The sequence below is a fragment of the Amphiura filiformis genome, chromosome 12 (assembly GCF_039555335.1).
Source record: "Amphiura filiformis chromosome 12, Afil_fr2py, whole genome shotgun sequence".
NCBI lineage: Eukaryota > Metazoa > Echinodermata > Ophiuroidea > Amphilepidida > Amphiuridae > Amphiura > Amphiura filiformis.
Window position 1 is genome coordinate 63,769,657 of NC_092639.1, and position 288,358 is coordinate 64,058,014.

At 37.1% G+C, this 288,358-nt stretch overlaps 8 protein-coding genes and 1 long non-coding RNA gene across 11 annotated transcripts; 4 read left to right on the plus strand and 5 right to left on the minus strand.

The window, feature by feature from the left end:
• Nucleotides 1–4,025: 4,025 nt before the first annotated feature.
• On the minus strand, nt 4,026–32,890 carry LOC140167012 (uncharacterized). The gene is made up of 16 exons (XM_072190491.1): nt 32,338–32,890; nt 31,808–31,989; nt 30,865–31,621; nt 27,751–27,929; nt 26,293–27,103; nt 25,673–25,851; nt 25,296–25,515; nt 23,503–23,555; nt 23,063–23,155; nt 21,330–22,661; nt 19,032–19,127; nt 15,851–16,178; nt 13,879–14,129; nt 10,882–11,034; nt 7,238–7,412; nt 4,026–6,980 (listed from the first exon to the last, which is right to left on the minus strand). The coding sequence occupies exons 1-16, from the start codon at nt 32,873–32,875 to the stop codon at nt 6,274–6,276; spliced, it is 6,054 nt and encodes a 2,017-aa protein (XP_072046592.1). The 5' UTR covers nt 32,876–32,890; the 3' UTR covers nt 4,026–6,273.
• A 16,061-nt stretch (nt 32,891–48,951) lies between these two features.
• LOC140165458 (uncharacterized) lies at nt 48,952–50,548 on the plus strand. Its single transcript, XR_011860730.1, has 3 exons — nt 48,952–49,167; nt 49,199–49,411; nt 50,390–50,548. It is a non-coding gene; the product is annotated as an uncharacterized lncRNA (long non-coding RNA).
• Nucleotides 50,549–54,468: 3,920 nt separating this feature from the next.
• On the minus strand, nt 54,469–55,127 carry LOC140167014 (uncharacterized). Its single transcript, XM_072190492.1, is given in 4 exon segments — nt 54,469–54,579; nt 54,582–54,661; nt 54,664–54,866; nt 54,868–55,127. Coding segments are annotated over 4 exon segments (654 nt in total).
• A 9,386-nt stretch (nt 55,128–64,513) lies between these two features.
• Nucleotides 64,514–66,516, plus strand: LOC140166565 (uncharacterized). The gene has a single exon (XM_072190059.1). The coding sequence runs from the start codon at nt 64,865–64,867 to the stop codon at nt 66,311–66,313; it is 1,449 nt and encodes a 482-aa protein (XP_072046160.1). The 5' UTR covers nt 64,514–64,864; the 3' UTR covers nt 66,314–66,516.
• Nucleotides 66,517–98,203: 31,687 nt separating this feature from the next.
• On the plus strand, nt 98,204–111,323 carry LOC140166567 (uricase-like). Its single transcript, XM_072190060.1, has 6 exons — nt 98,204–98,434; nt 99,854–100,049; nt 102,663–102,846; nt 103,719–103,842; nt 107,693–107,776; nt 108,498–111,323. The coding sequence occupies exons 1-6, from the start codon at nt 98,210–98,212 to the stop codon at nt 108,570–108,572; spliced, it is 888 nt and encodes a 295-aa protein (XP_072046161.1). The 5' UTR covers nt 98,204–98,209; the 3' UTR covers nt 108,573–111,323.
• Nucleotides 111,324–120,580: 9,257 nt separating this feature from the next.
• On the plus strand, nt 120,581–219,807 carry LOC140167015 (uncharacterized). Its single transcript, XM_072190493.1, has 48 exons — nt 120,581–120,928; nt 123,520–123,737; nt 132,295–132,386; nt 133,986–134,129; nt 135,186–135,281; nt 143,907–144,101; nt 145,531–145,611; nt 147,838–147,885; nt 149,106–149,297; nt 152,454–152,534; nt 155,874–155,909; nt 159,699–159,890; nt 160,275–160,355; nt 160,819–160,857; nt 161,465–161,656; nt 162,170–162,250; nt 162,768–162,803; nt 170,137–170,328; nt 171,107–171,187; nt 171,786–171,824; nt 172,818–173,009; nt 173,518–173,598; nt 174,616–174,651; nt 174,966–175,157; nt 176,712–176,792; nt 178,633–178,671; nt 180,698–180,898; nt 181,141–181,224; nt 183,964–183,999; nt 185,664–185,864; nt 187,795–187,878; nt 189,388–189,441; nt 190,098–190,292; nt 191,362–191,442; nt 195,097–195,141; nt 195,436–195,483; nt 199,907–200,101; nt 200,529–200,609; nt 201,330–201,374; nt 203,706–203,906; nt 204,728–204,808; nt 208,170–208,241; nt 211,667–211,857; nt 215,503–215,695; nt 216,575–216,764; nt 217,982–218,105; nt 218,238–218,321; nt 219,240–219,807. Exons 2-48 carry the CDS (start codon nt 123,646–123,648, stop codon nt 219,303–219,305), a joined length of 5,163 nt encoding a protein of 1,720 aa, XP_072046594.1. The 5' UTR covers nt 120,581–120,928; nt 123,520–123,645; the 3' UTR covers nt 219,306–219,807.
• A 4,378-nt stretch (nt 219,808–224,185) lies between these two features.
• LOC140166568 (SNARE-associated protein Snapin-like) lies at nt 224,186–241,696 on the minus strand. 3 transcript variants are annotated; one of them, XM_072190062.1, is made up of 5 exons: nt 241,499–241,696; nt 237,156–237,202; nt 233,559–233,677; nt 229,819–229,950; nt 224,799–224,936 (listed from the first exon to the last, which is right to left on the minus strand). In XM_072190062.1, the coding sequence occupies exons 1-4, from the start codon at nt 241,639–241,641 to the stop codon at nt 229,858–229,860; spliced, it is 402 nt and encodes a 133-aa protein (XP_072046163.1). In that variant the 5' UTR covers nt 241,642–241,696; the 3' UTR covers nt 224,799–224,936; nt 229,819–229,857. The 3 variants fall into 3 exon arrangements, with proteins under 3 accessions (XP_072046162.1, XP_072046163.1, XP_072046164.1); XM_072190063.1 differs by having other exon boundaries at nt 224,822–224,936; nt 229,823–229,950; XM_072190061.1 differs by lacking the exon at nt 229,819–229,950 and having other exon boundaries at nt 224,186–224,936.
• A 10,562-nt stretch (nt 241,697–252,258) lies between these two features.
• Nucleotides 252,259–257,835, minus strand: LOC140167016 (uncharacterized). The gene is made up of 2 exons (XM_072190495.1): nt 256,846–257,835; nt 252,259–252,264 (listed from the first exon to the last, which is right to left on the minus strand). Exons 1-2 carry the CDS (start codon nt 257,833–257,835, stop codon nt 252,259–252,261), a joined length of 996 nt encoding a protein of 331 aa, XP_072046596.1.
• A 40-nt stretch (nt 257,836–257,875) lies between these two features.
• On the minus strand, nt 257,876–258,475 carry LOC140167017 (uncharacterized). Its single transcript, XM_072190496.1, has one exon. The coding sequence runs from the start codon at nt 258,473–258,475 to the stop codon at nt 257,876–257,878; it is 600 nt and encodes a 199-aa protein (XP_072046597.1).
• Nucleotides 258,476–288,358: the final 29,883 nt, after the last annotated feature.

Consider the following 288,358-nt stretch of genomic DNA (forward strand, 5'->3'; position numbering starts at 1 on the left):
AAGGTGGAATACCAAGAGTTACATCTGTTGGTATCTGCCAATCAGAAATTTTTTTAATCAAACTTTACCACTGAAATGACAACTTGAAGGTCATGTAGGCCAACCTATAGGCCATAGGACCTTGTTGGTGTGAAAAAATATTGAAAGCTTCATAACATTAAATGAAGTGTCAAAATGCGTCAAGAAGCGCATAAATATATTCTGTTTCGAATGCATGTCCCATATTTAGCATGCTATAAACCGTTGTGAAATAATGTGATTCATTAAGAGGGTAGTTACTTTTTTAATGTTTTAAAGCAATATTATAACATTTCTGTAAAAATAGATTAGTATTTATTTTCCATAAAATGTTAGCTTTTACTGTCAGATATGTCCCCCTTTTAATATTGAGCCGAACAAGTGAGGTAAAGCATAGAAAATTGGAATTTACTACTAGCGCCCATGCATATTAAAATGTTACTCCCGCGGTTGTAATACGGTACGATCCGGGGTGGGGTGTGTGTGGGGGGGGGTGTCTGTGTATCCCGCACGCCGTGTACGTACTGTGCATACGTGTTCGACTAATATTTCCATCGTAATATTAAAACGCCGGTTCCATCGTTTTATTCAAAATCTCGGATTTTGACAAAACTACATCACCTAAAGTCTTGATTTTTGCAGAGTATCTTTATTGACTAAAGTACATTACAATCGTGTAAAAAACAGAATTTAAAAAAATTGAGGGCGTTCTCTTCAGCAAATGTTATAATATGGCTTTAAGATAGACCAATAACTAGAAACTACATAAATTACCTCAAGTATTTCTGGATCTGCTCCAGCCTCTATCAACAATCTGAACACTGTTTCATATTGGTTACGTTTGCCTGTATCGACGAACCGTTCCCGACCCTATTAATGACAAAAATGTTAATGCATTTGTAATGTGTTCATTTTAGATTTTACTTTTATAAACAAGTGGGAAAAAAAGAAATCTTCGTATCTTTCATAACCTTATGGACCTTTTTAGTCAGCAGGGCGGCACACTTATCCTGGAAGATAGGGTTAAGTACAGATGTCAGAACCGTGGATGGTCCCCCTTCTCTTTCGACAGCTTGTCAACTTTGAAGTACGAAGTAAAGTACGCAGTTTCTGCGCGCCGTTATGTCCAAAGAATTAACACACTGCTAGGCGCACACACATACACGAGCGCCTTAATACGCGACGCACGATACGGTTAGCGGTTACGCATAATGTGCGTACCTTACTTCGTTATTTAAAGTGGACTGGAATAGCTCTGGCACTAAACGTACACAAGGGGTGACTCGTCTTATACACATGACTAACAGCTTTACGTAACTAAGTAAAGGCTAGTCTATCCTCCACATTGAATGGTGGACTGCACGTATGCCCAAATATGGACAGATATGGGAGCTGTTTTTGCTGTTGTCTGTCATTTACATATCAGTGAGGTACGAGCATTTGCAAATGCCCCACATACTCATGAAAAGGTCTGAATGGGGAACTATTGCATGATATACCCCTTTGTGTGTGCTTTTTATGGGAAAAGGCGATGTTAGGTTTTTATGACTTTTGAATAACAAGCCGACGGTGTTTAACAACTATATGTATGCCTAACGCAATGTTGATGGTAATCGGATATATCCTATTCATTTACATGTGCACAAAGTGATTTTCGACCCATTGACGTAAAACTACTGCCATTTTGATAATTTAGCTTATTTTCTTACATTTTGTCACCTCATATTTTTAGAAAATATATATTTACAATACTAGTGTGTAAATAATTATTGGGAATAGCTGTTCTAAACTCCGAGAAATTGAACTTTAAAATTGGGTAAAATTCATTTTTGGACCATTCTGTATAACTAACAACAAAATCTTCTTTACCTGAATTGCGAGATGAAGTGGTGTATGTCGACGTCGCATCGTTTGGGCATTGACATTGGCTCCAGCATCAAGCAATATCTTGCAGACGTGATCGTGACCATATTGTGCTGCTTCATGTAATGCTGTTTCCCTAACTCTCTCTACACCTGCTTCTGCCTTGACATTAGCATCTGCTGAAAGTAAAATCTGACAAATCGCATCATGACTTCTCTGTGCAGCTATCATCAGTGGAGTTATTTCCTGGTTTTGGCGCGTTCTTGCATTGGCCTCAGCTCCAGCGCGAAGTAAGATTTTACATACATTAACGTGACCTTGATGTGCAGCTTGATGTAACGCCGTCCTTTCATCTTCTTCTATGGGAGCCTTTTCATTAACAATAGCTCCTGCTTCAAGTAGAATCCGACACGCGGCATCATGGCCATTTTGAGCAGCTATCAAAAGATTCTTCTTATATCTTTGCTCCAGCATCAAGTAATATGCTGCAGACTTCGTCGCGGCCATCCTGTACAGCTATATCTAATGGTGTTATTGAATACATCTCTACACCTGCTCGTGCATTAACAGTAGCACCTGCCTTAATTAAACTTTGGCATTCGATACCGTGACCTTCCTCGGCCGCTAACCAAAGTGGAGTTACCTAGCTCCTGGCCCGATCGTGTCGTTGCGTTGACATTAGCTCCAGCATCAAGCAATATCTTGCAGACGTTATTGTGGCCATTTTGTGCCGCTTCATGCAAGGCCATTTTCTCATCCTTTTCTATGCTCACCTTTTTATTAACAATAGCCCCTGCTTCAAGCAGAATCCGACACGCGGAATCATGGCCATTTTGAGCAGCTATCCATAAAGGGGTTATTACATGTCTAAGTCGAGTCTTCGCATTGTTCTTTGCTCCAGCATCCAGTAATATTCTGCAGACATCATCGTGGCCATCTTGTGCAGCTAGATGTAATGGTGTTTTGAAATCCATCTCTACACCTGCTTGTGCGTTAACAATAGCACCTGCTGGAAGTAAACTCTGGCACACGGTAACGTGACCATGATAGGAAGCTGTCATAAGTGGAGTTACCTCTTGGCCCAATACTGTTTTGGCGTTTACATTAGCCCCAGCATCAATTAGCAGCTTGCAGAAGTTATTGTGACCATACTTTGCGGCTTGATGCAATGGTGTTCTCCTAACCATCTCTACGCTTGCTCTCGCGTTAACAAGAGCCCCTGCTTCAAGTAAGATATGACCCACGACATCGTGACCTTCCTTTGCAGCTATCCAGAGTGGGGTTAGCTCGTGACCTTTTCTTGTTCTTGCGTTGACTTGCGCTCCAGCATCAAGCAACATCTTGCAGATGGTATCACTGCCTGTCTGTGCAGCTTCATGTAATGGTGTTGTCTCAGTGTGGAGCATGTTAAAAATTTTATTGTAAGTGTATAAAGAAGGTGCGCGGAGCACGCCAAAATTTTGAATCATATATCTAAAGATTGTACATACATTTTGATCATAAGTTTAAAGATTACCCGCGCAGCGCGCGAAAATTTGGGTCACCAACCTTTAATAATTCTATAACCCCCCTAATTTTGGTGTAAAAAAATTATAACCCCGTTATTTTTGGTCAAAAAATTCTATGATCATCATCCCCCAGTGCAGTATATTCATGACCCACCTCCTTCCAAAGAAAATGATAGCACCCTAAATAACCCGATCATGTACAAATGATTACATGTACCTGGTGATTACAATTTCTTTTCATTTTAATAAAAACAAACTCAAATGATCTATTTTTTCAATCTGTGCAACGGTCTGTAACGATATTAAAATCTACTGTTAAAGAAGGCTAAGTAATGTTCTTGTTTTGACATGGTCTTGACAGGTACCGGTATTAAATGTATACATGAATGAAATACAATAAAATATTAGATCAAGTCGCCTCGCATCATCACGCTTAAATTATATGCGACCGGAATTTAAAACATTTCATAGTTTGACTTTCTATTTTACTGTGAGTGCACCGTAAAACTTGGCTGTACATTCTCTACGGCATATTAAATAAGCGTGGACTGGAGTGAAAATAATTAAGAAACAAGCCTACCATTCATTTTGAAGTAATTAAAAAACAACAACAACAACAACAACAACAACAAAACACTGGGGCCTTTGGGCGACACACATGCACTTTATTTGTTTTCATATTCGGCCAGGTTTGTTTGGGCTGTTCAACATGAAATTTGTAACACACGATGATGAACCACAAATAAAACTAAAAGTATCCGTCTTGCGAAATAATTAAATATGATGATGAACGTAGGCCTAAGTTTGAAGAAAACAAAGCAAAATATGCCCAATTAAAACCGGACATGACGGCCGAGTGAAAATTTAAAGACTAAGTCAGAGTATTAAACAGAATCAGAATGGTGAAAGGAAAATATAACAATAAAGCAATAGGCTTATTCAAAACTAAACAGTATTTATACTATTATATAATACTGATAGGCCTAGGGAATATAAATCGCAGGAAAGAAAGCAATTATCATACAAAAGAACAAGTTTAAAATTCATTAAAATTCCTTAAAAAACAGTTGTTTTATTCATGGCGACTCGGAAGATAATTTACCCGGGAAATTTCCTTAAATGGCAATGCACCATGCGACGCGAAGCGCGCGAAGTCGCACGCGTTTTATTAATGAGCTCAAAAGTCCTCCACGCTGAGAACACGTTTGGTGTTCAGTCCTCGTATACAGCACAGTGTAGCGACCATAGACATACCTGTTTGTCTGGGGTAGCGACCGTGCGTATATATTCGAGACTGGAGGATTTAGACTACAATCCGCGAAATTAATAGTTGGCACACTTGCACTGAACAATTGAAATGCGTGCCCTATCAAAATTGGAGAAGCGAGTGAAACATACATGCAGTATGTGAAGTACAGACTACCCCCTATATCTCACCCTTCCCCACTCCCCCTCTTTCAATGTTGGAGAGTCTCACGGGCCTGTTGACAACATGGCTTGGTCCAACATTGAATTGGGGGAGCGGGGGCAGAGATATACCAAAATACAGGCAAAGTGTGCCAACCTTTTTTTCCTGGGTTGTAGGTTTTGGCGACAGTCGAGTCGGCGGTCGCCAGCACCCCCTTTTCCCAAGATGGCGGCGCCCATGCTGGTACCAAATTTGTGGTTCGCGGTAACTTCTGTAGAGCATACCGTAGCGTGCAAATTTGGCCAAATTTGGAGAATCGGCGAATCACTGTCAACCCCTTGCCCACACCTGCATACTCACCCCACATACCTAATACACACCACAACCATACCACACATATCCCTGAGCTCAAGCATACTCCAAAACACCAGGTACACCTTCATGCTCCCACTCGCACATAAAAATAAAGAGATCATATATAAATTATATAAATAATAATGACATCTGCATACATGTATACGTCAAAAATGTTTAAAAACACTAAAAATAAACAGTTCCAAATTGTTTTCCAATTCGTATATAGGTAGTGAACACAATAGTGCTGCACTATAATAACCTAACCTTGTACTATAAATTTCATCTTGTCAAAAGCAAATATTTTACTAACCTGACATGTTAGACCATCTTAGAGTGATGATGAACCTAATGAACCTCTTCAAGAATAACCTAACCTTGGGTGCAATTAGATATGAACTGTTCACATAAGACCATTTTATTGATTTTCAGATACAATTACCGAATAGGGTGCAAGTGCAGTTCTCGTTTACGGAGTTTAGGGTTAGGGTTTAGGGTTGGGGTAGGACAGTCTTGTAATAAGACTAGAAGAGTTGCACCCTATTCGCTAATCACTTCGATTTTCAGACTATTTTTTTCAAGTCAACCTCAAATGACCTTTGACCTCAGTATGTGACCTTGAACAATGAACAGGCAAAGTTCCCATGCTTTGTATGCAATGAAACTCTCGCATATTCATGAGGGCCAATCTCCAACTCCCCCTCATTTAGTGGCGTAGCGTGTGTCATCATCACCAACATGATTGAAGGCACGTGCCATTTTCGGAAATTTTCCTATGGTATCGAAAACAATAATATTCCAATTTTGTCCATTGTTTTTCACATAAAAGTGTATGCTAAAATAATGTTTGACACGTAACACCGACTGACACACAGGTATCATGATGTGATAGGATCCCTCTGTGGATGACCTTATAAAGAGATTGAATTTTTGTTTGTGTATTTGGTACCAATAGGCTGCAATATCATATCTGGGCTTGTTTAAAGAGGGATGTCAATGGTAGCCAATAGAAGTATATAATATGGAGAATCATTACAGATAATATACAGAGTAAAGCGTCATAGGGGGTCTTTTCAAGAAATCCATTCATCAAAAAGTAATTTGCAGACATTGAGGGCGCATCTATCGCATATCCCAATTCACAATTTTGTCATAAAGATTCTCATCAAGCGGCTGAATAGCATCTGCTAGAATCGTCTTTCCATTTCTTACTTCAGTTTCACTGAAATTTGCTCTTAAACGGTCAAGCATGATAAAGGCTGGCCAGTAAGGTCCTGCAATGTTATCACCGCCTTCAAATTCGTCACAATCATCATCAGTGAATCCTAGTTTTGCAGCAAGCCCTCGCCATTGTGATTGAATTCTTCTAGCGACCATTTCAAGGAAAGCATTAGTAAGATCACCTTTTTCTCTTATTTTGAAGGGCTGCAAAGATTGAAGAAGGTGTTCTTCAGTAAGATCTAAATGTGACTGGTTATTCGGCTCGCATTCTAGATCACCTTGACTTCTTTGTTGGGGTTCCATTGAACGCAATTCATCAGCTCTATATGCAGAATTGGGGAAACCTGATGCTGTTGCCCCCTTTTTTGAGTTATCACTGGAAAGATATATTGCACCACGATCTTGTGATGCTGTTGTGGGTGCCATATAATTTCCAGGTGTTGATTGCTGAGACTGACGGTTTGGGGACCTTTGCTGACTTGCGGATGGTTGGAGTGTTGCAGATGTTGCACAGGAGTCTGTCACTTGTGAATCAGGACTTCGTGGTTGATTATTTCCTGATAGCTGTAGTCTAGACATGGGTCGGTGAATGTTGTCGGCCTGGTTGTCTGGATAGAATAGAAAATAAATAAAAATACCTTCAATACCTCTTCTTCATAAATACTAACACACTAATCAGTGAATTGTTAAGCTTTGTTCCGGATAAAATACATATATGTATTAGATGGGGAGATATTGATAGATGTTCTGTGATACACGAAGCAAACACCGCAAAAACAAAGCTTATTGAAACTATGACAAAAATTAATAAACGTAGGCCTACTTTATTCCGCGACTAGTTTAAATATTTCAAAACGAAACGTGCCTGGTCTCCGGAAGATACACATTGTATTTGCAAATGTTGAATCTTCAAAAAGCTTTCGATCAGCTTGATCGGCACTTATCAATCCGTGTATCTCTTTTACATCGTCATCTGTCTTCTTGACGGTAAAGGTGCACTTGGCGTATCTGCCTTCCTGCAGCTGCTCATACAATATGTCCTTTAAGAATGTAAAATACAGACACAAGTTATAACAAGCACAAGAATGATGGAAAAAGACTCCAGCAAGAAGCCACTGATTTGTGTTTTTGGGCGGGTGCGGCGTGCCGCACCCGCCCTGTATTCTCTGACTATTGACCTACTTTTTCACATGCCGCAGTGTTGAGAAAATATTCGTGCCGGTTATATCCCAAACACCCACAGAGGTGATAGTTTACCGTGAGTTTTGTAATTATTACTTGATTTTGATATGTAAGTAATACGATAAAGTCGTCATAGGCAGTAATGTGTTTGTATTAAAAGAAATAACAAAAATAAATATTTAAGTAATAGAAATACTATTTGGAAATTGCAGCAAGATTTGCAGATGTTTTTATTTGAACAGTACCAGTTCACCAGTTTTGCTAGTTTTCCTAATCTTTGGGCTAAATTAATAGCATTGTGAAGGTCATATATATATATCATTTTATACTGACAGCTTCAGCATGTACTTAAATACAGCTTGTATGTGCATTGTGTTCAGTGTGTACATAGGCTATTTACTTTTCAAATCTTGTGACAAATAGTGCTTCCTGATGCTTGTATAAGGTATTATAGACAAATTATTAGAATGCATGTGCACCAGTAGAAATGGCCCAGGTTGAATAAAATAAATAAACATATGAATGAATATTTTATTCCCTGGATTATTTTTGTTGGGACAAAATAATGATATAGTTTGACGCTTTGAAATACAGTTATGTTAATCATAATAAAGTTACAAAGTTAAAAAATAATATCGAAATATTGTAAAATCAAACTTTTCCCCTCATAAGTTGTATCAAAACAACATATTGAGGAAATTGATATGACATATTGTTAAACTTTGATATGGAAAGATACCCCAGCCCTGTTGTCTCACCAGAGAAGATGAGCAGAAGTCTTAAATTTCTATCTGATGTTAAAAAAAAAAACTCTAGGTATATTTGTATGATTACGAAAATGTTTTAAATAACTATTATCTGCAAAAGTTTTATAACAATGTTTTATATAAAATGTTAACATAAAACGTCTTCTGTTATGATGTGAAGGGTTAATATAAAAACAGGGAAAATCTGTTCCAACTGATCAGCAGAGAACAAAGGATAAGCAATAGATAAGATTAAAATCAGGGAAAATATGACACAACCTCCAATGGGGGAATAACAAACGTATAAACGTATAAAGTTAAAAACTCTTTTAACTTTGTTTATACATTTTGTGTTATTCTCCCATTGGAAATCGATGTTGTGTCATATTTTCCCTGTTTTTAATTGTGAACTTGACTTAGGGAGCGATCGTTATTTATGACAGAGGGGGGAATGGGAAAATTTAGGGGGGAACACGAAATTTTTTTTGGGTCTTTAGGGGGGAACCTGAAATTTTTAGTTGAACCAGGAGGGGGGATTGTTAAATTTTAAATGGAGAAAATTGGGAAAACAAGGGGGAACGCGAAAATTTTGAGCGGACGCGAGGGGGGAACGCGAAATTTGTTGTCGATATTTTTTCCAAAACACCCATTCCCCCCCTGCCGTAAATAACGATCGGTCCCTTACTCATTCTTTCATTTCTCTTGACAATTTTTCATTTGCCCGCCCTATTCCTTTTAAAGGAATTTTTATTTAATTTAATTATTAGACCGTCACTGGTATTAAAATACATATGTGCATCATTTAAAGAATTAAAATAACATTATTGCACAAAATATTTATAGCAAAGTTAACATTATAAAAAATATAACACATAAAGATATATGAACCACTGAATAGATTCATCGGCTTTGTAGATAAACAGATTAAATAAATTTCTTTTGCGCAAAACCATTATTTTACTCACGATTGACGGTGGTCCTTGGGATTGTCACATAAAGCTAACAGGATTTTACGCAAACACGGCTTAGCCCCAATGAAACCTAATCCCAGCAAACACAAAAACGTTTTAAATAAGTTATATTTTTGCTTTTGGTTTAGGTGAAAACGTTTTAATAATATTAAAATGTCGGGTTATATAAAGGTCATGATAACGTTTTAAAACGTTTTGTATGAAAACAAACTACAACAATATTTTTAAATGTTTTCAAAAAATGTTATTGTAAACTGTTTGTGCAAACTTTTTTGCCAAATATTGTGTCAATACTTAAATAACATTATGTTCAAATGTTTGAACCCAGCAAAGACAGAAATGTTCTTAAAATGTTTTTTTTTTCAAAACCGTTTAATAACATTTAAATGTCGGGTTATATAAAGGTCATGAAAACGTTTTTAAAACGTTATTGAAAATATTTTAGGCAAACATTTTTCACAAAATATGTTTTCAATCCCAAAATAATATTCTGTTTAGAATGTTTTGTATCAAGTTTTCAAGAATGTTTTTGGTATGTTATTAAAACGTTTTTATACCCTTTATATAATCCGACATTTAAACGTTTTCTGTAAAACATCTTTGTTTGCTGAGCAGTAGATTATCAAAAATGTTTTTAAGGTTATGAAAACGTTTTATACTCTTAATATACCCTTTATATAACCCGACATTTAAACGTTTTCTGACAACCTTTTATAACCTTTTGCGAATGATGTCGAAAACGTTTTGTGTTTGCTGGGATAACACTCTTCGAAGGACAAAATCAACCCCCGTAATGCTACTGACTTTGTCTATGAAATTCCGTGCACCAACTGCCACTATTCCTATGTGGGTGAAACTGATCTCAAATTCGAGATTTGTCCTAATGAACACCAGAAAACAGCTAGGGTGTCTAAGACTAAGCAAAACTACACTCATCAAACTCGCAAACAATCGTCAAGTGAACAGTCTAAATCGGCCATAGCAGGTCATACTGTTCAACATAATCACGTCATTAACTGGGATAATGCCAAAATCCCTTGCAAGGGGTGTGATTCAAACTCTAGACACATCAGAGAATTCATCTGAATCAGGAGAAGGGGAACCAACGTCATGAATAGGGACGAGGGGGCCCACTACTTAAAAGTCACGTATACGATCCTCTCCTGACTGATACACCATCTAAAGTTGGGATACGGCAAACCGGAAGTGGTGATAATCTACCATCGTCATTCTGAAGATGTCTACCTATAATGATAGACGAAACCGTCAATCGTGAGTAAAATTCTGGTTTTGTGCTAAAGACATTTATTCAATAGATATATGAACCAGTAATAAAGCTTGGACGAATTAAATTTTATTGTTTTATTGACTCTAAGACCATACTTTGAGTTTAAAACGATCAGCCTACAATTTGTTCCTGTGCAAAAGTAGAGACGATTGTTGATGTATATGGCTATGCAACTAATGTTTGTAGATTTCATTCACTTGGATCGTATTTAATATTTGTAAATTTCAGTCACCATCACCGAAACGGTTATCTACCTCCACCGAGACAATTGTTGGAGACAAACGAACTCAAATGTATAAAATGTGAAACAAAAAGTTAATACCTTCTGTTCTTCGACCAGTTCCCACTTGTTTTCTGGGTAGATTTTTTCATTCTGTATCCTACAAGAGACATTTTCGCCATTTAAGTGAAGTACAAAAGGTGTCATCTCCCCACACTGGACTCCGTTTACCTCTGCCTCTTCGGTTTTAAGACTCTTAAAAGAGCAATCAAAGACAGAAAGAAAAAACTGGGATGAGATTGAATGGAAGAAATTGTCAAAAATAATAAATCCAAAACTTTAGCTGTCGCTATAATTATCGCACATAAGCGATTACAAAAACAAGTCACCTTTAACCAAATAAATAAGCATTATACATAAACATGATCATGATCATACAACATCATTGTACAAAGCAAAAGTATGTGACTTAAATATCAGTTACGAAGATATTTCCCTGAAAGACTGCCAAAAATACAAGCTAGAATAAAATACACATTGCAACACCGTAACACGGTCAATCTTGGTGGTAAAATAGCCTTGTCGGGTACCGGCAGGGTCAGCGTCCGGTGCCACCGTGCATGCAAACGGCGTTGTCGAAGTTGCCGGCACGCTCGAGATCATTTGCTTTTAGACGTACGTTCACAAACATTCACGGTGGACTTGAGGCTAATGCTTTGTGCCCTGTTAGGTTGGGGGAACCAATTCTTAAATTTATCCGACTTGTAGGCATCGATACCACACACCGACATCGCCTGGCTAATAATTACTTGGTAGAGCAGAGATAATAAAATCAATACCCGGGATCGATACACGTGAATGTGCTATGCACGATTTGAAATTCAGACGATAAATCTTTGGATACCGGGGTAGAAAATGATGAATATCTCCCGTAATTGTTTTTATTCTAAAGAAGCCATATTTATTTCCTTGCACTTGAATATATGTGTTGAACGGATATGAACAACCATTTTTTTTCACTTACCATGTACGGCAAAAACCGACAAACCTTACTGGCACGTAAGTTATCCGGACTACATGCTTGATAATGGAGATGTTTTTTTTAAAATTAATTTGGTTACTCACAAATCGTGTGTCATGATGTTTGTACCACTCCCTCTGCCCATGTCGCTTCCCTAAATTGTTCTTATGAACTAATTATTGTACCCCATATGTAATATGTTTATTACGGCAATGTGAAGTAAAATCTTTGCGACTGGGAAGGTTAAGGGTGGTCTTAACCCTGGAATTATGGAAACTGTTGAGCCTCATAACTGCTAATTTTTTTTCTAAAGAATATAAAAGTAAACATTTCTAGAATGGCAAAGACTGGATGAATTTATATTTGTGGTCAAGATTGGGCCAAAATGCTCATTTTTGGAGAAAAAAAAGTTTTATTGGCCCAAAAATTTAAAAAAATAAACAAACAGTTCCTAAATATAATGTATTTTCATCTAGTTTTTAAAAATCAATCAAAAAACGTTTTTTGGGTGGGGGATTTTCTCAACAAATGAGCAATTGGGCCCAAATTTGACCTCACAGATGAATTGATCATGTCTTTGCCATACTTTTATAGACAAATAATTTAGCAGGTATGAGGCCCGAATGTTTCCAAAATGCCATGGTTAACACCTCCCTTAATTATCTTGATAAGTTAAAGCCATAATTTGTGATTTGCTTCACAACGACGCCCTCAATTTTACTCGGATTTCTACTTTTTGCATAACTATAATGCCCAGTGTATACTAAAATATCACGTAAAAGACTTAGCCTGAAGTGCTTTAATAACAGTAAAATTTAACCTTTTATATTAAAACCGGGGCAGAGTTCACCGATCGAGTACTTGCTAAACTTACATCCAGTGGGTGTCAGCTTTATGTGTACACACGTCGAGGGCGATGCTCCGTGTAGTATTGACCTTTTTCCCTCTATCCCACAATGTACTATTCCAGGGGGGTATGACGTAGTTTATCAACCTCATAGATCGTGTGCATCCGATGGTCTTTGCCAGGCCTTTGCAATTATTTTGTCTTAATATGGGCATACTGATTCCATATATGCGGATTATCGTAAAGGCCATCGATGTTACTAATTATGTAATTATTGAATACACGAGTGATGCAGTTACGGAGCGATGCAGAACATCTGTGTAAGAGATTTTTGTTTACGTCTTATTTTCATCTCCGAAAAAAAAGTGAAACGGACGCCGACAAAATATCACTGCGTGTCCCGTCATTAGTTTTTCACCATTAGGTCTATAAAATGTATACAAAGTTAGGTTTCAATAACAGGAAACTTTTTTTGGCTGACGACACTATGTCCATAAGGCATAGAAATGTTGTTTTTGCCCCCGAAAGGTATTAGTGATCGCGCGCCATTATCGTGATTATCGGGGATTCCTTTTTTGTGATGAAGGCACCAGCCGAAATGTCCGTATTCCAGAATGTAATGAACATAACTCTGAACTCCCCCGGGGAGATGATGTATTTTGCGACACTCATACCTCCCTGGAATAGTGCATGATGGGAAATAGGGAAAAAGGTCTATTACATGTAATACGATCGGCGAGCTTGTAGGCGCTGGAATGAACTCGCAATTTTCTTCATTAAACCTCATTTGTTTGGTTCGAAATTAAAAGGGGATAATGTGATCAGTGAAAACAAACATTTAAATAGGAATCTATTCTTTATGCAAATCACACATTATTGCTTGAAAAGGTTAACGTTTCTTACATCACAGCAAACTCCTTCAGTGGGCCAGGTCAGTCAATTCTAAAAGCATTTCTTGTACTCTGTACTGTGACCAGTTTTGACCTGTCAATCCATTGAACTGGTTTACGTACGATCTCCAGGGCTCAGAGATTAGATAATCAGAGGGGATCCACTTTATTAATCGTTATATCGGTGGTTTTCCTATAGGGTTACGGTTTGTTTAAATCACCTCAACTGTGAGAAAAGCAGCGGACCAGATCATGTAAGGGAGAAACGGATGATTTCATATGTTCAGTATAATTTTTGATTTCATATGCTTTTAATGGTGATTAATTTTAGTCATGATTACCTCTTTCTGGTCCTCTCTTAGAGCATAAACCAGTACGCGAATCATTCTTTCTTCGCGGTAGTGATGATGCATAAATGGCCTCATCTCCATCTGCATGGTTTGTTGTGATCCGGTGAAGTATGAGAGGATCGATGTAAACCAGCTGAAGTGAGTAACTCTTATCTTTAATTGGCCTTCTGTGACACGAACTGTGGCTGATTCACTAGCATCTGATTCATCTGCTCCATCAAATATAATGTGCCACTTCGAAGCTGATATATTAAATTTAAAAAATTTGATTGTTATTTCCTTCTGTCCTCATGAACTTGTATATTCGATAAAGAAATATCTGGAGCAGTATTATGCTCCACACTCAAACTCATAATGCAAGACATAAAAAGGGTGAAACGTACCAGAGTTTGTTTGTGTGCTTTTGGCTCTTGGATGTTTACATTAGATTTCGGACAAACCGTCCTTCAGACCTACACGAAATACGCTTACCGACATGTTGCAGGTTTTAGGGTCACAAATTGAAGAAAAAACACACATGGCGTTTCAAAAGAACAGGGTAAGTATTAGCTAAAGGAAGACGATTGGGGCAACAACTTCTTTCCACTTTTCTACCATCAAATTAGAGATTTTGTTATCCGTGAAAAGCCCATTATGTGTCTCATTGCGGTTAGTTTGGATTATATAAGCCAAAACATGTCAAACGTGGGCAACCCATATTCATACAGTATTCTATAGGCCGTCAACTTCCACATTTTCTGCTCCATATCAAAATTGATTGAAATATCGGAATAAAACTACATAGGTGGGAGTGGGAGTCAATGTCATAAGGTTAAATACCACTAATTATGTATTACACGGGTTTCAATGGGAAAATGCCTAATTTCGGGTGGAATTTTCTCATATTCAGAACTCTCACAGTTCAATGCCACCAATATCAGGTGAAACTAAAGTCTGCACAAAAAGTAACTCAGCTGTTATAAATACGCCTATAGATTCAGAACTAATAATTGTTTTCACAATATTTCAACATAGCGAGAAGGATGATTTATTTACAGGCATTTTGATACCCAATTCGTCAAATGTCGTTCAATATTAACAACACAGTAGTGCTTTTACAGAAAAATACCCGAATTTACAAGTTGCAGTTTACAGCGATCAATGGTTATAATGCCAGCACTGTAAACACGGAAAGCCCGCCATTATCTTCGCGCTTACTTCAAATCAATACAAATAACTGCAACTTTAAAATTGGGGGTATTTTTCTTTCAAAACACTGCTGTATTGTCAATATTGAACAAAATTGGACAAATGGGGTATCAAAATGCGCGTAAATAAATCATCCTTCTTTTTATGTTGAAATATTGGGAAAACAGTTATTAGTTCTGAATCTATAGGCGTATTTATAACGGCTGAGTTACTTTTTGTGCAGACTTTATATGATTTAGATGCCAAATGATCAAAAATTCAACATAGGTTGACCTGAGACTTTTCTTGTTTTAACGCACTGAACCGTAAACACCTTAAAATGACAGTGCGCCCTCGAAGCTGAAAGTTACAATATGATAGGGCGACTATTTACTAAAAACCGAGGCCGTGCGTATGAATTTTGGTACTATTACATCAAAAATGTCATATAATGAGAGAAAATGTACCATTTTGAAGCATCAAACTCTAAAAAGTACTTTTTGGCTATATAACTTGATCAATTTCAGCGATTTTAATGCAGTCTTTTCGAATGCCATGAAAACAAAATATAGTTACTCATCGTATTTCAATGTATCGCCCAAGCCTATTAGTGGTATTTAACCATAAAGGAGAATCACGTGTGATCAACTCGGACCATCCTCCTTTAAGATATCGTTACGATTTGCATATTCTGTGGACTCACTTACATGAGCTTAATTGCCTCTAAAAAGGCGTCAAAGGGCAACAACCAAGATAGTACATAGTATATACACCCTATGATAGCAAAATGTTTTACCTTCATGTATCTTCGACCAAACTGTTACATTTCTGGCTGTGATGTTTTGAGCTGAATGCGGAAGAACTAAGACTACTGGCTTGAGAAACGTTGTATTATGTGGTTCAATGCACACTGTTGGTCCTATGACGAAATGGTTATTTTCTAATGGAGGATGGTGCTTCCCATTCATATGTACTGATATAGTGACTTCTACAGTTTCTGCAACAGGAATTGCACCTTCTGGAACTTCTAGTCTGACCCTGACATCGGGAACTTCTACTATTGTACTCTTGTGGTCCAGAGTTGCTGAATATTCTTTGCAATACTTGGACTTGATATGAGAAACCTGTAAACAATATGGTGAAGTCAGGATTTTTGGTGACCAGTGGAAATTTAAAAGGAAAATTCCCTGCTTTTAAGCTAATGATGTAAGTAAACCTTAAGCATAATAAATGTGCTCCAACGGACACTATCAATGTTTTCATTTTGGTTTACCTTGTCCAATAACATAACAAAGTTGTCCCAAATTCGCGTGGAAAAAGGCTTTACTGAAGAAGTGTCAATATGCCGAATTCGGAATACCGTGGTATTTAGAACGACCAATTCTGAAAAAAGGTGGACTATAAAATTGCCTCCAATGTTATATGTGCTTGTATTACAACATGTCAGGATGTCTTACAAAGTAATGTTTTTCGAAATAATGAACAGTCAATTTAAATTTTTTTTGTGAAACGTGGAAGATCAGCCGAAAATGTACTTTTAATTTATATTTCGGAGTTTCAAATATCAAAATTGAATGGTAAGAATGTATTTCTGGAATTTTTGACATAATGCGTACAATTTGGTAGACTAAATTGGTGAGAGGTAAAACCATGAAAGCATTGGTCCAAAAAAAAAAAAGCGAGTGCCAAAATCGATGACCCAAATCATACACACAATGATAGAGGCCATAAAAAAAAGCAATGGGAAAATATAATCGGTACACTATAAATTTCATGTTTCCAATAATTATTTCTAGGCCAAATTGGATACTTGATATATGGCAAACCCATCAAATTGTAGGGCACATCTTGACAAAAGAGTCAGTCTTCCTAAAACATACGTAGAGCACATTCATGATCATGATCCACTTTAATGTACAAGCATCGGGGAAGTTAGGAAATGTAGGAATAAACATAAACTTGGTCTTATCACCAAAACAAATTTTAACAATTAACTTTCTTTAAGGGGGTACTACACCCCTGTGGTAAATTTGTGACTATTTTTGCATTTTTCTCACAAATAATAACACACTGGTAACAAAAGTTATGTATATTATTGGGGCAAGGAATCCAATTACTACACTGAAATTTCAGTAACTCAAGACAAGTGGTTCAGCATATATGATAGGAAATGAGGTACATCCTAGCGGTACCTTATTTCTTATCATAAATAACGAACCGCTTGTCTTGGGTCACTGAAATTCCAGTGTAGTAATTGATTCCTTGCCCCTATAATACACATAACTTTTGTTACCAGTGTGTTATTAGTTTTGAAAAATGCAAAAATAGACACAAATTTATCGAGGGTGTAGTACCCCTTAAGTGATCCACTGTGCAATTTAATCATTCGAACAGAAAAGGAGACAAATCGGTTTTTTTATTTCTGTAAAATTAGAATTTTGTTACAGTTGCTGAAACAGATTAACATGTCATGTGATGTCATTACAAGCAGTTGTTCGGCAGTTATTTATTGTTCTTTGCCCGGGCAGCATTAGTCCGGTGGCAGAGCAAGGTAGGTTGGTTTTGCCAATTTGTTTTTCTTTATTGATTATTGTTCTATCGGCGGTACAAAATGATGCTCCGAGTGGTGAAAAATTGTCACCCTGGGCAATTCGAGATATCCAAGGTCAAATCTTATATTTTAAAACTGGCCAAATTGTGTCCAAACCTATGTTACTAATTAATGATTATTCCTCTTGCCATAAGGATTCAGAAAATAAATTTATATAGTTTTATACACCTACGACTTATCGAAATGATCGAAGGTTAAAAAGGAAACTCCACGGTGTTAAAATAAAAAAGTGCTCCAATTTCGATTTTAAAAAATGGTCTCAATTTGTTCAGTCTGTGATAGCAACTCTAACAAAGAATAGTGTGGAGAAACTAGAATTACTCATTACCTAGGTAACACAGCAAAATAGGTCATTGCCATTTGAGTCCTATTGATGATGACATACTGGAATTTCCCTGAACGATTACCTAGGTAAAAAGTCGATACAAATGGTTATAACTATCTTTGTTAGAATTGAGATAGCATTACCATCAATTTGAGACCATTTACCTCCAAATTGGAGCATTTTATCTATAGTAGCAAATGTGGACTGTCAAAGTTAACCTTTGTCCTTTTGGCTTATAACTCCGGAATGATAAATCGGAGGTAGGTCAAACTTACATTGTCTGAATCCATATGATCAAAGAAACAGTTTTGAATTTCGACCCCTGAATTGCCCACGAGTGGGAGTGAAATTTGAACAGTACATATCATATGCCGTTCACTTAAGCATATAAACACAGCAAAAACTACCCAATTAATGAATTACAAATGAGTTAACGTATGCTAAATTTGTAATAGAACTGGAAGCAGAATTTATTTCTGCACATTTGACATCTCATTTGCTGCAATGGTCGCAATCTTGATGTCGCAGCGTACATTTAAATGAAAGTAACCCAAGATTTGAAAGTATTCAGCATCCATGGACGCTATCTTGCGCGGCTCTTATTGGATTCTTATTTTCATTTCGTAAATTTCGAGGAGGTAAAGACATAAAGATTGTCATAATTCACATCAGTGGGTATTGCTTTACTTAATCCCATATTGCAACATGACAAGCTCAATATTTTCTGTGATTAAGGTCACAAGAAGTGCAAGACCACGGGTTACATCTGTTTGTATCTGCAAATCCGGAAATTTTGAATCTAACTTTACCACTGAAAAGGCAGCTTATATTGTATGTCATTTATGACCTTGTTGGTCATCTTTCTATTTCAATTTTACATTGAGTGAGGTGTCATAATGCGCAGAAATAAATTCTGTTTCGAAGGCATATCAAAAAATTTGCATGCAATAAACCTTTTTGGAATAATGGTCGTTCATAAAGGGGTAGTTACTTGATTTCATGTGTTAAGATACTTTATAACTTTGCAACTACTAAAATTACCGGAAGTATGCCTGGATCTGCTCCTGCGTCTACCAACAATCTGAACACTGTTCCATATCGTTTACAGCTGTCTTCATCGAGTTCCCGTATCTGATTCTATCGATGACAAAAATGTTAACAGGTTAATGTGTTCATTTTATTTGCTACTTTTATAAACCAGTTGCCCCCCCAAAAAACAACAACTATATATTTTTTATTTCTCCTCAGTTTCCGCCCCCCTAGTCTGTGTTACAGACTGGGAAACTGATAACTACCCACGAGCTACCGGCGAGTACCCGCTAGTCCGAAGGACCGCTAGTCCGAAGGTTCGCTAGTACGAAGGTTCGCTAGTCCGAACACGTATTTCAATGGAGGACGTGACGGTCGCTAATCCGAATTTGCAAAAAGGTTCGCTAGTCCGAAAAGGTTTGCTAGTCCGAAGGTTCGCTAGTCCGAAGGTTCGCTAGTCCGAAGGTTCTCTAGTCCGAAGGTTCGCTAGTCCGAATTTATTAAAAGGTTCGCTAGTCCGAATTGTTAATCAGGTTCGCTAATCCGAATCAAAAAAGGTGCTCTAGTCCGAATTTTAAATAAGGTCCGCTAGTCCGAATTTTATATAAGGTTCGCTAGTCCGAATGATAAATAAGGCCCGCTAGTCCGAATTCTAAATAAGGTCCGCTAGTCCGAATTTTCTTTAAAGAACCTGATCAGCGCCACCATACACCGGTCTCAAATTGTATTGGAGGTGTTTGATCAAATATAGCGTGTTACCTGATAGGTGCACACAGGTTCACAACATTGTTCATGTTTTGCATTGTTTCTTTAAAAGTAATGATGGCAAGTACATGAAAGTATACATTTTCAGAAAGGAAACAATGCAAGTAACCCAATAAGTTTCCAAATCGATGAAAACTGTATATTTATGTTCTAAAGACACAAAAAGTATACATGGTATAGATGCTGCCATTTTTCTAAAGTATTTGAATATTTATTCCTTTTAAAATTACTGATGTAGGTTTTGCAGAATGAATGAAATTGCAATCAAATATACACCATCGCCTCAATGGTAATGGAAATAATTCAAAACAACAACGAGAGCTAGGCCTATTATGAATGTCTAAAATACAAACTTTTCTATTCATTTTATTTCTTCATTGATTACTTTCTCTATAAATCCTTCTTCCTTTAATTCTTTCTTTCTTTCTTTCTTTCTTTCTTTCTTTCTTTCTTTCTTTCTTTCTTTCTTTCTTTCTTTCTTTCTTTCTTTCTTTCTTTCTTTCTTTCTTTCTTTCTTCCTTTCTTTCTTTCTTTCTTTCTTTCTTCCTTTCTTTCTTTCTTTCTTTCTTTCTTTCTTTCTTTCTTTCTTTCTTTCTTTCTTTCTTTCTTTCTTTCTTTCTTTCTTTCTTTTTTCTTTCTTTCTTTCTTTCTTAAATTCGGACAAGCGGACCTTATTTAAAATTCGGACTAGCGAACCTTATATAATTCGGACTAGCGAACCCTAAATCAAATTCGAATTAGCGGACATGATTTTAAATTCGGACTGGCGAACCTTAAATATAATTCGGACTAGCGAGCCTTATTTAAAATTCGGACTAGCGAACCTTGTTAAAAATTCGGACTAGCGGACCTTATTTAGAATTCGGAATAGAGAACCTTCGGACTAGCGGACCTTCGGACTAGCGAACCTTCGGACTAGCGAACCTTCGGACTAGCGAACCTTCGGACTAGCGAACCTTCGGACTGGCGGGCCTTCGGACTAGCGGGCTGTAACCGAGCTACCAACAAGTATAGGAGTACAGCATGGTAAAAATTGAGACTCACCGGTCGCGCTCGCCGCTCGCGGCGACCTGATAATCGCAGCTTCGCGGCGAGCTGTCGCGGCTTCGCCGCTCCACCCCCTCGGCAAGGATCGTGAGTCGTCTTTGACAAAGACTACCCCCTTTTTTGAGGCCAAAAAACCCAAAATTACGTAAATTTCAAGCTTTTTCCCACCAATGCCCCGAAAAAAATCCTGGTACCGCCACTGCCAGGAAGATGTCTCTTGCTGTACACGGGATCATTACGTGACTTCCTATCCACGAGACGTCGAACATGCACTGCCAATACCTGCAAGTGCTCAGCAGTGTAGGGGGGGGTTATAGAAGAAATTCTACAATATTTATCAGGGTGTTTGATATTGAGGATACGTTTAGTTGTAACATTACCATACGCCTTTTGGCCAAACCTACTACTCTAAACCCTATTCGAGTGGAATGGTCGAATGATGTCATTGATCGTTCGCTTAAAAATCAATTGAAATATAAACAAAAAAATCTTCTTTACCTTAAGCTCAGAGTTTATAACTGCTAAATGAAGTGGTGTATGTTGACGTATCATCGTTGTGGCATTGGCGTTGGCTCCAGCATCTAGCAATATCTTGCAGACGTTATCGTGGCCATTCTGTGCTGCTTCATGCAATGCCGTTTTCCTAAATCGCTCTACACCTGCTCGAGCGTTTACAATAGCACCTGCTTTAAGTAAACTCTGGCACACGATACCGTGACCATGCTGGGAAGCTGTCATAAGTGGGGTTATCTCCTGGCCCGATCGTGTTTTAGCGTTTACATTAGCTCCAGCATCAAGTAGTAGCTTGCAGAAGTTATCGTGGCCATACTTTGCGGCTTGATGCAATGCTATGCCCTCACCCATCTGCACACCCGCTCTTGCGTTAACATTAGCCCCTCCTCCAAGTAAGATATGACCCACGACATCGTGACCATCCTGAGCAGCTAACCAGAATGGAGTTACCTCTTGACCCTTTCGTGTTTTTGCGTTGACTTTAGCTCCAGCATCAAGTAATTTCTTGCAGATGTTATCACTGCCTGACTGTGCAGCTTTATGTAATGGTGTCGTCTCATCCATCTGTACACCAGCTCTATTGTCAGCGATAGCACCTGCTTGAAGTAACACCTGACACACAGTACCATGACCATTCTGAGCAGCAAGCCATAGTGGCGTTACTTCATGTCCCACTTTGGTTCTTACATTGACCTCAGCTCCAACGTCAAGTAGCACCTTGCAGACGTTATCATGACCATTCACCGTAGCCTCATGTAATGGAGTTGTCTCGTAGGCTTCCAGACCTGCTCTTACGTTAACTATGGCACCTGCTTGAAGTAGCATCTGACACACAGTACCATGACCATTCTGAGCAGCAAGGCATAGTGGCGTTAATTCATGTCCTTCTTTAGATCTTACATTGACCTCAGCTCCAGCATCAAGTAGCACCTTGCAGACAGTATCATGACCATTCATCGCAGCTTCATGTAATGGGGTTGTCTCATACGCTTCTTCCAATCCTATTCTGCAGTTAATTTTGGCACCTGCTTGAAGTAGCACCTGGCAAACAGTACCATGACCATTCTTAGCAGCAAGCCACAGTGGAGTCACTTCGTGCCCTTGTTTGGTTATTGCATTGACCACAGCTCCATTGTCAAGTAGCACTTTGCAGACCTTATCATGACCACTCATCGCAGCTTGGTGTAATGGCGTTCTTTCATCAAGCTCAGGACCTGCTCTATTGTTAACAATAGCACCTGCTCGAAGTAATATCTGACAAACAGCTGAATGGCCATTCGAAGAGGCTTCATGTAGAGGAGTAAAATCGAATACGAACTAGACAAAGCAGAAAAGCGAATGAAAAAAATATGTATGGGTTACCTTTTGTTACTTTATAATGATTGAATTTGGTTTTCGTGTTTTCTGTTATAAATGATTAGTTGTTGAAATATTGTAGTTAATCTACTATCAGGTAGCTGAAATCTAAATAAATTTGGCACTACATTTTGTCATCATAATTATTGCAATACACAGCATGATATAAACTATATTAAATCAGGAATAAATTATATTTATCTACTCTCTCAAAAGCTAATCGAAAGTCAGTGTGGACGTCTCTAAAAGGTAATCTCATGTTTCACTTTGTAAATGCATGGTTATGAACAAATCTTGCAATAGACACAACGTGGACGAGGTCTATATTGACGATTTAAATACGTATAAATTGTTTCATTTACCATGTGAGAGCAATTGACATCAATTCCTTTTTGTAATAAGGACTTGCAAGTGTCGTAATCACCAGCTGCAGCCGCAAGGCATAGATCGCGTATCTGTCGATAGAAAGATGCAAAATATTAACAATTGAAATTACTTTTTGTATTTCACAGACTTAATCATTAGGTTATAAAAAAAACATTTCACAGCCATTTGCAGCCAAGTGTATTACGACTGTCTACATTTGATAGCCAAGCCGAATGCATTCGGTGAAGGTCACTTCCTGGACACTTCATTACTGACATTAGACACCCAGCTTCAAGAACGTTAGGAGGACGAGACGATTGATAACATGATGATATTTTAGACAACCAAGAAAGATACTCGGTAATGGCATCATTTTTCAGGCAGACGTAAGATAACGAAACATCATTGAATAGTCTACAGAGAGTGTTTAGAATACCTGTTCATCACGTGATCGCAATTTGTCATCTTCTTTGTCGTCACTTTGCAAATCTGTTTTCATAATGAGAAGAAAAACGAAGTTTTGCTAATAATATAAAATATAATAACAAATTGGAATAGCTTGTGCCTTGGTTCTTAAAACAAATAAACACAACAACTTTATAGAAAATGCTGTTATCCGCTTGTTGAAAACCCCTTCAGAAATTATTACATAGTAATTTTAATTTAAACTTAATTTACGTTTGTAAAGATTATCGTTCATCCAGGTAGTAAACAATAATATTTGTACTATAATCTAGTTAACTGGACTTATTATTGAGTGGGAAAAATTCTCGTCCAATCCTGAACGCATCACCAGCCCTACTGATCTTCTGGCGGTAAAATAAGATAACTCTCAGGTTGAACTCAAATGTAATACCTGTAATACAACAACCGCTTCACATGTCAATGAACTTTTACCGCTAGAAGATCAGTAAGGCTGATAATGCGTTTAGGATTGGACGTGGACATTTCCCCTACTCCAAAATAGTATGTCCAGTTGACTAGATTATAGTACAATATTGTTAAACTTAATTTAATCTTAATACAAATATATAATACTAGTACCTACAATACAAATCAATCTGCATCCAAACCCTTTATGCCAAAATTGCATGACTAATGATCAGACGCACACCACTCCACGCCATACATAAATTCTGCCAGTCACATTTCCCCAATATGAAATTTTTTAAAAGTAAAATTTCAATTTTAATTTTACTTCATTAAAGTTTGACGGAGGCGGGGTTCGAACTCACGGCGGCGGACTGCTTTGGACACACTATAAACCCATCAGCGCCTTAGACCACTCGGCTACTTGTCTTGTTGGAATTCATTTGGAACTTATTCGAAGATATAATCGCAACTTCAACATAGGCCTACCACGTGACAAGCAAAGGCAGAAAACGTACCATATTTTGGAATTATATTTCAAATAAAAACATTTATGTGTATTATTAGCGCTCAATTGTGGTTAACTGCGTGTTTTATACAAAAAAAATCAACGATAAGCATGATAACTGGGCGTCTATATGGACAATACATTATATCGATTTTGACACGTGCTTGTGTCTCAGTACATTTCCATGGTCAGTAAAATACTATAGAGAAAAACCTACCATTTTTCTTGTATACACGTTCGATGTTTTTATCAATTACATAAAAAATCCATTTTAGACCCCAAATGTTTCTTCGGGAAATAAAAGATTAGAATACCATAAAAACGAAACAGTAATCTTTTGCCGGGTCTAATGTTATTTATACATAGATTTTTAACGTTTTTTCTATCCTTATTCAAAAAAAAAAAAAAAAATATTTTGGCGTATATAAAATTTAAATAAAATTCTCTGCTTCATAAACGACCTCAAATATGCCACAATTGGGTATCATGAATAGTTATATATGATGTGCAGTTAATATTCATATTTTCTTTTATACAGAGGATGCTTCAGTTTTGACAGGAAAAATATTTTCTTGAAAACCCTCTCACTCGGTTATTTCAAAACAGTAACCACGCTTCCCTAGAATGTGCAATAATTTAGCATTAAAATTTTTCTTATTCTAACAGCAAGCGTTTCTAGAATGAATTATGGCGAAATGTGGTGTAGATCAGACGGATGGGATTATTGATTCAATGGTCTTAAAATTACAACTTTGCAAATTTTATATACATTACAAATTTAAAAAATGGACATACTGACTAATTCTTGCACGGTTTTTATATTTTTTTATTGATTTACAATTTGTTCTTACCACGAACAGGTGTACCAGCTTTTATAGCTCCTTGAACCTCAGCTTTCACACGTCTTCTTACGCCCGTTTGCGATGTTGTTTTTGGTTGTATCAAGGAAGACGCAGTGTTAATATTGTCAGATGATGCCACTGGTGTAGAGGAAGATTCAAGGGAAATTCTGTCTGTCTCATCAAATGAGGAAGATATAGTTGTAGTCTGTTCCGATATGGCATAATTTTCCTAAAGAAAAAACGAAAAGGATATAATCGATGAAGTACCTTTTTTTGCCAAATAACGGAGGAGAGAGTGAAATATCAAAAAGAGTGAGATTACACTGAGCATTAGTTGTTTTTCATTCAAAATTGGTGTCAAAGTAATAAAATGCAAACGATCTTACCTCTGTTGCATGCGTATCTGTCCTAGGGCTACGGTCCTGATGTATACCTGTTCCTGGTCTATGGTCCTGATTCCATGTTACAGTCTGTAGAGGATGACTATCTATTTCAAACTCCTCTGAAAGATTTTTATCATATAGCTCCGATTGCTCGTCCGTATCCACCAAAGGAACACTTCCATCTAAAAAATAGATCATTACCAAAAATATATAAGCATTACAATATAAACTGTTACTTGAAAAAATGTTTTCTATATTACAAGCACACTTTGTATTTCCACCATTGAAAAAGATCAAATCAGTGATATCTTCACGAATTTGTGCTTTTAACTGAAATTTAAATGTTCCGAAAAAGCACAAACCCAGTGTTGAGTGCAGTTATCTTGTCATGTCATTATCCATCACGCGTACCCCCATCAAACACAAAATGTTCTTAAACATATCATATTTCGACATTTCAACTTTTCTGGCTACCTTTTCTAACCTTTATGTCGAAAACGGTTTGTATTTGCTGGGATACTAACAATACCTCAGTTGTAATAAAACAATATATTATTAACTGATGCACTATTTATTTAAGTATCAAAATCATGCCTTTCATTATTAAAATGCCAGAGTCACACGTACCTGCTTGATATTTATTCTGGAAAGGGTAATCTCTTTCATTTTATCTTTACTTATTTCTACATATTTTTCCATGCGTTCAATTATCTTCTGTCGAACAGCAACATCCATTTGAGCAGCCACTGCTTTTTTTGCTGGAAGCACCGTTCTAATCAACCATAAACATCTTGGATTTTCACAGTCTTCAAACTCATAGACTACTTCCATATATGCCTTTAAGATCTCAACACGATATGTATGTAATGCTAATGCAGGGAACGCAATGGATCTCAGATCTTGTCGATCTGCAGACCTCAGTGTCGTATGTAAAGCAGTTCTAAACTTTGCCATGGTTCCGGGGCCTTCATCCAGCCGAACTTCTACGTGGAATAGTCTTTTGTTTTGCCCTATGTTCCCTGCAGACGTACAGACGACACCTCGATTCACATACAGCCCGCCTTTTGCTTTTTCTTGGGCATATTCTTGTCGAACAAGGTCCCCAGCCGCGGCCAATAATCCATCAACATCATCTGCGCCAGGGTAGATAAATCTCACCAACGCCTCAGTGTCTTCATTAATAATATCACCTTGCTGTATCTGTATTCGTACATGACGTCCAAATGCATCCATTATTATTCTTTCCTCCTCTTTCGCTGTTGTGTTTGGTTGTATCAAGGGAATATTATTAGTTGCGTCAGTTGATGCAGAGGCAGCATTGATATCGTCAGAGAATGACATAGGTGTAAAGGAAGACTCATGGCTAATTCTGCCTGTTTCGTCAAATGTAGAGGAAGATATGGCTGTGGTCTGCTCAGACACGCAATTACTTTCCTGAAGAAGAAAGAAAAAAAAACGTGTTATCGAATAAAGTATTTATTTGTGAAGAAATTCATCAGGTTTGTTGATAATTATAATTTGGAGTTTTCATATTACAAAACCAACATTTTGATACTCACCTGACAGTTTCGTATGTCTTGAACGACATACTTCTTGAGAGTGAATAACAAAGTAAGTCATCCATAGCAGATCATGATATTCAACAGAACCATAGAATTCAACTGGGACGTATTACAGAAGGACTGTGATGCTAGTACTCGCTTCATCAGAGAATCAATATGGATTCGCAAGAGAGGTGCTGCCGTGATGAACAGGGACGAGAGGCCTATCATTTAAGTCACGTGTATGACCCTCTCCTCAAGACCACGCCCCTTTGGGATGGAGCTGTGTTACTACCAGCAAAGAGAATGATGGGATACCAATCACTCTGAAGAAGTATGTCGTTCAAGACATACGAAACTGTCGATCAGGTCAGTGTCAAAATTTTTGGTTTTGTAATAATTATTAAAACTCCAAATTAAAGTACTTATTGTTGCCGAATAATGGCGAAGAGAGCGAAATATTAAAAGTGATGAGATTTTACTGAGCATGTGTTTCGTTCAAAACTGTGGTCAATGTAACATAATTACAACCAATCTTACCTCCTTTGCAAGAGTATCTGTTCCAGTGCTACGGTCCTGCTTTAGTGTCAGAGTCTGTAAAGGATAACTTTCTATTTCAGCCGCCACCGCATGGTGTTTATTTGTAAAAGAGGTAAATGTCCCCGGTATATCACGTAACTTCGATAACTCATCGGTATCCTCTAAAGAGGCACGTTCATCTATAATTATAATAAATAATTAGCAAAAATATAATTATGCATTACGTTTATGATTTGTATTTAAAGTCTGTATTTATGGAACTCGATTGTTAGTTTCCTATTGACCGCCCGCATCACTTTTTCAATTTGACCAAAACTTTCATTATTTTCATAAACAAGTCAATTATCTGAACATTGAAATGGAAATAATCAAAATTGAAACTCTCAAAATGTCTGACATCCCCTGCTGATCATAATCAGCACTTTTTCTTAGTTGTAGGGGTAGAGGATGTAGTAAATAATGCAAATTAAAGGATTACCTCATCATGTTTCTAGTGATTACAAAAATTGCTAATTTCTTTTCATTTTTATGAAAACAAATTACAATCTTTTCTCAATCTGTTGCAAAATGTCTGTAAAGATGATCTAAGCATTAATACCTGTTTTGAGATGGTCTTTCATCAACAATATATACTTTGGTACTGGTGGGGTACCTAAATTTGGAGAAAGCTGTTCATAAAATCATTGATTTTGTTGACATAATGGATAATGAAAAGAGACCGAATAATGAATAATGAAATAGTGACCTCGTCCTTTTTTTTAAACATCCAATCGGAAACTAATAATCGAGTTCCATTGGCCTAAAACAACATGTGTTTACATCATTAAGGCAGTTTGGAGGGGAGCATGACCTAGCGGTGTTTGCACTCAAATATTGAGACAAGTAAAGCTGACACACAAGGGGAATGATATCGGTTCTATAAAGGAGATGCCGAGCTGTAATAGGGGGTGTAATATCCACCCCATGTGCAGAAATGTTCTCGGGAGGGAAAACGCTCAGAACATTCGGGCGTAAAAATGTAAAGTTTTGGGGGATAAAAATGTGTACGAAAGGTCAAAAAGTGTTTCCCAGCTACATACTCTTTAAGTAAATGTCATTAGATTTATAAAGTTTACTTCGAGGACTGTTAAATATCAATTTTTAATAATTTGCCATAAAATTTGTATTATATCGTGAATATCAAAAGATCAAAATTATTTGATATCAGAAGGACATCCCTGGTATTCAGAATGCAATTCGATATGTCTGCTGTGCACTCATATCCAGAAAATAAATACTGTGTAAACGTTGCTATCATGCCTTTCAATATTATGTTGCCAAGGGTAGACCTACCTTGTTGATCTGTATTTTCTTTTTACTTATGTCTACATATTTCATTATCTGAATCATCTCCACTTCTTATGGCAGGTTTCGTCAGAGCGGGGCACATATGCCATAAAATGTGTATTTCGCGGATTTCAAAAAACCAAAATTCTCGTATTCAGAATGCAGTTCAATTTGTCTAATGTGCTCTCATGTCCCACAAACAATAATGTGCAAACGTCCATATCCCAGCCCTTAAGATAAAAAATATTCAGCTGATTTGTGTTTTTCAGTGGAATCCATATAATATTCGGTCATTGCACAACCGAGTGTCGAATGCAAAGTTCTTAAAGAATGCAATTGCACGAACTATCCATCATACACTAATGCGCCAGTTTTAATACGAGGGGCAGTCAGTATGTTTTAAGAGTTGACTCGTGACGTCATTTGTGGATCGTTTTCATGGCATTTCTCAATGATTACATAAACACTGTACCTTTGTCTTTCAAACAACACATGCAAAAATTATATCACACACATGATTACGTTACAGCATTAGCATAAAATCAATGGTCTAGAGTCACTTGGTTGAGTAATTTAAAATTAAAAAATTGAGTAGTTTTTGTTAAGGGAAATAAGAGGCCGAAATGAGGTATTGTTGTATTTTCTATATTTTCTCCGGAATTAAAGAATGGAGAATGCTGCCGTTTGGAACAGTAATAGAACACAAACTACTCGTTCAGTAAACCATGTTTGTTGCGCTGGAAAGGTTTTAGTTTATTAAAAATGCGTGGTCAAATATGTCTTATTTTTGACAAAAACAAGGCTTTTCTTTCTTTAAAAATCTTGATATTGCCAAAAATAGCAAACGTGGAATTTTTTTTTTTTTGCCAGTTCGGTTGACTAATCTCTAAACATTTAAACGGGAGTCTCCCTAGAAAATATTTGAATCCGTGATTAAAATATAACTCTTATTCTACCATTGTTACATTTATACAAAAAGTAGTGGTACAAAGAGAGAGACCATCGTTTGAATGAGAAATTAATTTTTAAAACTTTTCTGTTCATTTCAGGTTGAGATCATCCACACAAATTCATATGAATATTTAAATTACAATTTTCATAGCATTTTGTAATATTTTAGGCCCTATTTACATGGAATTTTGCAATTTTCGTGCATTTCCACCATGTTGTATCGGTCATCCCACCTACGCATGCGCAGATTGTTGTTTGATTTGCACCAGTTATCATCGCACTGAGTACCAGTTCTCACACGTGACCAGTCATTATATTTTAGTATGTTTAATTTTTGAGATAATTGATGTCATTTGTAATAACTGCTTTTTAATTTTCGCCATTTTTGCAGAATAATTTCGCTTCCATTCAAGCCTTAAAGTTGTTGAAGTTTCCAGACGTCCCATTACCACCAAAGTTTAATGGCAAGTCTCATATTTTACCAAATGCAAACTGAGGATCTAGTGTTTATTCCTTCCCAAAACTAGCCATATGCACCTTGTACTTTTGCTGTTCTCGGACATTGTAAACACGTGTTTTTTCTGTAATTTAAAAGGCCCGCCATTTTGCGTGATTTGGCATTGTCCCTAGACTATTGATTTTATGCTAATGCTGTTACGTAAGTGTTTATGTAATCATTGAGAAATGCCATGAAAACAATCCACAAATGACGTCACGAGTAAACTCTTAAAACATACTGACTGCCCCTCGTAAAACGATATGTTATTAAATACTGCATTAATTATTAAAACTTTTAAATAACGCACTTTAATATTATGTTGTCAAGGGCACGCCTACCTTGTTGATCTCTATTATTATGGAAATACGAATTCTCCATTTTCTGTTTACTTATGTCTATATATTTTGTCATCTGAATCATCTCCACTGCTCTTTCTGCCGGAATCGCCGTTCTGATTAACCGTAAACATCTTGGGTTTTCGTATTCTTCAAACTCGTAGACTACTTCCATAAAAGATGATAAAAACTCATCAGGGCATAATGCTAATCCAGGGAACGCAATGGATCTTAGATCTTGTCGATCTGCAGACCTCAGTGTCGTATGCAAAGCTGTTCTAAACTTTGCGGGGGCTTCATCCAGCCCAACCTCTACGTGGAATAGTCTTTTGACCTGCCCTATGTTCCCTGCAGACGTGCAGACGACACCTCGATTCACATACAGTCCACCTTTTGCTTTTTCTTGGACATATTCTTGTCGAACAAGGTCCCCAGCTGCGTCCAATAATCCATCAAGGTCATCTGCACCAGGGAAGATAAATCTCACCAAGGACTCGGTGTCTTCATTAGTGATATCACCTTCTTGTATCTGTATGCGAACATGACGTCCAAATGCGTTCATTGTTCTCATTTTGCCATTTTGCGCTGTTGTGTTTAATGGTTGTGTCAAAGAAAAGTTATTGGTTGCGTCAGTTGATGAAAACGCGTCATTAATATTGTCAGATAATACCACTGGTTTAGAGGATGATTCAAGAGAAATTATGCCTGTCTCGTCAAATGTAGAAGAAAATGTGGTCTGCTCAGATATGGAATTACTCTCCTAAAGAAAGAGAAAAACATAATCAATGAAGTACTTACTATTAGCGAATAACGCCAGAGAGGGTGAATATCAAGTGAGATTATACTGAGCATTTTGTTGTTGTTGTTGTTGTTGTTGTTTTGTTTGTTTTTGTTTTATGGGGGTTCAAGACTTTGGTCCATGTTATAAAATTCAAACGAATCTGACCTCCGTTGCAATCGTATGTGTTCCTGGGCTAATGTCCTGCTTTCGTATATCTGTTCCTGAGCTCCGTTCCTGCTTCTGTGCCTGTAAAGGATGACATTCTATTCCAGACCCCACCACGTGGTGTGTATCATTTAGCTCCGATAACTCATCCGTATTCTCCAACTCCAAAGGGGCACGTTCATCTACATAATAGATCATTTCCCAAAAATATGTATGCATTACGATATCAACTTTCACTTTAATTTTTCTTCAATATTATTTTGCAAGAACATGTTGTGTTTTTACCCACCTTAAATAAAATATAATTAGTGACATTAGAATTATTCGACGAATTAAAAGTTATTAAATTAAAACTGTTTCATAAGTGCACAAACCCAGTTTCAAGCTCAATTAATCTTAAATATTGTACTTGCACTTCCGATTACCCATCATACACTAGGAGTTTTAATAAAATGATATGTTATTAACTGCAATAATTACTTTAGTTTGAAACGCATTCCTTTCTATATTATGTTGCAGGGTACGCCTACCTTGTTGATCTCCATTATAGAAATACGAATTCTTCATTTTCTGTTTACTTATGTCTATATATTTCGTCATCTGAATCATCTCCACCGCTCTTTCTGCTGGAATCACCGTTTTGATTAACCGTAAACATCTTGGATCCTCACAGTCTTCAAAGTCATAGACTACTCCCATAAATGCTGATAAAAACTTATCAGGGCATAATGCTAATCCAGGGATCGCAATGGATCTTAGATCTTGTTCATCTGCAGACATTAGTGTCGTATGCAAAGCAGTTATAAACTTTACGGGGCTTTTATCCAGCCGAACTTCTACGTGGAACAGTCGTTTGTGTTGTCCTATATTCCCTGCAGAAGTACATATGACACCGCCTCTTGCTTTTGCTTGTACATATTCTTGTCGGACAATGTCCCCAGCCGCGTCTAATAATCCATCAAGGTCATCTGCGCCAGGGTAGATAAATCTCACCAACGCCTCGGTGTCTTCATTAGTGATATCACCTTCTTGTATCTGTATGCGAACATGACGTCCAAATGATTCCATTATTGAATTCGTGTTTCTGTTAAAATAAGAGTAACTAATTACTTAATTAAAAGTAAGTAAAGTACCCAGCAAACACAAAACGTTTTCGACATCATTCGCAAAAGGTTATAAAAGGTTGTCAGAAAACCTTTAAATGTCGGGTTATATAAAGGGTATATTAAGGGTATAAAACGTTTTTATAACATTAAGTAAGTAAGGTAGTTAAAATGTAGAAGATAACATTATAACCCGACCCCAACTCAACACAGAAGTTGGCAACCATGAGAGTTACCAAATCTTTCAAAGACCCCCTTTGCAATGATTTTTCATCAAATTTACCCCCCCCCCCTTTTTTTCATGCAAAATCGAGGACAAAATTTGGACAAAAACAAACCCTTTTTTGTGTTTTTTAATGACTAGAATTTCAAACACCCCTTTTCAAGGACCCCTTTTATCCAAATTTTGCGGATAGTGCAAATTAAATACCCCCTATTTTGCTAATTTCACGGTCAAATTTCGCGGACAAACCAAATCAAATACCCCCTATGTTGCCAATTTCGCGGTCCTTGCTACTGGTAAAAAAATTACCCCTTTTCCGCGCTATTTGGTAACTCTCATGGTTGCCAATTTTGGGTGGAGTTGGGGGCCGGGCGTTATAATGACGTTTTGAAGATCAATGTTTCATCTGTAGTTGATGGCACACACATTAACCTTCTGGACCATTCAATTTTACCATAGACGTCGCTAGTCCGAATCTGGAAAACACTGCTTTAGTGTGATAGTCCGACACTGCGCTAGTCCAAAACGAACCACAACACTAATCCGAATCTAAAAAAACACTTCATCAGTCCTACACTGCGTTAGTCTGAATCTGAGAAGCAATGCGTTAATCCAAATTTGGGAACCGCTGCGCTAGTCCGAATCTGGAGAACACTGCACTAGTCCGTTTATTTTGGCGGACTAGCGCAGTGTTTGTTACATTCGGACTAGCGCAGAGTTTTTCAGACCAGCGGAATGGTTGTCAGTTTTGGACTAACGCAGGGTTTTTCAGATTATTTTGGACTAGAGCAGTGCAGTGTTATTTAGATTCGGACTAGCGGCGCACTGCGTCATCATCCCTATATCTTCGTGTCAAAAATTCCCGTGATAGTACGGCGAATCCCCTCGTTTTTCAAAAGCTACGCATAGCGATTTTGTTCGAGATAGGCCGAGCGACTCAGGCTAAGCATACCATTTACATGATATGAGATACCATAGCCCTGCCATAGAGCCTGCCGCTTAGTTTCTATTCTACGATTTGCGCATGATCAGTACCACATATGGTGTTACTATTATAGAAAATTCGATTTGTTTTCAGGTAAAACGCAGGTTTTGTTTCCAGTACACTAACTCGAAAAGCAATACACTACTTAGCGGGGCCTTGCTGTTTGCTGTGGATATCTTTAACTGAATTTTATAAGTAAAGATTTTGAAATCGAAAGTAAAAATTGTGATATATTTAACTATTTGAGAAATGAATTATACAAAGGAACCCGTGTAAAATCCAGCTGCTGTATCTATAATACAATGTACATTATCCACTTTCTTTATCTGCGTGAATACAAGAACATCGATTTCAATCGAATTGAATACATGTCTCTATTTTGAGTTTGTACTACACCTCTGAGCGACAAAGCGATCGATTTCTAGCCAATCAGATACGGTAGGCCTCCTTTTCTTGCGTTCAGTGAAATACCAATCGCCCGTCGCTCACCAACGGAGTAGTTTATATTTATAACACTGGCTGTTGACACTGTGCGGCGTGGTTATAAGAACACAATTTGGACTAGCGGCGTGTTTTTCTGAATAACATTAGCGGAGTGTTGGACTGTTGAAGTTGTTTTTTATTTTCGAACTAGCATGTGATTTTTTTCGGACATGTGCACCGTGTAAATCGCTAGCACCCAACCAAAGTAAAGTTTATCGAGAAACTTAACTTTACTACATGTCTGCCAATTCTCAGTGTCATGAGTCTAGCCTGTTACATATACGATGAGACAGACGCGTAGCCACGTATTCTTGATTGACAGGATGTAAGGAATATACCTCCTAAGAATTGGGCAGTCTATATCATATCAATTTGTAAGCGCTCTTTAGCAAAGTCATAGTTCATTGAATTTACAACCGTATGACAAACAGGCGACAATAGTAACCTTTTGCACAAGATTTGCCATTTTAAGCGAATTGGTCATTGCTCATTAAAATGAGGCTAGTATATGGACAAGTTAGTGTGCTCTTTCATTTAATGACATAAAATTTGACAAATATTATAAGGAACACTTGAGGTTTTGACCTTTAAAACCTACATTTTGGTCAAAAATTTGTGCTGGGATAGGTCGTTTTCAACAGATTTACCACATTCCCCTTGCTATAAACATTGAATTCCGTTATCTGTTGAACTAATGAGGCGTCCCACAATATAGGCATGAGTTTGTGAGAAGCTTCTAATTTCACTCTTACTAGATTTACTCAGCAATTGTTTTGCTAAAATTATGCCCTTGCTCAGAAATAAAACCACAATATGCTTGGATTTTATTTTATTATTGTTTTCTGTTATGCACGGGATAAAATGGTGTGCGTATATTCTTTGTTTAAAACACAAAATTAATGGATTTGTAAAACACCAAATAATCCGTGACCTTTGTACCTTTGTAAGGCTTTTAAACTGGTTTAAAAACCAGTTTACCGCCTCTTAGAACCCGATAGACGGTGACCAACACCATGGACCACAATAGCCTAATCTCAATGGCATAGTCCAATAACCTCAATGAAACAATCATAGTGCAAAATTTGACCTAAGTTGCAGAGTATGAGTTTTTGTACCCAAAGTTTCAAAGTCATTCAATGAATGTACAAATGTATTGGGGTTAAACCGATGGCCTTTGTTTGTTAATTACCATAAAATCCATATAGTGGTTATTGTCAAACTACAGTTGCCAAACTTACAATATAGTGACCCAATAATATGATTTTTATTTGTGGATGAATTTTGCTGTAATCAACGGAATCTGGCGAATGATTCAATTTCAGTCCAGATTGATACCAAACACATTAAAAGTTGGTACATTTTGATGAAAATGTGATATTTTCTTTTGAAATAATGCTGGGCTTTTCTTCTTACCAACAAGAAATCATGCATCACCACTACGTATGCATTACTTTTGTGATGACCTTCAAGATAAATTGGCTATCAGAAACAGAGATAAGGTTGTTTATTCTACCAGAAGAATTTAGGCAGATATGAAATATGTTCGAAGTTTTATAATACTAGTCAACAGTCGTTATCAGGTGTTAATTCTAATGATATACATTTTGCAGACATGCTGGATCAGGGAATAGATCCATTGTCCATAGGGGAAGTCTTATAGATAATATTATATCCTGAATTTAAATGCTATGAATGATATAATTAAGATCTTAGACATCAATATTGTCTTTTCAACAGAAACAAGAACTACCTTTAAACAAGAATTTGTCTTTAAAAAAGACAAGTTCACGGATCAGGTGTATAGTACATGTGCTTTGAGCTACTTTGGTCTAACATTTAATATTCATATCTAACCTACTCTGCACTTATTCGACAATAAATAAGTGATATGAGGCTTAATAATGATACCTGCGTCTTGACTCTGCAAAACAATATTTTTTAAAAACCTCATTTTGCATATTTAGTTTTTTAAGCCCCATCGGGAGCCACCTACAGGATCTCATTTTGCATTTAAGTTTTTATTGTGTTGCCAAGTAGCAAAACTTTCTTTATATATGGTGCAATGTGTGCCTGGAAAAGGCTATCCCCTCTTACAACCTATCAACAGGTCTGATTTCTATAATGAGGTGTCACCGGGTTTGCAAGAGATAATAATACCAAATCTAAACACCATGAAATTCACCACATCACGACCAAGCTCACATTGGGCGCCCCATTCCTTTTTTAAAGGAATTTTTATTAGGGGAAGTGTTAGCTTTCGTTCGATATAAACAAATTCTGATTGGATGAAGAGAACACTTGAGGTTTTGACAAAAACCAATCACAGATTTCTGTTTTCCACTAGATCTCAAACAGCTCTTATGATGCTATGCACTCAAGCGTGTAGTAAAACACAGTCTGCGTAGAGTCTAGACTCACTGTGCTTGGAAATTTCTGCATGCTCAGGTGTATCGAGGTGGAAACTGTGCGTAGATGCATTTATAAGAGAATCGTTGTTGTAGTCAAACCTTTTCATATGAAATAAAAGAAAGGTGTGAAAAAATGTTGTCTCACTCATAGGCCACTTTATTTGTCATGCATTGAGATATTTGATAATATTTTAGGATTTAGGTATTTTTTAAATAAATTAGTGCCAACAGGTTGCCTTATTTGAGAATAGTTTTTAAAAATAGGTCCAATTGAAGCCATTTTGTGTACTTTTCAACACTATTAGTGTGTACAATTTGGTTGGTAAAAGTTTCGCTAATATTTCTTTTAAATAAATGCCCACTATTAAATTCAACATGCCCATTGCCCAAAAATGCCCACCTGTAGATTATTTGCCCTAAAAAATGGGCATCATATAATGCCATGTATGAATAAATATCAAAGAGTAGGAAGCTGAAATGATTTTGAGCAGTTTCCACACAAAACCTGAAGAATTCACGAGCCCATAAATTTTAGTTAAAATCTTTATTTGAAATAAATGCGTTTTACTGAAATCAAGAGTCGTGGGAAAATACCCTTCTCTAAACATTGATAGCGGCCCTAACAAAAGTTTCTCACCAGGGTTGTTCATCACAATATGAAGCAAAAGTATTATTGATAAGGCTGATTTTAGACATAGAGTCGCTGGAATGGAGAGTGGTTGGACTCTGCTTTTAGAGTCACACTGACTCCAGTATGGCTTTTAGTGTCTGTGATAGTAATTACAATGTAATACAACATATTTTTGGCAAATATGAATTGTTTGTAACAAAGAATTCAATTTTTTTTTTCTCCAGAAGACCTCAATTTAAATTTTTATGTCTTTTTGGAAACAAATGTTTATCTTTAATACGAAAATTCAAATTTTTTTAAATAATCGTCGGCTTTTCCTCCTAGCTACATATACTTTATGTAAATATCATTGTTAATGTCAAAAATATCCATTTTTAATAATTTGCCATAAAATTTGTATTATATCGCGAATTTGAAAACAAAAATCACAATTATTTGATATCAGCAGGACATATTTCGTATTCAGAATGCAATTCGATAAGTTTGATGTGCTTTCAGGCCCCACAAAACATACTGTGCAAAAGGTGGGTGACCGATCCCTTAATAAATTTAACTTCACTATAAACTAACAGTCCTAAGCATGGAGTATATCAGCCCTAAATAAATCCACCGGGTGTTTTGGTATTGAAATGAGCGACAATATTATATAAAAAAATTTATTGAATTAGTCAAGCTTAGTCACACACGTTAGGGCGTATAAAATTAATATTTTGGTTCTCGTCCAGAGGATTTTCATGAATTGATGAGGGAGGGAGTTGTTTTTTTTTTTCAGTGTAAAATCAGCATTGTCTGTAGTTTTCGGTCTTTTCCAACAGTGCTCGAGGAAACGATGAGGCACTTTTTTTTTTTTTTTTGTGAGATTTTGAGGGTTTAAAACCCCGTAGAGTAGGCGCTACCACAAAAAGACTTGGACGTGGTCCTTGTTCTCTAATAAACTTATTTATATGTATGAAAAATTCATAAATCATTCCAAAGTCTAAAATAATTGAAAAATCTATAAAAAAAAAAAATCTGACAAATCCCAGAAATTGAGGAGGGAGGGGACGACAACCAAAACATTAATTTTATACGGCCTTAATATCAAACAAACAAACAAAAATCACACAGTTAAAGCTGGCAGTGAAGGCGTGCATAATATAACAACTCGTATTAAAGCAATAATATTTACGTGTTCATGCTTCTTCATTGGTGTTCAAAAGCAGAATTATTATACAAATAAGGAAGTATTTCTTTTGGAAAACCCAGATTGTGAAATATAATTTTCCCTTAGGCTTAGCATTATAATATGTACAAATCAATGATGTTGTCGAGTTCTTGACAGAGAAATATAACGTTATTACGATTATAAAGTTATTATTGTTCAAAGCATACAATGAAGGGCATAGATGTGGTCCTGTGGTGTCCTAAATGAATCTCAACTCTGACCGTCCACTGCTCCCTTAAGGTACTTGCCCATCAATTTTATTCAGGGGCGTGTTTGAAAAACGGCACAGCGCATTAGTAAAAAGAAAAAAAAAATACTAAAATTTACACCCTCTGCCAAGGCACTATGAATGCTAAAGATGCCTACTGTGCCACGGTGACTGTGGTTAACATTCGGCGATTTTCAAAGATATACATATCAACACGTTTCTAGTGTATTAAAAATCGGATTTTTATAGAGTATGACTCTATCTTGCGTGATCTACTCGACCATCATGCCCCTGAAGTTGAACGTAGTGTTATTCTAATATTCTTCGTCCGCATGCACCATGGTACAGTGACGCTCTTCGAGCAGCAAAGCAGGAGAGACGCAAACGTGAGAGGCAGTTCAAGAAATCTGCACTATCTGTTCATAAAGAACTCTATCATGTCTATGCTGATCAGTGTTCATCGTATAAACAACTCCTCGATGATGCTAAAACATCTTATCATCGCAAAGAACTTGCTGATGCTGATCAACGTGATTTGTTTCGGGTTGTTGGCAAGCTCGTGAAGCCGATACCGTGTTGCCAACTCATGATTCCTCGAATGAACTTGCTGATCAGTTCGCTGATTACTTCCACACTAAGATCAGCACTCTTCGCCATCGTCTGAATTGCTCGCATACGACTTCGTCTGCTCCTACACCAGATGCTACTTGTTGCACTTCATTTGAGACTTTCCAACCTGTTTCTGAAGATGAAGTGTTAGATGTGATCAAGCAGTCTCACATTACATCATGTCTACTTGATCCATTACCTTCTTGTATTTTCAAGGAAAGCATCCCTGAACTTCTACCGATGGTGACTAAAGTTGTCAATCATTCGCTGGCATCTGGTTATTTTCCAGCTACCCTTAAGCACGCTGTTGTGTCTCCTCTTCTTAAGAAGGCTAAATTGGATCGTGATGATCTTAGCAATTATCGTCCGATCTCTTGAAGTTCCTCGGTAAACTGATCGAACGCATCGTCATCAGCCAATTACAGGTTTATCTCCGTGAACACAACCTCATTGCCACCATGCAATCGGCCTATCGTCAAAATCATGGCACGGAAACTGCATTGGTGCGTGTACAAAATGACATCCTGTGTGCACTTGATAAGGGTAAGGATGCATTCTTGGTGTTGCTAGATTTCTCTTGCGCATTTGATACTATTGATAATCAGCTTCTACTTCAGCGTTTTGCAACAAGATATGGCATCTGGGGTAATTGCAACTAAGTATAATGAAAGTTATGATCTAAGCTACGTACCAGATGCATCATTAATTTCCTGACTAAGATATTTAGTTGTGGGAAAAGATTACTTTAATGTTTTGGCGGGATTATTTCCCGCACAAAAATTTCAACCAAAAAGAGCATGTAGCCTTAAGGTTTGCAAATTGGGATCCCAAAAATTTGGCATGTGCAAGGGGGGGGCAAAGATTTTTTGGCGGGCCGAGAGGGGGCAAGCGATTTTTTTTTTTTCTTTTGGAAATTTTACCCCCCCCCCGGGGCTCATAATTATTGCACAGCCCCTAATTGACTGACTGCATGGAAGTGTGATTGTATCAATCATACAGCAGTAAAGCACTGCACACTCAACTGAAATAAAATGTTCGCTTTCTGTGTCATTCAATATGGGACCGTTCACAAACACTTGTTAGGGGGCCTGATGCAAAAGGGGGGCTGAACATTTTATACCCTCCTAAGGACCACAAATTGACCACAAATTTTCCTGGGAAAATTGAGTTTATAAGCTTGACCTATAATTTTCATGTCAAAAAGGGGGGTCTTAAATTTTTGAGGGGGCCCAAAACATTTTCGTGATGGAATTATTTTGCATCAGCCCCCCTACCAAGTGTTTGTGAACGGTCCCTAACAAGATTCTTATTACATATGTAATTACTAATCACTTACCTTTTCTGTGTACTAGCAAACAAGCAATAATTGCCCAAATACTTTGATCGAGAACATGACAGCTAACATCAGTGGGACAACAGTTGAGGAGATTCATGTAAAACGTGTAGGCCTACAGGAAGGCTTCAATGTCGTAGTATATCAGTTAGGCCTACTCTCAATACCAGAAAAACCAAATAATGCAGTCAAAGTTCCAGATCAAGTTCGGTGCTTTATTTAGATTATGATTCATGAAGCAAAATACCACTGAATATGATTCTTTTGTCCAAGGCCGCATTGTGTTATTTCCGCATGGTGGGCGCCGTGCATTCTCTAACTTCAGTAAATTTCCATCGTCAACCATGGGAATATTTTGAAATTTTAAAACGCTTGAAATATCACAAACAAATAGGCCTACCGTAAAACCTCGTCTACAAGCATATTTAGTGTTTTTGATGAAAGCTAAATTAATACGATACATGCGTAAATATGCCAATACAATAGATACTTGTTTGTATATGCTTGGATCTGTAATTTATTTGCAAAAACTCCATAATGGCGCCTGGATTAATTTAGCTTTTATCAGAAGCACTATGCTTGTAGACGGGGTTTTAAGCGCGCTTCAGACTCCGTATTGTACGTGCAATATTGTATGTACAATACTTTTCGTGACGTCAAAAAGTATTACACGTGCAATAAATAGTATGTACCGGGAAAATATATATTTTGCTACAATCATCGGGAGAGCGTGGCGCAATGGTTAGGGTACTTGCCTTTGGTGCATGAGGTCCCGGGTTCGATTCCCGGCGGTGGCGATTTGTTGGGATATTGACTTGGAAAAAAAAAAAAAAAAAAGTCTGAAATTAATTGGCAACATCTGTAGATTAAGTTTAGACTTCCGCTCTCCCCATGGTTCATTTAGAATCGGGTAAATGAATCATGAAAGTACTCCGTCCTTCGGAGGGGACGTTAAGCCGTCGGTCCCGTGTGCAGAGAGCCATACCTGTACATGTATCTCGCAGTCAGTTTCGAAAAGAGTAGGGTGTAAACCCCTGACTGTTCCCAACCCGTCCCGGTGTTCAAAAGGACCCCAATGGAAATAAGCTTCAATAGAGGCTTTCTTGGGTTATCCAGGGTTGTCACAACCCGAACAAATCAATTCAATTCAATTCAATGCTTAATTGATACGGAGTTGCCAAATTTCTAAGAGTTCTAAATTTAGTGAGTGCACGGAATGATGAACATCTTTTAAGGGTACAGACTATAGGAATAAAGACCAATCGAACATATTCTTGTTTATGCCATAATATTGTAGTCTTTCAACTCTTTCATAACTTCAGCTGTGTAACTTACGAAAATTCCCGCTAAAAAGTGGTTCTTTTAATTTTTGAAAATCTGGATTTTTCGTACTGATCATACTATAATGATCACCAGACAATAATGTTCTAATCACACTATAGACTGTGTTGACATGAGACGTCAATTGCCAGGCAATTTCGGTCATATGCCCACCGATATGTTATGTTCAGTACGGTGTACCATGAGGAACATGCTAACTTAATAATAATTTTTGCAAACTTTGATAATTTTTTACAAACTCAAATGATTTTTTACAAACTCAAATAATTATTACAAACTATTTTTTTTGGCAAACTTTAATATAATGTATTGTGCATGTAGAGGCCCATTTATTGTCGGATTTCTGTATTTAGATCACGCAGGGGACGCACCATTAGATTCTCAGGGGTGCATGGGAGTTTGGGTCAGGCAGAATTTTTTTTTTGGCGGCGAATTTTGTATTTTTTTATCGCCTCCAAAGGGAGGATTTATTTTCCATCTCACTAGTGGGCGAAGTTGTTTTTTCGTCTCACTAGTGGGCGAAGTTTAAAAAAAAAACTCCCATGCCCCTGGAAATCAAATGGTGCGCCTCTTAACAACAATTGAGCGCTATTAATACACATTAATGTTTTTAAGCAAATAAAATTCCAAAATATGGTACGTTTTCTGTCTTTGCTTGCCACGTGGTAAGCCTATGTTGAGGTTGCGATTATATGTACAAAAAAATTCAAGATGGATACCAACAAGTCGTGTGGCTGAGCGGTCTAAGACCCTTTAAAAAAAAAAATCATATTATCGCATCGCTATAGACTCAATCTCGATAGCCTGAGTCTCGCTGGGAGTATTGCTCTCTCGTGAAAGTCGAAAGTTTGCAAAAAATATTTCAAGTTTGTAACAAATTATTTGAGTTTGTAGAAAGTTATTTGAGATTGTAAAAAATTATTACAGTTTGTAAAAAACCATTTGAGTTGTAGAAAATCATTTCAGTTTGTAAAAAATATTTGAGTTTGTGAAAATTATTTTAAGTTTGCATGTCCCTCATGGTACACCGTAGTTCAGGGACCGTGCTTTTAAAAACCCGCCAGATCGCAATCAGGCCATTGACCTGTGTAGTGGTCATACGTTGCTCGCTCAACCATAACAGCATGACTGTCCCTAATAGCTACTCATTAATAATGCGTTGCATCAGGTCATGGACTCTATTCAATAATTTTAATCCTTTCTTTGAGGTCAGAAAGATGAAAGGGAGACCTTGAAAAACAGATGCGTGGTTCTAGATAATATTTTATCATCCATGGTGGTTATCTAGGATATTTCTAGGAGGCGACACTTATTAATTCATAACGCTCACATCTTTCTTCATCCAATGGACTTTGGAGAACTGCTGAGATAATAAGTGGATGTTACAATCTAATCGGCTACAATCGGCATAGTTGATGATATCTGATTCTGATAATTCACTAGTAGCAGCAAAATTACAGCGCTTTGTATCCTCTGGTGCGCTATATAAATCTTATATGGATTAATGTTATTTATTTATTTTATAAATATTTCTTTTAAACACAATCTAATGTGATGCTCACTACATGTAGAAGGCCTGGTCTGCAAACGTTCATTTCATAAATCTAGTAAAGATAAAGCTTCATGTTTAGTGAAAATGAAATACCAAAGCTGGATATTATACAATCGTGATGCATTCCTTCTTGTTATGGACGACAAGTATTAACTTTGATATTATTATGGCAATATCCATTCCCTTCTCAATTGATTATGCTTTCTTTTCGAAAAATAAACCATGAGGCCTAGAGGCCATGATATAAACCTATATTCGGTATGCGGAAACCTTCCACGGTAAGGGCGGCGCTTGCACTCGCATATTCACTAAACTGCCGCCTCCTTCATTTGCCAACCTTTATCGAGGGGTGAGTTTGAGGTTTTATAGTCATACATGTAGGCCTACCATTTTTCACCCTTATGGCAGTCAACGTCAGCGCGTTGAAGCAGCTGTTTCGCTCGCGCATCTATGTGGCGTCGTAAGCGTGTGCATGTGTACACCAGCGCGCTGCAGCGCTTTGACCGAACGCTAGTAATTATTTGGCTGTGCCCAATTAAATGCTCACTGTACTGACATCACTACCACATCAGGATGAAAAATCGCATATCGCAAACCAGCCAAATTTGTCATAGGTTTGAATGCTAGTAGGAAAACCGTGAATATAGGGTCTCAAACTCTGAAACATCTGAGCAGAAACGTGTCCTTTTACTGGTTTAAAGTGAGTCTGTAGCTGTCGCCATCTTTGGAATATAATACAACATTCTCTGGCCAAACATCGGGTTAAATGTAAGTAAATAGTTAAAATCGTCTAAATTCAATAATATCAAACAGCCACGGACATTAAGTCAAGGCTACATGAGAAGTTTGGTGTAGGTCACGCATTTCCTTGGTATAAAAAACAGCCAAAAGGATGTCCAAACTTCCCTCTTTTTATCACAACGCGATTTATTACGAAACAGCATTTTCATAGGGCCTACGCTGGTTCTGTCAATTCTAGTTTAAAATCTGTTCGTCACATGCAGTCTGATTTGGTATCTATGTTATCATCAAAGTCTTGGGAACTAATGTGGACAGTTGTTTTGTTTAAAAACGGATACTGTTTAAAATATCAGTATTTACGCGAGCGACATTTTGAGTGTGTAAAATGCATTGAAAATTGTCGGCTAAAGAGTGCATAAATTAAAATCGCGAACAGTAATAGCAACAATAACTATCTACATTCCAAGCGGAAACGCTTTTCATAAGCATACCCCACTTTTTTTCAGCAATCGCTGAAACCTAAATATGCAATTCCAGGCGATTTGTAAAAAATAGCGTCAGCATATTTTACTATGAATTTGGGACACCGAAACAAATGCTTGCATTGGTGCCAGACCTATTATAATGATACGATAATTAGGCCCCCAATAATGGCTTTCATTTTAACCGTTATTTATTAAACTGAGATTTTTACTTTTTGAGAAATTAATGAATTTATCGAAAAACTTTTCGGAGAACGCTACTTTAATGAACCCATGCCTTAATGTCTTCTTGTATTCAACCATGGTAGGTATCATGATTCAACTGTTCTTGAATTATTATATAATCAATGAGCACCTTTTTAAAGTTAATAATACGTCGTATTAATACTAATATTAATAATATTAAAATTGTAATAATAATATAAATGGCACATTCAGATCTTATTTATTTATTTATAGATTTATCTATTTAGGCCTATTTATTTATTTATTTATTTATTTATTTATTTATTTATTTATTTATTTATTTATTGATTGATAACTGATTGATTAATTGATTTAGAGATTCATTTATACTGATATTTAGTCATATATTGATTTAGAAAGTTTAAAAGTATTATTTGTAGGCCTTTGTATTTATTCTGGTTCTGATTTTATTGATACTGATATTTTTGTTAGTTTTTAAAGTTTTGGCATAGCATTTGTTACATTATAACACGCTGTGTTATGAATTTGCAACACCTTTTTACATATTGATATCGTTGAGGCATGTTATGATAGGCCTACTTATGATCATCACAATACATCCATAAACGTGTTAATGCAGTAACCGTAGCGTTAGGGGCACGGAAGCCCCCCATTGATCTGAAATATTAGAAAATCCCATAGGAAAACTGCCGAAAACGGCTTGTGCCCCTCCCCTCATCAGAACCGGATGCAACGCCTTCTATACTTTTTCATTCATTAATTATAGGCGTATTAATAGTAATGCGTTGAGTTTTTAAAAAGTAATATCCGCCTTTTTTTCTTTCTTTTTGAAATGACATACGGTACTTGTTACAAAAACAAATCAGCATGGAAAAAAATTTTTTTCGTCAGAGGCAGATATTTGGCTTTTTCAGTGTCATAAAGCTACAAAATTGACGATCTTTTAAAATCATTTTTTAAATGGCTATTTATTTTTCAACCTTATTGTTTGTATTTGTAATGTTCACACAATCTGAACATGTGCTCGTAGGACAACGATTTTGAATTAAACATGTTAATTGTGATATTTTAATTCCCCTAGAACACCACAGTTAAGCGTCCAAAATTGTAAGTGGGTTTTCTTTTATTTAACCTCATTATTTCGCTAAAATTACTCGAAAACCCTCCTAAGAGTTGTTGTTACTAATAAACATTTCATAATTTTGGGCAAAGGATAGCCAAATAGTTGACCGAAATCGTATATTTGCACCAATATTTGACTGAAATCGTATACTAACATTACCGCCCCTTCGTGGCTTTATTGCAAGCCAAAGTGTGAAACGAGATTACTTGAAATATATATTTCAGAGTTGAAAGAGTTTCAACCCTACGAATATATTTCTGAAATATGTCTCTCTGATTGGTTGATGGTCAAGAGGATTACGGCATCCTCAAAGCCTCTTGCTGTAATTCTCTAATCGATATCTATTATAGGACCGATCTTCTGAAATCCATACAACCGTGTCAAATGAAATAGTCTCGAATCATAATTTGTACACGATACAACGTTGATACGTCAGATTTCGGAATTTTATTAAAAATAGGCATAAATCACATTGAACAGGTTGAATGCTGGCAAAAGTAGATAAAATAACTATGGGTCGAATTTACATTAATCAGTGTCCTGGGGCCCAGGATAACATTTAGGATTCCTTCGAATTCTAAAACAATACTTCGCCAAATGTCCTTGCTTTCATTTTCTCATTTAATTTGTTTTAATTTTAATTAATTTCTTTATCCACTGGCTCTCTGGTAAATCCGGTATTGCCAAATATTTCTTGTCCATTACCCGTGTTAATTTATTTATTTTTTTAATGAACCATCTATTAAATTCCTATAATACAATGTATAGGCCTAGTGTATTTGATAACAAATTTGTTTTTATTTTTGATTGGAATTTGGGTTCCATTACACGATTTCATAATAAGATATGTTTGGGCATGGCGGAATTAGTATATGATTAAAAATAGACATACTCTTAGGCCCCCTTTTTAATGTTTGTAGGCCTACATTATTGATATCAATATTTATGTACAAAATGCAAAAGAATGTATATACAGCCTGTCTCAAAAAAAATTGTGCAAGTGAAAAGCGGCGTCTGTGGCAATTAGAAATTACCGTTGTGACATAATGCTCACATCGACGTCAAGGGCATAGTCTTAGCTCTCAAATGCCGTTTAGTCTGTTCAATTTGCTTGTTTTAATCTCGCGATATGCTTACTTAACAACGAAAGGGTAAAATCACAATTGTGCCACTTTTACTAGGAAGAGGGCTATACATCGTACATGTAAATCGATGATAGCATCAAGTTTATCAAGAGTTCCTTCGTGAAAACAAAATAATGCATCAATTACACAACAATACAAAATTGTTTTTAATGTTTTATCATGATAAAGGTATAATGATTCTCTTTTTCTTCTTACGACAAATTAAACGATAAATAAATATTTCACATTCTGCTGTAAAATTAAATACATGTGCATGTCAATGATTCTACCATGGTAAATAGTGTTCTTTTTGTCATTCAAGACATGTTAAAAGATGACAACTTTGACAAGTTCATGAAATTTGACAAATTAATGAAATTAGACAAAATAGTGCACGCGCACTGGTGTTGATGCGTCTAATGCACGAGCCCCGAAGGAGGAGTGCATTAGACGCATCAACATCAGCTATCATTGATTTACATGTACAGCACTATTCCCTAGTAAAAGTGGCACAATTGTGATTTTACCCTTTCGTTCTTAACTAAACATATCTCGAGATTAAAAAGAGCACATTGAACAGAACAAACGGTATTTGAGAGCTAAGACTGTGCCCTTGACGTTGGTGTAAGCATCATGTCACAACGGTATTTTCTAATCGCCAAAGAGGGCGCTTTTCACTTGCACAATTTTTTTTGAGACAGGCTGTATATTTGATTGTTTTGTAAACATTAAATTTGATGTTTACTCATAATTATGTCTGGAAAGTCAGGGAAAAACTAAGGAGTATCGGTATTTAGTTTCCTGGGAAAGTGGATCAGATGAGCAGTGAGTAAAAACATTTGCCCTAAATCTTTATTTGATTTTTATTGTTTTATGAATTTATTAGGGCTACTGGTAAAGTGCAGAAAAAAACAATGAACCGTCAGGGTTATAGCGCGTTATTTAATCTGATTCAACTCGTCGTGGCACGTATATTTATTGCACGTGTAATACTTTTTGACATCACGAAAAGTATTGTACATACAATATTGTACGTACAATACGGAGTCTGAAGCTAGCCTTACGGTATGTTAATATAATATTAATACAAGCTAAAACCGTTGAGGTTGGATAATGAACTCCACAAAACTAACCGAGTATATGGAAAATGTCATACGGCCGAGCGGTTTTTCCGGCTCTCTCCGACCATCATGCCACTCGCCGCCTGGCATTCCTCAACTCGTCGACATTCCGCTTCTATGTGAGATGTGTCCTAAGTAATTTAATTTGATCATTTAACTTTGTTTACAATTTAAAGCTATGAGAGATGGGAACCTCCTTTTAAGTAATCATGCAAGAGTTGGTGTGTAGTGACAATGTTGGAAAAGCGCCTTCTTGACTTAAACTGTGTAGACTCTCATTCATCTGGGTATGTTGAAATTAAGATTTAATTTAAATCTGGTCAACCAGACATACCTATTTTGACGGACGAACCGACGTTGCGACTGAAACCTTCAGTCTTCAGCTGGGTTGTGATGCAAATGACCTTGAGTACCGGACACTTCCGGTATTGATGACAATCGACGAGGAATGTCCTTTATGATCCTGTCCCAGCCATGTGATAGTTTGGCCCGGACACCGCCACCGCGGTTGAGGGATGGTTGCTCAGCCCTCACCCAGATTGCCTCTTTCACTCCACGCTCAAACCAACGATGCTCGCGATCTAGGATTCGGACATCCTTGGTGTCAAAATGGTGTCCGGTGGCTTTCAAATGTAAGTACACTGATGAGTCGTTTCCACTTGAGCTGGCTCTGCGATGTTGTAACATGCGATTGTGAAGAGGTTGGGCGGTTTCTCCTATGTAAGAGTCTTGACAGGCTTGCTCTTCAGAACAGCGGACCCCGTAGACCACTCCACTGATCCTCCCCTTGGGCTGCTTGTCCTTGGGATGCACTAAGGACTGGCGGATCGTGTTCGTTTGTTTAAAGTGGGTGGTAATTCCGTGGTCGCGATAGATTCTTTTGAGTTTTTCCGATAAGTCTCCGTGATATGGGATGGTAATACTTGTTGTTCTCCCCATCTGATTCGTGCTACTGGCGGCGGGTTTATTGCTGTCCTTGTTTAAGGCCTTGTTTATGGCCCAGTCCTGGTAACCACAGTTACCCAGCGCTTTGCGAAGATGTTGATGTTCAGCAATCTTATCTGAGTCTTTGGTGATGATCGACTCAGCTCTGTGGAACAAGGTGTTGACCACGCCGAGTTTCTGAATGAGCGGGTGATTGGAACCGAATTGAAGGTATTGGTCCGTGTGTGTCTGTTTTCGATAAACAGACACAGTAAGGGAGCGATCTTCTTCCACGGACACTAAACAGTCAAGAAACGCGAGTTTGTTATTTGACAATCCTTCCTGCGTGAACTTGATATGGGGATCGATTTCATTGATGTGGTTGAAAAACCTATCAAGATCGTTGGATTTAATTAAAATCCAAGTATCATCCACGTATCGATACCATCTAGATGGCGCTATACCGGGAAAAGTTGACAAAGCAATGCGCTCAAATCTTTAAATATACAAGTTAGCGATAATCGGTGAGACGGGCGAACCCATGGAACATCCATGACATTGTTGGTAAAATTTTCCAATGTACGAAAAGTAGGTGTTATCTAAGCAGAGACTAAGTAGATCACATAATTGATCAGGAGACAAGTTTGTCCGTTCATGAAGTGTGGTATCCTGGTTCAGAACTTCGCGAACTGCTGAGACTGCGTCCTTCGGAGGGATGCTAGTAAAGAGGGCGGTGACATCAAACGATGTCCGGGCCAAACTATCACATGGCTGGGACAGGATCATAAAGGACATTCCTCGTCGATTGTCATCAATACCGGAAGTGTCCGGTACTCAAGGTCATTTGCATCACAACCCAGCTGAAGACTGAAGGTTTCAGTCGCAACGTCGGTTCGTCCGTCAAAATAGGTATGTCTGGTTGACCAGATTTAAATTAAATCTTAAGCCTTCTTGACTTGATCAATAACAGAATGATTAATAGTTTGGAAATTCCCATACGACTTAATGTCGATCATTGCATCAGATGGAAAATCCATGTGGCTATAATCAGTTGAATGTGACAGAATGGGTTATTAATAAGCTTAGGCTTTCCAGTTCATTGGTATAACAGGAGATTTTGTGGCAGATTTTAATAAATATGAAGCAAGCTGCAGGTGACTGATCTACAGTCACGATAGTAGTGCATGGAGTTATAGCGAAGGTGCAATATTCGCGGAATATTCGCCAAACCACTGAACGAAGGAGATAAAAGGTTTTTTTTTGGTCTTCGTCGCCATGTTGACTTTATGATAAGTGATTCACAGGTTTGGTAAGGGCTGTGCAATAATTATGAGCCCTGAGGGAGGTAAAATTCGGGGGGGCAAACAATTTTTGGCAAGCCAAGAGAGGGGCAAGTGATTTTTGGCACACATTCTTGGGGCGCCTTTTAAATAAAACGCTCTAAAAAGGCTTAGGAAACCCGTACGGAAATGCTTAAATATGCAAGTTTTCCTTCTCGCTGCGCTCCCAACATGTATATAGACCATTTAAGGTTTGGAAATTTGGATCCCAAAATTTTGGCATGTGCAAGGGGGGTGGCAAAGATTTTTGGCGGGCCGAGGAGGGGAAAGCGATTTTGGCGGGCCGAGGGGGGGGGCAAGCGATTTTTGGCGAGCCGTTTGGAAATTTTACCTCCACCCCGAGGGGCTCATAATTTTGCACAGCCCTTATTACGAAAAAAAAACACGTGTTTTAATTTGTCAAAACCAATTGAAGAAACTTACTATTTTCTTGCTAACAGTTTCGTTTGTGGGTTAGTGACTTTTTAATGCCGTATGGAAAGGTTTCTATACAAAAACGATTCTCCACCATCTTGCGCATAGTTTCCACCTCGATACACCTACCTGAGCACACATTTTCGTCCAAGATCTTCCAAGCAGAGAACAACAAGTAGTGAATGTCTCCACCACAGTCTTTGATTACACTGCACGGTTGAGTGCATAGCGATGTGAGAGCTGTGGCGCTTCTAGCTGAAAATTGGCCTCTCAATTGGTTTTTATCGAAACCTCAAGTGTTCCCTTCATCCAGTCAGATTTTATATCAAGCGAAAGCTAACACTCCCCCCTAAAAACACTTTTCGTCACTAGGTCAACAGATAACGCAATTCAATGTTATAGCAAGGCGAATGCCGGGGGGCGAATGTGGTAAATCTGTTGAAAACTACCTATCCAATCACATTTTTTGACAAATATTTGTCAAATTTTATGTCATAAAATGAAAAAGCACACTTATATTGTCCATACACTAGCGTCACTAGAATGAGCAATGGCCAATTCTCTTTAAATTGCAAATCTTGTGCAAAAAGTTACTATTTACGCCTGTTTTGTCATACGGTTGTAAATTCAATGAACTATGACTTTGCTAAAAGCACGCTTACAAATTGATATGTTGTTGGTATTGTGATGATGGGCTGATAACTGGCGGGAAGTTATGTCACTTCCGGTAAAACTAGTCTTACTTGCAGTCGCCAAAAACATGAAAAACATGACGATGATGTATGTAATATGTCACAACCGTATTTTCTAATTGCCAGAGAGGGCGCTTTTCACTTGCACAATTTTTTTAGACAGGCTGTACATGTATATGGTCAATTCCAGCGAAACCGGGACAAAATTCTCTATATGTTAACTTTCCACTTTAAAATGTCATTAATAAAGGAAATCGCGTTATTGATGGAGCATATCATGTCACGTCCAATGTGCTCTCTTTGTGCATATAGGCCTTTACTAGCAAGTCATACCAGGGGACAAGTTATGATGGCTTAAATGAATTCGCGTTACCCACGAATCCAAAGATAAAGCACCATATATGTCATTGAATGTCCTTCAATCAAAATGAAATTATTACCGTTAGAAAGACGTTTGCATGATCTCTCATCATGTGTAAAACGATTGAATTCCACCAAAGTTTGTGGACTCTAGAGGCCATTAAGTCAATTTGGCTAATAATTTTGTTACCCGCGTATCAAAAATAAAATGATCGTTCTGAAAAATGTGAAGTGAATATGCAATAAATGACTATATCATGAAATGAAGTTTCGTTCTATAATTCTGAGGTCCAAGTGATTATTTTATGCAAATACGTTTTACCCATAGAATTCCATAAAATCAAATTTGACGTTACCCACGTATCAACTGTTACCCACGAGTCCAGCAAATATAATTGCCATAACTTAAATTAACATTTAATGACTTTGGACACTGAATTTAGTTTGACAAGCGCTTAAAATTGTAAATCGTAAAAATACGTTCACCGCTTTAAAAAAGAATCTACGACGGTTTAAACGTTTGTTACCCACGAATCCCGAATAGATGCTAACCTTGAAAAACAAGGAGATTGTTTATTTTAAGTTTAAATCAGCACATATTCAAGCCATGGGTATGCTATAATTTTTACAGTACTTACAGTTTATGCACCTAAGAAACACAAACCCCAAACGGTACTATAGTACTTATAGCTTTACCCACGAATTCGGCGTTACCCACGAATCCAAGGATTTACTCGTAAATTATATGTTTCTTATGCATCTTAACATTTCGAAAACATGCGAAATAGGTTCCAAAACAGTCCTGTTTAATAGCGTCCTCTTGAAGGTATACTGAAGCTGTATCATGAAGTTTTGATTGATTATCCTAAATTACCATTTTTTGGGTAAATGCAATTGGTTAGAGAAACGGGAATCGTTGAAACACAATGGAGGAATAACCGCATAATGGTTTCCAACCTTCTGTAATATTTTCTATTTTGCCGAATACCAATACATACCTTCAAATATGTGTTACCCACGAACATTTTGGTTACCCACGAATCCCTACTTAAATTATAGTTAACAATGTATTGATAGTGTTTTAGTACATAGGAACTGTCAAACACGATTTAATAGAATATTGCTGCATGAAAATATGGAATGATTTTACTAAAATAATAATATAAAACTGTTTGCTCTGTCTATTTGAATTTGGCAACTTCATTATTCTCAAAATTTTTATACCCAAAATGCCATAATGATCCATTCCATGTAGTTTGTATTTTGATTAAAATTCATTTTAGCGCCATTGCAGCCTGAATTATTGACATACGGAAAGGTATTTTTTATTTTTATTTTAAAAAATTAATAGGAATTGCTATTTTCCAGACGTTGTTACCCACGAATCCATCCGAGATCCTCATCCTGCGACGAGATACAAAATCTAACTTTATATTTACATGAAGCATTTATTCTAATCTTTCGAAATAATACAGTAATGTTAAATGACAGCCACTTTGGAAAGAGTTCGAAGAATTGACACAATCTTAACTGTACACCTGGTTCTTTCTTTAAATTTGTTATAACCAAAATATTTCTTTGTAGATATATGTAATAAAATTCTATTTTACGTTCAAAGTCTTCACCGATTTCTAGTGTATATGAGTCACACATAAAATATTGAAAGATATTAAAGAAAGTGAAATTTTATGGCGTACAACAGGTGAAAAAGGCTTGAATTCGTGGGTAACATGCATATGCGCATTTAACACTTTATTTGGTCTAGCAAGAAAACTCATTTTTCAATCCGATGGCACTTCCACCTGATGATTCACTAGATATGATCGTCTCATTTGATAAGTCTAGAATTGAAAAGGAAAACATTTTCAAAATGGCCCCCAGAGAGAATGTTGTCCCGCTTTGGCTGGAATTGACCATATATGTATGCCTGTAGAGTTGGGCACTGCAAAAGGAAGGCTTTTTAGCCTCATAACGCCCATCCATACTCACACATAAACTTAATGCAATAGTACTGAATGCAATGGAAGGAGATAATGTGATGTGAGAGCAGGATTTATCTGGATGTCCAAGTAATTCGGTCCTGTGCTGAAAACCCGGAGAAGCTATACATGTCAATATGTTTGGTGAGAAACTCGTCAATACCATTCTTGAAGATGTTGGTGGATAATGGGCATGAACAACAGCTGCTGGGAGTTTGTTCCACACATTACACACTCTCTGTGAGAAGCAGTTTTGCCGTAACCTTCAACATTCCTTGTCATGTCAAACATCTTCGATACTTCAATATCATGACTTTGTAGTTCATGTAGAATCTTGTATACCTGGATGAGGTCACCCCGAAGTCTTCTATAAGCCAGTGTTGGTAGATCTAACAGCTTTAATCTTGTGTCATATGGCAGATCTCGTAGTGATGGAACAATTTTTGTTGCTCTACGTTGTACTTTTTCAAGTGTCAATATCTCTCTTCAAGTAGGGGCTCCATGCACTATTTGCATACTCCAAATGCGGACGAACCATAGACTTGTAAAGTGTCTTAAATACATGGTCATCCATGTGATCAAAAATTCTCTTAATCACACCACCAACTCTGTTTGCCTTATTTGCTATTGTTCCTATGTGCTTGCCGAAGGTCAGTGTCTTGTCAAACTGGACTCCAAGGTCCTTTTCCTCATCAATTATCTTCAAGTCTCTCCTATCGCTGCCATCTTTCATAGTGTAGGTGTAATTTTCGGCATCTTTCCCCCGGGTCTTTCCCATGGTGCAGTATGCCACAGTTACTAACATTAAACTGTAACTGCCATCTAGCAGACCAATCACAGAGATGATCCAAATCTTCTTGCAGTCTATGACGATCAGCTTCATTATTGACCGATGTGAACACCTTAATTGGTATCGTCTGCAAACATCATTACTAAACTAGTCACCACATTCGGCAGATCATTGATGTAAAGTATGAAAAGTATTGGCCCAAGGACACTGCCTTGTGGAATACCGCTTTTCACTGAGGCACGTGCTGACTTCTCTCCATTTACTGAGACTCGTTGTCTGCGTCCAACCAGGAAACTTTCAATCCAGTGGATCAACTTGCCGTTTATCCCATGTGCTTTGGCTTTCTTCAAAAGGCGGTGATGGGGAACCGAATCAAAAGCCTTACGGAAATCTAAATACACTACATCAATGTTAGCACCTTCTTCAAGTAGTTTTGTCAAAATCTCCATAATCTCTAGAAGTTGTGCTACACAAGAACGGCCTTGCCTAAACCCATGTTGCTCATCTTTGATGACATTATGCTCCTTCATGAATGCCATGAGCTGGATTCTTATCATTGATTCCATTATCTTGCACACGATTGAGGTTAGACTGACTGGTCTATAATTCCCTGCATCAGCTGCACTACCTTTCTTAATAATAGCTGTGACCTCTGCTTCTTTCCAAGCTTTAGGAACTTCTCCTGCATCCATTGATTTCCTGAAGATTACACTCAAGGGATAGGCAATCTCATTGCATACTTCCTTCAACACTCTAGGGTGTAGGCCATCAGGCCCCGGTGATTTTGCAGGGTTAATTCTGTAACTGCTTCAAAACTTCTTCAGCTTTAAAATCTACATCTAGGAGTCTCTCTTCACTAAACATGGTATCAGGTTCTGGCATGTCATTTAAATCTTCATCAGTAAAAACACTTGCAAAAAATGAGTTCAATATCTCTGCCTTTTCAGTGTCTGCTTGATGAGCGTACGAGTCATCTTCCTTTTTCAACTCTTTTACAGCAGACTTCACTTTACATTTTGACCTCACATATTTCCCAAATGCTTTGGGTTATCCTTGGTTTCTTTTGCAAGCTTGCTTTCGTACAATCTCTTGTCTTTCCTTACAACTTTGGTTGCCTCATTTCTTGCATGAGTATATTCCAAATAATGCTGGTAATCCTTTGTTCTGGTATATCGTTTCCAGGCGTTGTATTTTTTCTTAACCTTCTGCATAGTATCTTTGCACATCCATAGTGGCTTGAACTTTTTCTGCTCTTTCTCACATCTGTTAGGTTTGGTCTTAGGAATGTGATTATCCATTGCATTCTTAAGTTTATTCTCAAAGAATATCCACGATTCGTTAACATCAAGGTTGCATAATAATTCTTCGTCCCAGACAATATTGTTTAGGTCCATTCTCAGAGGATCATGTGCACCTTTGTTATATAAAAATCTTTCTTTATCTGTTTGGTCAGCTTCAATAGTGCAGTACATCGTGAAAAATAGGGTGACATTGTCACTCTTTCCAAGTGGGCTGCCGCTGGTTAAATTACTTATCAGCGTGTCATCATTGGTAATAACTAGATCCAATATGCTGCTCCTTTGTCCTATGCGGTATCTAGTGTCAAAATTGGTTATCTGGTGGAGGTAGTTGTCCTGCAGGCAATCTAGAAACAGTGAGCTTTTAGGTTGTCTCCTGCACTTGAAGTCTAAGACTCCCAATCAATTTCTGGGTGGTTGAAATCACCAGTAGGTGGGAAAATGTCCTTCCACATACATCATTGATGAGATCCCATATTTTCTTATTATTTATGTCAGTAGAGTTCTATTATTAGAACATTTGGGAAAATCCCAGATGGTTTGCTATAAAACATCTGGCTGGTAGTATTTCTAGGCAGACCTATATCGATGTGATTGTAATGTGAATGGATGGATCTATAGCTCTCAATAAAAATTCCTTTAAAAAGGAATAGGGCGAGCCACTGAGGAAGTGCCAAGATAAAGGTGTAGTTATTTTATTCGAACTGTTTTTATAAATGGGATTGTTCATAATAAGCACGTTTGTACGTTTGTCAAATGACAAGTAGGGCATGTAGTAAAACACACTGCATAATTCTTGATAGGCAATTGTTGTCAAAAGGGTGATTCAAAAGAAACACAAATAATTACTACAGACACATGCAATGTAGTTTTGTAATTTTAATAATACTGGAAAAAGAATCTTATAAAGATCGAGATAACATAAAAGCACCATCATAACACAGTAGTTATTACGTTGACATTATTATGTAAATAAGTTTATGTGCATCAGTCATATCCATAACAAAATATGAATGTCATTAGATTAGTGGTGGTTGGCATATGAATTGTTTACATGTGTTTGTTAAGTCAATTATAATGAAGATGAAAGACTTAAAAGTGAAAGTTTGGCATTATTTTGAGTTTTGTTCGTGCAAAAATATATAGTAATTTTAATTATGTACATATTTACATTTGTAACTGGCAGGCTTAAGTGCGTGATCAAATCGTGTAATTTACCTGATATCATGATGACCATGATAATGACTTGCGTGTGTTGTGAGAAGTGCATCTTCTAACAATTCAATGCTATTTTATCTCCGTGTTCTAACAATAAATTTCATCAGAATAACATTTTCACATGTCATTTTTGTCTTTAGCTTTAAATGTGTCATAATATAAATGACGTTCTTTATAAGTTAACTTCCACGTTTACCCAGATATTATTAGCAGTATCAGGTCTCTCAATCTAGTATATACACAGATTTACAGCTCATCTTACCCCCCCCTTCAGAAAACTTCACACTGTGGAGAGGACATTTACAACCATGCATGACTCATAGATGGATCGATATGAATATTTAGCAGGTACCGCGATTACCCAATCAGCGCACAATGCCAGTAATTGATCACGCAGCAAGTACCACTGACAATGCACTACTGATTACGTCATGCGTGATTTTCAGTGATAGAGCACGGTGGTTTCCGGTAAATGATAGACACCTAAATATGGTAATTTTGCAAACATCTATTGATTTTTATTAGTTGAAATTGCACACGTGTTGATTTGTTTACATGGCCTTTGAAATGAGACCGGTTCACAAAATATTTGAGCACGGGAAAGGAATATAGCGGGTTCATTAAAAATATTGGTTCCCAGCACAGTGGCTAGGTGACCGTGTTATGGCTATGTAATTACCAGTTACTCGGGCGTAATATCAGTTGGAAGATGAGTTAGTAAAATTGTAATATTGCACAGTACTTTCTTATAAAATTTTAAAATACACCTAGTTTTGAGAAGCTGAAGGGTAGAGGTAAAATCTGAATGTGGTCCTGAAGATATACGATAGAGCTAAGTGTGTTAAATCGGGTGAAGTTTTTGGGGTCCCTATACGTGCTCTGTGTGTTGCTGTGTGAGTGGGCCGAACATGGCTGAGGCAATTAGTGGAAGATGTCCGCCTAGTTTTCGTAATGTGAATAATTTACTTCCGAATGGTACCTTGCGCCTTTTAGCTCCACTTATTCATTTACACCGATTAAAGGATTCTCGTTAAACCAGCAAGCCTGAGTGAGGGCGTTACTGATGTTACATCAGCAGAGCCAAGTGAAGGCCAAGTAACATTAACATATTCTATACGCTATAGTATGTACAATCTGGCAATACCGCTCAGTCTGAGAGAAATGAAAAATATCTGTTGCAATTTTCTGATTTGCATAAAAGTAATGCTAGTTCATGGAAGTTGTAAAACAATTATTTCTTTTAATACAAACATATTCCTTGGTAAGACAACTTTATAGCACTGTTTGAATATCAACATGAAGAAGTAATGACAAATTTAAATGGACACTATCGCCTCTGTAGTTTCCTGATTACATAGACAGCACGAATATTTCATTTTTATTCTGAAACGCCGTGAAGAAGTAAGTAGTACAAAACCCAGCGCAATATGGGTCGAAAATCGCTTCGCGATTTTCGCCCAAAAAGAGAGTAAATAATGTTAACCAGTTAAAATCAGGATACTCAAAGAGTATTACTGAGTGTTGCCATGGAGATCATGAGTTTCCTACAGTGCTATTTAAAACAGCCTCTGAGCGATGAAGATATATGTAGATGGATCTCGTCAAGTACGGATACCGTTGTGTGCCAACAGGGCAATTATTTGGTCTTCACCGACATGCTGGATGTGTGGTTACTGCGGATTGTGTCGAACTTTATGGAAAATGTTATAATTATTATCATCTGGATATAGATCTGACAGGCTGCAATAGATAGCCTTTATTAGGACAGAATGTCATGGGAGATGGTAAATTCCACATGACATGTGTGTGATGGTCTTAGTGCTTCAAAAAAGAATACAGCAACGAAGGAGATTGCGAGCACACAAAAGTGCTCTTACTCATCAAAGGATTAAAGTTCTTCTGTCGAATTGCTGGAGTTTGCTGGTGTTGTGAAGGCCACGCATCTGTCAAAAACAGCGGAGCTGTGTTAAAGAAACCTGTTCCCTGGAAAAAGAGTGATTGGTGAAAGAAACACCATTTTTGGAGAAAGTAGCACAAGGAGATATATTTTGGAGAAAGCAGCGCAAGAAAATAAGTAATAGGAGAAAGCAGCATCATTTTCGTGTGAGGATTTCATATTTATAAACGCAAGTGTACACTGGACTTCGCTGATTTTCGCAGGACAAGTGAATAAGGATAATTATATTACATCAGTCGTCCAGAACATTGCAAGAACTCTAGGATCACCAACAAGAAGCCAGCTGGTTAAGTACCGATAGATAAAACTGATTGTGTGATTTTATTGTATATACATTATTGTTGTTATATGTACCAAGCATACTTTGTTTTCAATTAGAGACTTAGATTTTGTTAGCTTAATCAAACAGTGTATTTGTGTTGTGCATTCGTGTGAGTTCGGGTAAAAGGTGATTTTGGCCTTGAGTCAGTACGACTCGTAACACTTTTTACAAAGTCATAGGGGCCCCGCCGTAGCGGGCGCCCAAAAATAATTCCCGGCACTCCGGCCATATTCAAGGTTAAAGGTCAGCACAGTGGTCAAATTTCGAAGTTCCTCAAATCTGGTTAACACTGAGCACGCCAAATAATTTCGCTCATTGCAAGGACTCGGAAAATGTATAATTTGACCTACCTGCGACCCGGGGGGGGGCACTTCCATGACAGATATGCATCATGTGCCTCGGGATAGACCAGAAATAATGAGATTTTTCACATTTCCAAGGTGGCCAAGTTGTTTTTACGCAGTTTGGCACTTATTTATGTGTACTTAATGATACTCTTTTGGCAATCCTGTACTCAATGACTCCCATTTTACTTTTTGTTACCCCAATGACCATCCTTTTTTCAAAGTTTCATACCGAATCACCCCATTTTATTCAGGTTGTGTACTGAATGACCCCATATTTTTGTAATTGCACATTTGACCTGAATGCCCCTACTTTTAACATGGCCGAGGCACATCCCTGCCATTTCAGATAGGAGTGCCCCCCCCCCCCGGGCATGCGACATATATCGTTCTTGAGTTATAAGCAAAAGGGTCTAATCTTGGGGGTTGGTCAGTTTTTTAAAAATTAAAAATTTCATCGAAATTGGATTCAAATTGCTTGTCATAGTTATAAAAACAAGTCAAATAAGGAATATTTGTAACCATGTAAGGTTTTTTGTTACCTAGGAAAGTAAGGAAACACAACATAGGTTATGGTCAATAGGCTGTAATGGGGATTGACCTTTATTGGTCAATTTTATCAATAACAAAGCATTTTAGACAGTGCAAACGATTCACTCTTTGACTTGTTTTTACATGACGATCAATTTGAGACCATTTTCGTAGAAATCGGAGCATTTTTTATTTTTGGCCCTTTAGCTGTGTGGCCACAAAACTACCCACACCCCCCCCCAAAAAAATTGGACCTTTTTGCTTATCAAGAACGGTATGTCAAACTATACTTTTTCTGAATCCTTCCAATGAGAGGAATAATTTGGTGTGCTTGTTAACCAGATTTGACCAGCTTTGAGATTTGACCACTGCGCTGACCTTGAATATGGCTGGAGTGCCAGGAATTATATTTTGTTGGGTATTGGTTTAATATAGGACCATAAAAGGAAGCTAAATAAAAATTCCTTTAAAAGGAATAGGGTGGGCAAATGAAAAATTGTCAAGAGAAATGAAAGAATGAGTAAGTCAAGTTCACAATTAAAAACAGGAAAATATGACACAACATCGATTTCCAATAGGGAATAACACAAAACGTATAAACAAAGTTAAAAGAGTTTTTAACTATATACGTTTATACGTTTGTTATTCCCCCATTGGAGGTTGTATCATATTTTCCCTGATCATTAATCTGATCTATTGCTTATCCTTTGTTCTCTGCTGGTCAGTTGGAACAGATTTTCCCTGTTTTTATATTAACCCTTCACATCATAACACAAGACGTTTTATGTTAACATTTTATATAAAACATGGTTATAAAACTTTTGTAGATAATAGTTATTTAAAACATTTTCGTAATCATACCTAGAGGTTTTTTTTCTTTATCATCAGATAGAAAGACTTCTGCTCATCTTCTCTGGTGAGACAACAGGGCTGGGGTATCTTTCCATATCAAAGTTTAAAAATCTGTCATATCAATTTCCTCAATATGTTGTATTGCAACTTATGAGGGGAAATGTATGATTTTACAATATTTCGATCTTATTTTTTAACTTTGTAACTTTATTATGATTAACATAACTGTATTTCAAAGCGTCAAACTATATCATTATTTTGTCCCAACAAAAATAATCCAGGGAATAAAATATTCATTCATATGTTTATTTATTTTATTCAACCTGGGCCATTTCTACTGGTGCACATGCATTCTAATAATTTGTCTATAATACCTTATACAAGCATCAAAGATTTGAAAAGTAAATAGCCTATGTACACACTGAACACAATGCACATACAAGCTGTATTTAAGTACATGCCGAAGCTGTCAGTATAAAATGATGATATATATAACCTTCACGATGCTATTAATTTAGCCCAAAGATTAGGAAAACTAGCAAAACTGGTAAACTGGTACTGTTCAAATAAAAACATCTGCAAATCTTGCTGCAATTTCCAAATAGTATTTCTATTACTTAAATAATTATTTTTGTTATTTCTTTTAATACAAACACATTACTGCCTATGACGACTTTATCGTATTACTTACATATCAAAATCAAGTAATAATTACAAAACTCGCCGTAAACTATCACCTCTGTGGGTGTTTGGGATATAACCGGCACGAATATTTTCTCAACACTGCGGCATGTGAAAAAGTAGGTCAATAGTCAGAGAATACAGGGTGGGTGCGGCACGCCGCACCCACCCAAAAAGTTGGTTTGGTAGAATCCTGTGGGGGTCATCATTATAATGTTATACTTCCCGTCGATATATAATTATACCGTTATGCCCATTTTCAGTAAATGAGAAAAAATATGAGCCTTCACTTGATACCAAAATCTGCATTTTGGTGGGGGTAATTTGGTAGCCCTGCTATAATAGGGCCTCAAAGACACTATATCCGAGAACCGCTAACCGCTCCACCCGTAAAAACAGTCACAGGGTTCAGCAGTTCTCTGGATATAGCCAGGTTTTATGATATAGCGTGGTTTTGGATTACCACAGTCAAAAGGCCCTATACTAGGGCCGGGACTAGGGCTATAACTTGGGGAGAGGCTGTCAATCAGGTTTAATTTATCTACCCACCTTTAATAAATTGTCATTTTTCAAAATATTTCGGCCTCTGTATGGTGATTTTTGTGCAGTTTTAACCAAAAAGAGAGAGTAATTTTACTGTTTATTTCAAGTTCATCGGATTTTCATCCAACATGCATGCCAGAAAATTCCACAGACTGTTCTGAAGATTTTGATATAGGCCCTAGGAACTGTTCACAAACACTTGTAACGGGGGCGGTGGGGGAGGGGCTGATGCAAAAAGGGGCCCTGAACTTTAAAAAAGAATTATACCTTAATTTTCTCGTAGAACTAGAGTTTACACTATTTTCTATGGGTTGATATAGGCCTACATTTTTCACGGCCAAAAGGGGGGGGGGGCTGAAAATAATGTTAGGTCCGAAGGGGGGGGGCTGAAAAAAGTGAATTTTCATTTTGGATCAACCCCCCTCCCTTTACAAGTATTTGTGAACGGTCCCTATCATCTAACGAGCCGGGGGCTGGTCCCTGGATGAAAAGAGCATAGGCCCTATATGTTGGCTCATAAAACGTCCCACAAGACGGTAAGCCTACATGTTTTAAAATAAGCCTAATAAACAAACAAACAAACAAACAAACAAACAAACAAACAAACAAACAAATAAATAAATAAATAAATAAATAAATAAATAAATAAATAAACAAACAAACAAACAAACAAACAAACAAACAAACAAACAAATAAATAAATAAATAAATAAATAAATAAATAAATAAATAAATAAATAAATAAATAGGCATAAATAAATAAATAAAGAAATTAATTAATTAATTAAATAACTAAATAAATAAATAAATAAATAAATAGATAAATAAATAAATAAATAAATAAATAAATAAATAAATAAATAAATAAATAAATAAATAAATAAATAAATAAATAAATAAATAAATAAATAAATAGGCCTACAGGAATGAATGAATGAATGAATGAATGAACGACTAAAATGTATTAATAAATAATAAATTGAATAATGAGTTTTAAAATAATTATAAAATTATCATTTTCTTTTCTTTTTCTTTTCTTTGGCCAAATTTTACGGTTACTCCATGCGTAATGCATGTCTGTACTGGCCTGGGAAGTATGGTAAGTTCATAACCTTTGACCTTGAACGCCTTTAAAGGTCACCTATCCAATCCACAGCTGAAGTTGAAGACTGAAGAGGAGCTACAAATTTATCCAAAGTTTTAAGTATAACATCCGATTTATGATATTTATAACAGAGGATACAGATTGCGGAGATATTAAAGATCATCAATATTCCATTTGAAGTATCATAAGTGGGCTGCAATGCAAGAATCATACCTTTTAGTGAAGCTGTTTGGCACAGCCGTCGTCGCGTTTGTTGTTGCATGGCTTGTGTGTGTTGCTGAATTTCATTTCAGCAATTCATGAATTCAATGAATGACAGTCTGAGCTGAGTACTATTGAGATATTTTATCGTGACTTATTTGTTATTAATGATCAAAGGACACTCATTAGTTTAATAAGATTGCAGAACTTATAAACTCAGGAGAGAAATGCCAGACTCTGGCGCGGCGATAGTTAATATCATATGATTGTGGACATCGTCGTCTGACATGTCACTGTCACTGATCGTGCTGATGCAGAGATCGCAAGATTGGATCAATTTTAGCCAAGTCAGTACGAAGTTGTAATATACATGTATTTACATGTAGTCTGACGAACTCCTGCAATGGGCATAACTTGATGATTGTGTTGTAAATTCAAACCGTACAAATGTAGTACCAATTTACTCGGGCTTTTGTACTAACACTGACTAACTTTACTACAGAGTCATATTTTGAACAGGCCTAAATACGGTAGAAACTGAACACGTACAGACATTCAGGAAACTATTGACAGTTCCCAAATTTGTTATTTATTTGTGACAATTGCAGCTGCTTCAGACACCTTTAAGATGGCGAGTGTAATTTCTTCAATATTCACTGTCGTGGACACAGTGATGTGGTCCTTCACACAGATTGTTTATGGAGTGGTGTACATCTTTAATGTAAATGTTCAACTAGTTTCAGTAGTACTAATAGGCTTTGAATTAGCCTTTCAACAATTACTATCAGCAATTAGCCTTATTGGTTATGCTTTAGCAACAGTTTTGCAATCCCTGGTGTTTGGTGCGACAAACTTAGCTGAAGGGTTTGCCTTTATGGTGTATTACGCAGAGGACGCTTTTATACAATTTGCAACATGGTTGATTTACTTAGTACCAAACACACTGAGGGGAATTTTTATTGTGGCAGTATGGATCCAACAAACAATTACTTTCATAGCATATAATATTCTTCCGCTCCTTGAACAAGCTGGAACAATTTTAGTAGCAGGTCTGAAATCTCTGGTATCATACTCTGCCAATTTTACCATCGTAGTGGCAATGAGCATAATGACATTGTTTACTCTACTTATTCATGGTTTATACAAATTGTTTGCCCTGACAGTTTTTACAGTGTATAGTGCCTTAAATGAAACCTACCAATTTGTAATAGGAAACACAAGAACACATGAAGCAGATGAGGTGTGGAGAAAGCAGGATGAAAAATATGAATCCAGTAGTCCGTTTTATGACTCTGAGGACGAAGCTCACTTTTGGTCAAAACACCCTTATATTATGAAAGAACCAGTGACAATGTACGAGTCATTACATGAATCCGTGTCGCAATTTGTGTTCTCTGTTTTCGATGTAATGAGCTATTTAGCTATTTGTATTGCTGTAGTTTGTGCTACAATTGCCATCATAACATTATTGTACTGCCTGTACAGCAATGCCATGAGTTCGGTGAATGCTTTGGTAACATTGTTTCATCGTAGCTTATTCCGCAGCGACCGTAGTATCATTATGGATGCAGACAATATTCCAGGCACCCATCAGGCGATACCGGTTCCACAACCAGGACCTCTACGTCGTCGCAACCTCATCGTAGATGACTTATCAGATGCTGAGAGTGAAGATTCTCTTCATTTTCCAACAGCTGGACCACCAAATGCTGTTCGCGTAGCTGCAGCTGATGACAACGATGTCCCAGGACCGTCAGGAATTCAAGCAGCAGTACCACGAAGTCGGATACCGAGATCAAAAAGTCGTGCGTCAGATTTGCTGGCATCAAACAGATCACCAACACCTGGTAGTCCAGGGGGGCTAGCGCGAGATCTCCGCAGACAGCTTGATGAAGAACGCGATCGGAAACTGTGCGTTGTTTGTCAGGATAATGAGAAGCATATTCTCCTATTTCCATGTAAACATCTTTGTGTTTGTATTGAATGCACCGAGGAAATTGTTAGTAGTAGTATAGATAGAAGAAAATGTCCTCTTTGTAGAGGAAGAATTTCAAGCTACTTGGAGGTGTACGCATAGGTTATTGTTCAAATGTACGTACAATGTGTTAGTTCACACGTGCTGTCTTATAAGTTTAAACTGACTTTAGCACAGCCAATTCAACCAACCTTGAGTTTTGATATATATGTGTGAGTGTGACACACATCTTCATCAGAAGAAATCCTACATGTATGATATTGTATTTTGACTTGGCATTTTGTTGACCAATGGTGACTTTTAGTTTTAAATGCCCTCATTCGACTAAAAGTTGCCAATTAATGGTGAACAACAAACGGGTAATTCCAGTACAACATCATTGGACTTCTCCTGATCATTGAAGATGTGTCTTCAAGGGCTTAGGCAGCCAGCCGTTTAGGGAGTGTTTACACACCCAAATTATACACACCCAGTCTTTGCCCACATTGGCTATACATGTACTTTGTACACAAATCTTAAATTGACACACCCAGTTTTTTGAATTTACACGTGTAAACCTTCAAATCTTGCCTAAGACCCTGTGTGTCTTACACATCAAAAATTCAAGATTAGTTGAATTTATTGCGCTGAAAGTTGGTTTAAACTTTTAGAAATCGATTATTGTTGTGAAAATATTTGCTGTTTATTTTCAAATCTGATTGATATAATGTGTATAGCTTTAGAAATGGATTTGATGGTACAATGTAAATTTAGCAAACCATTAAAATGGAATTATTTTTGTAATCATATATTTTGTAAAAACAGGAATGGTAGCAAAAGGGCATCTCATAGATTTTTTTCTAATTTTCTAAATCATTACATTATTGATACTGAAATTATATACGTACATATAGCATAAAAATATCTAGCCAAAGGTGAACATTATAACTTGTATTCAGTTTTCTTTTCTTTATACATGTAGTCCCTGCTGAATGTAAAATTGCCCATTGTCAAGACAGGAAAGCCAAGTTGTATTGAACCTGCTTGTATTGCAAGAATGTGATCATTCTATTGCATTGTATACTATTACAAATGTTTTAGAAACAAACAATGAAGATAGTGAAATGTTCAATGTAGCCTACACATACATGCCCTGTAGGCAGGTGCGTATCCAGCATTGTCAGTGGGGGGGGAGCAAGCGTCAGTATCGTCTCTATTTTTTCACTCCTTTCACTTCTTTCTCTCTTTATTCCCTTCTTGTCCCTATTTTTCCGCTTCTCCATCCCCATTAGGTGTCCGGGAGGGCAGTCTGCCCCTGCCCTCGCTGGCTATGCTACTGCCTGTAGGCCAAAAAGAAAAAGGTCTGTCTCTAAAACCTGCACAGGGCTTTTATGTGAAAGCCATTCTAGTTCATATTTTAGTTATAAAAAAAAGTGATAGGGGAAAAGTGGCACCCAGGATCAGAAATTCGGCAAGATTCCATTCTCGCAGAGATTCTCCTGAAACAAAAAATTTGCAAGAATCTAAATGGATTCTCGTAAACATTTCAGTTTATCATACAAAGGAATATGGCGAGGATCCATGGATTCTTGCAAAATTCCACTGTGAGAATCCAAAAGGATTCTCACACTTGGTTGCAAATTTCTGACCCTGGGCACCATAGCAGCAAAAAACAAAAGTGTGCTAAAACATATACCATGGAAATAAGAGAAATATTCTCTTATTTCCATGCATATACATGACAAAATGAAAATCTTTTTTGCAAAATGTTTGAGAGAGAACTTTTCTTTTTTGGCAATACATGTATTGGCATTTGTAAAATATACTCCACTCCCTAATCTATTTTTCACCGATTCCATTACTGTGAAACGTGTCAACTTTTAAATCTTGTCTACATTTTGTACACTAAATGTTCTTGTACCCTTAACAATCATCTTTTGTGATATTAACTTCCCTTTTCAAAAATGAATATGAACAGCTATTGTGAGGACAAGGTTGACTCAGTAAGTTGACCTCAAGTTGTGCAGTATCAACGCAAAAGGGTATCCGGCACAAAATTGTCAGGGTCTCAGAGTTGAGTTGTGTGGATTTTGTGTTGTCAGGTCTTTATAATGTATAAAAGGACTTGAAAAGCATTTTGTGATAGGCTAAAAAAATAGTTATGTCTCAAAGCTCATGCATGTGTTCGTTTTTCATAGTGCGTCCATGTCAGCTGAAATGGCAAATTCATTTTTATTTCCTTTTTTTATTTAGTTTTTGCTGTAAAATCATGAAATTCTGAGACAAATTTGGGAGAAAAGTTACTTGATTCGATACTCGCATTGTTTAGGTATAAAACAATTGATATTTGTACTTCAATTGTGTAAATCAACCACAATTTTATCCTGTGTACTTTTTAACTCTCGAAAATGACATCTTAATTCAAAATTGTTAAGGGGGTACTACACCCCTGCCCAATTTTGTGCCTATTTTTGCATATTTCTTAAAAATTACAGCGCATTGGTGACAAGTAAGATATGTATTATAGGGGCAAGGACTACAACTACTACACTGGTCATTTTATTTCGGCACATACAACCGTTGTGGAGTTACAGTCACAAATGGGGAAAACCAATATTTGATCAATAAATTAATAACTACTTGTCTTGAGTTGCTGAATATTCAGTGCAGTAGTTGTAGTCCTTGCCCCTATAATATATACATATCTTACTTGTCACCAATGCGCTATAATTTTGAGAAAAATGCAAAAATAGGCACAAAATTGACCAGGGGTGTAGTACCCCCTTAAAAAAAACCTCATTCTGCATTCGTTTTTGAATCTGCAATGGGCTTTAATTTGAGACATAACAATTTTTTTAGCCTTAATTCTGTGTGAAAGAGTTTCCACTGTAAAATAAAATGTAGAAGTATATCAGGGTTAATGATCTGTGACCAGAATCACCAGACAGATTGAGCAATTGAGCCCAGTGGTGTGTGCAAAATTCAGTGCCAAAAGTAAATAAGCCTAGGTAAGCCATAACAGGCTACATGCATACATTGTATGTACCATACACCAACTGTAAAGGTTAACCAGAATCACCCGATCATGTATAAAAAAAAACCCAACAAGTTTGCAATTTGTGGTTATTCTGAAATTGATTTATTTTAGAAAAATGTTAGATGTCATGAGAAACCATTTATCAATTTTAATAGTTTGAGAAAATCAAATAATGAAGTTTTGGCACACAAACTCAGTACCAAATGTGCCAAGCCAAACCATTATAAAACAACCAATAAGAAGCCATGTTGTAAAAATAAAAGTTGCAGTTTACAGCCTTTTTTCAATGAGCTGTTCCATTTGAAATTCACACTCCGTCTGTGGGATATTTAGCTACATTGTAATAGTCTTCCACAGCTGGGAGTATGGGTTTCAAATAGAATAGACAATTGGGTAACTTCAATTTAAAATATTCAGTTGTGGAAGATAGGATTACACAGGGGATGATGGAGTATGGGTTTCAAAAATATCAAAGTAATTGAAAAAATCACTCGCTCTGTAAATCTTCCACAGAAGTCATGTGTCATATTTTAAATTAAATGGAATAGTAGTATTACAATAAATGCACATACAGACAGTACAATGTACCGGTATATGTACAAATGTACTTTCATTGGGATCATGGCTCAATGAGCACTACCCATGCACAATAATTATGATTCCCTGATACTAATTAAAAACAATAAGAAATATATACAATTTGCAAGTTGTATAATTTTCTTTGATGACCATGATTTTACAGTAATCTCTATTAATTTTGCAGTTGAGCAATGTCACATCGTGATCAAGGGGAATGAGTCGGATGTCATTTATTGTTTTTGAGATATTGCCAAAAACAATGTTCAAATTCTTTTGTTTTATATTGTTTTCAGCCATTGCTATATTGCTCATAACTCAGTAACCAGATGTCCAATTTTGATGGGGTTTGAATCAGATTGTAGCATTCGTAAACTGCCAGAAACGATGTAAAAAATTGGTGATTGAAAATTGCCGACATGTGACTCATTCCCTTTGATCATGAATGTCACATGTATAGGAACTGCCTGGTACTAGTGCCAGACAGTTCCTATTTATGTACTGAGTACCTTATTCATTTATTTTGAACACTGTTTGTTTACAAATTGAATAGATCAAGGTCAGATTGATAAAAATAGAATTGAACATGTGGTCTTGCGGTTGCACGTACTACTGTGTACATTGTGCATGTCAGTGTGATGAAATCAGCGGGGCCAGTCTTGCATTTAATATAATCACATTCATACATATATACCCTAATGTGCTGCCTGTTGTTATTTTTGGTATTAATTGTTATATTCAAACTGCTGCACATACTTTTTACATGTATTAATTTTGTGAATGGAAGTCAGAGTAGAACCCATTCAGAGTAGTATGGTCTACACTCTACATGTACATGTAGTACCACATTCACTCTATTCATGATCATTTAATTTGGTGTCAATATTTAACCCCCTGAGCACTACCTGCTGATCTAACATTGCCTCTGATTGGTCAATTACATGATATCTTCATTTTAATCACCAGAGCTTTGCAAATAATTCACCCCATTTTTTTTGTGGGGTGAAATTATTGTAACAATGTTGCTGATTGGTCCAGTTGATAATGAAAACCTCTTTTTGACCACTAGGCAGGTAGTTCTCATGGGGTTAAAAAATAATGATACACAGGGCAGCCTTTGAATGTCATGTTTTGCATTTCAACTCTTCAAGTAATTGTGCAGACTTTGTACATGTTTTAAATGTGCATAATTCTTTAATATTTTCAACTACGGATCAAACCTGTTTATTTCTGATCATAGACATTATTTGACCAGATCAAGCAATGAGGATAATGTTGCCAAACTTAACTGAAGTACATATGTAGCTGTATAACATTCAAATTAAATGTTATGTATTCATTGATGGTTTAAACAATATGTAATTATTATAAATTATTAAAAAATTAATTTTAAAAATATACATGTAGTACTCTAACCACTCAGATATATATGCCCAGCTTCGGCTATAAGCCCACCCCCTATTTGTCAACCTCTGCATTGAAGTTTAAACTTCAAGATAGATAGGGTTGGGTTGCAACTTTTGAACTTGTATCTTCCATTTTGCTTTAATTTCATAATAACTTGGTTTTTTTCTGCATAATTTGCTGTCAATCATATCTCAAATTTTAAAAGAATACATCCTTGCGGAAATACCTGACATTCAAAATCAACCCACACTGCAATGTCATGCGTCATGAGCTGCCTCTTTATTGCACTGACTGTATAATGTATATAATGTTTTTATCATGATACCGGTCTCTACTATAGACGAATCCAAATACACGCATTCCTACACCTGACTAGCAGCCTTTAGTTGGGTCCCCGTCGGCTACAATGCATCCAAAATGTGAAATGATTCGGCCTTGGCGGAAATTTTAAACTACATTCCATCACCCATTTTACACCTTCCGCAAAAACACAGGTAGACAAAAGAATGAGTTTACAACACAATACAGTTCCAACAGTTGTGCAAATAAAAGCTGTGTTACACCTAGAGAAGGTCAAGGAGGGTTAATAGAATAATACAATAGAGATAATTCCGCAGGTAATCCGTCGCATCTATTCATAGATGTACAAATCGATGAACAAAAGGACTATGTATGAATAGATGCGACAGGATTACCTCTATTGTATATATTATTCTATTAGGGTACTACACCCCTGTGGTAAATTTGTGACTATTTTTGCATTTTTCTCAAAAATAATAACACACTGGAAACAAAAGTTATGTATATTATTGGGGCAAGGAATCCAATTACTAAACTGAAATTTCAGTGACTCAAGACAAGCGGTTCAGTATATATGATAGGAAATGTGGTACATCCTAGCGGTACCTTATTTCTTATCATAAATAACAAACCGCTTGTCTTGGGTCACTGAAATTCCAGTGTAGTAATTGGATTTGCCCTATAATATACATAACTTTGTTACCACTGTGCTATTAGTTTGTGAGAAAAATGCAAAAATAGACACAAATTTATCAAGGGGTGTAGTACCCCCTTAACCCTCCTCGTCTTTGCATCTTCTCAAGGTGTTAGGCGGCTTTTATTTGCACAATCGGGCGCTCAAAACACCAGGTTGGTGCTAGCGGGAAACCAAAGATGGCCGACCAAATCCTGACCATGACTTGGCTCGTTGGGTTCGTCTATTACATGTACTATAATACATGTGTCGTTGTAATTTTAGATGTTGCTTATAAATGATACTATTAAAAGCACTGTAGTCCCCAATGTTTTCATGGTTTTGTAAAGGGTTGTGAAGTGAACTACAACTATTGTAGTGTCATTTTATACATTTTGTCTGGTGATATATTGTGTGCAAATCATAACATTTATTTTCCATTAATTAAATGTCAAAATTAAACAAGTTCATGTGATTAGGGACCGTTCACAAACACTTGTAAGGGGGGGGGGCCTGATGCAAAAAAAATTTCATCGCGAAAATTTTTCCGGGCCCCCTCCTTTACAGACCTCCAAAATTTCAGGGCCCCCCTTTTGACATGAAAATTATGGGTCAACCCCATAGAAAAGCATAAACTTAATTTTCCAGGAAAATTTGTGGTTATTTTTTCAGGGCCCCCCCCCTTAGGAGGGTCAAAATTTTCAGGCCCCCTTTTTGCATCAGGCCCCCCTCCTTACAAGTGTTTGTGAACGGTCCCTTATGACATTGGTTTCAATACTTTCATTGGTCCCACCAAAACTGATACATGTATGTGTACTGTGTAGTATTACCCTGTTTACATTGGGCAAAAATCTGTTTCACTAAAGCCATAATCGATTATTTAATTATAATTAAAAAACAAAAAGTTCATTAAAGTAGCCTTTTTTCCATTTTTGCTATTTTTGATACCCAGCAGGGGATACTTGTGTATCGTGCCCTGCTGTGAAAAAACCCACCATGTTACTTGTATTTTGTATGCTGGTGACCGTGATATGCAACTTGAAGTACAAGTGCACCCCATGTGTCAAAATCTGTAATGTTACTTAATTCTTACATTTGATGTAAAAAATCTACTTTTGAACAAACAGACAAAAAACTACATGTAAATAGTTGGTTGAAACTGGTTTGGTTTTAAATGAAGGACTACAAATATCCAGCAACAGGTTGTTTTTACATAGGATTTTTACATGTTCTGGGTACAGCCATGTCTTACAATAAATGTAGATAATTTAAGGGGGTACTACACCCCCGGCTAATTTTGTACCTATTTCTGCATTTTTCTCAAAAATTATAGCGCATTGGTGACAAGTAAAATATGTATATTATAGGGGCAAGGACTACAACTACTGCACTGGAAATTTTATTTCAGCACAGACAGCAGTTGTGGAGTTACAGTCAAAAATGAGGGAAACCCAATGTTTGATCAATAAATCAATAACTACATGTACTTGCCTTGAGCTGCTGAATTTTCAGTGCAATAGTTGTAGTCCTTGCCCCTATATACATATCTAACTTGTTGTCACCAATGCGCTATAATTTTTGAGAAAAATGCAAAAATAGGCACAAAATTGACCAGGGGTGTAGGACCCCCTTAAGTTCAAAGGTTTTCATTCATTGATGATGTAATATAATAAATATGTGGCTTATATTTTGGTTCTGCCCAATTGTAAAATCAAGAATGCAAGATGAATAATTATTGAAGACACTCCATAAATTATACATTATACTGTACATGTACATGTATTTTGCCTTATGTATCTGAAGTTTTCAGTTTTACGGAAAGCGGAAAAAATTCACGGAATTGCAGTTGAAAACAGAAAACACAGAAAATACAATTTTGCAAAATTAAGCAAGCTTATTTCCGCCTCTAGTAACCAGAAAACTTGACACTCTAAACTACATAACTATTATGATGAAAGAAACATAATACATCTTTCTCTTGGGATGGTAATGGTAAAAACTGCATTATCATAATGTTATTGATAATTTGTTGTATAAAAGAAATGCTGAAATAAAGTGGTGATGATTTGAAAGAATGGCTTACATTCAATGTATGATTTCTGTATGTTTCTTTGAACTTGTTTGTGTGAGTCCTATTATAGAATAATATGGACACAGTTAAAATACATTATAAAGACTACTATCAGTGAATAGATTCATCAGGTTTGTTCATCAAATCAATTTGTAATTTTGCTTACCAAAACCAGTAAGATTTTACTTTCTAATACTTCGTCCAGTTTCCTGGGAATGTGGATCAGATGCGCACCTCTGATGAAGTCCTCAGACGAGTTGGACGAAATATTAGTAAGTAAAAACTTACTGGTTTTGGCAAGCAAAGTTACTGATTGATTGAAAGACTTCTATTATTTTGATGCATGTCAAGATGCAATTGAGTTTTTGACGCATTTTACGCAATTCACAACAATTGATTTTCAACACAATTGACACATTTCACAATGCAATTGACACACTTTTGATGCAATTGACACATTTGATGTGTATGGAGGATATGAGTGGGTATTGATGTGTGGGGTGGCTGCGCTATATGTGGGGTGAGCTGGAGGAAAGAGAGGGCACTTGCCCTGTGCCATCTTTAAGGGGAGTGCCAAGTGAACATTTTCAGTGATATACTGTCCTATTTTGCACTACTGGCTAGACAGCATTGTATTACCCTTTTGCTAAACAATTCGCAACACCAGCTGTACCATTCCATGAACATAATGAAACAACACATCCCCAGTCACTAGGATCCAAAACATTCTCTTTAACCCCAGTACATTTGTACATTCACTGAATGACCTTTGAAAATGTTGGTACAAAAACTCATCCTCTGCAACCTGAGGTCAATTTTTGCACTTTGATTGTTTAATTGAGGTTATTGGACTATACCATTGGAATGAGGCCATTGTGGTCCATACATGTAGTGAGTGGCGCTCTCAGCCGCTCTGCTCAGAGTAAAAGGCGTTGCTGTTTTCTGATGGGAGCTGTTCCCATTCTGAACTTGCAATAATTGTGAGATGAGTTGATATTATGAATTTCCAAAAGGGGCTAGAGTCCCGGGCCCCGCACTCCATGCATCCGCGGGTATCCATGCTCGTCGAAAATTTCACGGAATAAGGGGTGTTTTCAGATGAAGAAACACGATTCACGAAACACAAGAAAAAGGGGTGTTTTTTCAAACCACATGTTCGCAAAATTGAAAAAAGGGTATTTTCATCGAAATATCACTTCTCTTACTTTTACCAGAGAAGAGCCGGGTAATATTTTATTAAAATCTGGCGCACCCCGTGTTCACCCGGCCAAGTGATTGAAGTTCATACATTTAGCCTCTGCATTTTAATAGCCATGGGCATGTGAGCAAACCCTACACGTTTCTACCAAAAAATGGTATATGTGACACGATCAAGGGAAATGAGTCCGATGTCGCTAATATTGATTTTGAGATATTGGCAAAGAAAGTGTTAAAATTCTTTTGTTTTATATTGTTTTCAGCGATTGATAAATTGATGTAACTTTGCAAAGAAAAGTCGTATCAACATGGAATTTTCAGTTTCAGAAAGCTCTAAATGTCCTCTTTAGAAACATATGTAAAACTCATTTTCGACTGGGTCGACATGCGACTCATTCCCCTTGATCATGTCACATATTTGAAAGATCATTCGTGTTTTAGCGAAAATAGGGGTATTGTCGAAGGGCAAATAATTCGCGAAATCGCTGAAAAAGGGGTGTTTTCCCCTGAAAATTTCGCGAAATGAGATGCAAAAGGGGGTGTTTTTAAAGTTCACCGGCAAGCATGAATACTGGATGCACGGAGTGCGGGCCCGAGGCTACAGTACCCTTTGGCAGAAAACTTGTATTTCTTGGGTATCATGCAAAACTGTATGAAAAGGGTCGGTTTTACACAGACAACTGGAGGGGGGGCACTCAAATATGAAAGTGACATACATGTACCTGCGCTTACCAGAGTACAACTCTTGGGGTCTATCGGTGGAGATTTTTGTTGAAAAAAGGAGGTCATCCAGTGGCGACTCCTAGAAAATGGGAGTTCTAACGGGGTCGCAATGTGTGAAATGGGGAAAATGCTAAAAATAGGGTGTCATTGATCATGAACTCCCTGGGCAAATGTGCAAAATTTTGTGAAAATTTGCCATTTTGAAGCTAAAATTGCAACAAAAATGTTTAAATTGTTCAAAATGTACACGAAGCACACAAAAATGTGCAGATTTGGTGTAATTTTCTAAAAAGGGCAATTTGGTGTTTACAAGCTGATGAAAAAAGGGGTCATTGGTTGCTAGATTTGCTGAAGAAAGGGGGTCTATTGACAAGCACATGATGCATGCCAAATTATGCCAAAGACTGTGCATACATTATTTTTAGTCACCAGCCTTTAATAATTTTACAACCCCCCTTATTTGTGATCGGAAAAAAAAATATAACCCCATATTTTATGCCCTACCCCCAAAACGCCCTAGGCCTACTGCCAGTCAGAACCAAACCGGGGAACTAAAGGTTTCCCGATTTTACTTCCCCCCTCACCTCACCAGAAAAAAATCTGATGCCACACTGCACACAGCAGACCTAACTTTCCCCCCCTCCGTACCCCCCCCCACCACCCTCTCCTCCCCAACTAAAAACCGTACCCAGCTGACTGATCAGCAGCCGCCGGAAGTCAAGGTCAAAATATAAACAACCCAAGAGTGCTGCGGATCTTCGAGCTCCGTGCATTTCCCAATACAACGGCAGTGGATCTTCGTGCTAATGTTTTGATATTTGGCAACTTGTCACGTATACCAACCCTGTCGGTAATCGCTGATTTCCAACCGCCGGAGCGACTTATGAATAATTAATTAAATGACGTATATACAAGCGTTCTAGGTATTCTGTGCAGTATTAAAATACCGAGATACACGTACACCAGTACATACAGTGTGCATGAACTACCACATGGCACGGGCAATTGTTTATTTGATTGTTTAATGGTCTGTTATTACTTATTAATTATTTTAATTATTTGTTTATATTTGGTTTGTTTATTTGTTTGATTCTTGTTTACTTGTTTGTTTATTTTTTATAACTTTGTTGACTTGTTTGTTTCAACGTTTCTTTATTTATTTGTTTAAAATTTGTATATTTATTGGTTTGTTTGTTAGCCTAATTAGTTTGTTTATAAGTTTGTTAATTTGTTTATTTATTTGTTTATTTTTTGTTAATCATATTGTTTATTTATTTGTTTATAAGTTTGTTAATTTATTGGTTTGTTTGTTTAAAAGTTTATTTGTTTATAAGTTTATTTGTTTGTTAATAAGTTTGTTGTTAATTTGTTTGTTGTTAATTATATTGTTTATTTGTTTGTTGTTAATTATATTGTTTATTTGTTTGTTTATAAGTTTGTTTATTTGTTTGTTATTTTATATTATTTTGTTTATTTGTTTATTTTTGTGTATGTTGACTTGTTTGTTTATTTTTAAAGTTTGTTGACTTGTTTATTGAAACGTTTCTTTACTTATTTGTTTATAAGTTTGTTTATTTATTTGTTTGTTAATTAGTTTGTTTATAAGTTTGTTAATTTGTTTATTTTTTGTTAATCATATTGTTTATTTGTTTACCTTTTTGTTAATTATATTGTTTATTTATTTGTTTGTTAATTATTTTACTCACTCAATCACTCACTCACTTTTTATAATTTTGTTTATTGGTTTATTATTTTATGTTAATTATTATGTTTATCTTTTATAAGTTTGTTAAATGTTTATTTATTTGTTTATTTTTTGTTAATCATGTTGTTTGTTTGTTTGAAAGTTTGTTAATTTATTTGTTTGTTTGCTTGTTTGTTTATCTTTAGTTAATGGCTTTGTTTATTTGTCTGTATTTTGTTTATAATTTGTTATTTTTTGTCTACTTGTGTTTTTTTTTGATAAGTTTGTTTACTTGTTTGTTTAAACACGATTTTATTAATTTGTTTATAAGTTTGTTTATTTGTTTGTTAATTAGTTTGTTTATGAGTTTGTTAATTTGTTTATTTATTTGTTTATTTTTTGTTAATAATGTTTACTTTTTTTATAAGTGTGTTTGTTTGTTTGCTTGTATGTTTGTTTTGTTAATGACTTTGTTTATTTGTTTGTATTTTGTTTTTTATAAGTTTGTTTAGATGTTGTTTGCAAGTTTATTGCTCATTTGTTTATTTATTTATTTATTTATTTTTGTTAATTATATTGTTGATTTGTTTGTTTATTTGTTTGTTATATTATGTTAATTATTTTGTTTATTTGTTTTTTTTTATAACTTTGTTAATTTGTTTATTTATTTGTTTATTTTTTGTTAATCATATTGTTTGTTTGTTTGTTTATAAGCTTGTTGTTAATTTGTTTGTTTATTTGTTTATCTTTTTGTTAATTAAATTATTTATTTGTTTCTTTATAAGTTTGTTTATTTGTTTGTTATTTTATGTTAATTACTTTGTTTATCTGTTTATTTTTTATAAGTAAAGTTTGTTTATTTGTTAATTTGTTTATTTATTTATTCCTTTATAGTTACTTTGGAGTGGTGTAAATCGTTTTTATTTAATAAATTAATTGATAACTGTTGCTTGCTTGCTTATTTATGTAGGGGCTGTGCAGTAATTATGGGCCCCCCCGCCCGGAGGTAAAATTTCCAAACGGCTCGCCATAAATTGCCCCCCCTCGGCCTGCCAAAAAATCGCTTGTCCCCCCGGCCCCCCTCCTCTCGGCCCGCCAAAAATATTTGCCCCCCCCTTGTACATGCCAAATTTTTGGGATCCCAATTTGCTAACCTAAAATGGTCTATATACATGTTGCGAGCACAGCGAGAACATTTGCATAATTTAAGCGTTTCCGTACGGTTTTCCTAAGCCTTTTTAGAGCGTTTTATATCCGAAAGGCACCCCAAGAATGTGTGCCAAAAATCGCACCCCCCCCTCTTGGCTTGTCAAAATTGCTTGCCCCCCCCTTTTGGCTCGCATAAAATATCTTACCCTCCCCAGGGCTCATAATTATTGCACAGCCCCTTATTTATTTATTTATTTATTTATTTATTTATTTATTTATTTATTTATTTATTTATTTATTTATTTATTTATTTATTTATTTATTTATTTATTTATTTATTTATTTTATAAATATTTATTTATTTATTTATTTATTTATTTATTTATTTATTTATTTATTTATTTATTTATTTATTTATGAGAAGGGGTGAGCGGCGAGTGAGTGAATGAGTGAGGGGTGAGTGAGTGGTGAGTGAGTGTGTGAGCGAGCGAGAGTGGTGAGTGAGTGAGTGATTGATTGATGATTGATTGAGTGAGTGAGTGAGTGTGGGGGGGGGGGTGTGTGTGTGAGTGAGTGAGTGAGGACTATCTTTTATGTGCAATGATAGTGATTGTTTGATTGATTGATTGAGTGAGTGATTGAGTGAGTGAGTGAGTGGGGGGGGGGGTGAGTGAGTGAGTGTGAGTGATTGAGTGAGTGAGCGAGCGAGTGAGTGAGTGTGGGGTGTGAGAAGGTGAGTGAGTGGTGAGTGAGTGAGGACTATCTTTTATGTGTAATAATAGTTATTGAGTGAGTGATTGAGTGATTGAATGAGTGAGTGAGCGAGTGAGCGGGTGAGTGTGTGACTGTGAGTGATTGGTGAGTGAGTGAGTGAGTGAGTGAATGAGTGAGTGAGTGCCAGTGAGTGATCGAGTGAGTGGGTGAGTACTATATTATATGTGTAATAATAGTGATTGATTGATTGATTGATTGATTGATTGATTGATTGAGTGAGTGAGTGAGTGAATGAGTGAGTGAGCGAGGGGTGCGGGAGTGAGTGTGTGAGTGGTGAATGAGTGAGTGGTAAGTGAATGAGTGAGTGATGGTAGAGTGATTGATTGAGTGATTAATTGAGTGATCGACTGATTGAGTGAGTGAATGATAGTGGAGTGATTAATTGAGTGATTGATTGAATGAATTAGTGAGTGAGTGAGCGAGTGAGTGTGTGAGTGAATTAGTGAGTGAGTGATGGATGAGTGAGTCTTGCAATATGTTTGCTTGTTTCACAGATGTGATTTTATAATTGATTGATCTTTCTTGATTGCTCGCTTACATGCTTGCTTGATTCATATAGTTCGAGATGTGATAGGTGATTAAACAAAAATAAATAAATAAATAAATACACGCACAAACAAATAAATACAAAATGTAGATACATAAGTACCATAAGTATAGGCCTAGGCCCTATAACTTAAATAAATTAATAAATTAATTAATTAATAACTTAATAAATAAATTAATAAATTAATAAATAAATAAATAAATTAATTAATAAATTAATTAAATTAATCAATAAATTAATAAATTAATGAATAGATTAATAAATTAATAAATAGATTAATAAATTAATTAATAAATTAATAAATTGATAAATAAATAAATTAAATGATAAATAAATAAATTAATTAATTAATGTACATCTAGGCCCTAGAATTAATGAAATAAATAGTTAAGAGTTTAATACTCCAGCAGACTATCATGATTGCATGATTCCTGGGGCATGATTGCAACAACACCACCGAGCACCACATCCCCAATAAAGAGTATTTCCCCACTATGCGTTTGATAATACTCGAAAACCTGTTATGTACGTCATCAGATTAATTATTCATAAAGTCGGTCCGGCGGTTGGAAATCAGCGATTACCAACACTGTCATTGACTGTTGACTGCACAAAATATCTCTGACTGCACCGTCCTTGTCCACACTGCACAGCGGCACGGTCCATAGCACACATCCCACAACATTAACAGCAGTCTGCAGCTGATCAACGAACGAGTTATTTCACAGAAACAACCTCGGTTCCGAAGTCTAAAAACTAAGCTTAAGTTTAATTAAGGTAGGCAAAAACGAGATGAAATAAATAACGTCTAACAATTTTGGTTGTGTGGATGTGGAGCCATGCACTGATGCAGTTCTACAATCATGACAATCAGCTCAAGCTCATGAACTCAACAAATTTTAATATTCGTGCACCATGCATGCACAGCCATTATATTGTACATCATGTTACATAGTGCAAACACCTTTCACCATGTGGTTTTTAGAAGGAATATGCAATAGCCCATTGCACTGGCACAACATAAAATAATTCATGGTATGGTGTACCGTAAGCTTATATCATATAGTTTTTATCATCAACATGATTGTTGATTATTGCTACGTAGATTGCAAGTGTTCTGAACCACTTATTTGCCTCCGAACCCCAGCTTAAGAATAAGACATGGTGTCTAGAGTGGTGTAGCAATTACAGGGAAAGCCACAGCCTTATCGGGAGCCGTGTTTTGCAGAAAACAGCCGATGAAGATAGCAGACCTGTGAGCCTGTGTGGCACTGGCAGCGAATGACTGCAGAATTTGGCACACGAGTGTCGGTAACATGGTATACATGTACATGTACAATAACAATAATCAACATTTATTCACACAGGGCGCTGCCATCTTGGAACGGGTTGCCAGCCCGAACGACGTGAGTCAGTTGCCAAACGTAATAGCCTAAATCAGATATCACCACAATGATCAAGGCCCACAAGGGTGAAATTAAGTGGGAGACGGGAGCCAAGTTGACCAGGGGACACTTTTCTTACAAAACTTGCCCCATGCCCATGGATGTGAACCAAAAATATCAAATTTTAAAGCAAATACTGCTTATTTCATCCAGCATTATCAGCATAATCTTTATTTTTATTGGCCCCTTGGTAATTGGAAGTGGCCCCTTGTTTCTTCAAATCTTAGTGAACCAGGGGCCACTTTCTTTGCAGAAGTGGCCCCCTGGGGGGCCACTATAGTGTCAAGAGGGGGTATCAGGCGCGTCCGCGGACTCTCAAAAAGCACCCTAAACAAGTATTTCCGAGACTGAAATGTCCCCCCCCCCCTAAACAAGTAGGGCCTATAAGTTGCACGATTTGCTACCCTAAACAAGTAGTTGTCTTTTCCCCAACCCTGTAATTGATACAATTATCACCCCTAAACAAGTAAGCACACAGAACCCAGGCGGCGAGTGGCATGATAGGGCTAGCAATTTGTGGCAAGCCGTCTGAATTTAGAGTCATACAAGTTTATGTGGTGCTAAAGTTTACCTCAAAGTTCATGCAGTATGTCCAATATTTTCAAGATTTTTGGGCCAATAATTTCCCCCTTTTGGATCACAGGTCCAACCCTTTTTATTGAAATATTGTAGAATTTATTCTTTGGGATTGGGATGTACCCATTTCTCCACATATCCATTATCCAAGAGAATTTTGAACTGCAAGTCCAACATAAATTACGACCATGGCGAATTGGCGATTGCAAACCATACACACATTAAAGTTGAAAGAAGACGGCAAACACGGCCAGTTTAGCTTGGTTTATTTCCTAATTTGGTTTCGATTTAAAACAGCCTAGAGAGCGCATTAATGATCATACTGCCAAAATCCTGAAATTCATTGATTTATATTTTAAGAAAGCCAAAATAGTTCCAAATTTTTCAATCGTTGTGTTTGTAAATACCCCGATAAAATTTCACACATGTCAAAAGTTCATTGACCAGGGTTGTGGATTTTTTTGATTTTTTTAAAAAAATCAAAAAAATCAGATTTTTTTGATTTAAATCAGATTTTTTTGATTTAAATCAATTTTTTTGATTTTTTTTATTCTAAGAACTGCTATACCCATAATGAATTCAAAAGAGACCAGTGGAATGCTAGACATATGCCCAATACTATCAGGTATTTACATAAATTCAAAATGTGTTTTTACATGTGAAAATTTCAAAGATAAAATTTGGCAAAAATCATGGGGAAAAACCTGTTGAATTCGGCACCTTGAAGAAGAATTTTTAGCAATAGATAAAGTGACATCATAGAGGTATTTTAATTGTATCCAAAGGTTGTAGAAACATCAGGAATGAAGTAAAACAGTCAATTTAAGAAAGAAATTAAGTTACATTGATCAAAAATGGTAAAAAATGAAAAAAGTTGATTTAAATCAGTGATTTTTATAAAAAAATCAAGTGATTTAAATCGCGATTTAAATCACTGATTTAAATCGACGTGATTTAAATCAAACAACCCTGTCATTGACACAGCTTGTTTTAATACAAACCTAGAAGTTCGTGGTTGCTTTGTTGCTCCTTTAGACCATGTTCCGATCAACCAAATTTTCTGGGCTGGAAGCCACCATACCAAGACTATGATTGAATATTAATGAGTTTAAAGAGGTTCGGCCAATCGGAAATCCTCTTATATTTTTCCTCATAATTCATTGACTCCACAGTTAAGAAAAAGCATGCTGATTGGTTGTATATTCTGAACAAGTTGTGACCTCGTCCGGACCTCGTGTTTAGTATATGCTAGCTGGGCCAGTATAGGGATCTGTCATCTCTGACAGCTAAAAGATGGTTTTTAACTGCTTTTGGGGTGTAGGAAGAAGACACTTTACTTTCACTTTTCATGAATGAAGGAGAAAGCACAAAATCCCAAACTTGGCAAAACTACCCTAAGTACGTAAAAGCTCCAAACACTATACCCTTTTACACCAATTTTACATGAATTTGATACCCTATTCACGTTACGCACGTAACGTACCCTAGTCTGAAAAAATACCCTTTTTACGTGAATTTACGGAAACGCCTGATACCCCCCTTCACCATTACAGTGCCCCCCCGGGAAGTGGCCCCTGGCAGCCCTGGTTCAAGCTCTCTTATTTTCACCGTTGTTTAGTATGCAACACAAACTTTAAAAAATGGGCAAACAGACACATCATTTATCAGTATGACATTTTCCATGTTGGTGATGCCCTAAGTTTGCACTGAAGTGCCGTGCCATCTCAGTTTTGGTGCACAGACTTCGATCATAATTATGTGCTTATGAATTTGTATTTATTCTAGATATAAGTACCGGGGTACTACTACTAATGAAGTATTTATTACAATTTCAAGCATAGGAGTTTAGGTTTAAAAGAAGCTGTGTAATTAATATTATGACAAACATGCAGCTATTTTATTTTTAAGCTACAGGAATCTTGTATTTTTTAGTACAAACTCTTAATTGGTCAACCGGACAGGATACTGTGCGCGTGTGGTTTACTTTCTTGCTGTTGTTGATTTGAAGTATTCTTTCACTGCCTCATGCAATTGCGTTGCACTAGCTTTATTCCAAGCAAAAGTGGACATGACTCACAAAATTGCCTCTTTGTATTTCTTTTAACTTTCATATTATTCCAAACAGATGTAATGTTCAAGTTCTAAACTTTTTTTGCATTTTTCTAATATTTTTTCAAAAAAAAAAAATTCTTCAGAGAGTGTATTTTTAGTGGAAAAATCCTTTTCAACTTAGATATTTTCTAAGTGGGCCTATTTTATTAAACAGGGGCACTTTTCTTTTTAATTTGATACATTTTATACTATGGTCTTCAAGAAATATCCATCACATTTTAAATAACCCCCGCTAATTTTTTCCTTTCATTGTGTTTTCATAACACTAAATATGGTGTAGCACGAGTTACCGAGAGATGCATTTTTTAATATATTTACAAAATGTTGGCAATTTAGTTGATGCCACTTATTATTTTCCTTCTACTAGTAGTACCTTGAATAAAAATAAGAAATTGAATTACAAAACACTATCCACCACATAATAATGACCTCTTAAGAACTGTAGCACGAGTTACCAGTAGCACGAGTTACCGATGTAGCACGAGTTACCATAGCCCACTTCCCCCCTGTACCAGCAAAGGTAATGCAAAATACCACTTGGCAGCAATGGAGGTATATTGCATGAATATGCATTTATGTAACCATGGTAACAACTTTCTAGCAGTAGTGTAGCCAGTGGGGGAGGTGGGGCAGACTTCCCTGGCAAACTAGAATTACGCAGTTCGTAATTAAGGTGGCACTCACTCAAAAGTGTGTAAATAACAATGTTTTGTAAATACAAATGATATGCAATATGCAAACAAGCTCATTAATATTCATAAATATGCAAATAACATGCCAAACATCAGGGCACAATATCCAATCACCAAACCAAGTTTGAAGTTGATTGGTTATTAATGCATTTAAGCTGCAGAGTGGATTAATGAAAATGTATGCAAAATATGCAAATAAGCTCATTAATATTCATAAATATGTAAATAACATAACACCAAACTATACAGCACATCAAGCCACCATATCCTATCACCATACCTATCTATCTGGCATAGTATACCAAGTATGTAGTTGATCGATTATTGCGTTGAAGCTGCACAGTGGATTAATCAATTTGCTTCCGCCCGAGCAGCCGAACAAAGAAACAAACAAAGAAACAACCAGGCAAACACACATGTGTGGGGGCCCAAAATTAAAGATAAAAGTGCCCTTCTGACAGTAAAATGAAAGTAAAAAATATGGAAGGCAAAGATAGAGAAAAGGTTCAAGAAGCCAGTTCCACCTGATCCTGTGCCAAAATAGTGTAAATATACCAAATTTTTACCAAAATAAAGTCCCTTTTTTGAAGCTCGAAGGCTTTTTAAGAGACTGTACAAGTTTAAAAACTTGTACAGTATCTCTAAAAATAAGGTCTAGTATATATCCCATTACTAATACCTGGTCAAAATGATACAACCAAAATTTTAGTTCCCCCCCCCCCAAATCTAGCCCAAGATATATAGATACTGGAAATCCTGAGACTAGCTAACAGCCACAAATGACATTTCAAGTTGATACTGAGATTTGTATGATTGATACAAAATTTGTTCATGTTGTTGAGTATGATGGGTCTCATTTTCCAGGTGAAATTGTGCAAACTGTATTCAGTAATGCACCAAGCAGGAAATCACAGGAAATGATCTCAACCAAAAGATAACCAAACATTCTATACCGGTACCTCAGAAAGCAATTTTTAAATTTAAAGAAACTGACAGAGCCGATTATTGTAAAGAACCACAAACATTACAAGTTTTGTGAACTAATTTAGGGTGAAATAACCTATCAATCTATCAATTGTTGACTGTTCAATTTAACTGTTGAAATTTAAGCCCTACAATGTATGAAATATCCAAACAGGATGGAGCAAGGGATTTTAAAGTACATACAATATACTGGGAAGTAAATAAAATAAATAAATGTAGACATTTATATAGCGCTTTATGCCGTAAACAGCCTCTCTTTACATTTATTCCGCCGTCATTAGAATATGTCGGAACCACGTTTGCAGCCTACAAGTGGCGCAGGGTCCATCAGTACAACGACTGTGACTACCCCTAACAGCTTCCCATTGCACCTGGGTGGGGTGAGGCAAGCGAGGCAAAGCGCCTTGCCCAAGGGCAACACGGTGGTGGGACGGGAATCGAACCCACGCACGTCGAGCAAGCTCTCAGATTATGAGTCCAAGGCCGTAACCACTGAGCCACCGTGCCCTGTGTGTGGTACATTGTATATGCTGATGCATGTACTGTATTGGTGTTTTTTGTACATAAATTGGGTTATTTTGGGGCGGGTTCTCATGGTTATATCATTGAAGTATACTTTGGTTATATGTACATAGATTGGGTTATTTGATCATATACCAGTCATTGAGGAATTTTTATCAAGAAACTTTGACATTTAAAAGAACATTTACCATTTTGTATATGGCCGGACAAACTGTAGCACGAGTTACCATAGCACGAGTTACCATGTTTTTTGCCAGTCAATGTAAAACTATGAAGGACAAAACTTTTTAAGTTATACCAAGATAAACCTTAGCATAGCAGTTACTTATCATATAATCAATTAGGACACGATCAAAATAAAAATGAGTGATTTTTTAGTATGTCTTATGCTCGTAAAACGAGTTACCGTTTTTCGCAGCTGTCCCATACGTACAAAAATTGATATATTCATTTAGCAATACTTGATCTAGCCTTGAATGTTGGGTATTACAATACAAAAAATACAGATGCCAATCAAATGATTTTAAAAAGCTGGAGCACAAAGTATGTAAAAGGACGCCATAAAGTGTAGCACGAGTTACCGTGGAATTGCCGTATACTATACATGTATTATTATACACGTTGTCCCATACCGTTATGCAGAGCTAAGTACGGTATGGTACCCTGTACTAGTAAGCTTTATAGCATACCCATCTTGTGTTACTACTAGAAAATAGCTGGTCAATGCCAGTAGATAATCCAAACTGTCCCTCACCTCCAGCAGTTCTGTATAGTCCGAATTATCAGTCCCAGAACAAAATATTCATTTACTGACATGATTGTGTTTTTGTTCTGGGCCTGAACTACATGTAGAACTGTTTCCTTGAAATCTTGACATGAATGGCAAACTGGACAAAAGACCCCCCCAACTCAACAGAAATGTTGACCATACCATGTGGGTTTAATACCAAATAGTGCTGTAAAAAGGGTAATTTTTTAACCAGAAGTGAGGACTGTGAAATATTGGCAAAATAGGGGTATTTGACTTGCACTGTCCACAAAATTTGGATAAAAGGGTAAATCCGTAATTTATGTCAATATTTAGCGTCATTGAAAAGACCTTCACGCACTCTGCCAATAAACCAACGTGCCATGAGTCTATCATAGCTGGAAAGAGACTAAATCATTCAGCTACACAAATCGATATTCGTCCTTCTATTTCTTCAGGGTGCTTGAAATTCTAGTCATTTGGGTGTTTGAATTTCTAGTAATTGAAAACTCCAAAAAGGGTTGGGTTTTTATTGGCCAAATTTTGTCCTCAATTTTGCATGAAAAAGGGGGGGTAGATTTGATTATTGCAAAGGGGGTCTTTGAAAGATTTGGTAACCCACATGGCCGTTACCAACTTTTGTGTTGAGTTGGGGACTGGGCAAAAGATGCACATCGTAGCTTTTTAATCCCCTATTCATGCTGTGTGAAATGCTCTATCATGCTATTGTGGACCATCCTAAGGCAAAATAAATAAAATGTTGTGTTGCGCCCTTAAGTGGGAAAAGTGGAAAGTTGGCCGGGTTGGTCGGTCGATTATCTTTTTTTTTAACCTTCAGGTTTTGAAAAATCCCCACAAATATTAAATAATGCTTATTCTATTTAGGGCCATTTTGTCAATTCTGACTAGATACTTGTTACAATGTAGATAATCCAAAGACTAGTCTTTCAATAAAATAATTTTAAGTGAACAACATCATTTTTGATCATATCTGTAATATAAAAACACAACCATTTTTTTTTTTCTTTTTGCTTAATTCTGGTACTTGAGTATTTGGATAAACTGGAACAGTTGTGACAGGTCTTTTGTCTACCTGTCGGTTTGGGTACAATTCTTGTTTACCCTATAGCTGGGGTTACGGTTCAGCTATCTCTAAGGTTCGCTATCTCTATGATCTCAACCAAAAGATAACCAAACATTCTATACCGGTACCTCAGAAAGCAATTTTTAAATTTAAAGAAACTGACAGAGCCGATTATTGTAAAGAACCACAAACATTACAAGTTTTGTGAACTAATTTAGGGTGAAATAACCTATCAATCTATCAATTGTTGACTGTTCAATTTAACTGTTGAAATTTAAGCCCTACAATGTATGAAATATCCAAACAGGATGGAGCAAGGGATTTTAAAGTACATACAATATACTGGGAAGTAAATAAAATAAATAAATGTAGACATTTATATAGCGCTTTATGCCGTAAACAGCCTCTAAGCGCTTTACATTTATTCCGCCGTCATTAGAATATGTCGGAACCACGTTTGCAGCCTACAAGTGGCGCAGGGTCCATCAGTACAACGACTGTGACTACCCCTAACAGCTTCCCATTGCACCTGGGTGGGGTGAGGCAAGCGAGGCAAAGCGCCTTGCCCAAGGGCGCAACACGGTGGTGGGACGGGAATCGAACCCACGCACGCCGAGCAAGCTCTCAGATTATGAGTCCAAGGTCGTAACCACTGAGCCACCGTGCCCTGTGTGTGGTACATTGTACATGTATATGCTGATGCATGTACTGTATTGGTGTTTTTTGTACATAAATTGGGTTATTTTTGGGGTTCTCATGGTTATATCATTGAAGTATACTTTGGTTATATGTACATAGATTGGGTTATTTGATCATATACCAGTCATTGAGGAATTTTTATCAAGAAACTTTGACATTTAAAAGAACATTTACCATTTTGTATATGGCCGGACAAACTGTAGCACGAGTTACCATAGCACGAGTTACCATGTTTTTTGCCAGTCAATGTAAAACTATGAAGGACAAAACTTTTTAAGTTATACCAAGATAAACCTTAGCATAGCAGTTACTTATCATATAATCAATTAGGACACGATCAAAATAAAAATGAGTGATTTTTTAGCATGTCCTCTGCTCTCGTAGTACGAGTTACCGTTTTCGCAGCTGTCCCATACGCACAAAAATTGATATATTCATTTAGCAATACTTGATCTAGCCTTGAATGTTGGGTATTACAATACAAAAAATACAGATGCCAATCAAATGATTTTAAAAAGCTGGAGCACAAAGTATGTAAAAGGACGCCATAAAGTGTAGCACGAGTTACCGTGGAATTGCCCTATACTATACATGTATTATTATACACGTTGTCCCATACCGTTATGCAGAGCTAAGTACGGTATGGTACCCTGTACTAGTAAGCTTTATAGCATACCCATCTTGTGTTACTACTAGAAAATAGCTGGTCAATGCCAGTAGATAATCCAAACTGTCCCTCACCTCCAGCAGTTCTGTATAGTCCGAATTATCAGTCCCAGAACAAAATATTCATTTACTGACATGATTGTGTTTTTGTTCTGGGCCTGAACTACATGTAGAACTGTTTCCCTTCGAAATCTTGACATGAATGGCAAACTGGACAAAAGACCCCCCCCCCAACTCAACAGAAATGTTGACCATACCATGTGGGTTTAATACCAAATAGTGCTGTAAAAAGGGGTAATTTTTTTAACCAGAAGTGAGGACTGTGAAATATTGGCAAAATAGGGGGTATTTGACTTGCACTGTCCACAAAATTTGGATAAAAGGGGTAAATCCGGTAATTTATGTCAATATTTAGCGTCATTGAAAAGACCTTCACGCACTCTGCCAATAAACCAACGTGCCATGAGTCTATCATAGCTGGAAAGAGACTAAATCATTCAGCTACACAAATCGATATTCGTCCTTCTATTTCTTCAGGGGTGCTTGAAATTCTAGTCATTTGGGTGTTTGAATTTCTAGTAATTGAAAAAACAAAAAAAGGGTTGGGTTTTTTTATTGGCCAAATTTTGTCCTCAATTTTGCATGAAAAAGGGGGGTAGATTTGATTATTGCAAAGGGGTCTTTGAAAGATTTGGTAACCCACATGGTCGTTACCAACTTTTGTGTTGAGTTGGGGACTGGGCAAAAGATGCACATCGTAGCTTTTAATCCCCTATTCATGCTGTGTGAAATGCTCTATCATGCTATTGTGGACCATCCTAAGGCAAAATAAATAAAATGTTGTGTTGCGCCCTTAAGTGGGAAAAGTGGAAAGTTGGCGGGTTGGTCGGTCGATTATCTTTTTTTAACCTTCAGGTTTTGAAAAATCCCCACAAATATTAAATAATGCTTATTCTATTTAGGGCCATTTTGTCAATTCTGACTAGATACTTGTTACAATGTAGATAATCCAAAGACTAGTCTTTCAATAAAATAATTTTAAGTGAACAACATCATTTTTTGATCATATCTGTAATATAAAAACACAACCATTTTTTTTTTTCTTTTTGCTTAATTCTGGTACTTGAGTATTTGGATAAACTGGAACAGTTGTGACAGGTCTTTTGTCTACCTGTCGGTTTGGGTACAATTCTTGTTTACCCTATAGCTGTGGGTTACGGTTCGCTATCTCTAAGGTTCGCTATCTCTATGATCTCAACCAAAAGATAACCAAACATTCTATACCGGTACCTCAGAAAGCAATTTTTAAATTTAAAGAAACTGACAGAGCCGATTATTGTAAAGAACCACAAACATTACAAGTTTTGTGAACTAATTTAGGGTGAAATAACCTATCAATCTATCAATTGTTGACTGTTCAATTTAACTGTTGAAATTTAAGCCCTACAATGTATGAAATATCCAAACAGGATGGAGCAAGGGATTTTAAAGTACATACAATATACTGGGAAGTAAATAAAATAAATAAATGTAGACATTTATATAGCGCTTTATGCCGTAAACAGCCTCTAAGCGCTTTACATTTATTCCGCCGTCATTAGAATATGTCGGAACCACGTTTGCAGCCTACAAGTGGCGCAGGGTCCATCAGTACAACGACTGTGACTACCCCTAACAGCTTCCCATTGCACCTGGGTGGGGTGAGGCAAGCGAGGCAAAGCGCCTTGCCCAAGGGCGCAACACGGTGGTGGGACGGGGAATCGAACCCACGCACGTCGAGCAAGCTCTCAGATTATGAGTCCAAGGCCGTAACCACTGAGCCACCGTGCCCTGTGTGTGGTACATTGTACATGTATATGCTGATGCATGTACTGTATTGGTGTTTTTTGTACATAAATTGGGTTATTTTGGGGGTTCTCATGGTTATATCATTGAAGTATACTTTGGTTATATGTACATAGATTGGGTTATTTGATCATATACCAGTCATTGAGGAATTTTTATCAAGAAACTTTGACATTTAAAAGAACATTTACCATTTTGTATATGGCCGGACAAACTGTAGCACGAGTTACCATAGCACGAGTTACCATGTTTTTTTGCCAGTCAATGTAAAACTATGAAGGACAAAACTTTTTAAGTTATACCAAGATAAACCTTAGCATAGCAGTTACTTATCATATAATCAATTAGGACACGATCAAAATAAAAATGAGTGATTTTTTAGCATGTCCTCTGCTCGTAGCACGAGTTACCGTTTTTCGCAGCTGAAGTGAGGACTGTGAAATATTGGCAAAATAGGGGGTATTTGACTTGCACTGTCCACAAAATTTGGATAAAAGGGTAAATCCGTAATTTATGTCAATATTTAGCGTCATTGAAAAGACCTTCACGCACTCTGCCAATAAACCAACGTGCCATGAGTCTATCATAGCTGGAAAGAGACTAAATCATTCAGCTACACAAATCGATATTCGTCCTTCTATTTCTTCAGGGGTGCTTGAAATTCTAGTCATTTGGGTGTTTGAATTTCTAGTAATTGAAAACTCCAAAAAAGGGTTGGGTTTTTTATTGGCCAAATTTTGTCCTCAATTTTGCATGAAAAAGGGGGGGGGGTAGATTTGATTATTGCAAAGGGGGTCTTTGAAAGATTTGGTAACCCACATGGCCGTTACCAACTTTTGTGTTGAGTTGGGGACTGGGCAAAAGATGCACATCGTAGCTTTTAATCCCCTATTCATGCTGTGTGAAATGCTCTATCATGCTATTGTGGACCATCCTAAGGCAAAATAAATAAAATGTTGTGTTGCGCCCTTAAGTGGGAAAAGTGGAAAGTTGGCGGGTTGGTCGGTCGATTATCTTTTTTTAACCTTCAGGTTTTGAAAAATCCCCACAAATATTAAATAATGCTTATTCTATTTAGGGCCATTTTGTCAATTCTGACTAGATACTTGTTACAATGTAGATAATCCAAAGACTAGTCTTTCAATAAAATAATTTTAAGTGAACAACATCATTTTTTGATCATATCTGTAATATAAAAACACAACCATTTTTTTTTTTCTTTTTGCTTAATTCTGGTACTTGAGTATTTGGATAAACTGGAACAGTTGTGACAGGTCTTTGTCTACCTGTCGGTTTGGGTACAATTCTTGTTTACCCTATAGCTGTGGGTTACGGTTCGCTATCTCTAAGGTTCGCTATCTCTATGATCTCAACCAAAAGATAACCAAACATTCTATACCGGTACCTCAGAAAGCACTTTTTAAATTTAAAGAAACTGACAGAGCCGATTATTGTAAAGAACCACAAACATTACAAGTTTTGTGAACTAATTTAGGGTGAAATAACCTATCAATCTATCAATTGTTGACTGTTCAATTTAACTGTTGAAATTTAAGCCCTACAATGTATGAAATATCCAAACAGGATGGAGCAAGGGATTTTAAAGTACATACAATATACTGGGAAGTAAATAAAATAAATAAATGTAGACATTTATATAGCGCTTTATGCCGTAAACAGCCTCTAAGCGCTTTACATTTATTCCGCCGTCATTAGAATATGTCGGAACCACGTTTGCAGCCTACAAGTGGCGAGGGTCCATCAGTACAACGACTGTGACTACCCCTAACAGCTTCCCATTGCACCTGGGTGGGGTGAGGCAAGCGAGGCAAAGCGCCTTGCCCAAAGGCGCAACACGGTGGTGGGGACGGGAATCGAACCCACGCACGTCGAGCAAGCTCTCAGATTATGAGTCCAAGGCCGTAACCACTGAGCCACCGTGCCCTGTGTGTGGTACATTGTACATGTATATGCTGATGCATGTACTGTATTGGTGTTTTTGTACATAAATTGGGTTATTTGGGGGTTCTCATGGTTATATCATTGAAGTATACTTTGGTTATATGTACATAGATTGGGTTATTTGATCATATACCAGTCATTGAGGAATTTTTTATCAAGAAACTTTGACATTTAAAAGAACATTTACCATTTTGTATATGGCCGGACAAACTGTAGCACGAGTTACCATAGCACGAGTTACCATGTTTTTTGCCAGTCAATGTAAAACTATGAAGGACAAAACTTTTTAAGTTATACCAAGATAAACCTTAGCATAGCAGTTACTTATCATATAATCAATTAGGACACGATCAAAATAAAAATGAGTGATTTTTTAGCATGTCCTCTGCTCGTAGCACGAGTTACCGTTTTTCGCAGCTGTCCCATACGTACAAAAATTGATATATTCATTTAGCAATACTTGATCTAGCCTTGAATGTTGGGTATTACAATACAAAAAATACAGATGCCAATCAAATGATTTTAAAAAGCTGGAGCACAAAGTATGTAAAAGGGCGCCATAAAGTGTAGCACGAGTTACCGTGGAATTGCCGTATACTATACATGTATTATTATACACGTTGTCCCATACCGTTATGCAGAGCTAAATACGGTATGGTACCCTGTACTAGTAAGCTTTATAGCATACCCATCTTGTGTTACTACTAGAAAATAGCTGGTCAATGCCAGTAGATAATCCAAACTGTCCCTCACCTCCAGCAGTTCTGTATAGTCCGAATTATCAGTCCCAGAACAAAATATTCATTTACTGACATGATTGTGTTTTTGTTCTGGGCCTGAACTACATGTAGAACTGTTTCCCTTCGAAATCTTGACATGAATGGCAAACTGGACAAAAGCCCCCCCCCCCCCAACTCAACAGAAATGTTGACCATACCATGTGGGTTTAATACCAAATAGTGCTGTAAAAGGGGTAATTTTTTTAACCAGAAGTGAGGACTGTGAAATATTGGCAAAATAGGGGGTATTTGACTTGCACTGTCCACAAAATTTGGATAAAAGGGGTAAATCCGGTAATTTATGTCAATATTTAGCGTCATTGAAAAGACCTTCACGCACTCTGCCAATAAACCAACGTGCCATGAGTCTATCATAGCTGGAAAGAGACTAAATCATTCAGCTACACAAATCGATATTCGTCCTTCTATTTCTTCAGGGGTGCTTGAAATTCTAGTCATTTGGGTGTTTGAATTTCTAGTAATTGAAAACTCCAAAAAAGGGTTGGGTTTTTTATTGGCCAAATTTTGTCCTCAATTTTGCATGAAAAAGGGGGGGGGGTAGATTTGATTATTGCAAAGGGGGTCTTTGAAAGATTTGGTAACCCACATGGCCGTTACCAACTTTTGTGTTGAGTTGGGGACTGGGCAAAAGATGCACATCGTAGCTTTTTAATCCCCTATTCATGCTGTGTGAAATGCTCTATCATGCTATTGTGGACCATCCTAAGGCAAAATAAATAAAATGTTGTGTTGCGCGCTTAAGTGGGAAAAGTGGAAAGTTGGCCGGGTTGGTCGGTCGATTATCTTTTTTTAACCTTCAGGTTTTGAAAAATCCCCACAAATATTAAATAATGCTTATTCTATTTAGGGCCATTTTGTCAATTCTGACTAGATACTTGTTACAATGTAGATAATCCAAAGACTAGTCTTTCAATAAAATAATTTTAAGTGAACAACACCATTTTTTGATCATATCTGTAATATAAAAACACAACCATTTTTTTTTTCTTTTTGCTTAATTCTGGTACTTGAGTATTTGGATAAACTGGAACAGTTGTGACAGGTCTTTGTCTACCTGTCGGTTTGGGTACAATTCTTGTTTACCCTATAGCTGTGGGTTACGGTTCGCTATCTCTAAGGTTCGCTATCTCTACGGTTCGTTATCACTAATTACGAAAAAGGTCCGCTATACCTAAGGTTCAATATCACTAATTTTGAAAAAGGTTCGGTATTTCTAAGGTTCAATATCACTAATTTTAAATAAGGTTCGCTATCTCTAATTTTAAATAAGGTTCGCTATCTCTAATTTCAAATGAGGTTCACTATAGCGGTCCTTATTTAAAATTAGAGATAGCGGACCTTATTTAAAATTAGAGATAGCGGACCTTATTTAAAATTAGAGATAGCGGACCTTATTTAAAATTAGAGACAGTGGACCTTATTTAAGATTAGTGATAACGAACCTTAGGTATAGCGAACCTTAATCAAAATTAGTGATAACGAACCTTAGAGATAGCGAACCATAATTAATTAGGGATATAGCGAACCTTAAACAAAATTAGTGATAGCGAACCTTAGGTATAGCGGACCTTTATTGGAATTAGTGATAACGAACTTTAGAGATAGCGAACCTTCAATAAATTAGTGACAGCGGACCTTATTCAAAATTAGTGATAGCGAACCTTATTTTAAATTAGTGATCACAAACCTTATGTAAAATTAGTGATATCGAACCTTGGAAGTAGCGGACCTTTTTTTAGGTATAGCGAACCTTTTTCTCTATTAGAGATAGCGGGATTCTGATCTCCATAGACTTTACACGTTAGTGATAGCGAACCTTAGAGATAGCGAACCTTAGAGATAGCGGACCTTATTTAAAATTAGAGACAGTGGACCTTATTTAAGATTAGTGATAACAAACCTTAGGTATAGCGAACCTTAATCGAAATTAGTGATAACGAACCTTAGAGATAGCGAACCATAATTAATTAGGGATATAGCGAACCTTAAACAAAATTAGTGATAGCGAACCTTAGGTATAGCGGACCTTTATTGGAATTAGTGATAACGAACTTTAGAGATAGCGAACCTTCAATAAATTAGTGACAGCGGACCTTATTCAAAATTAGTGATAGCGAACCTTATTTTAAATTAGTGATAGCGAACCTTATGTAAAATGAGTGATATCGAACCTTGGAAGTAGCGGACCTTTTTTTAGGTATAGCGAACCTTTTTCTCTATTAGAGATAGCGGGATTCTGATCTCCATAGACTTTACACGTTAGTTATAGCGAACCTTAGAGATAGCGGACCTTAGAGATAGCGGGATGTCGCGCACCCTGTATGCTGATTCGTGATGGCTTCTTTTTCAGATCCGTAGCTTGTGCAAATTGGCTGGTTTGCCTTTCACAGTTAGCGCCCTGCTATGACCAGTTGTTGCTGGCTGCTTTTAGTCTCTCATTTTGCTAACACGGGGGCACTCAAGTTTCAAAGTGTACACATACACATCCGAGGTTTTCAAAACATGCCCTAAACAGGATTTGCCCTTTTGAGCAAAGAATTTAGAGTGGTGTCTTAACAAATTTTACCCCTAAACAGGAGTGTACTTTTAAGATACCTCGACAGACAAAAATGTCACATGACAGTGCATTCTAATACTCATTTCAATATAAATTTAGTTTGTGCAAGATAAGTATTGTTCACCTTCCAAACCATCTTAAAATATCTTTAAAAAATGAAATACAATTTTTTAAACTAAACGTCATAAACTAAATTTCATATTCTTTCTCCTATTTTTAAATAAGAACGTAGTTATTATTATTATTCTTCATATAGATTTCCCCTAACAAGCTATCAGTATTGACATTGTATTGTATTTGTTCAACAGGTCTTCATCATTTATATGGCATTGTATGTAAATTACAATAATATTACTGATAAATGTTCAGTTTCGGCTATTATTCACCCTGTAATACAGCTGGAAATGATATTAATTATAATGATGCTAGAAGCTTGCCATTGAATTATGACACCTCATGCATATTTTTTGACGCATCACATTAAAACATGGCTGTTGTCGGAATTGAGAAGCCCGCATTTAAAGAGAGTATGTATGAAAACATGGCCATGTAATATTTACTATAATATGTATCACCTAAATATTTGATAAATAGATAAATGTTGTTATTTAAGATGCACTTTGCCGTACAATACCAGCATAATTACACCAATTTATTCTGCTATCACTGAGATTAAACATCAGAATCATCAAAGGGTTCAACTTTAGCCTAGCTCTTCTCAGCAATATACCATACAACTCCCCATTAAATCTGGGTGGAGTGACGTATCATTTGAAACTGAAAGCAGAGAAGCAATTTCTTAACTTGATTAAGAAACTTCGCTGCAATGGGCTATTCCATTTAAAATCCACACTACCCCTGTGGAAGATTTTGGAAATACCTTCCACAGGGGGAGTATGAATTTCAAATGGAATTAGGCAGCTCCATTTGATTTCCACACACCCTCTGAGATAGATAGATTCAACCTGAATCTTCCACTGAGGGAGGGTGAGTTTCAAACACAGCTGCTAATATGTCCATTCCATTTGAAATTCATACTCCCCCTGTGGAAGATATTTCCAAAATCTTCTACAGGGGTAGTGTGGATTTTAAATGGAATAACCCAATCTCAGACAACTTAGAGTGTTTTGACATATGATAGGTCACACATGTAACATAAATTTATTTTTACTTCTTCAATTTACAGAAAATGGCTGACTCTCGATTTGTGGATGATGGCACCTACTATGGCAAGAGCTGTGTGAAAGTACTGAGGCTACACCAGGAAGGTTTGCAACATTACATTAGGGAATTTGAGGTGACTGTACATCTGGGTCTTTTATCACGCAAGGATTTTATACACGGTGATAATGGAGATATCATCGCTACAGATTCTCAGAAGAACACAGTGTATGCTTTGGCTAAAACCAAGGGGGTGAGTAATGGAGAAAGTTAACTGGTTGCTGAAGTTTGTTCGGTTTATATAAGGAGGAAATTATTCTGCTTTTGTTACTGTGCGCATCCATAAAGTCCCAACTCACGCTCGTGTAGATTCACATAAGTGTGCGCTAGTCATGCATAATACGCAACACACACCTACAATGTAGCGTAAGCATTTCGCCCAACAGCGTGCATGCCATTCTATATCAATACACAGTGTTATGAGTCTTTATTTTTCTGCCTTATATAAACCGAACAAACTTTAGGGAACAACCCAAAAGATTGTGGCGTTCTGTAAACAAAAGTTTTGTTAGGGATGAAGGGGGTTAATAATGTTGATTATGTTACCTAGATGCTCTTAAAAACATTTATTTAGATTCACTATTGTTACTAGACAGGGAGGAGGGGTCAGCTATGAAGTGGAACTATAATCTGTCCAGTATAACAGAGCAAAAGTTAGACGACATCCTATAAACAATTTGGTCCTTTCGTTAGGAGGAAGGGGTCAATCATTCTGATTATGTTTGTAATGAACTAGCTAAAATGTCAGTTAATGTTGGAGTTGGGAATTTTCACACTTACATTACAGGGATGAGGGGATCAGCCTTGTAATGAAAGCATTTTTGAAATAGGACATCGTCAAACTGTTGGGCAGCGTTCGAAATAGGGCCGGTCAGCCGGCCATTGGCCTGTAACTTTTTGGTCTGGCCGGTAACTTTTCTGACTGGCATCTATTTGCCGGCCCGGCTGGCCGGTACCTTTTTAAGGTCAACCCCGGCTGGCCTGTAACTTTTTGAGGCATATTTCGAACACTGCTGTTGGGTTGTTCCCTAAGGTGGAGCATGACATACTGAAATGCAGGGATCATTTAGAGTATAAAGATGGGACATGACTTGAGACACGTTGTGTAAAATAACAAGTTAATGGATGTGATCATGTTGCATCTTATGGGACACACTATTTACTTTATGGGACATCATCAATCTTTTGGGTTGTCCCCTTATGTTATTTCCATCAAAAATTATGAGAGCATTTTGTTGTTATTTTGAGATGCGATGAAGGGTACATCATTTTGTGTGATGGATGTCTGAAGAGGGTTTTATTTTGGTTCTTATACTGGCACAAACAAATTATGGGACTACTAGTAGAGTACAGGTGAAATTTTCAAATGGAACAAAGTTACTCTTGAATGTTGTCTACCAAAATGTGTAATTTTAATAATGCAATTGACCAAGCGTAGGTTAATTTTGGTTAAAAGGTTAAAATGAAGATCTTGCACATCACAAATTTTAGTCAATTTTGACATGGTATTTCAAGCCAGGGAGGCAAACTCCCTCCCCCTTTCATGGGATGGTTTTAGTTTTTGGAAATTGTTGTCTTTTATTATACTGTTATCCGTATTTGTGAATTGCAGCTCCAATCAGCAGAGCAGTTTGGTCTAGAGCTGTGTCAGCATTTCTTGGATACCTACTACCAGGTGTCCAATGTCAGAGTACACATTGAAGAAGCTCCATGGGTGAGGATAAACCAATCTGGTAGGGAACACAATCATGCCTTCACATTGTCCCACCAGGCCACTAGATATGCTGATGCATTCCAACAAAGATACAGTAAGTTTTATAAATTTTCTTTATTCTTGAAGAGGTTCATTAGGTTTGTAGAAACTCAAATACAATATTTCATCTTGACAAAACCAATTTGTTTTTACTGACCTGACAGTTTCGACCATCTTGGACGATGGTCATCTTCAGAGTGATGTTTTTTCTGACTTCTGTACACCAACAGAGGCGCACCAGCGCCAGAAGTGGATCGTACACATGACTAAGGTAATGGGCCCCCTCGTCTATGTTCATGGTGTTCGGTGCTCTCTTCCTTATCCAGATTGCTTCACGGATACGGCGGGCTCCCGAATTACATTCTTTCTCGAGGACTTGGGCATCTTTCCAATTGATAACATGATTTTGTTGAACAGCATGATCCGCAATTGCTGATTTGGATTGTTCACTGACCGATTGTTTCCTTGTTTGTCGAGTTTCCTTGTTTGTCAAGTCCTCGAGAAAGAATGTAATTCGGGAGCCCGCCGTATCCGTGAAGCAATCTGGATAAGGAAGAGAGCACCGAACACATGAACAGAGACGAGGGGCCCATCACCTTAGTCATGTGTACGATCCACTTCTGGGCGCACCAGTGCCATCTGTTGGTGTACAGAAGTCAGAAAAAACATCACTCTGAAGATGACCATCGTCCAAGATGGTCGAAACTGTCAGGTCAGTAAAAACAAATTGGTTTTGTCAAGATGAAATATTGTATTTTAGATTTTCTTTGTTAGTAATTCCAAGTTTCTAGTGTCAAGAGTACACATTGAAGAAGCTACATGGGTGATGATGAATCAGTCTGCTAGGGAGCACAATCATGCCTTCACATTGTCAATGTCCCATCAGGCTTCCAGATATGTCGATGTATTCCAACAAAGATACAGTAAATGTTATACATGTGGATTAAAATAACAGGACAAGAAATTTTTAAAAAATATCAGAATGATTTGGTGAAAGAGGGGGAGCAAGACTACTCATTGGGGGAGGGGCAGCTGTCACCTTTGCCCCTGGCTATGCCACTGCTGAGGCTGTGCAATTAAATACCACCCAAAGGGTAGATGTCTCTTTTAAGACAGATAGTCTGTCTTAAATGAGGCATCTACCACCCAAAGGGATTTGATAATTACAAACTTTCCACCATAGTTTTATCCAATATAGTAGAGTCCGAAGTTACCGTTTTTTTGTAGAATATGCAAATCCATGTTTTATGAATTAAGCTTAAAATGTATAAACAATGATTATGAATGATATTAATGCCACAATAAAGCTCAGACAGATAAGGCCAAGAAAGAACAATTGGTGTTGTTGTCAACTTTGGTGCAGGTCGCGTAGGACAACCTGTCAAACATATTTTTTCCTAACTTATAAGAATAGTCAGTCCAGATTCATGCTGTTGTTCATTTTCCTTCACTGGATATACACATCACATTTTAGCTGCAACAAATTTTAAAAAAAATGTAATAAAACTTCTTGCATAGCAAATCATTGTTTGGGGAAAAGCACCTGGGTATGATGAGAACCATATATACTCACTATTAATTGCTGTATTGTTGGTGATTGTGGCAGCTGCAATGGACAAATGATCAAGTTTTAACATGCTTAGACTAACAACACATTTGTGGCAATTTTAAATATATTTAAAAACAATTCCAAATTGTGCCTGATTATTCGGGCTTGGCTATACAAGGTTTGTTCAGTTAAGCCTGTTATTTCAATATTACTGCAATTTTGTGGATTTTAAACAATAAATCTACATTTGTTGCGATTATAGATGAAGCATAATTTGAAGTAAGCATATTTAAAAAAAAATTGTAATGGTCATTTGTGATCATCCACCACAAATGCCTGTAATGTCCGTGTTTGCATATTGCTTTTTAGCTTTACAATAATAATGATATATAACATGCTCAGGCACAGCTAATTATTTTCAAGATGGTAAAAATTCAGAAAAAGAGTTTATGAGAAATCCTTTGTTTTCTATTGTCTTATTGAGAAGTGTAATAATGGACCATATCTCAAAACAAGATCTGCTGACATTACAGCCCATTGTAGTGGATGGTTACATTTAATAATTTTCAAAATTTTTTGAAATTGGTAAATATCATCTCTATAATATTAGGTCATCTCAATTCATAGTTCGTCTCAACGCCCCTGTGCACAATAGTAAAATCGCCAGCTTTTCCAAATCCACCACACAAAATATCATTTTTTGACATCGTCAGATGTCAAAATAGCCTAAATCCTTAATAATCTCAATAAAATTCTTCATCTTGACCACAGTGAAATTTCCTTTAGAGATGAGGAGGTGGTCAAATCTTGTCAAAAAGCTTGTCCCACAGATAAAAAAAAATTAAAGTGAAATTTTTCCGCATTATAGGTTTCAACTTAAGAGGAGCTTTGAGACAAACTATTAAATTAAGATAGCCTTATTTGAGTACCCCATCCCAAGGTATATGTAATTAGAACATCATGCTGAGGGGATTGACATTAGAAATGACCTTGTCCTCCTTGGTGCCATCGTTAGTTACATGCGGTGTTGCATGGGAACAAGTAAAAGTACTAATTATAGGTGGCATCAATATTGTAATTTCATATCATCTTAATCACTGAACTTATTTTGTATTGCAGAATCACCTGTTGTGGGTGGCGGATTGAAAAACATGAAGATTTTGAAGTCCACCCAGTCTGGTTTTGTCGGCTTTGTCCGTGATAAGTTTACATCTCTTCCAGAAACCAAAGATCGCATTTTCAGTACTATTGTGGATTGTAAGTGGGTCTATAATGACACTCGTGTGGATTTTGATAAAGCATGGTATGTATGATGCAAGTTTTGTTTTGGCAAAATTATGTTACAAAAGTAGAACTGCATGGTTATGTCTTTCTAAATGAGATAGAGAGCTATGAAAAGCACTCAAGATGGAGCGGATTAAAAGAGCTTTTTGGAGAAAACCAAAACAAAATAAAGACCAAGCTATTCAGGGAGAGGGAGTTAAAAATTATTCTCACATAATATAAATATCTGCATGAGAGTAATTACTGTTTATAGCAACATATTAAATTCAGTGCTCTGCACTCTGTTTAGAATCTGGCAAGTGAACCATGATAGTGCATCATCCTTTGGATGGAATGTTATGATGTTAGTCCTGTGTACAAATAGCATGCATTGTTTACATATAGATATGCATTTCGCCAAATACAGTCAGTGTTAAAAAGGAGTAGGATGTTGTGACTGTTTTAATCCATCCAGGGCTGTAATTTTGTCATCATATATTGCTGTAAAGTTTGCACTATTATTATGGAAGGGATGATGTATTTCTTACTTTATTAAATGTGTATTTACTCGGCCTATGTTTGTTTAAAATGTATAGCTAAATGATGTGATTAAATCATTAATAATCAATCTTTTATTGATGTTTTCTTTCCCTTGTATTATATGTTATTTCACCAATAACTCAAACCTGTACTCACAGGGCTTTTCCAGTTGAAATTCATACACCCCTTTGGAAGACATAGGGGGTGTAGATTTCAAATGCCATCCTTTCAGGTAACCCCATTTGAAATTCTCACTGCAGAAGATTAAGGTCTTGTCTTCTACACAGGGTGTATGAATTTGAACTGGAATAGCCCATAGGAACCCATATTTTGATCACTTTTCCTTATACATCTCTATTGTGACACATACAGGGAGACAGTGAGGAGCACCATCCTGGATATCTTTGCTGGTCCACCTGTAACTGGTATCTATTCACCATCAGTACAAAACACATTGTACATTGCAGAGAAACAAATATTGGAAAAAATACCTCAGGTGAGACTGGTGCTCTTATAGACCCATCCCAAAAAGAAAGTATCCACTTGGATTTTGGTCCATAAGTCAAAGATGGGGTCTTAAATCAAGACCTACCCAAAATATGTTACAGACAAATTTATGCCACACAGTTTGATACCTCATTTGTCCAAATCAATGCAGAATTGATGACACAATGACTATTCGAATGCAATCACCTCAGCTTTACAAGTTGCAGTATTCCTAACAGTCTTTAGTCCGTCTCTGTTATTGTGTACCTTTATGAAGAATCTTGAGAAGCACCATTGCCACATCAATAGGAATTACTGCAACTGTAAAATCCTGGGTATATGTGCATTCAAAAGGTCATTGTGTCACAAATACTCCATCGATTTGGACAAATGAGGTATCAAACTGCGCGGAATAAATATATCTGTAACATACTTTTGGTAGGTCTTGATTTAAGACCCCATCTTTGACTTATGGACCAAAATTAAACTGGATACTTTCTTTTTGGGATGGGTTTAGACTAAATCCGCCACTCGTCTACACTGCGCATGTATTTGTGTTATGCTACGAAGTGACGACTGAATAACTTATAGTTCATATCGTAATTTTCTTACACATCTTTGGTTTTGCGCCATTGCATGACTGAATAGCGACACATGTGTACCGTACCATTATACATATAACATGCCGTTGTGTCAAGATCGCTCTCTGAAGTCATAAAAACTAAACTTGGTCAAGAGGTCAATTTGGACACAACTGCGCAGTCGTTGCAAACTCTGTCACTTTATCCCATCTGATAGAACTACAAACCAAATCTGTGACCTCGGGGGTTGATGCTTTGCGTCATACGCACTGCGTGTTAAAGAATGTGACGCATAAAGAGTGTGGTATGCTCGGCAAGTACAAATCGTGCAGCAGTTGGCACGCCAAAGAAGCATTTACACATGCATTGCATTGAAATAATTATTCTCATACCGCCAGTTTCCGAAGTCTATTTACTCTGTACTTCTGAGTTGATGGACTATAGACTGAGGCTGTCGATTGAGTTGCATACCTTTAGTTTATAGTAACAGGTGGATTCAATTAGGATATACAGTGCACTTGTACATACATGTATGTTATACATGTATAAAATGATGAAATGTTGTGCAATAAAAATAACGATAATTATGAGCTTTTCCGTTTTGATGGGCATTCTATGCAGTTCAACTTATTGAATGATTACACAGAAAGTTTTAAGTTATGTTTCCGTGCCTTTCTTGTTTTTCTTTTCCATGTAATACCAGTCCAGACAAAAGGCACACATTTATATTTCCCACTGCAATATGTGACCTTCCACGTCGAAACGCTCGTAAAGTCGGCCCCTGGTCAATTTTGTTTTCTTCTGTGTTTAGAAAATATACATCATAAGCTTTACAATGATATATCATTTGACTTCAAACAATATCCAGAAGCGGAGTTATGGCTTGTTAAACTTTGCTCCTTCAGTAAAAGGGTACATTATTTTGGTGCTACATTCTCTTTTTCCACATCCCTGGTATTACATGTCAAATTGTCATAATTGGTGGTCACTTCAAATCATCCCCAAGTCAACGAGGTTCAGGATTGTCCTCTCATTGTTGATTGTTAGTTAACCCATGCACTTGAACAGACTTTGGCCAAAGCAAACAAAGACTAGAGCTATTTACTAACTCTATACATAAGTATAAGCTTATAATCCTCTTCAACAATAGGATTAAAGATTGGCGTTTGACTGACACTAAAATGAGAAACATGTAGGACAAACATTAGGTAAATATGAATACAACCTTTATGCACATTTTGCACTGTAACTCGAAATACAATTTGCCGACTTTACAAGCGGTTTGAGATGAATGGTCACATATGTTCACTTCCACATGAAAACAATTTTAGGTTTTATGGATTGAAACAAAAAAAATCAAGAATCCCATTTGGCAGGCAAGAACTTTACTACTATGTTATGTCATTTCATTATCATTTTAACAGGAATTTAAGGTGGTATTTAACCCCCTGATAAATTTTGTGACTAATTTTCCATTTTTCTCAAACTACACACTGGTAACAAAAGTTATGTATATTATAGGGGCAAGGAATCCAATTACTTCACTGTAGTTGTTCATTATGTATGTATTCTAGCGTTACCTCTTTTCTTACCATAAAAGAGAAGGGGGAACCATCCCCGGATCTGCAATCTATCCTAGGTTCCAGGATTGTGCATAGGTAAAAAAAACACTGTGCATGTTAAGCCCGTGCGACAATACTCAATTTGAGGTATGCACGTATATAGGAAGAAGAAGGAAGAAGAAATAACGTACTGCTTGTCTTGAGTCACTGAAATTCCACTGTAGTAACTGGATTCCTTGCCCCTATAATATACATAACTTTTGTTACGATACCAGTGTGTTATTATTTTTTGAGGAAAATGCAAATATAGTCACAAATTTATCAAGGGGTGTAGTACCACCTTAAGTTTTCAGGATTAATCTGGAATTCCAGATATTTTTATCCAAATTTTCCATACTTTTATTTATTTTATTTTCAGCCTGTTTAGGAATGACTTTTTAGCCCAAATTCATGGGTTTTTTCCAGTTTTTGTTTCCAGAGTTTAAGGTTTTTTCCCTCATGTATTCTTACATTCCTGTTTTAAGCATACAACTTTTAAAAATATTGTAGCAATGTGCGAAAAAGAGTGAAAACAGGACTTTACACTAGGGTGCACTATTACGTCCCAACTGATTTAGACTAGTAAAATATTGCTTGATGACATAAATATGCTTCTGGAATTATTTGTCTAAAGTTTTGTGTCTATGTGCTAAAGCAATGATGCATGACGTCAACATTTATACCCCGTTTACATTGGGCAAAAGTCGTAATCGACTTAAGCTGTATTTTGAATTACGACAGCAGATTAATTCGTTTGGTGGGTGTTTACACTACATCGGCTGAATTCGATTCCAAATTCGCATGAATTCACGAATATCGAATTCGTTTGTTACCAATGGTTACGGCAGGTAAATTCGAATTCAACAACGTGTTTGTTTACATTAGCGAAAGTCGTAATTAATGACGACTTATTTGAATTCACTTGAAATGAATAATGATGCAAATCATCATTGGAATTACGACTTTTGAATTACGATTAATTACAACTGTACCTGTTTACACTTATGATACGAATTAAGTCGATTACGACTTTAGTGAATTTGATTACGACTTTCGCCCAATGTAAACGGGGTATTAGTCAATCTTGGTCACCCCCATGTGTCAGCTGACTCAACTCATCTATATATCAGGAACAGCAAGTTTAATTTTGATGATGTTTGCAGTTTACTATAGTCTGGTAAAAGGATAAACAGTGAAAAAACCCTCAGAAAACTGATATTACATGACAAATGACAGGCCTCCAAAAACCGCGGGAACAGCGTTCCCAGAAAGTACTTGAGGTCGCAAAAATTGTTTTTGTTTTTTTTTTAATTAAAATTTTTTTTTGACAGTTTTGACAGTAATACTTTGAAATTTTAAGTTGAGTTTTTTGTGAAAAGGGTGTAAATTTGTATAAAAAACTGTTCCAAAATAAGGCTCAGATTGCACGAGAGAGCATCTAAACCCTGAGAGCTTCAAGGGCCCTTAAGCGGGCCCTGGACACCGGCTGTTACGACTTCGTGCTTCGCGCTCGTGATGTCCACTTCACGCACATAAGCCTATTTCAGTTATTTTACAGAAAATTTCCAGCACTTGTCATCAAGTTACAGCAGAAAATTTTCTGGAGGCCTGACAAATGATTTGCATATAAAAATTCACACATGTGAAGAATTTACACAAAATAATTTAATTTTGACAGGTGGAACGGGTTGATATGGAAATGCCCAATGTGCACTATTTCCTGGCTGATTTGGCAAAGATTGGAATGCAAAATAACAATGAGGTGAGTTATGTGGTGTTGTCATAACAATTTAAGGTGGGTGGTCAAAGTTTTGTGTTTACATGCTAAACCAATGACTACATGTCAAAATGTAGTCAATCTTGGCCAGCCCCTCTCTGGCACTGACACAGAAATTATATGCTGCCCTCATGTGAGCTGGTATTAACTGCTTTTGAAACTACCATCAAACTGGAGTTGTCTATTCAAAGACTGGGTTTGAAAATATTTCCTGAAAAAGTGAGGCAAAAAAAAAAAAGGTTTGTCTCAAAGCTCACGAGTGGTTTAAAAAAAATGCGAAATGCGATTTTTTTTTTTTTTTATTCCTGACTTGATATTTTTATGGTATTTTGAGAAAAAAATCTGATTTTCGCGAATTTTTCTGGAAAAAAAAAAAAAAAAAAATTTTTAATAAAAAAAAAATTCTGCATTTCTTTTTTTTTCAAATTGTGTGATTTTACAAATGTCTGCGCAAGCTTTGAGACAAACCTTTTTGGTTTTCTGGGATATTCCAGTTGAAATCCATACACCCCCTATGGAAGCCATGACCTTAATCTTCCACACAGGGAGTGTGAATTTCAAATGGGATTATATGAATTGGTGACTCCATTGAAATCTACACCCCCTGTGTGGGAGTGGAACAGCCCAATACCAATAATGATTGATTTATACAAACCAGTAAATGAATGCTGAACATTTATCTTCTTTTCCCCCTTTCTCATTTTAGGTGTTTATGCCTACTGAAAAGCCATTTGGATACATTCGTGGAGCAATAGAGCGCCATCCCAAGTCAAAACTCTGAAAGGTTTGACCTGTCCCTGTTCATTTACGAACTGTAACAATTTTACTATTGTGCACATTTACATCTCAAATATTGACTTGCCAGAATTACAATTGAAGACTATGGTGGAAGAAGTGTCTAAGTGATCAGAAAGCAGAAAATGACACAGCTGCCAAGCCATAACTGTTAATGCCATAACTGTTAATGCCATAACTGTTAATGCCATAACTGTTAATGCCATAACATAGTGATGTTTTTGAACAACAGCTTATATTTCAGAATATATATTTCTGCACTTAAGCACCTCTTCCACTACAGTATTTAAGCTTTGTTTAATTTTATTATACTAATACATTGAAATTCTACTTTATAATTTTACTAATCCAGTAAAATTCTGCTTTGAAAGGTTCAATCTTTTTTACAACTATACAGTTATCTATTATTATGCTATTTTAAAGAAATGATTTGAGCACACCTGAGGTCATGTCAGTAGCAAAAAGATTATTTACAATATAAACATGTGATTGCTATTAAGAAAGAGGATGCACATTTGAGATTTTGTCAATCAACAGTGCTCCTGGAGCACAACTACTTTACTAAATTCATAGGGTGCCGTAACATATATCCCTAGTATAATATGTGTATTTTTGTGTTCAAAACACTTATCTACAGTAAGATGAGGAATTTAAGATATTATATAGCATTTATTTTTGTTTTGTATATAAACCAAATTACCTGCAGCAATTTTAGAGAACAATATATTGAAAACAACTTAGTTGGTAAGAACGTGTTGGTACACCTGTAAAGTGTGCTGAGGCTTGTGGATCAACTTCTAGGTATTGTGCCTGTGTGTAGCGCACTATAAATCACTGCACATTTTTTGGATGAGCAGAGTTTACAAGAGAAGATAGTTGCTGGTTATGTTTCACTATTCCTGAGTTTCATAATTCAGAAATAATGCAAGGGGCATAAAATTCAGAGTTATGACTCTTCCTTATCCAACAAGTAGACCACAAGCAGTGGTGTAGCTGGGGGTGCCAAGAGTGCAACCGGTTGGACATTTTACTTTGATCTGGAGGATGAAGATATACAAAGTGGGTAATGGTGTGCCTCCAAAACATATCAAGGATCAAAGGATGATACAAGAGGATACCTAGATTATATATGAAAAAATAGAAAGATTGAGCTATGTATACCAACTTCATGTGGGAAACAAGACAAAGACAAGATACAAATTAGTACAGTATGTAAACCAGGGTGGTGTACACTGACACTGCGCTAGTAAAAATCCAAAAACCACAGGGATAATAGACAAAAGTTAACAAAATATTAAAGTGAATTGTATGGGTGTAGATATTAAAGTGAAGGGTATGGGTGTAGATATGACAATTCAGGTCTTCATGCTATACTCTATTCACTTAGAGAAAAAAGGTTCAACTTAAAATGTTTTGTCCTGTGTGGAGCACTCTCAGGAAACAAGGGTTTTGTATATGTTCAAGAACCCAAAATGGTAGATAGAACCAATAGGGGTTCTAAACCCCTTCGGAGAACCTTTAATGGTTCTTTCAAGAAGGTTCCCCATAGAGCCCAGCTACAGCCAAAGGACCCTTTTAGAACCCTTTTTCCCAATTCAAGTATATATTATTGTAATCAAATATGAACAAAATAAAAATTGCCCGAAAAAATTGCATCATCGGTTGAACAAAAGGCGTGCTACATACCTGATCTTGACTCGTGGTGTTGCGATGGAACACAATTTGATGCAGGTAGATGACAAGGAAAACGGAATAACACTGGACGGAATTATGAGAAGAGGTCTGGTTTTAGAAACCACAGGCTGCATTAGTGAGAGTAGAGTATATGGACCACTATATCCAACAAGTCTTCCAATGCTTGAACAATGAGCCTTCTTTAAGCCTTAATGTACGATTTCCATCAAATTTGAATTTTTTTATTCTTCATTCAAAATGTTGAAATTATATTAGCAATAACTGGCGGAAAGGGTTGCTGTCCATTTTAATTTGAAATAACAAGGTAAAGTAAAAGAAACCCCACTGGTTATTGTGGCCATTTGACATGGAGTTCTATGGGAGGACATATTATCATAATTTCTAAATTATGATAATATGTCGAACTTTGCTCTGTTGACCTAAAAAGACAACAAATTTGACCGATTCCATTTAGGTGCAAGTTGGGACATGTGTAAACATTACAAATATGCAAAAAAAATCAGGTTTGAAAAAAAATTAACCAATTTCATATTATAAGATCGTACATTATGGCTTTAATTACTGATGTTACCATGGTGCTAAGAATCAAAAACAATTTATTAACTGTAACTAACACTTTGGGGACAAAAAAAACCCACTGTTTTACGGGCAGACTGTTTGTGCCAAGTAGGGTATCCATGTCTGTATGGACTCGAACAAAATCACAGAAAGATTGAAAAATCTGTAAAGAATTATTTTTTTACAAACATTTGAAATATTTGTCAATAAATTGCAAAATTATTTCAAATATTTTTCAACAAATTTCAGTCATAATCAATCCATATCGGCCAAGAAATGGCTGTTTTTAATTTCACACATCTAAAAAACCCAAATGCAAAGTCTGGGTCAGTCTGGCTGGTAGAACATTTGGTTTTTTCGTCACCTTGGGGCATATATTCTGAAAATTCTTATATTTTTGTGTGATTCATCAGAATGTATTGTTTATATTCACTAGAGATAAATCGATCAATCCATACAGTATTATATGATAAATATGTCTAGAATTCTAGATGAAAAAAAAAAGATTTATTTTACAATTATAGTGCCTTAGATGATGTGGACAAATGTATAAATATATTAGTGTTTGTTGTTTGAAATAACATACCAACCAGTCATGTAATTAACATGATTTTAACGTGTTGGTATCACAATTAAAGACCCATGCAGTGATCCCAGCGCAAGTGTAACCAAATTAAAATTGTGTATACATTGTTTAAAAGTGAAGGGTAAGTCATTCAAATTGTCATTTGGTAATTTTTGAAATGAAAAATTTGGCAAAAAACAAAGTAAGCTGCAGTGTTGATTAAATTGAAATACATGTAGTAAATTTATGTACTGTCAGTATATAAATTACAGATTCATGTAAATTGCTTTAATTTGTCTTATATGCAACTTTCGGCTGAACCACTAGCAGGCTGTGTTAGCACATCTATGACAATGACAAAGGTACTGAAATCTGAATGGTGATGATTTTTACAATCGTCGGGATTAGCAAATCACTGAATGGGCCTTTAAATAAAGTATGAGTGCGGAGGGGGTCTAGGGAGGGATTAACTTTAGAACCTCTGATGTGTTCCATGGGCAAATGCCAGGTGGGAGTCAGGGGGCAGCCCTGGCCATTTTATGTGGCTTAGAATGGGTCTCCTGGACATGATTTCTTGATTAATGAAGGTACAAACATGTTTTTCCCCCTTTACTAATCACTGTGCACTGTTGAAATTTTCAGTACCTAATACGTCACTGGTGTCAATTGTATGCAGATTATGTCATCCTGCTGCTCCTGTGATATGCTGCTGTATACTTCCTGCATTCACTCATTAGCCTTGTAGGTAACAGTGACATTTCCTTCTCTGATCCTTAAGGAACCTACAGGAAGACTCCTTCAATGCCAAGATCATAAAGGATGTGTGCTCAGTCACATACTGCTTGACATTTATAAGGCCCATGAAAGTCAATTCCGAGTTTATCATCACTTTTTTTCCAGGTTGGTGAGGTGACTTTTTCATTTTGCATTATTTCATCAGTTTCATTATTGACCTAAAATGCGTGTTGATTTAAAGTAAAATGGAAATAAATGCGACGAAGAAATTTTCACGAAAGGTAGGGACTAGAAAAGTTAGAAAAGAGCCTGGTTTTGCTTCCAAGTTATGAATTTATATGTTTTACAAACAAAAATATGTTTCCAATTGCTAAAACTGGTGAAAACACTGATACTTTGAAAATAATGAATTATTTTGGCATTTTCAAACATTAATAGTCTTGATGAGTGACCCTACAGACAGCTTGTATCAAGCAGGCCACTATAAATCAGAAATTGACCAAATAGGACAATTTAACACCAAAATTCACTTTGGTTATGGACCAAAATGCTGTAAAAGAGGTCATTTCCTTGTGTGTATTTTTTGTGTGTTTTGCTGATTTTTAACTACTTTTGTATAAATGCACAATTTTTAGTGTTTTGTACCAGGCTATTGGGTTATGTTTCACTTGGCTGAAGAAGACAATATTTTTACCCCCCCCCCCAAAAAAAAGTGTGTTCTGGAATCGGGAGTAAGAAACTTGTTTGCATATCTCCATGATCATTGATAATAATGTAATGAGGAACATAAAGTTCATTCATGCAATCAAGAAACTATAAAAAAAGCATGTATTCTGTTTTCATGTGTGCTTAATGGCCATTGTGGCCTTCTACATTAATTTCTGTACATGTATGTACTTTATAGTTGTATTTTTAGTGCCCTATTTTCAATAAATTTCATTGTGATATGATAATTTAACATTTTCATAGTAAAAATGTAAAGTTACCAAATTAACAGTATATTATGTTAGATAGATTACATTATAAATCAATGTATTTTTTTTATATATATTACACACATACTTGTACCTTTTTTTATGTAATAAAACACCTACGCAGCACTATGTAAAAATATAGTTCATTTAATGTGTGGATATAATATGAATACAAAAATTTCCAGTGTTTTTGGTTGAATATCACCTGAATACACTTGTTTTCAAAAAACACTTCCATCCAAAAGGTATTTCAGAAATGGTACTGTCCCACCAGGTTGTGTAATTTAGGTATTTTTTGATTTTGGGGGTGTTCTTATGCAGTAGTTTAGCATGAATCATTGGATTGGGGAGGGCTGAGTCTAATTGAGGGTACCAATATCCTTTGAAAGGATTTGTTTTAATGTTCACTTCTAGGCTATATGCCCCTGACTATACGCTGTTGCTCTTTTGCAAGTCACAGCACTTAAGAATTGGTTACACATTTTACAAACATTCATCAATTTAGCTCAGAACTTGATATGAAAGAGAGTGTGTTTAAGTAAAAGCAGGGCCGGATTTACCATAGGGCCAGATGGGCCTGGACCCCATAATTGCCCTGTGCAGTGTGCATCTTCCATTTTAGCCGAAAAACACCATGTTTGGGGCCAAAATAGAGTTAAAAATTTGCAAAATTTTGCACGCTTCGCGCGCACTGGCGTATTATATAGCAAAATTCAGTTTCAATTTGGGCTAAAATAGTCTACAATTGAATTTTTTCATGTGCTTCGCGCGCAAATGTCTTAGTAAAATCTAAAAACTTGGCCATGTGAGTGCACATGCCTTTCTCACAGTGCGTCAGGGGCCTCCAAATTTTGGCCTGGCCCAGGGTCTCCAAAAAGGTAAATCCGGCCCTGAGTAAAAGGTTCCTGTGCAGTCGAAAAGCAAAGTATTTTGGCTAGAACCTAGAATAACACAACTTGATATGAAAGAGAGTGTGTATAAGTAAAAGGTTCCTGTGCAATCGAAAAGCAAAGTATTTTGGCTAGAACCTAGAATAACACTTTGGGAAAAGCTGCCAAAGTAGGAGGGATGCAACATGCATACCGTAAACGTTCGCACAATGGCGCACCTAGGCTCCTTGGGGTAAATTTCATGTGAAAATAGAGAGCTCCCTCCTCTGAAATCCCAACAAGAATTAAGTTTCCGTGCCCTTATTTGCTGGTGGGAATTTTACGGTAGGGCCCTTTTAGGTTGTGCCTAAAATTCCACTTATGTCAAGGGAGCCCATAACGCCATTAGGTGTATGTTTACGGCAATAGCCTATAGGGTTGCATGGTTGCTGTTGAAAATTGACATTTTGGCCCTCCCTCCCATTTGCTGAATGAGCTGAATTATGTAGAAGATTGTGCCCACGCATAAACCATTATCTATGACAGTCTATGGCCGAAGCCAATGTTGCCTGGACAGTTACGGGATGTCCTATATTTATGAAGGCCCCAATTTTACCCCTACAAGGCTCATAATAATTGCACAGCCCCTTATTTAGAGTCCAAAATCCACCCCCCAATATTTTGCCAGGGGGATGGTCCATACAATCATCCCCCTTCCCCCCCCCCAATGTTGACGCCTGTATGTGGGTTTCTGACCAAATTATGGCTTTTAACCCCCAAAGCCCACATTTTTCGCACTACGCGCAATTTTATTCCACTTTTGCACAACATTTCATTAGTTTAGCTTCAAAATGGCAAAAATTTTCATGCGCATATATGAAAGATGTATTCTGTTGCCAAAAGGTGCCGGATTCACTATATTTCAAGAAATTTTTTCCAAGCCCACCCCCCCCAATGTCAAAAAGAAATCTACACCACTGGTGAAATTTCTCCATTTTCCGTAAAACTTCAGACTCTACCCTTGTTATAATAAAATCTTAATTAAATAATTAGTTTAAAATTTAAGGAAACAAATTGAAACATAAATATGTTTCTGCAAAATATCAAACATGCAGAATATGGTTTGGTTTTATTTTATCATGGAAGACTGCTTTATCACAAAATCGGATTAAAAATTGAGGTTTGATCCGGGAGGGGATTTGATATGTTGTGAAACAGACCCAAGTTTGTGCTTTTGAAGAGCCTGGGATATTATTTTTATTAATCCCTGATTTATATTTTACAAGCTATTATTTTACATAATACATGGGCTATAGGGAAATATCAATCATGATATTCCATGGCAGGTCTGTTACATTTCACAATGTACAACAAAATACTTCCTGAATGTGACTTTGAGTGATCTGTTCAATGTTAGTAAATTGCAAAAACATTGAATTTAACTAGTTTGGGTCTCATTCACTCCTATGTTAATTGGAGTGAAAAGAGTGAGTGAAGGTTTTATCAACTGATTATTTGGGGGGGTGGCAAACATCTGTAATTTGCTGCTGTCTTGGGTAGATTGATACTTTATTTAATTTTTTTTGGATTTCTTGTTTAGACAAGATAAGATAATTGGAGGGCAGAGCCCCCCAAGGTGTGTGTGTGAGGGAAGGGGGGGGGGGCTAAATGCCCTGGTGCCTGCCACAACCTGTGCCACAACTCTTTAGTACAAATCAAGGAAAAGGACAAAGCGTGTAGGCCTATATGCATGATTATGGTTTTTGGCTATTGGAATGGAAAGGAACGAAAAAGGAGCGAAGATGAACAAAGAAGTTACTTCAAACCCGGGATTTGTAGTTTAGACCCCTCGGGTGCCAAGTACAAAATCATTGAAAGGTAGACACAGGGGGCTGGCCCGGCCAGCAATTCTGTGCGTATGTATGGCTTGGGCTGATTGCGCCATGTCATCACATGGATAATCCATAGCAATTTGCATGCATAGTGGTTTTCTTAGATTTTGTAGAGTTAGGGTTAACTAAACCTGAATGGTGGTAATTTATTTGGGACCTGTATCTTCAGTTTTTCATAATTGTGAGCTATTATGTACTCCCTGCAACAAAAATAATGAAACAATGTTTTTATATTAAATAATTATTTGACTTTAAATGCTTTGGTGGTAGTGGCAGCATCAGAGGAATCTTGGGAAGTTGTGATTTTGCTACCCCTACTCCCCCATCAAAATAAAGACATTATCTTTTTAGGCCAAACATTTTAGACAAATTTGATGATCCTCCTACAATTTTCTTACCCAGCTCTCCTCCTTTTCCTCAGAAAAAATTCAGTTGTCGCCACTGTACGTGACTGCTAGTGATTGGCATTTTGGTCCATAGTTTGTGACATTGCACAGCCCCTGATATAGGCCCAAGTATTACCCAGGGCTTCCGAGCAAGGGGAAAGAAAAGTTACATATAGTACACATTTTTGTCTTGGTCTGATAGAATCAAAGGCCTTTCATGGCTTTCTGGTCTTTAGAGCTGAAATCAAAGGTGTTTTAGCACACACTTTTGGCACAATTTGGGGTCTTTTGGAGCATTTGTGTTAACTGAACCAACACTAAATTGTTCTTTAAATGTTATAAACGTGTTAAAAATATGTTTTGTTTTTATTCAAAACATCTTAATAACATTTAAATGTTGGGTATAAAGGTTGTGAAAATGTTTTATAAATGTTCTATCTGAAAAAACATAACAGCATTTTAAAAATGTTGTCACAATGTTAAAAATTTAAATTAAAAAAAAAGAACAAAAAATGTTCCAAAGCCTCTATTACTAGGCGGTTACCCATATTTGGCGGTTCTCGGCTGGGCACGATTACCTGGCTGATGGTAATTGTACCTATCACGTTTGATGCCCATTTGACAGTTTTTACTTATTTGACCTCAGATGACCCTTGGTGACCCCAAAATGACCTTCCAAAAATTTGGCTTTAAATGTTGACTGAACCCACCAAGTTTCATGCCCATATGACAGTTTTTACTAATTTGACCTCAGATGACCCGTGGGTGACCTCGGATGACCCCAAAATGACCTTCCAAAATTTTGGCTCTTAAATTTGCCACGATTACCTGGCTGATGGTAATTGTACCTATCACGTTTGATGCCCATTTGACAGTTTTTACTTATTTGGCCTCAGATGACCCTTGGTGACCCCAAAATGACCTTCCAAAAATTTGGCTTTAAAAGTTGACTTACCTACCAAGTTTCATGCCCATACGACAGTTTTGTAATTTGACCTCAGATGACCCCTGGGAGAAGGACCGGGGTCAGATGACTTAACGAACATAAACTTCTTCTTACCAGGACAGAACTACACCCACCCACCAAGTTTGGGCCCCGTACGACCTACAACGGCCTCACATTAGCAGTCACAGACAGACAGACAGATCTACAGACATAGAATAGCGTATTATTATATAGATACATGATTTACAGCTTTAAAAGTATATAATTTTTTTTTTAATTGCCGACAGACCTACCCTAATTTTTTTTTCTATGTTACGCCAATCAAAAAATTATTTTTAGGCCTTATTGTATATTTGCAACATTTTTTGTCAACTCTAAAATATGTTGTTGGAATGTTTTGCATCAAGTTTTCAAAAATGTTTTGGAATGTTATAAAACGTTTTATACCTTTTATATAACCCAATAATAAAACGTTTTCTGTCAAACGATTTGTGTTTGCTGGAAAATTGCCCCATGCAACCATTTATTCAGGTTTACGGTTGTGAAAAGCTGAAAAATATTTCAATTTCATCAGAAACATGAGAAAGTGCATATAAAAATAAAACAATGTTTTAATTTTTGTCTGAAAGTGAGTCATAGAAAAAAATATAATAAGAACTTGAAAAATTAATGTTCAGCATCCGGTAGGCCTACATTTGTAGACGGTAACTGGGGAAATAATTGTGCCAGAATTTATGGAAAAAATGAAGTTTCAGTTTTAAAGTAGAAACAATTGTTCCATATTGATCTCCCGGTTGTCACTCCTCCAGATCTGTGGGAAAAAAGTGTCTGTCTTTTGTTATTGTATTTAGGCGTACATATAACGGATCAAAATAAACTTATGGTTGGGGAAATTATTAGCACTGATATCAAATATCACTGTCATTGCTGGAGAACATTAATATAACCATATATTAGCTTATATTCATGTTTATTATGAACATGTTACAACAACAAATTGCAATCATTAATTAGCAGTAATTCTCAGATAGCAACGTTTGCACAGTATTTTTTGTGGGACATGAGAGCACATCAGACACATCAAATTGCATTCTGAATATGAGGAGTGTCCTTCTGATAATAAATAATTTTGATTTTTTTTAATTCCCGATTTAAATACAAATTGAAGATATACATTTTCCCCCAAAAGACCTAAAAAATGTATGTATTTTGGGGAATAAAATGTATATCTTTATACAATGTATTGAAAAAAATGTGTTAAATGTCAAAAATATCAATTTTTAATAATTTGCCGTAAAAGTTGTATTAAAAAATATCGGAATATTTTTAAAAAATATCAAAATTATTTGATGTCAGAAGGACATTCCTCATATTCAGAATGTAATTTGATGTGTTCTCAGGTCCTACAAAGAATACTATGCAAATGTTCCTATCAGATTTCTTAAAGGGCATTTCGTGATCCACAGCCTCATCCCCCACTTTTCCCAAAAAAGTTGAGATTTTTACACCACTGGATACCTCTGGCTACATAATGTTTATGTACCAAATATTTCTTGCAGATTAATTCGTTTAGCAAAAATATATCGCCAAATTTGAATTTCGTTCTGGTGCACCAGAACGAAATTACAACACATTGTCTATGGAGCAGTGTAATACACATAATCATGCATAACTCGCAAAACGCATAAAATCGGAATCAACTGAAATTTTGGAAATAAGCTTTTTTCGTGGATATCTAATGAAAATGTCATAAAAAGAGGATGCTAGGATCACGAAATCCTCCTTTAACACTACCCACATTTGTTTTCATATGGTAGGAACATAATAAGCAAAAAATGTGTTAGAATGCTTGTAAATTAATGCTCTGCATGCTAGCCATAGGCTTCAACATAAAAAGTCTTGAGATATTATATATCTTAAGAACCACTGAACCAATACTAGGCTTGTTTGTATTGATTCCAAACATGGTCATAAAAATGTACAAATCTGAAAATGTCCAATTAAATAAAAATAATTTGAAACTTCTCAACTGAAGTTGACACCTGTGAGGAGAGAATTAAATTGCACTTTAAAATGTGTGAAAACATTCATCTTTGATACCATACCAAGTTAAACAAAAGTACATCATTCATGAATAATTCCATGCTTTTTTTTTGCTTTTTATTTAACACTATACCCATATCTTTCCATATGGTTAATACATAATCACTTGTAGAATGTTTCAGATGTTTGCCAAATTAGTTCCACTTTGTTCCAATTGAAAACAGAAGAGTTTCAGTTTTCAGTTTAAAGTGTGTGGGCAAATTTGATCAGAAAGTGTAAATCATGTAATACATAATCCAGTTGCTGTACAATTCACTGTCAAATATAAGGTTCATAAATTTGTACTTTTCAGAGAAAAATAGCTGCCACATAGAGTATGTTCATGCTCCTCATAAGAACATGGACAGACAGAAGAAACAAGAAAAAGGAATAAATAAAGAAAGGAAGAAAGAAGTCTTGAAATAACAGAGGGATCAAACTTGGAGGGAAGAAAGAAGGAAAGAAAAGGATGAAACAAAAAAAATCAAGATTTTATGGCAAAAAAGAATTCAGGGAAGGAAGGATATTAGAAAGAAAGAAGGAGAGAAAGAAGATGAAACCAAAATAATCAAGATTTTATGGCAAAAAAGAATTCAGGGAAGGAAGGATATTAGAAAGAAAGAAGGAAAGGAAGGAAGAAAGTAATGAATAAAGATGGAGGAGGGAAGGACAGGGATGATGAGGTTGGAAATGAATAAAGAAGAAGGGAAAGATTGAAAGAATAACGCAAAAGAAAGGCTTGCCATATCCCATACACAGGCCAGGATTTAGGGTTGGGTGCAGAGAGCTAAAAAAGGTGGACCTTTAGTGAATTTTTTCTTCAAAAAAGGGTTGTTTTCAATGTTTTTTCTTTAAAAAAGTGGACATTTTATATATTTTTTTCATCAAGAAAAGGCTGATTTTCAATGTTTATTGCAGAAATAAGATTTTTTTTTTCAGATTGGCATTTTGGGGGCTGAGTGTTGCACAGCTTTGCACATACTTTTTTCTTGCAATAATTATGGGAAATTTATTCTTTAAGGAGGAAAATTGATACAGGACAAAAATTAATGGACTACAGGTATCAACCCTCAAGTAGGCGTGAGCTGTTTGCCCCAAGGTATTTTAATACCCCCACACTATGATGAATACCTTGTAACTAACTATAGGCATGGTGTGCTTGTTAGTAATGGACAGAGGGCAGCCATGAGACTCACCCTCCCCCTGTATTCAGCTGCCAATATATTTAGTAAAAATTAGTAGATTCTAGAGACAAAATAATATTATAACCAAACTGGGACATTTGAATAATGTGGAGGAAGTTTTGTTGAGGTCAGTATAGTTCAAACTGCTTTATCATTTATGAAACAACACAGTGCAGCAGAAGAATTTAACAAGAGAGGAACTGAGATTTAATGTACAGTATTTGCACCTGTCCTCTGAAGCCAAATCAGAAGTGGCTGTATTAAGTTTTTATTGGAAGTAGTTGCTCAAATCAGGCTCAAATGAATTGAGATCAGATTTTTTCAAGTTCAAACTTTGGTTACTCTATGAAAAAGTGCAGAAGGGTAACCTCCATATTGGACATAGGAGTGGTAACAAAGTTGATAGTCACATTTTGCAGTCGATGAGAAGTTATTGAGACTCCTGAAGTGAAGTGGGTAAGTATGGAATATACAGTCCAACCTCTCTTTTCCGGACCTCTTTTATATGGATCTCTCTGTAAATCCGGATGTGAAATCTTCACAGGGAAATATGTTTTTGATGATTTACCACAGGTAATTCCATGCTCTGAATGCTTAGAATGACATCTATGTAGCAAAGAACAATCTAAAGCCATCTTTTAGTGTTATTACACCATGTTTAAACAATATTTTGTTGCCACCATTTCAGTCCTTGGGACAGTCAATGCAAAATTATATGTAATTCACTTATCCGGATTTTCACTTATCTGGACAATGCTTGGTCCCATCATGGCCGGATAAGAGAGGTTGAACTGTAGTTGAATTTTTCTGTGCATACTTTATCAGAGATAAAAGAGGATATAGATATCTACAGGCAAGAGAATTCAGTCCTTTTTAAAAAGGAATTCCTGTTTTTTCCTTCAAATTTCCAAGTTTATTATTTCTTAAAGCCTGTTTTGAACATTTTTGCCATATTTTACGCTTTTTTCATTGAAATGTATTCTCATGCCTGTAGACCTATCTGGTTAGAAGAATTTTGTAATTAGGCATGGCTTAATCCCAATATCACTTATCAGGTGGAGCAATTTGTGCACAGAATGTATGCAATTTATCAGTTATATCCACTTGGTGCCAAAATGATTGCCATCATCTTGTCTTCTGCTTTATAGCTAACTGCATGTATTGTTACATATTTTGATTTATATTTTGATTTTTTATTGTATAACTATAAGCTGCCATTCACTATTTATATGCTGTCAGGGACATTAGGCCTAAGAAAAGCTAAAAAAGGTTTGTATTGAGTGCACTTAAAGCTCCTAAGTCGAGGTCTGTTGATCTGTCAGATTATATTTCAAAAATAATATTCTTTGCCACATACAATATTAACAAATGCAAGTTCACCACAAAATATGTTAGCAATGATTTTTAAGGTTTGTCAGGCTCGTTTTTTGAATATATGTGACCATCCACCACAACTGAGCCCGGATGTCGCCAGTGCCACTATTGAGATATGCTCCATTGAACTTAACAAAAACAATATGAAACAAAGGATTTATTGACTGTTTTATTGATTTAAATGTCAAGTACTATAGACATGATGTACATCATTTTAAAGCTAATTTCAAGCAGAATATTTTGGTTAAATATCTCAAAAATGATGATTGGCGACTTCAGGGCTCAGTTGTGCTGGATGGTCACATATGAGAGTTGTGGAGTATGCATTACAAACGGGCAAAGCATTTTGAGAATTTTATACATGAGGATTCAGTGTGACAAAAAAAACACCTAAAAACTTGACCCTATTTTTCAGATTTTTGGTTCGTTAGGAAAAGGGCAATATAAATTAATTTTAGGCTTTTGAACTGGTTAAATTTTATTTGCAGGTATCATTTTTTAAAAACACAAATTAATACTTCAATCTTGTCTGTATTTTGGACTGGGGAGTACTGAATCATCCCCCACCCAAATTGTTATGCAACCCCCACCCTGCATACTGTGTAGTTTAGGGGGCACTACTATAAAGCTATTTAATTTTGCTAGTACTTGATTTCGATAATTGCCAAAGACCACCATTTTCGTGGGTATTTAAATTTTCTAATCCAGCAATTCATATTTACTATTCAATGTCAAACTGTCACTGGATCTTTTGCTGATGTTGAATTGGTTTCTGAGTGCACTTTTTTTTTGAAGTGACAAGTTGCCAACATTTTCATTATTTGTGGTGGTGTAACTATAACCCTTGTAAACAGTTACTATAATTTTTGGCATATAAACTTTGATTTGACAAACACTTCACACTGTGACTACAGTATTAGGAAGTCATTGATTTCTCTCATTATTTCTTGTCATAAATGTCAATTATACAAGTCATGCATATACTCAAAACAGTTAAATGTCACTTGTTAAATTTGTTTTCTCCCCTTATTGGAATTGAACACTTCCAATTGAAATCTATACACCCCTATGGAAGACATAACCTTAATCTTCCACTCAAGGAGTGTGAATTGGAATCTACACCCCCTGTGCATGATATTAAAGTCTTGTTTTCCATAGGGGTGTATCAATTTCAACTGGAATAGCCCAATTTCTTCAAAATGAAGGAATTCTATAAATGATGTCAAATCAACTCATAAAGGTTTTGTGTTGTTTAGGAAGTTTAGCATCCTCTGCCCCAGTCAGAGTTCCTGCATAGCCAGTCACAATACCGGCATCCCGGCAGTGCCTGTAGCTAGGCTCACAAAAACTTATGTTATCTAATCTCAGGTGCTTTATCTTCTTTGTCATATTATTTTGTTATTTCTTTACATGTGAGGCTCAGACTATCTAGAGACTGAAAGTCTATTTTTACTTGTTTTTATTTGTTTTAAAAGATTTTCAGAGTTTTAAAATGTGTTGGTTTTGGCTTTTCTGAAAAGTGTTTTAGAACTTGAGAGTTGTCAGGTTTTTGTTGTGAGTAAATGAACAAAACATGATAAAGACATTACACATGTGCATTAGTAATTGTTGAGATATACTCTCGTCTTTTGAGGAAATTATTTGTTTTTCTCATTCTCACAAAACCTGTGTAGGCATATTGCTGATCTCCGATCACTGGATGTAACAATTTAGATGACCTATATGTGCATGAGTATAGGCATATTACTTGGGAAATAGCAGCACATTTTCATCAGTATTAGCAGCAGCAACATCAGATCATGGAGTGTTCTTGGAGTAGTCTATATTGGATTCTTGGGAGTTTGCTGGTAGTGGTTCAAATACAACTTTCTCATCAGCAACGGATATCGGGGTAAGTCACTGATGCGTCTTTTATGAAACATATAGGCTATATGTGAAGGCGGTATGTATTTCTCTGGGTGCATTGGTAAGGGCAATGATTATGTGCCTGGTTATGTGGCCTAGGAGGAGTGTCATATTTAAGGTTGGGACAACAAAAACTTTTTGGCAGGTCAAAAGTGGGGGTGTCAAGTCATTTCTGGCACAACAGTTTTTGCAGCTATTAATATAAATAACTAGAGTGGTTACCGCACCATAGCCAGGGCTGGATTTACTTTTATGGGGGCCCTGGGCCAGGCCAAAATTTGGAGGCCCCAAATGCACCGTGAGAAACAGGGGTGTAGCCAGCTTTCTTGGTCAGGGGGGGCAAAATAAAATTTTTGGGGCACAGACGAAAAAAATTGCAGTTGCATCATACAATACACTGTATGTCTTGAGCTCCCTGAAAAGGGCCTTATTGGGATGATGTGCGCGCGTAGCGCAAAAAAAAAAAGGTATTTTACACTATTCTGGCCACAAATTTTGCTAGAAAAGGCGCACCTTGCCCTTTTTCTTTTCCTTTGCCCGCCTGATTTTCTCTTTCATAAAGTTTGTCAGAGGGGCGCTTTTTCTTTCATTTTTTTGTCGGGGGGGGGGGGGGCACTCTGGTTAGTAAGTATGCAATGTATGCTTGCTACACTTACAACAGTTATATAGAGTAAGAGCATTGACGGCATAGAGTACAAGATTGGCACATCATTTAGATATTTCACCCTTACCCTTGGGCACATAATAATGTCATAGCCCCCATTTTGCCTCTAAAATCAGAGGGGTCTTCGTTCAGCATGGAAAATGCTACAGAGCTAATATATAATAATGTCATAGCCCCTATTTTGCCTCTAAAATCAGAGGGGTCTTCATTCAGCATGGACAATGCTACAGAGCTTTAGGTAGCATTTTGTTGCTTATTGCACCCATCAGTATACCAATTTTTCACCAAAAGCACCAAAATTTGCACAAACTGGGTACTCCTGGGGCACTTTTGTCCAAATGCACCCAATTGGTCTTAACTTAAAAGCCGCCCATCAATGTACCAAAATTGCTGAAAAGGGAGTAGAGGTGTTCTACTTCTTCCATGTTTGCACAAAAATATTGAGCTATACTGCACACAAAAAGTATCTGTACACTTAAACAAAAGCAATATCTTTTAGAAAATGAACCTAAATTACCAAATAATCAATTAGATGGGTAATTTTATACCTCATTCTGTACAATGTGACTTTATTCCATGAAGTTATCAATTAGATTGGGAAATTAAAGTAGAGCATTTCAAAACTGACAAATTTGGGATATTTCCTCCTTCATGCAGCTCTATTGGCTTTAGTAACAGCTCAATGTAGTGTGACAGATCAACACTTACCGTATTTTGTCAAATAGTCGCCCCCACAAATAAACGCCCCACCACTTTTTCAACCAAGTTGTTTCAAAAATGCCGATATTTCCATGCCATCTTGTGTAGGAAGCTTACCAAGTTCCCCACATGGTCGATAATAAGCGTCAATAATTGGCGAAAATCTGGATTGGAAACCCGGAAGTGAGCCAGAAGTCAGTGTTTCTAGTTCATATTTCGTCATTTTAGCGTTTTTTATCATTCTAAAATTGACCTTGAATAAACGCCCCACCCTTGGGAAAATGTAACGCCCCCGGGGGCATTTATTTGACGAAATACGGTATGCGCTGTGGTCATAATGAAAGCGTATTTTGAGTGAAAAGTCTATATAAACTTTTGTCACTTTTTTCATTCAAATTGGTTTAAGTTGGCAACTAAAGTCGCACCGTGCTGAATGAGGTATCAAAATACACAGAACAAACTTCTCCATCTATTGACTACTTTATTTGGTAATGTAGGATTCTAAGGGTCTTTGCGATATTGCTTTTGTTTTAAGTGTATGGATACTTTTTGTGCGCAGTGTACTTAAATTATTTAACTTTGTCATAAAAAGAAGTGTTGCACTTGTAGTACACATAGGCCTATGTAATCCCAGGGTTGCTCTATATAAATGGCAGATGCTTACCCTCCCACCTTGTTCTGAAACAAAAAACGGAAAAGGAAAGCAAAGCAAAACGTGTATGTCAAGCATCAAATTAAAGGGAACTCAGCAGAGATGTGTATCAAGAAGATATATATATAGGCCTAGTTGTAAATGTTTGTGTGGCCAAATGTTCAAGCTGTATCAATTTCAAACATTTTTCCTTGTTTTTAAGTTGACAATAAACTTCAGATTTGATTCCAAGGCATACAAAGTAAATAAATGTTGTTCTGGATTTAAAGGGCCTGTGTCAGCTTTTTATAAAGAAATTGCCTACAACTATTGAAAATATTATATATAAACGATGTAGCCCACTGCTGTCAACTAGTAGCTAAAACATGTAAAAGGGATCAGGTGAAACTGTTTTGTTGCGGAAATATCTTAATATTTCAGTTTATTTCTGGATCTAGACAAAAAGCTATTGGTCATGCAGTCCCCTTCACATTATCCATGGTTCCTATAGGCTAAAGTGATGACTGATATGAGCAGGGACATGGTAGGTTCAGACTTAACATTTATGTTTAAGAACCAGTTATTGTTGTTCTTTAAACATGGAAGTGTAGGGTCACAATATCCTTCCGTTTATAAAGAAGGAGGGGTATGGATGAATAGAGCGTCATGCTAGTATTACAAATACTTCAAATCCGGCCAGATGCACTGGGGGTTTTTTCAACGTATTATTTGCACTGGCTACTCTGGGGAAAGATTAAAATTTGTTCAGGGGTATGGTGATATTGTAATGTTTAATATTATCACATTATATTATATAGTACTTAAATTATGTTTATCAGAATTAGTCCGGGGGTCACTCCCATTGTGGCCTGTACACCATCCGCGATAATCAACTTTTGAAAAGCACCTAAACAAGGATTTAACCCTTGGCTAAAACCATACCCTAAACAGGGATTTTATTCCTTGCATCAAATTTCATACCCTAAATTTCATTTTCGCGTATTAGCAATTGCAATTTGGCTACCCTTTTTTCCCATTTTTCACGATTTTGACACCCTAAACGCGGTACGCGCGTATCGTGCCTACCCATGAAAAGCTACCCTTTTTACCCGTTTTCATTATCGCGGATGTTGTACAGGCCACAATGGGAGTGACCCCCCCCCCGGAATTAGTTTCCCATGTGCAACTCTATAGGCCAGCCAGGGGGAACTTGCTATGGATCATCACCAACTGTATACATATGGCTGCACGTCACACTTTCATGATGCAGATGGATACGATTTCTCTATCTCTTTCCTCTCATTTCACTTCTTTGTGAATACCTATTATTATTTTTCCATGACATTGTCCTAAATTGGCTTGACAGGGTCACACATAACTTTTTCCCACTCAGACAATTTATGTTTTGGTTCTGGTCAAGAGGATTTTCATGAATTGATGAGGGAGGGAGATTTTTTTAATATGGGATTCTGAGGGATAAACTAGCTCTTGATCAGAGCCCTCGCAGTACCTTAGAAGATCCAGAGATCCCCAAGTAAAATAAACCCAAGCAAGTGACTAGTATTAGTAAAAGAAAATGTATATAGGCCAATCCATTCTGTAAAAAATTAATACCACTCCCATGCATCACCCAGCAGTACATGTATTTGTACAGAGCTTGCCAAGGCAAGCTTCACTATAAACAAGTCACCAACAAGTAAAAGTAGGACCACTTATAGATCACTGTCTACCTGAGATTGGTCTACTCCACACACCAACCATGAAAGTCCAGTGACCGACGCGCCGGTCTTTACTATAGTGTCAGAGGGCATATGGCATGGTTTTTTCATTTTTTCTTTCAATTGGATGGAAAATAGGTTGGCTTTGGAGCAAAGCTAGGATAAACCCCCTAGATTAATTACTACAAAAATTTTGGAAGTGATCCATAAATAAACTTACTTATTTGTATAAAGTTTTCCTAAAATATTCCAAAGTCTAAAAAATTTGAAAAATGTAAAAACAAAATCTGACAAATCCCAGAAATTGAGGAGGGAGGGGATGAGAACCAAAACATTAATTTTATACGGCCTTATTGTCACATTTTGAAGGCATTTACATCACTTTAAAACTGATCAAAAAGACAAAGTAAATATCTAAATTATTTTTCCATGACATCTTACTATAATTTGCCTAATGTTGCGTGCGTGTAGGGGTGTGTGTGTGTGCCAAAGGCTCCGTCAGTTTTGATCCGAGCCTCGCCAAATTCGTCCTATTAAACTTGGTCCGATTGGGCTATAATTCGCACAGGGGGTGCAGAAAAATATGGGGAGTGTAGTAAGCTACCTTCGGTCGAAATCGGAGGTGGAAGGTCAAAGGTCAAATTTTAAACTTGGTCCGATTGGGCTGTAATTCATATGGGAGATCAAGGAATATATGGGGAGTGTCCTTTTCAAAAATCCACAGTGCCCAAGTCAGTGACCATGGTATAAACAATTGCACTTGCTGCCTGTGTTCTATAAATAGCTCTGATGCATTCTGATACATGTATGTACTTCAACTTGGTAAAATCTATATTAAGCCAATGTCTTCCACTGTGGGTTTTGAAGGAAGAAAGAAAGAGTAAAACAAGTAAATATATTAATTAATTAATTTAATTAACTACCGGTAATTAAGTAATGTCATCTGAGGTCACAGGTCATTCAACAGGTCATCTGCGGTCAAAGGTCATATGGGGTGAAACAGTATCCTATCAGCTGGATTGGGCTTAAACTTGGTACAATAAATTGGAGGAATCGGTCTCAATAAAAGTCCCTATAGCATTAGGCCTATACCATTTTTGTCTCGCCTGAACTTTGTTCAGGATGGGACTTAGTAATCACTATTTCTGTCTGTCCGTGCGTGTGTGTGGGGGTGTGTGTGGGGGTGTGTGTGTGTGGATGTATGTGTGTCCGTCCGGAGCTGTATCTGGGGAACCGTAAGACCTACGGCGACGCTACTTGGTGGGAGGAAGGGTATCCAAGTTTGCTCCGTAACCGTATGTTTTCGGTGAAAAATATGCAAATTAACATAGCTAATTTGCATAATTTATCTGAAAATCAGCGCAAATTGATAGCGGAGTTTGTGGACAGACTATCTCAAGATCCGTCGGGTGCATAGTACGAAACCTGGTGGCAGCTATGATACACATCTGCTGATCACCTGATTAGTTTTTCGGTGAAAAGTATGCGCATTTAGTTGTTAATTTGCATAATTTATGCGGAACGATTCTACAAATATGGTTGGAAATCTGAAGAAATCCGCCTTGTGGAGCTGTATCTGGGGGATTCGTAAGATCCCTAAGCCCTATGATGATGAAACGTGGTAGGGGGTAGTATGACCAGAGGATCAGCGGCCCTAATTTGGTAAAACAACCTAACTCGAAGATAGAAGTTTTACCTAATTAAGGCTCTGCTGAAAAATATTTAGACCTGCTTTTGTGAAAACATTGAACTTTAGGAACACAATAATAAGCTGGACACTTGGAAAAAGAAATAGCATGAAGGCTTTAAAACTTTTTCCAGTACAGTCCTAATTAGGCATAAAAGTCTATATCGAGTTAGGTCGTTTTACCAAATTAGGGCCGAATTCTCAACCCGATGCGATTTTCAGCGCAAAATATGGTAATTAATTAAGTACCTAATTTGCATAATTTATGCATAAAATGCAAAAACCTATTTTCTCGGAGACTAGGGGTCATACGTTCTCCAAACTTGGTGGGTGGGTGCATCTTCACCCGAGACAGAACAAGTTTGTATTGGTTAGTGCGTCAAGGTCACCCAAGGTCATCCAGGGGTCATCTGAGGTCAAATGACTAAAAACTGTCGTATGGGCACGAAACTTGGTGGGTACGGTCAACATAATGTGGTAGGGGGTAGTATGACCAGAGGATCTCAACCCGATGTGATTTTCAGCGCAAAATATGGTAATTAAGTACGTAATTTGCATAATTTATGCATGAAATGCAAAAACCTATTTTCTCGGAGACTAGGGGTCGCACGTTCTCCAAACTTGGTGGGTGGGTGCATCTTCACCCGAGACAGAACAAGTTTGTATTGGTTAGTCGTCAAGGTCACCCAAGGTCATCCAGGGGTCATCTGAGGTCAAATGACTAAAACTGTCGTATGGGCACGAAACTTGGTGGGTACGGTCAACATAATGTGGTAGGGGTAGTATGACCAGAGGATGCACACTAGTACCCCCCCGCATGTGGCCCCTCCACACACTCAAAGTTGAGGGGGGGGTCAAAAATTTAATGAAATATTGTTTTTAGCTGCGGGTAGCAGCTCTATAAGTCACCATGTCTCTCCGTCTGTTAGTCCGTCCGTTAGGAAATTGAAATTTGTTTTTCTCTTGTTTCGAAAAAATTTTTTCGAATTTTTTTTTTTTCGAATTTTTCGAATTTTTTTCCGAAATTTTTTTTGACATTTTTTTTTTCGAAATTTTTTTTTCCGAAATTTTTTTTTCCGAAATTTTTTTCGAAATTTTTTTTTCAAATTTTTTTTTTCCCGAAATTTTTTTTTTCGAAGTTTTTTTTTCCGAAATTTTGTTTTTCCGAAATTTTGTTTTTCGAAATTTTTTTTTTCCAAAATTTTTCGTTTCGAATTTTTTTTCCGAAATTTTTTTTGTCCCGAAAATCGTTTGGGCATCAAAAGTGTGCGAAATCGGTGTCCGAACACTTTTGATGTCAAGACGCTTTCTTCCCGAAAATCGTTTGGGCATCAAAAGTGTCGAAATCGGTTTCGAACACTTTTGATGTCAAGACGCTTTGTCCCCGAAAATCGTTTGGACATCAAAAGTGTCGAAATCGGTTTCGAACACTTTTGATGTCAAGACGCTTTGTCCCCGAAAATCGTTTGGGCATCAAAAGTGTGCGAAATCGGTGTCGAACACTTTTGATGTCAAGACGCTTTCTTCCCGAAAATCGTTTGGGCATCAAAAGTGTCCGAAATCGGTGTCGAACACTTTTGATGTCAAGAGGCGCTTTCTTCCCGAAAATCGTTTGGGCATCAAAAGTGTCAGAAATCGGTTTCCGAAGACTTTTGATGTCAAGACGCTTTGGCCCCGAAGATCGTGTGAGCATCAAAAGTGTGCGAAATCGGTGTCCGAACACTTTTGATGTCAAGCGCTTTCTTCCGAAAATCGTTTGGGCATCAAAAGTGTCGAAATCGGTTTCGAACACTTTTGATGTCAAGACGCTTTGTCCCGTGGATGGAAATACCCTTTCTGGCATTATTTTAAGATGAGCGCCCTCAAAGGATAAGCTCACAGAGGGGTTACAGGTCAAAATAGGGGTCAAAGAAAAAAAACCTGCTTCAAAGACACCAACACTGCAAAATTGAATTCCTTGTCCATAGCGACCGCTACTGGATCCGACGATACTTGTTATATTGCGCATTACATATATCAATTTGGTCGTGTAGGCCAAGTTATTAGGCCAAAAAAGACTGAAGAAGAATGTCTCATGTACAAAAGTATAGGAAACTGAACATTTAAAACCACCTTTTTAGGGTGAAGGAAGCATTTTTTCAAAAAAATGTCTAAAACAGGTTTTTATGTCAAAAATGGTCTATCATACAATGTAGTCTTCATGCACACTAGTACCCCCCATGTGGCCCCTCCCACACACTCGAAGTTGAGGGGGGGTCAAAAATTTAGAGTTTAATTTTTGGAAGGGCATTTCGGGGTCATCTGAGGTCAAATTACTAAAAACTGTCGTATGGGCATGAAACTTGGTGGGTACAGTCAACATTTAGAGCCAAATTTTTGGAAGGTCATTTTGGGTCATCCAAGGTCACCCAGGTGTCATCTGAGGTCAAATTACTTACAACTGTTATATGGGCATGACACCTGGTGGTTACAGTCAACATTTAAAGTCAAATTTTTGGAAGGTCATTTCAGGGACATCTGAGGTCACCCATGGGTCATCTGTGGTCAAATTTCTAAACACTGTCACAGGGGCATGAAACTTGGTGGGTACAGTCATCATTTAGAGCCAAATTTTTGGACAGTCATTGCAAGGTCATCTGAGGTCACTCAGAGGTCATCTGAAGTCAAATGACTAAAACTGTTGTATGGGCATGAAACTTGATACAGTCAACATTTAGAGCCCAATTTTTGGGGTCAGTAGGGGTCATTTGAGGTCAAATTAGTAAAAATTGTCAGATGGGCATGATACTTGGTGGGTACCTTCACCATCAGCCAGGTAATTGTGCCCAGCCGAGACCCACCAAAATTTAGGGATCAAAGGTCAAATTCCAATATTGGTCCAATCAAGCTCAAATTGAACAGGCAAATCGCCATGGGTTGTTGCAGGTTCATTTACTTCTACAAAAGTAATTGTAAAAGCAGGCAATCGCGAAAGCAGGCGAGACTCGTGGTTCGAGAACCGCCTTGTTATAGTAAGATACCGGCATATTGAGCTTAATAATCATTTACGCATACGGGTATATAGCTCTAGTTGTCCTAATTTGGCTTTACAGAGTCATACGTAACTTTTACCCACGCATATTAATGTTGTTTATATTATATCAGACCCAATGTGTGTAATTCGGGACGTTTCGGATTGAGGAGGGAATGCTGCCCAGGATGGATATTACAACCAAGACTACATAAATGTATTGTACGTAAGTATCGATCCACCTGTGATGTAATTAATACATTGTCTTCCTGAGGATGAAATCTCATGACAGACCTGTAGCCAATGGGTGTGGTGCACTACACGGCACCGCCCCTAATAGGGTGAACATGTTACAATGTCCCTAGATGGCCCAAATTAACAATTATGTTCTTGAGTTCTCATATGGTGATATTTTCATGCACTTTTGAGCAAATGCTAAAATTTAGCACAGTTGTAGAGTTTGATATGCTGAATTATTTTTAGCATGGGCTGGGCCAAGTGAAAGTTTTCAATATGAGCTGAATTTGTTGAGGGTTGGAAAATGCTTTATTATTTCCCTAATTTTTACCCTAAAATGTCATTATTAATATACTCGTAAGTGGTTATAACTGCAAAAGTAAATTGAGTACAAACTGCATATTTGCTATGGAGAATACACATCACATGAGTATTCTGTATTCACATTAAAATAAGATTCACTGTATTGATACCATATTTGGGGTAAAATCCCATATTTGTGGTGCATGATTGGCCCTGTATATTATACCATTTGACAGGAGATTACTACTTTGAGAATATTAGTGAAAGAGTTTGCTTACCCAGAGTGCTACCTTAATAGTCTTTCTGGGAGATGCCTTTGGGAACAATGAGTAATCGCCCATGTTAATATGTAGGTTCATCCCAGACTATGTACCCACATCTCCCATAGTATGAAGAAGTAGGCCAAAGAAAGGTGTCTCCATCATGAACAACAGGGCCAGATTTACCATTGGGCCAAATGTGCCCAGGTCCAGGGCCCCATAATTTAAGGTTCCCCAAAATTGTCCTATGTATCTTCCTTTTAAGCCAGAAAACACCATGTTTTGGACCAAAATATGGTAACATTGCGCAAAAAATTTGCTGTTTGCATGCACTGGCCCTTTATATAGCAAAAGTCACCTTCGTTTTGGGCTAAAATTGAAATTGAAATTTCTTTGCGCACTTCGTACGCCGCATGCTCGCCTCCCTCTCAATTTTAATGCTTCCATTGCCACTGTCGATCTTATAGGATATGTATTAAAAGTGCATATGCCTTCCTCATGTTTAGTTTGGAGACTCCAAATTTTGGCCTGGCCCAGGGCCCCCAAAAAGGTAAATCCGGCCCTGATCATGTACATTTTGCATGATTACTCCCAATTCCAGAATAATAAAAAAAATAATGTTTTTGAATTTAAAAAAATATTGTTTTGTTTTGCCAGATGAAATATAAGTGCAACCCTAATCATTTAGTTCAAATAAACTGGGAATGGGAGTTGTAATTCCATTATTCAATCAATTGTTGAATACCATAAGGGACAAGTTATATTTTGTCAGATTATTGTTTACATATTATTTTCTATATACCCTGTATTCAGCATGAGAAATGTCTTGCTGGAAATGTCTCACAGCAAGAAGTGTATATCTCTATTGGCCTTTTGTCAATTTTTCTCTCATTTGGATGAAATTACAATTACAACCAGATGTAGAATCATTGTTTTGAAACTTTCTAGCCTAAATCGATCATCGAGCAAGCAGATGGTTTTTTAATTTTGTAGGCCTACTTTTGTTTTTCATTTTCATGTCACAGCTGTATGTGATCGAGACTGTGGAGATGGGTTTTGTATGAAACCTAATGTGTGTTCTTGTCCTAATGGTGAGTTGTCTAAGTCAGGCTGCCCAAGAAGGAGCATGGTGCCTGGCGGAGTGGAAAGTAGATTGTCACCTTATGGGGGTAAGTCATCTATATAGAATCACTAGCAATTACCATCAGTGTTGCCAAAATGTCAGTGCCTGGCTGTTTGGCTGCTGCAAGAGCTCCTATGTAGCCCAACATTTAATTGATACACTTCAAGCACCCAATTTCTAAGATATGGGTGCACTTTAATTTAAAGCAAACTGCTTGAAATCACCATTGAGTATTATCACCTCCCGGGTATCACCTTTTCTGCTCTGTATAGTTTGTGTCATATGTTATTTGCACATTATTGACTTTATTTACATATTCTGTATTTATTTTATATTGTATTTACAAACCTTTGTAGTTGGGGCCACCTTAAAGCATTAATGGTGCAATTTCAATAAAGAATACAGATTCTTTTTTCCCACAAAATGTTATTTATTTCACTGATCACATTATGTCCCCTTTTAATTTTGAGCCCACAAATGAGGTAAAACAAAGAAAAGTGCTATTTCATTCCAGCGCTTATAATTATTGTTAATTTGTGTATTAGCTCGCCGATTGTTATTTATAAATATGACATATGAATAGCTATATACACATAGTAGTGTATATGTCACTGATTCAATGATACACATGCACGAGATGTGTCAGTCATCACTCGATCGGTGAACTTAAGACCAGAGATCTCCAGGTTTATTATTAAAACTGTTATTATTATTTTACTGTAATTAAAGCACTTCAGACTTAATCTTTAACATGGTAATTTAGCACACCATTGGGTATTAAAATCATGCAAAAAGTAGATATTTAAGAAACATTGAGGGTGTTGCTGTGGAGCAAATCACACATTTTGGCTTTAAATTAATATTTCCTATTGTGTTTTGTACCTCACATTGAGACCTTTACCAAAAGAATCTAATCCTCAAGTTTAGAGTTAAATCGCACCAACGAATATCACAGACCCCCGTATGAGAAATCACTGACCTGTCTTTGAAATCAGAGCGTCCTTGAATTACTGAGTGCCCCGAACTGATATGACTTATTGTGTGTGGTTGTTACTCCTCTGCCATTTACCACTGATTCCATTTTCCCTACATTTTGGTGTAGATTTATGTGAGCCAGCCTGTGAGAATGCAGGCCAATGTGGGAGTGGTGGTCGCTGTGTGTGTCCCTATGGATTCCTGGGCAGAACATGTCAAACAGGTAAATGGAGGTGGCCAAGATTCATCCCATTATGCAGGGATGGATTTGAATAATTTTTATATCAATATTGTTATGATCATTGAAAATTCATGTTGAATATTTCAGGAATTTATTTTGAGAAAAGACACGGTTTACAAAAAACATTTCAGTACTGGTTGGTAGATTTCTGAAAATGTATTTTGAAGTAAGGTAATGAAAAACAACCCCGTTTTACGGGTGGACTTTTCAAGTGGTCTTTCTGATTTTTTCCCTGGAGGCTAAAATTACCCTAAAATATCACGAAAAGGCAAAAGCTTGAAATGAATATTTGATGATTTTTTTGCAAACATATTTTGAAAATGTTCTGAATTTCAGTCAAAATCAATAAATTTTGGTCCCAAAATGGCTGATTTTGGCTAAAAGTAAAAAAAAAACCCAACCCAAAACAGGTATTATTTTTGTCACCTAAACCAGCTTTTTATATCCTTTTCAATAAAGTTGGTTGAGCTTGAACACAGTCAGTTCAAATAGTTTTCCTTTCAGTGCACTGCAAGTGCTAGGGAGAATGAAGTTTTATTTTATATTTATCTCGATTTATTAATATGATTTTTGTATGGTATTATCTTTGTTTAAACCAGGGGTGTCGATTTGTTGTAGAAAGTAGGAGAATTTAATATAGAAAAGTTGCAGTGCGTAGAACAATAGCTCCAGCGCATAAGAGCTTCGGGTCCAGGGACACATTTAATGGTCCGTCATGAAGAGGTGAAGCCCCTGAAAGGTGTTTGCATTTTACATGTACATAAGCTGAGATATGAAATGGTGCACACATTTTACCCATACTGTGATATGGAATCAGAATTAAATACAACATATTTTTGGCAAATATGATTTGTTTATAACCGTGCATTTCATTATTAACAATGAAAAGAGAATATCTTCATCAGAAGATTGAATTTTTTATTGTTTGAAAATACTAGGTCAGGAGAGACTTGCTTTTTTCATGCTTTAAATACTTCCTAACATTATAGTTTGTGCAAGTTGAAAGCAAGATTGTATCAAGTTTGTCTCAGTTTTAATTTAACTAAAGTAACATACACTAATAGAGGCTGATATGATACCATTTCATGGTTCAGCAAAAATCCTTCATCCAACTTGATATGGTGGGAGTGTTTCGGGTTTGGGAATACAATTTCATCTAGCATATGTGCATTATAATTTTAAGCTATACAGGGTGTGTTTGAAAGACTAACATAGTAAATTGTGATTTTTGAGATTTTAATTCCTGACCTAAACAAGATTAAATGAAAGCAATTGCGCAGCTTTCATATACTTTTTTAATTTTTTAATTATTACAGTCAATGCTCTGTACCTGAAGTACCAAGCATTAGTATTAGGGTGGTGCAATAATTTATGTGCACCTAGGGGAGGAGAATTATAGGGGCCCCCAAGATGTGTCGGTAGGCCAAAAAGAAGGGGAGGCCACTCATTTTTTGGCACTGTTTCGATATTATACCTTTAAAAGGTGTAGAAACATGTTAGGTACTCTCTAAATGTGAAAGAGTGAAAAACAGCTCAAAAAGAGTGGTTTTTCCACTCCTCCTTGGAGCTGTATGAGTGACCACTCCTTTTAGAGTGAAATTCACTCTTCAAAAGAGTGAGGAAATTCACTAAAAAAAAGAGTGAATAAAATCACTCTTTAGTGAGAGTGAATTTCACTCCAAAAGGAGTGGTCACTCATACAGCTCCAAAGAGGAGTGGAAAAACCACTCTTTGAGTTAATAGCTCTGAAATAAAAAAGTGAATGAGACTGACAAAAATAATCACAGAAATAGGCACAAAATGTTCATTCATTCATGTATTTTTGTGAGCAAAGGAATTACAACACAATAAGTGTTATTACATGTTAATTAAGATTAAAATGGTAATTTTGGCATGATTAAAAGCTTAGTGACGAGGACTATGGGCCTAGCATCACACATGCAGATAGGCGTGCTGCAGTATATAAACATGATAAATTAGAGACTGGTCAAAGATAACAGGCCTATGCTTTGGCCTGACCCTATAGCCTAAGCCTAGCTAGAGGCCTATAGTCCTCTGACTTTTGGCATCACACATGCAGATATAATGTGCTGCAGTATATAAACATGATAAATTAGAGACTGGTCAGAGATAACAGGCCTATGCTTTGGCCTGACCCTATAGCCTAAGCCTAGCTAGGTATGGCCTGGCCTTGCTGCATGTGATCCTGTGGCTACTGGTATGTATAGCATGACTAGCGCGCATCGGACTCGGAGATGTGATCGGGTACATACTAACAATAAAAAGGCTGACGAGTATAACAAACATTACAATTATTACACAAGTACACTCAATCATTTACAGGTTTATGAAGTAATACATGTACCAGCAGAGAAGATGAGAAGAAATCTTCTCTGGTACCAGGTATGCATAGCAGTGCATGAGTGTGCTACCGTAATGCCTGTCACGTCAGAACTCGCATTTTTTTAAAAATATATTATTTCTGTAAATGTCCAGCGCCGTCTGATTCACTTGATCATTAAGTTTTCAGGCATAGCGCCACACGCGGCCAAGATTTTCGGATTTCCTTTGTAAGTTAATCGGACCACCTGGATTTATACGGGATTTTTAAATCACAATGGAAGTATTGTGACCCGATTTTAACGTGCGCATTGGAAGAGCGTTTTCATTTACTTTCGATATAATTTCTGCGGTGTAAAGTCGTGGGTTCATCGCCACCGCCTTGGTGGTTCACCTTTATTAATGGGCGCGGTCACAGTACCTCTGTGAAAGTAATTACTCAGTTGGCAATTGCATGCGTAGTATGAGCAATTGAGGTCAATTATGTATTTGACGATGAGTAAAATTTCCTGGTTTTGAGGTTAGACCGGCGCGGGTATTTGAAGACACTTGAGACTGTGATGGCAGTCCTGGACGTGGGTGTTCTCAAGAGACTACCAGAGCGATGCATGCAACGCCGCATAAACTATATCTGAAGTCAACGTAAGTAAAATATATTGTTTTGTATATGTAATTAATTGGGGCCTAATTATGGCGAAATATTTAATTTGGAAATTTGGAAAGTTTCTTTTAGCATGTTTGATCTCAAACGTTTGTGTTGGAAAATTTTAACCAATTTTTGGAAAGGTAATTATTTGATTCATCAAGTTACCAATTCTTGAACTTGAAAGAATTTCCCACGTTCAAAGAAATGAATGGCTGGGAATATCCAAAATGTGGGTTGGAAGAAAAATTCAGCTAAAGAAATTGTAATTGAATGAATTAGAAAAAACGGTTTTGTGAGAATAGTTCTTCCCGTAAAATGTTGGGAGGCTATAATATCGTTGCTGTGTTTATATTATTGTTTGTATTATTTGTATATATGTAGGCCCTAATTTACAATCGTGAAATGAGAATTTACGACATTGAGAAATATTTATATAATTTCGGTGGATTGCGAAAGCAACTGTTTTGGAAAGAAAATGTATTGTTGTGCAAGTAAGGAAACAAAAGAGATGCACCTGTATGCAAATTAGATGGCGTCAGTGCCACGCCCTTGTTAATTAAATGGGGTTTAAAAGTGGTCGTGTGCATCAATTTAAAAATGAAAGTGCGTATTTTATTGTTTTGATATTTTGTATTAAAAATCTATTCAACTTTGCACGTATTTTCAAATTTTGGGTTGTTTGTTTGTTTATATTCCAGTCCATATTTTCATTTGAGGAACTGGATGGGTTAAGGGGTTTTCACCATATTTTCGTTTGCTACGGTTTACCAGCGACTGGAATCACTTTCACCACTTGAACTTCACCTCGCACACAACTTCATCAACAACAACGACCCGATCTTCAATTGGATATAGAACATCATTTTCTACCGGTTTATGAACTTTCGCGATCAGCGTTTGGCATTTTTACATCGTCATTTACGCATGAACTTATCGCGAATACATTATCGGTACCAATTCTTCGGATCAGCTTCAATTGAACGGCCGTGGGTTTGTGTATACTTTTGTGAGGTTGTGTATTATTAAACAGGTTTAAACATATTAATTTTGATATTTCAAAACACAGATAAATTGCAAAAACCTTAGATTATAAATCGGTCAAATCAATTTATATTAAATTTTGGAATTTCACTTTCAACATGGCGCTTGGTTGAAGCGAGCATTGATTGACCGTTACGTTTTGGAAACCACTTTTGATTAATCATACACTTGGACTTTATTGACATTTATTGTTGATCATTATTATTATTATTAAATTCAAATCTGAGTGGATGATTTTTAAATTCAAATCCAAATAGAATTTTATTGTGTCATATACTTAATATAACCACTGGTGTAATTGAAATAGATTATAATATTTTTTGTACTCGAATTATTTGTATTGGAGTTGGAATCAGGTTAAAAAAATAAAATAAATCTGATACATTTATTTATGATAGATTACGTATATACTTTGTCTGGAGTATTCATTGTATAGATCTAGTGTCTACCGCATCCCAATAACTTGCTTTTGTTTCAGTAATCCGGTCATTGTGATCTCCAATTCGGGTTTTGGTCACAATGCCGGACCGACAATGTGAATCAATGTGTTCAACAAATGAAGAAGCTTCATGGGTACAATTATCACCTTTGAGACAGTAACATCAGATTTTTAGTTGTCGATTACAATCTGCAATGATTCAACATATAAATAAAATAGTTCAAAGTATACTTACCAACGAAAATATTGGCTATTTCTTCGCCACACTGCTACTGACAACTCCACCGCCATTGCTGCAACGACTATTCGCCGAATGAATAATCACAATTTTTTCGTGGCTCTCAGCGTGAAAATCCGGCTTTCTGATTGGCTGTACGAACTGTGGATTCACTCCAAAAGAGTGATTGTAATTTCACTCTGAAATTGAGCGGTAATTTTGGATCACTCTGTAAGGAGTGAATCTACATTGACCGAGTAGAAGCTTTTTTTCACTCTAAAAGAACGACTAACCGCTCGAATAGAGTGAGAATGAAATCACTCCAAGTTCCGAGTGAAATTTTCACTCTTTTACATTTAGAGAGTAAACATTCCAATATATAAAACATCCTGCTCCCTTGTACTGAGCGTGCATCGCATGATTAGATTCCCCAAACTCTGGCATCTGTAAAAGGGAGTGGGCAAGATGTTTTGGAAAGTCAAATGGGGCCTAAGATTTTTTTGCATGACCATGAAAGGGGGAGGGGCAAGACATTTCTAGCAGACCATTTTGAGTATTCACCACCCATGGGTACACATAATAATTGTACAGCACCCAATTAGGCCTAAAAATTGTTTGATTGGTATAACAAAAAAAATTAGGGTAGGTAGGATTTTTTTTTTACTTTTAAAGCTGTATATTGCATTTGATAAAGGCCTTGGAACTTTTTTTTTTTTTTTTTTAAATTTAAGTTGGTTTTGGTGGTTTTTTTGGTTTTTTTGCAAAAAAAAAAAGTTGGGGCTGGGCCTACTTTTAGGGTCGGTCGGGTTACGCCAATCAGACAATTTTTTAGGCCTTACCATGATTGGTTCAATTCACATTATTTTCACTTGTGGATTATAACTCAAGAACAGAGTGGTCAATTTTCAAAATTCAAAAGATATTTTTTAGCTTGTTTATTACTTGATAACATAGGACCAATTCTGTTTCATTACAGCTTTAAAATACTCAAAATGTTTGAACATTACCGTTTATTCAGAGACACCCTGTATACCAGGGGATTTTCTGTGACACCCTGTATACCAAGGGATTTTCTGTAACCTGATAAGCATTAACAAGTGGGTGTGTTGATGTGACAAAAGTGGGTCAGTAAGGACAAAAATAAATGTTGTCTTTTGTCAGACTTGTTATTTATAGGACCTATGAGTGACAAACTCTCAAGCAAAGGAAACATATGTTGTGTTGGTTGACAACATGAGCTCAAAACATGCTATATGTGACATGATCTGGTTCATGGGGGCTAAAGGCAGCAAATTTGAAACCGAGATAAAGGCAAAAATATGCAGTAAAAAACAATAAAATACATAAGATATAATAATACACATCACAAAACCTCATAACTTTAGAACCAAGTATGCTAGACCTTTGGTGTTTTCAGTAATTGGTAGCCTTGTTAATACAAGGTAATAATTATAGTAACTCAATTTTCATGCCTCCTTTGGCCCCCATGGAGCAGATCGTGTCACATAAAAGGAGAGGGGCAGTGCAGTATGTTACATTACATTACATTGCATATATAATTTTTAAATGTTATATTGAAATGTGAAAAATTGCAAATGAAAATCGGTAAAATTACTGTGTGTTTCCTCACTTGCCATCACTAGTCATGTTCAGACGAACATAGAATTCTTGAGGATTGGCCATTCCTAAGTCAATCCCCGGGTTCTTGTCCACGCAACTTAATTGAACCCTGGAATCCTCAAGTTGACGTTAACTCTGGAATTACTGTGACCCATCTGAGGAGTACCAAATCAGGTTGAGCCATATTAAATATAATTTAACCAAGGTCATAGGTTAAGGGATGGGGTATGAACGTTTGGACAGTATTTATTGTGGGACATTACAGCACATCAGACATATCGAATTGCATTCTGAATACGAAGAATGTCCTTCTGATATCAAATGATTTTCATTTTTGAAATTCGCAATGTACGTAATAAACATTTTATGGCAAATGATTAAAAATTGATATTTTTGATATTTAACAGTCAGGTCTTTTTGGGAAAAAAATCCATATCTTCAATATGAAAGGTCAAAATTTTCAATTGATCATCGGCTTGTCCTCCCAGCTACATACACTCTAAGAATATATCATTAGATTTATAAAATTTACTTTGAGGATTGTTATATATCAAAAATGTGAAAAATATCAAATTTTAATAATTTGTCATAAAATTTGTATATATCGTGAATTTCAAAAAATGGAAATTATTTGATATCAGGAAGACGTTCTTCGTATTCAGAATGCAATTCGATATGTCTCACATGTCCCACAAAAAATACTGTCGAAACGCTTAAAACGCTCATTCCAGATCCCTTAAGCTCAGCACTCGAGAATTGCAAAATGAATCATTTACATGGTGGTAGCACATACTCATCAAGCACCACTCAAGAATCACTTGGGGAAATTGTGAAATCCCTTAATTTTCTAGACCCTCCCTCGGGTCCGTGGAGAACGACTGGTAATGTAGATTACATAGCATTAAAAATCAACCCAATACACCTCGGGTCCGTGGAGAACGACTGGTAATGTAGATTACATAGCATTAAAAATCAACCCAATACACGGACCCTCCCAGTCTGTAGGCAATTTGACTTCCAGCTCCCACAAACTGCTGGAATTAAGTTCACTTTTACGGATTTGGAGTCACGCAATCTTTCTATATACCACGTCCATGTTTTCACTACATTAACGTTTGTGTGAGCGACTAAACAACGATATTGGATCCGACCAATCAACGCAGCTTGGCAGCGGGATATTTGAAAAGGCTTCCCTAGCTAAATAATGTGCAAACATTTGCAAACCGCCGCGATAATGTACATAATATGGACAATAGGCCTAAGTCCGAGTCAGTGGTTGCCTTTTATTATTGCGCGTACCATGGGTCTATCAGACGCGTGCCACTTGAGCTCAATACCTCTCAGTTGTTGACAAGTGTCCCATCCGATCTTGCGTCACATCCCGCGGCATAGCTTTGTGCTACCATATTTGAATTGAAACTGGTGCGGGGCTTTCGTAATTGACATCGGAATCACCGTGCTTCGTTGAGCGAATATTTGGAAGTGAGATCTCTAACAGATTGGACCAGTCTCGGAATCAGCGCTCAATGGACTTTCGCGTTCACTTATAATCTGAGTATATTTCTATATTGCTGCATGGTTGACTGTGGTGGGTGTAATTAGTGGCGTCGATTTGTGGATGAAGAGGAATGGGTTTTGGCATTGAAGAAAATAAGGGGGGGGTGGCATTTTTTTTTCATAGGGCATTACGTAATTATTTATTGTTACATTATCCAGAGATGGAACCGAACCGAGACTGCATGGGGGCCAGTCTATTAATTTTCTTGTCTTGGGGATTAATTTTGGGGAAGGGAATCCTCAAGACTTGTTCACACGGTGGATTTCCCCAAGTTTTTGCTTGAGAACTGTGTTGCTTAAGCGAAAGCTCTCCGTATGGATGTACCAACTGTATAATAGAGTTAACATTTGCTTTGTATGAGGTGTAGAGCATCTGGTTTTATAGTGATATGTTTTCCCAAATGTTTTTTTGGTTTCAATGATATAATGATATTTTATAAACCATAATGCAGATGTCAAATGTAATCCCATGAACATTTCTTTTTCATCAATATGAAGTAGTTGGCTCCTTTCCATGGTTTAATTAATATCTATATATTTTTATTTATTTATTATTCCACCAATCTTGAGGTCCCCCCTCCCAATTACCCCCATCAAAATAAAAAATTGGGGAAAATGTCCATATTTTAGGTCAAAAGTGCTCAAATTTAGATAACTTTATGAACTTTAATGCCCCCAACATTTTCTTTCCCCACTAAAAATCCTGGTGCCACTACTGGTTGTCTAAACCTTGTCTAATTTTCTTAGATTATAGGACAGGTCCCTGTTACAGCAGTGCCTATGGGGGTGTATGCTCAGATGAAGTGACAGGTGTCTATTCTACCAAGACTCTGTGCTGCGCTACTGTTGGACAAGCTTGGGGGACTACATGTGAACCATGTAATGGTATGGCATGCCCTAAAGGATTTGTGGAACATATGAGAATACCAGGAGAATGTGTTGGTAAGTAGATGGGTCAAAAATATGTGGGTGATTATTTGTTGACACACTAAATAGGGGGATCACAAAATTATTAACACAATAATTTGTGCATCATGAAGCTTCCTTTTAAAATACAATTTAAAAATCGATAATTTAATTTTTTTTAACGAGTGTCAGGGGAGCTCTCCTGCGCCTTCAAAAAGCTCAGTAGTGATGTAAAAAAAAAAGAGCCCTGAAACCCACATCATTTTGCATTATTTATATTTGTTGTTGTGGGAGGGGATCATAAAATTATCAACTTCAGATGAGTGTTACAAAAATGACTCCGGTTACTGATTTATTTGTAACCGCCCTTCCAATCAAAAATGACAGCCACCTTAATAGAAAGGTGGGCATGAGATATGGGTGAAATGCAGTAGCAGAGGCAAAATTGTAAAATTTTGCAGTTTTAATACTAAAATGGGTCAAAATGAAGTTCATTTGGGCTTAACAAATCCCACCCTCTGATGAGCATGCTACTGCTAAGAAGGGAAGCATATTAGTCTCTCAGGTCTGGCAGATATATTGTCTTACATTTCAGTAAACAGGTGCTTTAGCTTTCCCAATTTCCATCTAAAATCTGGAAAGTGCTAATTTTCAAATTTGATGCAACTTAAATAGCTTTATTTTGAACAGAAATTGTGTCAAAACCATGAGTATATATTTTGGGTCTTTTTCATCATGGGAGGGGGATATTTATGAGTCACATGTCGACCCTGGTCAAAAATGTGTTTTACATGTTTCTAAAGAGGACATTTAGAGCTTTCAGAAACTGAAAACCCAGTGTTAATACAGCTTTTCTTTGTGAAGTTATGTCAATTTACTATCGCTGAAAACATTTTAAAACAAAAGAATTTGAACACTTTCTTTGCCAATATCATTAGCGACATCCAACTTATTCCTTTGATTCAAGGGGAATGAGTTGGATGTCACTATTGTTTTGAGATATTGGCAAACAGTGTTCAAATTCTTTTTTTATATTGTTTTCAGCTATTGATAAATTGCTCATAACTCGATAAACAGATGTCTGATTTTGATGGGGTTTGCATATATTGTAGCATTCGTAAACTGCCAGAAAATGATGTAAAAAACTTTAATTGAAAATTACCAACATGTGACTCATTCCCCTTGATTGTATCACATATATATTTTTTCAGGTTCAGTTTTCAGGGGATACATCCACCTTTACCTTAATGGCACCATTATGCTGGATTTGGGTGAACTTGTGGGGATGGGATGCATATGGGTGCAACACAAAACAGATATATCTTGAATGTCAACTTAATTCAGAGATAGTGATGACACAGATCATCAGCATAGTTAAGAAATCTACACTTGGAAGCTATTATTTTCACATTTTTGTATTTTTGTCATTAAAAAGATACATTATGTTTTTTATTCTTCACATTAGATATTGATGAATGCCTAGTTTTACCAGGTGTGTGCGGTGATGGGACATGTACTAATGAAATGGGATCATATACTTGCCAAGGTAAAGTATTCATTGACAATTGATTTGCGTAACCATGACAACCTAAAAATCATTAAAATTCAGATTTTGGCATTTTCAGGAAAATTATACATGCTAACAAACTGTACAAGTGGCAAACATAGAAGCAATCTAATACTAAAGACAAAATCTTACATTTGACATGAAATGTACGACTGTACGTAATACTTTTATTTTTTATGCAAGATAGATTGCCAAATTTATAAACCATTGCATAGTTTATAATTATGTAGACCTAAACCTTAGCCATCTTCAGTCATTTTGCAAAGTAAGTATAAATTACGCTTCTTGGTTATTTGGTGGGGCGGTTCATTTAATCTTGTGACTTGCAAAGTTTTCTCTCAATTAAGTTTTTCAATTGAGCTGTTCAGATAAACGCTTGATCTGAGGGATGATGTGCAGCTCCAGTGAATACTTTTTTCTGTGTGAGAAATCCTAAGACCAGAGTTTGTTTAAAATATGTTTCCCACTGTGTGCTAAAACACAATCAATTAACTATTTTCAAGCTAAAAATGATCTTTAATAAAATTCAGTCTTGGAATTACGAACTTTCAGAATAACTGCCTTTTGTATTAGTGAACCTTTAAAATATGAGATAACTTGTTGTAAAATTGTTAGGAAGTTGTCAGGCTCAAATGCTGATTAGTCTGCTTTTCACCAGTTGATTTTGTTGATAATGTTGGTATAGTTAATCTGTGTATAAAGCTTACAGCAGAAAGGGATATGATGAGGGGGAAATGTACCAATGGACTAAATCCACAGCAGCTGAAAGGAGTATCCCATCATGCATTGCAGTATATCTGCATGCTCCATAGCAAATGTATACAAATAATGAACAAGAGCCTCTTAGATATTGAGAGCTATGGATAGTTTCACAATACTTCAAGAATCGTATTTTTTTCAAACAAAAGTCTAAGCTTCCCTGATTTAAGCTTGTAATTGAAAGTTGAAGTGAGAGATTTTGTGTACATTTGCTATAACATGTTTAGTTCTATGATGGTACTGTAAAGCATAATAGGATACTCCCTTTAGCTGCTGTGGACTAAATCAGTTGAAGTCCATAGCATCCCCTATGGAAGACATGACCTTAATGTCCCACACAGGGAGTGTGAATTTCAAATGCTTGTGACCTGAATGGGTAATTTCATTTGAAACCTGTACTCCCTATGTGTGAGATTAAAATCACATCTTCCATATGGGGTGTATGGATTTCAACTGGAATACCCCAATCAAAGGTTGAGTGACAGTGAATTAGACATCTTTAACTTGTTTTGTTGTTGAAAGGGATTTAGTCATATGTATCACTGTTGTTCATCCACATTTTTAAGTTTGCTAGATTTAGGGGATGTGCAATAATTATGAGCCCTGACAGGAGGATGAAGTTGGGGAGTGGAAAGCAATTTTCGGCCAATCAAAAGTTGGTGGAGAAAGCGATTTTTGACACACCCTTTGGAAATTTTATTGGGGAGGTCATAATTATTGCACATCTCCATTGTGTTTCGTGAAATATCTTGACTCCCACTCATTGTTTTAATAATAGAATGTTGGGGTATAAAATAGTGGGTGCTGGGTGCTCAACATTATGTGGGATGATGGTTTACATATACATGTGGGTGGTGTCACACATTTCAAAATATGAGTGAAAAAGTGTGAAATTAAACTGACACCTTCCTTTAGTTAAAAAAGAAAGTAAAACTGTTTTTGTGATGTACTCATTTCAATAAATTATAGAACAAATTAAAGAGATGACATATCAAATAAATCTCTTTATGATATCTGAAATAATAATCAATCTTCCTATTACCATGTGTTATATTGTTTTCTACCCTGATGTGGTAGTGATGTAAGTGCATACTAAATTAGGCGCAGCTTTGAATTGCTAGCGTTTGCTTAAAATTCTGATGCATACACGCGTATGCTTAATGACGCCATATACATAGATGCACATGTGCAACAGCTGCCTCAACACATTGCTGTCACTACTATATCAGGGAGAAAAATGGTACATCACCGTTATGTTTGTAGGTTAATATTTCATCAAAGACATTCAAACTGTATGAATAAAATTAAATAAATGGACAAGTGAATGGAAGTAAAAAGGAATAAAAGGTAAAAGAAAAGGAGAATAATGTTGAAAGGAAGGAAAAAGAAAGCCCCAACTACAAATATGTTAGTGCTAATAATTCATCTGGTTCTTAATTTTTGCAGATACTGGGACACCTCTCTCTCAAAATGCAACAACTGAAGAACAAGAAGGCAAGTGTTTAGAACTCAGCATATCTTTTAAATTTTATCATCTTAAGCCAAGAAAAAAAAAGAGCGCTTGTCCTCGCCATCTCTGTGGAAGACAATGTCGGAATTGGTATGATTCTCGCAAACTAGCATGAAATCTAGGCCCTGCATTGGTATAGCATCAGGTTATGGTATAGCACTCAATTTAAAGGATTATTGGAGCGATTGCCGAATAGGGTGCAACTCTACTAGTCTTATTACAAGACTGCCCTACCCCAACCCTAAACCCTAACCCTAAACTCCGTAAACGAGGACTGGACTCAAGTCTAGCAAGTTGCACCCTATTCGGTAATTGTACCGGATTATTCATAGATTAATAACACATAGATTGGAATATTCCATGCCTGTGCTCTCTTAGGAAACTTGAATTCAGCTGATGCCGGTACAGCGTTCAGATCTGGCGACATCGCTCATCGTTCGCGCGAAGTTTCTTTTGTATGTGCTTGCGCTATTTTTGAGTTCGTTCACGCAAATCTGAGTCCCCCAAAGGCAACACACCCACATCCCGCGGTATGGGATAATTTAAGTTTAATTTATGCAGGAAGTTTGAAGAGAGTGCATGTTTCTAGATGTCTTTTAAATTGTACTGCAGGGAACTAGACTGGTTGGGGTTTACAAAATGTTCACTTCTTTCTAGCTCAAAACAAAGTTTACATTTGGTGGAGTTTACCCCCACATTTCTGATGGACACTCACATACAGCAAAGGGAGTAAATGGCAAATATGTTTTACAATCCAGTATCTATTCACAGTTTAATTAGGCATTTCATCTTCTGTGCAGACAATTTCATCATGCGTTTATGTGCCGATCCAGTCACTGGACTTGCTAAACATATTTTCAAAAGGTCTCATAAATGGCCTTGCTGTGTGTACATGCATGCATGATCACAGCAATCTTTCATTTGTATTCTGTCTTTGAGTCAGTGGCATAGCCAGGATTTTTTCAGAGAGAGGGCAATGGGGGCGGGGGGGGCAAGACAACTATCAAGTGGGGCTTTTACGGAGATGGCAAAGGGAGAAAAGACTTCCCACAGTGGGATAAGCTTCCCCTTCCCCCCTTTGCCCATGCCACTGCTTTGAGTATAATGTGAAATAGGGGTCATATTTGATAGTTTTATACAGCAAGTAAGTAATACTTTTTATCTTTCAATAATATCTCTCTCTATCTGTCCTTGTTCAATATAGGGAGTACAACTGGCCTGTGTTTCACCTATGGAAATAATGGCACATGTTCTCTCCCTGTGAAAAAACCTATTACTAAGGAATTATGTTGTGCTACCATTGGCCAAGGCTGGGGAGAAGCCTGCGAGTCTTGTGCTGACTTAGAATCTCAGTGTGTGACAGGTTTTAGGCTGCAAGAAAATGGAAGATGCCTTGGTGAGTGTGTTTTTTTGGATTGAAAGAATGAAAGAAGGAAAGAAAGAAGGATGAAGGAGGGAAAAGAAAGAACTTAAGGAAGAAATAATTTAAGGTGGGTTGGAAGGGAGTATGACATAGCAGGGCTTGCACTCAAATATTGAGACAAATAAAGCTGACAGACAAGAGGAATGGTATGGGTTCTAAGAAGGATTGCAATGATCACTAAATAGATTCATCAGGTTTGTTGGTAAACATTATAAATGATTTCATTTGAACAAAACCAAAATATATAACTCACGATTGAGGGTTTCGCCTATCATGGTCGATAGGCATCATCAGAATGATCAGGAGAAGAGGCCCGAACGTCATGAACAGAGACGAGGGGGCCCACTTCCTTAGTCACGTGTATGATCCTCTCCTGGCTGATAAAACACCCTCGTCGGCCGGGATTCGTCCAACCGGAAGTAAGGATCAACTACCATCATTCTGATGATGCCTATCGACCATGATAGGCGAAACCGTCAATCGTGAGTTATATTTTGGTTTTGTTCAAATGAAATCATTTATAAAGGATTGCAATGGTTGATATAAGGGGTGTCATTTTCACCCCATTGTTCTCTTGGAAAGAGGAAACCGGGACAGCTGCGCACACTGTACTTACAGTATGTCCAGCACCTCCTGGATACTGAAGGGATGCTGCAGCCAAACAAAATTGTTTCACTCGCCCCAGATCGCAATAGTTGGAGAAAGCTTGTAGTCGCCTGCTCCGCAGCTGACTGATGATAATGATATGTTCTCATGAGGGGGAATATGCTCAAAATGTTTCTTTTGATATATGAAGAGCTTATTGCCAAAGCATGTTAAGTCCACTATCCCATGTTTCTGATTTCCTTGCGGCAGGTTCGTTTTGCATACCTGCATACTGCATATTTCTAGAGTTTCATAGTGGCGAGTTGTAAGCATCAAATGTTGCAAGATTGGGCATATATCATAAACAAAATACAAAATATGATATAAACACTTTTGTTTGACCCTGGGCAGACATCTCAAAATTTGTCACAGATGCTATAAATTAGATTGGATGACTGTGCAATGCTCGAGTGTGAATTAATTTTCTAGGTGAATACATCTCAATTTGGACAAACATTCAGTCTTTAAATGATTCAGTCAGCATCACCTTAACATAAACTATTTCATTTAGCACATGGTTGTACTTGCCCAAATATTCCCCAAAACAAAATACACATTGTTTATGTCAATTTAATGAGTGTAGATTTGTAAGGTCATATCCCATAATGCCTGACTGTCTATGCTTATACCCCGGTACTACAGTAAGGTGGAATGTCCCACTGAATGATGGGACATAATATGAAATCCAGATTTTTGAGTTATGACTTGACACCTTATAGGCCCTACACATCTAAACATGCCAATATTGGAAATAGTTTGAGTTCAAAATATATATCCTGAACCCTACATTTGGTGAAGCGGTATTGGGGGAGGGGTATAATCCCGGGGTATAATTTAAACTTAGTATATCATAGGCCTATGGGGGACACGGGGACGAGGTATGGTCTATGTGTGAAGTTTTCCTAAAGCATTCCAAAATATTTGAAAAATCTAGAAACTAAAAACAATCTGACAAAAATCAGAAATTGAGGAGGGAGGGTACGAGAACCAAAACAATTGATCTTTTTCGGCCCAAAATGGTGCCATTCAATTCATAAAAGTAAAAATTTGATAAAAGGTGAGGCTGCCTCTTTTTGTTATTCAATTCTAAAGGGCCTCATCAGTATAAGTTACTTCCTGTGTTATAGTTGAGAACAAAATACAATACATTGCTTGTTTGCAACATGGAAGTTTTGCAATGACACATTTTAATACAAAAACGAAATGGTAGATAAACCATACACATATGGTTAAAGGAAAGTGTTTGTAAGTTTGGTTTGGATAAAGATTAATGATCATATGTATATAGCCTTGGGGAGTTCCAGTGAAACTGTTAAGGTGACAGTGCATCTACTGCATATCTTAGGTTCTTTTTTCTCCAATTTATATTATCAATGTTAAAACATAACACTCATTAACCTAAATCAAAATGAAAAATATCAAGAAATTAAACAGAATTGCATATACACACCCACCCCCCCTCTCCATACACCCCACCACCACAAAGTTCGCACCAACATCACCAAAACATGCTCTCCAAATAATGTAGCTTTAATATAGGCCTACTCGCCACTAAGAAACTCTAAAAATATGCAGTATGCAGGTATGCAAAATGAACCTGCCGGATTTCCCTGTGTGATATTGCAATGTGTTGTGATGCTAGGTATTATAATTTCAGTTGGATGCACCATTACAAAGCAAATAGTAGATGGACACACAGTACCAATACTGTGTGAGGCTTTTGTCTCCCAAATGAGAACAGTTGTGCATATTGTTATGCAGCATTGTTATGGTAAATAATAGCTTGTTGATGGTACAACTCATTGTTGCTAACGTCAAACTTGTCAAAGTAATTACGATTGTATCTCACAAGTAAATGAGACACATGGGGTTGTGGACTTAACACAGTTTGGATATAAGGCCTTCATATCATTGGCCTTAACTCAAGAACCGCAAGATTTATGGAGATGAGAATTACTTGCTTCCTAGACTCATTTCCTGCTCAGCAATAGTATTAAGAAAAATACAGAGAAAGGAAAAAAAGGAAGAAATTAAAGGAAAAAGGAAAAGTTTTAAAAAGGAAGCAAGTATGAAATATAAATATGAAGTAGTTGATAATTAACTTTTTGATTTTATCTTTAAACCACAGGTTAACAAATAACAGGAAATTATATGTGACATGATCAAAGGGAATGAGTCACATGTCGACCCTAGTCGAAAATGAGTTTTACATATGGTTCTAAAGAGGACATTTAAAGCTTTCAGAAACTGAAAACCCCATGTTGATATGACCTTTCTTTGCAAAGTTATGTTAACTTATCAATCGCTGAAAACAATAAAAAACAAAAGAATTTGAACATTTTCTTTGTCAAAAGCTCAAAATCAATATTAGCGACATCCTACTCATTCCCCTTGATCATGTCACATATATAAACTACTTTTGTCAAATATTTTATCATTGTGAAATATGAAATGTAACACATTGTTAATTGTTTCATATGTTAGATATCAATGAATGTGATGAGGTGCCTAGATTGTGTAAAGGAGGAACATGTAGGAATGTAGAAGGCAGCTTTAGATGTGAAGGTAAGAGGAAAAAGAATACTACTCCATGAAAATCCCCACAAACAATTCACACATACATCAGATTTCAGATACAAAATGTTTTTGACCAGGGTCCTAGGATTTAACAAGTGCCAGTCATTTTCACCAAAACTGCCTGTCCATATTGACCCTGAAAACATATCCCAGACCTCATCACATAGACTTGATTTATTAGTCTCTAGGTTGACTTGATTGACTACCGCATCCCCAACTTTATCTCATCAATATGTAGATTGTGGTATCAGATGAAACCTCAAGATTTTTTCATAACCCAGTGAAATTTTAGGCCCGATGAAATATGATTTGCTATAGGAGGTATGAACCAAAACCTAAAAGTTGTGTACTATTCTTTGGGTGACAGTGATGCACATTTTTGCTTCTGTAGTTCAAACCTGCTGGAGTACTTGAATTTAAAACTAGAAATATTAATGTTTGGGTGATGGGCCTCTGTCTGATTTAGAAAACAGCTATTAGAATCAAACCACCCACTTTAGGGGTGGTGCAATAATTATGTGTACCCCGGGGGTGAATTATAGGGGGGCAAAGATTTTTGGCAGGCCAAAAAGGGGGGCAAGCATTTTTGGCAGGTCGAAAGGGGGGTCAAGCGATTTTTGGCAGGTCGAAGGGGGGCAAGCAATTTTTGGCACAGATATTTTGGGCACTGTTTCTATATTACGCCCTAAAAGGCGTGAGGAAAACGTTACTGAACATGTTCAAATATGCAAAATTTCCTGCTCGCTGCTTTCGCATTATATGTTAAGACAATTTAAGGTTTTAAATTCGGGTTCCCAAAAATCATGTGTATGTGTAAGGGGGGCAAAGATTTTTGGCACGTCAAAAGGGGGGGGCAAAGGTTTTTGGCACATCGAAGGGGGGGCAAAGGTTTTTAGCACTTGCCAAGAGACAAGCGATTTTTGGCAGACCATTTTGAGAATTCACCCCGGGTACACATAATTAGTGCACCACCCTTAAAAAGGTTAAATTCATCACCACATTTAAATATACTTCAGTGCAAATAACATTCAAATTGGGTTAAAACTGATATAAAATTGGCCTAGGGATGAATCTGGAAGTATGATCCTATTTGTACTGTGTAATTGTGAGTAGAGGATGTAGGAGAGTCCTGATGTCTGTAATGTATTCCCATTGGATATTTTATGGATAGCATTCCTGCACTTTTGACATTTTCTGATGAGAGTCAAGGCTAATTTATAAATTATAGTATGTTATGATGTGTGGCCTGTGTTTTGTGTAATGATCCATAAAATGTATTTGAGGATGGGAGGAAAAGTGAAATTGTAGAAATGTGTCGAAATTTTTGTAATTATTTACCCAAACAAGTTGAATTTTCCATGATTTTTGGCCCCCACACATATGTTGGGCTTATGTTATCATCCAAATGGTTGTCTGATTCTTTCGTTCTTTATTTGGCTGTCTGGGCGAAAGCCAAATTCATTAATCCACTGTGTAGCTCCAATGCGATAACCTATGGTGATAGGATATGGTGGCCTGGTGTGCTGTATAGTTTTGTGTCATATTATTTGCATATTTATGAATATTATTGAGTTTATTTGCATATTTTGCCTGTGCATACCAGGGAAGTACCCAAGGGCGGATCCAGGACTGCTTCCCCCCGGGGTGCTTTAAAAAAGTAATGAAATGTAAAAAATGGCCGTGAAGCAGGCATCACGTCGTGCTTGAAACTTTTGGAAAATGAAGACCTAATTGAAGCGATTTGGTGCACCATTTTGGCAACATTAGTGTGTACAATGTTAGTTTTAAAAAGTCGAAAATTTGTGAAATGACCGTCCATGAAGCCTTTCGTGGACAAGTTTTCCTTATTGTAGTAGGCTATATAATAAATTGTTTGAAACATAAATTGGCAAATGTTGAAAGCAGAAGCGAAAATGGGCCCTTGTTTAACCACTACGTACGGGGATGTCTGAGGGGGGATGTTTCCCCCCTCAGAAGTAAGAAACTTTTGGAAAATGAAGACCTAATTGAGGCGATTTGGTGGACCATTTTGGCACGATTAGTGTTTAAAATTTTAGTTTGAAAAAGCCACAAATTTGTGAATGACGGTCCATGAAACTTTCTGTGGACAAGTTTTCCCTTTTGTAGTCAATGGTAGTAGTCCTATGAATTGTTTTAAATATAAGTTGGCAAATGTTGAAAGCAGGAGCGAAAATGGCCATTAGTGTGTAAAATTTTAGTTTGAAAAAGCCGAAAATTTGTAAATGACGGTCCATGAAGCTTTCCGTGGACAAGTTTTCCCTATTATTGCAGGCCTATGAATTGTTTTAAACATAACTTGGCAAATATTGAAAGCAGGAGTAAAAATGGCCACTTGTTTAACAACTATATGCAGGGGGGTGTCCGAGGGGGATGTTCCCCCCCTAAGTTGGACAATTTTGCAACATGAAGGTCCACTTGAAGCCATTTGGTGCAGCATTTTCACACTATCATAATATGATATTATCATTGTTTTAATTTTATTTAAACATAAAAGGGGCCGGACTCAATTTGCAAAATTTTAAATGTTACACAGGTCCACTGACACTTTACAAGACTCGCAATTACTATGGGTCGATGTTGAAGTCAGCATAGAGTCGTCTTAATAATGACTTTGGTGATAAAATGTGATGGGCCCTGCATATCGGCGGACCTGCAGTAATATTCACATGCTTTTGGGACAAGGATCCGCCTTCAAGCAATGCCTAAAATAATCGCAGGCCTATAGGCCTATATTATAGGGCCTACTTCCGATCGACCCGACTGTGCGTTTTTTTAGGCATGGACCTACATGTACTCAATTGAGATTGCAATTTAACTTTTTCAGCTTTTTCGCTCCTCCTTTTCTTTTCTCTTTTCTCCCTTTTCCCCTTTCTCTTCTCTCCTTTCTCTTTTTTTTTGTGAAAGGAGGCCGCCTTCTAATCTCGCCTGCTGTAAAGTTAGTGACCCAAACGGGGTTCCAGACAGTGTTGGAAGGGGCCCTCATCCTAGGGAAATTTTGCATTTCTGTACTCAATTCAGCGATTTGGTGTATAATTTTTTTCTTTCTTTCTCTTTTTTTTCTTTCTTTCTTCTTCTCTCTCTCTCTCTCTCTCTCTTCTTTCTTTTTTTTTTTTGCGATTCATACCCCGGGGTGCTGCAGCCACCAAAGCACACCCCCTGGATCCGCGCTTGGAAGTACCAGTGTAGTCACTGCTGGTGGTCCTGTGCAGTAGCAGCATTGGTACTGTTTAGGTACTCACAATAGGAATCTTGTAGTGTAGTACTGCAGCTTATATTACCTTTGATTTTGTGTTTTTCTTTTCACAGCTAAAGGTGCACCAGTCAAAATAGATGATAACAGTGGTAAGTCAAAGCAAATTATGTTGTGATCTTTGGAAAGTATAGCTAATATGTGACACGATCTGGTCCATGGGGGCCAAAGGCGGCAAATTTGAAACTGAGATAAAGCTAATAATATGCAGTAAAAAACAATGAAATACATAAGAAAATAGGCATCAAAAAACTTCATAACTTTAGAACCAAATATGCTAGACATTTGATGTTTTCAGTAAATGATAGCCTATTGTATGTATAATGTAATAATTACAGTAACTTAATTTTCAAAAATGCCTCCTTTGGCCCCCATGGACCAGATCGTGTCACATATAATAGTTTTTGAATTTAATGGGTCTGTTGTTAATTGTCTATAATTATTCTCATCAAAAAGCCTCTGTAAGCAAAGTGTAATTGAGAGAAATTGAGACTCATAATCCTAACAGAAATTGTATCATGTCAAAAAAAGGAAATGGCAATAACCAGAACATGAGTGTAACTATTGGTGTGGATAAGAGATGGGGATTTCTCCCCAAAAAAAATAACCCAAAACCTTGGGCTTTACCTCAAAAAAAAAAAAAAAAATCACTTAACACTAATTGAGGCAAAAAATACCATATTTTCTGATTTTTGCCCGCATTTCACTTTGCCTCCCCTGGACAACCTAGTACTGTTGCTGGATATAATGAGGGTAGAAGCAGAAGGAGCAGACTGCCCTTGGAAAAACATATTCGGGTACAATTTGAATTTAAAAAAAATTGTACTTTTTGCCCAATTTCACACACATTTTCAGTTTTTTCAGGAAAGTACTTTAGCACAGGATGTATAGTTAACTTGTTTTGTCTTACATACTAACTGTCTGTACTGGAGACTGAAATTAAGAAAATACAGCAGTTTAGAACCTTTGGAAGATAAGTCAATTGTTTTCCCTAACCCTAACCGCCTAGGGGCTTTTTGGCGACGAGAAGGGAAAGAATAAAGAGAGAAAAGAAGGAAAGAAGTTGTTTGCTCTGGGTGGGATTCAAACCCGAGACCCCTCGCATGCCAAGCACTCGGTCGGCGACACCTTGCCACGGGTCTTGGGCTTCGCTGGCCAGCAAAACCGTGCCTATATGTCACTTAGGGCGATTGCGTCATCACACCACGTGGGATGCATGCACGAACAGCGCATATATCAAGTAGTATTTTGTAGTATTCAGGAGCGTTAGGGTTAAGGAAGCCTATACTGAGTTTCGATAGTGGTAACCTAACCCTAACCGCCAAGGGGCTTTTTAGCGACGGGAAGGGAAAGAAGGAAAGAATAAAGAGAGAAAAGAAGGAAAGAAGTTGTTTGCTCTGGGTGGGATTCGGACCCGAGACCCCTCGCATGCCAAGCACTCAGTCGGCGACACTTTGCCACGGGTCTTGGGCTTCGCTGGCCAGCGAAACCGTGCCTATATATCATAGGGCGATTGCGTCATCACACCACGTGGGATGCATGTACTAACAGCATATATATCAAGTAGTATTGTAGTATTCAGGAGCGTTAGGGTTAAGGTGGTACTACACCCTTTGATAAATTTGTGACTATTTTTGCATTTTTCTTAAAAACAAATAAAACACTGGTAACAAAAGTTATGTATATTATAGAGGCAAGGAATCCAGTTACTACAGTGGAATTTCAGTGACTCAAGACAAGTAGTTATTGATTTATTGATCAAATATTGGTTTTCCCTCATTTTTGACTGTAACTCTACAACTGAAGAGCTTAGTTTCAAAACCCTTGCATCCAATTGCTGAATTTTGAGAACACATCAAAAAATCACTGATATATGGGGGTTTGCAACAAAAGCAGTTTTTGGTGGGATGCTCATCCTACCCAAGCATCCCACCAAAAACTGCTTTTGTTAAAAACTCCCTTATATCTATGATTTTTTTGATGATTTTTTGATGTGTTCTCAAAATTCGGCAAGTGGATGTAAGGGGTTTTGAAACTAAGCTCTTCAAATGTTGTCTGTGCAGAAATAAAATTTTCAATGCAGTTATAGTTGTAGTCCATACCCCTATAATATACATATCTTACTTGTCATCAATGGGCTATAATTTTTGAGAAAAATGCAAAAATAGGCACAAAATTGGCCAGGGGTGTAGTACCACCTTAAAGGCATCAGGCTTAACATGTTTCCTGGATATTGATTGGCAGAAAGAGCGATGTTCATTGTGATGCATTAAAATGTTTCCTTGTCAGCTGGGGATTAAACAACTTTAGCAAAGGATGTAATTTCTCAAGGTTGACTTCTTGTATCTTGTCTCTGCAGGAGGCTCAGCTCAAATTCGGAGATTCAGAAGATTGAGAATCTTTAGAAGCTCAATTGGAATTCATCTCCTCTCCTCTCCCCAAACCCTTTATTGAATGCAGCAATTCTGATGCAGTTAAAATGCTATAACCCCTCACCCTACAAACCACTATTGAATGCAGCTGAACTTTTGATCCTATCTTATGATTCTATACTGCACCAAGAAAATATCCTTACACTTGGAAAAATAATCACAATTTCAAAACTGAACCATATTAGGCTAAATTTGTATTTTTAAAAGATGCATTATATCTAATCCGGCACATTTTGACACCCCATTAAATCCAATGTGACTTCAAGAAGCAAAGTTACAAGCATTTGATTAGACGAAGGTCCAGTTTTAAAAGTGACACACTGGCCTATTCAAAACTCCACGGACTAGACATTTGGTTTGAGAGTGGTATATGGCTAATTTGTGTGTGCCTTCATTTAAAACAAAAGAAAACTGAAACAAAAGAGTTGACAAATAAAATGCAAGATATGAAAAGTACAGACATGACAATCCGGTGATCAACTATTCTGATATTAAGGGCGTTGGCTCTAAAAAATGCTAGGCCTTGTTATGTAAATAAGCAATTTCACGCTCCATGACTTTCACGCTGGATCTCGGAGCTTGTTCCTTTGTTATGCTAAATCCTTTCCCTATTTTCTGTGCACAAGGCCGTTCCTATACAGGTGAATGCACATGAAAAGAGTGCATCGCACGACTATAACGTGCGATGTTAATATTGCAATAGTTGAGGCAAAGAATATGGAAGTAAAAACTGAAATGAATACTGCTTTAAGTTAAGTTTCATTGAAGAAACTGTGTTGTCTCTTTGTTGCACTTGTTGAAATCTTTTTGCGCCTTGTGTAGCCAATTTGTCACTTTTAAAACTGGACCTTCGTCTATTCAATTGCTTGTAACTTTACTTCTTGAGGTCACATTGGATTCAATGAGGTGTCATAATGTGCAGGATGAGATTTGTGCATCTATTAAAAATTTACCCCAATACGGTTCAGTTTTGAAATTATGATTATTTTTCCAAGTGTAAGGATACTTTCTTGGCGCAGTAAATCATCATTGTGTCTGTAAAACCTTTTGGTCTGTCATGCTTGTCCCCCTGAGCCAGATTCCACTTGGAATATATGGCTAGATAAGTTATGACTGGTTCATACAGCGGAAAGATGAGATTTTGTCAACTTTCCTGATGAGTCACGTGACGTACGTGCAATGAAATTTGAATGAGTATTCATTCTAAAATTATAAATAAAATCTTGTGATGAAACATTGAATATATTTCACGGGGTGTTTAAGCATATAGGAGCAAAATTAATGCTGCTGTGCATTGAGAGAACCCATGTATACATCACCATACACAAGGCAGCTAAATGGATATCTTTCTGCTACTGGCCCATCATATTTTATGTTTGTTAACATCCCTAGTGATGAATCAAATTTTTAATATCTGTATCTTTCTTTTACATATTTTATGACTTCCAGACAGGGGACTCTGTTTCACTTATGAGAAGTCTGGCACATGTTCTTTAGAAGTACCAGGGTTTGCCACCAGTTTAGAATTATGCTGCAGTACATTGGGGCAAGGCTGGGGCACACAGGATGACTGTAGATCCTGCTCAGAATTTAAGTCTTCTTGTGATAGAGGATACATTCCAAGCATAAGTGGCTGTAAAGGTAAGAATAAAAATGTATATTATCATGTATGCACATGACCTATACCTTACTCCATTTTAACAACAGAGCTCCTGATGCATCCAGCTGACAATTCAAGCTGCAGAGGGGGTTGACAACCTCCTTGGAAAAATAATTTTGCACAAAATCAGCATGGAAAGAATGGAAATAAATGTTAAATTGACCCCCTTTGGAATCCTATATAAGATATATGGGGACAAAGTGACCAGCTTGCGCCCCCTTGGCATGACCAAGATTGTTATACACTTTTATGTTCCTATAAAGTGTGGAGAAAGTGGACAGGATTTCTTTCTTGTGATTCTAAATGCAGTTGCTATAAGTAACAACTTGTGTTTCGTATATTTTTGTATCATTTTGTTGTTTTAGATGTGAATGAATGTGAATTGGTGCCAGATTTATGTCAGAATGGAACATGTCAAAACACAGAGGGTGGTTTCCTTTGTCAAGGTAAGTAGATATATGGTATACAATGTGAACTTTTGTAGTTTTAGATGTGAATGAATGTCAACTCTTGCCAGAATTATGTCAAAACACAGGGTGGATTAATATTGTGGTTTTAGATGTGAATTAATGTCAGGTAAGGAGGTCGAAACTTACATGAATGAAAGAAGCCAAATACATTTCGGACCATTTTACAGGAGAAGCAGTTTTGTGATGTTCTACAAAGCAACAATATTGGGGGGAGGGCTGAAAGCTGTTAATATATATATGATTGTATATAATTGTAACAAAATGTCAGACCACATTTATTAGAAACAAAATCCTCTGTCGATATTCAGAATCTAAATTTAAGTGGACATTATGAATATAATAAAAAGCTTATCTTATAAAGTTTGGCATTTAAATGTAAAATATGTTTTCTTCCAGTTTAATAATATAATATACTATTTTGTTATTTTATGTTACACAGCAACAGGTACCCCAGTCTCTGCAGGTTCTTCAGATGGAGGTAAGTTAATAAGAAATACTCAGGGGGATTTTCTAGTTGAAATCCATAAGCACCCCACAGGATTTGTCAAGTGACATATCTGTCCAAGCACCCTCAATTTCAAATAGCCTGTACAGATAAAATACCATCTGAACCTTTGGGATTATGATGATTTTGAATTCAGATATACTGTATTTGGAACGTTTATGTATTTTGAATGTTTACCTCTCTCACGGCACACAAATTGAAGGGCACTCTGTTTTTATTTTCACATATGATATACATTATTGTCTTGTGTTTGGTTCAAAGGTGTCATAAATGGCATTGCTGGATTTTTGGTGTGTGCATGATCACGGCAATCTTTAATTTTTATTCTGTCTTTGAGTCACTGGCATAGGCTGGACTTTTTTAGAGAGGGCAAAGGGGGCAAGTCAACTTTCAGGGGGGGGGATTTGACAGGGTTGGCAAAGGTGGAAAATGCTCTTCTAACTGTAGGGTAAGCTGGCCCTCCCCCCCCCCCCTTTGCCCATGTCACTGCTTTGAGTATAGCATGAAATTGGGGTCGTAAGTAGTACATTTTATCTTTCAATAACACTCTACATCATGTTTCTGTCCTTGTTCAATATAGGGAGTACAACTGGCCTGTGTTTTGCCTACGAAAATAATGGTACATGTTCTCTTTCTGTGGAAAAACCTGTTACTAAGGAATTATGCTGTGCTACCATTGGCCAAGGCTGGGGAGAAGCCTGCGAGTCTTGCGCTGACTTAGAATCTCAGTGTCAGCCAGGTTTTAGGCTGCAAGAAAATGGAAGATGCCTTGGTGAGTGTTTTTCTTGGAATGAAGGAAGGGAAGAAAAATTGAAAGAGGGAAAGAAAGAACTTAAGGACCCAGCACTTTTGCACTCAAATATTGAGACAAATAAAGCTGGCACACAAGAGGAAAGTATGGGTTCTATAAAGGAGATTCCAAGGCTTGATATAAGGGGTGTCATTTCCACCCAATGTGCATTATTGTTCTTGATTGGGGGATATGCCCAAATCGTTCGCTTTGATGTGTTTTTGGCCTTATCTCGAGTACCACAAGATATATGGAGATATGAATGTGACTTGGTTCCTTGACTCATTTTCCTACGCTGCATTTTTTTAAATTATTAGACAATGACAAAGAAAGACAAAAATGGTAGAAATGAAAGGAAAAGGGAAAATTTCATAAAGGTTACTTTTTATAGCGAGATAAACATTTTAATTTTATCTTTCCACCTCAGGATTTCTTTCCAAATATTGTGGTTTGAAATATAAAGTATAACACATTGCCAATTGATTCATATATTAGATATCAATGAATGTGATGAGGTGCCTAGATTGTGTAAAAGAGGAACATGTAGGAATGTAGAAGGCAGCTTTAGATGTGAAGGTAAGAGAAAAAAGAATACTACTCCATGGAAATCCTTCAAACATTTTATACATGAAGATTTAAAATCCCACAACCTCTTCATATTTGTATGTAAATTTAGACCAAGCAAAATGACATTTTGACCGTACACCACGAATGAGCCGTAAATGTCCTCAATTGTATTCTGAGTTACAGTGTAAAATGGGCATGAAGGTCGTATTCATAGGTACCTCAATTTGGTGCTACGTGTACCTCATTTAATGAGATACACGTAGCACCAACTTGAAATACCTATGAATATGACCTTCATGCCCATTTTACACTGTAACTCAGAATACAATTGAGGACATTTACGGCTCATTCGTGGTGTATGGTCACATTTGTTAAGTGACATGTTTTATTTTATCTCGGTAATTAAAAATTATAAAAAACCCCAATAAACAAATTGTAACACAAAATGCTTCATTAGTAAAATATAATAAGTGTAAACACTACTAGTACTTCAGCTTATCTTTGATCTTGTGTTTTCTTTTCACAGCTAAAGGTGCTCCTGTCAAAATAGACTATAACAGTGGTAAGTCATTTCAAGCTTGTGGTCTTTGGAACACATATAATATAATAGCTTCGAATTTAATGGGGTCTTTTGTTACCTGACCATATTTATTCCCATCAAAAAGCCTGTGTAGCAAACTTAGCAAAGTGCAGTTGAGAAATTGAGACTCATAATCCTAGCAAAAATTGTAGCATGTCAAAAAAGCTAAATGGCAATTTTCAGAACAGGAGGAAACTATCCCCCAAAAAACGAAGACCTTGGGATTTGCCTCTCCCCTATCAGAATAAAAAGTCGGTGTATTATTTTGGCAAAAAATGCCACATTTTCTGATTTTTGCCTCCATTTCACTTGGCCTCCCCCTGACATCATACTGCTACTGGATTTCACCAGGGATTAGGCAGAAGAGGTAGACTGCCCCTTGTGAAATATTTTCAGGTACAATTTGGATGGAGAGAATGAAATTAATGTTAAATCGGCTTATTTCGATCCTGCATATTTCCTTCGCTTGGGGCCAATCATTGTGCAGCTATGAACATGATTAGTTATAATTTGAAGACCAAATTAAAAAGACTAGTTTGCATTTGACAACAGGGTAAAGGCACGGCCTGATTGGTAGGTGACCTGTGCAGTACAGCATTGTTGGTCTTGTTGACAGGACATCATACGCAAACTAGTATTTTTAATTTGGTCTTCAATTATATAAGGTTTTTTCAGACACATCAGCACATAAGAATTTCTGTTTTGGTTCTCAACAGGATGCAAAAACATATGAGCAATGTTTTGTGAAAGCAATGTAAAAGATAAATGAAAGTAACATTGGACTATACCAATTGAAATACATACACCCCCTATGAACTTTAATCTTCCGCACACGGAGTGGAAGACTTCAAATGGGTCTACCTGTGATGGGTGACTGCAATATAAAATCTACACCCCTTGTGTGGGAGATTAAGGTCATGTTTTCCATAAGGGCGTACGGATATCAAATGGTAATAAACATAATTACAGGGTGCATGCATGCACTTGTGCACTAATAAAGAGTAGTGCTATGTGCATTGAGAGAACCCATGCATACAACACAAGCAATCATGCACATGGCAACTAATTGGACATACATCTTTCCGCTACTGATATCATATTTTATGCTTGTTATCATCCCCAGTGATGAAGCAATTTATATATCTGTATCTTTCATATTTTATGACTTACAGACAGGGGACTTTGTTTCACTTATGAGAAGTCTGGCACATGTTCTTTAGAAGTACCAGAGTTTGCCACCAGTTTTGAATTATGCTGCAGTACATTGGGTGGAGGCTGGGGCACACAGGATGACTGTAGATCCTGCTCAGAATTTAAGTCTCCTTGTGATAGAGGATACATTCCAAGCATAAGTGGCTGTAAAGGTAAGAAAAAAATGTATGTTATCATGCATGCACATGATCTACATCTTACTCAACTCTGACAACTACTTTGACAGAGCTCCTGGTGCGTCCAGCAGGGGTATGCATGACAATTCATGCAGAGGGGGTTGACATCCCCCATGGAAAAAATTTTTGGGTAAAATCAGCATGGAAAGAATGGAAATAATGTTAAATTGACCCCTTATGAATCCTATATAAGATATATGGGGACCAAGTGACCAGCTTGTGCCCCCTTAATAGCATGACCAAGATTGTTATATACTTTACCTTGATGTTTCCTATAAAGTGTGGAGAGTGTGGACAGGACTTCATTCTTGTGATTCTGAATGCAGTTGCTTAAGAAATAACTTGTGCTTCGTATATTTCAACTTGATTTTTTTATCATTCTGTTTTGTAGATGTAAATGAATGTAAATTGGTGCCAGATTTATGTCAGAATGGAACATGTCAAAACACAGAGGGTAGTTTCCTATGTCAAGGTATGTAGATATACATATAGGATATACAATGTTAACTATTGCAACAGGGACTGCCTTTTGAAAATTAGAAAAGAGCTGTAGAATGCTCTTCTGGTCTCTTCAAGAAGAGCGTTATAAGAGCTGTTTGCACCTGTGGCCATTAAAGTAGGGATGACCAATGAACCATCAACTTGATTAGAACACTCCCATAGACATGCAGGGAGCTCAACTGTGCACTGCTTGCACAGACATTTCTAAATTGAGCTCATTCTTTTATTTTTCATAATTGTTCTGTAAAAATTGGAGATGTTAATGCCAATTATGTTTTGTAACTATCCAGCAAATTACAGCATCATAACTTATTTGGTTTTTCTGTAAGTGTGAGTCAAAATTGGTCCATCGCCACAGTGCGCTTAATTGCCAGTGGCCCAGTGCAGCACTGCTCAGAATGGCACAAAATATTCAGATGAATAAGATCAGGTGAACACCTTGACCTACTGAGATGTAATTTGGCAGAGTTATCGTTATTACCTCTATCATACCCTCTGTAAAAAGGTTAAAAAAATGGACAAGTAGATCTCGAGTTAAAATTAAATACCATCTTCCCTTTGGAATTTCCAAACACCTTTCGAATCATGTTAAATAGACACCTTTCTGAACATAAATGTGAAGTTTCGTGCTCATTTGTTGTATTATTCACCTGATCTCAACCCTAAACATTTTCTTATATTTATACCATCTGCACTGACTTGCTGCTATACACGCACAGGAGCTGTACTTTTAAAATACGCGCCAAATCAATAATGAGTCTTTCACTCCATTGTTAAAGTACTGTGCTCCCTGTAGCATATGGAGTGACCAGGCCCTGGAGTGTGATGGTTTTGTAGCACATAACAGTATTCATTCAAGCCTATCAAGGTCAGTTATTAGCCACTTGCTGAATGGCTGGGCATTATCAGCTATCAAAGAGATACCTTATGCTGCTGCCAATCACAATAGAGGTTAAACATTTTGTTAAAACCCCAGAAGTGATATCAGGACAAAAGCTGTGCATGTTGGTACTTGATTATTTGGATTCCTATGTTGAAAATCCCTTGTAGTACATTAGTATTTTTCTTATGTGTAGTGTATATTGTTGTAGAAAAAAAGTTCACCTGGACTTTTGATTTTGTGCCACTTTGGCCATTATGGATGATTTTTGGTAAATGTTTTCTAAAAGCATGATTTCAGTGCCTCGGTTTGAAGAAATACTTAATGCTATTGACTAGTAAAGTGCCATTTCATAAGAAACCCTTTGATACTTTCACAATATGCTTGTTTCATGTTTGCATATATATTAAAATAAAGAAATATAAAAAGGTAAATATATGCTTATACCAATTTTGCTCACATTGCTATATTTAGACTTTGTCAATTTATTTCGTTCCAATGACCGGTCAGAATGGGAAAATTCATAATTCGAAGAGATTTTGACCATTTAACCACCAAAATACTTCTGTTGATGAGTTCTTTCCAGAAAACAATCTTTTGTTTCAACATGAAATTATGATGGTCATCCCTAATTAAAGCATAAAGAATTTAACGAGTCATCTAGAGGAGCTATAAATCGCTCTTGCAAATGCAACTCAAGAAGAGCTGTAGAGGAGTGGTTGCTCTCACTCCTATCAAAGGTCAGTCCCTGTTGTAGTATTAGATGTGAATGAATGTCAACTGTTGCCAGAGTTACGTCAGAATGGAACATTGGGGTGGATTCACAGAGAGTAGATTCCTGTGTCAACATAAGCAGATAGAAACAGTTGTATGAATGAAAGAAGCTAAGTACATTTCAAACCTTTTTACAGGAGAAGCAATTTTGTGATGTTTTACAAAGCAACAAATATTGGGGGGAGGCTATAAGCTGCTAATATATAATGATTGTATATAACTGTAACAACATGTCAGACCATATTCATTAAAAACAAAATCCTCTGTCAATATTGGAAATCAAAATTTAAGTGGATGTTATGAATATAATAAAAAGCTTGTCTAAGTAGAAAGTTAGATGTTTTAATGTAAAATATGTTTTAATCCAGTTTAATAATAGAATATGCTATTTTGTTCTTTCATGTTACACAGCAACAGGTACCCCAGTCTCTGCAGGTTCTTCAGATGGAGGTAAGTTAATAAGAGATACTCAGACATTGGGATGTTCTAGTTGCAATCCATACACCTTTTATATGGTAGACATGGCTTTAATCTCCATACACAGGGAGTGTGAATTTCAAATGGAGTTACCTGATTGGATGACTCCATTTGATATCTACACCCCTGTGTGGGTGGTAGATTAAGTTCATGCCTTCAATAGGGGGTGTATATAGATTTCAACTGGAATAGCCCATTATCTGTGTTCACCAAATGATCAACATGACTAGGTCATATTGACTCTTGTTTCATAAAACAATGATTTCCAATAATTTAATTGTTATGTAATTGTTAATGGTTATATTCCAGCATTGACTGCTTGAATTTGAGTCAACTACTATGGTTTCCAATTATTCCAAAAGCCTCAATTGTGGGAGAATAAAAGTACTATTACTGTATTAGACATAATTTACACCTCCCACTAATACAATCAATATTTTTATTAACATTCACCAAACATACTGGTATGTTATTTTAATAAAATTGAATTGATTGAGTATAGTTAATAATTACAAATACAAATATTTACAATTGAAGTTGTAATATTAAAGTTACAAGTACAAATATTTACAATTATAAAAGAAATATAAATTAGTCTTAATAATAATAGACAATATTAATAGTGGCGCTCAGGTCCACGTTGCATTGAGCCCTGGAATGAAAATATGACAGGGGGTCGCTGCTCTAAGCCCAAAGGGGAACTTCGTTATTATCTATAAGTCCATGTTCGTACGTGAATCAAAAGCTGACTCGACGAATTTGGTTATTGAAGTAATACTGTCAAAATCACTTGCACTCATTATAAGTTTGAAAATAAGTGGCGCATACAGAATTTGTCAAGGGACATCTGTTCAAGCATCTGTTCATCTGGCCCTCATTTTCAAATAGCCTGTGCAGATAAATTACCATCTAAACCTTTAGGATCGTGATTTGGACTCAGATACTAAATTTGGAATGTTTATGTATTTGGAATGTTTACTCTTCTCACGGCACACAAATTGAAGGGCACTCTGGTTTCATTTTCGCATATGATAAACATGATTGTATGGTGTTTGGTTCAAAGGTGTCAGAAATGGCATTGCTGGATTTTTGGTGTGTGCATGACCACAGCAATCTTTAATTTTTATTCTGTCTTTGAGTCACTGGCATAGGTTGGACTTTTTCAGAGAGGGCAAAGGGGGGCAAGACAACTTTCAAGAGGGGATTTGATGGGGTTGGCAAAGGTGGAAAATGGTCTTCTAACTGTAGGGTAAGCTGGTCCCCCCCCCCCTTTTCCCATGCCACTGCTTTGAGTATAGCATGATATTGGGGTTGTAAGTAGTACATTTTATCTTTCAATAACATCTCACTCTACATGTTTCTGTCCTTGTTCAAGGTAGTACAACTGGCCTGTGTTTTGCTTATGAAAATAATGGTACATGTTCTCTTTCTGTGGAAAAACCTGTTACTAAGGAATTATGTTGTGCTACCATTGGCCAAGGCTGGGGAGAAGCCTGCGAGTCTTGTGCTGACTTAGAATCTCAGTGTCAGCCAGGTTTTAGGCTGCAAGAAAATGGAAGATGCATTGGTGAGTGTTTTTCTTGGAATGAAGGAAGGGAAGAAAAATTGAAAGAGGGAAAGAAAGAACTTAAGGACCCAGCACTTTTGCACTCAAATATTGAGACAAATAAAGCTGGCACACAAGAGGAATGTATGTGTTCTATAAAGAAGATTCCAAGGCTTGATATAAGGGGTGTCATTTCCACCCAATGTGCATGATTGTTCTTGATTGGGGGATATGCCCAAATCGTTCATTTTGATGTGTTTTTTGGCCTTATATCAAGTACCACAAGATACATGGAGATATAAATATGATTACTTGGTTCCTTGACTCATTTTCCTACACTGGATTTTTTTTTTATTATTAGACGAAGACAAAGAAAGAAAAAAGAAGGTAGAAATAAAAGGAAAAGGGAAAATTTTAGAAAAGTTAATTTTTAGCAAGAGTGAAATATAAAAACAAAGTAGTTAATAATAAACATTTTAATTTTATCTTTCTGCCTCAAGATTTCGTTCCAAATATTGTAGTTTGTAATATAAAGTATAACATATTGCAAATTTTTTCATATATTAGATATCAATGAATGTGATGAGGTGCCTAGATTGTGTAAAAGAGGAACATGTAGGAATGTAGAAGGCAGCTTTAGATGTGAAGGTAAGAGAAAAAAGAATACTACTCCATGGAAATCTCTTCAAACATTTTTTACATGAAGATTTAAAATCCCACAACCTCTTCATATTTGTATGTAAATTAAGACCAAGCAAAATGACATTTGTTAAGTGACATGTTTTATTTTATCTCGGTTGGTGACCTGATTGACAACCCCATCCACCACTTCATACCCCATCAAAATGTAGATTTTGGTATCAGATGAAACCATATATTTTTCTCATAACATAACCCCAGCTGAAATATGTTTTGTTTATGAGGTATGAAAAATGATCCCATGTATAAATATTGATTAGAGGATGTATGGAGAGTCCTGATGTCTGGAATTATTTCCCTCTGGATAACATATACCTGTACCTTTTTTAATTTACTAATGCCCCTGTGGCAACACAAAGGAGTGATTTATGCTTCAAATGTTAAAACGGTATTTGTAATTTCATGTAAAGCTGGGATCAATCTGTTGAGTCAGTGCAAGAACCTTGTAAGTAACCTTTTGGGTGAAATTGAGTTATTAATGAATTGAAATATAGGTAAATGCACTCCTTTTAAGCTATTTTACACATCTTGGAAGCAATTGAGTAATAATTAAAAATTATAATAAAAATTATTTAAAAAAAAACAATAAACAAATTGAAACACAAAATGCTTCATTGGTAAAATATAATAATTGTAAACACTACTAGTACTTCAGCTTATCTTTGATCTTGTGTTTTTCTTTTCACAGCTAAAGGCACACCTGTCAAAATAGATTACAACAGTGGTAAGTCATTTCAATCTTGTGATCTTTGGAACACATATAATAGCTTGGAATTTAATGGGGTCTTTTGTTACCTGACCATATTTATTCCTATCAAAAAGCCTGTGTAGCAAACGTGGCAAAATGCAATTGAGAAATTGCGACTCCTAATCCTATTAGAAATTGTTGCATGTCAAAAAAGCTAAATGGCATACATCATTTACCGGCAACTAATTGAACATACATCTTTCTGCTTCTAACCCATCATATTTTATGCTTGTTACCATCTCCAGTGATGAAGCAAATGTTAAATATCTGTATCTTTCTTTTACATATTTTATGATTTACAGACAGTGGACTCTGTTTCACTTATGAGAAGTCTGGCACATGTTCTTTAGAAGTACCAGGGTTTGCCACCAGTTTAGAATTATGCTGCAGTACATTGGGTAAAGGCTGGGGCACACAGGACTACTGTGAATCCTGCTCAGAATTTAAGTCTTCTTGTGATAGAGGATACATTCCAAGCATAAGTGGCTGTAAAGGTAAGGTCGGCTGTTCTGGTTGAAATTCAAATGGAGTCGTCCATTTAGGTAACCCTGTTTGAAATTCACACTCCCTGTGTGAGAGATTAAGGTTATTTCATCTATGGAGGATGTATATATATGGATTTCATCTGGAATAGTCCAATAAAATGAAGACAATATCTACTTTTGCATTTTCCACATCTTAATAACTGCACCACTAAGAGCACAAGGTTGTGGGTTTGAATCCTGTCAGGGTCAACATACTGTGTCCTTGCCAAAGACACTTTATCTTGCTTGTCTCACCTCATCCAGGTGTAAAATGGGGAGTGAGCTGTTCAGGTTTAGTCTTACTGGCATTGTTAGCATCCATATGGTGTGATATGTCCTAGTGGCAATGTAAAGCACTAAGCTGCACTAATAAATCCAAAATTAATTTATTTTATTTTATCTCAGGCTTGAACCTCATGCGCTGATACAAAATATCACAATCTGACAGACTAGTGACAGTATATTGTTTTATCCATAGTGCCTCAGTAAGGGTATTTAATTGCAGACTTTTAAGACAATATTAGCACCCTACTTAAACTTACTTTTTCAGAGTTTGTTGCTGTTGTTAAGACAAACAAGTAAAACCTTACTTAGAAGCAATTTTTGACAAAATTCCTGAATGAATACTTAGAGATTGTACTACCCTGTTAATGTATATGGGGTTGTGAAATCTAATGGGGTTATACTGTGTTTATACTTACCTTTCATAATTTTATTATCATGAACTTTGAATCATTCTGTTTTGTAGATGTAAATGAATGTGAATTGGTGCCAGAATTATGCCAGAATGGAACATGTCAAAACACAGAGGGTAGTTTCCTATGTCAAGGTATGTAGATAGGATATACAATGTTTACTATTGTGGTGTTAGAGATGTGAATGAATGTTCAGGTGTACTGTTGCCAGAATTATGTCAGAAGGGAACGTGTCAAAACACGGAGGTTGGATTCCTGTGTTGAGGTAATATAAGTATATATATAGGATATATAATGTTAACTATTGTGGTTTTAGATTTTGAATTAATGTCAATTGTTGCAAGAATTATGTCAATAAAAGTAGATATACAATGTTAACTATTGTGGTTTTAGATGTGAATGAATGTCAGTTAAGCAGGTAGAAACTGTTGCATGAATGAAAGAAGCAAAGTACATTTCAGACCATTTTACAGAAGAAGAGGTTTTGTGATATTCTACAAAGCAACAAATATGAGGGGGGGCTATAAGCTACTAAATTTGTATAATTTATGACAACATGTCAGACCACAATTATTAAAAACAAAAACGTCTGTCGATATTGGAAATCAAAATTATGTGAACATTATTAATATAATAAAAAGTTGATCTTATAAAGTTTGACGTTTTAATGTAAAATATGTTTTCTTCTAGTTTAATATTCATAGAATATGGTATTTCTTATATGTTACACAGCAACAGGTACCCCAGTCTCTGCAGGTTCTCCAGATGGAGGTAAGTTAGTAAGAGACACTCAGACATTGGGATTACCTAGTTGAAATCCATACACCCCTATAGAAGACATGACCTTAATCTCCACACACAGGGAGTGTGAATTTGAAATGGAGTTACCTGAATGGATGATATCTAGACCCCTGTGTGGGTGCGAGATTAAGTGTATGGCTTCCACAGGGGGTGTATGGATTTCAACTGGAATAGCCCATTATCTGTGTTTCACCAAATGATCAACATGACTAGGTCATATTGACTCTTGTTTCATAAAACAAGGATTCCAGTAACTTAAGTGTTCTGTAATTGTTAATGGCTATATACCAGGATTGATTGCTTGCATTTGAGTCAACCACGGTTTTCAAAGCGAAAAGCCTCACTTGTGGAAGAATAACGTATTACACCTAATTTTCACCTCCCACTAATAAGCACCTGTACAGAATTTGTCAAGTGACATCTGTACAAGCACCCCCATTTTCAAATAACCTGTACAGATAAATTCGAACAAATGTGTAGTTAATGCAATTACCGTCTAAACCTTTAGGATTATGATGATTTTGCCAGATACACTGTATTTGGAATATTTATGTGTTTGGAATGTTTACCTCTTATCACGACACACAAATGGAAGGGCACTTTGTTTTAATTTTCACATATGATGTATGTCATTGTCCATGGTGGTTGGTTCGTGTCAGAAATGGCATTGCTGGATTTTTGGTGTGTGCATGATCACGGCAATCTTTAATTTTTATTCTGTCTTTGAGTCACTGGCATAGGCTGGACTTTTTCAGAGAGGGCAAAGGGGGACAAGACAACTTTCAAGGGGGGGATTTGACGGGGTTGGCAAAGGTGGAAATGGTCTTCTAACTGTAGGGTAAGCTGGTCCTCCCCCCTTGCCCATGCCACTGCTTTGAGTATAGCATGAAATTTGGGTCGTAAGTAGTACATTTTATCTTTCAATAACACTCTACATCATGTTTCTGTCCTTGTTCAATATAGGGAGTACAACTGGCCTGTGTTTTGCCTATGAAAATAATGGCACATGTTCTCTTTCTGTGGAAAAACCTATTACTAAGGAATTATGTTGTGCTACCATTGGCCAAGGCTGGGGAGAAGCCTGCGAGTCTTGCGCCGACTTAGAATCTCAGTGTCAGCCAGGTTTTAGGCTGCAAGAAAATGGAAGATGCCTTGGTGAGTGTTTTTCTTGGAATGAAGGAAGGGAAGAAAAATTGAAAGAAGGAAAGAAAGAACTTAAGGGCCCAGCACTTTTGCACTCAAATATTGAGACAAATAAAGCTGGCACACAAGAGGAATGTATGGGTTCTATAAAGGAGATTCCAAGGCTTGATATAAGGGGTGTCATTTCCACCCAATGTGCATGATTGTTCTTGATTGGGGGGGATATACCCAAATCGTTCGTTTTGATGTGTTCTTGGCCTTATCTCAAGTACCACAAGATACATGGAGATATAAATATGATTACTTGGTTCCTTGACTCATTTTCCTACACTGCATTTTTTTTTAATTATTAGACAAAGACAAAGAAAGAAAAAAAAGGTAGAAATGAAAGGAAAAGGGACAATTTTAGAAAGGTTACTTTTTAGCAAGAGTGAAATATAAAAACAAAGTAGTTAATAATAAACATGTTAATTTTATCTTTCAATAAGTATAACACATTGCAAATTGTTTCATATATTAGATATCAATGAATGTGATGAGGTGCCTAGATTGTGTAAAAGAGGAACATGTAGGAATGTAGAAGGCAGCTTTAGATGTGAAGGTAAGAGAAAAAAGAATACTACTCCAAGGAAATCCCTTCAAACATTTTATACATGAAGATTTAATATAAAATCCCACAACCTCTTCATATTTGTATGTAAATTTAGACCAAGCAAAATGACATTTGTAAAGTGACATGTTTTATTTTATCTCGGTTGGTGACCTGATTGACAACCTCATCCACCACTTCATACCCCATCAAAATGTAGATTTTGGTATCAGATGAAACCATATATTTTTCTCATAACATAACCCCAGTGAAATTTTAGGCTAGCTGAATGTCATTTTAGACGGCCAGTTTGCTCCTGGGACGGGCAAAATTAATGCCTTTGACAGATGCTATATTATAAATTGTATGTTTTGAGAAGCTAATTGACCTTTTTAGTAGACCCAATTTGTAGAACTAGGCCATATCAGCACATATTTGAACTCTTTGAACCCCCAATGGGCTATAGATGTCTGGTAAATGTTTTAATGGTCAAATTAGGATAGGCAATTTTATTCAAGTGACGGGCAACCCTCAATTTCTAGCTAAGACCCTGCCTGTTACAGTACCTCTTTTAATGTACTAATGCCCCTGTGGCAACACAAATGACTGATTTATGCTTCAAATGTTAAAACGGTATTTGTAATTTTCTAGCTAAGACCCTGCCTGTTACAGTACCTCTTTTAATGTACTAATGCCCCTGTGGCAACACAAATGAGTGATTTATGCTTCAAATGTTAAAACGGTATTTGTAATTTTATGTGAAGCTGGGATCAATCTGTTGAGTCATTGCAAGGACCTTGTATGTGACCTTTTGGTGAAACTGAGTTATTAATGAATTGAAATATAGGTAAATGCACTCCTTTTAAGCTATTTTACACATCTTGGAAGCAATTGAGTAATAGTTAAAAATTATTTTAAAAAACCCAATAAACAAATTGAAATACAAAATGCTTCATTAGTAAAATATAATAAGTGTAAACACTACAAGTACTGCAGCTTATCTTTGATCTTGTGTTTTTCTTTTCACAGCTAAAGGTGCGCCTGTCAAAATAGATTACAACAGTGGTAAGTCATTTCAAGCTTGTGATCTTTGGAACACATATAATATAATAGCTTGGAATTTAATGGTGTCTTTTGTTACCTGACCATATTTATTCCCATCAAAAAGCCTGTGTAGCAAACGTGGCAAAATGCAATAAGATTTTGAGACTCATAATCCTAACAGAAATTGTTGTATGTCAAAAAATCATTCACCGGCAACTATTGGACATACATCTTTCTGCTTCTAATCCATCATATTTTATGCTTGTTACCATCCCCCGTGATGAAGTAAATTTTAAATATCTGTATCTTTCTTTTACATATTTTATGACTTAAAGACAGTGGACTCTGTTTCGCTTATGAGAAGTCTGGCACATGTTCTTTAGAAGTACCAGGGTTTGCCACCAGCTTAGAATTATGTTGCAGTACATTGGGGCAAGGCTGGGGCACACAGGACTACTGTGAATCCTGCTCAGAATTTAAGTCTTCTTGTGATAGAGGATACATTCCAAGCATAAGTGGCTGTAAAGGTAAGGTGGGCTATTCTGGTTGAAATTCAAATGGAGTCCATTTTGGTAACCCTGTTTGAAATTCACACTCCCTGTGTAAGCGAGATTAAGGTTATTTCATCTATGGAGGATGTAATCTATGGATTTCATCTGTAACAGTCCAATAAAATTAAGACAATGGCTACTTTTGCATTTTCCACATCTTAATAACTGCAGCACTAAGAGCACAAGGTTGTGGGTTTGAATCCGGCCAGGGTCAACATACTGTGTCCTTGCCAAAGACACTTTATCTTGCTTGTCTCACCTCATCCAGGTGTAAAATGGGGAGCTGTTCAGATTTAGTCTTACTGGCATTGTTAGCAGCCATATGATGTGATATGTCCTATAGTGGCAATGTAAAGCACTACTAAGCTGCACTATATAAATGACAGCATTTATTTATCTGCCACCATGATGCTTTCCCTTTTGTAGATTGGTGGATGTTACAATCTAAGTGTGGCTAGGTTTGTGCCGGGTTCAGCTGCAACCAGCCTAGTTGATGCGATGATGCACCATGGCAGTAAAATTATAGCGCTTTGAATCCTCTGAGATCTAGAAAGAGGCGCTATATAAATCCAGTATTTATTTATTTTATTTTATCTCAGGCTTGGGTATCACAACCTGCCAGTATATTGTTTTATCCATGATGATGAATTAAACTTCTACGCTATTCAATTTTACACTCACTGTAGCGCTTTCACCGGGTCAACCGCCATCTTCAGCGGATGTCTCTGACCGAATTGTTATAAATAAATTAGAGAATAAAAAGTTATTGTTTTTAGCCGCTGGAGTGCATCTATCTACGCCAAAAATAATCATGTCGCGCGTTATATGAGACGATAGATGCACAACAGCGGCTAAAAACAGCACCTTTATTCTCATTCTTAAACGCTTCAATTCAAATAAATATATTAATCATAAGTATACCAAATTTTAATTAAATTAAATCCTACGTTTTACAAGAAATTACCTAGGGTTTAGAATCGATCAGTCCTGTTGTTGCTATGCACATCCGATTGGTTCAAATAGCGCGTATGAGTATCGCGTCGACACGCACGTGCTGGGCTGTGTGATATCGTGTCATATCACATGGGTAAGAACCAATAGGATTGCAAGAACATTCTCGAGTGTTTAAGAATAAATGTTATTGCTCTGACAATATGTTGTTGCTAGTGATTTTGTTGAGACACCTCCGATGACATCACAGATGTAGAAAACGTCAAACAAGCAGATGTTGTAAAGTGTGCTGAGGCTTGTGTATTAATGTCTATGTGTTGTGCCTGTGCGTAGCGCACTGTAAATCACTGCGCTTTTTTTTGTGGCACCCCCTTAGATTTCTATTTACATTTACCGCTACATATGAATATACATCATTAAAGTAAAATCTTACTTCAAAGCAATTTTTGACAGAATTCCTGAAAGAATACTGTACTACCCTACTGAAGTATATGGGGTTGTAAAATGTAATGCAGTTTCTGTGTTTACACTTACATTTGATAATTTTATTAGCATGATCTTTGAATCATTGTTTTGTAGATGTAAATGAATGTGAATTGGTGCCAGATTTATGTCAGAATGGAACATGTCAAAACACAGATGGTAGTTTCCTATGTCAAGGTATGTAGATACATATAGGATATACATTGTTTACTATTGTGGTGTTAGAGATGTGAATGAATGTTCAACTGTACTGTTGCCAAAAAAATGCAGAGTTATGTCAGAATGGAACATGTCAAAACACAAAGGGTAGTTTTATATAGGATATACAATGTTAACTTATCATGGTTTTAGATGTGAATGAATGTCAACTGGTGCTAGAATTATATTAGAATGCAATGTATCAAAACACAGAGAATGGTTTCCTATATATCAAGGTAAGTATATTTGAAGACCAAGATATAAAGACTAGTTTGTGTATGACCTCCTGTCAACCAGACCAAAACTGCTATGCTGCGCAGGTCGGCAACCAATCACATCACACCTTTGCCCTGACATCAGATGCAAACTAGCCTTTTCAATTCAGTCTTCAATTATAGATATAGCTTATAGGATACAATATCAACTGTTGTGGTGATATATGCAAATTAATGTCAACTGGTATGAGCATTATATTAGAATGGAACATATAAAACACCTTAGAACACAGAAGGTGGATTTCTTTGTGAAGGTAAGAAGGCATATAGGATACACAATGTTGCCTGAATATGTTGCAGGAGAAGAATATTTTGATATTCTATGAAGCAGTAAATGTCAGACGATGGTGGCCGACATTATTCAATGTGGCAACAGCCAATAGCGTAAACAAAACAGACAATATGACGGCAACATTGCCTGGACGGACGTAATTATTTTTCCCCGAGCCAAGGTGCGTTTTTAGCTCTATTGGCCCGTTACAGAAAAAAAATGCACAAAATATATTTTCCAGTGCACTGTATACATTTTCACATGAAAATAAATAATTTTTTCTTCAAAATGAATGTGAAGAAAAAAGTTACTTTAGCCGGGAGTGGGAATTGCGTGGCAGACGAACATGTTAACCGCTACACCACGCATGCGCATATGTTGGGGGGCTTTGGGCGCCAGCCCGGGGTAAAAGCAGGGGCGGCCTAAATGAAGGCGGCAAAAAGCGAAGAAATGGCAAAAGAATTGGTAAATAAAAAAGGGCGGAAAAATTTGATAAAGCATAAAAAATTTTCAAAACAAAATGTGCTGCTTTTAGGGCGCTAGCTCCTGAAATCTTTTTGCTCTTCACTTTTTCAGACGAACATGTTAACCGCTACACCACGCATGCGCATATGTTGGGGGCTTTGGGCGCCAGCCCCGGGTAAAAGCAGGCGGTCTAAATGAATGAAGGCGGAAGAAGAAGAAGGCGGCAAAAACAGGGCGGCAAAAAGCGAAGGTGACAAAAAGAATTAGTAAATAAAAAGGGCGGAAAAATTTGATAAAGCATAAAAATTTTCAAAACAAAATGTGCTGCTTTTAGGGCGCTAGCTCCTGAAATCTATTTGCTCTTCACTTTTTCAAACGACCGAGAAAAAAATTTAGTCAACCTTTTTGGGCTGTTAAGGAAGGGGCGGCAAAATTGAATTTTCTTCAGCCCCCCGGGGTTGGGGCGGCCACGGTACGCTACTGCCACGCATACATTGATACATGTGGGAGGAATTTTTCAGTATATATCATAACATATCGTGCGTTATTCATACAAAAAAGTCAAAAAACAGTACTTACAATGAGGTTCACTGTCGAACCTCAATGGATTTAGACTGATAAATTAGTGCTTGATAACATGCATACACTTTTGGAATTATTTGAGACATTTTCGTGTTCACGTGTAAAACCAATGACGACGTCAAAATTCAGTCAATCTTGGCCGCCCCCACCCCGGTAAATGTTAGGGACACTGAAAGCTATTAGTATAATACATGTATATCATTGGTTGTTGTTTTATTTTACACAGATACAGGTAGTCCGCTCTCTGCAGGTTCTTCAGATGGAGGTAAGAAAAAAAGAGACACTAAGATTTTGGGCTTTTCTATTTGAAATCTATACACTCTCTATGGAAGATTTGACCTTCATCTCCACACATATGGAGGGTGAATTTCAAATGGGGTTACCTGAATGGATGGCCCAGTTTGAAATCTACACCCCTGTGTGGAAAATTAAGGTCATGCCTTCCACAGGGGGTGTATGGATAGCAACTGGAATAGCCCATTATATCTGTAAATGCTTCACCAAATGATCAACAAGTATAAGTAGGTACGTCATACATGTATGTGATCAGATCTGATCCAATCAGGCTAAAGTCAGCAATAATGAAACTATAAGAAAATGTGAAAATTGAGGAGGGAAAAAAATAAAAACTAAGAAAATGGACACATAAAAGGTTCATAACTTCGCAACCATTGTGTTTGATACCTGGGGATTCAACATCAGTAGTGTAAGTACTGAGCAAGTTAGTAACTCAATATCTAAAAATTTTTACTTTGGCCTGAGTGGGTTAGATAACCTGGGTCATATTGGTTATAGTAACTCATACTTGTTTGGTAAAGCATTTAGAGTAACTTAATTGTTCTGTAATTGTCAATGGCTATATCTCAGTTTTGATTGCTTGCATTTGTGTCAGCCACAGTCAGAGATGCCAACTCTCCCTATTTTAGGGAGGCTCCCTATTTTTGTAAACATTTTTGTCCATTTTGACACTCACATTTGGCAACCTCCCTATTTCTGGCAAGTTTTGTGCCCTTTTTAGTTGCATGTGATTTTGAAAACCTCCCTATTTTTTGTTTGAATCCTCCCTATTTTCTGGATGTTAATGTTGGCAACTCTGCACGGATTCCAAATGCAAAAGCCTCACTTGTGCAAGAGTAAAAGTACTATTACTGTATTATACCTATTATATTTTAGCACCTTCTACTAATATTCAAATATGTACTGATGAATACAATTACCATCTAAACCTTCTAATTTAGGATTATAATGATTTTGACTACTGTATTTTGAATATATTTATGTGTGTAAATTCCCATTAGTAACTTTCTTTTCATAATTTTAATAACTAGCACCCCCAAACGGGGCATTTTTAGGTCAAACACTGTACCTTACATCATGTAAAATGTTAGATTATTAGATAACTTTTACTTGAGCCATTTTGTGGATATAGCACATTATGTTTGTTCCAAAAATGACAAAACCTGAATTTGGATTATTTTAGGGTGTTCTGATTGTGCAATCATCCATTTAAACAATGTCAAAACAGTCTATAATGTACTGTCAGCTGTAATACGAGGGGGTATCCAAAAGTTTTTGAAATCACCCAGAAGTGAAAGAGCTATATCAATGAAAGTTTGTCAGTGTAATTACTGGTCCTTATGTACATTATGGACCAAAAATGGTCTCATAAGTATGTTTACTTTCTTTACAAGTGGCGCTAGATGGGCAGTAGGCGCATAATCTTTTCCTGATAAGATCCTCCACTTTCTTGAGTTTCTTCACTGTGGCCGCATCATCCGTAAGTGATGGACGTCCACTTCTTGGCTCATCTGTGAGGGACATGTGGCCAGTTTGGAAATTCCTTTTTCAAAAAGCAACTGTGTCATATGATGGGCAATCATCACCGTAGATAGCTTTCATTTCATCATAGATTTTCTGAGCATTGTAGGCCTAACCCTTCAAATGCAGGAACTTAATCACGCTGCATGCCTCAATTTTCACCATCTTGCAGGTTATTGCGCCTACTGCCCATCTAGCGCCACCTGTAAAGAAAGTAAACATACTTATGAGACAAATTTTGGACCTTAATGTACATAAGGACCAGTAAATTACACTGACAAAATTTCATCGATATAGCTCCTTCACTTCTGGGTGATTTCAAATACTTTTGGATACCCCCTCGTAGTGTCTCATAATGTAAAGCTGAGTTTCCGGGGATCCCTATGCATGCATGGTCATGCATGGTCCCTATGCATGCATGGTCATGTTTGGTATTTAATCTCTTTAAACATCCCCTTCATTTTCTTTGTCAGATGCAGATAGTGGCCTTTGTTTTACATTTGAGTCAAGTGGCGTATGCTCTGTAGAGATCCCAGGGTTTTATACCAGTAAAGAATTATGTTGTACAACAGTTGGTCAAGGCTGGGGAACAGAAGAGTCTTGTGAGCCTTGCTCGGATCATGGGCCATGTGATAGAGGATATATGTTTGTAAAACTCACTAGGAGTTGTGTAGGTAAGTTATAATCACATGGGCACTTACCCGCCAGTACACATGCCTCTAAGAACTATTCTGATTGGTTCAAGTGAGGGCTGTATCAGCTACTTAGCCAATCAGTGATATGGTAAGGGGGCTGAAGGGGATTAAGGGTAAGAGTACCAAGAGATCTAAAAGCTTTATCTTGATTGGTTTCTCAGATCAGTATATCTTGTAATTAGCCAATAATCTCACCTGTTACCTGGATTTTTCCTTGCCAGATATAAATGAATGTGAGTTGATGCCAGGATTATGTGGTCCAGCCGGCAGATGTAGCAACATAGAAGGATCATTCAGGTGTCAAAGTAAGTAAGAAAAGAATTATGAAAATGACTCTATTTGCCTTGCCTGTTGTAGAAAAAAGGTTCCAAATGATCGGTTTGAGATATCCTGAAAGGATGTGAAACATCACTGCTATATAAAAATAATGAGGAAGACAATAATGAACCTTTTGGAACTTTTTCAGAGATTTTCATAATATATTTTGCTTTACCTGCTAACATGTGGATCACTCAGCATGATAAGCTACTCATCCTTTATTTCATATGACTGATATGAACCCAAGGAGGTACAACCAAAGAGTGCACAGCCAAAGAGTACAGACTCTGCCATGTTTTTGTGTCGTTTGGAGGACATATAGTGTACTTCCGGATTATGTGCTGGATTGTACCCGGAAAACTTGTTTGTGTTCTGTGTCTAGTGCATTGTCCTAATAACATAAGCTTAAACACACAAATCATTAATTGATTTCGGGCTCATGCCGATAAATGCTGGAGGTGTACTATATAATTGGCCTCCATGAGTGACAATCCAAGATGGCTGATTTACCATAGCTTTATGCATGGTGCGATTTTGAATCATTACTACATGTATTTGGTTATAACCTCTTTGTATGAACCTCATAGAGGCCGTCAGCGTGACGTCATATGCGCCATCTTGTGGGTACACGCTGCGATGGTCGTTCGATCTCCATGCGTGAACAGCAAAATCACCGTGTAGATGCACGATAACAGCTGCGCGGTAAGCTGCGCCCTGCGCGTAGTGTCCGACGCATGCACACGCGTATCATTTGTACCCACAAGATGGCGAAAGGCTGACAGCCTCTATTCTATAACAAATAATGTCATATCCCAGTGCTATTGACATTATTAGTTCACCTTATCTCCAACAAATCACACAAAATTCCGCACCCTGGGAACATCCCCTGTAACAGGGATTGGTGTAATGAAAGACAGAGATAGCAAGACTAGTTTGTGTCTAAAATTCTGACAACTAGACAGAAAATGCCATACTGCGCAGGTCAGTAACCAATCACGGCGCGCCTTTGCCCTGACGTCAGATGCGATTTAGTCTTTTTATCCCTGTCTTTCATTATAATACACATCACCCAAACCAGCCAAGTAGGGTTAGGGTTATCGAGGCTCACCACTGCCAGATTGACCAGAAAACAACACAGCAAGCAAATCACACAAAATTCAACACCCTAGGTACATCCCTAGCTGTGAGAGGAATTGGTAACAAACATCATGATGAGAAAATTGGTCAATTAAAAAATTGGTTTCCAATGTTTCTGGCATCTTCTGAAGTATACTTTTTTATTTATTATTGGTTTTTTGTTTGTTTTGTTTTGTTTTTTCTTTTGTCATTTACTCTGATAGTATTAATAGTAGCGCTTCAAATACCTTCATGTACGAGGAGCAGTCAATAAGTTTGTAAAACAAGATAAATGAAAGAGCATCAGCCAAATTCTTCCTCTCTCACTTTTGCACATGGCCACTGCATACCTTAATGCGTTTGTCTCAATTTCTCTTGAAACCTTTTGCAACAAAATGAAAGTCTTCTGATTGCTTCATGAGCCACATACTCTTCTTGAAGGCTCACCAGGATTGATCACCAGCAAACCTAATGTTATGAATGTAGGACTTAAAATTCTAAAATATATTTCACTAACTGGAGACCATGTCTGGACTGCAAGCTGGTTGCTTGAGTTATCTGATGCATATTTTGTGAATGGCAGCTTGATGAACTGGGATAGGGTACTACAGGGCCTAATCCAAAAACATTCCCACTCCTGACACCAACCTTTTTCTCCTGACACCAACCTAATGGCTTGCCTCAATATTTCCATACAAATTTTTATGACACATGCCCATGATTGTACTTTTGTTGGGCAAATGATCAGAAGAACAGCGATGAAGACCTTGCACTATGGTGACCGTGTTATGAACTTCGTAGGGGTTGGAGATCCAGGTGCTTCCACTGAATGGACTTATAATTCCAGTGATTAACATATGTCTTATCACATTTAGCCATAAAGGATGAAACTAGCCTCAGTCCTCATTCTAAGTGTATAGGAGGTGGTGTGGACCTAATTCTGTCATCTGGTATCAATATTGTACATGAAGACCTTGGATGATCTTCAATGATGGTCATTCCATCCTTGAACTCGAACACATCCATACATGCTAGATAGCTAGCTGGGCTAATTAGCCATAGGCCTAGTTAATTAGCTATTGCTAAGGTCGCGTATATGTGTATGCGCAATTAGCTCTAGTTTAAGTATTCTTTTTTAGTATTTCTGTTTGTATTGTTAACTTTTGTAAATACTTTCAGTATCATCTTTTTATTCTTGTTAACTTTTGTTATATGGATGCACCACCAAGACGGTGGGTGCCGCTGTTATAAAAGCGTTTTCCAAATAAATAAATAAATAAAATAAACAACCATTTTGATGCTGTTGAAGATGAAGGACTTAATCACCATTCACAGCAACTGTCCAGGAAAAAATTTCAAGATGATGAACCTGTGTTCAGTTCTGGTAGTTCCTATGAATTCAAGTAGGTAGGCTTACTCTGCAGTTTCCACTGTTTTTGCAGTAATGTTGTGAAGGAACAAGCTTTCAAATTGGACCAAATTCATTGCCCTGCAATCAAGTAAAACATCTTATTCTACAAACTTATTGACTGTCCCTTGTATATGTTATGAAGTGCATCATGTGATTCTTTTAATGTTTAATGAATTAAATATATGTTGTTCATTTACAGCCACTGGTAATGCACTAATTACAGATGAGAATCAAGGTAGTTAAAGTTAAAGCTCAATCCTTTAAAATGTCAGGTCGAAAAATCTCCTCCTACCGGATGTTATAGTATTTCTGACCAAAAACTTGTTGACAGGGAAAATGTGAAACTACTTGGTACTTGGTATGATAATTGAAAAATATCTGAAACAGGATTTTTAAGTGGATGCAGTGTACAATGAAGCCAACAAAAGGCTAATCATCATGAGGAAATTAATGGAATTTGTTTGGCCATGTTTAGTGTATGCTGACCCACTCTATGTAATATGCTGTCCTTGCCCAGAAACAGCTGAACCACCATTTCAGAAGATCCTGGAGCATATTTCCCATTACATTCTTTCCAGGGATTGTACGTCTTTTCCCATGGCTTTGGCTACTCTCTAACTAAATTGGATTCATTCCAGGACTGTTATGGTAGACCTCATGGAATTCAGTTTGCCACCATGCAAGACAAGCAGATCTAAGACATTATAGAGGAGGTGGCTCCCAAGTATAGTTCAGGCTATAGCAATCCAATTTCTGTCATAAGCCCAAGTACAGCTCTAGCAAGACCAATCACCTCAAAAACATCCTCCTTCCTTATCTAACCAATCTCTTAAATTATTGATTTTGCTTTTTACATCCATCCATATCAAGCTGTGCAAGTTTTTTAGTTTTGTTCCCCCAATTCCGCAAATTTCTCAGTGCAAATTAATTTGCCAACTAAATTTATGCTTGATTCTGCTAATTTTCACAGTGCAATTATTTTCAGCAATTTATGCTCCCTTCAATCCCAATATTTTAACTCAAATAATGTGCAATTCAATCTATCTACCATACCAGTTTATCTGAGCATATTTATATAAATTATTTCGAATGTTTAAATATTTTTTGTACAAATATCATGTATTTTGGTATGTATTCTGAAGTAGAGCAAATTTTTTAATTCTTCCTGGATGTGTGCTGTGCGTTGAGCGTATACGAGAGTGAACGTAAACATACACATGTGCACTAGAAATTCCAGGTCATTTTTTGACACAGCGCTTCTCTTTTGAGGTTCACTGATGTATATAGAGCGCAACCTTCAACATACAAATTCGGAAGGCTGTTTAGCATAACAAAAGTATAGTTCTCCACAGATGCACAAGCACTTGGCAATCAAATTTGTTATTTGCATGATAACTATACTATGTGCTGATTGGATGATCAACAGTCACGACAACAAGAACAGTGCATGTAGAAGAGGAGAAGATGTTGCCTCCTTCTCTCAAATCGCCGATCACAAGTGCATACTCAGACCACAGAAGAATTAAGTTCACTTTATAGAGGTTATGTTACGATGACACTCTTGACAGAGTCATCCTCATTTAAATAAAATTCTATCTTCCATAAGGTTAATAAATAGTTTCAGTCTCTTATAATTGAAAGATGGGAAATGCATAAAGTGATGTACCTATGATAATGGCTATTCCAGTTGAAATCCATATACCCCCTATGGAAAGCATGACCTTAATATCCCACACAGGGAGTGTAGGTTTGAAATGGAGTCACCCATTCAAATTACTCTATTTGAAATCCATACTCCTTGTGGAGAAGATTCACGTCATATCTTCCATAGGGGGTGTATAGATTTCATCTGGAATAGCCCAATTCTAATCATGCCTGGATATTTTTATACAAATACAGCCAGTGGCCTTTGTTTTACATCAATGTCTAGTGGTGGATGTTCTGAAGAAATCCCATGGTTTTTTACCAGTAAAGAGTTATGTTGTCGTACAGTTGGTCAAGGGTGGGGAGCAGACGAAGCATCTTGTGAATCTTGTTCAGATATTGACATATCGTGTGGAAAAGGATACATGTATGAGGAAGGCACTACAAATTGTATAGGTAAGTTGCAATTGGATACATGTATGAGGAAGGCACTACAAATTGTATAGGTAAGTTGCAATTGGATACATATATGAGGAAGGCACTACAAATTGTATAGGTAAGTTGCAATTGGATACATATATGAGGAAGGCACTACAAATTGTATAGGTAAGTTGCAATTGGATACATGTATGAGGAAGGCACTACAAATTGTATAGGTAAGTTGCAATTGGTATTGACACTATGAAATTTTTACACTGAAAATCACACTGAAAATGACAGGGTATCACTGAAAATCATCAGAACAAAAGAAATTGTTAGACTGAAATTGTTTTCAGTGGTATTTCAGTGTATTTTTCAGTGGTATATCAAGTGGTTATTGTCTGCTATAATGAGCAATGATCTAGGGCACTAATTTCCATAACAATAGAACAGGCCAGCTCATTTCAGTGTGATTAAATCCATTTTAGTGGGATTAAATAAATTTCAGTGGGATTAATGACTGGCCAATGATTTTCAGAGGAGTTTCAGTCCATTTTTCAGTGTGGTTGGACAATGGTTATTTGCATACAGAATAACAAAAGAACTATTTCAGTGTTATTTTCAGTGGTGCTGTTCATTGTGTTAAAGTTTCAGTGTCCATTACAGATATCAGTGTGATTTTCAGTGTAAAAATTTCATAGTGTGATTAGTTGATTCATCAAAAGTATGCTGTCATTAGGGATATTAAACTTTGAAACACTAGCACCCATATAAGGGTAATGTATAAGGTGTAAAATCACTATCCACCCTCATAGAGTTGTGTTCAAAATTGGCTTTAAAAAATGTAATTTTTTTGCCGAAGTAGAATTGTCTTAATTCTTAGTGACAGCTTAGATGGTCAGCCCTTGCTTGATGCCCAGGAAAACTATGAAACACAATGTGGACTATATTGTTTTAATGTTTTACTACAGGACCTCTAAGTCCATGCTAGCTTGGGCTCAAATAAAGATCATACCAAGTAGAGTTTCCTGACAGAAAATGGAACAACAGGGGTCTTATCTCTCTCATCTGTGCAAAGTACACCTGAGGGGTATAACAGTAGTACCATTTTCAATCAGAGAGAGAGACCAGAATCAAACTGACAGCAGAGGAGACTATACTTTGATCAGCTTGTAATCAGCGGGAATTATTAGGCTTTTATCACTACGCTGAAAAGTAGATCCACGTTAAGAGTGATATAGATGATCTGTCTGGTCTATATTTTGTGTGTTAAAGAAATATAGACCAGACAGATCATCACTTCAATTAATAATTTGTAATACTTCTGCCGAGATATCACAAGACAATTCTCTAAATGAAATGTATTGATATTAATCCGCGATGTTACAAGGCCCGCCGATTATGAGCTGATCAAACAGTATAGTTTCCTTCAATCAGCTCAAGTTTTGTAGGGATGTAGGTCAGGGTTCCCGCTACATGTAGGTCAAAATATTATGGGGTCCCGTTGGACCCCATAATCTGCAAACTTTGAAAATTATGGGGTCCCAAACAATTTTGGGGGGTCATAAGACACAAATTCTTACTTGTTAGTCTCAAATGATGGGTCCAGGTGGACCCCATAATTTTCAAAATTTTCAAAATATGGAGTCCATTATGATTTTACTGTGCTAAAAGACCCCAAAACTCGGTGTAGCGGGAACTTTTCTCTTTTTGCAGTATCAAAATGCACAGCAAAGCTAATCGCTTAGCTTACACGCGCAGGGTGGTTTGTCAGCACACTTATGGCTAACAGCGAAAAAGTACTGATTAGGTGAGCAAAAAGAATGCCTGGAAATGGCTAACATAGAGGGCATACCTTTTGTAGATAAATACAGAAAATGTATGACTGGATTCCAGCGCTGATTTGAGAAAAATATATACTTAAAATAGTTAGCTTTTACAATGTTTTGTCTATTTGCTTTTCCAGATATAAATGAATGTGAGCTGATGCCAGGATTGTGTGGTCCAGCCGGCAGATGCAGCAACGTAGAAGGATACTTCAGGTGTCAATGTAAGTAATTGAAGAATCTGAAGGACTTTGTGCTTTAGGATGTAACAATGTTAGTTAGATAAATAAACATCCTTATTATAAAAGGGTAAAAAAGCCTGGTCCTTGAAAAATTTGTATTTGTAACTTTAAAAGATGTAGGTCCTAATAAACTTGATTTTGACGCATCATTTGTTTTTATATCTTTTTGTAATTTAATGGTAATGTAATATTACATGCAATTTGACCCACAGGCCATAAATTGAAGTAAATAATGAAATCTGAATATGAATCTGAAATGAAAATAAAGTCCTGTAATTTGACATTATAATGTATACTTAACTCACTAAACATTGCTCAGTGCAAAATGTCTTTTGATTGAGTTTCATAATAGAAAATATGTAAATGTGTAGTGCACTACAACAGGTATAATTTTATCTTTGATTTTGCATGAAAAAATCCCAAGGAGTCACTCCCCAAGTGACTTCCTATGCATGAGTGTCCAAAAAAAAGAGTAAAAAAGGTGCCATTCTCATTACAGTGGTGTTGCTGTCTTTTAAAAGGGGTGCTTTTGAGAAGGCGTCATAGCTTTTTGTGACCAGGGGGCACAAAATTGCAAATATACAGATGGATTAAAAAATTCAACACTTTGTGTGAAATGGTGTCCGCTAAAGCTTTCTCACTGATCTGTTGTCAGAATTACTTGAAAATTTGTGTGTGAAAAATAGGGGAAGGCACAGGCCCCTGGCCCTGAATAGACAAAGCCTAGATGTTTGATTATTTTGCTGTATAGAAGTTTATTTATATGGCAGAAAATTAGTGCATTTTTGTCTTCTCATAGTTGCTGTTACTCTTCTGCATTGGGGTTTAAAAATCTATTGTAGCTTTGGCATGTATCATTGATACACTGTTTAGGGGCACAAAATTGATTGTGTACAATACACCATTTAGGGTGCATTTCAGAGTGGTCAGACATGGATGGGTAGCACTTGTGTGTGTGTGAGAGTGGCCCCAGGACAGGGGGGTACATTTTATTTTAAATCCTTGCAAAGGTATCTTTGATAAATTTAAAAACAATTGTGGTTACCCACTCTGCTGGTGGTGTGGTAGAACATATTTAAGGTATGATGGAATATATGGTCACACATATGCATACCAACATGCTTTGAGTGCCTTATCTCTCCTGAGTCCTCACAATATGGTTATTATTCGCCATCGAAGTGATGTAATAATAGGATTAACTACCATAGCAATAGGGTAAAACAATTCTTGAATATATCGCACTTCACTAATACATTCATGTGATACCTCTGCATTGAACCATATCAAGCAGATTACTCGCACCTATAAGATTAGTATATTTGAAAGGAGCAGTATTGTGTTCAATCTGATTGCACACATGATGAGTACAACCTGCTTGAAGTTTTACCTATTTCTATGGTAGTTAATCGATTATTACGTCACTTCGACAGCGAATAGTTATCACTTTTATGAAATATTTTACTAAATTGATAATGCATTATTCATTCACAGCCACTGGTGCACTAATTAGGCCTACATCTGGGAGGCCTATGGACGGCAGCCATGGTATGTTAGTCTATATACCTTAAGATGAAAAATGTACAAAGGACCATTAGAGTTGAAACCGTACACCCTCTATGGAAGACATGACCGTAATCCCCACACAGGGGATGTAGATTTCAAATGAAGTTAACCATTTATTTAGGCAACCCCATTTGAAATTCATACTTCCTGTGTGAGAGTTTAAGGTTATGTCTTCCATATGGGGTGTTGATTTTAATTGGAATAGCCTAATATTTTTGATATGATTGCGTATTTGGTTTTGTTCAAAAGATATTTTGGAATTTTTTTTTATATATATCAGTTTATAAAGAAAGATTTTAACACTTGATCTCAATACAAATATATATTTACCTATATAATTTTCAGTTGTTACTACTACAGCCTTCATCAGCAGAATGACCTGATTGTGTGCACTCATTTGTAATGAGATCAAGAGTTAACATATTTCTTTATATGGATTACCAATTCAAATGAACATTCATGCTTATATATCAGTTATATGGTCATAGTTGTCAAGTTTTACAGAGTGGGTTATTTACATGCTTTATAACATAGATGTTAGATATTATGATCAAATCAGGATATCGTTTTGTGATGCAGTAAGACAACTTTTAATACTAAAATCTCTGAAAATCCCTTTAATCATTATATTTGAACAGGAAGACCCACTGGGCCATGTTACACTTATGAGAACTCTGGTACATGTTCATTTTCTGTGGATGACTTGCTAACTACAAAGGAATTATGCTGTGCCACTGTGGGCAGAGGCTGGGGTGAATCCTGCGAGACTTGTGCAGACTTTCAGTTTCAATGTGTGCCAGGGTTTATGATACTACCAAATGGAAGATGTGTTGGTAAGTACATGCTATGAAATTGTTTTTTTTCATTGTTTTTTTCTATATTTGAATTTTCATATTTGGTGTACACATGTACAAGAATGTTGTGAAAATGTTTTGTCTGTTTGTAATTCACACTGCACAGCTCTGATACATTAACAAAACAAGCCTACAAAACCTTATAAATCATGGTATTTTTGTGATGAACTTGATATTGTATGTGGCAAAAACAAAAGTAAAGTGAACTGACCCTGACTTTGGAGCTCTAAGGACAATACAAAACTTTATTAGTTCTTAGGTTACATAATCCTTCAACAAATTAGTCCTATTTCACCAACGTTTTAGCTGAAAAAGTTGGTAATAACTCATTCATACATAATCTGGCCAAAATGCTCCAAGCTGGACACCTGTTACCAACTGTCAACATTTGACAACTAATTGCCTCAGGTGATAAGTCACTTTCTGGAAAGCTGGACCGAACACGATCATCTGATGTAACTGATTGCCTATCATGAAACCTGTTACCAACTGTCAACATTTGACAACCAATTGCCTCAGGTAAAAGTCACTTTCTGGAAAGCTGGACCGAACACGATCATCTGATGTAACTGATTGCCTATCATGACACCTGTTACCAACTGACAACATTTGACAACTAATTGCCTCAGATGAAAGTCACTTTCTGGAAAGCTGGACTGAACACGATCATCCAATATAACTGATTGCATAGCATGACACCTGTTTCCATCTGACAACATTTGACAACTAGTTGCCTCAGGTGAAAGTCACATTCTGGAAAGCTGCACTGAACAAGGCCATTTGATATTACTATGTGGGGTTGGGTGTATGATACACTTGTAAATGGTTCATTCCAGCGACATGTTTAAATTAATGCTGTCAAGAAGTATACCTTTCTGAAAACTTTTGCTAAGGACAATTAGCCCATAGTTATTGTATACAGGTTTAGAACATCTTAATTTTTCCCCAGACATTTGTTGGTGTGTATATGAAGATGTATCAGGAATAATTTGATTATCATGTAATGTTGCACTTGGATCTTAGCTCTTGTGATGTTTTTGTTCTTCAGATATTGATGAGTGTGACTTAATGCCCAAAATCTGTAATGGAGGTACATGTCTTAACGTGGAAGGCAGTTTCAGATGTGAAGGTAAGATATATGTGACATGATCAAGGGGAATGAGTCACATGTCGGCCCTGGTTGAAAATGAGTTTTACATATTTTTCTAAAGAGGACATTTAGAGCTTCCAGAAACTGAAAACCCCGTGTTGATACGACCTTTCTTTGTGAAGTTACGTCAATTTATCAATCGCTGAAAACAATATAAAACAAAAGAATTTACACACTTATTCTAAAAGTGGTTGTGGACATAGTTTTTAAATATAAAAAGGACTTTTATAATGATCAGAGAAACCTGCCCTTCAGAATTCAAACATTGAGGCGCCATAATTTTGACACCATGAAATAACCTTTTTTATATACATGTAATAGGCTACCAAATAATTCCTAAATGCTTAACTCGTTCCACGCGGGTGTCGACTGCAGACAACGAGTTTCAAATTTTCTTTAAAAATTCAAAAATATTAGAATTGTACATATTCATGACCATGTTTGGAATCAGCATGAAAAATGCACCAAAATGAGTACAAACAATCCTAGTATTGTTTCAGTGATTCTTCAGATAGCTCAAAATATTTTGAGAAAATATCTCAAAACCTGGGCTTTTTATGTTGAAGCCTATGGCCACCACACAGAGCATTAAAACACTTGTGCATTCAAATCACTATTGTGCTCAATTATTTGCGGTGGTGCTGCCACTACTAACCATAGTGATGTTCTCTCTATAAATACAGACTCTCTGTAATCATGTGATATCAACATTTTCAAAATTAGTAACAATTTTATCTTAATTTTGGGGTTAAATGTTGAGAAAGCCATCAACCGATCAGTGCTATTACACACAAACAAACACAAGACACCTTGACCTACATTGACCTAAGACATTGTCATGGATGCTGATGCACTCTGCCTTAATTGCCATCTGATCCATGATGATTCCATGCCATATTTCTTGGTCTTTGGCCAGCCTTCCTGCTGCTGCTATGGAGGGGATGTTTAGAGCTAAGCAGTCTGTTTTAAGATTATCCATCCATCTTTTGGGAAGTCTTCCTAATGGTCTTTTCCCATGAACATTGCCCTCTAACACAATTTTGGGGTATCTGTCGTATCCCATTCACTGTAAATCAAATCCTTTTTTGGGTGATTTTATCAATGACTGTGTGCTTCAGCCCAAGTGTGTCCGGTATTATGGTGTTATGTATTCTGCATGTCCAGATGTGATACGTCCATAATCTTTCGCAAACACATCATTTCAAAGACTAGAGGCGATTTTCATCTTCTTTCTTGATGGTCCAGGTCTCAGCTCCATACATTAGGATGGAATGTACTAGGACCCTGTATAGTTCAATCTTGGTGACCAGTTGAATGACCTAGGCATTCCATATACTATGAAGTCTTTGGACCGCTCCTAGTGCTTTTCCTATTCTGTGCTTGATGTCTTCTATGCTTGCGCGATTGCACAAACAAATATACGTACACGGCTAAAACTACATTATAATCCTTAGCAACACTGATCACTGCTGATTAGTGTATATTTCTACGCTAGGCTATTTTTGCGAGCCACTCACGCCTAGTTGGAAGTGCCTATACACCAAACGCAAGTCAATTGAATCCGTTCAATTTATCACAAATTTCAGATCGTAGACACTTCTTTTTTCTAGATTAGCATCAACCCTCTCATCTCACGTTTTCATGTCAGGAATTAATATAACTCAACAAACCGAAAACAGAATTTCTTTTCGTTCAACTTTTTAGTGAGCAACAAAAGACTAGAATAAAAGGATTGTTCACATGCACATACCATGCTAACACTTCAAAATAACAATGAGATCTGAAACAGAAAAGTGAAACAGAACCGAACCCAAAAGATAAAAAGGCCCTAACTCATCCACTTGCTTGAGCTGGTTGCCATGTTAAGGTTGACCCTTTGGCTGTTGATAATTTCTACTTGTACGGTTTTACTGATGTTGATCTTTAGTCCAAGGTTCCAGCTACTACGAAAAACGTTGTCCACTGCAGTTTGTAGGGTACTAGCAGAATCAGCCAGCAAGACAATGTCGTCAGCGAAGTGGAGGTTTGAGATCAGTTGTCCCTGGATCATTATTCCTATGCAAGTGTCATGGATGGCATAGAGCATAACAAATTCATGTATGTTGAAGAATTGTGGTGATATCACACAGCCTTGCCGCACTCCCACTGTTGTGTGAAACCAGTCAGTTAGGTTGCCATTCACAGCACTGTTTAATATGCTGTATAGTGCTTTGAGAAGTCTGATGATCTTACTTGGGAAGCCAAAAAACACCAGGCGCACCAAACCACATATTTATTGCATTTATATGAACCAAGTGTGGTTTGTAGAAATAAATACTTGGTCAGATATGAATGGGGACAATTTATTTTGTGGCCTGCAATCTATAGCATGTTAACTTTGACTTACAAATATTGTTTAATTAGCCTTTTGTTATAAAAAAAATACATTTAGAGAAATGAGCCTTCAGACAATCGTGGTAGTAAGCTTAGAATAACATAGCAAAACCTTACTGAAGTTTTGGTAGTAATTTGTGGCACAGTTGACCAAAATGTAAGTCTTGATGATTATTTTGTTTAAAAAAGTTTGCATTTTGTAGCTATTATCTTTGCAAAATTGATTGTTTCAATGCAGATTGGAATGTTATAGAACTACATGTACTATACACAGAGAAGGTGTAAATGTGAAATTTCACTGCCAAACAAGGCAAACATGGCTATATACCACAGGGTTACCAAATCCATGATTTACTAGCACTATTGGGCATTTTGAAGATTTTTCCTGTGACTTGATAATTTCCTGCCCCATGGAAACCAATGGTTAAGAAAAACAATTGGACGACTTTTCAACGTTGGCTCCCGGGACTTATGGTCCCATAGAAACCAATGGTTTAGAGAAAAATTGAGTGACTTTTAATTATTTGACCCATGATTCAGGCTGAAATTTGTTGGCAACGCTGGAAGACAGACTGATTCTGAGCTGTCAAATATCACAAATACCATGCCCTTGGCACCTTTCCTGAAACAGGGCACCCGGGATGGGCAATAAATAGGGCAGCATACCTTACCAAGCTACCTATTGAACATGAGAGCGAGATGGCCGAGTGGTTAAGGCGTTGCGCTGCCGGCCGGGAGATACGATCGACAAGGGTTCGAGCCTTGGGCTTGCCTTAGGTGAAAATTCTCCTCCCTCCCAAAAAGTTCCTATATGGTCAGGAATCCTTCAATTCAGTTCAGAAATTTAATTTCAGAATTTAATTGAAGAATGTCTTCTCGCCCCCATACACTGCTTATCACGTGCAGATATAGGTAGTGTATGTGCTTCATCCGTGATTCGGAAGTCACGTAAAGCCGTTGGTTCCGTGTACAGGAAGAGTCAAACCCTGTACGCGTTAAGTGTCAGAGCTATTCGAAAAGAAGGGGACCATCCCGGTTCTGATATCTGCAATCAATCCTAGGTTCCAGGATCGTGCATAGGTAAACTGTGCACGTAAAGCCCGTCGTTGATACTCAACCATTTGAGGTAAGCACGTATATGGAAGGAAGGAAGGAAGAGAGTTAAGAAAGGTCTAAGTAGATTATTCACCTGTCGGCTAAACTTACAGTTGTTTCCTTTAATGAAATACCAAGATTTATCATTTTCGATTTTTCTTACAGCTGGAGACCCAATTTCATCAGGTCCATCAGCTGGGGCTGGACAAGGTAAGCATCTTGTGGGTTAAGGAAATTAGTTTGTCACTTGATCTGGTCCATGGGGCCAAAGGTAGCAAATATAAAATTGAGATAAAGGTAAAAATATGGAGTAAAAAACAATAAGAAAATACACATGTTCGTGTTGAAGGTAGAGCTGTACATACATCAGTGAATATCAAAAGAGGATCTAGACTTTCTGGCGCACTTGTGTATACTGATTATATAATGAGGACATTGTCCAAAAAGTAACTCTCACCAACCTCTTGAAAAAGTTGAAATATTTTCTATATATTTTTTACACAGGTGCCGGTAGACCAGGTGGTAGACCGGTGTCAGATGCAGCTGGTGAAGGTAAATCAAAATGAGATGTAAAAGTTTCAGCAGAGAGCAAGACAATGAGGGACACATAATATATACGAGGATCACAAATAAATCATACAAGCCCACAGCAGCAGATAGGTGTATCCCATCATGCTCTGCAGTACCACAGTAGAACTGCACATGCCATAGAATGTGTACACAAAATCCCTCACTTCAACTTTCAATTACTCGCTTATATCAGGGGAGTTAAGACTTTTGTTTGAAAAAATATGATCTCCAAAGTATTGTGAAACTATCCATAGCTCTCAATATCTAAGCGGCTCTTACTTATGTTTTGTATGTATTTGCTATGGGGCGAGCAGATGCATGATGGGATACTCCCTTCAGCTGCTGTGATACAAGCCCAAGAAATTGTGATTTAACTGACTTTTGTGTATAAATGGTATGTCATGGGCCTACAATCTTGGAAAAAAGTTAGCACATTCTGTCGTAATTATGTGTAGAATTTCTTATGATCATGGGAATGATGTATATTGTGCTTGGGAACAAAAATGACATCTACAACAACGATTTACCCTTCCCCTCTCCCCATCAATTGATGTTGGAACACATTGGGAAACCGCTGAAGATATTGGCATTTCTCAACATTGCACTGGGAGAGGGGGTGACAGTTTTCCATTCTTTACACGCAAGTGTTCCCAAGATTTCCAATTTCCAAGATTGTCTATGCGGAATGCAAAATATTTCACCTAAATTTCGTTGTCTCATAACTCAAAAAGGGAATGTTGTATGAGCTTCATATTTCACACGATTTGGGAGTAGATGGTATTCTTTTGAATCATAAAAATTGTTGATAAAGAAGTTGGTTTGTTTAGGGAGTGGTCACTGAAAACACCCCCTGTGCTAAATTACACACGTTTCGTAATTATGGCTTTTAACTGTATGATACTGAGTTAAATTTCGTTTTTGTCTCATAACTCAAAAACAGAATGTTGCATGAGCTTCATATTGCACATGATTTGGGAGTAGATCATATGTTTTGGGATCATTGTACAATTGTTGATAAAGAAATTGGTTGGTTCAGGAGTGGTCACTGAAACACCCCATACCCTAACTTACACCCATTTCATGAGGTTTTGGTGCTATATCTCAAAACTGGATAATCGTATCAAATTGCTGTTGCCCACAAATAAGTTCGTTTGTTTTCAGCAAGTGTTTATTGAAAACATCCATAATGTTGAGTTTTTATATAGACCAAACAAACTTGTTCATTTTAATACATAATAATAACACTATAATAGTAGAGCCGTTGTTAGTTGTTTAAAATTTATTTCTAATAAGTATAACAAGAATTAATGATGCAATAACGGTCTACCAACATAATATAACTTAAAAGGTAATACAGTGGAAACTCATTAAAACAAAGTTGTGCGGAATTCAAATTTTACTTCTTGTTATCTAGTTCGGGTTATCCAGTTCTAATAACATGTGAAATGTATGCTTGGGAATGTAAAACATACTTCTTGTTATCAGAAACTTCATGTTAAGAGGGTTTGTGTTAACGAGTTGCCACTGTATATATTTATTTCATATCATGGTAGACCGTGCTAATTTGGCTTAAATGAAGGAATAATTACCTATAAACATACTGCACACACAATGGTGTGTAAAGTGACCGTGTATATTAAAAATATATTTTTAGATAAATGATGCATACGATCAAACCATGAACTTAATGAATTAATAAATGCATAGAAGATCAATAACACAATATTGAAGCATTGACTATGCTGCAATTGAGAGTGATTGTCAACTTCTCCTAGTAGTATAGCGTTAGTTACCTCACTTCTTTCTGGTCATGGGATTTGAACCCACAACCTTCTGATCTTTAGACGAACACTTTATCCATTAGGCTACCAGCTCCCACTGATAACAGTGGTTAAAACTGGGTCTAATGTGAGCAGTTGAGGTATACAATACACAAAAACAAATATTACACAAGTACACAAGATCGTTACTGATGCTTAATCGTGTTCCCTAGCATAATACCGATCCGGGATTTGTGTTTATTTGTTGTCTTGTTTAATTGTAACACTTTGGGTTGGTAAACTGTTCTTTCTTTCTTATTAATTATATTCAGTTTCCTCTTGTAGCGAGCAATTGCTCCTCCATTTTGTTTATGTTCTTGTGCAGGATGCGTAGCACCATTACCTACTTTACTTGTATTATACTGGGGAAAGGATTAGAAAGCCTAATGGAGTGAGCGTCCGTCTAGAGATCTGAAGGTTGTGGGTTTGAATCCCATGCCGGCACATTCACTTGCTTTTTTTTCAAGTTGGGGTGTGTGCCGGTCGGGATTTGTGTTTTATTTGTTGTCATGTTTAATTGTAACACTTTGGGTTGGTAAACTGTTCATTCTTTCTTATTAGTAATATTCAGTTTCCTCTTGTAGCGAGCAATCATTCCCCATTGTGTTTATTTGTTGTGCAGGATGCGTATCCCCATTACTTACTTTACATGCAGTGATAGTAAGATTTCATCAAATAAAATCTCTTTTGTGTAAAATTGATCGCAGCGGTGAAAAATATGGCATTACTTGCTTTTGTGTACAGTAATTCATTTTAAGGTACTGTCAGTGATGGTCAATGGTCACAGAATTTGGAAAAAGACATTTGCCAATAACTTTGCTAATTTTCCTACTGACATGGATGACCCTAAGTTAAATAGTCACCTTTTTACACAACAATTTCCATGTGAAATATCCTACATGAAAATTTTATGATCATCCCTATCATGGCATGGATTGAACCATGGTCACTTGATTAACCGGTCAAGATCTAATACCACTGCTGAGAATATTTTATGGCAAATACTTTTGCAAAATATTTAAGCAACACTTAAGTATTATTATATATTAGTTTTCAAAAATATTTTGATGAAATCAGTGAAAATAGTTTGCTGAAATCAGTGAAAACAATTGGCAACTATAGTTTAAGATCTTCTAGAAACACTAATCTCAGCAGCATCTCACCCACCATTACCCACTGAGGAAGGAACCAGTTGGTTCTGAAATATTTGGGAAAATAACCTGGTGAGTGCAGTTGAATGTTTTAATCTTTCTTCTTGTTTACTACCTGCACGTATGAACTTACACAACTAAATATTTTTGATGTTATTAAAACATTTTACACCCTTTATTTAACCTGACATTTTAACATTTTCTGTAAAAACAATTATGTTTGCTGGGGTGGTCAAGCAAATGAGTTGTTTATCTTTATGATGTCTAATCCATTTTTTTATCATTTTGGTCTGGTACATATGTTGTTCACAGAAGTTTGACTAATATTTTAGCTCATCCAATATAAGCTTGATTTATTTTCCAGTACATTGGCCTTTTTGTAAATGTAATGTCAAAATGGTTCACATTTAATGACACTTTGTGCATGTAAATACAAAATGTATCGGTACTAGGTAACTGATTTACTCTAAAAGCAGAAACGGAGTTTGACAAATTTTAGCAAATGTGTTGAAGGTTTGTTTCATAAGTGAGGGAGGAAAGTTGATGCAGCCTACCTTAAAAGGTAAAAAACCCTAAGATAGGGGTGATTCCTTTGCCTCCTTGGCTACACCTCTTATTAGGCAAAAAAACCCAAGTTTGTTTCCTGTATCGCCTTATTTTGCGCATTAGAATTTTTTTTTCACTTACAAAGAAAAAAAACCCAAAACCTGAAAAAAATCGCAAAACGTAATATAAAACACTACTGGAGTAAACATTTGCACATCACACAACAAAATGAGCATAGTGAAAAACTACTGGAGAAAACATCACACATTTTTTAAATACCTATTTTAATCACAATTTGAAAGGGGATCATAAATAGGCCATTCTTGAATATGAAGAAATATGATTTTTTTTTTTTGGTGTGTGTGTGTCGGAGAGACGCGCTGTTAATTCCCATTCCAATTTGCTGCAAAAAAGTGGGTTTTTTTTTCATTTTTAGACCTGGATTATAAAAAAAAATAAAATAAAAAAAACTCATTTCGCACTTGACTTTTTTGACCTGTTGCAGGAAACAAACATGTGTTTTTTTTGCCTTAGATTATTAAATTAGTGTTCTAGGAGGAGGTCAGTGTTTAATTTTGTGGACTTTTTTTTATTTTGAATACTTTTCATGATGTCAAATGTGTTAAAAAACTTGAGCATTGCATAAAAAGTATAAAGCAATAGAATTTACTAGATCGGGCTACAACGGCTGCCACCCATACACCCCTATGGAAGACATGACCTTAATCTCCCACACAGGGGTGGAGATTTCAAATAGAATCGCCCATAAAGGCACCCCATTTGAAATTCATACTCCCTGTGTGGAATGAAGGTCATGTCTTCCATAGGGGGCGTACGGATTTCAACTTGAATAGCCGAATTCCATTGATATATGAATGTCTTCTACAGGTTCAACAGCTACTGGTCCATGTTTCACTTATGAAAGCAAAGGGGTCTGTACATTCCCTGTGAGTTCTGCTACCACAAAGGCATTATGCTGTGCTACCATAGGCAAGGGTTGGGGAGACTCATGTGAATCATGTGCTGACTTTGGGTCTGACTGCGATAGCGGATTCATGCAAAATGATGACGGAAAATGCACTGGTAAGTCATATGTAAGAAGAGATTGATTCACATCCCAGTGAGCACAGGTTGAGAAGGCGACAATGAAATTCACACTACCCCTGTGAAAGATTTTAGAAATATCTTCCACAGAGGGAGATGAATTTCAAATTGAATGAACACATTAGGCTGCTCAATTTGAATTTCATACACCCTCTGAGAAAGATTCAATCTTAATCTGTCACAGAGAGAGGGTGAGTTTGATTTAGAATTAGTGAATGAGCTAATTCCATTTGAAATTCATACTCCCCCTGTGGAAGATATTTCCAAAATCTTTTACAGGGGTAGTGTGGATTTTAAATGGAATAGCCCAATTACATGTTGACCATACCAACTAGTCAATCATCAACCTGAATTTAAATATGATTGAAGTTATTTCATCTTCAACACAACACTGTTTTTTTTTCAGATATAAATGAATGCTCTGAAATCTCTGGGTTATGTCAGGATGGGAAGTGCGACAATGTTGATGGAAGCTTCAGATGTCAAGGTATGTTACACACCCGGTTACACACAGAGAGGGTTTTCATGCACGTATTTTGGGGGTGCCAGCCCCCCCCCCAGGGTAAAAGCAGGGGGCGGCCAAAACCAAGGGGCGGCGGAAGAAGAAGGGGCAGCAAACGAAAGGGCGGCAGAAGAAGCAGGGGCAGCAAAAAGAAACAGTAAAGAAAAAAGGGCGCACAAAATTTGAAAAGTATACAAAATTTTGAAAAAATTGTAGTATACATCAAAATGTGTTGCTTTTAGGGCGCTAGCGCTTATAAGTTTGTTTGTTTGTTGTTTTTTTTGCTCTTCACTTTTTCAAACCACAAAAAAAATTTGGGTCAACCTTTTCGGGCTGTTGAGGAAGGGGCGGCAAAATTGAATTTCCTTCAGCCCCCCGGGGTAGGAGCGGCCACGGAACGCCACTGGTTTTATAAAAATCAAGAAAACAAGTTTATTTATTTTTACACGTAAAGTCTGTATTTGTTGGAAATAATTTTATACCCAAAAAGCGATTTAAACAAAATTACAACACAGCATTGAAAAATCAACTAGCTTGAATTTTTGATAAGAAATACGTACGATTTTGTAATAGATTTAACAGGAACTGTTTACCAGTATAATTATGTGCCTTATTGCTGTAAAGATTTTGAAATTGTTAGACAATGAAGAAAGATGAGTTATTTTCTAATTACATTGAATAATCAGATTTTCTTTTCTCTCATAGCAAAAGGCAAACCAGTTCGACCAGGCGAGATAGGTGGTGATCCAGGTAAGCCTACAATTTATGTAGAATTAATCAATGCTTAAAACTTTAATAAATTAATTATCTTATTGCACTAAACCAAATAATTTGTCACTGATTTCATATAGACATACAATGTTATGTACAATCTATAATAATCTATAATAAATTACTGAGTTTTTCGAAGTGGTAAGGCTAAAAACGTCTACGTTTTACATTTTTTCGGAAAACAGATTTTTGCGCTGCGTAGAGTAAAGTTGTCCGCACCCCAATAAAACGTCCAATTTTGTTTTTGTTTACGTTAAGGGTGTCAAATTATGTTAATTAGTTTCCAAGGCACTAGCAGCACACCTGCATGCTAAAACTTTTCACGCCAACACAATACACTAATGTTGACATAGCCCGAAATAGCCTGAAATTAGCCTTCTGTCCTGGCATTTTTGTGAAGATACTATGCCTGTAGTCTGGATGGTAATTGAATTACCTATTTACAATCACATAGTATAGTACCAGGGACTGTGTATGAACACCTAATTAGTCACACATCATTAAAGTCAACATTTACTCAAAAGGATGAAATGTCCTTTTTGTAGGTCAAGATTGCCATCGTGAACATCTCATACCTATAAGGGGCAGTTGGTGTAGCAAAGTGAGGAGGGTATATAGTTTAATTGTGCTAATTATAATATGGTGCAATTGCCTATTTGCCTCTCAAACCACTGAATTGTATTTACCATGAATAGGCCTACTCTGCTCTTTGTGGTAATGTTATGTTATCAGCATTGTATGATCATAACTTAATATGAAACAGAGTGTAAGGAAATGTGAATAAAATTGTTTCATCTGCAGAGTGGTGTAGCCAGGACTTTTTCAGAGAGAGAGGGGGGCCGGGAGGGGGGTGGACACAGCAAATTTCATGGGGGGGGGGGACATTGTCACAAATGGGCTTAAAAGTAAAAAAGTACAACAAATTTAATATCCAAAATGGGCTAACAAATAAAAAGTACAACAAGTATGTGCATACAAAATATCAGGTCAGCTAGCATACCACAGGGGGCCAAGAGGGAATTGAATAAAATTGTGTTCATCTGCTCAGTGATGTAGCCAGGACTCTTGCAGGGGGCCGCAAGGTACATTTCAAGGTGGGGACAAACTTGGACAAAATGGTAAAAAATGGCGAAAGGTACAACAAATTTGTCCAAAATGGGCTAAAAAGTACTGTAAATGCATAAATATCTTAAATATCAGGGCGGCCAGCATCAAACAGGGACAAGACTTCTTACGGTGGATATGCATGATATGATATGGTGGCAAGAAGACTTATTTCGATCACGATCTAATTGTAATTTCAAGCCATTGATTTATATGGAAAGGATACTACATATTATATTTCTAAATGATAATCTCCTCTCATACCATTAATCACATTAATTACAAAAAAATTTAAACAAAATTTACAAACCGCGAAAGACTCTGACCACGCAAGACGGGTAATCGCTAGTATATTTTATTTATAACGTTTGACCGAATTAAGCCAGGCAAAGCCCAATAGTGCTCAAAGGCAACTGAATTAAAGATGCCATGAATATGATGGGACAGGGATATGGGAAGTGGTCCAATTTTAGATTCAGGAGAAAACATTGCGAGGACGTGCATGGATCGGCAATACTGGGAATTAAACCTGGGCTGCAGTGATGAGAAGGGAATGAGAAGACCACCATGCTAACCTTGTCATCCCAAAGATGGTCAGGTGCAAACTGCATAAACCATCCAAATTGAACAGGGACTGGCTGCTACATGTAGTACTGGACTTAGTAAGATTCGCTAGTCTGAAAATAAGCTTGCTACTCCTAAAAAAGGCTTGCTAGTCTAAAAAATAATAAATATTCACCAGTCCAAAAGTGAGGGTTAGGCTTAAATTTAGGGTACTAGTGACTTTTCAGATTTGGCTACACTTAGGACAAGGGAATGCAGACCATTTTGTGACTGTATTGAAAAATTGTCTGGTTTATTTTCATACTTCCACAAGTGAAAAATAAAAACCTGCAAAGAACCTCACAAAAGCAGAACCATATAATCAGAAAAATGATCAACATAAAAAAAATTCTACCACATCATACAGAATCTAAAATTGGGCTATACAGTTGAAATTCATATTATAACCCCCATGGAAGACGTAACCTGAATCTTCCACACAGGGAGTGTGAATTTCAAATGGGATTACCTGATGGGTGACACCATTTAAAATATATACCCTCCCCTGTGTGGGAGATTAAGGTCATGTGTTCCATGGATGTGTATTTCAACTGCAATAGCCTAATTTGATAAATTATCAAACATTCTGTTTCTCTTGTTTAGATGATGGACTCTGTTTCACGTTTGAAAAGTTTGGCTCCTGCTCTCTTGAAGTAGAAGGACTCTATACCAGTAAAGACATATGCTGCTCTACCATTGGTGAAGGCTGGGGGACGCAAGAAATTTGTGAATCTTGTTCCGATTACATATCTCCATGTGATGCAGGGTTTACGCAGGACAGTTCATCAAATCGCAAATGTGTAGGTAAGTTGAGCAGGACACACAGGCCCGGGGACAATGGAGAGGTTCCCACAGGCCCAGACCTGTCTAGCATTGGGATCAGTGGCTTGCACACACCGTGACCATAAACTTAAACCCATGGACACGACCAGCCAAAATATCGGCCTCTTGGACCTATTTTGATTAGTTCTGTTGAGTCACGTTTCTTCAGAATGTTAGCTTTCCAGTGATGTAACATCCATTTTGGTGGTTTCAGATTCAGAATCATGTTTGTTTTAAAAAATAAGAACAAATCACAAGTCCAGCGAAATCTTGCCATCAGGCAAGTCAACTGCAGACTAGTCCTTTACAAAGACTGAACATTTTGGCGCACTCCAAGAGGTAAACAAACAAACTGCAAAAGAGGTTATTGTGAATCTTGTTTAGATTACAAATCTCCTTGTGATGTGACACAGAAATGGGTAGGTAAGAAGAGCAGGATACACATTACGTTTTGTTACCTGGAGAGGTTTGATCATTTCTCACCTCCTTTTTCAACCAAATCGACGGTAATAACTCTTGTAGTGAGGGATCAAGATTTAACCACAAATTGCCTCAGGCAAAACTCACTTCCTGGGAACTAAATACCACACAAGGTCATTTTTGAAGTAACTCATTGACCATTTGTGTTATATATACTGCCAATAGCTATATGATATCCTTGTGATCTGGTCAACTCATTGACATGTACCAACCTCAGGAGGGAATTCAATTTTTGATCAATTCTCTCCAGGTAGTGAAACGTAATGACAAATGTAGTACACCATTACAGACTATAATATTTAATCTTACTATATTTTTTGCAGATATTAATGAGTGTGATACTATACCAGGTATTTGCAGCAATGGACAATGTCAAAATACACAAGGTGCTTTTGTATGTGAAGGTAAGTACAGAGTATCCAAAAGAAATAATAGCTACAAACAAATATGTGACGTGTCATGTCAAAAGGAGACACTTTTGGGCAGGATCGTAAATGGAGAAATAACCAAAAATATGCTCGAATTGAATTTTTCACAATTTGGGTTTCTTGCGAATTTGTTATGTTATTAATTTTTAAAATATTGTCTGTTAGTTTCAGACCGGAATATAACTGGCATCTTGTATTTTTTGAGTCATTTTATAAGGTAATTCCTACTCTCAACATTGTCAGTAATATTTTTAAAGGCCGATATCTCAATTTCCAATTTTGTAATACCATAACTTATGAACTTAATATCTTTGCTTAGGAATGTCAGATTTCATCGGGGAAAACGGTGTTATGGAGCAAAATATCTCTATTATTTAAGATATATAAAAACCTCAAAATTTATAACCTGCCCAAAAGTGTCTCCTTTTGACATGACACGTCACATATGTTGATTTTCCAAACAAACAAACAAATCTACATGTAGGCCTGAGCTGTGGTATGTTGTGTTCAGTTAGCTCTTGTTCTGCTGAGATCACACCACTAAATCAGGTCCAACCCTATCTGACTGAAGAAATAACAACCAGTGTTTTTATTCGCTGACCATACCAGGTGCATTTTAATGGAAAAAAAGTTTGAAATGAAGGCTGATGTGCCCATTTTTGGTGATAGTTGTGCTCTGTGGATGTTTTCTTATCATCCAAGCATAAAATAATAAAAAATATTACACTTCTGACATTTTAGGAAGGTTTTTAGTTCCATGCACCAAATGACGTCACAGCATAGAGGGCCTGAGATGTAGGCTTTGGTATGGTTTACATCATGTTCAAGGCACCACTGCGAAAAATCGAGCCGCTCAACTACCAAAAAAATGCTGGTTCTAGGGTGGAATATATCATAAACTTTTGGAAAAATGGTGTTTTGAATGAGCGATGACGTTATAATCATGAGAAAATAGCGATTTCTTGGGTACCTTTTAACACATAAAAGAATAGGAACTTGATTTAGTGGTGTGATTCCTTAAGAGATCACACCACTAAATCAGGTCCAACCCTATCTGACTGAAGAAATAACAACCAGTGTTTTTATTCGCTGACCATACCAGGTGCATTTTAATGGAAAAAAAGTTTGAAATGAAGGCTGATGTGCCCATTTTTTGGTGATAGTTGTGCTCTGTGGATGTTTTTCTTATCATCCAAGCATAAAATAATAAAAAATATTACACTTCTGACATTTTAGGAAGGTTTTTAGTTCAATGAACCAAAGGACGTCACAGCATAGAGGGCCTGAGATGTAGGCTTTGGTATGGTTTACATCATGTTCAAGGCACCACTGCGAAAAACCGAGCCGAAAAAATAAAAAAAAAAATGCTGGTTCTAGGGTGGAATATATCATAAACTTTTGGAAAAATGGTGTTTTGAATGAACGATGACGTTATAATCATGAGAAAATGACGATTTCTTGGGTACCTTTTAACACATAAAAGAATAGGAACTTGATTTAGTGGTGTGATTCCTTAATTTCATGTGTATACCATGGTATAGAAACACTTTTGTGGCTATGGACTCTCCGTGACAGAGAGTTTACACTGTGTAACAATATTTAATCAGATTGCACATGGTTTTAGTGATTTTTTCTGTTTGTGGGTGAGTTTTCTGCTAAATTGACATTACAGGGGGGGGGGGTTGTGGCTGGCTGTGGGATTTGGAAAGTGTGGTCCAAAATGGCTTGTAGACTGAATTGTTGAAAATTTAAGCTTACTTGAAAAATTCATATACTGGAACTTGATCATGCTAAAGTACTTGCAATTAATATTAATCAGCTAGTCAAGAACATTCTTCTTGCACAAGAAAGGCCTATAAACTGACAAATTTGGGTTTTGTCGAGGCCGTATAACCGACTCTGAGACATGGCTAAGTTTTGCTAGGCCTACTAGGATGCATGCAGTAATCTGCCTCATTTCAATTTTGTTTTTGTTCAGGTGTGTGATCACTATGGCATCATGGACCCATCAAGCATTTTAACATTTTTGACTATTTACAAGTATAGTAAGATTAATCAAGAAAAACTCAAACAAGAAGAGCTTTTAAAAAGGGATGTTGGGGTTCAGGCTGCACTTGTACATGGCATTGCCTACTAGACAATAGATCTGGATATATTAACATGATTTTGTTTCAACTTTATGTGTCATGTGACTCAATCAAAAACATCTGAAATGTTAGGAAGCAAAAAATTAGGCCTTGCCTGATTATTATATCTTAATGCTGCTATCTTCAGTAGATAGCACATAGATAGCCATGCACATGATGCATTAATTTGAGTCAGCATCATACTTAAACTGGAATTATTTCACTTTCAATGGTCAAGATATGTTGAGAAAGGTTGAAGATCATGTAAACTGATCTTTTTAAAAAAATTTTGCTTCCTTAAGAGATCACACCACTAAATCAGGTCCAACCCTATCTGACTGAAGAAATAACAACCAGTGTTTTTATTCGCTGACCATACCAGGTGCATTTTAATGGAAAAAAGTTTGAAATGAAGGCTGATGTGCCCATTTTTGGTGATAGTTGTGCTCTGTGGATGTTTTTCTTATCATCCAAGCATAAAATAATAAAAATATTACACTTCTGACATTTTAGGAAGGTTTTTAGTTCCATGCACCAAATGACGTCACAGCATAGAGGGCCTGAGATGTAGGCTTTGGTATGGTTTACATCATGTTCAAGGCACCACTGCTGAAAAATCGAGCAGCTCAACTACCAAAAAATGCTGGTTCTAGGGTGGAATATATCATAAACTTTTGGAAAAATGGTGTTTTGAATGAGCGATGACGTTATAATCATGAGAAAATGAGCGATTTCTTGGGTACCTTTTAACACATAAAAGAATAGGAACTTGATTTAGTGGTGTGATTCCTGCTAAGGCATTGTAACTTTTTTTCTAGAAAGGATGGAGGGTGGGTATACAAACTTCCCCTGTTTGAGTTCTGTAGATAACATGGTTTGCGATTGTGGTACCTACCTAGTGATACCAAATTAAGTACCAACATTCAGACGTTTGGTAGTTCACCATAATGTAAGCACACCCTGGGGAAATCTGGATATCGTGGATATGTATAAAATATTTACCAAAACTTGATTTTTGGTTTGAAAGGTTGTACAAACAGATCTCTGTAAGTATGGAAGACATTAATATTTTAATTTGATTTTTGTCTCTGCAGAGAAGAAGATGAAAACATAATTTTGTGTTTACTTTTAAAATCTGCCTGAAATATGTTGTTAGTTTAATATCCAAATCTATACATGTGATTATCTTGTTTCTGTGCTTTATTCTACAGTAACAGGGAAACCATTATCAATGAATGTGACAGATACTGGTGGAGAAGATGGACAAGGCAAATCTTTACCTGGTATGATCAAAAAGTTTTTATCTTTGAATAAGTTCGTCAGGAATGTTTGTAAAAACCGTGAGTTTTTGGAATTGCATAAAAAAACAAAATTTTCAAACACAATTGAGCTACTTATAAATTGTCTGTTATGTAAATGCCATATACAATTAATGTTTGTGGAATTTTTGACAAACATTTTTAATTAACCAAATCCAATATTTTTAAACCATCTAAGCCACATTTCCTTTCACTTTGACATTTAAAACAACCAAATTTTCCTATAAATATTGAATGAGAAGTTAAAACTAGAAGGCTATATATTTGTACACAAATACGGCTATACCGCATGTTGTCGGTGTACCCAATCTTAGAGTCCTTATGTGCTGTGGACTTAAAATAAAGAAATTATAAAAAAATCGCCCAATTGGCCGAAAAAATGTGTAAAAGTGAAAGTTCCAGTCACAAGCTTTAATTGAACGTAGGTTGCACTCTCGTAGCACTTAAAATAAAGAAATTGTAAAAAGTCCCCTCCCAGGGGAGTGGTCTCTCTTACTCTCCATAGGTTGCTGTTGTCAGTCTCTCTTATTCACAGTGAGGTTATGCAATATGATTAGGGGAAAACTATTCCAGTGGGAGTATGTAAATTAAATGGAACAGCCATTTCAGAGGGAGTATGTAAATTAAACGGAACAGCCTATTTTGGGCCCATTTCAGAGGGAGTATGTAAATTAAATGGAACAGCCAATGGTTATGTAATTTAACTGGAACAGCCTTAACGCTTCACGCTGGTATTTTCAATTATTATATTATAATACGGATCTGTCTGTTTAGTCCTGTGTGTGTGTGTGGGGGGTATGTGGTTGTATATTGTTAGTAACAATATAATTCTCAGGTGCTATCTGTGTACCAATTCTGACCCCGAAGCTGCTTTATTTGATGAGAAGCGGCCGGCCTTTTGTTTTAACATTATGGGCCCTGGGACCCATAACATTTGATTTATGATGCCTATTTACATATGTAGAAGTATAATTCTCAAGTGCTTTCAATAGAGTCAAGCTGGGCAATGTAGCTGCTTTATTTACTGAGTAACGGCCGGCCCTATGTTTTAGTGTTTGGGGCCCATACTATGTGATATATGAGGCTCATATGTACATATAACAATGTAATTCTCAGGTGCAATCTATGTACAAACTGTAAGCCCTAAAGCTGCTTTATATGATGAGAAACAGCAGGCCCTTTGTTTTAACATTTGGGGCCCTGGGGCCCATAATATTTGACTTATGAGGCTCATGAACATATGTTGAAGTATAATTCTCTAGTGCTATCAGTAGACTCAAGCTGGGCACTGTAGCTGCTTTATTTACTGAGTAACGGCCGGCCCTATGTTTTAGCGTTTGGGGCCCTGGGGCCCATATAATGTAATATATGGGGCTCACATGTACATATAACAATGTGATTTTCAGGTGCAATATGTGTACTAACTCTGAGCCCTAAAGCTGCTTTATTTACAGAGTAACGGCCGGCCCTATGTTTTAGCGTTTGGGGCCCTGGGGCCCATATAATGTAATATATGGGGCTCACATGTACATATAACAATGTGATTTTCAGGTGCAATCTGTGTACTAACTCTGAGCCCTAAAGCTGCTTTATTTACAGAGTAACGATCGGCCCTATGTTTTAGCGTTTGGGGCCCAGGGGCCCATATTATGTGACATATGGGGTACATAATATTATATACATATGACAATATAATACTGAAAACCTATCTGTGTACCAAATCTGAGCCCTGTAGCTACTTTATTTGCTGAGAAACGGCCGGCCCTTTGTTTTAACATTTGGGCCCCTGGGGCCTCTAGCCTTGTACATCTGGGGCCAAAATGGGCAAAAGGCACATCTACAATTTAGCGCTTATACATGTGCAACATATGAGCCCTAGTGCCCTTGTAGCTTTAGAGCTAAGCTTGTCAATCTGTTGCCCCATATTTTTAACATTTGGGGCCCTGGGGCCCATAATATATAATATATGGGGCTCATGTATACTTGTATTTATAGAGTACCCTTGGGACTATCAGTGTACCAACTTATGGCCCTGAGGCTGCTTCATCTGATGAGAATCGGCATGGCTTGTGTTTTTACATTTGGGTCCCTGGGGCCCATGACCTTTGACCTCTGGGACCGAGATGGGCAAAAGGCACATCTACGGGGTAGGGCCCATAAGTGTACCACATATGGGCCCTGGGGCCCTTGTAGTTTTAGCGCTAGCCTTGACAGAATGATGTGTTTGATAGGAGAAGAAGGAGGAGGAGGAGGAGAAGAAACCACAGGATGGGAAGATACCCTGCATGCGCTGCATGCGGGTATAATAACAAACTTGTGGATCATTGGATCATTGTTTTACCTTGACATTTATCAGATGATTGGTATGGAATTAGTCATCAAGTCAAAGAAATTTTTAGTGTAGTTTAGACTGAAACCAAGCTCTGTACTTATACCCTGGATGTTAACTATGTGTATACATAACTACTCTGAACCTATTTTTCCTTTCAGTGGGGGATAACTGCATGTTCTTGTTTTTAAGCAGACTAGGGAGTTATTTCAGACTGATCATGTATACGCGGATTTAGGGTTTCTCTACCGGAAGTTAATTTGTGCCGAAATTCCTTCCCACAATGCAATAAGAGTTTTGCATAACAATAGATACAGTTCGGAGGTTAATCAGTCTCCTTTGTTATGCAATACACATATTGCATTTGGGAAGGAATTTCGGCACAAATTGACTTCCGGTAGAGAAACCCTAAATCCGCGTATTGGACCTGGTTTCTTTAAAAGTTAGATTTTCCCCAAAAAGTATTAGTTTCCACAACCAGATATGTACCCTTTTATTTTTGAACCCAACAAATGATTTGAAAGAAATTGCCATTGGGCTCTTCCATTTAATATCCACACTACCCATGTGGAAGATTTTGGAAATATCTTCCAGGAGTATGAATTTCAAATGGAATTAGCACATTAGGCAACTCTTTAAATTTCATACACACACTGAGAAAGATTCAATCTGAATCATCCACAGAAGGAGGGTGAGTTTCAAAGAGTTGGTTAATGTGGTAATTCCATTTGGAATTCATACTCCCCAGGTGGAAGATGTTTCCAAAATTTTAAATGGAACGACCCATTTCATTGTAGTGCCAATATCTTAAATGGGTGTAACAGCAAATCTGATCATTGGATCTAAAGACAGCAACTTGGGCCTTGTTTTTTGCATTTTGAAAAAAGAGATTAGGGTAAATAAAATTATGAGATAAAAATACAACACCTTCATCATCAGTAAATGTTACAATATTGCCATATTGCATGAACACCCTGCACCTTATGAGTGGAATTATAGTGACTGGAAAACAACTTCTTCAACACACTCAATATCTTTTCTACATAATCTTTTCCCCTAGATTTTGAGATATTGGATGAAGGCTCTCATGTAGGCATAGAGAAAATCCGTCTGATGCAGGTCACTTCTGATGGCAAAGTTCAGGAGTATGATGTTAATGTAAACCTGAAGTTACTTGAAGGCATTAATGGTGAATTGATAACAACAGATGCTATCAAGGATAAGGTCTATGAACTGGCAAAAGGAAGCCAAGTAAGTGAATCTCTAATGGGGGTGGGGTCTTGTGTATCAAGGATAAGGTCTATGAACTGGCAAAAGGAAGCCAAGTAAGTGAATCTCTAATGGGGTGGGGTCTTGTGTATCAAGGATAAGGTCTATGAACTGGCAAAAGGAAGCCAAGTAAGTGAATCTCTAATGGGGTGGGGTCTTGTGTATTAAGGATAAGGTCTATGAACTGGCAAAAGGAAGCCAAGTAAGTGAATCTCTAATGGGGTGGGGTCTTGTGTATCAAGGATAAGGTCTATGAACTGGCAAAAGGAAGCCAAGTAAGTGAATCTCTAATGGGGGTGGGGTCTTGTGTATCAAGGATAAGGTCTATGAACTGGCAAAAGGAAGCCAAGTAAGTGAATCTCTAATTGGGGTGGGGTCTTGTGTATCAAGGATAAGGTCTATGAACTGGCAAAAGGAAGCCAAGTAAGTGAATCTCTACTGGGGGTGGGGTCTTGTGTATCAAGGATAAGGTCTATGAACTGGCAAAAGGAAGCCAAGTAAGTGAATCTCTAATGGGGGTGGGGTCTTGTGTATCAAGGATAAGGTCTATGAACTGGCAAAAGGAAGCCAAGTAAGTGAATCTCTAATGGGGTGGGGTCTTGTGTATCAAGGATAAGGTCTATGAACTGGCAAAAGGAAGCCAAGTAAGTGAATCTCTAATGGGGGTGGGGTCTTGTGTATCAAGGATAAGGTCTATGAACTGGCAAAAGGAAGCCAAGTAAGTGAATCTCTAATTGGGGTGGGGTCTTGTGTATCAAGGATAAGGTCTATGAACTGGCAAAAGGAAGCCAAGTAAGTGAATCTCTAATGGGGGTGGGGTCTTGTGTATCAAGGATAAGGTCTATGAACTGGCAAAAGGAAGCCAAGTAAGTGAATCTCTAATGGGGTGGGGTCTTTTGTATCAAGGATAAGGTCTATGAACTGGCAAAAGGAAGCCAAGTAAGTGAATCTCTAATGGGGTGGGGTCTTGTGTATCAAGGATAAGGTCTATGAACTGGCAAAAGGAAGCCAAGTAAGTGAGGCAAAAGGAAGCCAAGTAAGTGAATCTCTAATGGGGGTGGGGTCTTGTGTATCAAGGATAAGGTCTATGAACTGGCAAAAGGAAGCCAAGTAAGTGAATCTCTAATGGGGGTGGGGTCTTGTGTATCAAGGATAAGGTCTATGAACTGGCAAAAGGAAGCCAAGTAAGTGAATCTCTAATGGGGTGGGGTCTTGTGTATCAAGGATAAGGTCTATGAACTGGCAAAAGGAAGCCAAGTAAGTGAATCTCTAATGGGGTGGGGTCTTGTGTATCAAGGATAAGGTCTATGAACTGGCAAAAGGAAGCCAAGTAAGTGAATCTCTAATGGGGTGGGGTCTTGTGTATCAAGGATAAGGTCTATGAACTGGCAAAAGGAAGCCAAGTAAGTGAATCTCTAATGGGGGTGGGGTCTTTTGTATCAAGGATAAGGTCTATGAACTGGCAAAAGGAAGCCAAGTAAGTGAATCTCTAATGGGGTGGGGTCTTGTGTATCAAGGATAAGGTCTATGAACTGGCAAAAGGAAGCCAAGTAAGTGAATCTCTAATGGGGGTGGGGTCTTGTGTATCAAGGATAAGGTCTATGAACTGGCAAAAGGAAGCCAAGTAAGTGAATCTCTAATGGGGGTGGGGTCTTGTGTAGGAGGATGTGCCATGCAGACTTTCAATTGCTGACTTCTTCTATATCTTTTTACTGTTTGTGTAACCCCTCAGTATACCAATTTTTGCACTAAAAGCACCCAAATTTGCCTGAATTGGGTGCTTTTAAGGGCACTTACCAAATGCGCCCAATTAGGTGCATCGGTCTTCACAGAAAACCCACCCATCGATATATCAAAATTGTTGAAAAGACACCCCAAAGCTGTGGGACATTATCCTACACTTTCAACCAGGAAGACCCCACACCCTGGAACCTCTTGTGAAGATATTTATATAAAGGCAATAAAAACATGGCTATATTGCACTCTCATTCATCAGGTAAAGTGTTCAAATTGATTAAATTACATGTTTGTTTGATGGAATACCGTAAAACCTTGTCTATAAGCATATATAGTGTTTTTGATGAAAGCTCATTTAATATGAAACAGCCGTAAATATGCCAATACAATAGATTGCTCTTACAATTATACTTGTTTGTATATGCTTGGATCTGTAATTTATTCGCTCAAACTCCATAATGGCACCTGGATTAATTTAGCTTTCACCAGAAGCACTCTATATGCTTGTAGACGAGGTTTTACGGTATCTGACATTGCAACCAAAATCTTCAGTATTCTGATTGACTAGAATGATTTAATTACAAGCCACTATGCAGTGTGTTGAACCTGGAACCAATAGCCTTCATTAGACAGCGGATTGTGTTGAGCACTCCGATCACTGCTTTAATCCTGAAGAGGTAATCATCGTCAAGTAGGAGAGATGGGTTGCAGGCCTTTCCATTTGAGGCGAGCGATCGCTCTCGCTCGCCACCGCTCACCCAAACTCGATTTCTAGCAAGCGATTTCCCGCTCGCCATAGACAATTAATATCACTTGCTGTGAATCTCCCAATATCAGCCATCGAATCAGCTAATTCAGTATTAAATCGAGTCTGTGCCCTCTCCAAGCGGAGAAAGTCACAAATTATAACGCCCTTCGTGCGCATTTCGAAGTAAATACCGTATTAAGCTCTACTTTATTATTATACGTCGTATTTGAGAACATTCTACTTTAAAATCTAAACGGCAAGGCCTGGGTCGGGAGCAACGGGAGAGAGCAGAGTCATGAACAAGATGGATGGATATTGGTAGAATTTTATACCGATACACACCAGTAATTTGTTCACTTATGTGAGCTTTCGACACGACGACTCTGTGTCTTTTTCAAACTGATGGACACTGGTTATTGATCTTGGTTGTCACATGACGAGCTGTGGATGTCATGTGACAGAACAAGAAGGATGGACTTTGCATTTAGTGAATTCTGTGATTCTGGATGTAAACATTGCAAAAGATTTTGCAAATTAAAAAAGTCTGCCAGTTGATTTTTGTTTTCAAATTCTGACAAATTGAGACAAAGTAGCGTATGTGTCAGTAAGCTAAATGTCTATTGAAACAATATCATGTGTAGAGTTCATGAGCAGGGCTTTAACCTTTCCAATAGTAACACAAATAACAAATGCGGTAACAAATGCGGATGAAGGAAAGAAATAAGGAAGAACTGAAAGTAGAAAATGTGTAATTCTACTCACTCTCTCAAATATCATCTTCATCAGGGGGAGAGTTGCAGCCAGTCTTGTGATGAGTCTCCATTTGCATTGGTCTTGTGTGGATTGGGTTGCAGTGTATGTGGTCATTCCCATCCAGGTTGTGAGGTTTGATTCCCATAATGTTCATGGATGTCCTATGGTTTGACTCCAAAGATTTCCTGCCTTGCCTCTTGCTATGTGACAAAGTGTGTTTTGTCACAGTTGTCAGGAGTCTTTTTTTATCAATCTGTGCAAGGAGCAATTCATTATGTTTGTCTTAATTGCCAATTGACACTCAAAGATGTGATATGGTAGCATCATAGTTCAAAAGCTAAAAGATTCATATTCAAATTAAATAAATCATCCTCATTTTCACTACACAGATAAACTCTTCAGAAGAATTTGGATTAGATATATGTGAGAGTCTCTTGGATACCTTCAGCCAAGCAGATCACTGCAAGGTTATTGTAGATGAGGCTCCATGGAGACGCATCTCTCAATCAGGACCAGAACAGAATGCTTTCCTGCATGCACATGATGCTGTCAAATTCAGTGAAGTTTTTCAACAAAGAGATGGTAAGATGTTCAAGTACATAGCTAACATGAAGGGGGCAAGAGCCTATGGTCTTTGTCCTGCATGTTGGATGGAATCAGGGTTCAACAGGGACCCCCCTCCTGATTTCATCTAAAAATATATTTTGAATGGGGGGTCTGTCAACAGCTGGTTATACCTCTGGGTAGGGGGAAGTGCAATAATCATGAACTCTGGGGAGAGGGGAGAATTTTTTTCTTGGGGTGCAAGCAATTTTTGGCAAGTTGAGAGGTGTCATGTAGCAATTTGAAATTATATTCATTGACTACCTTTTAACTCAAACGCTGTAAAAGGGCTCAGGAAAACAGTACGGCAACATACAAATATGCAAACTTTCCTACTCGCTACATTGCATTATATAGTAGACCATTTTAGGTTTTCAAATTGGGTTTCAAAATATTTGGCATGTGCAAAGGAGGAGGGCAAGGATTGTTTGACGGGCCAAGGAGAGGGACAAGCAATTTTTGGCATGCCGCTTGGAAATTTTACCACCATGCGCATAATTATTGCACAGCCCCTAAGATGTTCAAGCAAGTATGGTACTGACCAGACAGGAGGATGTTTGTTTGTTTGTTTGTTTGTTTACCCAGGCTGGTCCGTGAGGGACACATGCTAATCCATGGGAATATAACATAGTTTGACATTTAACTCAAGATTAAATATTTATTTATTTTGGGATCCCAATTTCGATATTTGTTGGAAATTCTTATGTTGTTTCAAAATTCTGGAGTGAATCAAGACAATGAATTCACAGCCACTTAACAATCACTATTACAGGTAATGTCAAACAATGTGTATGTGTCCAAATGAAAAGATTGGATTTTGTATTAATTAATACTAATTGTTTATACTCATGATTACAGAACCGGCCAAGGTATGGGGAGGTTTGAATCATATGGAGATCTTGAAGACGAGTCTGTCAGATTCAGGAGATTTAGCGCGGGATGGTTTTCTTTCACTACCAGAAGACACTAAGGAATTTACAACATCTACAGAAATTATTTGCAAATGGCTCTACAGTAGCCCAGAAGGGAATGATTTTGCTCAGACATGGTTAGTATATATTAACTCAATTGGCTGGGGCCACTCAACCATAGCAGTATACTCATGTTTGACCAACTGTTTTCGCCAACAAGGATGTTCACACAAAATCTGACCCCTAAACAAGACTAGCTTAAACCATTATTAGGTTTTGATGAGTCCAAGTGTGTACAAATATTGGATCCAAAACATAATAATGATAAAATTGGATGCTTTACGCCCAATATTTATTGGCCTCGCTATGATTTTAAAACTCATAGCACGACCAATAAATATAGACTCAGTCTATCCAATTTTATATCAAAATATGACCCCCTGAAGCTTGCAAAACACCCTTTTCTTGACAATCAATGTTTTTTAAGTACCCAAAATGATGAACACCTTTTTTCACACATTTGTATAGCTCAGTTCCCTTGGCTCCATTATGTCATGTACTTTAACACCAGTCTGGTGCAAATAATGACTGGTAATTGTTTTACCAGGCTGGTAAAATTGAAACATTTTGAGCCCAACTGGTTTCCAGCAATATAGCAATCTCAGCCCTATGCTCAATTTTATAAAGACATCATATGTCCATTTTCACTTCTGATAGTTCAAGTTTTTGTTAATTTTGGTTATATAATATCTAAACTATCAAACTAATGGAAGCTGAGTAGGTGTTGTTTGGTCATTACCTTAAAGTTGCACCATTTTATCATGGTCAGGTAGTATGCTGGTCTTTGAAAGGAATGCCTAATCAAAAGATAGGAAAGTCACAACTAAGTGTTATATGAATATGGTATGCTTTCATAAATTAATTAACTTGGACCTGCAAAATGTCCCGAGACTTTTTTCCAGGATTGCGGGTTATAATTGGATGACTCAGTAGAAGAAAGATGCATCTCTACTAGCTCCTGCCTTATACATAAGTGTATAATTATCATTATCTATATAGCACAGTGCTTGGCAGCACAGACGCATGTCCATTAGCTGCCATTTATTTTGTGTTGAGCTCAGCAATAAAGACTTAAGTGACTAAAACGCAGTTAGGACTTTCTGACTAAATGAGGTTAAGACTTTATGCCACTGAGCTTCACACATGTACACTGTGTCTATATGAACATGCACAGTGGCCTATACATTATGTCTTTGAAGTACCAAGCCCTACTACCCAGATGTAACCATTTACGTAGCAGATAGTGGACATCTGTCTCTCTGCCACTGAGTACTGTATTTTTCTTTGACTACAGGGATTTGGTTAGGAACACAACCTTTGATATATTCACTGGAGCTGTTGATACAAGCACACTGCCACCATCAGTACAGAGTACTGCATATCTATTGGCACATCAAATACTGCAGCAAGTACCAGAAGTAAGTACACTATCAATTGACTATTTCTCTAATTTATTCTAAACTAATTTGACAACTAAATAAATCAACTGATCAACAAAATTTGAAACCTGTAGATCAAAATTTAGAATTTTGTGATTTTTTTCACCCCAGGTTGACCAAGTTGAAGTGAAGTTGCCGACCATACATTACTACCCTGTAAGCTCAGATAAGACGGAATCAGCAACAAATAGCAAGGTATAGTATGACTGTCAAAGGATACTTTTTCTATGTGGTATACTCTTTGTGTGCCGGAAAATTTGATGCACTGAATTCTGGAATTAAAGAGAGAATTAGTTTTTGATAAATTAAATCACATAACATTAATCAAAATAAATAAATGTGCTATTAGCACATTGGAAATGGCAAACAAAAAAAGCAATTTGATAAAGTCAAAATTTACATAAAATGTAGAAGAGAGAATGCGACTTCTAGACATTCTCACACAAGTAAGGTTGTCAAAGTTACCAGGGTTAACATATGAAAGTGAGCAGTGATGCTGGGGATAGCCATTAAATGTACAGAACAAGCTATTTGCATTGCTATATTAATAAGCATGTAGATATATATTTGATATTTGCTGGAGTCAAAGATATTATACCCAAAGATCCAGAGATATTATACTCAAAGATTGCCAACAACAGGGGTGTGAGAGTTCAGATTAAAATCTGAATTCAGATTTTTTGATCTCAATTTTTATCTCTTTTTCAGCTCTTCCTCTGTACAAAAGTATAGGAGCTTTCCAAATTTCAGACTTTTTCAGATTTTTTTATCTGTGGTCACTCACACCCCTGCAACAATGGTGATCTGCCATTTTGGTTTGAAATTTGATGCTGATGAAAGCCTCCAGCATTTATCGTCAGGAGCCCGAAATCTATCAATAATATATGCGTCATTAAGCTTTTTGATGGAAAGCGCCACATGCAGAATGCAAACAGCTATCCACTTTGAATCAATATTTGCTGGGTGCATATAGTCCTGTTGCCTCCTTGTGCAACATGGCAGAGTTGGTATTCTAGGATTCCACCTATTGGCTAAAGCAGTTAACAAAACTTTTGTGCAGAAAATCACAGATGGTTTCTTTAAAGGATTTTTTCTCATTTCAATTATTTGCAGGTATATTTGCCATCAGAGCAATCATCTGGTACAATTGAAGCAGTTGTTAGACGAAGACAGAACTGACATGGATATTTATTGAATTGAACTGAATCACTTTTTACTGTACAGTCCTTTACAAAATAAATAACCAAAAATATGCTCTTATGAGGGTTAAAGCTTGTATCCTGTACCCTGTATAATGATGCTCTCTGTAAGACATGCATTTTTGTTGACGTCATAGAATATACTATCATGATGAGAATGTATTTATTTATAGATGCAGCTCAGCTATGGATATTGACCTGTTTTGGTACAATAATTGACACAATGAAATATGCTCAAGGGTAAAGAATGTCTGAACTGCTTGAGCAATAAATATTACTACAAAGTGAGTTATACCGTACCATTGATTTGCACATAATCATCGCATTTGGCTGAAAAATACATCAAAATGAAATCTGTAGTTTTTGCATTTATGAGAACAAATGTAAGATTTAACAACATTTGTTAAATAAATAAGCAATGCAGAGTAACTCAATTATTCAAACATCCAACTTGTTTATTGTGCTTCATCATGTCACAACTGTGCATACTGCATAGGCAGAACTGTATGATATTTAACGTGATGTAACCACTACTCTGTACATTTCTCTTTGAGATAATGAAACTACTTTTGTACATTTCTCTTTGAAATCCTTAACATGTGCTCTTCAGTTAAAATCCATACACTCAATTGGAAACATGACCCTTAATCTCCATGCAGACATCACCCCATTTGAAATTCACACTCCCTGTGTGGCAGATTAACGTCATGTCTTCCATAGGGAGTGTATGGATTTCAACTGGAATAGTCCAATATTTCATATCTGTGCAGAAGTGTATCATATGAATCGTCATATAGGAGGGCAGCAGGCTAGCTTTGGGGGTTCCTAACTTGATTGAGGGGTACTTGTCATATCTACCATTTTCACATTTTATAATATTACTTAGAGGCAATGCACCAATTGGAGCTGATATTTTGTCAGTGCATGGGTGCACCATTTCAAAGATTTAGATGCTTAACTATCAAGGGCCACTATATAATTATTTAAAAAAAGACTTTTTTAAGGGCATTTGAAACTTGTTAGCTGTTATTTTATTGTGTATATGATTAAGTTTAAGGACTGGACATGATTTTGTTGACAGTCAATCAAATGACAATTAATATATTAATACACTGGGAGATTTATTTATATCGTTATGAATTCGGCCGAATCCGGATTCGGCTTTTGGTAAATTCATTTTACGCATGCATAACATTTGAATTAGAGAACAAGGGATCAATGATGTACATAATAGAGGGCAGCATATCAAATTTTAATGGAGATCAGATGATAACAGCATAATAAGTAATCAAAAGAGGCGACATACAGGGTTAGCTAACGTGCATCGTGAGTGCGGTCAACGACGATAACCGTTACAAAATCGATATGCTGCCCTCTATAGGTAAAGCATAGATCCCTTGTTCTCTAATTTAAAAATAATGCATGCGTAAAATGAATTTACCAAAAGCCGAATCTGGATTCGGCCGTCTGCCGAATTCATAACGATATCATCATCACAATGTACTTCCCAACCCCAGTCATTTTTGGTCTTTTCAGCCACAATTTTGGCCCAATGTCCCCCCCCCCCTTCCACTTTTCAAGATGGATTGATGTCGCCGAGCACATGCATTGTCATTTGAATCATACCTAGTCATTAATCTCTGTAGTATGTTCCACATTCGTTTGGAGCAACATTTATTTGTGTACAGGTATCAATTGACAGGCCCACGGACTCCACACTATGCAGTTAGAAAAGGTCAATGATACTTGAAAATACTCTTACCTATTTTGGACTATGGTGCGTTGAAGTCTAATGCTCTTTCATGCACTTTTAGAACTACATAGCCAATCAGAAAAGCTGTTAGATAAATACGCAGAGTGCATTAATATTGTATAATTGCATGGGCGTGTACTACGCGCAGTGCTTTCGCACGCATTTGCATCACGTATGATCGATTCATTTTCCTTGCGGGTTGATGCATTTATATTTGCTCGTATTTTCCAACACTTTTAGTGACTATTTTGTTATAAATCACAGCTTTTCTTCTGGTGTATGAAATAGGTTAATAAACGTGCATTACTTGTTGCTCGAGAAATTGTACAAAATAATGCACTTGTACTGAGATGTTGCTGCGTCTAATGCACTCCCCCCTTTGGGGCTCGTGCATTAGATGCATCAACATCTCAGTACATGTGCATTATTTTGTACAATTTCGCTCTCAAGTAAGACGGGTTCATTAACCTATAATTATCCTTTTCCCATTAAACTTGCCAATGTCATATTAAAGGAATCTATTATAATCAGAATACAACTTTGTAAGGTGATTTGTTCCAATCTTGTACCCTCTTTACCAGCTGAACAATGTTATACATAGCTATGTATTATTTATATTTATTGCTGCAACTGCACTATCATATCTTAACATTGTTAATAAAAATAAAGAAATAAATACATAACTTTTCTGTTTCATTTGTCATCGTATCTTTTATTTATGTATATACATGGGCATATTGAGATAATAAATTTATATATAGTTACATGCTAATACTTTCACAATACAGTTTGTAGTCTGTAACATCATGTGGTGAAGCCAGAGCTAGCCTCAGCTAGGTCTTTGCCATGCATTGTGGCACACACGTATTAGGTGGATGTTCCCCTTCCCTCGCCTCGCCTCAACTACTAGTGTGTGGCAGCAGTAATAACACATCAATACATAGCTACACTAGCAGTCATATGTGATGTGATCAAGCAAAATCAGTCGGCAATATTGATTTTCAGATATATTTTGGAGGCTCTTGAACTGCTCATATCTTTTGAACTGGTTGTCCAATTTCAATGGGGTTTTCTGCAAAATGTAGCTGTTAAAATTCGATAAGAAACTAGAAATTGTATATGACCAACTTCAGACTGAGTTTGCTTTATCACACCACATTATGTTTCCTACTGAAATCATTGACTGGGACCAATAAATGGTAAACTTGATGTCCAGAGTGAGTGTGATAGGTCATATTTACACCACACCCCATCCCACTAACTACAAACAAGAAAACAAAGCAAACTGGGCTTTACAAAGACGGTTAATAATATGTGATGTGATAAAGCAAAATCAGTCGGAAATATTGATTTCCAGATATACACAAACAAAGGAGTATTATCTATTGTTTCAACTTCATATCTTTGGAACTAAATGTTCCAATTTCAATGGGGCTTTTTGCAAAATGCAAATGCTTATACAATCATGTAGAAAATTGAATATGTCCAACATCAGACTGAATTTGCTTGATCACACCACATTGTGGTTCTGCAGATGACCAAGAATTCATCATATGTGACCATCCACCACAACTGAGCCCGGATGTCGCCAGTGCCACTATTGAGATATGCCCCATTGAACTTAACAATAAACAATAGGAAACAAAGGATTTATTGACTGTTTTATTAATTTTTCACTACTTAAATGTCAAGTACTATAGACATGAAATACATCTTTTTAAAGCTAATTTCAAGCAGAATATTTTGGTTGAATATCTCAAAAATGATGATTGGCGACTTCAGGGCTCAGTTGTGCTGGATGGTCACATCGGATGTACATAACACTACAGGACACAACACAACTAACATGGGTAAATATGGTGTATCTTAACAGCTTCAAGCACTTTACAAACAGATTTATAGACGCTACAATGTTGTAATAATGTAATATACACTAAGCCAAAAAAGAAACTTATAATTTTTCACAAGGTCATATCTTAAAATCCTGTGCATCAAAATGAACCAAAATTATACACATGATTACTTCAATACCCAGCACAAGAAATATGTGAGCTCTACATTTCAATTCCAAATGGCTTTCTCATGTTAGTGGCTGTTACTCTCCTGAGAGTAGCAACTAATCATTTGAGTCTTTCTGGCTCTGATTACAATTTTTAAGGCCAGTTACTCAAAATGCCATTTTATGAGTCACATCTTTCTGGTTCTCAACCCTTTAAATTAAAAATAAAATTTTTTATTTGTTAAAACATTTTTATTCCAAGAACTGCTATACCCCATGATAAAGTCACAAGAGACCAGTGGAATGCTAGACAGATGTGCATCGGGTATTTACAAAAATCAAAACCTGTTTTTATGTGTGAAAATTTCAAAGAAAAAATTTGGTAAAATCATGGGGGAAAACCTTTAGGAATGAAGTAAAGCAGTCAATTTAAGAAAGAAATTAACTTAAATTTATCAAAAATGGTAAAAAATTAAACAGTTGATTTAAATCAGTGATTAAACAAACATCATTCAATTTAAATTGTGATTTAAAAATCAATTGATTTTTACATTCCAGCCCTGATCCCATGCATGTTGGGTCTTCAAATAATAGTTTGGATAGTTGTATACAGGTTTTGTCTTATAATTGTATAATCGTGTACAGATTATTTTTGGTTGCCAGCTACATTATTTTCGCGAGGTGATGATTTCGCCCTAAAAATGAAAACAGGCACTTTGACTTCCAACTTACACTGCGACCACAATACTCAATCAATTGTAAAAAATGAGGTGTCAAACTTACAGCACTTAAATTTTCTTTCTCCTGGTAATTCCAAATACCAAATAAGTTAGAGACACATTTATAACACTTGATTTTATTTTCATTTTACATGTATTGATGACACTAATATATGGGTCAAAACCTGGCAACATTTTCATAACCTGACTTCATGTTCAAGTTGTAAAATCAAAGGTTACTGTCTACATACATGGTCAATTGGTCACTTAACCTGTATACATGAATATTGAAGCAAGATAATGATAGACAATGTATTTATGCAGAGCAGTAAATCAGGTGACTTCAATGAATAAAGACAAAGGTTAGGAACTGTTATAGACATGCTTGAGGAAACACCATATGAACACTTCTTAATCTAATCTTTTGCCCTCAGATTTGAAGTGATATTAAAAATAAATGTCCTCAATAAAATACATGATACACTCACATACTGTTGGGCAGGGAACAAAAAACATTACCAACCAACTGTTTGGTCATCAGGTCATCTATTCATACATGACACGTTTAGATCCAGCAGCAGATGATGGTTTATTTGCTCTCACAGTAAATTTATACCAGCCATGTCTGGTCCACAACCATTTGATATCAGTAATCAGTAATCCAAATGATAGGCCCCCAATTTTTGTAATCATATATCCATACTATAATTGCAGCCTATACCATTGTTCTCCTTGATATGGCAGTGACGTCAATGCGCCGAGGCAGCTTTTTTGCGCATGCATCTATGCTGCATTTTTACATGTGGGGGTGTGCAATGTACCACCAGCACTTTCAGCAAATGCTAGTGATTTGCAGCAGCGCCAAATGGAATGCGCACTGATGTCACTGCCACATTAGGATGAAAAATGGTGAACTGTATAGCTTATTATCCAGCTCAACTAGCTGGTTTGTTTCAAAGAATGTTAAGGTACACAGCCTCAATAGTTGTTCCATTATTCTGTTGAGAATGGTTGTTATTGATCAGTCCTTATCTCCTCTGTCTCAAGAAGATTAGGTAGAACTGGTTGTGGCATATGTAATTGTACAAAGCGCTTGGAAGAATCTCGCATCAATTTCTGTTGCAGTTTTACCACCCGATCCTGTAATGGAAAAACAAACAAACATGACTCGTCAGTAAACTAGATTTGCATCTTGGACTACATTTGAAATACCGTATATCCACGAATAGTCACCCCTGGGGGCGTTTTCCAAAAGGGGGCGTTTGTTAGAGGTCATTTTTAGAGCCTAAAACTCACGCTGAAATGATGAACTATGAACTTGGGAATGATGACTTCCGGTTCACTTCCGAGTTTACGATCAGAATTTCGCCAACTACCGATGCCACTAGCGACTGTGTGAGCACCTTGGTAAGCCCTACACAAGATAGCATGGAAATATCAGCATTTTTTAAACATCTTGATTGAAAAAATGGTGGGGCGTTTAATAGAAGGGAGCGACCATTACGGTATTATATGTTTTTTGTTTTTAAATATAAGGAGAGTGACTATTCAAGGATATAAGGTATCTAATAGTACAGTGCCAACTCATTAACACGAATTTGTCTGGGCCTCACGACTTAGTTTGTGGTAACAGAAATGTGTTATCAGGTTACATTGCCACATAGAATATAAGCTTAATTGGGACATGTTATCAGAAATTTCATTAATTAACAGAGTTCGTGTTAATGAGTTGCCACTGTATTATCTTGACACTTCCTCATTTGCTCGCCCTATTCCTTTTTAAAGGAATTTTTATTTGTTAAACTACAAACTAGATATTTAGTGCAACTGCATGTCAACAATGAACACTTCAAATGGTATAAAGGGAATGAAAACTGCAGCCGAATGAAATGAAATGAAATGAATATTCAGGGATTCAATCATGCTACAACTTGGTTCATCAAAAATGAACAACCAGGCAACCACACGTCTGTATATTTTTTTATCGCGAGGGCAGTGGTATATGAATATGCATTGGAAGCAGAGTTGTTCATTTCTGATCCCTTTCAACAATGAAAAGTTAAAGATCATCTAATTCACTACTTGCATGAATCCACACTTACATGTTGAATTTAGTATTTTGGAAGAAGTAGTTAAACTTTGCCATTTTATTCTGTACTTTTTAACCTGATTGATCTTATTTGAATGTCGAGAGGCAATGACTAACTGAAATAAAATCTTGTGAAATTACTACTTGCACGGTTCCGCCATTATGTACTATGTGCAAGCTTAGAGAGCCTCATGTTAAATAGGCTATTCAATCCACACTCCCCCTGTGGAAAATGTCTACCCAGGGTGAGTAGGAATTTCAAATAGAATGAACGCATTAGGCAACTCCATTTGAATTCCATACACCCTCTGAAAATGATTCTTCCACCGAGGAAGGCTGAGTTTCACTATACTTGGTTAATGTGCTAATTCTATTTGAAATTCATACTCCCTATGTGAACGATATCTCAACAATCTTCCACAGGGGGAGGGTGGACTTTAAATGGGTTGGCCCTATGCAATGTTCATAGCCTATATGTATGCATTTCCAGTTTGGTCACTATTACACAGATAACAAATAACACACTACAACAAAGGTGTTTTAACTACACATATATAATATTTTACTGTAAACCTTTGACGAGCGTGTACTACCGTGATGTTGCAAAGTCGGAGTGATCAACGCAAAGTCCATTCATAAAAATCAGAGACAACACAGTAAATACGTGGTAAAATCTTTTAAAAAACGCTCTTGTTAAAAGTTGAGTTAAAAGGGCGAGTTGTCAGGGGGCAAGGCTAATTTGTTCTCCAGTATGCATGCAGTGTCACTCATCTTCCAACTACACTACTTCATAAAGGATCCGACTTACTCATTCTCTTCAACGAACATTGCAAATCGGATTTGTGTCATTTAATTCAGTAATGTAACAAAGCATCAATGACCCATGACATTGAGAAAAAACACACTGGTCAGCATCATGAGAAAAGGGAATGGAAAAAAGATATTCTATTTACACATTCTTTTAAACTCTTTGATTTGGGTATAAAATAGTGTAAAATTGCACAATTGTGTATGCTTAGTGCACAATGGCCCCAACGTGTATCAAGTTTTACATCAAATAGTATGAAACTGGAAATGTTCACACGCCGCCCAGTTAAATTGAGCTGAAATAATGCTCACATGTCAAATTTTGTTATTTTCTTTGCCACTAGTTCAGGTACGCCACCAGGACCGGATTTACCTTTTTGGGGGGACCTGGGTCAGGCCAAAATTTGGAAGCCCCAAACTCATCGTGAGGAATGCATGTACACTCAAGTGGTGAAGTTTTGGTTTATAAATAGGGGGCCTACTATAAGATCGACAGTGGCGGCTGAAGCAATATAATTTAGAGGAAGACAAGCAAATTTTGTTTTCCGATTTTACTTGGACATTCGTGCATGTATCGCGCTAAAAAAAATTCAATTTAGACTATCCCCCAAATGAAAGTGAATTTGGCTGTGCAAAGAGTTAGTGTGCATGAAGCGCATACTATTTTGCAATTTTCCCTATTTTAGTCCAAAACATTGTTTTGGGGCTAAAAAACCATGCACAGGGTAATTTTGGCGGGCCCTGGGCCCAGGCCCATCTGGCCCAATGGTAAATCCGGCCCTATGGTAAATCCGGCCCTGTACGCCACTGCATGAGAACAGAGACAAAAGAATGCAGATCAGGATTGTCAGTTTCTGATCCTTTATATAATCTTTCCGAGTAGTGTAGTTTAAGGCAGAGTGCTTTGTGTATATATGGCATCCACATGCTGGTCAACATTTGCCTGTATCGGCAAGACTGTCAATATTTCATCATGAAAATATAATCAAGCAAAAATCACCACATGCAAATCATTCACATAGAAGACATTGATCATCACATGCATGAATGGATATTGGTGAAATATTCACAGGTGTGAGAATTTTTAAAATTTATAACTGAATTCAGATTTCTGTTAATTTCAGTTTAGTCATTCCCAGCAAACACAACAAAAATAAAAAAAATTTAAAGTAATTTTGATTATTAAAAAAGGTTAGGAAAATGTTTTAAATTTTAAACTCTTCCCAAAATGGAAACAATTTTTAGAATACAATAAAAAAATCCATTGTCAACAATTCAATCATCATGTTACAACGCAATGTTTTTCTGTTGACAGTTTTACCAGAAACCTTTTGGCTTTCTCAAAGCCTTGATGATGTTATTGATCCATCTGCTTGAAGTGGGAATCTTGACTGGATGTAATTGTTTTACCGGAAGTACTCCTGTCTCCAACATTGATCTTGAGCAGAAAATCGAAGATGTGACTTAAAACAACAACATCTGGTAAAGATCCCCACTCCAAGCAGATGGATCAATATAATCATCAATGCTTTGAGAAAGTCAGAAGGTTTCTGGTGAATCTGTCAGGAGAAAAACTTTGGTCTTGACAAAGAAGGTAATAGCTGATTTTAACAGACCTGATGAACCTCTTCAGTCATGCTATGAAAATGTTTTACAACCTTTACATGCATATATATCCCAAGATTTAAATGTTTCTGGGACCTTTATGTGCCCTTAAAAATGTGTGTTTGCTAGCTACTGTTATAAGCTATAGCACTATATCATTTGGGCTATTCCACTTCAAATCCCCTATGGAAGACATGACCTTAATATCCCAAACAGGGGTATATACATGCATGTATTTTGAATTCAGGTAACCCCATTTGAAATCCATACTCCCTGTTTGACAAATAAGGTCATGTCTTACATATGGGGTGTATGGATTTCAGCTGGAATATCCCACTCACAAAATGGAATTAGCACTATTACACATTTGTATTCCAAGAAAAGATGAAAATCAAAAAGAATAGAAATAAAAAAAAATGATGGTTCTAACACCTAAGCATTTTGAATCGCACCATATGGACTATCCATTTGAGCTACAGAGAGTAAGCTAGCTGTGTTGTATGATCTGTGACAAGAAATATTTCAATATTAACCAAGAAAGAAAACTCACAAATAAAATAAAATTAACTAACAATTTAAAACAATTTCTTCAACATTTACAAACATAAAAATGTAGTGTAAACTTATAGCCACATTTTATGAAACATTTTCCTTTGTTATGCTTTTTGAGGACACAGTAACGATTCCAGTTGAAATCCACACACACCCCTATGGAAGACATGTCCTTTATCTTCTACACAAGGGTGCAAATTTTAAATAGACTTACCCATTCAGGCAACTCTATTTGAAATTCATACTCCCTGTATAGAAGATTAAGGTCATGTCTTCCATAGGGGGTGGATGGATTTCAACAGGAATAGCCCAATATACTGGTTAGATCATAGCCAAAAGTCACAATTACTGCTAATTCTTAATCATGATTATCATGTGCAGGGCTGTCAATTTTTCAGAATTACTCGGCATTCATGAGATATTGCCTAAAATTATAAAATTGGTTGAAAATTTTGCATTTGGCACGTCAGCACTGCCCATGCCCTGCACCCCTCAGCCATGGACAAATTTCCAAAATGAAAGTCCAAAGAAGCCATTTCGTGCACCATTTTTACACTATTAGGCCAATTGGTTATTTTCACATAATATTTTGATGATGCGTTAGATTTTACTACTTTGACAGCTCTAGGCATGCAATTTACTACTTGGCGTGAGATTTTACTACCTTGGCGTGAGAAAGTGCCCAATCGGTAAGTGTCAAGCTCAATGTGTGAGAGTTGACAGTCCTGCTATGCCTATGCATGTCTTGCAAGCCTAATGTCATCTACATTCAAGCTGAAATAATTTATGCTCAGTACCATGTAATGAACTAAAAAATGTGACTACAATTGCAGCAAGAAATAGTCATGTTAGTAAATTAAAGGTAGACGTAATTTAAAATAGCTGTTATTGGACAGTTTTACCACACCAAAGCAAGGTCATTATATGCCACAAAACACATACATGTAGAATGGTGATGAGAACATGTACCTACTGTTACAATATGGGCTTGAGTTATAATGATGAAGATCAAGTTAGGGGTCCAGCTGTTGGGGGATCTATAAGTGACTTCCTCTTGGCTGTGCTCCTGGAAATTTGAAAGTGCAGACGCCCTAGACGCTCCTAAAAGCAATAGAAGTTAAAGCACATAGTTGGGATGGTGGTAAATGTGATACATGTCATGATGAAATTGTGGGAAAAATTGTCAGGTGTAGAGAAACGAGATAAAATTTACTTTTTTTACTGAAATCTGATGTTTATGATACAAACCCTGTTCAAATGAATTTATGTGTAAAATGGCATAGGGAAAGGTGAACTCATTGTTTAATGTCCCTTCTGGAAAGAAAATGTGCTCCTTCCTGTGTGCCTCTTCATGCATCTTGCTGATGTTCTAACTGTAATACTGCATGTACTGTATTTGACTTGAAGCCATATTATAACATTTGCTCAGGAGAATGCCCTCAATTTTTTTTTTTTTAATTTTGTTTTTTACATGATTGTATGTACTTTAGTAAATAAAGATAATCTGCAAAAATCAAGACTTTAGGACTTTAGGTACTATAGTTTTGTCAAAATCTGAGATTTTGAATAAAACGCAGGAACCGTTGTTATTATTACGATGGAAATATTACTCGAACACATATGCGATGTTCATAACACAGTACGCACACGGCGTGTGGGACACACATACACACACATCAGAGGATTGTACCGTATTACAACCGCCAGAATAACATGCATTGGTGCTAATAGTAAATTCCAATTTTCTTTGCTTTACCTCACTTGTTCGGCTCAAAATTAAAAGGGGATATATCTGGCAGTAAAAGGTAACATTTTATGGAAAATGAATACTAATCTATTTTTACAGAAATGTTATAATATGGCTTCAATTAGCACCATGGGTGCCTAAAGTCCATCATCTGGAGGGGTACATTATGGTCCATTCAGTGATCCCAGGGAACATGTATAATCCCAGAGATTAAAATTGTGTATAAATTGGAATTGAAAGGTATTTTTGAAATGAAAAATTTGGCAAAAAAAAGGAAAATAGCAGTATTGACTAAGTTAAAGCCCCATTCAAATACATTGTACATGTGGGTAATTTCTCTGTGTAAGTATTGATTACAGTAATATAATACACAGCTTTCAGCTTTTAACTAGCAGGCTATGTTAGTACATCTATACTAAACTAACAAAGGTGCAAAAAACTGAATCTTGAGGATTTTTATGATTTTCCGAATTTACAAATTGCTGAATGGGCTTTAAATGTCACAACTGTTGCCAGTCTATGTGGAGATGCTTTTGCTTTGTAAACTGGCAGTTGTTACTATAGTATTTTTGAAATAGCTTAAAGTGACTAGAAAGGGGTGCATATTGTAAGTTAGACAATTTTTGCAGGGGATGCTAATTATATATGGGAGGGGCACTAATTAGGTCGAATACAGTAATGTGATTTTGACCCTGCAGCACAACTTAAAGTTTACAAACTTGTAATAGTTACATTTTCTGCTTTCTACAATTATCATTCAATACCAATTTATGAAAGGTCAGGGGTACAACAGTTTGGTCCTCATGTATAACATTCCATTCCCTATTGCAACATTAATTCACAAAGTCCACCTTTGCCAAGTTTGAATTCTGTACTTGTTTTACAAATTGATGAATAATCCAAGCTGAATTAAATTTGTGAAGATTTAGTTGCAGGATTTAATAATGAAACAAATGTTAATCAAAACGTGATTGTATGATAGGAATAAAATTAAAATATGAGGTTATTATTAGGACCATCATATGAAATGACACAAATTGTACATTTGCCTTTACCTAGCAAGGTGGTAAACTAAATGTGTGCAAATCAAAACTTTTTGAGCTGTGGTTTTTATTTATCGTAAAAGATTAGTGTATGCCATGATTTACCATCCTTGAAAAATGTTGCATTGTATGTGTAATATGAGCATGCATCAAGTTCCCATCAACAAAAAAGCAGTGATAAAAATATTGGCTATTCCAGTTGAAACCCATTTATATACACCCCCCTGATGACATGACCTCAATCTTACACACAGGCAGTGTGAATTTCAGATGGAGTTTTCTATATAAAAAGTATGAGTAACTCCATTTGAAAGCTACACCACCTGTGTGGAATATTGAGGTCATGTCTTCCATAGGGGGTGTATGCATTCCAACTGAAATAGCCCAAATTGTTGTGATTTTGTGCTCAAATAAAGAATCCACGATTTGCCCTTCTACTAAGCAGCATTCATCTAGACAATGACTACCACTAAAAGCCCCCGTAAAAGCCGTACACCTGCAAAATACATTACATGGCATGCTGTACGTCACACTGTATGTGAATGGTACCATGAGTAGCAGAACGTTAAATTCAGATGAAACACACACTTTGGGTACATGTACAATGTATAGAGAGTGACAACACTTAATGAGCAGAGGCAACCGCTGCCCAGGTGTCCTAGCATGATAGCAGTGAATGATCCTTCACCATGCAAAGTGCACCTATTATAATGTATGTGTAATTACAGACAAGAATTAAAAGTGGGTGATATTAAAAACTGTTGTTTTAAAATACAATACCAGGAATTTTTATTTTTTACAATTCTCACTGTGTCATGATAGAGTCACAAATATGGTACATGAGTATTGCATAATGATCAACAGACAATGCTGCACTGGGTTAAGGGGGTACTACACCCTCGATAAATTGTGTCTATTTTGCATTTTTCTCAAAACTAATAACACAGTGGTAACAAAAGTTATGTATATTATAGGGCAAGGAATCCAATTACTACACTGGAATTTCAGTGACCCAAGACAAGCGGTTTGTTATTTATGATCAGAAATAAGGTACCGCTAGGATGTACCTCGTTTCCTATCATAAATACTGAACCGCTTGTCTTGAGTCACTGAAATTTCAGTGTATTAATTGGATTCCTTGCCCCAATAATATACATAACTTTTGTTACCAGTGTGTAATTATTTTTTGAGAAAAATGTAAAAATAGTCACAAATTTACCACATGGGTGTAGTACCCCCTTAAACTCAATTATTATCTTCCCATGTCATTCAACTAACAGTTGTCACTATAGTATTTAATATTAGGTGAATTGAAAGGGGTGCATACAAGGGTAGCGCTAGGTCGCTTTTTGGGGTCCCGGACCCACCAAAATAGAGTTCGGACCCCCTGTTTTTAAATTTTCTGCAAGTTCAGGGGTCCCTGCAGACCCCAGTTTTTCAATCTAGCGCTATTGTAGACATACTATTTATGCTGCATTTGTGCAACTCGGACTCACCAAACTCTACTCCTGACCCCCTACTTTTTAATTTTCTGCAAGTTCGGGGGTCCCTGCGGACACTTGAGTTTTTAGTTCTAGCGCTACCCCTGGGTGCATAATGCAAATTAGACATGTTCACAGAATATGCTAATTATATTCTAAGGGGAGGGGTGAAGGTCAGTCAAGGTATGTACATGTATCCAATACATGCATTCTATCATTTACTGTGGGAGATAACATTCTTGTTGGACGATGCAATATGGATGCAGCCAAAATCAAAAGCCTTTGCCAAATCCAAGAGGAGACATAACCAGCTATCCATGTGGATCTAATTATTTGTGGCCATGGCAAATTGCTCCACAAAGTCTAGCCACTGTACTAGCTGATAATGGGAAATCTTTGTAGTACTCTTCAATACTCTTTGTAGACATAGTTACTTACTTGGGCATTTTGTACAATGTTGTTCACTACCCCTATCCTTCTTTTAGAGTTCATTAACTTCTTCACATAGGCATCTAGTTCTACTGGTGGCTCTCTTTCTTGTGATAGCTGCTTTAAAACTGAGAGAATAACAACAATGGTGTGGTAATTAGTATTAAATTCACTTCAACTTGTAAATGAACTTGAATTGGTTTTCAGATTTTTTTTGTGAGGCAATGTTGGCAAATTGATTAGTAGGGGGTAGGGCACAGTGTCGACTTCCTATTCGATAAATATAAATTTAATACTCCGTTGGTGAGCGACGGGCGACTGGTATTTCACCGAACGCAAGAAAAGGAGTTCTATCTGATTGGCTAGCAATCGATCGCTTATGTCGCTTAGTACTCAACTACAAACTCAAAACTGAGCATCGTATTCAATTCGATTGAAATCGATATTCTATTATTGCCGTAGATAAAGAAAGAGTTAGTGTGTCAATAATGTACATTGTATTGCAGCTGGATTTTACATGCATTCTTTTATATAAATTTTTTTCTCAAAGAGTTGAATATGATCAAAATTTTTACTCAGGATTTCAAATTTTTACCCGCAAATTGCAGTTAAACATATCCACAGCAAAATACCGGTCCTCACTAATTAGTGTATTTAATTTCCAGTTAGTGTATTTAAGATAAAACCTGACAACAAATAAAATTTTCTTGCAATAGAAATATCATATGGGATACTGATATGGTAGGCCGCAACCGCCACGACGTGGAGCTGCTACGAGTAGCTGACTTTTTGCTCCGTGGAGCCAAATTCATGTTAGAGTTTTTCATTACTCGGAGGTAAAACTGACTAATTAAGTACGACTTACTCATTACGTGAAGCGAATTTATTCATTAAGAATTTGCCAGACGAAGCGTCACGTAGTTGCAAGATATCCTCGGTCACGAAAGTTATGATTCAAAAAGTAGTTTATGAAAAGTACGAACTGACTTAACTTATTATTAAGATGGACATGCACTCATAAGAAACTCATACAGTATTGTACATAACTATATAGCTAGGCAGAGTGGTGGTAAACTATGCATACAGTTCTGCGATCTGCAGTGTATCGCGGGAGCTAATTTGTATAACTTGGCGGTGTCCCTGTGAATTCGACCTTCAGCAAACTGCAAACCAGTTCGGATTTACTTTATATACTAGTAGTAGGCCATACATACTGTAGTTACTGTCCGCTTTTCCTATACACAATACTCAGTGCGCTCACCATTGACGCGTGACCTCTACAAATAGTGTATGTTAGAAGTATAGGCCATTGCCTAGTTGACGTCACTACTGTGTAAAAAATAACCGGCCAATATTTAAAGTATTCTCTGAAATTCTAGAAAATATAGTTTTGTAACATGTCCTAAATTTAGGTGTTTGGAAATATTGGTAAAAATGAAAAAAAAAATATGAAGAAATTATTTCTAAACCGTGTTAAGTCATTAAGTTTCTCATTTTCAAGAACGCTGGTTAACAATAAGCAGACTATTGTCTCATTTCGTAAACAAAAGCCCACAGTATTGTTACCTTGCGTTCGCTTTATGATCGTTCACCCAACTGAAACTATAATACCAGCTCATTGCTCATTGCACAGGTAAAACAGACACAAGTGCAGTGTGTATTTAACCAGAGAAGATCTGATGTAACATAGTTGAGCCGTTTTCATTGAGTGTTATCTTGGTTTAATAGCTTTTAATAGGGTTTAAGTCCTTCAAAGGTCGTGGTGAGTTCTACTGTAGACATGACTGCATCATGATTATTTTTAAGTCAACAACATTCAACAATATGATCACCGTGATAGTATGAGAGTATCAGTACCGTGGGTGTCAGTGATCCTGGCCTGACACAGTAGACAAACAAACAAACAAACACGCCACACACATGACACATGCATGCAAGGTAACATTGACTATACACTAATCAAACAATGGTATTGATCCTGTACAACTGGTCGTGGTTTATTTACAATCGATTCATTTAAAATCCCCATAGTAAACATTAATTTTGGCAAGAGTTTTCTCTCTGGAACGAGGATGCATCCACTGGCTCCGCGTAATGAAAAGATCTAACATGATTGGTCAATTTAGCTCCGCGAAGCGAAAAGTAAGCTACGCGTAGCAGCTCCACGTTGTGGCGGTTACTGCCAGCCATATATTGATCATGCGAAAATCGTAAAACATAGAATAGAAACAGTGTGGCAGGCGCTCAAAATCTCAAATTGTATGCTTAGCCTGAGTTGCACGGCCTATCTCGAATAAAATCACCATGCGTAGTTGTTGAAAAACGTGAGGATTCATCGTACTATCACGGCAATTTTTAACACGAAGATATAGGGATGATGACGGTGTGTAGGGGACCATTTTCTCCTGAAGTGCACGGTCGCTGTTTTTTACATCATCAAACAGGAGCCTCTGCCACTACCCATAATACCCCGGGGGGCCACTGCCATTACAAGGTGGACACCATGCTCGTGTACAAAAACGCGTAAAAAGGTAGTTTTTCACAGACTGGCGATGTACATTTTGTACGCGCGTACAGTGCAAAGGGTGCCAGAATTGCCAAAATCAGGAAAAAAGGGTATACTTTTACAACAGCTTGGATGCGTGTAAAGGGTATATGTTTTACTATTCATGAAAATAAAACATTTGAGTCATAATCGGGTCGTAATCAATCGTGGCTAATTGTGTTAGCTAACTGGGTTCGGTGACAATCCCGACTTCTGTTTACATTCTATGATTCTATTTTTAACCCAATTATATTTAAATAAAATGCATGATAGTGATAGTTGATAACTTTTCAGTTTCATTTACTCAATTATTTTGATGGTGTGAGCAAATGTGTTGTTTTTAAGGGCAGTATATAATTGCTAAGAACATCTTATGCAAAACATTAATGAAGGCTTACTTGAAAAGGGTATGATTTCAGACTTGATTTGAAAATACTTTAAGGTGGGGGAAAACATGACAAAATACTTGTCTAGGGTATTCTGAGATCGAAGGATAATTACTTGTTTAGGGTCCATTTTGAAAGTCCATACATGAGCATGGTGTCCACCTTGTAATGGCAGTGCCCCCCCCCCCCCCACCCCGGGCATAATACACAAGCAAATATGACTACCATATCTACAGGCAAACTGAGTTGCGAGGCTGCGCGCCTCATGTTTTGACATAAACGATCTGAGGGAACTGATCAAGTTCTAACAGGTGGTCACATATATTATAATTTCATTTTTAATAATAGGGGGGAGGGTTATAAATTTATTCCAGGAGGTTGTGACTAAATGTCATTAAAAATATTGACCAAAATTACATTTTATATCAAAATTGTGTGCATTCTTTCCAAATATTAGTCAAAAACATCATGGCCACAGATCACTGGGGGATATGGGATTATACCCCACATTGCTTTAATTCAACCCCCATATGAAAGAAACTTAAGAAAGCGTGTTGAGAATCTACACTAACAAGAGAGATGCGGAATGGCGACCTTGGCGAACAATTGTACAGGCCGAGGCACCCTAAATAAATGCAGTGATGCAATATAATAATAATAAGTACATGAACCTACCTTCATCAAGATCTTCAATCTGTTGTCTCAGTTCTAACTGACTTTCTCTGTATAGAAAAGAACATGAAACACACAGACAGTGTGGTGATAGAATTAACAATTAAAAATACATGTAAGTGGATTTCATCAATCCACAATTATCCACAATACTTTAATATGAGCGACACCTGATTTGTTATCAATTTTGTATTTTAATCAAGCATGTAGACTGTGGAGACCAAAATGGCGCCTTGTTATATTTTTTCATGACGAAAAACGGCATAACCATTACGGTACAGGGTCGATTTCATTTATAAAAATACATCACAGCTTCCGATTAGCCGAGCTGATGACATCATGGTTATAATTAGTCCGAATATTCATTCCCAGAACAAAATATTCACTTACTGACATGATTGTGTTCTGGGGCTGAACTGGTTTGCTTCTAATATTGATGCAAACTGGATAAAAGAAGCACATGGGAATCATGCGGGGTGAATCATTTTATTGTGGACCATCCTTCTGATACTTCAGTATTTCGAATGCGTAAAGTTCTATCGTGTGCAAATTCGAAGTTCAAGTTCTCAAGTAATCAGAAAGAATACCATATCGGGGACTGTATTTGGTGTACAATGTACAGGTCACATTTGAATATTAAGTGAAAAGAGTTTCGCCTAGTACACAGCCCATATAAAATTAAAATGGGCTGTGTACACATATGTACATTTACCTTTCAATAGTGTAGCACATTATGTACTTGGTACTTGGTATTGGTAACCTCCAAAAATCTCCATGAAGAAGTTTACACCAGTTGGAGGCTCGCAAGGGTGGACTAGAAGAGCTGGGTCTTGCAAGAGAGATGGCTTGAACTTGAAGGGGCCAGGTTGCGAAACCGTTCTTCTTCTTCTTCTTCTAGTTACGGCTCCACACTCCAGGTGGAGAAAAATGAGTCAGAAATTGTGTGCGCGCTATATAGTGCTTGATACTTGCTACTGGAAGTGGTTCTGTGCACATAGCTCTTGTTTTTAAAAATGCTTTTGGATCTTCAATGCTGATGTGTTGAGGTAAATTATTCCAGTCTATGAGAGTTCTGGGTATGAATGAGTATTTGAAATAGTCTTTTGAGGAGTATAGTTCAATAAATGACTTGGTATGTGATCTCCTGGTGGAGCGCTTGACCGGGTGCAGCAGCGTTTGAACTGGTATGGATAAGTAACCCTCGTAGGCCTTTTGGAATACAGTCAGGCGAGCAATCTTTCTTCTCTCCGCTAGTGTTCTCCCGTAATCATGGCAGATACACTGCTGCGCCTATCATTCATAATCTCTCTTGACGAAGCGGGCTGCTCGTCTTTGTACGGCTCCTATCTGATGGATTTTGTCTGCTGTGTGCAGATCCCATGCTGCTGCGCAATACTGAATGAACGATAAGCCAGATCACACCCGACCCGTGTAAATTTCTTTTTATAAAGCCCAATGATCTGTTCCCCGTTGCTGTCATGTGGTCAATGTGTTTGTTCCATTTCATATTATTGGCAATTTGGACACCCAAATATGAGTGTGAGTCTGTCTCCTGGAGGGTAACTCCATCCAGTATGTACAATACATGTGTTCTTAGGGTACGGTATGTGAACGTGTTATTTTCAAGGTAAAACATTTCTCACAATTAAATTTCATTTGCCATGTGTGCTCCCACTCAACTAGTCGGTCAAGGTCTGTCTGTAAGAGGTCTGTGCACATCTTTGTCACCAGAGTTAGATCACGCAATCGTTTGCGAATAACCGTACAATGCAGGTGAGATTGTCAGGTAGGTCATTGATGTAAAGTAAAAAATAGCAACGGACCAAGCACAGTGCCTAGCGGAACGCCGGATTTGACACTGGCCCAGTCCGAGCATTCACATCCTATAACTACGCTCTGCTTCCAGAGCATTAGGAAGTTTGAAATCCAGGGTTCGTGAGTCGGCCTTCGTATTCCGTAATGGTCAAGTTTCAGCATAAGTCTTTTGTGTGGCACCACATCAAAATCTTTGTTGAAGTCCATAATCACAACGTCCGTCTGTTCTTTTTTATCCAAGGTCTTCACAAAGTCATAGGTCGTAAATATCTGCTGGGACTCGCACAAACGATTATGGCAAAAGCCATGTTGAAAGTCAGTCAACTCAAAATATTGTGCTGGTCTAAATGAAGCATGATGTTCGAATGAAGTACATGCTCCATTACCTTGCAACGAATAGATGTCAGAGAAACCGGTCTTTAGTTGGAAGGTTTCGTGCGGTCCCCTAAACTCCCCTTTCTTGAAGATTGGAGATATGTTCGCGCATCTCCAATCTGCAGGCAGATTGCCTGTCTCAAGAGAATGTCTAAAGATGGTGGTCAAGGCTGGAGCGATTTCGACAGCCCCTGTTGACTGCAGGAGTTGCTCGAGAACTCTAGCCAAGAATTTGCTCACCGATAGCTTCACATTCTAGGCTAGAGACCTTTGCATTCAAAATCTAGTCGGATTCGCTAAAGCATGACACCGTGTAAAGCAATGGAAGGTCAGAAGTAAACACAGCCGATCACGACAGGCGATTGCATCAAAAATGTTGCTAAAATTACACTTCAGCAAAATTTTAGACTGTCCAAAATACGCAAATCTTGCTCAAAAGCTACAGTTGACTCATCGAAATAACTTTCATTCAAATTTTAACATTAACAGAATAAATAACCTCCGGTGTAAAAAATTGAACCGCTGTCCGACCGAAAAACCATACATGTAGTAAAGTACTCTAGCATCGAATGCGTAACTATCGTGTGCAAATTGAAGCTAGAGTTCTCGAGCAATGCAGGAAGAAAGACTAGAGTTTGCATGTCAGTAGATTGAGTCAGGATTTAAACTGGTTTGAGTGACCTCATCTCCTATGGTCTAATTTTGGTTTGGTGAAGTTTTGGTACCGTAGTCTATGTCTAGACTCTAGAAGGTCATTTTAATTTGCATTTTGTAAAATAATGTTTAAAATATTTGTGCTTCACATCTGGTCTTCTTCAGTGGCTCCCATTGAAGAGTGTCAAGTAGCTGGGTAACACTGGTAATGCTGGTATCTCTGCCATTAGTGTTGGAAACAAAGCAGGTGGCTTATCGCTGCATTCATACAATGCATGCTATATAACAGCGCGCATGATTGGTCGAGAGCCAGGCATAAACAGCGTGTCTGGTGTCCCGAATGTTAGATCGCCGGTAGGGAAAATGTTTTTAACAATGTTACATGTAATTTTTTGTTATTATTTTGATGAAATAAGAATCACAAAATGTTCTGGTATCAAAACATGTATAAACGGGGTCAAGCAGCCCCTCGGCTCGGGCATAAACAACCGTTTAACGTTTAGTCATGAAAATATATGAATGAACAGTGTTCGAATTATAAAAGGAAAAATAAATGGTTGTCCCACGGACAACCAGGTTACAATTTCTGGTTGTCCGTCTAAGTTTTTGATTGTCCGTATGTACAAAGGTCCATTTTGGCTACAGATTTATGGTTGTCCGGCGGACAACCGAATCAGTATTTTTGGTTGTCCAGCCACTTTTTTAGTTGTCCCGGGCAACCGGACAACCAAAATTTCGAACGCTGTGAATGAACCCCTAATTCTTTCCAAATAAGCAATTTTTTAGATGTGTAGGGATCCCATGATGCTGCATTGTCAGGGGTGGAATTTTGTAAAGTGCCACAGGAGTCTAAGTGGATTCTCGCAAGAGAGTTTTGCGAGAGTCCATAGATTCCCGTAAATGGATTCTCGTAATCTTGCGGGAGTCCAAAAGGTATTATATGTAGGCCTACGTAAAATGCATTCAAACAAACAAACTAACAAATAAACTAACAAAGTTACGTTTTTAATATGTCATCATACTCTCACTTCCATGTATGTCATTGCATCTTTGGCGACTTTTCCTTTATATTTTGCAGGCTTTGCGTTTTAAGGCGTGTTGAACTTAAACGTAAGTTCGCTGAGCCGATCATTTCCAGATCCATTTCCAGCGAGAGTCCACATGGACTCTCGCAATAGGACTTTTACGGGAGTCTCTGCGAGAGTCGACTCTCGGACTCCCGCCGAAATTCCACCCCTGATTGTACTCAAGATGAGAACACACCAATGTATTACAAATTTGAAATACATAAGATTAAGAACATAGAAATGTCTTCTAACTCACTGAAGTCTAAAGTCTAAGGAAATTTACGACGCCCAAACCAATACCCCTGCCAGCAGCATAGTGGGTCTGTTCATGTTTGTTCCATCGGAGATCTTTTTCAATGTGGATACCAAGGTATTTGGTGTGGTTTGTTTCCTAAAATTTTTACAATACATACATTTGATGTAATATAAGCTTACCGAACTGATTTGACTCTGTCATCGACTTCTTGCACAGCTGGTTTTAACAGTTCTAAAATTCCGGCAGCAATTGCATCTCGACCCTCTGTAGTTAACGAAGGCGTCTCTACTTCTTCCGTCACAGAATTCTGAGTTTCTGTCATTTTGCCCGATTTATTTCACCCCAAAAAATAACAGCTGTGCTGCGCTCTTTTTTTTTTTTTTCTGCTGTGTTTATTTTGTTCCTAACCTTTGACCTGGACAAAGTTCCCAGTGTTTCCATTTTTTATTTTGATGTTTCCCTATCTTGATTTATTCCTTGACGGTGTGCCGGGATCGCCGGGATGGTGTGCTGACACGGACACGGCTTGGAATATTTGTACATTGTGGGGGCACACCACCATACGCTTCCCATTGAAATACGTGCGAAAAAGCCTCTCGGAAATCTCTTCTAATTATTTCCAACACCCCGTGTTAATTGAATGGAGATTTGACCGAAAATATTGAGCTATATTGGTAACGGACCCCCGGGGGGAGAAAATAAAAAAATTTTGTACGGGGGTGTGCCACGCAGACTTTCGGATGCTGACTTTCTCTATACCTACTTTTTGCTGTTTTTGCTACCCATCAGTATACCAATTTTCAAAAAAGCAACCAAAAAGCACCCAAATTTGCCATAATTGGGTGCTTTAAGGGCACTTTTTCCAAAATGCGCCCAATTGGGCGCATTGGTCTCCACTGAAAACCCACCCATCGATATACCAAAATCGCTGAAAAGGTACCCCCAAAACCGTGGCACATGGCCCCGTATAGTGATGATACCTTCAACCAGGAAGAACCCCCCGGGAACGGACCGCTCCGTTCTGAAGGATGCCACAAAAAAAACGGTACAAGCTACTAGTACATTTAAACTATTCTATGAAATTCTAGAAAATATAGTTTTGTAACATGTCCTAAATTTTTAGCTAATTTAAGTGTTTGGAAATAGTCGCACTTTTGTGTTTTAGGAAGGATGTGTAAACGACAGATAACACCAAAAATATGAAGAAATTATTTCCAAACCGTGTTAAGTCAACAATCATTATGTTGCTCATTTTCAAGAATGCTGGTTAACAAAAAGCAGGCCATTGTCTCATTTCGTGAACAAAGGTCCACTACCATTGTTTCCTTGCGTTTCCTTTATAATCAGTTACCCAACTGAAGCTGCATTATAGCACCTCATAGCGATATCGCACATGTAAAACAGACACATGTGCACAACCAGAGAAGATCCGATTTAATCAGTTGAGCTGTTTCAATGAGTGTTATCTTGGTTTAATAGCTTTTAATGGGGTTTAAGTCCTGCAAAGGTCGAGATGAATTCTACTGTAGACATGACTGCATCATGATTCGCATGAAAATTAAATCTAGGCCTATACAGTGCCAATAGGGGGCATTTTTACAAACATTTCATTATGACATACCTAGCCTATTTAATTTTATGACCGGGTAGGGGAGACCGGGGCAAAGTGGACCACGGGGCAAAGCGAAACACCCCCCATTAACTTCTTTATAATGCTGCACTAGCTCATGTACATGTATAATTTAGAACACGGCATGGATCCAGCATTGTTTGTGATAGGGGGCAATCGAGTGAGTCAGGTATGTGTGATTTTTACAGAAAATGACTGTGGAGATTTTTCAGAAAATAGCAATTTGAGTGATCCTCAGTAGAGAAATGCATCACATAGTGCAGTGTCGTCCACGGCATATTCACCGTGACCTTTCCACTCCAGCCATAAACCCGCTTATTGAAGATTAAACCGATATATACAGTACTAAACCGTTATATAGTAATCTACTGCATATACCGGTACTGTCCAATGCAAATTTATTACCACCTGATAATATTGATCCAATGAGCGACCGAATTGTCCGCTACGGACGACTAATCCAATCGATAATGACTCTATTGACATGTACGAGCGGAGCTCCACTGACCGAGTTTTGGGGTATTTTTCACTGGTTTGCAGCTGTTTGCTGTCATTTACTCATCAAGGCGGACCACCGTTATTATAAGGACTATGCCAATTATTTAAAGATTGACATGTAGAGGATAAGCCATAATTGATTGACAGAAAGTACTAAATTTGTACCTATGACGGTTTTATGACACCAATCTTCCAAATACGTCCAAAAAATGGCTGCCCGGTGAAGCAAAATGTGCATTGGAATAACACGGCGAGTTTGGATAGATGGTAGGATTTAATAAAAATGCATGTTCCCCCGTTATTAAAGCTTGTGCCGGGTTGAAGATTCAGATATTTGGAAAAGAATAAGTAGGCCCTAATTGAAACATAGAGCAAGTACTAAAATCATAGCTTTTTTCCTTTTTGATATATGATGCTAACTAGTTCATCCCATATAGCTACAACACAGCGCTATCAGTAGGGTTCAATTGCCTTTTGTGAGTGATTAAACCGATATATACAGTACTAAACCGTTATATAGTAATCTACTGCATATACCGGTACTGTCCAATGCAAATTTATTACCACCTGATAATATTGATCCAATGAGCGACCGAATTGTCCGCTACGGACGACTAATCCAATCGATAATGACTCTATTGACATGTACGAGCGGAGCTCCACTGACCGAGTTTTGGGGTATTTTTCACTGGTTTGCAGCTGTTTGCTGTCATTTACTCATCAAGGCGGACCACCGTTATTATAAGGACTATGCCAATTATTTAAAGATTGACATGTAGAGGATAAGCCATAATTGATTGACAGAAAGTACTAAATTTGTACCTATGACGGTTTTATGACACCAATCTTCCAAATACGACCAAAAAATGGCTGCCCGGTGAAGCAAAATGTGCATTGGAATAACACGGCGAGTTTGGATAGATGGTAGGATTTCTTTTTAATAAAAATGTATGTTCCCCCGTTATTAAAGCTTGTACCGGGTTGAAGATTCAGATATTTGGAAAAGAATAAGTAGGCCCTAATTGAAACATAGAGCAAGTACTAAAATCATAGCTTTTTTCCTTTTTGATATATGATGCTAACTAGTTCATCCCATATAGCTACAACACAGCGCTATCAGTAGGGTTCAATTGCCTTTTGTGAGTGCCCCTGTGTTGTGTGCGTACATGTAGTTAACAATAACTGCATGATGAGTGAAACCATCGAGCTACGGTGAAACCATGCAAAAAAAACGGACTATTTATAACACTGTAAGCAACACTTTTGCGGCATTCTAGTTTACAAGTTGCTTTTGGGCCTTGGGGTCTTCTTATAAAAGAAAATAAAGGCAATTCTGGTAGTCATCATTGCCGCCATGTTAAATCAGAATCTACCTATAACACCCTGAAGTACTTCATTGTAAGTTCAAAAAGTCAAATACAACTATTACTTTTTTTCCAACTTCAATTTTGTCGGCCATTTTGAAAAAAGCACCATCGCGGCCTGTGATATCCTATTACCTTCGTATTCATAATCTGACCTAGTAATAGCTTACCGCTATCAATAACAACACCCAAAATCTGATGAAGTACCGGTACACCACTTTTAAGTGACTAATTTAACAATATAAAATATGCTTTTCATTGATTTTGGCAGCCATTTTGAAAAAGCGCTTTCAGCTTTGATCTCCTGTTACCTTCATATCGTTATGAATTCGGCAGAGTGACGAATCGAGAATTTTGAGCAAATTGAGTTTTTGTATGCTTATGATTATGTTTCAGGTTATACTTTTATTTCCACCAAAAACTAATGGTAAATCTTACTCACCGACGTAGTTATTGAAATTTTGATTTGGACGAATCGCGCCAAAGTGCGATAAATGAATTCGGCAGAGAGACGATACTTAGCTGTACAAATCATATTGATCGATATTATTGTATAGCGGGAAGTCCCGAATTTTCTATAGACGAATCCAAATCACCGCATTCCTACACCTGACTAGCAGCCTTTAGTTGGGTAGCCGTCGGCTACAATGCACCCAAAATGTGAAATTATTCGGCCTTGGCGGAAATTTTAAACTGCATTCCATCACCCGTTTTACACCTTCCGCGAAAACACAGGTAGACAAAAGAATGTTTACAACAAAAAAAGTTTACAACACAATAGGCACTATAGTTCCCTTCGGCAAAACACCCAGCTTCTACATGGTCTATTCGCTGTTGAAGTGACATAATAATCGGATTAACTATACACCATATCAAACGGTACAAATGGATGTATTTGCGAACGAAAGGACTATGTATGAATAGATGCGACGGGATTACCTGCGGAATTATCTCTATTGTATATATTATTCTATTAATCCTCCTCGTCCTTGCATCTTCTCTTGGTGTTAGGCGGCTTTTATCTGCACAATGGGGCGCTCAAAACACCAGGTTGGTGCTAGCGGCTACCCAAAGATGGCCGACCAAATCCTGACCATGACTTGGCTCGTTGGATTCGTCTATAGTATACTAATATATTTGATACCAACGTATAGCTGTAGGTATCTTCTATCCAGTGATACCAAAATAAGTACAAACATTCCCCACATGATATTGCTGTGGTTTAATAATGTGAGTGTGCGCCCGTGAAATTGGAAAATCCCGGAAAATCATACGCAAAATATAGGCCAATATTGTCATTTTGCTTTAAAATCCTCGAGTTTTGCTAGATATTACAGAGATGACTATTTATAACTTTTATAGCAAGTTAAGTCTACATATCCTTAGGATAACCAGTAGGCCTAATATCTACACAAAAGCCCCAAATCAAGAAAAGATGTGTGCTATATGGTTTACACGTAGTTGAATGCGTATTCGACCTCTCCCTGCGCAGTGGTAGAGACATTTTGGATACAGCATAAAGCCGAATAGCTGTTAAAATGCGTTTTGAGAGATATATCGATTATTTCAGAATATTACATTATTGCTATCAATAAAAATCCAAAATCTGGTTAAATATGCCCAAGTGACTAATTTAACCACATACGGTATACGTTTTTCATTGGATTTTGGCGGCCATTTTGAAAAAAAAGCGCACTCACGGAAAAAATCGCAGGTTACGGGCTTTTACCCAACAAATTCTTGTTCCCCATGCAAAACTGGTCCAGATAAACCATATGAGAATTTCTCGTTCTCCAAGTGGTAGGCCTACTTAGCTCAGTTTTAATCTGGTCTATTACTTCTGCTAATAATGAATTAATTAATATTTCTGTATGGTTTAAATCTAGTAAGTTGTGTATATGTGAAAACCACTTCCATTCTCCCCTTGTAAAGGAGTTTCAATTTTTGCTGATTTATAACCAGAAATGCTTTTTGATTAGGTCGTCCAAAGGGAGATATATGGCAGCGCGCGTTGTCAGTACTGTTGTCTGTCAAACATTATTTACAATGTACACTTTTTATGTTATGCATTTTGTATGGTCTGTGAACATCCCAGCAAACACAAAAAGTTTTCGACATCATTCGCAAAATGTTATAAAAGGTTGTCAGAAAACGTTTAAATGTTGGGTTATATAAAGGGTATATTAAGAGTATAAAACGGTTTCATAACCTTAAAAAATATTTCTAATCTACTGCTCAGCAAACAAAAATGTTTTACAGAAAACGTTTAAATGTCGGGTTATATAAAGGGTATAAAAACGTTTTAATAACATTCCAAAAACATTCTTGAAAACTTGATACAAAACATTCTAAACAGAATGTTATTTTGGGGTTGAAAAATATTTTGCGAAAAATGTTTGCCCAAAATATTTGCAATAACGTTTTAAAAACATTTTCATGACCTTTATATAACCCGACATTTAAATGTTATTAAAATGTTTTGAAAAAAACATTTTAAGAACATTTCTGTGTTTTTGCTGGGTTCAAATATTTTAACATAATGTTATTTAAGTGTTGACAAAATATTTGGCAAAAATGTTTGCAAAAATAGTTTACAATAACATTTTTTGAAAACATTAAAAAATATTGTTGTAGTTTGTTTTCATACAAAACGTTTTAAAACGTTATCATGACCTTTATATAACCCGACATTTTAATGTTATTAAAACGTTTTTACCTAAACCAAAAGCCAAAATATAACTTATTTAAAACGTTATTAAAGCGTTTTTGTGTTTGCTGTGATATAATAGTACTGCAGATTAATCAATTTTGATGCCACAATTGAGCCCAAGGTGATATAAGTAACAGAATTGTCATATACTCTCCTTGTGGGTCACTTAATAGAAAAGGTACGTTAGCCAACGTTAGCCATTTGTGCAATCCCAGAATTCCGAGGTCAACGTTTATACAGGGGTCAAATTTCAAAGTTGCTCAAAGTTTGTTCAAAGTAATTCCAAAATATTTCTCAGGTCATAAGGATACCGACAATGTATAGTTTGACATATCTATGGCTTATCGTTCCGGAGTTATATGAGCAAAAAAGGTCAACATTTGGGCTAGACATGGTTCAAAACAGAAAAGTTCCTCCGAAATCTTTCGTCTTGTAATAGCAATCTAGACAAGCTAGCTAGCTAGCTAGGAAATTTGGTTACCATACTATTCTTACCTACATTTTAAATCTTTCCTTGTCTTCTGACAGGCTCCCATCTGCTTGAAAATATGTCGCGTCATTCCTATTTTCAAATCTGGGGACAAAAAGTCTGTTACAAACTATCGTCCAATCTCATTTTTATTATATCAAACACTGAAAGAAGCTGCAATATTACATGATTTCAGAAAGTTAAATAATTTAGCATCTATTTTTTTTATTCTCTCATTACGATTGGGTTTTGGAAAGAACCTTCTGTTAAATCATGCATGACTCAATTACAAGTCTCTAAATCCCTTTCTTCTTGTCTATTGATATTTTGAATAGTGTTTATCTTTCCCTAATAGATTAGCTTGGGCAGTTAGCACTAGGCCCAACATCTCATAGGACAATAAAGCTAGTGCCCTGATCGATTCTTCCTGCATATCAATATGCTTCATTTACATTACATTACAGAGACCGGACACTAATCCCAACCATAACAAACCATGTAAAGAATGATCATCTATATTACAGGAGGTGATATTACAGGTCTATATTACAGCATTAGATTAGTAAACTATGATTTATTTGCAAGTATTATTTTGATTGAGCAGGAAAGATGTGATACAATTTTTTTTATAGTAGTCTAGTTGCCGGCGTCAGGTATACTTACCGTCGTTTTATTTTTTCAGTTTCTGTTTCCGTATCCGTAATAGTTTTTGTAAGTCATTGTTATTCTGAAGTGGTAGTCTCCCAGGTATGACCAATCTTTTATTCTAGCCTTTTGTTAGTTACTGAAAATTTGAAGCTCGTGAATTTCAGTTTTCGTTTTGGTAAGTTATATTGATTTTTTACATAAAACCTTGAGATGTGCGGTTGGGTGCCAATCTAGACAAAAGAAGAGTCTAAATTTTACGGTCCTAAATTCGCGGTAAATTGTACGGCTTCAATTGACATGTGTTTGGTGTACATGCACTTACGCCTAGACGTAAGTGATTCGTAAAAAAAGTCTTGCATTGAAATATATATACTAACCATGTTGCCAAGTTATAAGCAAAAGTTTTTCATATTGGCGATGAAACGAGCGTCTAAAATAGTCAAATATCTCCCAATGAAGCGCGTACAAGTGGTGATTTAGTAAACATGTTTTATATTGAAATGCAATACAAAAGAATTGCATTGGAGCAAAGATAATTTATTCTATTCATGGCAAGCTAATCTGATAATTGGTTGGGCCTATATGCAAGACTCGGGTTTATTTTAAATGTTTATTTTTGCAGAGCTTATTTTCAGTCATACATTTCGCGAGGGGGGGGGAGGGAGGGAGATACTTAAGTTGAGACTGAACAAGCGAGAGTGGGAGGGGGGTGAGGAAGAAAGAGAAGAGAGGGCGAGACGGAAAGACTAGAAAGAGAAGAACTCGAGAGGAGAGAGTAGGGACCGAGGGACCGGGGAGGGAGTGGGGAGACTGATCATGGGGGGGGGACAGGAGGAAGCAAAATAGGGAGATAGACATTGATACGAGGGAAGGGCGACACTGTGGCCCTGCACAAGTGCATTGGGGTGCGATATGCTCATAAGCGGGCCTTTTGTGATTTTAGAGCTTATTTGCAACGTTTTTACAGAAAAAAGTGGACTTTGTCAAAATGTAGGGGTCCAAAGTGAGCTTAAACGGTGGTATGAGTAATACTGATACCACATAACTTTAAAAAACACGCTTTTCAGTAGTTTTACCTTGTTTAATGGTATAATTATCAAAATTATGCATAATACGCTGATGGGGCAGGTCCGCCCTCCAGTTTGGGGTAAGTTCGCCCGGGAAAGATATAGGGCGAACATACCCCATCCTCAAAAGGGCGAACGTGCCCCTTGTGCACATTTTGGTATTTTCTTCAGGGTATGCAAAATACAAATCGAATAAAGAGTTTATAACTGCCATAAATCTTTGACAAATCCCATATGTTCCCAATACAGATTTCCATTAAAACCATTTGTATTTATGTATCAATGATAATACAACATTATTAATGCAAGAAAAAATTACGTTTTGGTGTAATTTTTTTGTTTTGGCTGCAGTTCGATGAACACGTCCCTATATGTCGCGTAGCTAATATGAGAAGTCTATAATGACCTATGTCACCTAATTTTGCCATCACAAAATTCCCCGATAGCCGTAGAGCTGAGAAACAAGGGGTGGGCGAACCTGCCCCCAGGGCGAACACTCCCCGCTCTCCCCTATGCGTGAAAAACCAGCCGGTTTTTTTTTTTTTTTTTTTTTTTTTGTTATTTGTTTGTTTTGTTGGTTTTTTTGTGTGGTTTTTTTTTAAAGTAGGTTGATTATAATTAAAACAAATGCGAGCAAAACGCGTTATAGAAATGCCAAAAATGCTTGAACCAGGATGCCTCCCATTTTAACCACCTCATGGCTTATAATTATACACAATTCACCTAATGGCCCAAGAATTATCGTATCGAAGCGGAATGTACAGAAACCCTGCACAAAAGAATCATATTCCGTGGTACTTTCCTGCATGAATCATGATCTAAATAAAGCAGGCGAACTTGACATATAACTTTAACTGCATTAGTGGGATTTTTTCTGGCGTTAGTAACTGATATACACGTTTGACATGTATCTCCTGAATTGTTGTTCGACATTCTCGGTCAATGTATTTGGGCAATTATTGCTTGTTTGCTACATAGACAAGGTAAAGTGATCAGTAATTTCATATGTAATAAGAATCTTGATTTTTTAGCGAACATTTTATTTTAGTTAAGTGTGGTGCTTTGCCTGCTATATGACACGAGCACAATTCCATGCAGTTAGTGGTGTAGTTAGGGCCTTTTTGTTGGGGAGAGGGGGGGAGCGGCAAGAATACTCATTATAGTTTATGATAACCTCTCATAGCAACTTCATTTAGTACCAGTACGGTCCACGTGCTGTGTATGGAACATCGCAGCTCTAATTTCTAGAATTTGCACGACGAGCTTCACGTTATTTCCAATATATATCCTCGGCCACGAAAGTTTTTGTAATTCAAAAAGCAGTGAATGAACCTAATTATTATTAATACTAGTGCACCTGCAGCTGTGAGAGCCCTGATGCTGTGAGAGCACTGGCATGGTAGCGATACTGTTTGACCCCGTCCCCATGACCTTTGACCTCGGTGTAATTTTTTTCATGCTCCCCTCATACGAAGGATTAGACCTATCAAGTTTAAGCCCAATAGGGCAAACTTTAAATTTAGCCCCTACATGACCTTTGACCTCGGTTGACCTCAATTTTGTTTTGCCCATATATTCCCTCGTATCAAGGATTCCACCCACCAAGTTTGAGCCCGATAGGACAAAGTTTGAAATCCATGACCTTTGACCTTTGACCTCGGATGACCTCCATATGTTTTTCATGCTCCCCTCATACGAAGGTTTCGACCCACCAAGTTTGAGCCCGATCGGGCAAAGTTTGAAATTTGACCCCTCCGTAATGACCTTTGACCTCGGTTGACCTCAATTTTATTTCGTGCATTATAGTCCCCTCCTATCAAGGATTCTACCCACCAAGTTTGGGCCCCATCGGACAAAGTTTGAAATGCTGACCTTTGACCTTGACCTCCGATGACCTTCAAAACCACATGGCCAACATGCTTTTCCCAATACCTATCTATATCCCAAATTTCAGCACGATGCGTCGAAGTGCGGCGAAACGCATAGCCGGACAGACAGACAGACAGATAGATAGATAGATAGATAGATAGATAGATAGACAGATAGAGACCGCTTATTATTTTATTAGTATAGATTATTATGGACATCCACCATAACAGTCATCCACCATAACGTCACACAGGGCATACAAAGTCAACATTGACACTCATCAAACGCAGGTTTTGATCCTGTTTACAACTGTTGATTTGTTTACATTAACCTCATTTAAAATCCCTTTAAAAATCCCTTTAAACATTAATGCTGACCAGTTTTTTCTCTCTGGAACGAGGATGTATCTTCTAGCTTCTTCTAGCTCCGCGTACTAATGAAAAGCTCTGATATGATTAGTCAATTTAGCTCCGCGAAGCGAAAATTAAGCCACTATAATTTTATGGCGGTTGCGGTCGGCCATAGACGCGTTCATTTGGTGCAGTTTTGGTGCATTTAATTTTCGAACTATTTGTCTAAATTAAGTTCACCTGATAAACTATGTTAATTAATTTATATTTTTACATGTTTGCTTAGGTCTATAATAATCCTTGCCCAAATCTATGATTATGAATTTAGACACATTCATGACTGCAAAAAATGGGAAGAGGAAGTCATTCCATAATTTTATTACCCTAACTAAATTTTGATAGTCCTAAGTCTACCTTTAATGAACTAGCTATACAGAACTTATGCACGGGTCATTGGTTTATTGGAATAATACAAAGACAAATAATTATTCACGTTTTTCCCCGTGAACTAAGTACCCATGGAAACCTTTGAAAAACCAATGTATACATAATATAAATTCTGGTGATATAAATCATTCACTGTCAGCAATTGAGATACACTTGAGTCCGAATGAGACCAACTTCCAAGCTCAAAAACAGATTATCAAACCAGGCTGAAAAGCCTTACATAGGCCTTAAAATCCAGTATCTACCAGGGTGCATCCCCCAGGTCTCTAACAAACCAACTTTTTAGCTTCATTTTATGGTCCTATAACACATTCAGGATTTTAACAAAAAATATGTCCCGGCACTCCTGCCATATTCAAGGTTAAAGGTCAACACAGTGGTCAAATTTCAAAGTTGCTCAAATCTGGTTAACAAGCACACCAAATTATTCCCCTCAATTCCAAAGTTGAGTCCCCCCGGGATAATAATTTATTTCATATATAGCGAATTACAATATAACATCTTAAAGTGCTTTACGATAAACATGATAATAACATACAAATTTATACAGAGAAAACAAATATATAATAATTATACACTGGTTAAAACTATGCACATATCAAATCAATTAAGATTAAGGTAAAGCTTAAGTAAAAAAATACAACAAAATTACACAGAAAAAAGCAGTATCGAAACGCAGGGAACCAAACGGGAGCAAAGACAATTAAAAATCGAAAAGCAACGCAAGTTTATAAATAAAGACTAAAAGGCTCCTTTGAATCATTAGAAGCAATTTTGAACAAATGTGTTTTGAGCTGACTTTTGAAGTGTGCAAGAGATGAAGATGATTTAATGTGAACTGGCAGTTTGTTGTACAGAAGGGGCGCAGCATTACAGAAAGCCCGCTCGCCATAAAATTGAGTTTTACCTCTTGCTGGTAGACGGAGAAGGTTTTGTGATGCAGAGCTTAGAGATCAGCCAGGATTGTATGTGATTAAAAGATCGGCAATAAGATGGAGAAAGACCATTTAAAGCTTTAACAGTGATAAGCAATATCTTGAACTCAATATGGTGCACAACAGGGAGCCAGTGAAGATCGAAAAGCACTGGCGTATTGTGATCGCGATATTTGGCTCTTGACAACAAGCAACAATCTAGCCGCAGAATTTTGTATACGCTGCAGCTTAGCAATTTCACACTGAGGAAGGCCAAATATAAGATTATTGCAGCAATCCAATCGCGAAGACACAATTGCGTTTTGGTCAAGATATTTGCGAATCTTACCGATTCTATAAATGGCGAAGGAGGAAGCCTTAGACACATTTTTAAGGTGAACTTTCGTATCAAGGCTCCCATCAATGATGACCACACCAAGATCACGCGCTGCTTTTGATGCACTAATGGCTGAGTCTCCAATGGTAAGAGGATATCAGATCAGTAATAACATATAGATTATGTGTGAGCTACCGCTTTGTCTAAGAACTAAACAAAATTTTTGTACATACAAGGCTTAAGGTTAGCAACTATTTTAAACTGTTGTGATTTGGTAGTTCACATCATCTTGCGAAATGTAGTGACCTTTGGCAAAAATTGCATTGATCATTTCATAGCGAGTGTGTAGAAGAATTCATATATCACAGATATACTTATGTAGGTCCTGTGGTTCTTGAGTTATGTTGTAAAGAGGGCTGAAACAACAACTCTTTTGTAAAATGTGCATAATTCATTAACAAAATAAGTTTTCAAAGTATATGATTTGTAGAATGAACTTTTGCAAAACTTCAAAGTGTTATTTTTCCATAATATATTGATTTAGATAATGAAAATCGATTTTTTCGGCTGCTTCGACCAACAATACCTTGTCTACCCTTAAATAGTTTTACTGATATAATAAAATTCCCTTTAAAAGGGAAAGCCAGCCTCAATGTAGAAGAGGTCTTGTAATTAGTTTTGGTCAATGTGAAAGGCATTTTTAGGATCACGCTTACATCCATGGGATTGTTACATGCCAGTCCACCAAACCATCAACGATGAGAACACTGAAATAGCAGAGAATCTAATCTAATCTCAGGTCAACTCTTTAATTCATTACTCCAAATTGTTCTGGTCTGTTTTTTTGTTTGTTGTTGTTTTTTTTTTTGTTTTTTGTTTTTTTTTTGTCTTTTCAGCTTTTTACCCATGATATCTCAATTTCCAATTTTGTAATACCAGAACTTACGAACTCAATATCTTCGCTTAGGAATGTCCGATTTCACTGCTTTCGATATATGCCTACCACGTCACAAATACACTGCCTGTTTGAGTTAACTTACATGTACATTTTATTTAAAAATAACTTGATATTAATTCGCAATGTATAGTTTAAGCCTACTATAGGCCTATTATAATAGATAGTGGCCAGCACATTTATAAAGGACTGATTACTCACTACAATCTTCACTCTTAAACTGTGTTTTTCTGAATGTGATGATCATGTTGATTGCTAGTCGGAAACTCCTGCGAAGCTATGGGCATGGCATCTTACCTACTCCATTCTATAAGTATAACAATCTGCTAGTGCCTTGTGTGTTTTCTCTTCAATCATTTTGTTGAATGTAATTTTATGAATCAAATAAAAAAGATAAAAAGTGACTTCACATAAGTTATGTGTCATTTTATTTATAATAAAGAAGTTATTAAATTAATAAAGTAAGACAATTTATTTATCTATAAGTGCATGTCAAATGGGGTACATTGTTCAATACTATAGGCCTACATGCATAAATTATGCCCATATTATAGCTAGACCCTAAAAACTTTATTTTGCATCGGATTTTCCCCGTTGAAAAGACAAAACTGATGTTTATGATAGCAACCATTTCATCAATAACATTTCGAGTCATTTTTATCCATAAAATGACACAGGATATGATAGATAACTACTTTCACATCAATATGGTCCATATGATCACAGATTGTTGAGAATCTGTGATATGATGAAGATTTTGATTCTATACGCTGGCGAAGTTACGTAATTAATCGGATTAATTACCATAGCAATAGGTGAAAACAATTTTGAACATATCGCGCTGCACTACAAGCAGGTTACACTCATCACCTGTGTATGTCTGCAATCATAGATTGAATACAATACAAGTCTTTTCAAAGATACTAATCTTACAGGTGCAAGTAATCAGCATGATATGGTTCAATGAAGAGGTACCGCGTGAACGTATCAGTGCAGCGCGGTATATTCAAAAATTGTTTTCACCTATTGCTATGGTAGTTAATCCGATTATTACGTAACTTCGCCAGCGTATAGATCTGTTATCAACATGATATCACGCTGTTCAGTGGTCAAGGAGTAAGGACCCCCGGTCAAGGACACTGCTATGACATCATAGGTGATGGATGTAATTTTCTTCTGCTGACCATATGATGCTGTATATTAACTATTATTTTTACATTTAGGCCTATACCTAGAACCATATAAAGTCATAATTAGTTCAAACATAACTTTGGTAATACTCACTTGTTTTCATTCGTTGAAACGGCAAAACATACTTACTTTTCCTTACAAATTGAATAACAATAATTTTAAAACATTTCACCTCAAAAAGTAAAATAAAATAATTCTTATCAACACCAATAAAGTTAATCTCTTGAGCATACAAACCCAATCTCAGAAATAGATACCAGCCCACCGTATGGGCTGGCGAAAAAGCAATCCAATTTGAAGGGAAACTTTTGTGGCAACATTTCACAATTCTGGTTTTCACAAAAGAGCTACTTCCTTGTTTGTATAATATTATCATTATTATTTCTTCTTTGAACCATACACATGTAAATATAATTATTGCATATTGGTATGCACGTCTTGACTTCCAGCTTCCCCGTGTGTGACTAATTCAATTAAAATTTGTACATAATATTGTCGCTAATTTCAATACCAAAACACCCGGTGGGTTCCCTTTTTAGGGCTGATATAGTCATTGTTTAGGACATTTTCACATGACTTTTAGTTTATAGTTATTTTAAATTCATTAAAACCCCGTTTTTCTACTTCACCAGCCTGCCTAGCGACATAGGCCTAGTACTAGTTTCTTTAATGTTTATTGGGTTCAGGGCCGGATTTACCATTGGGACAGATGGGGCCAAGCCCAGGGCCTCCAAGTTTTTGGGGCCACCAAAATGAAGGTATTCTCTTTTTGATTGTTAATATTGAAATACTTGACTTCAGTGAATAGATTCATCAGGTTTGTACTTTAAATCAAATTAGTATTTTTGCTTGTCAAAACCAGTAAGTTTTTACTTACTAATATTTCGTCCATCTCGTCGGAGGACTTCATCAGATGTGAGCATCTGATCCACTTTCCCGGGAAACTGGCTTCCGGTTTTGAGTAGTCTTACTTCCAGTCTTCAAAAGTGGGTCAAATACGTGACTTAGGAAATAAGTGCCCTCCTCTCTGTTCATGGTCTTTGTCCCCCTCTTTCTGATCTCCATCGCTTCTCGTACTTCTCTAGACTTTCTGACATGTTCCTTGCCAAGTATCTTGGAATCCTCCCAATTGACGACATGATTTGCCCTTGCGACATGGTCGGATATGGCCGACTTTGTTTGCTCTTGCTCGGATGCCCTACGTTCTGACCGTGTGAACTTGTTCTCGTTGGCTTTCTTGACTTCCGCTTGGTGTTCCGCGAGCCTAATCCCAAACAGACGAGACGTCTCGCCAACATAACTGAGATCGCAATTTTGGCAGCCGATCTCGTAAATGCAATTGCCTGTTTTCAGCTTGTCTCTTTTGTCTTTGGGGTGGACCAGGATTTTTTTGAGGGTTTGATGTGGTTTCATAGCGGTGTCGACTTTGTGCTTTTTGAAAATTCTTTGAACTCGTTCAGAAATTCCATTCACATAAGGGAGCACTACCATACCCTTGCTTTTGTCCTCATTCTTTTGATCTTTCTTTTCGCTAGCTTTTGCAACTGTTTTTGCTTTTTGTTGCATTTTTGCTTTCACTTGGTCCACTGCCCATTTAGGATAGCCACAGTTTTTCAGGGCTCCACGCACATGTTTCTCTTCATTCGCTCTATCCGCTTCATCCGTGACCACGCTGTACATGCGATCAAACAAAGTTCGGATTACACCCATTTTCTGATGGAGGGGGTGTTCTGACTTAAAACTGAGATATTGGTCAGTGTGGGTTGGTTTCCTGTATACCAGGAGCTTTACCGAACCGTCGGGTTTTCGGACTATTAGCGTGTCGAGGAATGGTATTTTGCCTTCTTTCTCTTCTTCATAGGTAAATTTTATACTGTCTGTTTTGTCGACTATGTTGAGATGATCGGTTAGGTTTTGCACTTGACCAGCTTTTATTATTTCTAGCACATCATCCACATAACGGCGCCAATACCGTGGCTTACAATCAATGGGGGCAGTCGCGATTGCTTGCTGTTCCAAAAATTCCATAAAGAAATTTGCAATGATGGGGCTGACTGGGCTGCCCATCGCGGCGCCAAACCGTTGCCTATATATGGCACCTCTGAATTCAAAATAGGTGGTGGTCAATATAAATTATAAGGAGTTCAATGATGTCTTCAACTTTGAGTTTGGTGCGCAATTTTAGATCTTTGTCCTCTATCAGTCTTTTCTTGACTACATCTAGGGCCTCCTTTATTGGCGTGTTTGTGAACAAGGATACCACGTCATGCGAGTTGAAAATTTCATTGTCCTCAATACACACTCCACTAAGGTCCTCCGCTAATTCTTTCGAATTTTTAACATGGTGTTCTGTGGTACCGATCAAAGGATTGAGCAAATCGGCAAGGGCTTTGGATGTCTCATAGCCGAGGGAGTCTGTATAATCGACGATTGGTCGTATTGGGTTACCTTGTTTGTGGATTTTTGTGGTACAATAGAGACGTGGTGTATTTGCCGTGGTAGGGTACAGAAGCTTATATTGTTTCTCATCAATTTTGTTCTCTTTCTTAAGTCTAGCGAGGATGGAAGTTAACTTTCGCTTATACTTTAGGGTAGGTTCAGCTTTCAGTTTTTCATAAGTTCTTTCGTCTTTCAGCATATCATGAACCTTTTCTTCATAATCTACTTTGTCTAAGACTACAGTTGACCTACCCTTGTCTGCGCCCATAATCAAGATCGAGTCATTTTTCTTGAGGGAATTGATGGCTAACCTCTCCTCTTTCGTGATGTTAGACTGAGGGGGCTTCGCATTTCTAAGTACACCTACTACTGGAATGGAATTTCTGAACGAGTTCAAAGAATTTTCAAAAAGCACAAAGTCGACACCGCTATGAAACCACATCAAACCCTCAAAAAAATCCTGGTCCACCCCAAAGACAAAAGAGACAAGCTGAAAACAGGCAATTGCATTTACGAGATCGGCTGCCAAAATTGCGATCTCAGTTATGTTGGCGAGACGTCTCGTCTGTTTGGGATTAGGCTCGCGGAACACCAAGCGGAAGTCAAGAAAGCCAACGAGAAAAAGTTCACACGGTCAGAACGTAGGGCATCCGAGCAAGAGCAAACAAAGTCAGCCATATCCGACCATGTCGCAAGGGCAAATCATGTCGTCAATTGGGAGGATTCCAAGATACTTGGCAAGGAACATGTCAGAAAGTCTAGAGAAGTACGAGAAGCGATGGAGATCAGAAAGAGGGGGACAAAGACCATGAACAGAGAGGAGGGCACTTATTTCCTAAGTCACGTATTTGACCCACTTTTGAAGACTGGAAGTAAGACTACTCAAAACCGGAAGTCAGTTTCCCGGGAAAGTGGATCAGATGCTCACATCTGATGAAGTCCTCCGACGAGATGGACGAAATATTAGTAAGTAAAAACTTATGGTTTTGACAAGCAAAAATAATAATTTGGTTGAAATACTTGGTTATAAACAAATCATATTTGGCCTTCATTGTGAAACTTCCCATCTTAGACACTGCTCCGTATGGATGAGAATGTGTCATTTTTTGCTTTGGTCTTGGACAATAAGAATATTTTACTGTGTTGGCAATTTTTATTTTTCTTGCCCAAATATTAGGAAAAATATCTAACCAGGTGGGCAGCTATATTACTGTCATGGCATCCAGGCCCATAGTTAGCTAGGATAGATTTTTCATAGACCTTTCTGTAGACCCTTCAAAGTGGCTTAAGTTAGCCCCCTATAACGGACATAAAACGGTTTATATAGCCACAAAAGAAAATGGGAATGTTTTTATTTTACCCACAAAATTTGACCATTTTGTAGTTTCTCCCCATTAAGCACTCATACTCGGAACATTTTACGACAAGCACTCACGCAGCAGTTGATTGGTTTATCTGTAAATTAGTGACTATAGACCAATGCTCCTCAATAATTTCTGCTCTGACCACAGAGTCTATGCTCTGACCAAATAATACGAAAATAATTCATGCTTTTGGCGAAGTTAATTGTTTAGATTATATAGATTCACTGATACAAAACAATAGCATTTGAAGGGAAACTGATATGACCAGTAGCGTAGCCAGCAGGGGGGCAAGGGGGGCAGATTGCCACCCCTGACAAAAAATGAAAGAAAAAGTGCCCCTCTGACAAAAAATGAAGAGAAAATCTGGAGGGCAAAGGAAAAGAAAAAGGGCAAGGAGCCCCTTTTCCAACATAATTCAACCAAATCATGGGCGAAAATAGTGTAAAATACAAAATGTTTGCGCCCTGCGCTTGCACATTGCACAATAAAGCCCCTTTCATCCAAATCATGGGCGAAAATAGTGTAAAATACACACATTTTGCGCGCTATGCGCGCACATCGTCCCAGTTAAGCCTTTTTGGAAGCTCCAAGACATGTACAGTCTCTCTAAAAACAAAACCGGTTAAATGTATGTTGCAATTTTTTTTCGTCTGTGCCCCCGAAATTTTATTTTGCCACCCCTGACCAAGAAAGCTGGCTACATGTACGCCCCTGGATATGACCTCCCTCCGTCATTACCGAAATTGTATCAAACAAATTTTGTCACCACAGTTCACTCTTATTTTATAGGTTACACAAAACTACTGGTCTGGGGTTCAAGTCCCCGCACAGGCAGGTATGTCCGGAGTTTTTTCTCTGTTATATCTGCCTATGCATGTTATGCTTCCATTTGTAAATTCATGTTTAAATGTGCTAGTGTGCGATGCGTAATTCTTCTTTCCCCTGTATATTGATATATTAAGAATAACGATTAAGCATCATTAATTTGATCTCGTGCGCTAGTTGTAATGTTTGAATGTTTCCATGTTCCAGTGTATGATGCGTAAGCCTCTTCCTCTGTTTACACAAAACTACTTTGTACATTATTTTTGCTTTGAACATTTAATAAACCACGCACAGGGTGTCAAAGAACCTTAGGTTTAGTGGTTCTTAGAGTTTGCGGCGTGATGCAACCCCGGGGGAGGCACTCTCTATCTGAAATGGCAGGGATGTGCCTCGGCCATGTTAAAAGTAGGGGGCATTCAGGTCAAATGTACAATTACAAAAATATGGGGTCATTCAGTACACAACCTGAATAAAAATGGGGTCATTCGGTATGAAACTTTGAAAAAAATGATGGTCAATGGGGTAACAAATTGTAAAATGGGAGTCATTGGGTACAGGATTGCCAAACGAGTATCATTAAATAAGTACACATAAATAAGTGCCAAACTGCGAAAAAACAACTTGGCCACCTTGGAAATTTGAAAAATCTCATTATTTCTGGAGGAGAACACAAATACCACCTAAATTTGGGAAATAAAAAGGGGGGTCATTGGGTAGCAGGAAATAGAAAAAGGGGGCCATTGAGTACATAATTTTTTTAAAGGGGGTCATTGGATAATAGGTAGGACCATAACACAAAAAGGGGGTCATTGGGTACAAGCCGGTTTGAAAAAGGGGTCTATCCCGAGGCACATGATGCATATCTGTTATGGAAGTGCCCTCCCCCCCGGGATGTAACTTACTTACTTTAATTGAATAATTAGTTACTTTTTTTTACAGAAACACAAATTCAATAATGGAATCATTCGAACGTCATGTTCGCATACATATTCAAGAAGGTGATATCACTAATGAAGACACCGAGTCGTTGGTGAGATTTATCTACCCTGGCGCAGATGACATTGATGGATTATTGGACGCAGCTGGGGACCTTGTTCGACAAGAATATGTCAAAGAAAAAGCAAAAGGAGGGCTGTATGTGAATCACGGTGTCATCTGCACTTCTGCAGGGAACTTAAGACAAATCAAAAGACTATTTCACGTAGAAGTTCGGCTGGATAAAAGCCCCGTAAAGTTTATAACTGCTTTGCATACGACACTAATGTCTGCAGATGAACAAGATCTAAGATCCATTACGTTCCCTGGATTAGCATTATGCCCTGATAAATTTTTATCAGCATTTATGGGAGTAGTCTACGACTTTGAAGACTGTGAAAATCCAAGATGTTTACAGTTAATCAAAACGGTGATTCCAGCAGAAAGAGCGACGGAGATGATTCAGTTGACGAAATATATAGACATAAGTAAACAGAAAATGGAGAATTCGTATTTCCATAATGGAGATCAACAAGGTAGGCGTGCCCTGCAACATGATTTTGAAAGGAAAGCGTTTCAAACTAAAATAATTAGTGCAGTTAATAAACATAAAACTGATGTCCTCCTAGTATATGATGGATAATTGCGTTCGTGCACGTACATCATTTAAGATTATTGCACTCAACACTGGCTTTATGTACTTACGGAACATTTGATGTTCACCATGTTCACTTAAAGGAGTATTTCGTGATCCTAACATCCTCTTTTTATGACATTTTGCAGTAGATATCCACGAAAAAAGCTTATTCCCAAAATTTCAGTTGATTCCGATTTTGCGTTTGCGAGTTATGCATGATTTAGTGTATTACACTGCTCCATAGGCCACTATTGTCATTTCGTTCTGGTATACCAGACTGAAATTCAAATTTGGCGATATTTTTGCTAAACGAATTAATCGGCAAGAAATTTTTGGTACATAAACATTATGTAGCCAGAGGTAGCCAGTGGTATAAAAAATCGCAACTTTTTTGAGAAAAGTGGAGGGATGAGGCTGTGGATCACGAAATGCCCTTTTAAAAGCACAAATTCGCCGAACAATTATAATGTCATTGATTAAATCTTTGAACAAGTTAGTTAGAAATGTTGATTTAAATTGTGAATTTCGTTCGTTATGAACAATTCCAACTAAAAACGATGGTGATTTACTCCATTTTTTTTATTAAAACGTGAGTAAATCACCATCGTTTTTAGTTGGAATTGTTCATAACAAACAAAATTCACAATGTCACTGATTATATTTTATAAAGGAGGGCAGAAACACAACATGTTCTTGTAAATATTGATTTTTTTAAAGTTCATATCGTAATGCATACATATATTTTGGAAATGATCTATACAGATGAAGGTGTCCCTTTGGTGTTGGAGGATACAGATGAGTTATCGGAGGTACATGATACACAAGGAACATTTACATCTTTTACAAATAAACACCACGTGATGGGGTCTGAAATAGAAAGACATCCTTTACAGACACGGAAGCAGGAACGTAGCCAAGGAATAGATATACGGAAGCAGGACCGTTGCCCAGGAGCAGATACGATTGCAACGGAGGTGATTTTAATTTTAATTTTATAACATAGACCAAAGTTTTGACCCCCCAAAAATGCTCAGTGTAATCTCACCATATTTAATATTTCACTCTCTCTGGCGTTATTCGGTAACAGTAAGTACTTCATGGATTATATGTGTTTCTCTTTCTTTAGAAAAGTAATGAGCAGACCACTACCATATCTTCCTCTGCATTTGACGAGACCGGCATAATTTCTCTGGAGTCTTCCTCTACACCAATGGCTTTATCTGACAATATTAATGATACGTCTTCATCAACTGACGCAACCAATATTGTTTCCTTGATACAACCAAACACAACAGAGAAAAAGGAGGAAAGAAGAATTATGGATGCATTTGGACGTCATGTTCACATACAGATACAAGAAGGCGATATTATTAATGAAGACACTGAGTCGTTGGTGCGATTTATCTACCCTGGCGCAGATGATGTTGATGGATTATTAAACGCGGCTGGGGACCTTGTCCGACAAGAATATGCCCAAGAAAAAGCAAGAGGTGGACTGTATGTGAATCGAGGTGTCGTCTGTACGTCTGCAGGAAAGATAGGGCAAACCAAAAGACTATTCCACGTAGAGGTTCGGCTAGATGAAGGCCCCGAAAAGTTTAGAACTGCTTTGCATACGACACTGAGGTCTGCAGATCGACAAGATCTAAGATCCATTGCGTTTCCTGGATTAGCATTATGCCCTGATAAGTTTTTATCAGCATTTATGGGAGTAGTCTACGACTTTGAAGACTGTGAAGATCCAAGATGTTTACAGTTAATAAAAACCGTGATTCCAGCAGAAAGAGCAGTGGAGATGATTCAGATGACGAAATATATAGACATAAGTAAACAGAAAATGTTGAATTCGTATTTCCAGAATAATAAAGATCAACAAGGTAGGCGTGCCCTTGGTAACATAATATTAAAGTGCGTTATTTAAAAGTTAAATAATTAATGCAGTATTTAATGGCGCGTTAGTGTATGATAGATAGTTCGTGCAATTGCATTCTTTAAGAACTTTGCATTCGACACTCGGTTGTGCAATATGGACTCCACTGAAAAACACAAATCAGCTGAATATTTTTTATCTTGAGGGCTGGGATATGGACGTTTGAACATTATTTTTTGTGGGACATGAGAGCACACCAGACATATCGAATTGCATTCTGAATACGAAGAATGGCCTTTTGATATCAAATAATTTTGATTTTTTTTTTAATTCGCGATATAATACGCACTTTATGGCATTATGTATTTGTAGATTTGTTTCCAAAAACACCCAAAAAATAGGTCTTTTGGGAAAAAATGTATATCTTCAATATGAAAGGTCAATTATTGATCGTCGGCTTTTCATCCCAGCTACATATACTTTATTTTGAGAACTGTTAAATATCAAAAATTTAAAAAAAAAAATCCTTTGTGATTTGTCATAAAATTTGTATCATATCGCGAATTTCAAAAAATCAAAATTAATTGATATTAGAAGAGCATTCCTCGTATTAGGAATGCAATTCGATAGGTCTGAAACAAATTATATACAAAAACATATAATACCTTAAAAACAGCAACAATCAGTACAAGTGAGTTTTTAGGTTACTCTTGAAACTATCTACAGTGGGGGAAACTCTTAGTTAGGTCAAAAACCTCAATTTGGTGACCATTCTCTTTTGGCTAGTTGATTCGACTTCTATGGACCATTTAGAAAAAAAATAGCCCCCATGTCCCTCGCGAAAATCCCGGCATTTTTTGTTATAGGCCAAAATCCAAAAGCCGGCGCCATCTTGAAAAAATAAGTTTTGAACCAGAGTACCTAAAATCGTGTACAAAGACACTTTTTCGGGTAAATCGACCCCAAGAAATCCGAATCTGACATTAATTTGACGTTATAACATAATTTTTGCCCAGAAATCCAAGATGGCCCCATTAGAGCGTAAATGCAATTTTTGAATGGGAGCACCTAGGATCATAAATTAACTCCCTTTTTTGGCTAATTTTAAAATAGTAATGGATATGAAAGCATATGTGTGTCATTTTAGCTTTATCTGGGGTTTACGTCCCTTATCTGAGGTTTAGATTACTCTATCTGCGGTTTACGTCCCTTATCTGCGGTTTACGTTCCTTATCTATAGATAAGGCACCTTATCCGGGGTTTAGATGCCTTATCTGGGGTTTACGCTCCTTATCTGATGGAAGGCGTCTTATCTTGGGGTTTAGATGCCTTATCTGGGGTTTACGTTCCTTATCCGGGGTTAAGGCGCCTTATCTGGGGTTTAGACTGCCTTATCTGGGGTTTACGCCTCTTATCTTAGGTTTATGTTCCTTATTTAGGGTTAAGGCGCCTTATTTGGGGTTGGGACTGCTTTATCTGAGGTATACGTCCCTTATCTGGGGTTACGGCACCTTATCTGAGGTTTAGACTGCCATATCTGAGTTAACGTCTCTTATCTGGGGTTAAGGCGCCTTATCATGGGTTTAGATGCCTTATCTGAGGTTTACGACCCTTATCTGGGGTTAACGACCCTTATCTAGAGTTAAGGCACCTTATGTGGGGTTTAGATGCCTTATCTGGGGTTTATGTTCCTTATTTAGGGTTAAGGCGCCTTATTTAGGGTTTGGACTGCTTTATCGGGGGTCTACATCCCTTATCTGGGGTTACGGCGCATTATCTGGGGTTTAGATGCCTTATCTGGGTTTAGACTGCGATATGCTAAGGTTAAGGCATCCTAGCCATAGGTAAGGAATGTAAACCCAGGATAAGGCCGTCTAAAGCACAGATAAGGCGCCTTATCCCTAGATAAGGGATGTAAACCCAAGATAAGGCAGTTTAAACCCCATATAAGGAACCCAAAATAAGGCGGAAATGACACACTTACGCTTCTGCTCTCATTCAAAAATCACATTTACGCTCTACCAAATGGGGACCATCTTGGATTTCTGGGCAAAAATTATGTTATAACGTCAAATTAATGTCAGATTCGGATTTCTTGGGGTCGACTTGTACACGATTTTAGGTACTCTGGTTCAAAACTTATTTTTTTCAAGATGGCGCCGGCGGCCACCATCTTGGATTTCTGGGCAAAAATGAGGTCGTAATGTCAAAGTAATGTCAAATTTGAAATCCTGTGGTCGACTTATGCAAAAAAGTATCTTTGTACACGATTTTAGGTCCTCTGGTTCAAAACTAAATTTTTCAAGATGGTGCCGGCCACCATTTTGGATTTCTGGGTGAAAATGATGCCGTAATGTCAAACTAATGTCAGAATCGGAATCCTTGTACTCGTCATATCCGAAAAAGTGTCTTTGTGCATGATTATAGGTGCTCTGGTTCAAAACTTAAATTTTCAAAATGGTGGCGGCGGCCATTTTGGATTTTGGCCTCTAACGAAAAATGCCGGGATTTTCGCGAGGGACATGGGGCTATTTTTTTCTAAATGGTCCATAGAAGTCGAATCAATCGTTAAACCTTACTAGCCAGAGAGTGGTCACCAAATTGAGGTTTTGACCTAACTATCTGATGTTTAAAGGGATGTTATTCCACAATTTGGGTCCCTGTACACTGAAAGACCTATCACCAATTAATCTGTTGCTCCTGCGAGTACATAATATCAAAACTAATGTTATAGACGTTTTCCCTCGCGCGAAAAAAGTCATGCACATCTGGCGGATATTGCACCCATTATATCAAATCTTGGGATCTCTTTATATAACACAATGTCATTCCCCTTGTGTCCACTTTCTTTGTCTCAATATTTGAGTGAAAACACCGCTTGGTCATCATTTTGCTAATTATTTATTATAATTATAGATGAACGTGCCCCTTTAGAGGATACCGATGAGTTATCGGAGCTACGTGATATACCGGGGACATTTACCTCTTTTACAAATAAACACCATGCGATGGCGTCTGAAATAGAAAGTTATCCTTTAGAGACTCTGACACGGAGCCCAGGAACAGTTACTCTTGCAAAGGAGGTAAGATTGATTGTAATTATATTACATTGACTACAGTTTTGAGCAAATGCTCAGTGAAATCTCACCGCTTATAATAAGTGCTCTATCTGCCATTATTTGACAACATTAAGTACTTCATCGACAATGATTTTCTTTGTTTTTTCTTTAGCAAAGTAATTCCGTGACTGAGCAGACCACTACCATATCTTCTTCTACATTTGACGAGACAGGCAGAATTTCTTCCTCTCAACGAATGCCATTATTCGACAATATTAATGCTGCGTCTTCATCAACTGACGCAACCAATAATATTTCCTTGATTCAACCAAACACAGCAGCGAAAAAGGAGGAAAACAGCATAATGGAGGCATTTGGACGTCATGTTCGCATACAGACACAAGAAGGTGACATCACTAATGAAGACACCGAGGCGTTGGTGAGATTTATCTACCCTGGCGCAGATGATGTTGATGGATTATTGAAAGCGGCTGGGGACCTTGTCCGACAAGAATATGCCCAAGAAAAAGCAAGAGGTGGACTGTATGTGAATCGAGGTGTCGTCTGTACGTCTGCAGGAAAGATAGGGCAAACCAAAAGACTATTCCACGTAGAGGTTCGGCTGGATGAAGGCCCCGCAAAGTTTAGAACTGCTTTGCATACGACACTGAGGTCTGCAGATCGACAAGATCTAAGATCAATTGCGTTCCCGGGATTAGCATTATGCTGTGATGAGTTCCTAAATGTATATATGGGAGTAGTTTACGAGTTTGAAGACTGTGAAAATCCAATATGTATGCGGTTAATCAGAACAGTGATTCTAGCCAAAAACACGATGGCTCAAATGGATGATGCTGTTCAGATGGAGATGATTCAGATGAAAGAATATGTGAAAATAATGGTACAAGGAGCTATGAAAGCTGGTACACATTTTCGTGGTAAGAAATGTTTTTAAATAAAAAAAAAAAAAAAAACGTGCAAGAATTAGTCCACGCGCACAATGTGTAAATTGGTCATGTTTATAAAGTTTGCAAAGAAGTAATTTAGGGCCATTCAATCAATCACATCCGCCTGCTGATTTGTCATGCTAACTTTGTTATACTGGTTCTGGTTGGAGATTGATTTGTAGACACTATTCTATATTTTCATTTTTATAAAGTTAAAATTAAGTTTAATAATATTTGTACTATAATCTAGTCCACTGGACTTACTATTTTTGAGTGGGGGTAATTCTCACGTCCAATCCAAAACGCATCATCAGCCCTACTGATCTTCCGGCGGTAAAAGTTCATTGACCTGTGAAGCGGACGTTGTTGTAGCACGTTCAGGTCTCATTTGCGTTCAACCTGAGAGGTATATATTTATATTTTAACGCCAGAAAATCAGTAGGACTGATGATGCGTTCATGATCTGCATGTCCCCCCTCAAATATAGTAAAGTGCCAGTTGACTAGATTATAGTACAAATATTAGTATTGTTTACTAAGTGGATGAACGATAATCTTTACAAACGTAAATTTAATTTAGTTTAAATTACTATTATGTATAATTGTATTTCTGAATATCTTGTCGAGGCCACCGTCGCGGATAGCAGTTGTGTTTGTTTGTTTATTTGTTTTTTAAGAAGCAAGGGACAAACAATTCCAATACGCGGATTTAGGGTTTCTCTACCGGAAGTCAATTTGTGCCGAAATTCTTTCCCACAATGCAATAAGCGTTTTGCATAACAATAGATCAAGTTCGGAGGTTAATCAATATTCTTTGTTATGCAATACGCATATTGCATTGTTAGGAAGGAATTTCGGCACAAATTGTCTTCTGGTAGAGAAACCCTAAATCCACGTATTAATCATTATCTTTTATATTATTATGAAAACAGATTTTCGAAGCGACGACAAAGAAGATGATGAATTGCGATCACGTGATGAACAGGTATTTATAACATTCTCTGTAGACTACATGTATTCAGCAATTTTACGTATCTTACGTCAACCTGAAATATGACATATATAATTGCCGAGTCGCTCGCTCTCTTGGTTGTCTAAAATAACATAACATATCAATCGAATCGTCGTTGTTAAAGCTGGGTGTCCAATTTCAGTAATGAAGTGTCTAGGAAATGACCTTTGGCTGAAAATGGCTGTGCAATGTTACATCTTTTTTTGTAACCTAATGAAAAAGTCTTTGAAAGGTAAAATTATTAATTTTTAATATTTTGTATTTTCCCAATTACAGATACGCGAATTATGCCTTGCGGCTACAGCTGGTGATTACGACACTTGCAAGTCCTTATTACAGAAGGGTATCGATGTCAATCGCACCCACAGGGTAAATAAAACGATACTTATTTAAATTTTCAATATAGGCCTCATCCACATACTGAGAATATTGCAACATTTTTTCACAGTCATGCATTTAAAAAGTGAAACCCCGGAACCTTGAATTAGCTCTTTAGAATAAATATAATTTATACTCAGCTCACTCGGACGAATAAAACCTTCAACATGTTCAATACCAGTGGAATTTAGGCCCACATCTTTTCATGGTTGTTGTTTATATCATGCTGTGTATTACAATTCATATTATTAACTACATTCCACAAACAGCTTAAGGGCTGGGGTATGAACGTTTGGACGGTATTTATTTTGGGACATTAGAGTACATCAGACATATCGAATTGCATTCGAATACGAAGAATGTCATTCTGATATCAAATAATTTTGATTTTTGAAATTCGCAATTTAATACACATTTTATGGCAAATCATTAAAATTGATATTTTGATATTTAACAGTACTTGAAGTGAACTTTATAAATCTGATGATTTATACTTAAAGTGTATGTAGGTGGGATGAAAAGCCGACGATCAATTGAAAATTTTGACCTTTCGTATTGAAGATATGGATTTTTCCCAAAACACCAAAAAAATTAGGTCTTTTTGGGAAAAAATCCATATCTTCAATATGAAAGGTCAAAATTTTCAATTGACCGTCGGCTTTTCCTCCTGCTACATACACTTTAAGAATATGTCATTAGATTGATAAAATTTACTTCGAGGACTGTTATATATCAAAAATTTGAAAAATATCAAATTTTTATCATTTGTCATAAAATTTGTATTATATTGTGATTTTCAAAAAATGAAAATTATTTGATATCAGAAAGACATGCTTCGTATTCAGAATGCAATTCGATAGGTCTGAGGTGCTCTCATGTCGCACAAAAAATACTGTCGAAACGCAATAAACGCTCATTTTAGATCCCTTAAACAGATAACAAAACATAAAAAACAAATCCAATCATTAAAAAGTAACAAACCGTAACCCATGTCCTTTTTGATTATCCGCTTTTTATTGTCTTTGCTTTGTCTAGTTCGGCTTTACTCCTTTACATGAAGCCTCTTCCAATGGCCATTCAGCTGTTTGTCAGTTACTACTTGGAGCAGGTGCTAATGGTAACAGAAGAGCGGGTCCTGAGCTTGATGAAAGAACACCATTACACCAAGCTGCGATGAGTGGTCATGATAAGGTTTGCAAGGTGCTACTTGACGCTGGAGCTGAGGTCAATGCAAAAACCAAACGGGGACATGAAGTAACGCCACTATGGTTTGCTGCTCAGAACGGTCATGGTACTGTGTGTCAGGTGCTACTTCAAGCAGGTGCACTTGTTGACGTTAGAGCTAATGTAATGTCTGGTATAGAGATGAATGAAACTACCCCTTTACACCAGGCGTCAGAAAATGGTCATGGTGACATCTGCGAAATGCTGCTTAATGCTGGAGCCGATGCCAATGGAAAATCTATACATGGTCTTCAAATAACACCACTGTGGAAAGCTGCGCAAAATAAGCACGATACTGTCTGTAAGATATTACTTGATGCCGGGGCTAAGGTTAACGTGCGAGCAGGTGTACAGATGGATGAGACAACACCATTACATGAAGCTGCACAGGCTGGCAGTGACACCATCTGCAAGATGTTGCTTGATGCTGGTGCTAAAGTCAACGCAAGAACACGAAAGGGCCACGAGGTAACCCCGCTCTGGTTAGCTGCACAGGAAGGTCACGATGTCGTGGGTCATATCTTACTTGCAGCAGGGGCTCATGTTAACGTGAGAGCAGGTGTGGAGACGGGTAAGAGAACAGCATTGCATCAAGCCGCCAAATATGGACACGATAACTTCTGCAAGCTACTAATTGATGCTGGAGCTAATGTAAACGCCAAAACAAGATCGGGCCAGGAAGTAACTCCACTTATGACAGCTTCCCAGCATGGTCACGGCATCGTGTGCCTGAGTTTGCTTAAAGCAGGTGCTGTGGTTAACGCTCGAGCAGGTGTAGAGCGATTTAGGAAAACGGCATTGCATGAAGCAGCACAGAATGGCCACGATAACGTCTGCAAGATATTGCTAGATGCTGGAGCCAACGCCAATGCCACGACGATGATACGTCAACATACACCACTTCATTTAGCAGTTATAAACTCTGAGCTTAAGGTAAAGAAGATTTTTTTGTTTATATTTCAATTGATTTTTAAGCGAACGATCAATGACATCATTCGACCATTCCACTCGAATAGGGTTTAGAGTAGTAGGTTTGGCCAAAAGGCGTATGGTAATGTTACAACTAAACGTATCCTCAATTTCAAACACCCTGATAAATATTGTAGAATTTCTTCTATAACCCCTCCCCCCCCCCTACACTGCTGAGCACTTGCAGGTATTGGCAGTGCATGTTCGACGTCTCGTGGATAGGAAGTCACGTAATGATCCCGTGTACAGCAAGAGACATCTTCCTGGCAGTGGCGGTACCAGGATTTTTTTCGGGGGCATTGGTGGGGAAAAGCTTGAAATTTACGTAATTTTGGGGTTTTTTGCCTCAAAAGGGGGGGGGGGGGGTGGTCTTTGTCAAAGACGACTCACGATCCTTGCCGAGGGGGTGGAGCGGCGAAGCCGCGACAGCTCGCCGCGAAGCTGCGATTATCAGGTCGCCGCGAGCGGCGAGCGCGACCGGTGAGTCTCAATTTTTACCATGCTGTACTCCTATACTTGTTGGTAGCTCGTGGGTAGTTATCAGTTTCCCAATCTGTAACACAGACTGGGGGGCGGAAACTGAGGAGAAATAAAAAAATATATATATAGTTTTTTGGGGGGGGGGGCAACTGGTTTATAAAAGTAGCAAATAAAATGAACACATTAACCTGTTAACATTTTTGTCATCGATAGAATCAGATACGGGAACTCGATGAAGACAGCTGTAAACGATATGGAACAGTGTTCAGATTGTTGGTAGACGCAGGAGCAGATCCAGGCATACTTCCGGTAATTTTAGTAGTTGCAAAGTTATAAAGTATCTTAACACATGAAATCAAGTAACTACCCCTTTATGAACGACCATTATTCCAAAAAGGTTTATTGCATGCACATTTTGTGATATGCCTTCGAAACAGAATTTATTTCTGCGCATTATGACACCTCACTCAATGTAAAATGGAAACAGAAAGATGACCAACAAGGTCATAAATGACATACAATAAGCTGTCTTTTCAGTGGTAAAGTTAGATTCAAAATTTCCGGATTTGCAGATACAAACAGATGTAACCCGTGGTCTTGCACTTCTTGTGACCTTAATCACAGAAAATATTGAGCTTGTCATGTTGCAATATGGGATTAAGTAAAGCAATACCCACTGATGTGAATTATGACAATCTTTATGTCTTTACCTCCTCGAAATTTACGAAATAAAAATAAGAATCCAATAAGAGCCGCGCAAGATAGCGTCCATGGATGCTGAATACTTTCAAATCTTGGGTTACTCTCATTTAAATGTACGCTGCGACATCAAGATTGCAACCATTGCAGCAAATGAGATGTCAAATGCGCAGAAATAAATTCTGCTTCCAGTGCTATTACAAATTTAGCATACGTTAACTCATTTGTAATTCATTAATTGGGTAGTTTTCTCTTATATGCTTAAAGGAGTATTTCGTGATCCTAGCATCCTCTTTTTATGACATTTTTCAGTACATATCAACGAAAAAAGCATATTCCCAAAATTTCAGTTGATTCCGATATTGCGTTTGCGAGTTATGCATGATTATGTGTATTACACTGCTCCATAGACAATACGTTGTAATTTCGTTCTGGTGCACCAGAACGAAATTCAAATTTCACGATATCTTTGCTAAACTAATTAATCTGCAAGAAATATTTTGTACATAAACATTATGTAGCCAGAGGTTTCCAGTGATATAAAAATCTCAACTTTTTTGAGAAAAGTGGGGGATGAGGCTGTGGATCACGAAATGCCCCTTTAAGTGAACGGCATATGATATGTACTGTTCAAATTTCACTCCCACTCCTGCGCAATGCATGGGTCGAAATTCAAAACTGTTTCTTTGATCATATGGATTCAGACAATGTAAGTTTGACCTACCTCCGATTTATCATTCCGAAGTTATAAGCCAAAAGGACTAAGGTTAACTTTGACGGTCCACATTTGCTAATATAGATAAAATGCTCCAATTTGGAGGTAAATGGTCTCAAATTGATGGTAATGCTATCTCAATTCTAACAAAGATAGTTATAACTATTTGTATCGACTCTTTACCTAGGTAATCGTTCAGGGAAATTCCAGTATGTCATCATCAATAGGACTCAAATGGCAATGACCTATTTTGCTGTGTTACCTAGGTAATGAGTAATTCTAGTTTCTCCACACTATTCTTTGTTAGAGTTGCTATCACAGACTGAACAAATTGAGACCATTTTTTAAAATCGAAATTGGAGCACTTTTTTATTTTAACCCCGCGGAGTTCCCTTTTTAACCTTCGATCATTTCGATAAGTCGTAGGTGTATAAAAGTATATAAATTTCTTTTCTGAATCCTTATGGCAAGAGGAATAATCATTAATTAGTAACATAGGTTTGGACACAATTTGGTCAGTTTTAAAATATAAGATTTGACCTTGGATATCTCGAATTGCCCAGGGGTGACAATTTTTCACCACTCGGAGCATCATTTTGTACCGCCAATAGAACAATAATCAATAAAGAAAAACAAATTGGAAAAACCAACCTACCTTGCTCTGCCACCGGACTAATACTACCCGGGCAAAGAACAATAAATAACTGCCGAACAACTGCTTGTAATGACATCACATGACATGTTAATCTGTTACAGCAACTGTAAAAAAATTATAATTTTACAGAAATAAAAAAAACAACGATTTGTCTCCTTTTCTGTTCGAATGATTAAATTGCACAGTGGATTACTTAAGGGGGTACTACACCCCTCGATAAATTTGTGTCTATTTTTGCATTTTTCTCAAAAACTTATAACACACTGGTAACAAAAGTTATGTGTATTATAGGGGCAAGGAATCAATTACTACACTGGAATTTCAGTGACCCAAGACAAGCGGTTCGTTATTTATGATAAGAAATAAGGTACCGCTAGGATGTACCTCATTTCCTATCATATATGCTGAACCGCTTGTCTTGAGTTACTGAAATTTCAGTGTAGTAATTGGATCCCTTGCCCCAATAGTATACATAACTTTTGTTACCAGTGTGTTATTATTTTTGAGAAAATGCAAAAATAGTCACAATTTACCACAGGGTGTAGTACCCCTTAAAGAAAGTTAATTGTTAAAATTTGTTTGTTGATAAGACCAAGTTTATGTTTATTCATCCATTTCCTAACTTCCCCGATGCTTGTACATTAAAGTGGATCATGATTCATGATCATGAACTTGCTCTACGTATGTTTTAGGGAGACTGACTCTTTTGTCAAGATGTGCCCTACAATTTGATGGGTTTGCCATATATCAAGTATCCAATTTGGCCTAGAAATAATCATTGGAAACATGAAATTTATAGTGTACCGATTATATTTTCCCATTGCTTTTTTTTATGGCCTTTATCATTGTGTGTATGATTTGGGTCATCGATTTTGGCACTCGCTTTTTTTTGGACCAATGCTTTCATGGTTTTACCTCTCACCAATTTAGTCTACCAAATTGTACGCATTATGTCAAAAATTCCAGAAATACATTCTTACTATTCAATTTTGATATCTGAAACTCCGAAATATAAATTAAAAGTACATTTTCGGCTGATCTTCGACGTTTCACAAAAAAAATTTAAATTGACTGTTGATTATTTCAAAAAACATTACTTTGTAAGACATCCTAACATGTTGTAATACAAGCACATATAACATTGGAGGCAATTTTGTAGTCCACTTTTTTCAGAATTGGTCGTTCTAAATACCACGGTATTCCGAATTCGGCATATTGACACTTCTTCAGTAAAGCCTTTTTCAACGCGAATTTGGGACAACTTTGTTATGTTATTGGACAAGGTAAACCAAAATGAAAACATTGATAGTGTCCGTTGGAGCACATTTATTATGCTTAAAGGTTTACTTACATCATTAGCTTAAAAGCAGGGAATTTTCCTTTTAAATTTCCACTGGTCACCAAAAATCCTGACTTCATCATATTGTTTACAGGTTTCTCATATCAAGTCCAAGTATTGCAAAGGATATTCAGCAACTCTGGACCACAAGAGTAAAATAGTAGAAGTTCCCGATGTCAGGGTCAGACTAGAAGTTCCAGAAGGTGCAATTCCTGTTGCAGAAACTGTAGAAGTCACTATATCAGTACATATGAATGGGAAGCACCATCCTCCATTAGAAAATAACCATTTCGTCATAGGACCAACAGTGTGCATTGAACCACATAATACAACATTTCTCAAGCCAGTAGTCTTAGTTCTTCCGCATTCAGCTCAAAACATCACAGCCAGAAATGTAACCGTTTGGTCGAAGATACATGAAGGTAAAACATTTTGGTGTATATACTATGTACTATCTTGGTTTTTGCCCTTTGACGCCTTTTTACAGGCAATTAAGCTCATGTAAGTGAGTCCACAGAATATACAAATCGTAACGATATCTTAAAGGAGGATGATCCGAGTTGATCACACGTGATTCTCCTTTATGACATTGACTCCCACTCCCACCTATGTAGTTTTATTCTGATATTTCAATCAATTTTGATATGGAGCAGAAAATGTGGAAGTTGATGGTCTATAGAATACTGCATGAATATGGGTTGCCCACGTTTGACATGTTTTGGCTTATATAATCCAAACTAACCGCAATGAGACACATAATGGGCTTTTCACGGATAACAAAATCTCTAATTTGATGGTAGAAAAGTGGAAAGAAGTTGTTGCCCCAATCGTCTTCCTTTAGCTAATACTTACCCTGTTCTTTTCAAACGCCATGTGTGTTTTTTCTTCAATTTGTGACCCTAAAACCTGCAACATGTCGGTAAGCGTATTTCGTGTAGGTCTGAAGGACGGTTTGTCCGAAATCTAATGTAAACATCCAAGAGCCAAAAGCACACAAACAAAGTCTGGTACGTTTCACCCTTTTTATGTCTTGCATTATGAGTTTGAGTGTGGAGCATAATACTGCTCCAGATATTTCTTTATCGAATATACAAGATCATGAGGACAGAAGGAAATAACAATCAAATTTTTTTAATTTAATATATCAGCTTCGAAGTGGCACATTATATTTGATGGAGCAGATGAATCAGATGCTAGTGAATCAGCAACAGTTCGTGTCACAGAAGGCCAATTAAAGATAAGAGTTACTCACTTCAGCTGGTTTACATCGATCCTCTCATACTTCACCGGATCACAACAAACCATGCAGATGGAGATGAGGCCATTTATGCATCATCACTACCGCGAAGAAACAAAAATGATTCGCGTACTGGTTTATGCTCTAAGAGAGGACCAGAAAGAGGTAATCATGACTAAAATTAATCACCATTAAAAGCATATGAAATCATCCGTTTCTCCCTTACATGATCTGGTCCGCTGCTTTTCTCACAGTTGAGGTGATTTAAACAAACCGTAACCCTATAGGAAAGCCACCGATATAACGATTAATAAAGTGGATCCCCTCTGATTATCTAATCTCTGAGCCCTAGGGATGGTAGGTAAACCAGTTCAATGGATTGACAGGTCAAAACTGGTCACAGTACAGAGTACAAGAAATGCTGTTAGAATTGACTGACCTGGCCCACTGAAGGAGTTTGCTGTGATGTAAGACACGTTAACCTTTTCAAGCAATAATGTGTGATTTGCATAAAGAATAGATTCCTATTTAAATGTTTGTTTTCACTGATCACATTATCCCCTTTTAATTTCGAACCAAACAAATGAGGTATAATGAAGAAAATTGCGAGTTCATTCAAGCGCCTACAAGCTCGCCGATCGTATTACATGTAATAGACCTTTATCCCTCTTTCCCCTCATGCACTATTCCAGGGGGTATGAGTGTCGCAAAATACATCATCTCCCCGGGGGAGTACAGAGTTATGTTCATTACATTCTGGAATACGGACATTTCGGCTGGTGCCTTCATCACAAAAAAGGAATCCCCGATAATCACGATAATGGCGCGCGATCACTAATACCTTTCGGGGGCAAAAATAACATTTCTATGCCTTATGGACATGGTGTCGTCAGCCAAAAAAGTTTCCTGTTATTGAAACCTAACTTTGTATACATTTTATAGACCTAATGGTGAAAAACTAATGACGGAACACGCAGATGTTCTGCATCGCTCCGTAACTGCATCACTCGTGTATTCAATAATTACATAATTAGTAACATCGATGGCCTTTACGATAATCCGCATATATGGAATCAGTATGCCCATATTAAGACAAAATAATTGCAAAGGCCTGGCAAAGACCATCGGATGCACACGATCTATGAGGTTGATGAACTACGTCATACCCCCCTGGAATAGTACATTGTGGGATAGAGGGAAAAAGGTCAATACTACACGGAGCATCGCCCTCGACGTGTGTACACATAAAGCTGACATCCACTGGATGTAATTTTAGCAAGTACTCGATCGGTGAACTCTGCCCCGGTTTTAATATAAAAGGTTAAATTTTACTGTTATTAAAGCACTTCAGGCTAAGTCTTTTACGTGATATTTTAGTATACACTTGGCATTATAGTTAAATTGAGGGCGTCGTTGTGAAGCAAATCACAAATTATGGCTTTAACTTAACAAGAAAATTAAGGGAAGTGTTAACCATGGCATTTGGGAAACATTCGGGCTTCATAACTGCTAAATTATTTGTCTATAAAAGTATGGCAAAGACATGATAAATTCATCTGTGAGGTCAAATTTGGGCCCAATTGCTCATTTGTTGAGAAAACCCAAAAAACGTTTGTTTTGGCCCAAAATTCTTGGGCCAAAATGTTTTTTGATTGATTTTTAAAAACTAGATGAAAATACATTGTATTTAGGAACCGTTTCTTTATTTTTTTAATCTTTGGGCCAATAAAACTTTTTTTCTCCAAAAATGAGCATTTTGGCCCAATCTTGACCACAAATATAAATTCATCCAGTCTTTGCCATTCTAGAAATGTTTACTTTTATATTCTTTAGAAAAAAATTTAGCAGTTATGAGGCTAAAAAGTTTCCATAATTCCAGGGTTAAGACCACCCTTAACCTTCCCAGTCGCAAAGATTTTACTTCACATTGCCGTAATAAACATATTACATATGGGGTACAATAATTAGTTCATAAGAAATATTTAGGGAAGCGACATGGGCAGAGGGAGTGGTACAAACATCATGACACACGATTTGTGAGTAACCAAATTAATTTAAAAAAACATCTCCATTATCAAGCATGTAGTCCGGATAACTTACGTGCCAGTAAGGTTTGTCGGTTTTTGCCGTACATGGTAAGTGAAAAAAAAATGGTTCTTCATACCCGTTCAACACATATATTCAAGTGCAAGGAAATAAATATGGCTTCTTTAGAATAAAAACAATTACGGGAGATATTCATCATTTCCTACCCCGGTATCCAAAGATTTATCGTCTGAATTTCAAATCGTGCATAGCACATTCACGTGTATCGATCCCGGGTATTGATTTTATTATCTCTGCTTTACCAAGTAATTATTAGCCAGGCGATGTCGGTGTGTGGTATCGATGCCTACAAGTCGGATAAATTTAAGAATTGGTTCCCCCAACCTAACAGGGCACAAAGCATGAGCCTCAAGTCCACCGTGAAGGTTTGTGGACGTACGTCTAAAAGCAAATGATCTCGAGCGTGCCGGCAACTTCGACAACGCCGTTTGCATGCACGGTGGCACCGGACGCTGACCCTGCCGGTACCCGACAGGGCTATTTTATAATAGTCCAATTCTATATTTCGCTAAGATCCTCAGTGGAACCACCAAGATTGACCGTGTTACGGTGTTGCAATGTGTATTTTATTCTAGCTTGTATTTATGGCAGTCTTTCAGGGAAATATCTTCGTAACTGATATTTAAGTCACATACTTTTGCTTTGTACAATGATGTTGTATGATCATGATCATGTTTGTGTATAATGCTTATTTATTTGGTTAAAGGTGACTTGTTTTTGTAATCGCTTATGTGCGATAATTATAGCGACAGCTAAAGTTTTGGATTTATTATTTTTGACAATTTCTTCCATTCAATCTCATCCCAGTTTTTTCTTTCTGTCTTTGATTGCTCTTTTAAGAGTCTTAAAACCGAAGAGGCAGAGGTAAACGGAGTCCAGTGTGGGGAAATGACACCTTTTGTACTTCACTTAAATGGCGAAAATGTCTCTTGTAGGATACAGAATGAAAAAATCTACCCAGAAAACAAGTGGGAACTGGTCGAAGAACAGAAGGTATTAACTTTTTGTTTCACATTTTATACATTTGAGTTCGTTTGTCTCCAACAATTGTCTCGGTGGAGGTAGATAACCGTTTCGGTGATGGTGACTGAAATCTACAAATATTAAATACGATCCAAGTGAATGAAATCTACAAACATTAGTTGCATAGCCATATACATCAACAATCGTCTCTACTTTTGCACAGGAACAAATTGTAGGCTGATCGTTTTAAACTCAAAGTATGGTCTTAGAGTCAATAAAACAACAAAAATTAATTCGTCCAATCTTTATTACTGGTTCATATATCTATTGAATAAATTTCTTTAGCACAAAACCAGAATTTTACTCACGATTGACGGTTTCGTCTATCATACTAGGTAGACATCTTCAGAATGACGATGGTAGATTATCACCACTTCCGGTTTGCCGTATCCCAACTGTAGATGGTGTATCAGTCAGGAGAGGATCGTATACGTGACTTTTAAGTCGTGGGCCCCCTCGTCTCTATTCATGACGTCGAGTCCTCTTCTCCTGATTCAGATGAATTCTCTGATGTGTCTAGAGTTTGAATCACACCCCTTGCAAGGGATTTTGGCAGTAGTCCAGTTAATGACGTGATTATGTTGAACAGTATGACCTGCTATGGCCGATTTAGACTGTTTGCGAGTTTGATGAGTGTAGTTTTGCTTAGTCTTAGACACCCTAGCTGTTTTCTGGTGTTCATTAGGACAAATCTCGAATTTGAGACCAGTTTCACCCACATACAAAAATGTAGGAATAGTGGCAGTTGGTGCACGGAATTTCTTAGACAAAGTCAGTAGCATTACGGGGGTTGATTTTGTCCTTCGAAGAGTGTTATCCCAGCAAACACAAAACGTTTTCGACATCATTCGCAAAAGGTTATAAAAGGTTGTCAGAAAACGTTTAAATGTCGGGTTATATAAAGGGTATATTAAAGGAGGATTTCGTGATCCTAGCATCCTCTTTTTATGACATTTTTCAGTAGATATCCACGAAAAAAGCTTATTTCCAAAATTTCAGTTGATTCCGATTCTGCGTTTGCGAGTTATGCATGATTATGTGTATTACACTGCTCCATAGACAATGTGTTGTTATTTCGTTCTGGTGCACCAGAACGAAATTCAAATTTGGCGATATTTTTGCTAAATGAATTAATCTGCAAGAAATATTTGGTACATAAACATTATGCAGCCAGAAGTATCCAGTGGTGTAAAAATCTCAACTTTTTTTGGGAAAAGTGGGGGATGAGGCTGTGGATCACGAAATGCCCCTTTAAGAGTATAATACGTTTTCATAACCTTAAAAAACATTTTTTGATAATCTACTGCTCAGCAAACAAAGATGTTTTACAGAAAACGTTTAAATGTCGGATTATATAAAGGGTATAAAAACGTTTTAATAACATACCAAAAACATTCTTGAAAACTTGATGCAAAACATTCTAAACAGAATATTATTTTGGGGTTGAAAAAATATTTTGCGAAAAATGTTTGCCCCAATAATTTTAAAAACGGTTTCATGACCTTTATATAACCCGACATTTAAATGTTATTAAAAGGTTTTGAAAAAAAAAAAACATTTTAAGAACATTTCTGTGTTTGCTGGGTTCAAACATTTGAACATAATGTTATTTAAGTATTGACACAATATTTGGCAAAAAAGTTTGCAAAAACAGTTTACAATAACATTTTTGAAAACATTTAAAAATATTGTTGTAGTTTGTTTTCATACAAAACGTTTTAAAACGTTATCATGACCTTTATATAACCCGACATTTTAATGTTATTAAAACGTTTTCACCTAAACCAAAAGCCAAAATATAACTTATTTAAAATGTTTTTGTGTTTGCTGGGATTAGGTTTCATTGGGGCTAAACCGTGTTTGCGGAAAATCCTGTTAGCTTTATGTAACAATCCCAAGGACCACCGTCAATCGTGAGTAAAATAATGGTTTTGCGCAAAAGAAATTTATTTAATCTGTTTATCTACAAACCCGATGAATCTATTCAGTGGTTCATATATCTTTATGTGTTATATTTTTTATAATGTTAACTTTGCTATAAATATTTTGTGCAATAATGTTATTTTAATTCTTTAAATGATGCACATATGTATTTTAATACCAGTGACGGTCTAATAATTAAATTTTAAAAAACACAAATCAATGGCTTCTTGCTGGAGTCTTTTTTCCATCATTCTTGTGCTTGTTATAACTTGTGTCTGTATTTTACATTCTTAAAGGACATATTGTATGAGCAGCTGCAGGAAGGCAGATACGCCAAGTGTACCTTTACCGTCAAGAAGACAGATGACGATGTAAAAGAGATACACGGATTGATAAGTGCCGATCAAGCTGATCGAAAGCTTTTTGAAGATTCAACATTTGCAAATACAATGTGTATCTTCCGGAGACCAGGCACGTTTCGTTTTGAAATATTTAAACTAGTCGCGGAATAAAGCAGGCCTACGTTTATTAATTTATGTCATAGTTTCAATAAGCTTGGTTTTTGCGGTGTTTGCATCGTGTATCACAGAACATCTATCAATATCTCCCCATCTAATACATATTTGTATTTTATTCGGAACAAAGCTTAACAATTCACCGATTAGTGTGTTAGTATTTATGAAGAAGAGGTATTGAAGGTATTTTTATTTATTTTCTATTCTATCCAGACAACCAGGCCGACAACATTCACCGACCCATGTCTAGACTACAGCTATCTGGAAATAATCAACCACGAAGTCCTGATTCACAAGTGACAGACTCCTTTGCAACATCTGCAACACTCCAACCATCCGCAAGTCAGCAAAGGTACCCAAACCGTCAGTCTCAGCAATCAACACCTGGAAATTATATGGCACCCACAACAGCATCACAAGATCGTGGTGCAATAAATATTTCCAGTGATAACTCAAAAAAGGGGGCAACAGCATCAGGTTTCCCCAATTCTGCATATAGAGCTGATGAATTGCGTTCAATGGAACCCCAACAATTACAAAGAAGTCAAGGTGATCTAGAATGCGAGCCGAATAACCAGTCACATTTAGATGTTACTGAAGAACCCCTTCTTCAATCTTTGCAGCCCTTCAAAATAAGAGAAAAAGGTGATCTTACTAATGCTTTCCTTGAAATGGTCGCTAGAAGAATTCAATCACAATGGCGAGGGCTTGCTGCAAGACTAGGATTCACTGATGATGATTGTGACGAATTTGAAGGCGGTGATAACATTGCAGGACCTTACTGGCCAGCCTTTATCATGCTTGACCGTTTAAGAGCAAATTTCAGTGAAACTGAAGTAAGAAATGGAAAGACGATTCTAGCAGATGCTATTCAGCCGCTTGATGAGAATCTTTATGACAAAATTGTGAATTGGGATATGCGATAGATGCGCCCTCAATGTCTGCAATTACTTTTTGATGAATGGATTTCTTGAAAAGACCCCCTATGACGCTTTACTCTGTATATTATATATCTGTAATGATTCTCTCCATATTATATACTTCTATTGGCTACCATTGACATCCCTCTTTAAACAAGCCCAGATATGATATTGCAGCCTATTGGTACCAAATACACAAACAAAAATTCAATCTCTTTATAAGGTCATCCACAGAGGGATCCTATCACATCATGATACCTGTGTGTCAGTCGGTGTTACGTGTCAAACATTATTTAGCATACACTTTTATGTTATATATTTGGTATAGTCTAGTCAATCCATGAAAAACAATGGACAAAATTGGAATATTAATGTTTTCGATACCATAGGAAAATTTCCGAAAATGGCACGTGCCTTCAATCATGTTGGTGATGATGACACACGCTACGCCACTAAATGAGGGGGAGGGGGTACCAGTTGGAGATTGGCCCTCGTGAATATGCGAGAGTTTCATTGCATACAAAGCATGGGAACTTTGCCTGTTCATTGTTCAAGGTCACATACTGAAGTCAAAGGTCATTTGAGGTTGACTTGAAAAAAATAGTCTGAAAATCGAAGTGATTAGCGAATAGGGTGCAACTCTTCTAGTCTTATTACAAGACTGTCCTACCCCAACCTTAAACCCTAACCCTAAACTCCGTAAACGAGAACTGCACTTGCACCCTATTCGGTAATTGTATCTGAAAATCAATAAAATGGTCTCATGTGAACAGTTCATATCTAATTGCACCCAAGGTTAGGTTATTCTTGAAGAGGTTCATTAGGTTCATCATCACTCTAAGATGGTCTAACATGTCAGGTTAGTAAAATATTTGCTTTTGACAAGATGAAATTTATAGTACAAGGTTAGTTATTATAGTGCAGCACTATGGTGTTCACTACCCATATATGAATTGGAAAACAATTTGGAACTGTTTATTTTTAGTGTTTTTAAACATTTTTGACGTATACATGTATGCAGATGTCATTATTATTTATATAATTTATATATGATCTCTTTATTTTTTTGTGCGAGTGGGAGCATGAAGGTGTACCTGGTGTTTTGGAATATGCTTGAGCTCAGAGATATGTGTGGTATGGTTGTGGTGTGTATTAGGTATGTGGGGTGAGTATGCAGGTGTGGGCAAGGGGTTGACAGTGATTCGCCGATTCTCCAAATTTGGCCAAATTTGCACGCTACGGTATGCTCTACAGAAGTTACCGCGAACCACAAATTTGGTACCAGCATGGGCGCCGCCATCTTGGGAAAAGGGGGTGCTGGCGACCGCCGACTCGACGGTCGCCAGCACCTACAACCCAGGAAAAAAAGGTTGGCACACTTTACCTGTATTTTGGTATATCTCTGCCCCCGCTCCCCCAATTCAATGTTGGACCAAGCCATGTTGTCAACAGGCCCGTGAGACTCTCCAACATCGAAAGAGGGGGAGTGGGGAAGGGTGAGATAAAGGGGGTAGTCTGTACTTCACATATACCGTACTGCATGTATGTTTCACTCGCTTCTCCAATTTTGATAGGGCACGCATTTCAATTGTTCAGTGCAAGTGTGTCAACTATTAATTTCGCGGATTGCAGTCTAAATCCTCCAGTCTCGAATATACGCACGGTCGCTACCCCAGACAAACAGGTATGTCTATGGTCGCTACACTGTGCTGTATACGAGGACTGAACACCAAACGTGTTCTCAGCGTGGAGGACTTTTGAGCTCATTAATAAAACGCGTGCGACTTCGCGCGCTTCACGTCGCATGGCGTATTGCCATTTAAGGAAATTTCCCCGGGTAAATTATATTCCGAGTCGCCGTGAATAAAACAACTGTTTTTTAAGGAATTTTAATGAATTTTAAACTTGTTCTTTTTGTATGATAATTGCTTTCTTTCCTGCGATTTATATTCCCTAGGCCTATCAGTATTCTATCTATCTTGCGGACGCATCCGAGAAAGAGTTTACAATTCTTTTCCAGGAATCTCTATCAGCCATCAGATTTGGGAGGTCATTAATTTCTTGATTGACGTCCTTGCCACTGAGTCGATGTAGTTGAATGGTCTTCTTCCTCTACATGTTCGTGGAAGCCTCATACAGATGACATCTGAAATTATTTGGTCTTTTGCACGGTAGCAGTGGCCTGCAAATCTGGCTCGCCGTTGAGCAACGATGGAGGACACCTGTGGAACACCATCATAGATCTCTGCTTTGGTTTTATGTTCACGCCAGGATATATTTCGAACCCTCATCAACAGCCGGGTGTAGGTACCATCAAGACGGTCCTGAAGATCTTTCTTCATTGTCCAGGTCTCACTTCCATATAAGAGGATACTCTCTATGCAGGCTCTAAAGAAGGCAAGCTTGGTATTTCTTGATATGTTGGACTGCCAGATGGTGTGCAGTTTGTTGCAAGCTTTCCATGCTTGAGCTTTGCGAGTCAGAAAGTCTTTCTTGCTGTCGGCAACAAATGAACCAAGATATTTAAAGTCCGACACCTCCTTGAGTTGTGTGCCATCCCGAGAAAGGATTGGAGTTGGGTTCTTATCTCCATTAATACACATATATTCTGTCTTCTTGGAATTGAGAAAGAGGCCAACTTTGGCGGAAGCATCTTCTAAAGATGACAGAAGATCTTGGGCATCTTGTGATAACGTAGCTGTTAAAGCGATGTCGTCTGCGTAGTCAAGATCGGTTAAATACTTGTTCTTCTCTCTGCTCGTCTTATTGGGCATGATGTCAATCCCTTTGGACTTGTCAGTGTCTATCGACTGTCTGAGGAGATAGTCTACCACTATCACAAAAAGGTAAGGGGCCAAGGTGTCACCCTGCAGGATTCCAGCAGTAGAGAGAAACTCTTCAGTTGGTCCATCACCTGTTTGTACAAAACTTGAAGGATTATCATACATTATTGCAATAGCATTCACAATCTCCTGAGGGATCCCATAATTACGAAGAATATGCAGCATGGCCTTCCGGTTAACACTGTCGAAAGCTTTTGAGAAGTCAACAAACACAATATATGCCTGCTTCTTTGAGATTTTAAGTTCTTCTATTATCCTTCTAAGGGCTAGAATCTGTGGTGTGGTTGATCTACCCTTGCGAAAACCATTTTGGTTACGTCTGAGAATAGGATCTAGATGAGGAGAAATCCTGTTGAGCAGCATAGTGTTATACAGCTTGGCAGCAAGTGCTGACAGTGTGATACCTCTATAATTTGATGGTTGTGAAAGATCCCCTTTCTTCGGGAGAGGTATAATTGTAGATCTTGACAAGGCTTTTGGCTTATTTCCCTTCATGGTTTCATTACAGAAATCAAGCAGTTGCTGATGGAAGAGTGGGTTTTTCCAAACAATGGCTGGTATGTTGTCAGGACCAGGTGTTTTTGACTTGTTGAGCTTGCTCAGACCTTTTGCAGTTCCTCCATAGTAAATGGACCAGTGTGTATTGGGAGATCGTCAGAGACATTGCTGTTAAAGAACGTATCTTCAAGGTTTACGTCTTGCTCTGGTTTCCCTAGTAAGTTGGAAAAGTGTAGAAACCAGTTGTCACGACGCTCTTCAGATGTATTGCCTTTCACTCTAACCACAGGAGCAGATTTGGTGTCAGTTATCTCCCGGAGGAGTTCCCAAGAAGCTGCATGTTTATATTCATGATGGAGGTTGTCAAGTTCCTCTGTCTTCTTTTGAATAGAGGACTCCAGAGTTTCTGTGTAGGCTTTATCAAGAGTAACTTTGGCCGATTCGAGGAGCTTTTGTGATGCTCGGGTGGATCTAGCATTGTGTTTCATAGATGCACTCTTTAAGACATCTCTTGCCTCAGTGACTTTGTCTGATGCAGCAATGTTCTATCAGTATTATATAATAGTATAAATACTGTTTAGTTTTGAATAAGCCTATTGCTTTATTGTTATATTTTCCTTTCACCATTCTGATTCTGTTTAATACTCTGACTTAGTCTTTAAATTTTCACTCGGCCGTCATGTCCGGTTTTAATTGGGCATATTTTGCTTTGTTTTCTTCAAACTTAGGCCTACGTTCATCATCATATTTAATTATTTCGCAAGACGGATACTTTTAGTTTTATTTGTGGTTCATCATCGTGTGTTACAAATTTCATGTTAAACAGCCCAAACAAACCTGGCCGAATATGAAAACAAATAAAGTGCATGTGTGTCGCCCAAAGGCCCCAGTGTTTTGTTGTTGTTGTTGTTTTTTAATTACTTCAAAATGAATGGTAGGCTTGTTTCTTAATTATTTGCACTCCAGTCCACGCTTATTTAATATGCCGTAGAGAATGTACAGCCAAGTTTTACGGTGCACTCACAGTAAAATAGAAAGTCAAACTATGAAATGTTTTAAATTCCGGTCGCATATAATTTTAGCGTGATGATGCGACGCGACTTGTTCTAATATTTTATTGTATTTCATTCATGTATACATTTAATACCGGTACCTGTCAAGACCATGTCAAAACAAGAAAATTACTTAGCCTTCTTTAACAGTAGATTTTAATATCGTTACAGACCGTTGCAGATTGAAAAAATAGATCATTTGAGTTTGTTTTTATTAAAATGAAAAGAAATTAGAAATATTTGTAATGACTAGGTACATGTAATCATTTGTACATGATCGGGTTATTTAGGGTGCTATCATTTTCTTTGGAAGGAGGTGGGTCATGAATATACTGCACTGGGGATGATGATCATAGAATTTTTTGACCAAAAATAACGGGGTTATAATTTTTTACACCAAAATTAGGGGGGTTATAGAATTATTAAAGGTTGGTGACCCTAATTTTCGCGCGCTGCGCGGGTAATCTTTAAACTTATGATCAAAATGTATGTACAATCTTTAGATATATGATTCAACATTTTGGCGCGCTCCGCGCACCTTCTTTATACACTTACAATCAAAATTTTAACATCCTCCACACACTTTCTTCGCATTTAAGTTTTTGCGCGCTTCGTGCCTTAGGGGATGTCATTTTCTTTTCTTTTTTATCTTTCCACAGAGCACACAAGGTGCCCTGTGTATTTATTTATCAAACATGATCTCAGTTATACATAGTTATATAAGCCACAATTATACAAAATAATTACAATAATATTACATTGATGAAAGTAACTGTTATTACATATTTATAGAGTTCCATCTTTTATTCCATTCATACATTTTACCTTTATTGTTTGCAATGTGTTTTTCAGTCTCGGCGACATTATTAAGCATACCTTTAAAATCT

What these genes read in the sequence shown, in the direction of transcription:
- LOC140167012 (XM_072190491.1), bottom strand. Translation starts at nt 32,875, where the DNA reads ATGGAATCATTTGGACGTCATGTTCGCATACAGATACAAGAAGGTGAT. An exon ending in TAATAATAGAGATCAACAAG is followed by an intron (nt 27,930 to 30,864) that starts GTAGGCGTGCCC and finishes TTATAATTATAG; the next exon opens with ATGAACGTGCCTCTTTAGAG. An exon ending in AACTGGTCGAAGAACAGAAG is followed by an intron (nt 7,413 to 10,881) that starts GTATTAACTTTT and finishes ACATTCTTAAAG; the next exon opens with GACATATTGTATGAGCAGCT.
- LOC140166565 (XM_072190059.1), top strand. Translation starts at nt 64,865, where the DNA reads ATGGCGAGTGTAATTTCTTCAATATTCACTGTCGTGGACACAGTGATG.
- LOC140166567 (XM_072190060.1), top strand. Translation starts at nt 98,210, where the DNA reads ATGGCTGACTCTCGATTTGTGGATGATGGCACCTACTATGGCAAGAGC. An exon ending in CTTTGGCTAAAACCAAGGGG is followed by an intron (nt 98,435 to 99,853) that starts GTGAGTAATGGA and finishes TGTGAATTGCAG; the next exon opens with CTCCAATCAGCAGAGCAGTT. An exon ending in GAATGCAAAATAACAATGAG is followed by an intron (nt 107,777 to 108,497) that starts GTGAGTTATGTG and finishes TTCTCATTTTAG; the next exon opens with GTGTTTATGCCTACTGAAAA.
- LOC140167015 (XM_072190493.1), top strand. Translation starts at nt 123,646, where the DNA reads ATGGAGTGTTCTTGGAGTAGTCTATATTGGATTCTTGGGAGTTTGCTG. An exon ending in AACAACTGAAGAACAAGAAG is followed by an intron (nt 147,886 to 149,105) that starts GCAAGTGTTTAG and finishes TGTTCAATATAG; the next exon opens with GGAGTACAACTGGCCTGTGT. An exon ending in AGGCAGTTTCAGATGTGAAG is followed by an intron (nt 191,443 to 195,096) that starts GTAAGATATATG and finishes TTTTTCTTACAG; the next exon opens with CTGGAGACCCAATTTCATCA.
- LOC140166568 (XM_072190061.1), bottom strand. Translation starts at nt 241,641, where the DNA reads ATGACAGAAACTCAGAATTCTGTGACGGAAGAAGTAGAGACGCCTTCG. An exon ending in GACAGAGTCAAATCAGTTCG is followed by an intron (nt 237,203 to 241,498) that starts GTAAGCTTATAT and finishes TTTTCTATACAG; the next exon opens with AGAAAGTCAGTTAGAACTGA. An exon ending in GATTGAAGATCTTGATGAAG is followed by an intron (nt 233,678 to 237,155) that starts GTAGGTTCATGT and finishes TTATTCTCTCAG; the next exon opens with TTTTAAAGCAGCTATCACAA.
- LOC140167016 (XM_072190495.1), bottom strand. Translation starts at nt 257,835, where the DNA reads ATGGGCAGCCCAGTCAGCCCCATCATTGCAAATTTCTTTATGGAATTT.
- LOC140167017 (XM_072190496.1), bottom strand. Translation starts at nt 258,475, where the DNA reads ATGGGCGCAGACAAGGGTAGGTCAACTGTAGTCTTAGACAAAGTAGAT.